Genomic DNA, 260,595 nt, shown 5'->3' with positions numbered 1-260,595 from the left:
AAGAAAGAAGAGAGGAGAGAGAGAGAGAGAGAGAAGAGAGAGAGAGAGAGAGAAGCGAGATAGAGAGAGAGTCTGGTCTTGTTTAATGCTCCAATCCAACATTAATTGCCAGTTGGATTAGCTGTTATCAGAAGCAGATTGGGAAAGCATGGGGACATACGCTTTCTTTTATATACCTAAAATTTGGCCCCTATGTGACTCAGAAACGAAAATGAGTACAGGCGTTGTTATGATTGTGTGACTACCAGCACAGTCACACGTGTTCCAAGGCTATAATAGTTTTTTGGGTTTTTTCATGTGTCCTGTGCCTTTTAATTGATTTTGAGGGCTTGGATGTTATGATTCCGTAATGACTTAAGGTATACTGGGTTTGGAAAAATAATTATTTAGATGTTGTGGTTGGTATCTGTATTACCAAGCTAAATTATCTGTATTGATAGACAGTATTGTTAAAGCCCCCGTATGTAAGATTCTCAAACTGGCAAAATGAATTACAAACAACCTCGCTGTTAAGCACGTAATAGCTTCTACCGAAGCTGCTGAGCATCATAAATGTGACATATGTGAACATGTCCTCCATGTATTAGCTAATGCTAATAGCTAATAGTTACGTGATCGTGTGAAATGGTTTTTGGCACTGTTGCCAAGTCCGCTTGTTTTTTGTGAAAGTCGCTTGTAAATTCCGTGACTTTCATTTTTCTGGGCTCGTTTCTGAACTTGCAGTCACTAATTTGTAGCCTAAAATAAGCAGTTAAGAGTTAAGAGGCCCATTCTTGCTACTGCACTACAGAAAGTGAACTGCTGATATCCCTCCGCCGCTCCCTGTACACACATAGAGGGAGAGGGAGACCAACAACCGAGACATCTCTGCCTGCCAGGAGGACAGAATAGCTGCAGGACTGCGACTGCCCTGTTTTTAACATAATGGCAAAAATAAACTTTATTGTTGTATTGAATTAACTGACCTGCTGTCTAGCAGAAAGCCTGCAACCTCTGCTTCCGTTTGAAAACCCCGCTCTCTCATGAATATCTCCACCCAGTAATAATAGCTGCGCCGATATAGACTCGCTTCTCTCAGTTATGACTACTTTTTCTTTTCTTGGTTACGTTCTCTTCCTTCTCGTTGGGCAAAGAGTATGGATAGTCCTCCATGTCAACAGAAAACAGCAAGTAGAATGATCTACAGTCGTCTTTGCTTGTTTTCTACTCCTCCTCCACTGACAGCACATCTTCATATAGAACACAAATGAGAAAATGCGTATGGTTGACAAGTTCAGCCCCTTTTGGCTTCTGAAATCAGAAATAGCAACCCAACATGGCGTCTCATAGTGGGTGCACCGACACCAATGTATTTATAAACTACTAATTCCAAGTTATGAGAACACTTACATTTTTTATGTGATGTTTTTAGACTTTGCCAGAATATGTATTTATAAAAGCAATACTTTATTTTTGCTAATTAAAACCTAAATTAGTTACACACTGTCCCTTTAAATCAAAGCAACTTTATTTTTAATTATATTTTTATTTAAGGCCTTTTAAAAACTATGGGGGCAATATAACCCACCATCATGATTACAATGTTAAAATCAATGCAATGACATAATCAAACCAAAAGTTAAAAAGAATTATGCTGAATTTGCAGTTAAAATTAACACGGTTATTTATTTTGTACACCTAAAACTAGTCAGTGCTTCCACTGTAGATTTAAAGAATCCATCACTCAGAATGTTTTAGTCTCTGTAAAATGTAATAAAGTCATCTTTGTATCATTTATTTCTGTAAAAGCTCAAAATCAGTCTGATCAGAATCAGTCTGAGCTGAAAATTAAAGCAGAATTGGCTCATCCAGTAATAATCTAGGTTTTGAACATATCACTGAGCAATGTACAGTTTATTTCAGACCTGAAACCAATACATATAAAAATTAACAGGAAGACCTAAAAACATTATCACCATCCAATCTGAGAATGCTTAATTCATTTAGCAGAGAAGACTGTTCTCACTGGGGATAAATAAAAATGCATATGCACTTCTTTCATTGATTTTAAAATGTATTATTTTCCTTCAATTTTACAATGATGCACTACTTTGAGTAGGTCTATCAATTAAAATACACTGAAGTGCTTGGTTCTAACAGTACACATTTGAAAAGGTTCAAGGGGAGTATGTTACATTTGGAAGACACTGTAGAATACAGATATATCTAGCGCTATAAATAATTTATTTTTATACGCACCAGGTTTGAATGTTTACCTGGGAGCAGTCGTGAAACTTACACAGCCAAAACCTACCCCCTATTATCACATTATATTTGATGAATTAGAAGGCAAACTGAGCATGATGGCACAGTAATTAGGGGCCATGAATTTTCCCAAGCAATGTGTCACCACAACCATTACCCCCATTCATTGTGATGAATGTTTAACGCAACTTGCTGGTTATAAATATATTTGTTCACATTTGTATGTACATATTAACGTTGTGGAAACTTTTGCTGAACTTGTGAACATCTCACTTTAAACTGTTCAGATACTGATAGCAACTTTAACTCTGATGCTACCCCAGTTTTAGTAGTATCTTTTAGATTATCAGGTGAATAATTAATTCATTTAGTAATTTGTTTTGGTGCAGAAACAATTGGAACAAATTTGTATCTTGACCGAATTTATTAAATTTGTAAATCAGTGAACTGCTTTTAATAATCTAAGCAGTTTACATTAAACTCCAAACCCAAATCTCTTTTTTTGCCGTCACTCTTCTTTTCATCACACTCCCTCCCTCTGTCCACTGTCTTTGAGCTATACTGGAGTCAATCTTTCATGCTAAGGACTAAAACATCAACACCTGAAGTAGGTTAATAGGAACAAAATGACAAGTCATCTAAAAGAGCTTAACTTTCCATTGTCCAGCAAAGGCGCCATAATGAGAAGTAATTTGTTGAGGTCTAGCCCAGAAGTGGGAAGCAGCTGCGGCTATGCTGCTCCCAGGATTTTATTTCTTTAATGTTACATTGTCATAAAGTTCAACTGTTGAAACCTAGCGTAGACTCTAGATATGATTACCACAGAGCCAGATGATTATAGCATTAACATACAATTACATACAAGAACTGTACAATGAAAAACAACGGTTTTGGCAGTTTTAGTGTGTTCAACATACAGTGATATAGCGACAAACCTCTCTGATTTTGTTGACATATTTAAGGCCTGTAAAGAAATGTTCACTCTTTAATTCCTGCCAAATCTCCATAGGTCACCACTTATTTTATTAACTAATAAATATAAATGTAAATTTTATCTTTGTTGTCATTATGTGTTACCATAATGACGCTGGCTAAGAACACGCATAAATTACGCATAACACGTAGACAAGAAAATGTTTTCACGCCTTTTTTTTCCCAAGAAATTAGTTGATTGCACCAACAACACTTCTTATGATTTGCAGCCCTATATGTAATATTTTTAGCTCAAGCTTGGAAAGCTAAAACAGAATTCTGAATTATTACATTCCCAGAACTGCCATGTCTTTTCTTTTGTCCATTGTTTTCAGCATCACTGTGTCTGCTCGGTTTTTACTGGGATTCAGCTGCAGTGCCAAGCAGTGTTGAGTAACCCAGAATAAGAGTTCCACAGCTTGTCTTGGTGTAAACAGATGGTCTGGACTGTGATGACTAGTTTCTGATTTCAGCCAGATAGCGAGAGAGGCTGTCAGCTGAGCTTTCCAAGCTCCGTAGAGGTAAAATGAGTGAAACCGTTTAAAACATGCAAAGTTCAAATAAAATCCCAGGTCCAATTTCCTAAGAGAAGGATGTTTAGATAGTTTCAATACTGCTGTGAAGAGTGACAGGCTCAAATGTAAGAACTCAAGGTTTTATGTTTGTGTAATGTGACTTTCCACATTTTTCTACCATCTATGCTCAGGGTAGGTGTTTACTGTTTATATAGAATTTGTAATAATTTTATGTAGGGAAGGTACAATCTGAAGATTATTTTCTATACCAAATTCATAGCTTTCATTGTAAATATATGCTAAAATGATTAAAGTAATTATTGATCACAGAAAAGGATGAATGACCTCTGATATGCCTCTACAGTGGCTTGCAAAACTATTAAGACTTTCTTACATCTTCCTATCAACTCTTTCCTGTCCTTGCTGAAGATAAACATCCCCAGAGCACGATACAGGCACCACCATGTTTGATTGTGAGGATGCTGTGTTCAGGTTAATGTGCTGTGTTCTTTGTCCGAACATTGTGTTTTCCTAATGCTCACTAGCAAAACTCTAAGGCCAAATGCATTTCCACTGACATCAACCTTCTCACGGGTAGGCACAATTTACAAAATAAATCAGTTAAAACAGCAATTGGCTGCATTGAGATTTTGTGAAAACTTTTTCCTTGTCTGCCACATCACACTTATGTCTTACTTTCCGTCATAACAATCCCAATACATGCCCTTGAATTTTGTGGATACTATGTGAGAAACTGAAAAAGTTCATGCAGTATAAATAATTTTCCAAGGCCCTGTAATAAAAAAAAGTTTAGCAATCCTCCTCCATCTGGTTATAAGGTTTGAATCACCTTACAGAAATGTGAATTTAAATTAACAATGCAAGTCTAAAAAAGTTTATTGTATTATTGTCTTGTAAAATCTCATGTTATAAAACTTCATGACGGACCCTCACACCCAAGATGAGAATGCCTTTACCCCAATATCTGACCTTTGTTCATACCATCCTCCATCCTTGACACTCCTCAAACAAGTTATTCCAAGTGGGATGATGTAATCAAATATCAAGAACTCCAGAGCTCTGCAAACTCACTCAGACCCAGAACCATGATAAAAAGCTACTTAGCATGAATTAAATTTTCCTTCTGGTGCTCCCACCTTCTATTTCAGATGGCAGGTGGAAGCATGGAGTTTATATGGGTTACATTTGAACAGATTGGAACTTTATGAGAATGTCTTGTCATATTTTCCATCTAAGAATGCTGTAGAGTTAGCAGACCATCACATTTTTACAAGAGCTTTGACAACTACACCTCTGTTACGAGGGAAAGTCGGCAAGATGCCCTCAGTCAGTGTGCCTTCAATTTTTTTCTGTCCCTCGTTTCCCTGAGTATTCCATGTTAATGGAATAGATGATAAAATTATCTTCAGGACGTATGTTCAGGACGTTTTCTGACCCACATACAGGGAAACCAACAGGAGACAAGAACAAGATTAACAGTTTATTTACAAATGATAAATAACCCAGTTTATTTACAAATGGTATATAGCCCATCCAAAACGTTCTAATTATAGCTCCTATTTCAAAACCTTTCATGAGGTCAATATTAAGAACCATCGTGGGGAGGAAAGGAGCTTTGGACTTCTATGCCGATTTCGGACAGCCTTTAGCTCACACGTCATTACAGGATGGAAACACATATAAATATTTGCTAGTCAAATCTGGGCCTAAAGCCTTCCAAAAAAATAAATACAAAAAAAAGTAGAGGTACTTTCACATCGAACATATATAATGCCTGAATGACAGCTTTACATAATATCCCTATGTACAGGTGCAACACAGGAGCTATGTGACGCAAAGCAAGGCAACAGGCACGTTTCTAGCAATGGAAAAGGTGTGCTTTTGGCAATTAAAGTGAAGCTTGAGCAACACATGACCTGCGATGCATGCGAAACGACAGAGGCTGGAGTTGATATCGTGAGTTTCCTATGCTAAAGAAACTATGACGGGAAGTATACAGGCTCCATTCCCTACCTCCTTCCTTACTGACTGCACTATTTAGACAGCACTTGTGGCGATTGCTGCTGCACTTCTGCTTTGGCTAAAGAATGCTTACCAATTAGACCTTTTTGGACGCAGCCAAAATGAGAGAAAGGGGAAATAGATCAGCTTGAGGAACCTTTCCACTAAAATGATCCAGGAAGAAGGTCAGAGCCAGAGGGGACTTCAAAAGCCAGTGGGGTTACTCCGTGCGTGCATTCAATTCTTGAAGGCAGGCGATGTGTGAGGGCGAACATGTAAAAGAACTGTGGAACCTTGTAGGGATCCAGCAATGAAATCTGATCAGTGTGAACTGAAGCTTGAGCAAAAACTTCAAAAAAGGCAAATATTCAAGATTAGTCTAAGTGAAGGGAAACAATGGAACAAGCAAACAAACATGAGGCTAGAGGTACAACAGCTGGTGACACTGAGGCATCGACTGGTTTGTTGCCAGCTAGTCTTATGCTCCAGCTGATGAGCCAAATGGAAAGCAGGTGTGCAGCCCTGGCTGGTGCAGCCCCACCCACCTGCAGTTCCATGGGAAGAGAGAAAAAACACGCACCGACCCAAAAATCCAGATCTCTCACAAAACGCTCTTCTCACATCAATGCTTTCTCATGCTTTTGTTTCATACTTAACTCCAAATAATTTATTCTAACAAAACGAAATATGAAATGAAGTATACGTATAATGGATGTGAACGGTAACCGACAAAACTGGTTTATCACCGGTCCCTTCAGAGCCCTTGTAGGGCCATAGACTTACTTAAAGCAAACTTTCATCCTTAAGGATTTTCTGCCGAAGACTCAGGAGAGAGTTTTATTTGATGGTAAATGGACTGAATTTATGTACCCAATCACATTCGCTCACATCAACACATTCATACACCAATACACAGATTGGTAGGCAACTTGTAGTTAAGTGGTAAGTCCAGGGGCCCATCAGTTTATGACATTGAGAAGCTGGAATCAAATTTTGAATGCAGGACTTTAACCACTGCTCCACAGTTGGCCCAGTAAAGGTAAATATCATACCTTTAATTTGGAAATCCTGAAAACCTTTAAATAATCTGTAGTCAACCCTAACATACAGTTAAATGTGAATTTAATTAAGAAACAAAGCTTCTATTGTCCCTCAATTTTATATTTGCTCATCCAGCGGTCTACCATGATGATGTAATAACAATGTAATGCCTCCATTAAGGAAAAGTGTCATCTTACCAAATCAATACAAAATGTCTGACAGTCCCCACGAGACTGTCTCTCCGTCTATCTGTGACTCGCTCACTGTTCATGTCATTAGTACATTACGACATTCCCTTCCCTGAACTGCCCGGCCAGCTGTAAGTGGAGAGGAAGTCAAAATCACAGAGCATGAAAACCCAGCCCGTACACAGCTTGGCTTGTTAATGTCTTTTTTCCCCTCGTATGACAATCATCGGAAGGGGAAAGGTTTTATCATTTCTAAAGCAACAAGCTTCCACCAGTCTAATGCCTGTACTTCTCAGCGGGCCAGCAAAATGTCTTTCAAAATACATGCAGGTCAGCGTGTTGACTGTGACAGAAAAATCCCACAAAAATCTACTTCACAAGCAGTCTGGGCCTTGCTTGCCTTTGTTAAAACCTGCAAAATGGAAGCACGAGTTTGAGCAGTATTCCTGCACTCATACTTTCCTTATTCCGCACACCCACTCCACCATACACACAAAATCCATAAGGTCCCTATGAAAGGGGGGCTGAGATCTAAGGAGACCTAAACCAAGCTTGACAGTCAACAGCACTATTAAAGGAAGACTCGGCTGCGACCAAACACTGTGGTAATTGTAAATGTCAGGCAGGATTAACACAGAAATAAATACATCGCTTTCCTTCATGTTTATGTGAATCAAAAGAGAGAGAGATTACAGCAAACATCAGACAAAAAAGTCAACCATCAGCTAAAGTCAGAGCATCTTGTTAGTAAAATTTGAATGTTAGCCAGAATATTAATATGCCACAAAAAATATAAATAAAATGTGTACCCTGTCAATTGCTTGACTTTTTATCTTAATACATTTATCATTAGAAAATATTTGCATGCGCTTTACATTTTCACAAGTTGAACCTTGGTGAAATAATGTTGATAACGAGGCAAGAGTCAAGGCAAGAAACAAATGCAGTGTTGTATTCTTTTACATTTATGCTGGACTTTTTGTCATGTAACTGATTGATTAGGTCGCTGGCTGACAGTCTGCAATAAAATTACTCACTTTGGGTTTGGTGCACATCTCCAGCGGTCTTTGTGTGAGAAGCAAGGTACAGCCTGGACAGGTCGCAGGTCAATCAAATGGCATCACACAAACAAATTGGACAAACAGCCATGCACACACACACAAACAAACGTATATGTAAATAGACCAATTGACCCGACGGTCGTGTTTTTGGACTGTGGACGGAAGCCAGGGAACACTGAGAAAACCCATGCATGCATGGGGAGAACATACTAGCTCCATGCAAAAAAGACCAGGAAAATATGTAAAATATAAACATTTTGACAAGTCCACCACATTAAAGCATCAGTGACTGCAGGCCTTATCATGTCAAGGCTACATAAGACGGACATCTTATGTTTATACTTTATCGTAGTAAGTTGTACGTTGTCGTAAATGTGATGACTTTTTCTAAAATAAATCATGATATGCCAGACGCAAACATTTATAACTTTTAACATTAAAACATTTATAACTTTTAACATTAAAACATTAAATGGTTCCAGGCTAACTACAGGCCCTTTTTCAGACAATTTAAGACAATAGCTTCAACAAAAAGAATACTGCCACATGTGTGTTTATTTAAGGCTGCTTTTAACTAGAGAGATACAAATAAAATGTCATGGGGATCATAATGTCTCTGGGTTGCCTTGTAAGTTTTAAGTTATAGCAGCAAGACAAATGCTTGCTTAGATTGTCAAAAGGTTAGATAAACTATATTCTCAAAAGTATTTTTTCACTTGCCTTGACTCCCATGTGAACTTAAGCGGCATCCTATTCTTAATCCAGATGGTTCAATATGATGTTGGTCCACCTTTTGCAGCTATAACAGCGCCAGCTCCTCTATGAAGGCTGTTCACAAGGTTCTGGAATATGTTCTAATTCATTCTATTGGGTTGAGGTGAGGACTCTGTGCTGGCCAGGCTGGACTTGTTGCACAGGTGGCATCCTATCATAGAACCATGCTGGAGTTCTCTGGGCTCCTGAGAGTAACCTATTGTTTTACAGATGTTCGTAGAAACAGTCTGCATGCCCGCTGCTAGATTTTCTACACCTGTGGCCAAGAAAGTGATTGGAAAACCTGATTTCAATTATTTGGATGGGTGAGCAAATGCGTTTGGCAATACAGTGTATGTTGCCACTGATCCAACTAAAAACAGGACTTCTTTGTGCTTTGTGTTTTCTTCTGTTTCCTTTTTCCCTTGTATGTATTTTTTCCTGCTTCCTGGCAGCTTACTTGACACATTTTCCATATCACTTGTTACTAAGTTAAATAATGCCCCAGGGGTTTCTTTACACTTTGCCAGATCATTGTATTCCTTAGGTCACAGCATTCTCACCGCCCAGACTCTGTTAATCAACCCACATTCAGCCGAGGGATGAATGTTTGGCCTGACACATACATCTAATTGGTTCTTGTTTGCTTCATGAAAGTACTTGTCCAAAAAGTAGAACAATGCTATTTACTTTTCCTTCAGATACATGCGAGGTATCTTATACTGTGATGTTTTTCAGTTTGGGACCAGTAACTATGGTTATGTTGGCTATGGTAATATAAGCATATTTGAATTAGCATCTCCTGCAAATTTTGTTTTTGCACACAAGGCTGTTCACTTTATCCCGCTTCTCAAATTATCTTAAAGATTGTGAATATTCTCAAGCCACGTGTTTCATCCTACAGGAGAACCAACTTGAATACACTTGCCAGCTGAGGTCATTGTTCCATTTTTAGAAATGAGGAAAAGGAAAATTCTCACTATCCCTGACAATGGTCAGTGAGAAAATGTAAATTTGGAGCCGATTTACACAGTTTGTGACTGTCACTAGGTCTTAAACCTGTATTGACCTTGGAAAAATTTGACCCAACCGTAATTGATATGTTTTTTTTTATCTTATTTTATGTAATGGATCTGCACAAAATTGTTAAAATAAAATGAGCAAAAGAACTTTAAAAAAAATAATGGGGAAATACTTTAAAGTGGTGTGTATATATATATATATATATATATATATATATATATATATATATATATATATATATATATATATATATATATATATATATATATCTGATGAAATCAAGTCTACCTTTGTTCAGTCTAAGGCTACTTTCATACTGCAGGTCTTGATGCTGAATTCTGATTTTTTTGCTGAAACCCTAACCCTACCCCTAAGACCACTTCATAGCAAGATGAAGTAAGGTAAGAAGAAAGCAGCACAACTATTAACAATGGTCTTCTATGGAGCATTAACTGCTACTGCTGTGTGTGGATATGTAGTGAGAGACAGGAGAGTGATGTGAAAGACGGATAAAATGCGACATGACCGTTCAGACAGTGGACGCTTTGAAAATTATCCGATACGTATTCAAATTACTACCATATATGGAAGTGGCAAAAATCAGATTTTTTGGGAGGTGTGAAATGATCGGAATTGGGCTGTTCACACTGCCATGAAAAAGACGGGTATGGGTTGTATATGGGGAAAAAGATCAGATTTGGGTGGCATTTCCCTGCTGTGTGAACATTGCTTGCATTTCACATAACCTGTGACACTTAGATCACATGATTGGTGTGGTATTGTAGCAGGAGGAGACATCCCCCCACGAAGACCAAGGAGCTCTTCTAATAAGTGAGGTACAAAGTTGTTGAAAACTACAAGTCAGGGTGGGGCTATAAGAAAATATCCAAAGCTTGAAGTTCTCTTGGAACACCTTCAGATCCGTCATCTTCAAATGGAAAGCACATGGTACCGCTATAAACCTGCCAAGAGAGGATTGCCCTTCAAAAATCACAGACCGGACACTTAAGCAACCAGTAGCTGGAGTGCTGGTGTTTTTAGGCCCACGGGACTCCATTCTGTGGGCCTAAAAACACCTAGGCACATGCCATGTCACATGCAAAATGACCCAACTGTCACTCTTCTGAGTCATTAAAGGCTATTGCTTTGTGTGAGTTGAGCACTTGGTCCCCTGAGTCACGACGGGTCTGCTGATATAATTTCTCTGGATGAGTTTCAAGATTGGGTTGTATATAGTTGGTGTTGAAAAGTTTTCAGAAAAATACTGGGTTAAAGTCCACTTGCCTCCAATTCAGTCCTACTGAATTGGCCTAGTCAAAGTCCAGACCTCAAAGATTGCTCTTCACAAACGAAAACCATCCAACATTAAGGAGCTGGGGTAGTTTTGTCTTGAGGAATGGGTACAAATCTCAGTGGTAAGGTGTTGCAAAATTATAGCAAGTTATCCTAGGTGACTTTTAGCTTTAATTGCTGCATATTTAGGGGTGTGAATGGGTATTTATGCAGAAGTTTATTTTTATATTTGTATCATGTTCGAATAAATAAATAAAAAAAAAAAAAAAAAAAAAAAGTTTTCTATTTTGTCTTAATTGTTGTTTGCTTTACAAGAAAAAACTAAAATACATATTAAGAGTTCTCAGCACGTTTTGTGAATGAAATGGTGCAAATTCTCAAACAATTTATTTTAATTCCCAGTCATCAGGCAACAAAACATGAAAAATCCCAATGTGAGTGAATACCTTTGCAAGGCAACAGTACTATGCTGTGTTGCAAGGTTTTAAATAATATTAGTTTGGCATGTATTTCATGGCTCTTCCTTCCTGTGCTCCTACAGTGATAGTTTCCAGATGCCTCCTGGTGTAAGTCACTTGTTCCACATCAGCGGTGAAGATAAGAACGCTTGCTTACCTTCACCTCACTGATCGAAATGTTGGAGACATTTATTCTTCAGGTGTGATCCCTGGAATTGACTGTCTCTATGAGTGATTAAATCTCAAAGGTTTAGATTTGCCATCTATATATTTTCTTCAGGTAATGCCCAACTATCTAGAGAGGACATAATTTAGCTGACACATGTAGTGGAGACAGTCATTAACCTTCTGACAACAGTGACAGACTATATCTCCTGAGGTGTTTCAGGTCATTTAACATCATCCTTACTTAGGTCACCCAACTGAGGTTGATGAAGCCTCACATTGAGCCCTGGCACGCTCCTACAGCATTGTATTTGTCGATCAGGGGAGTTGATTGACAGGTACAATGACGTTCCTTCAATAGCCTTGGAGTTGTTTAAAATGAGCTCTCTTATTCCCCTTCTTGCCTAATGCCAAGTGGACTGTGCCCTGTAGAGAGGCTGCCCTGAAAAAAGTATTTCACCCCAACTTTATCACGTGAAGACACTCTTCCTATTCCTGGCATCTTCAATGCAATCTTGCTTTGAAGATGACGCCATAATCTTTGCCATGATGATGATGTTCTTAGTTTATGAAGTACCAATAAAAATACAGGTCTTGGGTGAAATAACGGTGAAGTGAAAACTCTTATTCACAGTTAGATTATGTTAATGTACAAGCAAAAATGTAAAGCTCATAATCGTCTTTGTCTTAAAACAAATCATACCAAGACAGCTAAAAGTAGCCACAAACAAGCTTGGCAGAAACATATTTCTAAAGCAAGATGTATATTGAAAGAAGTTATCAACTGTAGTAGGTATAGAAATAGTAGTTGGAACATCTGTCTCTTTACACCATAACAGACACTTTTAAGATCTGCTTAACACCAAAAAAAAAACTTCAAATTCTTGATGTTGTAAATTGAGAAGTCCAACTGGCAGCTTTAATTGGAAGAAACTCGTGGTTGAACGGATGCAAAAAACTTTTAAGAAATGTCAAAAGGCTTCCTGACTATACCTACACAGTACTTAAATGAGATGTATGCTAACAAAAATGGACAAAATATTTTTTCATTACTCTTCAAAGAGATTATTTGTCTTTCAAATTTTCTGAAACAATCCATAGAATAGCCTAAATACACTTAAAGAAACATTGAAATTGTATTGTGAGAACTATAGCAATTCATTGCATCTCCCTTTTCACCTGGAGTGACTTAAAATAAAGCTGCAACAATATGGCAACCTACTTTCCAAAAATATGGGCATTCTTTAACCACTGTAGCAGCTGGTCAGGATTGACTGCAACATCCTATGCGACTCAGCTTTTTAAGTAAATGATGACACTAGCATGTGGCCTTTCTATTCACTAAGGTCAAGCTGAGCGAGAAGGCAAGAAAAATGTGGGCAATAACAGTAGTCAAAGCAAAGACTTGTCAAAAATGTATCTATGGTCCCCGAAACCGGTCATAAAACTCCAAGACACAGAGGAAGTCCCCAAATAAATCAGCCTATGTACTGTCCTTTACAGACAGGGTCTGACCCAGGTGATGTATGGTTTTAATATATTGACAGAATGATGGACCAGTGGAGAATATGAAAGGCAGAATAAAAAAAAAACACAACTTAAGATCTGTGTTTCAGGAACAATCTTACCTGTATCAGTAAAAACAAGCAAACTGTCATGATCCTTGGGTGTTTGTGTTAATTTTATGTTCCAGCATCTTGCCATCTTTAATTATACTCCCTTGGCTGGGGCCAGCATTAATTAGTAAATCCCACCCACCTGTGTTGTTGCCAATTTATATTTTTTTGCCCTGTTGTATTTAAGTTCCGGGTTTTGGTTCAGTACTTGTCTCGTCTGTTTTCCATCCGGGTCCTAAATTTGGTGTGATTCAGTGAGTCGGTTCCATTAGAATAACATTGTTTCCAGTATGCGCCTGCCAATGTCTTGCTGCTTTGGTCCTTCACCTCAAACCATGAAGCAAACACACAAGAACAAACACAATAAACAAGCTTGTCATTTAAATGTTCAATACATCTGAATGTTTCATGCAAAAGAGTAAAATCCTTAAAATTATTTTTTTAAATGAACAGATGTCCAATGAAAAAGAAAACGCTTAATGAGTATTTAGGAACCTAGGAAACAAAAACAATTAGACATTTTCTTATCAACTTGTTTTTGTGGCATTTGATATTGCATCCAAAGCGAAAGTAGAAGCTGTTGAAATCAAGATGTCTATTAATGTCAAAGTGTTCTTTAATATTTGTCAGAGTTGATCAAATGTGCCAACCCAGCCTGACATTCAGTTGCTCATTGTTTAAACTAAATGTATATAGGCATAGAGAACATAACTTCAGCTGCTATAAAAAATGGGCCACTTTTTTGTTTTTGTTTTACAACTTCAACCATTTTTTGTTAACTGCAATGTGTTGATTTCTGTGAGGGCATTTAAGTACACAAATCCAATTAGCAGCCTCACCTCTGCTCTGTACATTATATCATTCAATAAGTCACACATGTGATTATGTACTTTGTGCTGATTAAAAGCTGGATGGTTCTTCAACAGTTTTTGTAAAAAGAAAGTTGTGGCACCTATGATTTCCAAGAACTTACTGGCTACTGTTCACCTGAGGGTAATAAAAACAGCACTGAGCTCAGACATGATGGCTTGTGTTCTTTTTTTGTGCAGGCAATATTGATCTGTGTTCAGTGAGTGCTTCTGGAGCTGCTTTTCAGCTCATGTGGCCTTGAGGAGAATGAAGAGAACTGCAATTCAGTGGAGGGCTTGTATTCTGGCCTAATGTTGAGTGAACAAAGCAGAGCTAGTATGCATCTTGAACCTTTACAGTTCTTTACACACTGGCTTTTACTTTTAAGTCGGCTGAAGCTTGGTCCGAAACTTTTGGGGCCTCCACGGCATAGAAGTACATTTTCAACAATTAAATAAACAAATTTGTAAATGGACTGAATTAATATTGTGCTTTTCTAGCCATACTGACAACTCAAAGCATTTTACACTAGAGCCACATTCACCCAATCGCAATAACAAATGCACATCCATTCATACAGCAGCATTTAGATCGGTTGGCAATTTGGGGTTAATTGCCTTCCCTAGGGAGACATCAGCATGTGGCAGGAGGAAGCTGAATCGAACCATAACTTTCAGATTGCTAGATAACTGCTCTTCCCATTGAGTCATAGTTACCTGATAACGTCCCAATTAGCACTTAAAATGTATTTACTGTCATGACAAATAGCTTTTTTACATTTTGTGCTTCCCTTGACTTATTTTTTTTTTTATCTCAGTGATACCCAAAAAAAAGCTAACTAAAAGAATCCCTTCTTCAGTCAGTAATTGCATCCTCTGAAGAGTGTTGCTGTCTGCTCAACCTGGGAGCACTTGCCAAGTCTGTTCAGTGACTGGGAATGAATAAGATTTTGAAGTTTTCAGCTGACCAAGCACTGGTCAGGACCGATCAAGCTGAAAATTGTCAGACTCAGTTACCAGTCATTTCATCGGATTTTAACAGGGAATGATTTGTATCAATTGTCTTAAAGGTCATTATTATAACCTTAAATGAAAAAAAAATATTGATGTGCATGCTGTATATATTAAAATTAAAGAATGTCCTATTGTAACAGTGAAATACAAGAAAATAAAAAAAAATCCCAGTGGTTGACTTTTTATGGGCCAGGGATGTGTCCTGGCTTTATCTTACATAAAATAAACATATCCCTTTTTTATGTTAACCGTGTCTATACGTTTTCTTTGAGCAGATTTATGCACTAATTGGCTTCAAATCCATCAAATCATGTTTAGATTGTTGTTAAAAAAATCTAAACATGATTACATAATTTAACAAAGACCTGACATTCTAAAAGTTCTATATGTAGACAGTTCCAGTCAGCTGTGGGAAATTAGTTGAATAATGCAAACGGGTATCAGTGGTGTTTATTTTTTTGTGTCTTATTTAGATTTTTTCTTTCTCTGTAATGATTTTTTTTCTTGCTATACAAGACACAAAAACAGAAGAATTTGTTTGATTGCCACTAATATGTTGAAACTAAACAGATTTTATAGGGCACATTTCCACCTATGTCAATTAGGTAAAATGAACATGAATTGAGAAACAGTTACATGAGAGACAGGGAGCAAAAGGTAAGGAGAGAATGAGCAAACAAAAACGTAAAACTACCAGGAGCTGTGGTATAAGGAAAAGAAAAAGCGACTGTTAAATGAAAAGAAAGCTCGGGAAGAAAGAAATGGATATGATGTAGAGCAGAGGGTTCAGATTAGTGATGCCAAAGTGCTGGTATTACATTGGCAGCAGTCCCACCACATTACTTTGCTTTACTGTTATGGAAAATCAATTGTACCTAAAAATATATAAGTTTCAACAACAGCCAAGACCATTCTCTCTATAGCCTTTTTATTAAGTAAAAGGCAGATTGATGTTAACACCTCTAACTACGCTTTATTATTATTGTCTTACTCTAATCTTTGTGGCAGTATTTGTAGCAGCTTTGAAAAGTGTTTTCCTGTAGCAATAATACAAACAGTGCATGCAGGATGTCAGCGTAAATGCTATTTGTCATGTTTTGTTCCCCCTCCCCATTTTGAATTGAAATAAATTAGTGATTTTTAGTGCATCCAGAACCTTAGTCAATCAAAGTAAAAAACATTCAAATCCAGCAGCCAACATCTGCAGCGCACAACTGAGGAGAGGTTAAAGAAGAATGTAGAATGGTAACAAATGAGTTTTTTTAAAATATAATTGTTCTACCTATGGTAAGCTACTTGTCTTTACTACTTTAGTATGTGAAGCACACTCCACACAAAGACTTTACTTGGGACTTTCTCTCATATATTATTCATATTACTCTACTGACCAACATAAAATTAAAACTTGGCTCATTAGGCATTATTTTCGTCTCTAACATTAGCTTTCTAACATACTTTTCTACTAATCAGAGCATAATTTTAAGAAACTGCTCATCAAAAAAATATCCGAATCATTCCAAAAGCTCATACATATATATATATATATATATATATTTTTGGGTCCTTTTTTGGGTTAGGGGCCCTTGGAATTATCCTAAACCTCACCCTGTGTGGAGTATTTACATTTCATATCTTATAACCGCATCTTGTGTCATTTACTTTTACCTCCGGCAACTCTGCACCCTGCTCTCCCACAGCTGTCCCTCATCTGTTAATTTACTCACCTGTACACCATCCAGCTAATCAGCCTACCCAATATAAATTGTTGTCAGTTTAAAATCAGTTAGTGTCAGAACCCCTAACACTAAAAAAAAAAAAAAAAAAAAAAAAAAAAAAAGAAAGGAACCCCTGCTCTTGCTATTAGCTTGGTCTCTTGTTTGTTCCTGAGTTTTGACAAATAAAAATCTATTTTGATCATAGTCGTCCAATCGTCCTCTCTGCGTTTGGGTCCATTACAACCATGAATCATTAAAACTATCAAGATAAGGCCTGTCGAGCTTAAATATATTGATAGGCTTAACTATCAAGCTTAATGTTGTGAACATTGAGAGATGGGATTGACAGTTCTTTGAAAATAGTCAGGTATTATGGAGCCATTCCTTTCAACAAACCATAAAAGAATGTCCTTTTTCTACAAGTATTGCTCACTTTCCCCTCTGCCTCTTGAGGATTAGTTACATGTGTAAATGCAGTGTGAACAACTTAGAAGACACCATTAATTTTTTTTTCAATTCAAGTCAACACATTTTATCTCTCATAAATATCATATTTCAAGTAAACTTATTTGTTTCTATTTTCTTTCTTGTAAGAACCTTAGTCACGGGTAAAACAAATTTTTTTTACATCCCTTGTAGATTTAAACATAAAACTATTTTTGATCTACCAAGTCTGCTTCTAATAGAAAAAAAACAAGACAAGCCACGTTCAAAAGATAAAGCAATATAACAAATTTTTTCTTAAAGTTTGAATTTTTTTGGCATATTGGAAATCAGTTTTTTTTCTGTAACAGAACTTTTTGTGTCGGTATGAATGAGTTTGTGTTATCTACATTGTGTTTTGGCTCATGGGTCTGTTCTAGTACCCCTTTGTTTCTCTTTGTTATGCTGCTATCCTTTGGTTCCAGTTTGAGAAAATTTTGAATTTCATTTTATTGTTATGTTGATAACTGTCGAGTCTACTTTTCTTTGAAAAAATATGATTCTCACTCCTGCCATCCTATATCAGAATGCCTAAATGAAATCACAGCTATGATGGCGTTGACATTTTTTGAGCTACACCGATAAAATGACTGAGGTCATGGTATTCCACCAAGTTGCCTTTGTGACACCCACTGTGTGAATCTTGACACCATAGTTGTAATCCACTATCACCGATCTGAGCGTCAAATCTTGAAGAAAAAAAAATATTCCTGCCTTTTTTACAGCATCTCTTGATCATTGTAAGGTTCTGTATTTCGGGGTCAGACAGGCTGTGCTCGCTCTCTTTGAGCTTGTCTAAAATCCAGCTGTTTGTCTTCTAACTCAATCACACAGGAGAGAACATGTCACTCCTGTGTTGGCTGCTCTTCACTAGCTCCCTGTGTGCTGCAGAATTTATTTTTATGGCCTTGCTCCACCCAATCTCTCATACTTGTTTCACCCGTACTCTCCTTCATGGTCGCTTAGGTCAGCTGACCAGCTGCTCTTGGCCATTCCAAAGACAAGGTCGAAGCTTAGAGGTGATTGGGTTTTTGCAGTTGGTGTCCCTGTGGAATGGATTGCCTCTGAATCAGGCAGGCTCCTTTACTGTCTTATTTTAAATTATCCTTTTTTACCTGGCATTCAACACAACATTAATTCTGTTTTTTTTTTTTGTTTGTTTTTTGCAAGGCTTTTGTGTTGTATACTGTTTTATGTCTAATATTTTCACTTGGTCTCATAATGTGCTGATCTTTGGTCCATGATTTTTCGTTTTTAATGTACTTTAAAATTATATATAGATTGTAATTGTTAATCTTTTTATTTTATTTTTTTGAATTTGATTCTTCTTTGCCGATGAGCTCCAACTCTTTAGGGACTTTTACATGATTGCAGTCTGAACACCCTGAACTCTCTATCTGCTCTGCTGCAGCTTATAAATTAGTTTACTTTTCATCAGTGATCTAAAGAGCAATAAATGTCATGTTATATGGGTGTTTGGGCTTTGGTTTCCTTTTGTGTCCATGTTTTTGGTATTCCTTTTTTGTTTGTGTTCTAATAGCACTTGCCATATTCTATTGTTCATTTTTGCTATTAGGGTTTTGCCATCTTACTTAATTTCTTTGTGTTTAGGCTCTTTTTTTATTTCTCTTTGATCTCTGGTTATCTTACCCTTGGCTGATTGATTGAATCTTGTCTAATTGCAAATGCAGACTTGGATGATTAACAACATGGAAACATAATAAGGAAATATGAAAAATAGCTTAGGATCCAGACAGGATGCCCCCTGCAAGCAGATAAACTCCAACAGCTGATTCCCCAAAAAGAGCTTACTAAGTCTACTCAAAATTATTGAGTTCTTAGAGTTGTGCAAAATTAATATGTACACTTACACACAATTCTTTTAGGCAACGAGTTTGCATACTCTTTTTTAATAATGTCAACCTAATGTCAACCTAATGCATCTTACTGTGTATATATACCTACCTCACTCACACGGTATATTGACCTGGAAAATAATTTAATATATCTAAAATTAAGCTAATACTTTGGCCAAAACTTCCACAGTGCTCCTTAAAGTTGTTGTATCATTGTATAAGTAAGGTAATCATGATCATGAGCTATCTATCTGTCTGTCTTGCATTTTTTATCCTTTTTGACATCCAAGGTTTAATAGCATTTTTTGTTGTTGTGATATCGCCTCGGATTTCTGTTAGCTTACAGTTCTTATCATATAAACTGGTGAATAAATTAATACATGCATCATATACAGACTTCTTAGACTTTACTGTCATTCAACTACACATTCACAATGCACATTTGAACAAAATTTTGTTGCAAGGCTCCGAGTAACAGAAGACAGAAGAGATAGATTATCAATGTATGTGCAATATATAATAATTTAAATTATAAAAGAAAATATAAAATAAACAGAAACTGATCAAAAATGTAATATTTGTCAGGAATGTAAAGAAAGTTTATATGTGCAGAAAAGGGTAAAGCAGGTATACAAGTATACATAGCAGCTGTCATGACCCCATATTGTTTAATTATATTAGTTTGTAGGTTCCTTGGATCATGCATATTTCTGTTAGTTTTTATGTTTATTAGTTAAGGTTGATGAAGCTTGAAATCTTGGTCTCGTTTTTGTCTTTGTTACTCCCCGAAATAATTTTTCCATTTGTTTATCTTTAGCATATTACCTTTTTTGTCATGTTTCTTTTATTGTACTGCCATAATTTGCCAAACTGGCAGATGTCTGAGTCCCACAGTCTTGGAACATGGATCTGATTTTTTTTTTATTGCACAGGACATTACACCCAAGAATAAATCAACTACATGTATGTCTATAAAGAATTCATAGTGCACAAAGTCAAAAGCAGACTGTCTTATTTGTTTTCACATGTTTACAGTACTGTACAGGTTGCAGCACTATGACAGGTTAGTGCTTTCCACAATGTGCACAAGGAGATTACTTGTGTTTGCTCTTGTACTCTGCACCACACTTGCGGGACAGAATCCTTCTTCCACAATTTGCTGCTGCAGCAAGACAAACATGGTTGTTTCACAGATAATTAACGCATGACATCTTGGACCTTTTTCAGTGAACTCTATACCCAGGAAGTGATTTTACAAGACTGACATCCTCACAGCAGGCGAGAGCACTAGCTGAATGAAGCATCAGAAGTTTGTCATCAAGCCATGAGCGGCAGCTGCACACAGCTTGGGGCCAGTTTTTACTGGAAACCTAAAGGAAAGAGCAGGGAGATAGATGGAAGAGACCACAGAGTATGCTTCAAAGGGAGGAGATGGATCTTCACAGGGAGGAGTTAATGTAAGCAGCTGCTTGTCTGCATAGCTTGTTTTTTAAAGATTCATTTCTGTCATTGTATTTAAAATATGTACACATTTTCAATAATATACTCAAGGAGGATACAATTTGTTTTGCTTTACTAATAAAAATACTGGGCTCCAATCAACAGAAAACATTATCAAGTTTGCCATGAGGAACCTGAGATTTTTTCACTTATGCAAAGCAAACTGATATCAAGAACTGCAATGGGATGTGTAATATCTGAGCTCTAGTGCTTTTCAAAAAGACAAAAAAATCCCACTCCTGCAACTTTTCCACAGTGTTTTACTTAATTATCACAAACATCAGTGTGTTTTATTGAAACTTTATTTAACTAACCAACCCAAATTATTGCATAATTGTGAAGTTGAACGGGAATGGGATTATTTTTTACAAATACAAATCTAAAAAAGCTTTGTACTATTTGTTATGTTCCATACTGATTTGAAATGAGTAATGTGTTGGGAACATAAGGTCTCCTTATTATTTAATGAAAAAGAAAATTATTAACCCACACAGGGCTTAATTCAAAGTCACAGAGAAGGTGAAACTGGAAAAGTGATGCTGCAGGTATGCTTTCAATTTACTGAAATGTCATTGCAGCTACCTGCTTGTAAGTATGCCTGAAAACTTTGAGGCATCTTTAGATGATGGATGCTGTCAAGGGGTATCTCCTCCCACATCTTGACCAGGACAACACTGAGTTTCTGGACAGTCTGAGGTGGACCCTGGTGGCATCGGATGTACCTAAACAGAGGTGTTCCATTGGATTTAGTTCAGGTGAGCATGGAGGCCAGTCAATGGTATCAGTTCCTTCATCCACCAAGAACTGCCCGAATATCTTAGCACGAGGGGGGGGGGTCGTCATTGGGGTCGTCTGATTGTTGCGCCTTTAGTGATCCTGTTGTTAGCTTTATTGATACCAAAACAGCTGACAATGATTTATAACCCCCATTACTACTAAATTGATCGAATGAATATTACGAGCAGTTTAACTGACTTGAGATTGTACTCTAATTAAACAGTTCTTTAATTTTTTTAAGCAACGTATATGCTCAAGTCCATATTGCAAAACACTTTTGTTGTCTTGCCCATGTACCCATGTTCCTCTAATTATGCCAAATGAAATGATGTTCTCTGTTTCTGCAGGCACATTAAGAGTGTGAGGCAAAAACATAGCACTAGCTCAATCTAAATTACTCAGAGAAAACATTTGTTTAAAAGTTCTTAACATCTACAACATGCATCACATCTCTAGCGTCATTTTTCACTTTCCCTGGACTCACCCCCTTCAGCTAGCCCTCTGTGTTTCCTATCTCGCTGGTGGTTTCAGTGCCGTGAGGTCTTATACATGAAAACAAACCAAAATTGGTGGAGGTAAACATACTGTCTTCATTGTTTTCTGACTTGAGAGGGCTAGTACTACTTTTTTCCCTTCTTTTTTATTTTCTCTGGGCACATCTGCCTCAGAACATCTGGTAAGTGTCAGCATTTGGACATCAGGCTGAGTCATCAGCACCCTTTCCCTCACTAACATCTTGCCTCCCCCACGTAAGAGAAAAAAAACAGAGAAAGCAAAGATAATCTACTTTAAAGTCAGACAACAAATCAACTTTAACCGTGGATGATCGGAAACAAAATGCTTTATTAGATTCAGACAGGGAAACAAGAAGAAGAGTGGGAAGGATTGGCAACAGAGGCTTAAGTTGGAGCAGATGTAAAATAATTCTGAAAAAAAGAAAAACCTCTTCTAGAGGTAGAAGAGTAGTGGCATAATATGTACTAAAGAAACCCAATGGGAAGATAGTAAACTGTTTCACAATGTTTGATTGTGAAATTATATTTTACAATCAAACATTATGTTTTATCATTTCCACACATGCTTAATTGTATCATTAAATATAAACAAACAATATCTAAATTATGAATTAAAACATACCTACGCTCAAATTAGTTAAAGCATGTATAGCAATGGCTAAACAGCTAATGAGAAACATTTAATTCAATTCAATTCAATTTTATTTATATAGCGCCAAATCATGAAACATGTCATCTCAAGGCACTTTACAAAGTCAAGTTCAATCATATTATACAGATTGGGTCAGATTATACAGATTGGTCAAAAATGTCCTATATAAGGAAACCAGTTGATTGCATCAAAGTCCCGACAAGCAGCATTCACTCCTGGGGAAGCGTAGAGCCACAGGAAGAGTCATCTGCATTGTACATGGCTTTGCTGCAATCCCTCATACTGAGCAAGCATGAAGCGACAGTGGGAAGAAAAACCACCGATTAACGGGAAGGAAAAACCTCCGGCAGAACCGGGCTCAGTATGAACGGTCATCTGCCTCGACTGACTGGGGTTACAGAAGACAGAACAGAGACACAACAAGAGAAACAAAAAAGCACAGAAGCACACATTGATCTAGTAATCTGTTCTACATTAGATGGTAGTAGCGGGTGAGCCGTCTTCTCTGGATGATGTCACAGTTAACAGAACGCCAGACCAGGTGTACCTACTATGAAGAAAAAGAGAGAGAGCAAAAAGTTAAAAGCTGAAATGACAACAGTCATTTCAATGTAATACAATGCAAAACTGGAGAACAGTAGAAAGCAGTAGAGTGAGAAAATTAGACCCTGATGTCCTCCAGCAGCCTAGGCCTATCACAGCACAACTATAGAGATAGCTCAGGGTATGAGCCACTCTAACTATAAGCTTTGTCAAAAAGGAAAGTTTTAACATTAGTCTTAAAAATAGATAGGGTGTCTGCCTCACGGACCAAAACTGGGAGTTGGTTCCACAGGAGAGGAGCCTGATAGCTAAAGGATCTGCCTCCCATTCTACTTTTAGAGACTCTAGGAACCACCAGCAGACCTGCAGTCTGAGAGCGAAGTGCTCTGTTAGGAACATACGGGGTAATCAGAGCTCTGATATATGATGGAGCTTGATTATTAAGGGCTTTATACGTTAGAAGGAGAATTTTAAATTCTATTCTTGATTTAACAGGAAGCCAATGAAGGGAAGCTAAAATTGGAGACATATGATCCCTCTTGTTGATTTTCATCAGAACTCTTGCCGCAGCATTTTGAATCAGCTGAAGACTTCGAACTGCATTTTGTGGACTTCCTGATAGTAAAGAATTACAATAGTCCAGCCTTGAAGTAACAAATGCATGGACTAGTTTTTCAGCATCACTCCTGGACAGAATGTTTCTAATTTTGGCGATATTCCGGAGGTGAAAAAAGGAAACTCTGGAAACCTACCTTGCTGCTCTTTTCCTATCTTGATAACACACCATAAAATTCAATTTCAAGTGTAACTCACCCAAAATCAACTTTTTTTTTCTTGCAGAGAAACTTTAAACTGGGCCTAAGGGTGCAATTTATTTTTGTCTTTTCATGTGAATTTTCGTGTCTTAAAACTGCCCACTTAGGGTTGAAGGGTGGCCATTGCAGTTGAAGTTTTCCATTAGTGTAAACAGTACATGCTTTTGTTCCCGGTACATGCTTTCATCATCATAGCCCTGCGTTCAGGTATAAAAGCAACTCAGTCAGACACACAACCACATAGTGAGCCAGGAGTTGGAATTTTGAGCGTCGCCAGAATTGATCACAGTGTTCAAAGACAATCGTTTAATTCTTTATACTTTCGATCGAACTGGAGCCATCATGTCTTTCACTGCCTCGGCAGCACCGGCTTCAGGCATCGCTGAGTCAGTGCCTTGAGCGAGTGGCTCAAACTGATAAGACTCCAGCCCATAAAATCTAGATGTGGTGTTTTTTTTTACTCTGCCAAGTCAAACACAGTTCTGCATAGAGGTAAAGTGCAAGCATTTTAAAACATTATCCTAAAAAACATTGAAATAGCATAGGGCTGCACAGTGACATGGTGGCTGTGACCCCTATCTCCAGGCTCACATTGAATGAGGTGCAGATCCGGTTGCGGCGCTGCAAGGAAGATAATTAAAAATCAGATAATTAAAAATCAGTGTGTCAAGTCATCTCAGTTGCATTCGGTTGCGGGTCCGGTTTTCAAAGCCGTGTAGCGCTGTGACAAGTTCCGCTAGAAGGAAGTTTGACCGGACGCCGCAGCGGTTACTGGATCAAGCTCCTGAATTTTATGAGCTAAACAAAACATTTCAGGCGCTAGACAGGATAAAGTTCCGGTGAATTTCAGAATAAAATCACCGCACCAACTTACTAGCTTGACTAGTGCAAACAAAACGGCGATGCAGAAACATGAGGAAACAGAGGGGCTTTTTGGGGGATGAAATAGGATATTTAAGTGCATGGATAACATGCCCTAACAAAATGAAAACCCTGGCTGTTTTTTAATCATTTATGAGGGCTAGGAACAGAAAGGACCACACGAACTTCCGTTCTCACCAGTGCCTTTTCTGAAACTGGAGCTGCAGCTGGCCTAGGAGCAGTGTGAGTCGGGGTTTGCGGAAAACCGGAGTTGGATCAGGACCGCCACCTGCACCCCATTCAATGTAAGCCTGGGGTCAGTCTTACATCAGTAGTTCTGTGCGGAGTCTCTCACTATGGAAGCATTTCTCTGGTTTCTCCAGCTTCCTCCAAGGTCATGCATGTTAGGTTAAGTAATGACTCTAAAACACCCTCAGGTTTAAATATGTTTGTATGGCTCTCACTGTTGCTTTTCTATGCGTAGTGCATAGAAATGATGTGATGGACTGGTAGTCTGACTGGAGGGTAGACTACTGCTGTAGCCATTGGAGTACTGAAGAAAGGCTACAACTCTCCTAACCTTCCACAAGAAACCAGAAACAGACACTACTGCCTCTATAGGGGGCAATCTAAATGCAAGAAAACAGGCCATAAACCAGGCAAAAGCTTTGTTTAAGATTTAAATAGGTCCAAGGCAAAATCTGTAAAAGACTTTCACATCAACGTTGGTGTAAAGCACAAGAGTTGGCAAAAGTCTCTACAAATTAGTATGGGAAAGTGTTGAATCACGAGACCTGTTTTAATGGATACCTCACCCAGATCTTCAAGAGGAAGCATATGTAAGCCCACCATCATTGTTTGTAAGGAATAAAAACATAAATACATGTCAAGCAGCCGGTGCTGTCGGCGTTTACATTCTTGTATATCAAATTCAAGAACAAAGACAAAAGAGAAAGATCAAAGCCTTTCTTCCTCATGTTGTGCATGCAGTACCAATGAAACAAATAAGAGTTGATTTATAAAATCTATTTGAATGTGGAAAATTAATATTGACCTTAATATTGACCAGTACTTTTATTCTTGGCACATTGATGGCTTGTTGTCCTTTATAATGGAAAATTAATGTATATGAAACTGAAAAAAATGTTAACTATAAGAGACTTAGATCTGGGGGAAAAATGCTGGATTTTAGTATACCCCAGGGATCGCCATATATCGAAAAAACATCATATAAAAGACGGATACCTTCCTCGTTTTACTTTGGACTAAACTGAAAACAAATTTTGCTCTGTATTATGCCAGGTTATGTTTTCTCGTGATCAGTGGGATTTACCCATGTATGAAGGTTTCTGTAAATTTCAGCCTTTCTGTGACAGAGCAAAGGTCATCACCGTTTCCATAATCTTATCAGTTGCAAAAAAATATACAATAGAAATATCTTTTACTGTCCCACAGGGGGGGGGAATTCTGGTGCACCAGCAGCAAAAGCTAGTGGAAGCATGCAGATACACAAAGATAAAATGAAAAGAAAATATGAACAAAAGACTGTACATGAAGGGCAACCTCACGACATAAGAATACTTCTGTAAAAGTATTAAAAACTGAATACTCAGGTTTAAAGAAATGTGCAACTGTTTAGGGTGATTTTAAAAAAACATGCATGTATATTTGTACATCAAAAACCGACTAGTTACAATAATTGAAAAAAAAAAAAAAACTGTTCACCAAAAAGCAGGGATGTAAACACTTATTGAGTTTGTTGGGAGTTGTGATTGTCATAAAGTATACCAGCTGCTGGGAGGAAGCATTGCTGAAAACGCTCCTTTGTGCATTAGGATACACACTGCAAAAATAGACCTAAAAATAAGAATTTTTTTCTTGAAATTAAAGTATTTTTCCTTGATTTGAGCAGATGAATAGGACTATTTGCCAATGGAATAAGATTTCTGCACTTAAAATAGGAACAATTCATCTCCATCACCTTATTTCAAGTGCAGGATTTCTAATTATCTTATTTTAGGGGTAAAAATACTCATTCCATTGGCAAATAATCTTTTTTACCTGCTCAAATCAAGGGCAAATACATTAATTTCAAGAAAATTGTTCTTATTTTTAGCTCTCTTTTTGCAGTGCAGCAGTCCTCACTTTCTTTAAGATGTAGATAATCTGCTTCTCCAACAGACCACACCATAGAAAGTGGCTGATGGCACCTCAGAGGTCTTCGGGAGCGCCCCCTCCGTCTCTTTAGCAAGTAGTCTGCTTTTTGACCCTTCCTGTAAAGAGCACTAGTCTTGTGCGAGAAGGGCTTGTCTGTGCAAAGCACTGCACACTAGGGTGTTCCATTGTGCTTCAAACATGGGGCAGTGCACATCAATTGTACATTACAAAAAATATTGAGTCACTTTCATTTACACATATGACTTTAATAGCATCCCATTTTTATTGTTAAGGGCTTGTATAAGGTCTTGGTCCGCTATTTACTGCTACAACATCTTACATTTTTGTGGGAAGGCTGTCTAGAAGGTTTAGGATTGTTTTCATAGCATCAACTGACCGTTCTTCATGGAGGGTATCTGTGCGGCAACACACCAATCAACAGTAATTAGGAATTCCTTACACTCAAACTAAGCAGCCTAGCCAACTCCTTAATAAAAAGCACCACACAACTTCTATTGCACAAAAGTTGACACAATCTAGTTAAACATTTGCTGTTCTCTTAGGCCCTGAAAAACCTGGACTCGCCAACTGGATTGCAGAACTGTAGACATGAGTTGTCAATCCAGATCACATGTCTCCACTGCACTAAAGTACAGTGGCGGCGTGCTTTACACTACTGCATCCAATGGTTTGCATTGCACTTCATGAAGCAATGCTTGCAGGCAGCTGCTCATGGAAACACATTCCATAAGGGCTATATGCAATGTATGCAATGCTGCTGTGCTACTCTGATGGTCCCATTAAGTTTGGAGGTCTGTAGCTCTTGATTCCACAGTAAAGTCACCACCTTTGGTCTCTATTCACTGCAGCATCTGCTGATCCCACCGTGTGATTTGACATAATTTGTAGCAGAGTTGCCAATACCAAACTATACCAACACTTTGTCAGAATATACCATCAATTGACAATGATGTAACAAGTTACACCGATGACCTGGAAATTATGCCACATCACAAGAGAGAACTGGTTAACTGAACTGTAATTAGGGAACATATTCAGGACACCGATCGCTACACATATTTCTAGTGAGAGAAGAAGCAGGTTGGTGACTTGAACTTTCCAAATGGGGATAAATGTGAGAAGAACTGCATCACTAACTGGCAGCACAGAGAACCTAATGGAAAAACAGTGGCTACAGTGACAGGCGGGTGGTAGGGAACCCAGGGGGGCAGCCTGACATTGTGGAGAGAGACAGATTAGATGTAGACTTCCTTCAATACTCCTCTCTAGTCTGAGCAATGTTTAGCTGGGGGCTTCACAGACGCTGGAAAACACTCCACAAATAAAGGCACAGTCCAAAGACATGGTCAATATTCTGGCACTAGCCAGTCACAGAAGGGCAAATGTCACAATACTTGGACAGTTTAGGTGAAAATCAGTTGTCAGAGTCAGAGCAGAGGTTGGTCAACTGAGCTGAAGGAACAGAGAGTGAGGGCAGGAAGTATTTGGAGACAGGAAATCAAAACACATCCCAGACTAGCCATGACAGAAACATGAATCATTACAAGTGGGATATTTAGTAGCAAGGGAACATAATGACTCACAGGACATGTAACATCCTATAATGGTACCAGACTGGAATTATCTTCCTATTGTTTCAGAAATAGAGTAGTAGGTATCCACAAACAGGCTTAGCTGGAGGTAACAAGACGCAGGTCGTCTGAGTTGACAAAGACTCCTGGACAGGTGTCAAAACCATTTTCAGAGACACTAAGCGAAAGTCTGGTTGCCTGAAATCTAAGTCTGTTTGTGTTCATCACAATGGGATGGGGCCTTAATTTCATTATTTGTATGTAAATCATTAGTTATTAATTATTAAATTTTATAAAACACTGCATTTTTTGTTGTTTTTTGAGTGGATGTTGTGAAATAAGGCACAGGAGCATTTGTGTAACCATTCATTTTTTTTGAAAATATTTTGTGAATTATTTATTATAAAAATATAAATGTTTTCACTACAAACCCTTTTACATTAGTAGACAAGGCCATCTACATTTGCAAACTTAAACTCTCACACAGACACACATGTCAGTCTTTAGACATAAAATTAGGGATCTGTATGGGGTCCATGACAGTATTGCTCTCTCAGATGTCTCAGGTTTCGGAAATTTGTTAAAAATCATAACACAGACATCACAGACACATAATTTAATCTAAGCTAAAAGAAATCATCAATGAATTGTATAATGTTAACAAATAAATAATGTAATCATAATTGCCTTTTTAATTGTAGAAAAGCTAACAAGTATGATTCAAAGTAAGATAAAATATACAGATGATTTTTTTCCCTCAATTTTAATTAAAAATGTTGCACAATTTTATTCAATCATTTATACATACAAACTTTGTACAAAAAAATGGATGGCCACGTATATAGTGAGATCTGGAGTGCCGGTTGCTTTCTTTATGATGGTTTTACATTATGTACATGCTAATTTCAAACACATATCAGCAACAGCAGCATCCACAGGTAGAACGAGTAAAAGGAAGACAGAGCTAACAGACTGAACAGGGCTGGGTTTCCCAAAAGCACCAACAGCACCCCTGTGCTTTAATCAAGCTTAGTCTACAGCCAAGGCAAAAACTTTGTCATTCAAAGTGCTACAGTAATGTGTACCAAGTGCTTAAAGAGGCATAAAGATAGCATCTTTATTGTAAATATCACACGTTCAAAAGCACAAAGTACCAAAGTGCCAGTTCAAAAATACTGGGTAAGTGTTGCACTGAGGGACCAGCTGGGTGACATCAAAGCAGGAGACTAGCATCGTTAAATATGTACTTCCGTTTACAAAGATATTTTAAGGTGCCTTTAGGAAATCCCATGATGAAAAACTGGCATATTAGGTTGGTATCTCGGAAAGCAATGTTCTATTGGATGTATTGCATTATTATCAGGGCATTGTTGTATTGAGACAGACTGGGGTAATTGATGATTGACTGTATACTCCAAAGAAAACAGAAGAAACACATTATTACATTAAACAAAAAAACAAAAAGTGTTTCCCTGGTGATTCCACCATCATCAAGCGCAACTACAGGAGGCACTCTATTTTTTTTTTGCTTGGAAAACAACAAGATTCATTAGTTAGAAGTTAGTTTTATATATTTTCAGTATTCAAATTATTTGAAACCAAATTAAACTTTTCCCATGGCTATAATAAGTGAGATTTGACCACCTTCAGATTGACCACCTTGTGAATTTACTTCCCGCGACCAAGAAAATAATCTCTGCTTTTGTGAGGGATTGATGGTGCAAACTTGTCTTTCCTAAAGAGGAAACTTAATCTCAAAGTCACTGCATCAACTCTGCATCACAATAACACTTCATAAACACAACTTGGTTCTGGGTCGGCTCACTCCATCACCAAATCGTATCCCCATTTCTAACCTACGCATTGCTGTTTAGTCCCTCTCTTTACTTTTAAGTGAATTGCGAAAATCACAGATGCATAAATCTCAAGTATAATTACATTTAACCATATCTTATTTTATGAAAACATGTACTGGTACTACACCGTATTTCAATTTATTTTTGAACTGATCCTCATTTTGGCCAATTAATTCTGATGAGATTTGACAGATTTAGGACCCCTGGTCGGACCACAATAGCTCTAAGCAACCTCCTGCTGAGTGCTATAATTAATTAAAGCCACCAACCAAAACTTCAAACGTACGAAATGGATGGAGGGGCAAAATTACCAGCACCCAACAAATCACTTTTCCTTGTTTGGGCTCTCCCTTGCATTTGCGTTGCTCTGTTTCCTCTTTATCGATATAGTACTATAAGTAACATTAGCACATAGAACAAGGATGATCACAATAATGAAGATTCTGGGTATGCAGTGTGTTATGGCCACTCTGCCTTCAAAGCACAGCATTAAATACATTACACATGTGACATACCCATGGCTTGAGCACAATGGATGTATTTGATGGAATACAACTTTATTGCTTTTTAGCGGCATGTCTACTGAATGCAAATGCTTTATGTTAGAGCTACAGCGTAAAAACAGTTAATGTTTAGGTGAGTCCACATGGGCTCGGCCTTGCCTTGGACCGAGCGTTGAATGTAGGTAGCTGCAACTCATGTCTCAGCCTCAGACTTAATCATTCTGGGAGAAGTCCACATACGAGTCAGCTGTGGTTGCCTGCCATGCTCTTCTACACATGGCATTTCAGCTGTTTTCCTGCCTCCGTCAGAGGCTGGCGTTAGTCGAGGACAGCTCCGGCATTTTGTTAGTCCCTGCCCTATTTTCCAATGGCGACCAGGTTTGCGTTCCTGATCATGTCTTTCTGACCTCCTTACCTTTCCGTTTCTCTCCTCCCCTCTATTAGTCAGTAAGGCATCTCAACGTGGGCATGTAGGGAGAGGGGGGGAGCCGGCCTGTTGAGCAGGTAGGAGGTCGGTTCTTAGCTCTTTCCCGTTTGTCTGTTAGAAAGCTTTCAACGACGAGTGAAAGCCATCACATGAGGCATATCTGTTTTCCCATCCGTTTGCATCTCCATATTATTTAGATATGTAGCCACTGCGTTAGAATGTGTCAACACAGACTAACAGAAAAGTCTCTGGCCGTTTTCATTTCTTGTTTTTCTTTTTTTTTTTTTTTTTTTTTAAACAGGTACTGGGCCATTCTTGGTATGAGATTCTAGGGCTTTCAGGCTGCTCACAATCTTCTTCTGCGGTCCTGCAATCGTCACTCCAACCTTTTTCAGATCCCTGGAGTTTGAAGAATGACGAGAGAAAGAGAGAGAAAAAAAACAACAACAATCAAACTCAGAGAACATAAAAGCTAGAAGTGCGTGAGCATACACGGCAGTGCAAACTTCTTCTTACCCCTCAAACGTTTTCCCATTTTGTCACACCCTTTAGCCGTTTTTTTTTTTTCAATGATTGCTTTGTATTTGAATCCAATTAATTCTCCAATCTGCTCTGACCCATTTCCCTGTTGGGTAAAAGCATCCCCACAGCATGATGCTGCCATCAGGTGCAGGATTGTGTGTTGAGGTTGTTGTGGGTTGTTAGTTTTCATTCACACATAGCATATTTCATGTTGGGTAAAGTTGATTTTTGCCTCATTTTATCAGAGCACATTCACATATTTCCTGCGTTCCTTGCATTATCTTCCCCAAGCTTTATCACAACAACAACTTTCTCTTGCCACTTTTCTATAAAGGCTTGGTTTGTTGTGTGCATGACTTAATTAGTTATTCTGACAACAGATTCTCCAGCATGAGTTGCCATATGTCTCTTCTGCTGCTTCTGATTATTGCTTTACTTGCCAGTTTAAGTGAAACAACAACTTCTGGGTAGGTTTGCAGTCGCAGTCTGTTATTTTTTTAATAACTAAGTAGGTTGTTGTAAACTGTGGATCTTGTTTTATAACTGAACCCTACTTAAAGTCTCTGACCCCGTTATTCCTGACTGGTTTGTTGGCCTCTGATGTGTTAACGGGACAACTCATTTAATACTGACACTAACTTGCACACAACATGACTTTTTATTACTAAGGTGAGTTCTGATAACAACATGATTAACCAGATTTTATTCAGGTGGCATCAGAGTAGATAGGACAGAATGAAAAAGCATGCCACGCACTTCAGATTTGTATTGGTAAAATAAAATAAAACCATGTGTCCGTATGTACCACTTTCTGTTGAGCTAGACACAATATCCCACTAAATACATTGTTTGTGGTGTGACAAAATGTGAAATACTCAAAGGGAATGACTTACTTACTGTAGGAGACTGTGAACATGACAATTGTGAAATTTAATAACATGGATGAGGCATCTTGTTAATACTTTCACAAGCCCTTAGACAATCTCTCACTGCACATGCATTCAAGAAAAAAGCATTTGTTTTAAAGAAAGTTTAAGACATTTAGATTCTAATTGTTAGGTGTGTTAAGTGGAATAAATCTGAAAAAAAAAAAACGTTAATTGTTTTCAGCTAACTCTGAAGTGAGTGATAACAGCTTTTAAAATACACAAATTATGATAACAATACAAACAATACCATCACTGTGACTACAATACACACACACAGCATTGACACATGTAAAGTAGTCACTTTCTTCCAGATTATGGCATCGCATTAGTAGAAGCAGCTGAGTTGCATACATAATTATTGCAAAACTACAACAAACAATTTCAGCCATTGTTAGATTACTAGTTGTGAGTGGAAGCCCAGCAGCAGCTCTGGAAGTAAAGTTTTGGTTTCAGGCAGGGCCTGGGCTTTGGTCCTTAACCCACCATCCAGAGCCTGTATAGGGTGGAGAGGAGTTGGGCGTTAGAGGGTGGTGATTCCCATGGATGGCTCCCAATCTGGGCATGTGGCTGGTGTGACGTGGACCTCCGTCAGAACCACTCTACTGAGAAACAGCCAAGCCCATCAACATGTTATAACAAGATTAAATCAAGAGTTGGTACAGTATATGTCCTGGATGGAATTCAACACTTGAGATTACTGGAATGTTTTTTATTTACTTGTAGTGAGTGAATTACTATTATGTTCTCTGTGGTCAATGTGTATTTAATAAATACCCTTTAAGTCGACATTCTTGAATTAATTCAAATGGAATAAACTCATTGTATTTATGCAGATCCCGACGTCATGCAGTGTCTTAAGACATCCCTGGGAAATAGTTTTTAAAAGCCTTAAAATTAATAACTTTTTATTGTGTCGGCATGGTCTTACATTTCAAATATTGTAAAAAAAAAGAAAAAAGCAGGAAGAAATAAAGATAACAAAAACAAATTTTCAACATTACTGGTTGCAAAATGTTGGTGCTCCTAACAATCTCCATAAAACAAGAATGAAATAAATTTAGACTTTAATTTTGTAACTAATCAAGGCTTCCAGAAATATTTCTTAGTAATTCATGACTTTCTGTTTCCCAACATTGACCTCAGAATTAGTTTTAATCGCTACGTTTTTGCACAAAAACAAGGAATTTGACTTCGGTTATGCTTTGTCTCGAAAACATTTTAAGTATACATATGTAGAAAAAGTGAAATAGAAGAATTTTGTTTTGTAAATATGTATACATACTTATTTTTACAAAAAATGGAAAACATGGTGAGATTGGTGGAAAGCTGCATTGTATCCATCTGGGTACTCTGACAGTTCATCACAGTGACATTCAGGGGAAAGAAAATGTCACTGTGGTGGTTGTTTTTTTTAAATAGCAGTCTGTAGCACAAACCTTGAAGTAAAAGTCTGAATAGTTTGTGTGCAGGATGTGTGGGGTCTGCAGACATGTTAACTGCTTTTTTTCCGGACCATAGACATAAATATAACTACTGTATGGAGAAAAGATCAATCCCGGTTATCCTCTCAGCAGACGTCATTGCTCATTTTAGTTTGAACATGTCTCGTTTTGTAGGTCAGTCAAACCCCACAATGATGGATTTGCACATAAATGACTGAACAATGCCAGTGTAGAAAATGTCCAGCAGCTGCTATGGTACGTTGCTAAGTACATTCTCTACTGGGCCTTGTTCTGAACAGTGTCCGTACGTAGTGGCCACCTCATGTCCGGAGAGATGGTAGTTCCTAGGAGCCAGATGTAATCCACAGCAGACACAGTGTTGTTGACCTGACACAGAAGGCCACTTGTTTTAGCCACTGGCAACTAGGCTGGATGAGGACTCATATTTATCTTGCCATCATGCATAGAAAGCAGGATCATGGAGAGGTAAAAGCTGACCAGAGCTCACTGTTACAAAACTGCAGAAAAGAGTAGGAGCTTGGGTCATCAAGTGTCCAGAAAACCCATTAGATGCTACATGTTAACCAAATCTTCACGAGTGATATTATGAAAAAAACAAACAAACAAAAAAAAACGTTTCTGTCCTTCCATTAAATAAATAACGTATTGTATGCAAAAACTTCCTGGGACTTTAAACAGAGCTTTGTGATTTGCTCAGATCAGTCTGACATTTTTGGAAACACACACATCAAGTGAGCTTTTTTCTCCTCCTAATGATCTTGAAACCTTGCTAGAAATCCTGGCCTTATGACTCTTCACAATACCTTTGCCATACAAATCCAGTGACCTCTGAGAGAAAATATTTCATCTGTGGGTCTTTTGGCAGGATGATAATCCAAAATATGTGGTAGAATCAACACAGATATGGTTTGCCAGACAAAAAAAAAAAAAAAAAAGCTGTCTTCTTACATGCCCCTTTCAACTCCCGAACCTAAATTCTATTAAATATAAGAAAAAAACTGAGGGGTATAAAACATGAGCCAGGAATATGGATTATTAAGACAGATTGTAAAAAGATATATAACCAAAATTCACTCTTTCTGTGGAATAGTAAAGCAGAAACATAGACAATAGCTGTTCTATTGGCAAAAGGGTGTTGTACAGTGCTGACAGCGGGAGTACCATTAATTGTGCTATCACTATTTTTTTATAAGAACAATAATTTCATAACAAGCAATTTCCACTGAATAAACCAACTCAAGTCCTGATTTAATGTTTTTTTTTTGCATAATAATACCCTATTGTCGTATACAATTTATTTTACATTTTTGCCAGTGGTACAAACACGTTTTTACACATCTGTATATTATATCTATTGCCTTGTAGTTTAGGTGGAGTTTTTCCCATGTTGTCGATAAAATATTTGCACTGCATGTCACAGATGGAAAATATACTATTCCAAAGGAGACAGTATTTCTCATCAGTCCTTCCCATCGTCGAAAAAGGATTAATCAATTACTGCAGCAGATGAGTCAGCACACTGTGCACAAGTATGACTGTTCATCTAAGGTCAGAGCATCGCCAAGCCTTGTGCTGAATGTCAAGGACTAGATTAAGACTGTACAAATCAATAGAGCAATCTATATTGAGCAATACATAGCCTTAGCCAAGGCTGTTAGGCTTGTAGCTGAGCTTGGGTGTCTTAGACGGAGTCTTCAGTGGATTAATACAGCACTGATCCAATTAGGCATTTACCAACAGGAAAAGCTTTGTGGACCGATGCAATTTTTTTTTTATCCCTGTGTGAGATTATTCTCAGGCAGTTTGTCTGCGGTTTATTGTTTGTCAGTACACCCTCTGGATTTCCACCCACTTCTGAATTTCATGACAGGAAAGAAATTGTCATTGTTTAACCAACTCAATTGATTAAATTTGATTTTTAAAAATTGCTTTAGATGGCAATAAAGTGTATTTTTCCAACTTTTAGGATGAAATAAATAATTAGAGGAGAAAAAAGGGAGTTGAGTATTGGGAATAATATGAGAAAGTCAAGCCTAAAAAGCCAGAAACAAAGGACCTAATCAAAATATACTACTCATCATCATGTGATTTCTTACAAAGTGCTTCTATCTAACATGTTAGTCCAACACTAATGACTTTTTTTTTTTTTTTTTTTTTTTACAAGCTATTAGGTTGTACCCAATAGTACCAGTAATCACCACCACTCCTCGTTTACCCCCATTGTTGCTGTGACCACAGGGAGCGGCTTCTTTTATCTCAATGACTATAGAAGTTTGATTATTTACTGTGTCACATTTTACATTAATTAAACAGCAGAACAGCAACTCAGCAAGAGGCAAAAGAGGCACAGGAAAGAGACAAGTCATTTTCTTGAAGGAAAAAAAAAAAAGAGTAATGGATTAGCCAAAATGCAATACTTGCATGGGTGCTGGTCATTTTGCCCCTTTGCCTTTTCAAATCTATTATTTCAATGGGCACAACAGGGAGGCAACTATTTGTATCAGAGTTGTCATTGAGTAACTGTCGTAGGAGTGTATCTGTTGGCAGATACACAGTTAAAGGATTTCACTAAAGTCTAGCAAATAAAAAATAATCCCATCATTATTGGATAATGACATAATTCATGTGATAATTTGGGAATGATGTCACAACCTATATTTTTTTAATCCCATCTCAAATAAATTATGGTAAATGGATAACAACATCTGTCTGAACTGAATTTAGACTGGCTCTTGTGTCATTTTACCACAAATATCAATGGAACATCTGTAGAAATTCTCTCTGTAGTTGTTTTTTTTTTCAGCACTTAATAAACACAAAACTCGTTTCACAGACTCATACCAAGACAAGACTTTCCACCAAAAAGGCTCTTGAAGTCCCTGGAGCTGGGTTTTGGCATTGTCACTTTGTGAACACTAATGAGGTACAGATCAAATGTTTGTCTCTGTGCTGTAATCTTACTCTGTAGAGGTCTTGGCCAGGGTGTCACAGGAGCTGTAGCTGACCCCAGAGAAGGCCTCTTTGCAAGGCAAGGTCCTCATGGCATCCATCCAGTCACCCATCGTCCCCACCGAGGGAACTTCAGCACTGCTCCTGTCCAACAACAAGTTGGCTGGTCTAGGAAAAAGGGGGTAACACAAACAAATGGTCAAAGGAGAAACAGATGTAGTAAAATGGCACATGATCTGAAACGTTTCACGATATTAAATTACATAAGTATTCATATCAGCGTTTCGGGAAAACAGGTGGATAAGCATCACCTCAGTCATCAGCTGACAATCTGATATACTGCCTGACAGGTGCTGTCTGGCCACCATTGAATCACAACTAGTGCAAAGCAGCTCTTGCGATGTGATTTGAGTGTGTACGGAGGTTTTATTGCCGTCCTGGCTCCAAGCTGGTCCGGTAAATCAAGCGCCATGCAAGCAAATATCAGCGTGGGTTGTGATTAAACCATATTTCCCTTAAGGTTAGTCGAAGTTCAGAGGTGGTCACAATGGATGGAGGGCTCCTGGAAAGAGTTTGTCTCAAAGGTCGTTTCCTAAAATCCTTCTGACACCTAACATATATTACGACAAAACTCACTGTGGTTGACAGGCAGCTGTAGAATACTTGATATAAAATACAATTTGACTTCTTGAATGCTTTGTTTTGAATTATACTTCATTTAATTTTTTATGTTTTAAGCTTATAGCATTTATTTAAGTTTTCCCCCCCTACCACACATTCTTAGAAAAACATTTAATACATAATTAATGGCATTACAAGTGACGTGAGTTTTAAAAAAACACTTCGTTGGTGCCACATTCTTGAAGCAAACTACAATCCGTATGTGCTGCCGATTCAAAAACATAGCAAGTGCCAGTGCATTCATTGAAAATGGCCAAGATGTTTGACACTTTCAATCACCGATAGCCACCTTTACACAGCATTCCCTTGTAGTTAAAAATACCTTATATGATAAATAAACTGGTGTGTTTGTTAGGGAGGATGTCAATTACGTTCATGCTATATATATATATATATATAGAACCAAGATTCCTATCAAACTCAGCATCCGTTTCAGTGTAATTTCGTTACCACTCCCTGCTGAGCATGTACTCTGTAGCATAATGCAAAATTGGATTTTATTACATTGGATGGCTCAAATTAAATCAAATATAATGTACCATGTTAGCTGCTGCTCAGTAAAACAGCCAACTAACAGATATTTGGAAAGAGGACAGGAAGCTGAAGATGAAAAAGAAACAAATTGACAGGACATCACATTTGCAATGTCACTCTTCATGATAACGGTGCGGTTTCATTAGCTGTTGGGGAAACTGGATCACATCAACGCAGTGAATACGAAACCAGGCCAATCCATCAAGAGATCAAAGTTGAACTAACAATAACAGTAGAGCACATTGTGTCCTTTATTCCTTTTAAAGACATGCTCCAACTGTATTGCCAAAAAGGCACCTGTACCAAGACCCACACAAACAAGCAAATACAGGCAAGCAGGAAAGTACAGCACTGGAAGAAAATGTAGAGTTCCCTAGGGGGATGCTATTCATAGGAATGTAAGCAAACTCATTAGAATACCAGGAAGTCCACCTCTTTCTGGCAGACCTAATACCGCTGGGAGGGTTTGAAGCACTTTGACTGATAGTTTGAGTGATCTGGGAAAATGCTACTAGGATATGATAAATGCAAGGACAAATATTTTAATAAAGAATTTTAAAACATCAAAAAGGATTTAACCCAAAATGTTGTTTTTGTACCTTTTTTTCAATATCAAACACAAGAACTGTCAGCAATTTCATATCCTGCAAATATCCTCTGCAATATTCATGATGCTGCAGTAAAGATGGGTTTAAGAGAAGCAAAAACAGTTGAGAGAAATTTACCAGTCAGCCATTAGACAACAGTGTCAGAAACGCACCACACTGAGGCAAGGCAGTATGCTGAGAGAAGAAAAGAGACACGGGATCTCTCGCAGAGACAGTAGGGGAGAAGAAAGCGACGGAGAAAAAAAGATGCTCTTGAGGTGGTGGAGTGGGTGTTTTTGCAATGATTGAGTCTTTTCCTGCCAGATCAGAGGGCTGTCAAAGTGCTGAGGGCCCCCCAGGACTCTCTGGAAACACTGGTTTGTCTGAAAGTGAGGGAATTTATAGCTGGATGGAGGAGGCGGCTTGCTTGAAAAGGGGAAAGACTAAAAAAACGTGAATATATGATTAAAGCCTACACTGGTTATTGTTTTTTATTGTTTTATTTAAATGGCTTAAAATCAAATCAAATAAATCTATGTAGAAAACAACTCAGTTTCATATTGTACATAAAACTATCCCACAATATAGAGTAGTGTATATAGCTTCATCTTTTTGCAAGATTATCGATCTTTTTCTTTACCTTCCCCCTGTACCAAATTTCTCCATGTTCTGTTCTTCTTTCCTTATATTCTGCTTATATGCCCCACTCTGCTGTCTCTGCTGGGAAGTAAACTGCAAATGACCTTGTTACCTCTCTATCATGTTCTTTGTTTCCCATGTTGTTACATTTCTCGCGGCAACTCAAGAGAAAAGATTATTGGTGAAGAAAGAGAATGATGTGACGCAAGGGGAAAACGCTAAAGAAAAAGGAAACAAGAGCATCTGTTTGATGCTAGAGGATGTTTTTAAAGCCTCTTGTGGATTTAACAGCACACATAAATGCAGAAAAATCCCCTGTATGAGCAGAAGGAAGCATAAAAAACACTGTAAAGAGAATTAGTCTCGCCCATTTATTCAGTTTTTGTCTTTTGTGGTCTACCTTTCAATTTGTCAGACTTTCAAATAGCACGGTTATGTAGTTTTTATGGAGCTCACAGAAGAGAGAGTAAAGGTACAGTAGATAAATGAAACTTTGACAAATAGAGCAGATGTTGCAGTACGAAAAAGAGAGAAATGAACTCTAAAAATGAGCAATAAACGAAAATCTGAAACTTTTTATCCGAAGACGATTCAGTTTTACCGTAATTTTGACTCTGTCTGTCTGTCTCCAGACATATTCTGTGAACTGCTGTGAAATAAGAAAATATGTCAGAACTGTGCTGGGAGACTTCTACTCTTTTATATTGAACTGGGACCACACTATGAGATCAGAAAACAGCTAGATTGTTTTTGCAGTGCACTCCTCTCCATGTGTGAAGAACTGTGGCCACATGACTGGCCTACAATCTTATTACAACCACACTAGCATGGCCACAACCCAGTATATACTGTAATACATGTATCAGTGCAGCTGGTATGCATATTGCTGTATTATAAAAAATATCCAAGCAAAATATCCAAGCAATGGAACAGATTATCCATAGTATTTACTATTGATATACACAGCTATGGTTATGCCCCTGCAGAGATTTTGGTATTTGCTGTATTAAACAGTAAAATACTGCTCCCAGCTATGGAGAAGCACCCACACCTCCAAACTGCACATAAGCTTAAGTTGTGAGTCTTTGAGACTGCAGTCAACTACTATATATATATATATATACATATATATATATATATATATATATATATATATATATATATATATATATATATATATGTATATATATGTATATATATATATATATATATATATATTGTGTGTGTGTGTGTGTGTGTGTGTGTGTGTGTGTGTATTTAATGATCCGACCACATACTCAGTAAACACAGATTTTACATGTTACATTTCAACAGGTTTTCCCTATAATAACATTCTTTTCCTATCGTTTCTACTTTTATTTCTTCTTGCTTTTTACAATCATTACTTTTATGTACATGCTTTTACAAATCTCTTGAAGTTACACAGCTGGGTAATTATAATATATTAAAAATGTTACAATGTATTGATGTCAAAATAAGCAAAATCTGCAGTCATATATTAATATTTCACTTACTAATTTCCAGAACCAGCTTAGTCCTGTTGATGACAGGAAGGGTCTGGAGCTTATTGTAGTAGGATTGTAAGGTATGCCATGGATTGGCTGACAGTCCCTCATAGAGATAAGAAATAGGTAGGGAGCTATTTGTTAAAAATAAAATGAAAATACAATGTTTGAATAGAGAGAAAATACACCTGGAAAACACATGCCTGAGGACAACATACCAGACTCTACATAAAAGGGGATTTGAACATATTAATTCCTTTGAGGCAGGACTACCGTTCAACCCATTGTATTACTAGGTTAGGCTTTTTGCCAATGCCACACTTTTTGGATTAAAATGGACAATGTCTTTCTTCAGAAAACACAAAAACCTACAGTTTCGCTTTTTTAAACACCTTGAAAAGCAATTTTGACAGTGACCTCCAACCCTGATTGGACTCCTGTTGGCCTATAATTCGTCTCTGACAGCCAACCTTGGCCCAGTGACCCTCGGTCTTTTTCCATCCGCATGCAGAGACAGTAAACTGACCAACTTCCACCTCCCAAGTCTCCAGATGCTCAACTCTGGTCGCAGGCTTCGGTCCGGGCTTAGAGGGAGGGAGCAGTACATTAGCCTGCCAGGACAGCCCCGAGACAAACGAGGTGTGTTGAGCTGAGAGCAGCTGCTCCTGCTGTGCAACTGCCGCTGCCACCACACACTCTCTCCCTCTCTTCTACCCACACACGCACACACACAAACATATCCGCACTACCCGTTCTAATAAATCACCAGACAGGACTCTGTTGGCCAGGCCGCGCTCACCCAGTGTTAAAAGCCAATCAAGAAAATTACATGCAAACTCCAAGGGACCTATTTTCACTTTCTTAAGAAATCATTAGTCAATGTTATGAGCTCTGACATCTCCATAATACCATTGCCGTCTGGTGCAGACCCAACGCCCGTCTCCCTCCCTACTCAGAACTGACAACTGTACATGGGGCTGCCCCGCTTCCCCAATGCCCCCTGGGAGAATTTTTGCCCCAACAAAAGAGGCAAGCTCCGTGGAGGAGGAAAATAAGAGAACGGAGAAAGTGTTGCTAGTTCTTTTATCAGGAAGGCAGTTCTTGAGTAGATGTTTTGAATTATGTACTGTCAAACTTAAAGTTTGTAAGAATGCTTTTACTTTCACCAGTTGTAATACTTTGTCACAGTGAGTAAAACTTTTACTCACACAAAAATGAATTTGCAGTTTACAGTAAATATTTTTATTTCAATGACTTTGAGTCTCAGTTATAGGAGCTTTTTGATCATTGCAGGTTTTATCACCGGGTGTTTGATATGACAAGAGAAAAGCCCATGATTTACATTTAGGATGTAGCAGGAAATAACAATAACAGGGCTTATTAACAGGTAAGAATGCAAAACCAGAGCTGATAACTGACACGGCAGAGAAAAACCTTCCCAGAATTGACTCCCTTGGAGGAATACTCAAAATATTGTTTGTTCCGCAAGCTTTAGCTCAGCAGATGATGGCATACCCTATTGTGTTTGTTTTTCTGTGCTACTTTCTGTATGCACAACTAAAAGGTTTAGCATCCTCCTGATACCTGGATGTGGTGTTGGCTGTGATTTTGAGGCTGCAGGGGTTGCGGATGAGTTTGTCAAGGATGCTGACAATTTGTTCAAACTTGGGACGGTTATTCCGCTCCTTCTGCCAGCAGTCCAACATCAGCTGATAGAGTGTGGCAGGGCAATCCATGGGTGGCGGCAAGCGGTAACCCTCATCTACAGCTTTTATTACCTGCAAGCAGAAATAAGCACGAATAGAAAGAGTATTAAGTTGCTTAACAATTTATTGTTCTGAACTAGACATAAAGTGGTAATTAAGATCAATGTCAAAACGGCATATTTGTGTAGCTAATCTAAAAGCAAAAGTTGACCAGAAAAAAGATTCCTGTCAGTCAGCCAGCTTAAACATGGCTTCTACACGTCCCTCACTTGCAACAAAGACAAATTTGGGTGTTTTAGAAATATAGCTTGCTGTGATGTATATAAACAGTTGTGGTGTGGAGAAGCACACCACCCATCACTCTTGTTAAGACTACAGTTAGCATTGTAAATGTAGCAAATCGGTTCAACTGTTAAGCAGTCAATGACTGGTTTTACCTGAGCAACTAACTCAACTAAATAACCAGCTAATATCAGATTGTAATACTTGGGTTAGTCTATAAAGAGCAGAGCAGAAAAAGGAATAACTGAACACTTGCAAATAACTACAAAATTAAACAGGTCTTTATGTCTTTGCTGTGTTAAAATTAAAATAGCAAGTAAATATTAAAGTTACAAGTATACAAATCAATACGTTATTAATTTTGCAGTGGGGATAACATTGTTGCTTAATGATTTTGAATTAAAACAGTTGATTCACATTAAAATATTTCTGTTTAAAATATTTGTAACATTTTATCATACTGTGAGGAGCTTGTTCAGCCAATGCCAGTTCTCACATACAGGCACAACTTATTTCACATGACTTACTTGTCTGAAATAGTAGTTACTGAATCCAGAAACAAATACCAGTAGAAACCAATAACTGGGTTTGCTTGTTGTATTAACACAAAGTTGTTGTTTTTTTTCTTCTAATGTTTGGGTTGTGTTATTTTGTTTAATGTGAAACTCTCAAACTCTGGGAATATAATTCATTCAGTTTAATTCATACACCTAATCTTGCCGTATTATCTGGGAACGTTGGGCATGATTCATTTGGTTTTGCACAAACTTCCCAGAAAGAATGTAAGGGGATCTGGATGAAGCTTGCCCAAAGCTGCCAACCCTTTGAGTGTCGTGGGTGCCCCAAACCACACTAAGAGGAGGTTTAGTTGTCTACCCTTCTTAAAAAGAATGGCAAATTGGCAACACTTACATCCTGATTGGACATCTCCCAGTATGGCCGTTCTCCATATGACATCACCTCCCAGAGGACAATGCCATAACTCCAAGCATCACTGGCCGATGTGAACTTCCTGTAGGCAATTGCCTCTGGGGCTGTCCACCGGATAGGGATTTTTCCTCCCTGTGATGAGTAAGAGAAAAAAAGATATCAAATTATATAATCTATTCTAACTGTATAAGTTTTTTTGTGGATGAGTCTGATAATACAGTATTTAAAATGTACACTCCCTCAGGAAATTCACACAAAAAAAATATGTGTTGCAGATGTTTTTTTTTGTGGGAAGCATGGAGCTGGCACTATAAAAAAGTGTTGGTCCGTGGTTGTTTTATGTCTTTTTTTTTACCTTTATTTGCATGGACAAATTACCAGACCGCAAGGTGTTCAGTGTATGAGAAAAAGTTTCTTGTGACTGTTTACTATATTCTTTTGCCACAACTTTGCCACCCTAATATCACCTTCACACTGTCTATCTGTCATGTGTGTCAGTGGTGTAGTTTTCACACAGCATGCATACACAGCATATATAAAAAACATGCAAATCACTCCTTCAGCATTTGCATGGTGACAACTCAAATATGGCAGAAATAGCCCAATAATAGCATTGTGTAATCTCATCAAACAGAAACGCAAAAGCTCTGTCTGCAATGATGAAGGTCTAATCACCTCAGAATGCCAGATCCTTAAAACTAAAAGTGAAACTGACAGTACAACTTTCTGTACAGTTAATGTATCAAAAATATCTAACCAATTAGGGGAACTGATAGGGCAGTGCAATGTAATTCCAAGTATCATATTTATAATATGTGTGTTGATGTCAGATCCTGACACAGTTGAATACTTTGGACTCAACAACCTCAATACCCATATCTACACACTATTCAAACCTGAAGCACATGGAAAGCAATACACATACTTCCAAGACATGATAGTACTTGATGTTCAAAAAAATATGCCTCATGTCCCTCACATACAGACCTGTGTGATACGCCAATATGCAGTCGTAGGTGAAAAAATAGAAAGTCAAGATCTTTAGAATCGCATTTCAAAACTGTGAGTGTATACTCAAGCCAGTTAAATATAGAAGAAGTCTCGAGCTAGGTTTATGATGCATACAAGAGAACCTAAGTGAAAATAAACCCTCTGGTCTGTAAAAGCCTTAAATCAATACTTAAGAATCATGGAAGTAAATTCCAACTAAAATATTTGAACAGATTCAGTCCTAATGAAGATAGATTCATATCAACATTAAAGAAAGGAAGGAAAACATATCAACCAAATTATAATCCACCATTTCCTGTGTGCAACAGCATGTGTTTTTCTCACTGAATAGAAAGAAAATATTGTAAAGGAAAGCTTGCTGACAATGGCCAAAGGTAACAGAGAGGAGAGCACATCAATTAGCTTTTGCTTTTGACTGCACAGTTATAGAGGCCATCCAAAATGCCATCATTATGCTGCCTGGTGTCAACAGGAACACCAGGGGAAGCAATAGATGGTTAAAAAACGATCAGACGAATGAACGGATAAACTGAGAAACATTAAAGAGATGACACCCTCCTACTCATACGCTGCATCAAACTGTTAAGCAGATGACAAAAAGCTATGCCTAAACACGCTGAAAATTAAGATAAACAGGTAAGTAAGAAACAAATCAACAGTTTATCCAAGTAGAGGCAAGAGACAATAGTCCTAACAAGACCTAGAATCTCCTGGATGACAGAGTTATGAATTAATGGAACCAGTAGTGTTCCTTATTCTGTGCCGTTATGTCATTTTATGCGTTTTCTGGAAGACAGGCAAATGCCCCACAGACTGTTTATTTGAAAAGCAATTCTCAGCCAGCAAATCGAACCTTGTTTTAAAGGGTTGCATGCATAGTTTAGACCACAAGACCCAATGCTGACCAGTCATGCAGACACACATATACACAGGGGGAAAAAAGACAGATGAACGTCTGGAACATGACATGTGTCCTGCTATGTTTCAGTTTTTGACATGAGCATCTACTGCAGAAGTAAATCAAGGACAAAAAAAACACAAAAATGCTAATGAGGTAACGTCATTATTTTTGTCTCTTTTCTGCAGCTTTACTGGATTAAACTCCACAATGTTTAACTATTTTCTCTCAATAGGCACCATACATTGTATAATGTTTCTTCAATAAAGTGTCTGAAAACACATACCACTTTGTAGGAAACTAAAAAAAAAATAAGAATTACCCCTTTTCATGTTTTCCATTTTTAAAACAACACACAATAATTGCTTTTTCAAAATCTAGAAAAAAACATTTTGTCAAGCCTTATTGTGCATTTTTGAAGAAAAAAAAAAAAAACTTGAGGGCATGCGTTCCTATTATGAATGTAATGAGAAAAACCTAAACTGTGATCTTTGGTGTGTGATGATCTTTGGACAGCTTTTTATTTTAATGTGCACCTTATAAAAACAAAACAAAAAACAAAACAAAAACAATAACGAGCCACAGAATCTGAAGCCCGCTGTGTTCTTGATTTCTTTGTGCTCCAGCTTACCCTGGTGGTGTAAGCAGCCTCAGGGTCGTCCTCCAGCACTCTGGACAAGCCAAAGTCTGACACTTTGCACACCAGATTGCTGTTGACCAGGATGTTCCTTGCTGCTAGGTCTCGGTGAACGTAACCCATGTCTGACAAATACTTCATGCCCGAGGCAATGCCACGCAGCATGCCGACCAGCTGGATTCCCGTAAACTGGGCATCGTGTTTCTAAAAGGAAGATAAACAGGCAGGGGAGAAGAAGTTAAAGGAAACAACGGGATACTCTACAAGTGCTGCAGTTTTTACGTATAAATAAGAGAGAGGGAGTCTGACTTTATTTTTATATTTGCATAAAATAAAAGATTTCCTCATTTGCATCTGCAGATTTGTTATTAACCTTTAAAAAAACACCTTTGACAGTCCTGTACTCTCTCTCTTAAGCTTAACTGTGAAATCCCATTGCTCTAAAATTTTACTGGATGGAAGCAAAGGTCAAACAAAGAGAGTACCTTGTAGAAGCATTCATACCCCCTGAACTTTCTCACATTCTGGCACATAACAACCACAACCATTACTTTGCTTTTAGCTGACGGACCGAGGCAAAGTAGCATATCATTTTAAAGTGGAAGGTAAATGACAGAGAAATTTGGCGTGGATATACGGTATAAATTCAGACCACATGATACAATAGCGTTTAAAATTACCTCTCATTTTTACTAGTGTTTTGGTGTATTCGTCTTCTAAATTTTCCAAAAACTGCTCAACCTTAACCAGACTAGATGGGCGAACATCAATTTTCAGGTATTCCCACAGACTCTCGGTTAGGTTTAGGACTTTAGATCCGGACTACGACATTCTCACAGACGAATGGGATGAATTTAGCTTTGATCCAAACCATTACATTTTTAGCTCTGGCTCTTTGTCTGCCCAGGCTCGACTGTTTTGAAGCACCTTACACTGCCTTGTATTTAGCTCTGACTGTATCCTCCCAGCAGCTCTATCGAGATTCTCTGGCCCAGATGAAGAAAGACATTCCCACAGCACGATGCCGCCACCCAATGCGTCACTATGAGGAAGGGTGTGTTCAGGGTGAGTTGTTGTGGTAATGTCCAACCGCACATGTTGTTTTGCAAGTAGGCCAAAAAGTTTGACTTGGGTCTCATTTTGTTCTGAACACTTTCTTCCACATTTGCTGTGTCACATGTCGTGCTGCTATCTGTAAAGAACACTTTTAATGGTTTATGTCAACAGTGACTTTCTTCTTGCCACTCTTCCATTCATGGAATGTCCATTTGCAGATTTTTATTAGGAAGATAGAATTGAAAACCATTTACATTTTGCTTCACAATTAAACAAAAATTAGTATTTGGTCGTTTATGTAAAATCCCAATAAATGGCATTGTAGGTTGTGACTGTAAAGAGATAAAATGTAAAGTAGATACGCATATGATGCATTTTAATTGCACTTGTAATTGAAAAGAAAACAAGTAACTTTAAGTTTATATGTTGAATGTTGCTTTTATGTGAATGACTAAACAGAAAAGAAATCTGTCACTTTGTTGACACAAAATGACTCCGAACCCATTTCCACACATTTGTTATCTGTTTGGGTGAGTTTACAATATATCCACTGGAGCGAGTTTAGGCCTGCTTTGTTCCATATAATGTTAGAAAGAGAAATACCAAAGAACCTATGAGGAGAACAAAAGTATCCAACATTTTTTTTTTTATATGTCTCTGTTTTGTATCAGTGGTCATCAGTTGGTTTCCACTTGCTCTGATGTACCCTCTGCTTGTCAAACACCATGTGGAGAACTAAGAGTAAGATGCGTTTGCATGATGAGCGTGTTTTTCTTTGAAAACCAATCAGACCCACTCCTGCTCTGATTTCATCTGGACCATTTATTGGCCAGACCACCTGGTTTAGTCACTTCAAAGCTTCACTGGATTCAGTATGCTGACATAAGCTGTGATGCATAACATAGAGAACATGAATGTGCGTGTATTTGTGTGTGCGCGCCCCCCCCCCTTTTTGGTGATGAAGAACAGGCCTCCGGGAAAACATGAGGAAATAACAGTTATAGCCACCACGGGTATGTCTGGATACAGTACAGAGATGTGGAAAAAATGTCTAAAACAGACATTGGCACTCATGCTTTCAAGCCAATAATGTAACTTGGCTGATATACTTTAACTAATTTCAGTGAGTGGATCAATTCTTCAGTAAGCAATTGAGGCATGGCAACAGTAAAATTCACTCTGAACTGGAAGAGCAGTGGGAATACGACTGAACAAACACAGAGATTTTCACAAGGCTGATAAAAAAAAAATAAACATTTATTTTTCTAGTAGGTATTACAACTGTACATTTTAAAAACTAAGCTGAATGAACCTGTATCAATTTAAAGTACATGTACATATCAAAAGTGGATGTCAACATAGGAAAAGTACAAAAATAGCTATTTCTACCTGATGTAAAAGTTGTTGAGACCTACAGAAAAACTGTTCCCTTATATAATTTCCACAACAAAATCAATCCAAATGTATGTAATATGTGAACCCAACTAGAAAGAGAGTAGAAATAAAAGTTTACAAAATTAACATGAGAAAGGAATTTAACTGAGGTGATCAGAGTTGTGATGTCAGAATTTAGATTGCAGGTTCATAATTCAGTTAAAACATGTATATATTAAATTATTTAGGTATACCTTTTTGTATCATACATACCAACATCTAGCTAAACTTCTGACAATTTCCTTTTCTCAGAGTAAATAAACTTTGAGCCAATGTTCAGATGTTTTGAAAATTAAAAAATCAAGTCCCTAAAAATGACTACTGTATTAACTGGTATGGAAAGAAGTAAATCCGGATCCACCCAATCACAGCATTCTCCTCTATCATTTGACACCATTTTAATTTTTATCAAGATTTGCCCCATATCACATCATTTATTGTGTGACAGGGACAACTGTGACTGGATTGGATGGCTTCCACAATGTCTCAATTTTCCATAAGGGTTTAGTTGTTAAGTTTATCTTTTCTTTAATAATAGATTAACAGATCATCAAGTACCATTAAAGGGGAAATGGATAAATCTGCTTTTACGCAACATAAGTTGTTAAAATTAGACACATGGAATACCGAGGTATACCATCTTCTTTCTGCACAAAAGATAAAAAAAAAGATGAAAGCATTTACCGGCCTGTCTGGTCTTTCTCAACAACTGTTCATTTCCATCAACTTCAATTACATCTGCTGAGTTGCTGTCATTTCAAAGACTGATGGTTTCATTTTTGGAACAACACAAAATGATTTCGAATTTTGCCAGAAATCCATACCACAGCTCAAAAATGTCTTATACATCAAAAGATGTCTTATACATCAAAAATGTCTCATGCATCTTAGATTACTGGCATCACTTTGTCTTTTAATCTAAGTAAATTACAGACCTGGTAAATTCTGTTGTACAAATGCATAATACTTGTCATCTCAATGTAGTGCACTAGACAAAAGGGTGTAACTTATTGAATCTAAATTTGATTATTCCACTCATACACAGAGATTCAAATTATGTTTAAAAACAACACAATACAATCAAATTTAGTTTTTTTTTAAGTTTTATATATGTATATAAGGAAGTCCAGCTGACAGTATCAAGTCATTGACTTTACAGCAACTCCACCTCCTAAGCAAGCATGTGGCAACTGTTGCAAGGAGTAACTTCCTTTAAACAAGAGGGGAACTATAGCAGAACATGCCTTGGTATGAGCTGCCATCTGCCACACTGGACTGGAAGACACACAACAAATGCAAACTAACAGTTCCAGGAGTACCTTCTATGTTAAAAAATATCAACACAAGTTGCTCCTTTAACTGCTTTGTTCAGAGGAGAGAAAATATGAAATGCATGGCCAAGACTATTTTAAAAATCTTTTCATCGAGGCAAACCCGACAAAAAAACAAATATAAAATATGTTCTGAAAGATGCTTCAATATGTTTTGCCTAATCTCACAGAAGTAAAGCTTTTTTTTTTTTTCAATTCCCAATTCACTATTTTATAAATAAGATATCAAGTTAGGTTTTTCACACCAGTTCCCCCTGAACAACATTTTATTTCAAATTGTCAGTATCTTTATGATTTGTACTAATAATATGCATAATAAGTCATCTTCGCCTCCAGTGGTGCATGCGTTTATGTAATTACTTACTCTTAAGAAGCTATCAAGAGATCCGTTCTCCATGTATTCAGTGACGATCATGACAGGCTTACCTGCAAAGAGGAAACTTCTGTCAATGGTGATATTTCTTACAAAGACACACTTTCACACCGCCGTAACATTTGCAGGGAATGATTTACTGCCAAAAATGGGAAAAGTCGAATCTATTCAACAGATAGTGTGGTGAGTTGAGTTAAGGCAAAAATAAGAGATGATGGGGACCAGGTTGCAACAGAGCCCTTTTCTTTTTTCCTACACAAGCGTCCGTTAAGTCTTGTTACAGGGTTCCTATAGGTCAGCTGTCAAAATGAGACATATTTATGTCCTTGGATCATCTGATTGTAAATCCACACTTCCTTTTGCCATCTGTGCTTGATCACTTGATAGCCAGCACCAGGTTTATTGCAGGGAAAGTTTTAAAAAAAAATCTCAAATCAACCTGATGTTGACTGAAGAGAGTCAGAGTGAGGACTTGTTTGTGTCCCAGATGTGTTCTCTGTGCATCACTCTTGACTTAAGTGCAGCTTGTGCTTCTTCTCCAGTTTTCCACTGATTAATCTGCCCTCCTTCCCCCTGCTCCTTTTTATTTCTGACCTACCTTTTCTTTGTTACCTCATCTTTTGCTCTCTTCTTTAACCCTCTTTTGTACGTTAATGAGAATATTTTTTAAAAGAAGGGCAAAAGATGAGAAAAAAAAAACGATAAAGATTGAATTTGTTAAAAATAATGATTCCAAAATGAACATATGGGCCTCATTGAGAAAAGAAGAAGAAGAAATGTATCCAAATAAAGAAAAACTAACTCTATTTTATTACTATCTGATTTAAAAAATAATGTTTGGATGAATTTGAATGCAGTAAAGATGATCTATCTCTACAAATTAATGTGACTTTTATTAATTTACCATATATACACTTTAAATACAGACATCGCGTTTGTGCGTAATTGTTGATGTGACTATTTATCAAAAAATCATGGATTGTTTCAGAATTATTGCAGTTCTAGCAAAAACATTTCATCATTCAAATAAAGCTGATGTTAAACAACCTCCGCCCACACCCACTTCCTAAAAGGCTGTGATGGATTGTTCCCTTTACCAACAAATTACTTTTATAGCGGCCGACAGGAACACACACACAAACTATCCCCCTGCCTGTCCTCCGCCCTCTTCCCTTCCCTTTTTTCTCTCTATTCTAAACTTTGGCAGTAAAGATAAAGGCCCCCAGGCCCCTTTGTTCCGTCAGCTAAAGAGTGAGCGTATGTGTGCAAATCCAGATATGTGTGTAGAGGTTCGGAAGGGAAGAAAGCATATGTATGTGTGTGTGTATGTGAGTGTCTGACCCTGCAAACATGCAACCAGCGGATCAGCCAAAAGCAGCAGCAAGGTAAATGGGGTGTGAAAGTCTCAGGATTATTAAGAATTAACAGGAGCAGCTTAATAAATCACCCTTCAGCTGTGTGTGTTTGGGCGTTTAGGTGCGTGTCTGCGTGGGGAAGCATATCAAATGGACCCTCTAAAAGTAGGCCCTGCACTTGTGCTGCTCTGACTCATGCACATGTGTTCAGGACATCCCTACAAATGTCATATGCACACACACACACACACACACACACACACACACACACACACACACACACACACACACACACACACACACACACACACACACACACACACACACACACACATGCAACCAGTGGGTCTTCTGTATCAGTCTTGGAGACACAAATCAAGCTAATCCTAGCAGGATCCTGTGCTGGCTCATACCAGAAAGGGTGGCGTCATTCTTATCATAGATTCACTATTAAATATCTGATATTTCATTTAAAAGGGTTTTTAAGCACACGGGTGCATCTCAGTACATCTGAGTATCATAAAAATGTTTTGCTTTTTAGTAATTCAGTTAAAAAAAAAATAAAAAAAAATACTCCCACCATATGTTAAATCGATTTAATAGAGAGATGGAGTTCAGATATATATTTATTTATTTTAATTTGGATGGTTACAAAATTTGAAAATTCCACAATATTTTAACGTAGCGTTATAATATAGCCTACGCAATCATAGTGAAGACAGTTAACTTGATAATTGTCCAGCAGTCCATTGATGACCTCCACCAAAATCAGGGCAGTCAACAAAAAGTAATTGCTTAAGAAGGTGGCAGCTCACAAAGCGCCATATCTAAGCATTTTCATTAAAAATTTGAGTGCAAAGAAAAAATATCCAGGCACAGAAGAAGAACCAACAACAGGGACAACCGCAGCCTTGAGAGGACTGTGAAGCCAAATCCATTCTGGAGTTTGGGCGGAGTTCAGTGTCGATCAGCTTCTCTGAATACAGACAAGCTAAACACCACCAGAGCAAGGCCAGAGGCTGGCTGATCATCGTCAGGTCACACCACTCTAAAGAGACTGAACTACTGTACCATAGCCTACATGGACTGCTTTTTTATTGGTTTGATGTAATATTATATATACTTCTTTCTCAAACTTTTTTCTTAATTTGGAGTTTTTAATAAATACAAACAGAAATAAATACTTGAAATAGATCCCCCCTGTGTGTAACCAAATAGTTTACAGTGTTTGAATTGAGGCTGAACATTTGCACAGTTGGTAGCACTGCTGCATAGCAGTAAGAATGCTGGATTCAAAACCTGGTTTAGCCTTTCTGCGTGAAGTGTGCATGTTCTTTCCGTGCACTGGTTCTCTCCGGGTACACCAGCCTTCTCCCACAGTCCAGAAACATGACTGTTAGCTTAACTGGTCTCTTTAAATTGTACCTTAGGTATGAATATATGTACGTGCACGGTTGTTTGTGTGTTGTCCTGTGATAGACAGGCGACCTGTCCAGGGTGAACCCTGCCTCTCGCCTTAACTCATTAATTACTGTAACATGTTAACTTTTCAGAGATATTACATTTATTCAGATGCACTTTAATGTGTACTTTTCTTATAAAACTTAATGATGTAATGACAAAGAAAAAAAGCCAACAAATATGAGTAAGTAACAATAAAGTTACCTGATTTCAATGTGATGAAATACATTATTTTGTAAAAAACAAAAAAAACCAAAAAGAAAACTAATCAAATGATTGAAGTTTAAAGGTTTCGTTATTGCCCTATTTTCTAGTTGTTCTTGCAAAACCAAACTGCAGAGTCAAGTAGGTGAAGACAGTCATCAGTTGAGGCACTAAGTTTTTGTAAGATAATGGAAAACAAGAAAAGTAAAAAAAAAAAAGACAAAAATGTGAGACTAAATATATAAGAAAGAAAAGTCCGGGGAATTTCTACAGGTATTTTATTCAGCTCTTTAGAACAACCGAAGCAGCTGAACTACTTAACTAGGCAAGTGCCGCAGGGATAGTAAGAGGCCAGGCCTATTTCTTAGCGGTAAAGTTCAGACTCATTATTTCCCTCTTTCTTCAGTTGTTCCCTTTTAAAGAGGCCTTGCGTGTGCTAATGATGGTCTTATAAAGAGGCCCAGAGGGGTGCAAGTCAGAGATATGGATTTATGGATTTAATGCTTGCGCCTGACACAGACTTTGATCAGAGTACATTGATCTGCAGAGATTTATACCACGGCAGCTCAATAAAACGTGTCGCTTTTACAAAGACGTGTCGGGCATTTGTGGAACAATTGGAAATCCAGAATTGGTTTAAAAAAAATCACAATCTTCACAGGGAAACCATGTTGGTTTCTACCTAAAGTGTTTTCTGTTTTCTTTTGTGATGATGAATAAAACATTGAACCAACCTCAACACTAGCTAATCCAAAATACAGCACCTTGCAAAAGTAGCCATAAGCTTGAACTTCTGAAAATGTTGTTGCCTTGCAAACACAAACCTTCAATGTATTATGTCGGGATTTTTTTTTGTGACACATGAAAATAGCGCATAATTATGAAGTGTTAAACATGGTTTCTCAAATGTTTTACAAAGAAAAACCTAAAACATGTGATATTCATACATTCAATTCAATTCTGATGAAATATGTATTGTACAAATTGTTTATAATGCGATTAAATACACTACTACAAGTACAACAACAACTACTACTACTATTAATAATAATAATAATAATAATAATAATAATAATAACTTAAGATGTAATAATAGTAGAACAGTGCCTCTATATAAAACAGAATTTTCAACTAATTTACTATCTTCTACGCACATTTGTTTGAATAAATGCTTCTGAAAATTTATAAAAAACACTTCAAAATTTCATTTAGAAAACATATGTATATGTTATTATTACATAAGTATTATTTTCATCTACTTAACAGTTCTATGTGTTTTGTTGGTTTATCACACAAAAGATCGCCCAAAGCATAGCAGTTTTTGAGTTAGATGTGTAAAGAAGAGAAATGTTTCAGGGTTATACATATGAATCAAAGTCATAGACTGGCATCTCGGATATTCATCAAACAAAATGATATTGCAGTGGTGCAATATCAGATTTGTTAGTGCAGTGTCTGACAAAAGGGATGTTCACAAAGTAGTATTCCTTTTGTGTTTCTATAAATATCTAAACGGATTATGAATGCACTTACTGCGTGTAACTACACCCTCCAGCCTGATGATATTGGGGTGATCAAACTGTCCCATGATTGATGCTTCTGCAAGGAAGTCCCGCCTCTGCTTGTCTGTGTAACCGCCTTTAAGAGTCTTGATGGCCACACAGATCTCCTTCTTGCTGGGCAACTTTAGACGACCACTGCACACCTCTCCAAACTCACCTAAAGAAAAGATAACACAGACACAATACCAATCACTTGTTTGATTGCCTAGAATCATTTTTGATTTTTCAAAATCAAACAAGCACTGAGATCATATCATCATATGTTTTAACCTTCAATAAACTTAGAAAAATCAGTTTACATCGGCAAAAAAAATACCAAAAAAAAGCATATTCTTTCCCACTATTTATTTTCTTTGGATAGACAAATCTGCTCAATGAAATAATATCATGTACAGAACATTAACAGAAAAAGACATGTAGGTCTTATATAGTAAAATACAACAGAAAAGTTGGAGTTCTGGCCTGTTTGAATCCTGCTTACCCAGTCTCAGAGCCAGGATCAGCTTTGATTGCTAGTTTGTGAACGCACACAAGTAATTTAACTTTGGTTTATTTAAGATTTTTTTTATATATTTTTTAGCAGAATCGTTGTATCAGTTTAAAGGGGCCATGACAACAAATTTCCTTTCTCTAAGGTTTTGGGGGTATAAAATGATCTGTTGTGTACTGAAGAGGCTGTGTTAATGTCAAAAGAGAATACAAAAGGATTTGCTCTGGGGCAGTCAGCTTTGTTTGGGCTGCGTTTGACAGGTTTTCCAAATATAGCTGTAGCCAATCAGAGTGAGGTCTAGGTAGAGCCGCATATCATTACCATACCCAACCCTACTGAGTAGGGACACTTGGCCTGACAAAACAACATGCTGACGTTATTTTTTATTATTTATTTATTTGGTGAAACTCTTTGGAGAATTTACATATTCAGCAATATCAACCACATGAAATGGCTTATGTGGTCATGTCATGGTAACTTTAAATTTAAATTCCAAATGAGGACTATTGGGAAACTAATAAGATTTTTCAACTTCATATTCATCAGAAATTTTACATTATGATCACCATTTAGAGAGTTAATTGAGCTTTCTCTTACTGTGATAAGATGACTGTGTTTAGTTTATCTCAAACTAAATTGAGCTTCTTTGCTTCTTTGTAAGGGACGGCTGGTTTTGTAGCCAGTCTAGCAACTTCAAAGGCCCATGTGAAAGACATTTGGCTAGCTAGACTATACAACAGACGTTGACTGTGCATACATACTTGTGTTGTGTTTGAGTGTGCTTTGCAACCAAATGCATGCACACCCTGAATATGTACAAGTCAGGTTATGTCAGAACTGAGATCTTTTCTCTCTATCCAGTCATGAAGCAGCTCTGGATCTGAGAGTGCGGGTCAAACGGTGGACATGAAGCAACAGTCTGGAATGAGTTGAACCAAAAACAATCACAACCTGTCTAAATACTTAAAAGCGTTCCTGTTCTTCCCTGCTTTGCTTCATCCCTCTGACCTTCAGTTATGTACAGGAAAGCCAGAGGCACTCTCCTCACGCAGTCACTCTGAGAAAGAGGATGTTGGTCTAACAAGGCTACATTAAGGACACTCACTCATTACCTTCTTCTTTGAGAAGAGGCATGGTGTCCAACTTTGATGCTCAAGTCTGCTTTTCTTGCTTTTTAACAGGGTCACGAGCTGGCAACAAGATCAAAGCCAAGCTAATGATCCCATATGGGACTGACACACAGTTGAAGGAAGAGGAGGTATATTGTGTTTTGTTCCGATTGCTTATGTGTCTTTATTAAAGTTGCATATTTCGATGGTATGTGGCCTACAGCTGGCGGACAGTGATGTTTAAAACTGCTAATTGCTGGGGTAAAGTTCAGATTTTGAGTTGTTAAATTTAAAAAAACAAAATCAAGCTCCGACTGCCATTGTATTTTATTTGGCATCTGTGAACTTGCGCTTTTCCTTCTGGTACTATTTAAAATATCAAAGAGAAGATTTGACAGTTACAACACAGAACATATTTATTAGACACCGTAAAGTTTAAATATGAGAGAATGCAAAACTATTAAAGTAAGTCAAACTTTGTTTGGGTTTTAAATGTTTGAAATCCAAAAAAAATATATTATTGTCTAACAGGAACAGTTTGCATTTTTTAAAGTGAAAATGTGTTTTTACAATATATATTCCCATTAATACAATCTAATATTTATCCTGTAAGAAAGGGGGAAGTTTGTTACAATATGATAATTATGTACATGTAATCACAATTATATTGTTCATATATGAAAAGTATGATGTAGTAACATGATATCATATTGTACTAACATAAAAGGTATCTTGTTACAACAATAAAGATTTATTTTCATAATGATATAAATCTAGTTTTCTTAAGAATGGGTGGTAGCTTTATGTTTCTGTAGCTTCACAATTTTCCCATTTCTGTATGTTAAGGTTTAAGAATATTGCATATTAACTATCAGGACTGTTTCATTGCACAGTTTCATATTTAAATAGGACTGACTTTCGGAGCTTGGTGCAAGTCCTAGCAGGCCCTAAAGACAGTTCTATTTTTTTTTCTCTCTCTCTCTCTCTCTCTCGCATGCTTTAGTTTTTTATATATACATAATAACCTGTCCTGTACCCATTGTTCATTGCTTGTTGTTTATTGTGTGTACCCTAAGCCGCTGTGTGTCCTGGAAAAGATTTTACCACGGAAACACGCAGCAGCAATAAAAGATTCTTGATCTTGTTTTTCTCACGGTTATAGTTATTTCTGTTGCAGATCTTTGACTACCACACTTTTTTTCTTCAACTTAATTTGCCATTAATGTGGTTGGAGAAAGCATAGAAGGATAAGTGGAGACAGCCACTGTCTTTAATGTCTTTGCATGGCTTACCCTCCTGGTGGGTGGCATAAATGACTACAGGACAACTGTCAAGTTATCAGTCATCCCCTTGATTTAGTAGGCCATAAAATAACATTAATGAATTATAAAATCCTTTTTTCTTATTGATTATAGGTAGTTCCCCAATTTTCTGAAGAATTTGGCTTGTTTTTCCATCACCTGCAAGCTACAATCTTCAAAAGGAACATTAATTAATACTTTAAATATATCACAACGTGTTTGATGAATCTGTATAATTAATAATTTTGACTTTTTTACTTGAATTATTGCAACTTCCAATGATATTCTATTTTATTGAGATAGAGTTCTATGTTTTTTGTGGTATTGTGCTATTCCACTGACAGCATTGCTTTTGAATTTATTTTCACCAGAGTTTCCTCGTGCGCATGTGCATACATTTAACAAAGGTTTCTCATATACAAATGTCATAATTTTCAACATTTTGTTTTAATCCTATAAAAATATTAGACTCAGTATCACCCTCCAAAAAAAAAAGCAGCTTATAGTTTAGTGTCTTGTCAGGAACAATTCTCTCAGGTCATCCCACCAGCTTTACAATGTGAAGGGCTGATGGGACTCTGGAGAGCAGTCTGCTGTTATGTGCCAGAGACTGAATCTATCTATTCTGACTGAACTCGACATGAATCATAATGCATCACCCTCCAGCCTTCAGCACTGCTCAACTTATCAGGATTACAGGAGAGGAAGGGAAGAAAAGAAAATAAGAAAGGAATTTTGTTTTATCCCCCGAATAAAGCTCATGATATTTGGTTACCGTGAAAAGGAGATGAGGTAAAGAGGAAAGGGGGATTCAAAGCAGTTGAAGGTTTTCTCATTTTACGTCCAGTTTTCCTCTACCATTGGTAACAAGTCAAACGATGCATGGATGTTAAATGAAGGCATTACATGTTTTTTTTTCATTGTCACTGTGCAGCAGTTAACACATAGATAACTCATCCACAGCATTGATAATGTTGATAGATAAGGAGTTTCTATGTCCACAACATTTATTCCTAACATGATAGCTTTCGCTGTATAGCCACATTGTGGAAAAGTCAGAAAGTAAACTGCATTAATGAAGGTTTTATAATGAGAGGTTATTTTCTGCATTGTTAATCTTCCTTAATTGTTTCAGTAGGTCATTTTGAAATCAGAGTCAAGAGGAAATTTCTAAATGACATACGGTTCCAATTAAAATATTGGTGAATACAAACGGGGGGTATATATTACAAGTCTAATTGGAACCTAAGAGCTGATTGTATTCATCTTTCAACATGTTCTGGCATTACTAAAAACTTGTCCAAAAGAGCCCAAATGGCGAATATGTGAGTGATCAAACAATGAGTTCCCTCGGTCTTACCTGCTCCCACGACTTTATCAATAGCAATGCCGGAGGCTTCGAGCTCTTTGGCAAACTCATGAACAGCCTGGCTCGGGTCCTCATACGTGTGGGGGTCCACGTAAGTCCTGATACCTGGCAGACGCACTGCAGAAAACAGAACAAAGAGGGATTAGTTACAAAAAGGTAACTTTGGGGTCAAATCATTATAACTGTGCCAGGATGAGAGCATCCAACATCCAAGATCTCTTTATGAAACCTATATTCAAATAATTACAATTCCAATAAACATGTCTTATAAAGATCAATGTAAAATAGTCTAGGAATAAAAAAAAAAAGTAATATTTTTTTTAGGTTTGGCTTAAAGAATAATACATATGTATAATCAGTAAAATGATAATAGCATACATAAAATGATACAAAGTAAATGTTGTATTTCAAAATATATTAGATTTCTTATATCAACTCAAAAGCATTTGTATTGCAAAGGGTTGCCCACATCTACAGTCAGAACAATGACTAAAGATGATTTTATGACTTTAAGATTTTGACTTCAGCATCATTTTTTTATTCTGCCATACCATCACACAAATAAATTTGTACAGTTAGTTTAACTGTGCTTGGGATATTACTTCAACTAAAATAAAAAATAAATGGTCAAACAATATTTGGGATATTCAGTAACAAACATGTCAAGTGGGTTAAGTATGAATCAAAGGATAAATATGTGGAAAATGATTTGTTTCTCTTCTGAGAGCACTGGGGATCCTGTAGAGTACATGGGATCATAAAATCTTTTAAATACTATGTTATTCTGAAGAAAGGTTTGTCAGGCTTTGCCAGGAAACTGATAATTTGTACTCATTTGGTGTTTCTGCAAGAGAATCATACCAACATATGAAGTCAAATCAATACAGAAATTGTTCACCAGATATAAAATCAAACTTCTTCCATGACTATCTCAATCACAATACCTAAATCCAATAGACATCTTGTGTGGTGAGCTGATATGACCAGAGGATAAAATAAGAGAAAACTCAGATACTCAATAAGAGAAAACAAAGTTGAACAGTCATTCCCCAAGTATAGGGGGTTTGTGCAAAGTAATGTAAATGTGTAAGCATGATACAAGTGATTTTTATGGTGGCTGGGATGTGCAAATGAGCAATACAATTTTTTTAAACAAATTTACATTTCAGAAAACAATTTAACAACACACAAAAGCTTCGATGATGACAGTACCCCCCCCCCCCCCCCCCCCTTTCCAGTTGATTTTGTCATTTGCATTTTTTGTTTTTTGAAATGAAAATTTGTTTCACATTTTGTATTGTTGGTTTGCACTTCCCGGGCACCGCAGAGTTTTCCAAATCTCAGATTATTTCTTAATGTGCAGTTTTTAGCTTCATATGAATGTATTGATTTCAGGTTAAGGCTGGTATCAACGGCAAGTCTGACAGACCCCGCGCGTAACACTAAAAATCGTAGCCGTAACAGGTTTGCCCGTACATTGCGGTGTCCGGACAGACGGCACGCACAACACACGACACACTAACAGATTTCACTCAGGAACGTTCGGGTGTCAGACGGGAAATCTCACAAAACCTCTTAAGATTAAACGTGAGTTTAGAGTAAATAAACATGAATGAGTAAGAATAATGGGGATCGTTTGTGGACTAATTTTAACAAAGAAAATACATTAAAAAGGCGTTGGTTAAAGAGTAGAGACAGCACTATGATATAGAGGTGAGTTTTGTGGGGGGTTTTCTCTACGTTTCCCTCACCTCGCTTTCTGATTGGCTACACATCACGTTCAACAGGCTGCCTGCTAGTTTGTCATCAGAGAACGCTCCGTCCCGACGTCCTTCCGAGTGAACCAGATTACTCTTAACACACCACATATGGCAGGAATATCTCTCAAGATCGTCTTAGGAGTCACTCAAATAGTCGGGGCATGTCGGAAGGGGAAGATCGGAGCAACAATCGTGGGAATTAACCTGCCGTGTGAACCAACCTTTAAATTGGTCTACATTGTTAGTGATTAATTATCCATTTAGGCTGTACTTATCTTACTGCAATACCTTTTGAGGATTTGGGCTGTTGTAGTCCAGTAGGAGTCATTCAGTGATTCACTGGGCATGGAAGTGTTTTTATATGACTGACTAAGAGTGTTTATGTTGTATTTTAGTAGTCCTGTCATGATGAAATTTATGCTTTGTAACTGACCCTCACAAATTAATCACAAGGCCGTGAGCAGAGTCTGTTTAGTGCCTGGGAAGTTTGGGGCTAATGCTGGGATCAGGGTTAAAGGTAAAATCATGTCAAATAAATACGGCTGCTTTTGAGAAGAAATGGTAATTGGCCTGTAACTCGTACAGTGCTTTATCAAATCCGAAGACTCCAAAGCACTTCCCACTACAATCAGTCATTCGTCCATTCATATGCACATTCACATGCTGATGGTGGATAAACCCATAACCATAAACATATTCTGGTGAAAAATTACCATTAAACTTGTAAATGTGTGGGAACATGGTTTGAACTTTGTCTTATTTCTCAACTACTAATACTTGTTCACATTAACTGGGACAGATCCTTTTCAATATGGTCCAGTTTATATTCCTTTTCTGGGGTTTTTGTGGCAGTAGAGGCTATTTTTTTTACAAAGTAGGCTTACAGGGAAGGGGGACTGAGAAAGGGGGGAAGACATGCAGCAAAGGACCTCAGGCCGGAGTCGAACCCGGGTCAGCCGTTCTAGGACCAAGGCCTCCGTACATGGGTCGTGCTCACTACCCCTGTGCCATTGGAGCCCACCCTATTGTCCAGTTTTTGATCAAATTTAAAATAGTTAAAATTAAATCAGTTTGAACGCAGCAATATCTGACCTTAAGCTAGCACTGCTCAGTTTGTGTGAAATTGCAGCTCCATTTTCAAGTTCAAGAAATTACAGTAAAGCCTGGGGGACTGAAGAAGACAGAACAAAGTATACTTACAATGGCCGTTGCCAAAGTGAAGTCTTTTCTCATCAGGATGTTTGGATTTGCTGCGGCAACAAAACCTGCCAATTCAGACAGAAAAATCCAAAGTAGAGCCACAATTTCCAGTAAGACTTCACCCAATGGCTCAGCCTAAAGGCTGGTGAGAGCTTTGTGTGTGTGTGAAATCAGCTCTTATAAGCCTAGTGAGGATAAGAAAGTCTTGTAATGTGCCATGGATTTACAGTGTGGTCTGTCTGAAAGCTCCTGTCGGCCAACTTTAGGCACACATCTGCTTGTGAGCACAACACACACACACAAATACACACAAATACACGCATGTGGATAGCTTCAGCTTGAGAATGCTTTAACAGAAATCCAAGAAAGCAGATGTTTTTGAATAAAAATGAGTAGTGTGTGATGCAAAAGGTAAATAAGTCATTTCCAAAACACTTATTCAATCAGCAATCAGTTCCATCTGAAGGCAGAAAGTAAACAGATTGATGTGGTTAAAGGAGACAACGCTACGACTTAAAATCCAGACGACTGATTTGGGACAGACCTGCCAATCAGGACGTACAGCAGCACGGTGACCAGTATGATGGCCACTGCACAGGAAATGGCAATTAAAACAACCTGGCTGTTCTCACTGGAGATGGAGAAGGCTGCTGGAAGACAACCAAACACAACTTTGTTTTAGGAACATCAAAACACATGGATGCCCAGTAGCTCCAGAAATATGAAAAAAATGTAATGATACACAACGCATTAGGTTAGAGGTTGTACTTTAAGCTTTTTCACATTTTGTTGCATCACAACCACAATTAGTATGTCATTGGGAATTCTGATGAAAGTCTAACACAAATGAATGCAGAGTTACACAGAGGTAGAATATTATATTTGGTTTTCAGTTGTTTTTTAATAATGTAAATATCAAAAATGTCAGCTTCATTAAACTTCCCTTTTCAGGTCTTAGCACAAATTCCTTGGATTAAGGAATGGACATGGACTGACACATCATTACGCTTTGATCAAAACCATTATTTTCTTCTCTTGGATGCATGGTTAGTATGGATACTATCAGTTTCCTGCTGAAACGTGAACTTCCGGCAAACATTTTTCTCTTGCAGCCTCTGAGAGGCTTTCTTTCAAAGTTGTGTTTATTATTTAGCTCTCTCTGCTGTATATTCTCTTCTCATATATTCAGCTTCCTCAAACTTGCTGAAGTAAAGACTCCTCCCAGCATGATGCTGTACCACAACAATTAACAGTGGGGATGGTGTGTTTGAGGTTATGTGCATTTTTAGTTTTTTCACCCCAGGTAGCACTGCATAGGGGCCAAGATGTTCCAGCTAATCAGAACTCATCCTTCCACACATTGGCTGCTGCCTGCAATGGTCAGACTGCAAGCAGGGCTTCTAATGGGTCTCCTGTAACAATGGTTATCCTCCTGTTACTCTTCTTTAAGGGGCAGATTCGTGGGGCCAGAACTAATAGTTTTCTTGTCAACAGATTATCCTACCTAACCGTGGATTTCTTCAGCTCCACCAGAGTAACCACGGGCTTTTGATTGATTCTTTAAGGAGGATAGGGCAAAAGCCTGTCACTTCTTGGTAGGTTTGCAGATATGCCACAAACTTTCTGTTTTTGGATAATGGACTGAGTGAGTTTCTGTGAGATGTTCAAATATGGAGCATTGTTTTACGGCCTAACCCTGCTTTATTCCCCTTTCACCACTTTATCTCTAACCTGTCTGGTGTGTTCAATGGTCTTCATGATGCTGTTTGCCCACTGAAGTTCTCCAACAAATCTCCAGGATTCACAAAACAGCTGCATTTATACTGAGTTTAAATTTCACACTTGTTCCTAACTATTTTTTAATGGACTTCTGCAGACAGTTGGTTAAACTGGATTTTATTCCAGGGTGTCAGGGTAGTGGATGCCTAATAAATGCCCTAATAAATGTGTCAGCCAAACTTTACAGACTTTCGTTGAAAAAAAAAAAAAAACATCCATTTGCTTTTGCCTCATAATTGTACAGTACTTAGTCTTGGTCTGTAACATAAAATGAGTTGACGTCTGTGGTTGTGATGCAACAAAGAGTGAAGAGGAGATATTAATACTTTTCTAAAGTAGCGTAAAAAAGGCTGCTGCTAGGCTTACAGTCAGGGCTGGTTTCGAACTGGAAGCTGGGACTGGTGGCTCCATATCCAGCAGCGGTGCGAGCTCTGATCTGGAGCAGGTAGGCCGTGTTGGGCTTCAGACCATTCAGGGTCACGTTACAACCCCGAGCTCGTAGGATGGTGTAGCTGGTCTCCTGCTCTTCCTGGAAGACAACAGAAAACAGTTGGGGAATTTAATATTTATAATTAGGTGTATATATTCTTGTTTTCTTTGTTGGTACCATAAGGGAATATAGTACACATAATACACAATGTAAAGCAGTGTACAGAACCATATACAAGGCCGTTTTTGAATAAATGCAGATGTATACAGGAAAAGGGAGGGGAGAGGATTTGACAGCTTCCTTTCAGGCTGATGAATTGTCCGTTTTATATTTTATGACTTCTTTCCTACTGATCTCTAGCGATAGGACAACAGGTAGATTTACACACCAGGTCTGCATTCAATTCATTGTTTCCAGATGTGAAAAAAAGGAAAGGATACCAGAAAAAAAGAGAAGAGAGCAAAGGTTGGATGAGAAAGAGAGGATAGACAACATAACCGTGTGCATAGGTTTACTACGAGTTTTCTTGGGGACAAGATGAGACTCAGTATTTGTTAGAAAAAGAAAACTGCTCTTGACTGAATCTATTTACAGAAAAAAAAGAAAATCTAAAGTCCTCAATAGTCTAAAGATTCTTCAACTTTTTTATGGCTATCTAAAATTATGCTGTCAGTGCACTGCCAACACATGATTGCAAACACACTGTTGTTGACCCAGTTCTAAGCAATGAAACATGGCTTTACAGATGAGAAACAGCACCAGCCGGATTTTAGGCTCCAATAAAAATCTATTTCGGATGACTTCATCATCAATCTTAAAACTGAGTTATGTTTGGAAATGTTGACAAACTCATAAAAGTCATTTGAGACAGGAACATATTCAAGCTTTGTCAAAGGCTTATTTTATAGACCCAATTTAACGCCAGATGCTCATTTGAACGGGCAGGCATCATGGGGTCTCGCAGACGCGCCGGCACAAACCCGCGCCTGTGCAGTCAGTGTCCGGAGGAAACTTCACGCCTCTTCACGGAGAAGAGCTTTAATGGTACGCAAAGCTTTTCAAACATGTACGTGTCTGAGGAGGAAACCGATACACCAGACCTGCGCTGGAACAACTTTTCAGCGCGACTATAAATCTTGCGCAGCCTGTCACAGGGCAGTGATTGAGACAACATGTGATCCCCTGAAAATAAAACACAGGTGTGATGGAACAACAAGAGAGAGAGAGAGAGAGGGAGAGAGAGGGAGAGTATTCGCATCCCACACTATGCGTGGCCCCTGTGCTCAGCTTTGCCTTGATAATCCAAACAAAGCTGCAGCAAATTACAGCCCCTATGTGTCCGCATGCAGTCATGGATGCACAACAGAAGTCTTGTAAATACACCGTTTTAGCAGGCATTCCTTTTTTGTTTAAGGGATCTTAAGACTAAATAAACAGCTCCAACTACATTGGTTTTGAAGCTCCCTCTAAGCTTTCTAGATTAGAAATGATAAAAAGTGCAGAAGCAGTCAGCAAAAGGTACTCCCACAAATTCTATTTTCGCAAAGCGCACTTGTAAATGTCTTGCCGGCTGCAGAGCCCCCTTTTTTGCCGGCGAAAGCGACAGACAGATCATATAGATCATACAGCTTTCCAGAAGATGAAACACCTCTCTTCTGGGAACCTTTCTGAGAGGGAATTCCCAAGAATATCACCAAAGCTATATATGGCTTAGGAAATGAACAACACTAGGGCCCTAACACTTAGGACATTCGAGCTGATGGTTTCATGACTGTGTGACATGGAAGTAAAGTCTGCAGTGGTGGGAGTTATTTTAGAAATTAAAACATGTCACAGAGTGATGCTTGGTCGAGGGCCAGATGTCAGGAGTCTGTGGACAAGGAATGTAAATGGGTTCAATAGGGGGCATCTTTCAGATCTTTGAAAGATACCTTCTTGCACCCCCCCCCCATCTGTGCATGCACAATCCATTAGTTTCCAGATCATTTTGTAAATTCTTCTTGTCAAGTAAGAACACTTTCTAAAGTTTTGAACACTTTTTACATGTTATACCTACAATCTGCAATATCATTTATTGGGATTTTGTTATAGACAAACGCAAAATTAGCTCAACATTATGAAATGGAGAGAGTAGGATTTTCACATTTTATTTTCAAATTAGATATGAAAATTATGGCACCAATTTGTCTTAATAAACTTTCCTGAGTTAATGGTTAGTAGATCCACCTTAAGTTTGTGTAACTGCTGCAAATATTTATGTTACAACCCCCTAAACCCCATAAACAAGGCAGCACAGGGCACTTAGGGATGGCACTCTTTATGTAAAAGGCTAACAGGTTTTCTTCCCAGGATCCCTTGCATTTAGGGCCTATATGCACACTCCAACCATTCTTGTAACAGCATTGTTTTTTGTTTCTGTTAACACATCTATGGGACAATGTTTTGATTGCAATCTAGTAGACATGCTAAAAACTGTGTATTTTCCGCGTCACGGCGCTAGTAGGCGGTATATTTGTTTAAAACTAAACAACACGTGCATGCGTAAAAACACTCCTTGGTTAATTTCTACTGATTGCGGTCTTACTTGCCCGTGTGCCAGGGCTTCCCCATACAAGCAGATTTCATTTGTCCTTTGTACACGAAAAACCAAGATCGTGGAGGTTTCAAATCCTCCTTCAAATTCCCATTTTCGAATTGTACCATTTTTAAGCAAAAACACACTATTGTGGTGCACACGAACAGTAGCAAAAAAGAGAAAGCTTTGCCATTATAGCCAAAAAAACGGCATATGCACGGGGCTAATTGCAGTATATCTTTCCATAAACTTTGGGCTTCAATGTTTCTGCAGAAGAAACACATACTTTACAGACCAGACGTCAACAAGTCTGTTTTAATTTTTTTTTATAAAGCTTATTTTAAACACAGGGCTCTCCCCAGGTTGTGTTTTATTTCCTGTTCTGTTTTTTTTCCCTGCAACAGTGAAGGGATGTCACTTTTTGAATACATAGAGGACATGGCCCTGGTAGCTCACATGACCGGCTCAGATTTTCTGGCCCAGTACCAACAAGCAGGGTACACCTTGGTCAAATGTTACAAAGACCAAATAGTTATTCTGCGGGGGCAGAGATAAAAACGGCAGGCACTCTCTCTTCCTGCCACTCAGCATCCCGGACCAGCAGGTGAAGTCTTCTATATACCCTACATAAACTGACACCCAGCTGTCTTTTAAAGAGCACAACAATGTCTACACCAGCTTAAAAAAACTGCAATCTTTTAACATCAAGAAGGGAATTTTAACACTGGTTTATAAATCTCTCATATAATCTGTCAAACCTTTTTAAACATTTTATCCTGACACAATTTTCGGACTGAGAAACTCAAAACCAAAACATCCTGGATCAGAAACCAGGCCAGAAAAATAATCGGTTCACCTCAAACCTCCCTTTCCAAACTGCACATCCGCTCTGTGATCAGGAAGACCACCCTGATCACAGAAGATCCTTCTCATCCCCTCCATCACTTATTCCAACCGCTCCCATCAGACAATTTACAAAACGTCATTTATACCGTTTGCTTTATCCACATTGAACTCTTAAGATAAAAAGTGTACTATTGCACATGTTAAACTGTTCCTTTTCAGTGTGCCCTATTCTGTGTTCTTTTTATCCTCATCTTAAAGTGCGTGTTAGGTTTTAACTGTAAGAATGCTGCTGTTGGACTCTTGTAAAAAAAAAAAAAAAAAGTAAAAAGCAATAACGTTTCTATTCTATTCTATGATGCTGTCACCTTCTGTGTTCAGGACGTTGTTCAGTGCTAGTTTTTTATTGTCTATGTTTGGATGGTTATATTATGGTAGATTGTGTTAGTTGTGCAAAACACCTTCCATTTTCAGAAGATGGAATGGACAGCCTTCCTTGTTCACTCCAAAATATTTTTGAGTTGAAAGTTTTCAATTCATTTTATAACCTATACCTCTGGCTTAAACTTCTCAGCAACTTTATCTACGACCTGTGTTTTGTGTTACTTGGTTTTCATGATTTTAATTGTTCACTAATGTTCTCCAATCAGAAAGGTCCATCTAAGGACAGTTGTTTTACACCTAACCAATTTACACACAGATGAACTATATTTACTAACCGAGTCAAACGATGGCACACCCGTGGATATATCTTAGGGTAAACCCTCAGACACACTGCTGTCTTGTGTGAAATCATGGGAAAATCAATAGAAACCTGACAAGACTTGATTCATCTTTGGGTGCAATGTCCAGATGCCTGAAGGTGCCACATTGATATGTTCAACAATTCTATGCAAATCGAGACATTCAATGTACTGCTCAGAAAGTTCTGCGTCTTTGTAGAAAATCAACACCAGAAAACTGGCAAAAGACCTTGTGAAGATGCTCAGTGAAGCTGGTGAGAGTCTTAATATCTGCAGCAAAACTTTTCCTGCATCAAACTGAAATGGGAGGCGACTCAATTCAGTGTAAGAGGTCATCACTCCAAGAGCAACATGAAAAGCCGATTCACAGTTTGCAAATCAAAGATCCTAATTTTGGGAGACATATCCTGTGGTCTGAGAGGACCATCCCAACTGTAAAGTATGGTGGTAGCAGCGTCATGTTGTGTGGGTGTTTTGCAACAGGAGGGACTGTGGGACTTCACAAAGTGCATGGTGGCATGGGGAAAGAACATTATGCGGAAATGTTTAAAACGTCTCCAGACACCAACCAGGAAATCAAAGCTTGGTCACAAAGGATTCCTCCAAATGCACATTGAAACTAATCACACTGTGAAGGTTGTTACAAAGTGACGTAACAAAGTCAGTCAGGAGGCCATTGTAAGAATGTAAACAAGCCATTGTAAGAAGCTTGTGGAAGGATGCCCAATATTTTTGACCCTTGTCATGCAGCACAAAAGGCAGTTCTGTCAAATACTAAGAAAAGCTACTTAAACTTCTGAATTTGTAGCTTTTTAAAACAAATAAAGTTATGTTTCTTGTTATTCTTGCATTATTGAAACCTAAGTTGTTTTGGTACTCTTAACTGTGTAAGTGTCTCTAAAAGCATTTACCTATTGAATTTTACTTGGGTTTCCTTAGGGCCCAAGGTACATACGTGCACTGTATGTACCTTGGGCCCTAACCACCACCATGCTGTGGGTCCTCAGTGAGCTTATGCTTGCAGAACAAATAAACCTCTTTCTCTCAATGATCTGGGAGGAGATTCTAATTAGGTGTTTGAGTTTTGTATTCCACAAAGAATAGCTTTTGACAAGGGATTAAAACAAATTGGTGAAACAGTTGTTTGTGCTTTAAAATGTTGGAAACCAGTATGAATGTGCAAAGATTTTCCGTTCGGTCTGTCCTTTGAACTTCACCACTACCCTGCTTTTAAATATCAAGCATTTGCGATGGGAGAGCATATGCTAGCATTTCAACAATAACAACTCACAATTAGACCATGCAGAGAGCTTTGACCCTGTATCACGCGTTTTCCCGACCTCATTTTTACATCTGAGAAAAAGACATCAAAGCAGAGAACATAGTTCTTCTGTCAGCTTACTAATCGAAACATGCGGGGTCACCATTGACATTCATACTGTATGATCTGAAGTACACTGATATTCACACATAGACACGCGTTAATACACACAGAATAGGCCAGACTGATTAAACTTGCATCCGCGGCTAATTACGCCATCAAATGTCAACCTAGCACAGCAACGGTGCTGAAAGCCAGTGTAATTCGTTCTGCACTAATTTCCCTCACAGAGAATGAGGGGCCCCACAGATGCTTTTACTGTCTGCTATAAAACTTGTCTCCATTAAAGAGCAAACTGCAAAGAAGAACAGCATGAGAGACTAAGGAAAACATGGAAATGAAGGATGAAAGATGAAAACGTGTGTGATGGGAGGGAACAATGATAAAAAAAAACACACAATGAAAGGAGGAAAACAAACAAAATCACAATCCCTAATATGGTGACAAATTGGTTGTTTAGAAGACCTAATTAAAACACTGCATCTCTGTCCCTTTTGAGGACCTCAGTTGGCTGTGCAGTGAGATTGCCAAGAGGATGCCAAATATCAAGTGTTGAAACAGGACCTAGAAAAGTGAGTACAGGCTCAACGTTTTTACTTATGGTAATCAAAAATTTAAAATCATTCTTGTTGACATGTATTTTTTGAATTACATCATCCTCTAAGCAATGTTCAACTATGAATAAATCCATGAAGAAATCAATCTTTCTTCTGACATTGAACATTAAAAATCAATGAAAACACTGACACAACAAATTCCTTAAAGATAAAGCTTAAAATATGACAATTAATAAGGGGTACCACTGTTCAGAAAAAAAAAAAAAAAACTTCCAGCTCTAATTGTGCTGTGTCTGCAGTGTTGTCTGCTTCACTTTCATCCACTTCCTCAGAGAGTCACTCTACATTCAAGAAGCTCTCTGTCTGCTTCATACATTATGTCATTACAACCTTTTAAAGTATGTTGTGTCCCAAAAGAGAACCTAATATATAGTTGTTTCTTGATCAACGTGTCTCATCTGCAAATGATGGAATCAAGTGGTGGTTACTACCACCCATTGGCATAAGGTCTCAAAAAACACCTTCTCTACCTGTCAGTTGTGCCTCAAGCTAATTTTCTATCGCTTGCTCTTATGACTAGTTAATGTGAAACAAAGTCAACGTCGACACATACTTTCATTACTATGAGAGCTAATGCCTATGCACCGTATCAGGGCCGTGATGGCATAAGACGGTCTCTCATTAACAGCATCTAACATGGTACAAAATTTAAGGGCAAATTTACAGCTTTTAAAAAGAGTGTACTTGATCTTCTCCAGTATAAAACCTTATTTAAAAAGGCTAAATCTTAAATACTTAAGTTAGTTATGTGAACCAACTAGCAATTTTAGTTTGTACACTTGTTCGATTGTTCAACACAAATATGATTTCAGTCAAACACATGTCAGGAAGTCATTGCCCTCAGTCTCTGTTTGCATAGACGTTCAGCATTTCAGGTATTTCATTAATCCATTTGATTGTCAATGCAAAAGCAATACTCTAACAAGATATTCTATGCAATAATAAATTATTTCAGCTGTGTATTGGCCAATAATAAATGTGTAACAAGATGATAATGGTATTAGAGTGATTCATTCAGACAAAAAAAAGCATAATAAATAAATTGCTGGACTGCTTGAAAATATAAGATTTTGTCCAAACTTTTGTTTAACCACTGGAAACTCATTAGAAGAGATTTAGACAATGTCTAGTACAACTGAATTCACACACATATGCCAAATCATTCTATCTGCTCAACAAATCAGAAATAAGCTCATAAGCTTTACAGACAGTTTTAAATAGTAAAGCAGATGATTTTTTTCTATAAAACAGATATAGTTTTTAAATATATGCTTAGATACTTTTAAATACATATTTGATAGACACATACTTATAAAACACCAGAATTATGTCTAGAACTCCATATTTTACTAATAATATTGGAGAAGATTATAAAACAGGAGAAGAACCAATGGACATCTGAATAAGCAGATGCAGAGGGAGTTTTATGTTCTAATCTTATTTAATTTATGGAAAAATTTTTGCTCTTATTTGAACCTAAATAGAAAACTCTGGAAAGCTAAAGTAGTAAAATAGTGAAAACTATTGAATAGCATCTTTAAAGACCACTTGTTACCATGCTATATACATTTAAATGACATAGTTCCTTATTCAGAAAAAAATACAATCTTAGAGCATTAAGTCTAATAAATCTATTTACAAAAATATTGAACTTTCTCTTAAGAGGGACTGTGCATCATCCTTCCTTATATGAAGACACAGAGTAAAGGTTTATAAAGGGTATTTCCTCCACCAACCTTTTCGTAGTATTTAATCTCATAGTCCAGGATGATGCCGTTGGGTCTGTCTGGTTCCTGCCAAGACAGCGAGACACTGTTTCGGGATGTCTTCTCCTTTCGGATCACAGTTACTGGAGAGGGAGCTGAGCCAGAGACATAGACAGACACAGGGAGAAGGAGGGAGAGAGAAGGTTCTGTTAGAGTAAAGTTCAATGGAAGTTCAGTCCCCGGTACGTAATCCTGAAATTGTCTATAGTTCCTGTTAGCCTAATTCAGTTTGCTGCCTTGTGGGGCTGCGTTAAAGCCTATCGGCTGCAACTGTGACAGGAAAAAGACAGAATCAGAGCTAACTCATAGACACACACACACACACACACGGTCTAAAAACATTCTCAGCTGAGGATTATCATTTCCAACAATGAGTTTAGACAGTAGGACGGACCGATGGATGAATGGATCTACAAGCTTATATGTAAGATATAGAAAACAATGTAAAACAAATAAACTAAACTAAACTAAACCAAGGCTGTCAATATTCAAATCTTATTCCATATATTTTAGAAAAAAATAAGAAAACAAATGATACAAAAGAATGCGAAATATCCTGCAGCTAACTAATGAAATGCATAGCTCATCGTATTACAAAGTACAGTAACAGGACATCTTGCCAAGTAAAGCTCACATTTTTAAAAAACAAACTTAAGTCCAAATGTCATGCTTTGTCTTTCAAGATTTACCACAGTTTTTATTCTTCCAACCCCTTCTTTGGAAGGCCTGCGATATTTTCCTGCGGAGACATTGTGAACCTTTGATTTCCTTGTCTCCCTCCACTGTCCTCGTCTCTTTTGGTTTGCCGCTCTCTTTTCCTTGCCAATTTTCTTTGCCAATCCTTCACCCATGCATCGCCTTGCCTCGAGGAGTTCACATGGTCCCAATCTAGTGATTCAACACATCTCCCCCTCTATCAAGCATTGCTTTCCTCCCTCATTCTGCTACTCTATTTCTATCTCTCTCTCTCTCTCTCTCTCTCTCTCTTGCTTTCTCTCTCTTCTCACTCCCTTTCTCATTTCCCCTTTTTACTGCTCTCTAATTGCCAGGCAGCTCCGGGCCCAGCTCAGCATCGGAGGCATCGACTTTTAATTTTATTAGACCACAGGAAAAAACATGTTTGTCTTTGAAATGTTCAAGCCTCTCTTGATTATGATTATATGGCCGCAGAATGTGTCTGAGTGCGCATATGTATGCTTGTGTGCATTTCGGCGGGAAGTTATTTTTTCTACTGTAATGAATCCAGATGGGGAGAATCTGTTTCTATACCCCCCTGCTCCTCCTTTCCTCCTCCTCTCCCTTTGGCTCCGACGGCGGGGTGAGGCTGTGCTTTTTATTGGCTCTGTGGTTTATGGTGGTAATGATTTACTGAGTCTGGGTCGCTTGGAGGCAGCTTCAAGTTCCTCTCCTCCCTGTTTTCGTCTCCACACCCCACTTCTAGCTCTCTCTTAATGTCTATCGCTAAGCACTTACATTGCTGTCACTCTCTGTCGCTGTCTGAGGCAAAACTGTAAAAGTGACACAGCGCGACATGCCCATAGCAGCTTTCAAAACTGACAATTACTTCCATTCACATGTGAGCAACATGATGCAGAAGATGGGCAGCAAAAAAAAAACATACATACAATGGTATGCAGTGAAAAACGATAGCTGATCATTGCTACCACAAACTTCAACTTGGTAACACAGGGGGTGTAGCACACAACTGTGAAAGTACACCAAATTCTACTGAGCGCATCAATGAAAGAAGCAGCAAAAAAAAAAAAAAAAAAATCCCACAGTAACTCTGGATGTGCTGTTGAAAACCACAGCTCTGGAGGGAAAAACTGACTGAAAATCTGCACTCCCCAAATCTGATCATCGAGGATAAGGGGCAAGAAAAAAAAAACATTGTTAAAAGGAAGCCTTAAGAAGTCCTTTTAGGGGACACGGCAATCATTTGAAAAAAGTGCTCTGGTCTTATGAGACCAAATTTAAAGTGCTGGGCCCTGATGGAAAAGGCTATGTGAAGAGAAAGGATAACACTACACATCACCCTGAACGCCTGTACCATGAAACATAGTAGTGGCAGGATCATGCTGTTGGAAAGCATAAATACAGAAGCTTGTTATTTTTCATGGCAAGGTGACTGGAGTCAAATACAGGGCCGAACTGGAACGCCTGTTAAGAGATAATGCTTGCTAGAGGCTGCGACAGACGTGAGATTGGGGTAAAGGTTCACTTTCCAGAAGGCCAACAACGATAAACATACAACTGCAGCTACAATGGAGTGGTATTGCCCAAAGCCTATTCAGGTGTAAGAACTGCCTATCAAAAGTCCAGACCTTTATCCAGTTCAAAATGCTTTCAGTTCAATTTGACTGAGACCGAAGCATTTTAGTCTCAAAATGTGCAAAGATCAGAGACATACATCAAATAGGTGGTTCTAAACACTATTAACTCATTTGGAATGCATAAAATTATCAGATTTTTATTTGTAAGAGAATTTGGAAAGCTGTATTGTTTTCTTTCACAATTAGTACTATTTTGTGTTGGTCTTTCACATAAATGGTAAACGGCCTGTGCTCGTATCATGCTTTTTCAAGTCCAAACGACCCCAAAGCGCACTACACTACACTGCTGTCAGACACCCATTCACACAATCACACCCTGATGATGGTGGGCTATGTTTGTAGCCACAGCTGCCTTGGGGCAGGCTGACAGAAGTGAGGCTACCATACTCTGACAATGGCCACCAGGCCATTCAGGTAAAGTGTCTTGCCCAAGGATACAATCACTGAGACAGTCTGAGCTGGGGATCGAACCGGCAACCTGCCAGTTACATCATGACCTCCCTAACTCTAGTGCCACCCAACTGGGGTTCAACTGTAGTTTCATCCTACCAACCCCATATAAGTGTGGATCACAGTTACTGTGTTTCTAGCATACCTATGAACGCAAGTGGAGGGCAAAGGAGGAGAAAGGAGGATAAATAACTGACAGCACCCTGACAGCTCAGCCAGGACACACTGCTCCTTCCCAGGGAAACACTTAATCCAGCTTTTAACAGCTCTGGCATCTATAGATGTCTGTATGTATGTGTGTGTATTTGAGAAAAACTTGAAGACCGGGGGGGCCTGGTGCGCTGACATACCTAATCCTTGTAAACTCCGAGGGTTGATGGAAGGTGTGCAGCTGCAGTCTGAGATATTTGTCTGTTTTGAACCGTGGGCACAATGTTAAGGTGAGCGCTTTGTGTTTTCATGTGTGTGCTGCCGTGTAATTCTCTGTGTGTTTGCTGATTAGCGATAAAAGATCCAGTGTGATCGCTCAAACATTAGGAGGCTGTTTAATATTCCTAGCACATGCAGGCCTCTTAGTGTTGATAAGCCTTCTTCAAATCGAATACATATTCACAGTGTGGAGAATACCCTGACTAACAACATGGATTATAAAGCTCGCTAAAGAAGGTTTTAAAGATTTACTAGATGACCTTATCGTTCTCATTTGGATCATTTTGATGCTTGATTTTCGATCCCAGCTGACCTTTATCCTCATAACAATAAATCCTTTGCGATTTCTTTGAACTCATCTGAACTAACACACATACACAAAGAAAATCAGTTTGAGTCCCTTTTTCTGTGACAATAGGAAAAGGAACTAGATATACTTTAGGTCCACTACCGGTATAAAGCATGTAAATACAGCTCTATATTATATTATGTCACCAATGAGATGTCTGGTTGATTTTGAAATTGTCCAGGTAACAGAACTCTGCTTGTGCTGATGTTCTTGGGTTAGACTGTGTACCTATGGTTCACAGGTCATTTGAAAGGACAATAAACCTCAGAACTCCAGGAATGTCCTAAATTACTTTGAGAAGGTAGTGAGTGTGAGAGTCTCCAAGGTATTCAGTGTTAAGTGGGATCAAAATAAGATAAAGAAAAGACATGTGTAGAAAACCTTTCAACCAATTAAATCATAGGATTACCACATTGTCTTTGTGCTGGAGATGTGTAAAACCATCCTGGCTGTTTTTATCATTTGTTGATCTGGCTGTTTTACCGATGGTTTGCAAATTTTGAAAAAGCAACTAGAAATTTAACAATAGCAACACAAGAAATATAATTAGTCTTTAAAGTAACACACAGCACATAGTCAAAATGATTGAATTTCATTTTTCTCCACATTTTTTTAATATTTCCATTATGAACCATCTAGGAGAAATGTCTCAAACATTTCTCAAAAATGGGGAAACAAAGGATTATGGGGGAAAAAAGTCTAGATGTGGTTTGGCTGTGCAAAGGGACAGTTAAGTAGAGAAAAATGACTTGGGTCCTTCAGCTCCTCCATGTGCAGGGCCATGGTTCTCAACCGGAAAAAGGTGGCTTGCCCTCTCCAAGTTGGGTGGGGTTCCTGCCTAAAGTGGAGAGATTAAGTATCTTAGGGTCTTGTTGCCAAGTGAGAGGAGAATGGAGCGGAAGTTCAACAGACAGATCGGTGCAACCGTCGCAGTACATTAGACCACTACATTGGTAGTTTTGCGGTGAAAAGAGAGTTGAGTTGAACGGTGAAGCTCTCTATTTACTGGTCAGTCTACGTTCCTGTCCTCACCTACGGTCATGAGCATGAGATTTGGGTCATGAGCAACAAAACGGGATCCTGGGTACAAATGGCTGAAATGAGCTTCCTCCGCAAGAAGTCCTGGCACACAGTTAGTGATAGGGTGTGGACCTTATCCAACCGGGAAGTGCTCAGAGTAGAGCTGCTGCTCCTCCACATCGAGAGAAGTCAGCTGAGGTGGCTAAGACATTTTTTTTTCAATTGCCCTCTTGGCGCCTCCCTCAGGAGGTATTCAAGGCATGTCTAACCGGAAGGAGGCCCAGGACACGCTGGAGAGGCTACGTCACTTGGCTGGCATGGAAAGGTCTGGGGAGAAGGAAGTCTCCGCTGCCCCTGCGACCTGATCCTGGATAAACAGATTACGAGGACAACAGCCATGGCACAAGGGAACAACTTCACCGAAAAGAACCAGGAATACGAGGATCAAACTATAAAAGTCCTGACAACAAAATTTAAAGACTAAATGTGTAGGAAAAGAGTGAAGAGAAAGTAAGAATGAAATATAAGTTAAGTAGCAAGAGCTTGATTTTTGTACGTTCCTTGCTCAAGTCAAGGATTTCTGAGGTTTGGCACTTTATCTTCCAGCTAGATTCATTTCACCAGAGGAATTTCACAACAACGCTTCTCTTTGCCTCTCTATTCTTCAAAGAATGAGCACAGGGAAAAATATTTGTATCAAAAGATTAATGGAAGACTTAGGAGGTCATCCTTAAGTTATGGAAGTTTTTAAGAGAAAGAGACTTTTCTTTAGTAAAGGAGGAGGCAATTTGATCCTGGTCGTTAAACAAGAGAGTTGCAGCCTGGGATCAGCTTGTAAATGTCCAGGGCTGATGGCTTGAGTACATATGTTTGGAGCATATAAACCATATGTTGTTATTATATGATAAAAATCATGGAGAAATATGGTGAAAAGTCCCCAAGTTCATATGTGATGTGTTCAGCAGTTCTTATATAATTTAAACCTATTTAATTACACCTTTCCTTTAGCTTAGAGTAGACATTACTTCTAAAATTTTGTTTTCTACAATCTTGTTTTGTTCTACTTTGCATAACTAAGATCAAATTCACATTAAATGTATTATATATAACTTCTAGACGTAATTATGAAACATTCAGCATGGCGAGAATATCCAGTCAATAATTGTAGGGAATTGTTTAGCTGTACAAATATATTTTTACAAGCTTTTTATCATAAAAGCAATTACATAAATGGTTAAAATTATTGTTTAGATGCTTACAATCATTATGAGAAATTTACAAATTAAATAAAAAATGGAGGATGGGTTTCCAAATGGGTTAGTACGTTTTCTGAACAAATATTATTTTTCAGGTAAAAACTAACCTGCATTTTTGTCCAATTTGATGATTTCCAAGTTATCAAAGATTCATAATATCCATATTTAAACTAAGCCTAAATGTATTAGTATCTCTAGCAGATTAGATTTAACTAAGGGTTTGTTGTCCAGAAATTAAACTGGCTTCTTGCTTCAGATAATAAAATAAGAAAAACAAAAAAACACATTTTATTTTTAATCAGTGATCAATAATCAGTGGAATAAGCTTTTGTGGCATTACAACAATAAGATGCTTCAAAGAATTCCTGACAAGCTTTTTGAATGTTTCCACCATGTTTTTATTTAATTTAAATTTAATTTTGCTATTGATTTATCCTTAGAGATAAGCCCCAAGTATTTGAAGCTTTTAAGATTCTGCCTTGGTTGGTTAGAACTAAGGTATATGAAATACCATCTCTGAAAGCACAACGCAGTGAACCTTTAATCAGAAGGCCTATAGCAGCAAGAAGGGCTTTAAGACCACGCAAGGCAACTGCTATTTTAATTACAGATTGGAAAAGCTTTGACTTCTCCAGAGTGTTGATTTCAGCTGGAGTATACAACCTTTATGTCTATTGCCGCTGACCCTATCTATCCCTTTATGATGACAGTGTCGCCATCTTCTGATGGCTACTTCCAGCAGTATAATGCGCCATGTCCCAAACTCAGATCCTCTCAATTTAGCTTATTGAACATGACAGTGCGTCCACTGTATTTCAATGGCCTCTGTAGCCACAAAATCTCAGTCCAAAAGATCACATTTGGAATGTAGTGGACCAGAAAATCTCATTATGGATGTGCAGCTGACAAATCTGGAGCAACTGCTTGATGCTGTCATGTAGATATGGACCAAAATATGTGAGGAATGGCACATTCTAATCCACAAAGACCTATAGGAGTTCTGAAGGAAGTCCATCCAGGTACTATTAAAGTGCACCTTAAAAAGTTACCAGTGAGTGCAAAACAGAAGTGAAAAAAAATATTTAAGCTCTTTGTGTGTCTGACTTTATGAAAGCATTCCTACCTGCTTGATTGGTGGTAATGGTGACAGCTGCATATTGTCTCATTTTGAATGCCAGTGGTGATACGCCGTTCTGTGCTTCGATCTCGAAGGTGTAATTAGTATGAGCCAACAGGTCACCCACTGTCACCGTGGTGTTGTGGAGCCCCGTCGCTCTTGGCAGAAAACGGACGTTGCTTCGACAAGGCTCACAATGCAGGGTCCCACTGGTGCTCACATTGGCAGCAGTGCCCCGACAGCGTTTGCAGAGGACATTAAAAGTGATGTCCCTGCGTCCTCCTGTGTCCTCTGGCCAGCTCCAGTCCAGGATAACCGAGGTCTCATTGATGGAGGAGATCACATTCCGGGGAGCTGATGGGGGTCCTGGTGGATGGTTAAAAAGAGAGGTTGAGGAAAGGTGCTTTACGAAAAGGAAGAGAGTTTGGGAATATTAAAAAGGAAGTACAACAGCATGAGCAAAGTTAAACCGATTAAGCATATATTAAGATCTGACATTATACTGCCTGGCCAAAAACATAGTTTCCACTTGATTTAACTAAGCAAATAGGTACAAACCTCCCATTGGATAATTACTGCATGGGCAATTATGTTTCAGCTGGCAACAAGTTATTTTGCTCTAACTGGTGCAACAAGTAGCTTCTCATTTCTTAAATAACCATGTCGAACGACACATCCCTTGGTCGTGGAAAATACAGTATGTCAGTCTGTTTACAGAAGGGTCCAATCATTGAGAAGTGTCAAGCAGAGAAAACATCTAAGGAGAATCTACCAAAATCGGGTTAAGAATTATCCAATGTATTAGTAAAAAGCTGTAAGGATAGTGGTGGCCCATCGTCTTTGAGAAAAAAAAGGTGGCCGAAAAAAAATCCTGAATGATCATGATCTGCAATCACTTAAACGTTTGGTGAAATCAAATCGAAGAAAAACAACAGTAGAACTTCGGGCTATGTTTAATAGTGAAAGTAAGAGCATTTCCACACGCACAATGCGAAGAGAACTCAAGAGATTGGGACAGAACAGCTGCTTAGTCTTAAGAAAACCACAAATCAGTAAGGGTAACGGGAAAAAAGGGCGTCGCTTTTGCTAGGCATTGGACTCTGGGGTTATGAAAGAAGGTCATATGATCTGGATTTAAGGACGGGGTCTTATCCTGGTTTAAAGCAGGCCTAAGACACCTTTCAGAAATGTTTTCTTCATATACTTTATCAATCAATCAGTATCTAAATTCATCATTCAATCATTGAAAAATAAAGTACATTCGGAATAATCAAGCATATGAATAGCTAGTAAAAAAATCATCCTAAAAATATTTGAAAAAAAAAAAAAAAAACTACATGAGTCCTAAAGAAGACTAAAAAGATGACTGTTGCCCATTAATTATATGAACCCTATTTCCATTCAGCAAAACAATAGCCAATGTACTGAAAAGTCACAGAAAACTTTTGATTTACACTTGATGTACTGATTGAAATTATCTGACATATATAATTGACATATATAATTATATAATCTTTGCTATGCAGAAGCCCTGTCTCACACGTGGGCACTACATAAAGAGGAATAAACTTGGCCATGATGTCTAGAGGAGTCTGGATATGTGTAACAAAAATGCTAACCAAAGATGTATTTTGTCTCAAAAATATTCAGGTCTTCCTAAGATAAATTGTTTCACTTTTTTTTTCCTTTGTCATTTCACTTTGTGCAGGTTTCCTTCTCTGAAATTGCAAGAAAAGAAGCATATGCCACAGCGTTTGTCAGAAAAAAATACTTGAATCAAACTTTGACTGACATATATAACTACAATGCACTATTACAAACAGATTTCCATATCCTGAGAACAAAGCTGTGACTAATGCACAGACAAAAAAAGAAAAAGAAAAAAAAAAACTGACAGATAACTCAGCTAAATTGTAACCAGGCAGAGGAAGAAAATAGAAAGAAATGATATTTCTGGATTATGACTTGAGATAAAGTCTTTTGTTTAAATGGTTTAAAGGGGGCATGACAACAAATTCCATTTTTCTGAGTTTTTGGGGGTATATTATGATCTGCTGTGCACTGATGAGACCATGTTAATGTCAGGGGCAGTCAGCTTTGTCTCCTTGCTCAAAAACAGTCAGATCAGAAAACAGTTAAATTTTCTACGTAGGTTATTTTCTATGTAATTAATATTTTCCAATCAGAGCACACCATCAAGCAAACTGCCTTTCCCCCTCCCCTCCTCCCCCAGCTGATACACCCAGCCCTGAGTCAAACTAGCATGTGTGACTGCTCCACTCGAGAAGCAAGGGCGGAGGAGCGAGCAGACGGCAGGCCCACATCAGCCTTCCTGTATCAGCTCGAAAAGGAGGCACTCATTGCAGAAACCTCGGAGCCCGAATATCCAATATTCAACGTAAAACTAACTTTACCACGGTTACTAAAAAGGGGAGCTGTTTTGTCTGAAGGTGCTCAAAAATGGATGGTAGTTTCCACTTACTCCCAAAGTACGAGAGAATCACAGAAGAGTGGCTGACGTTCATTTATGGAGACTTTACTGAAGAGTTTCCTTGAACGTGGGGGAATTCAAGTCGTAGTTTTCGAACAGTTGGATTTTGAAAGAAAAACTTTTGTACCGACACAGAAGGTGGTGACCAAAATGCTGTCATTACCCTTAAGTTTACTCAGTTTCTATATGGTATAAAATGTGAGGAAGGGGGTGTTTGACCGGTTTTCCAAATATGGTTGTAGCCAATCAGAATGAAGTCAACTAGGTAGAGCTGCATATCGTTACCGTACCCATCCCTTTTACCGAGGAGGTACATTTGGCCTGACAAAACAACAAGCTGACATTTTTTTTGTGAAATTCTTTCAAGAATTTACATATGCAGCAATAGTAACTATATGAAATGCTTTATGCAGTGATGTCATGGCACCTTTAACAAAGTTCAGTGTCTAACTTCTGTCTGATCATTTGTCTGTCTGAGGTAGATTGCTTTAAATAAAACCTATGTAAAGATGTAATTAAACTTTTCCAATAGTTGTAGGTCCCGACAAACCAAAATCTGAGGTTTAACTTAAGTGCTGTAGTAAAAGAAGTATCACAAAAAAAAGGAAAAAGACAAATGCACACTCTAAATGTCAAATTATCCAAACTGACGTCCCTTAATATAGAAAACAGATCAAACATACCAAAGCAACAAATGTATAGTTTATTTTGACCCAACCGTGCAGATCTAAAGTAATGCTAAATGATTCTTGTAGTTGAAAAAAAGCTTTGAAAACTGATATTACTAATATGCAGGATGTCAAATTAATAGGTATGATACACTTGAGTATTTCTCCTTAACAGTCTGTGTTTAACAGTGTATTATTTTGCTCTGCCCTTTCAGAATTTTTTTCTTCCCAGATATAAATTAAATTTCCAGAGTCAACTTGAAACAACCTCTAGAAGGCTGCTAACAGTAAATTTCCTCTCCTGAGATAATCATGATCATTATCTCCTAACAACTCATCAATTCATTTTCATCCCGTGCGTTGTTCCAACTGTCCCAGCGAGGTGAAATTTGCGGAGTTGACAAGATGATGTCGAGATAATCACAACAGGGACCTCGCGTGACTGTCTTTCTAATTAAGATTCTGTCTCTGGCTCTAGGCTCTGATTTATACTTTCTACTGTTCTCTGCACAGCCCATTTTGTAACGGATGCATACATAATCTACCATCAGGGAATGGGGTGATTTATAGTTTTGAAGTGAAAGCATTTTGGAATGCTTGCAGGAGGCACCTGCATCTGCAAGCCGTTTGCATTTGATGGAGGCAAGATAGTGTTATATTGGGAGTGTATGAGGTATTAAAAAGGGTAAAAGTGGGTTGTTGGTTATTCTGCAAATGTGGATGTTAAATGGATTATGTTATAATTTTTTCTAATTTAAATGAATAACCTTTTCCACAGCCTAAGCCAACACCGTCAAAGGTTCTTTTCTGATATACACACATTTCCCAAAAATATACTTTAATTTCTGGGGCAAAGATCCTGGATCTTCCCTGAACTGTTGGACATTACTGTGATGCTTATACTTGCAAATTCCTTTTTTTTTTGAAAAGATGACGATGGCAACACTTTGCCATCTGAAAATTGTAGCCAAGGATGGACCTTGTTGAGCTCCACAATTCTGGTACTGCCTTAAAATATATTAAAGGCCTGGCCTCCATCCATTGTCTAACACGTCTATCCCTTGTGGGGTCGCTGGGGTTGCTGGTGTCTATCTCCAGCGTTCACTGGGCTAGAGGCGGGATACACCCTGGACAGGTCCCCAGTCTGTCGCAGGGCAACACAGAGACAAACAGGACAAACAACCATTCACTCACACACTCACACCTAAGGACAATTTAGAGAAGCCAATTAACCTAACAGTCATGTTTTTATGGACTGTGGGAGGAAGTGAGTACCCAGACATGCACAGGGAGAACATGCAAAATCCATGCAGAAAGACCTAGGGCAAGGGTAGGACTTGAACCCAGGACCTTCTTGCTGCATGGCAACAGTGCTACCCACTGTGTCACTGTGCAGTCCGGCTTGGCCTCCAATTAAGTCAATTGATGTGAATTACTTCTGGGAAGCTTAAAAATCCAAGCCATCATCATCTGGCTGGGCATCCCCAAAGTGTTAAGAGGAATCATAATCTTAGTGTTTGTAAACTTCTGATTTTGAAGAAAGTAAAGAAACAATTCTGTTAAAAAATTATATATATTTATATGGATCCTTCCAGACTAACAGCGGGGCTTGTTGTGGAAAGTCCAACCGCATTAATGCATTTTATATAAGACTAAAATGTTTATGCGTATCAGAGTTTGAACACACACTTACGTGTACACGCCATGGAGGCCGGATCTCCCTCTGCCCGAAAGTAGTTTTTCTCACAGCCACAGTGCAATGACCCCTCATGGTGGGAGAAGCTGTGAGGCGGACACTTTGAACACTCCATGTTGCCGTGGGTAGATTTGTAGAAGCCTTCCCTGCACACTGGAAACAAAAGAACACAGACAGATACGTGAGCATCATCCTGAAACAGCACATCGCCAGCCGTATGATAGCCTGATTCTTCTTCGGGGCAACCACAACCCCGAGTGTAAAATAAAATATGGTGCATGTTTAATGCCGTTTCTCTGTCACGCATACACACACAAACAAAGAGTGGGAAAAATACTGAATGCACTGTAAATCTGCTGGGTTTGTACCAAGAACCTGCTGAATCCTTGTAAAACAATATTTCTCTGAAACATCTTTGTCTCTGTTTCACTCTATCTGTAGCTCTCAGAAGGCACAGCATGAATAATGCAAATTGTCCCCTTAGATGAAAGGGATGTTCTCTTTAAATATCTGTGGTATTAAATCTGTACTCAGCAGCTCTTTTAACTCCTACTCAACAAAAAATATGTTGCAATCCGCCCAACTGGGGTGACACTTCACCACCCTATATTGCATTCGAAATTATATATGTGACGGTAGGAGGTAGAAATCAAGGCCAGGGGAGAAAAGAGAACTCAAACGTTGTTGTATTTTTTTCTCCTGTGTACTTCACCAATTTGCTTTCACCTCTCCTTGTTCTCTGCTTCTTTCGTCTTCCCGGAAGGCTGAAATCCCAGGGATTTTTGGTGCAGTTCAAATGCTGACATGAAGTGCATTTGAGCCTACAAAATTATTCATTCTAAAGTAGCTAATCCCTTTTCTAGGTTAATCTCACGAGCAACGTGTCGCTAAAGACCAAAAGCAGAGAAGCAAACCTTTCTAATTAAACCGTGCTAAATGACTCATTCTTCAGTCACAAGTACTTTATGTTGTGTGTTGACAAACAGGCATGTTTTCTTTTCCTCTTCCTCGCTCTCTCTCTCACACACACACACGCACACACACACACACACACACACACACACACACACACACACACACACACACACACACACACACACACTATTAAATAAATGGCTCACAGCAGAAGCAGCAAGCCAGCAGAATGTGTGTGCTCAGCAGAACAGGCCTGACAGATCCCAGTGGTAGACAGCGTAGTTCTGCAAAAGCCAACACTGCTGATATTACTGCCATATCCATCACTGACACTGCCACGCCAAGGTCCCCACGCTACACTAAATACTCAACAACGCATACATGTGCAGGACTGCGTGGCTGCAGGCATGCTTCCCTGTGTGCAGGGTAATAGGAGGAGGAGTGGGTGTAAATAGTTCGGTGCACTCCGGCAATAACAAAGCTCGCTGACAGACGCAGGATGGACCACCACGATTGGAAGATACAGTATAAAATCAGAGCTGACAGCCAGCGCTCCTGGCCAATCAGGTGGCAGAAGCTGCAAAGTGGATGTAGGGCTGTAATGTACCTGGTATATAGAAATGCTTCAAAGAAAGAAGGTAAAAGGGATAACCTTAATGTAGCTAACATCTATATGTAGCATCTGACATGACATGTCCAGGACAAGCATTCCATTTCTGGATATCACCAACTAAAAGGGTTAAGGGTGTTTTATCGAACCGTTAGACCACTGGGTTTAATTTCAACTTAACTTACCCACTATTTTCAAATTCTTTCAAAAAGTTGTAAACCAGTAAAATGCTAAAGTTTTAAATGTTTGCATAGAAAACTCATTTTAATTTGTGTTCTCATTTTCATCTGTGACACATTCACACCTGTATTGCCTCAACCTACAAAAATGTGCATAAGTCTCCCTCAGAAGTTTGGACTTCCACAATCTGCTTTTAGCTCTAAGGCCAAACCTACTGGCTCATATCTAAATGGAAACGTGTCTAAAACCCAAATCTTACCATGCTTAACTCAAAGGGAAAACGCTGCGCACAGGAACACAATGCTTTTGTCTCTTGTTAATTATTACACTTTTGGAGGATCTAAACGTGTTTGGCTATAAATAGTTCAAATTTAATGGCCATTCGCATTCACTGGTTTGTTGTTTGTTCTCATTTCTCAGCCTTGGAAAGATGAGGGGTGTCCCTCGCTTCCGTCCGTAATCTTTTGAAGGCTAATCTCTTCCAGGAACACCTCCTCTTCTAACACCTTAAACATGCCAAACTCACAGCTACTTTGGACTTCTTCAGCTGTTATTTTTGTACTCCTGTTTTGCTTCGTTTTCTTTTGTTTTTTATATAAATTGAAATGAAGATCATTGTTTCTTTCTCAGTGAACAGTACCCAGTAAAAGTATTCCCACCACTAGAACCTTTGTCACATTGCAACCCTGCACATTTTTAGATTTTATTGGGGTTTTCTGAGACAGAACAACACAAAGTAGTGAATAGTGAAGTGGAAGGAAAATTATCTATGATTTTTACATTTTATTTAACAAAACAAGAAAGTCTTGACCAACTTTACTCTGATACCTGTCAATAAATTCCAATGCAAATGGTTTCCTTTAAAATTCATCCATTTATTAAATAAAGTCCACCTCTGTGGCAAGTATGGAGAATCTGAAGAGATTTGCAACTTTGTTTATCTGATAAAATATTAATTGTGTACTCCACAAATCTGGCCTTTATGTAAGAATGGTAAAAAAGGAAAGTGATAAGAAGTAAAGTTTAATGTTTGACGGCCAAGTAGGGAACATAGTAAATAAGTGAATTCCTATTTTGCATCACTGACATGAACATTTTAAACTTAGAATGGTCTACTTTGCTTTTGAGTTTATAATAGGCTTTTTGAGAAGTATCAACCATATCAGCAACAGATATTGCTTAAGCATACCCTACACATTTAAATCTGAAAACCCAAACTAGGTTTTTTTTTTTTATATGACGGCACAGTGATATGTGGGGTTTTCTTTACCACAGATCTAAAACTATTTTTTTCCAACTGTTGGAAATGGATAATATGGTCCTGCTTCCACAAGCCGTGTCTGTCAGCATAAAGAGCTGCACTGACATATACTGATGGTAAAATCAGATCTTGCTTACACAAGGTTAACTCGTCATCTTGTGTAAAATCAAGATGGGTCGCAGTAGCGTCACTGTGTGGAGGAACCTGAGCAGAAACTGTAATACCGTTTACAGACAGTTTTTTGTGTTGCTCTTTTGCCCTATATGTAATTACTTACAAAGTGTTTGTTTTATCTTTATGTTGAAGTATAAACAGTAACAATATGGGAACCAGTCTTTCTTTTCTTGTCAACTCAGTCTCAGTTTTGCAAGTGTTAGAATGTTATACCACATGGAGGCAGTCCTTAACACAGGGATCGGTTCCCAACTCTATAATGTGACAAGTAACACGATCACTACACTTAAATGTGTGATGTACAAACACATATCTGAACACACAATATGCTGGTAGTAACATAACTGGGGTTGAAATTTGCTCAATCAATGGCCTAGGTCATAGGACACTCTTATCAATAATTAACATTACTGTTAAGCTCTTTAGTGGTAACATGAGGCCTGTCTTTTCAAGACATATATGTAATGACCTAATCCAAAGCAATGAGCCCCATAGTACACAGAGGGCAGCGTGCATCTAAGTTGCTAGTTTTCTTACAATTCTGACCAGCAGTTTACATGCATTCATCATCAGCATGAATGAAACATACTTTTTAAGTTTTTATTGCATTTTATCTATTTTCAGGGTCACTGAAATCATGCAACTACAATTAGTTGCATGAATCCAAGAATCAACATCAAAGAATCAACATATTCGTTACAACGACTGTTTTAAAGAGTTTGACATCATCTTTTTAAATCCCTGTGGTTATCTAGACAGTTTTTGTTTAATTTCCTGTAAAACGTATTTTGTTTTCCATACACAAACAGCGAGTCACATCATGTACCATTTTTAAACTACACTACTCTGTGGCACATTGCTTTTAATCTGCATATGCTTTTGTTTTAATAATTGTACAATATTATGTTGTAAATTTGCCCTTCAAGTATTTGCATTCAAGTAAGTATGAAACCATTGCCTTTTCAGAAATTTGCTAAGGGATATTTCACCAAATATTAGTGATATATTTACAGACAAATTCAATACATTAGGAAAAAAAAAGATGTCCCAAATGTGTTTTTTGTCTGATTAAAGGTATCTTTTGAAAATAGCTACCTTTTTTTAAACCCACATGTCTTTATTAAAAACATCTGTGTGTAATTAACCTATATGTGTTTCACAACACTTACTGAAATTAATGAACTTTTCAATAATAATATCTAAATCATTTATTTAAAGATTAGCTGTAAAGATAAAAAGGTGAGCCTTTATGCATGGTTTTAATCCAATGTGGATTAGCGAAAATCCGATATCAATCGAAACTTCTGCTGCAAAGCCTTGCTTTTAAAACAGACACGTTGTAGATGAAGATTTGTTAAAATGTGTTGTTAAATATTCTGCACCGAATTTACTGGAGAAAAAAAATACAGAAATACTATTAGCAGTTGGCATTGCAATGTTGGAAAACTCTGTTTTTTTTTTTTTTCAACTTGCAAACATAGGAGTTATTTCATAATTTAACCCATCTGCTTTTTGGAGATTGTACAGCTACACTAGCAATAAAAGGTTGGGCCTATACCCTGTATATTAGTTCAGTGATCCTGAACACTGGTCCTGAGGGCCAACTGTCATGCATGTTTTAGATGTGTCCCAACTCCAGGACACCTGATTCAAATGATTGCATTCCCTCCTCAGTATGCCATTGACGTCTGCTAATGTCTGTTAAATCAGGGGTGTAGCAGCAGCGGAACATCTAAAACATAACGGAACTGAATCAGCAGCTCTCACAACCTACTGAGCCAATCAGCACATCGTGCCAAGTCACTCAGCTGCAGATCCTGTTGCTGATGTGTTTTCAGCATCTGAGTAGTCTAAGGTCACATGCTGTGTGCGAGCGTATTGATTGGCTCGGGCACTGTCTATGACACTTTGCTAGCTGGGTTAAAGCTGATTCCTGCATTAGACTGAATGCAAGTTAATACAAATTTTAAAGTCTTCAGAGCAGATGGAATAATCTTACAGGGTGGATATGGCCTGGTGGCCACCGGTTGACAATAGAAGAGAACAGAATAAAACACAAATAAACTCTATTGTCCCTCAATTGGGATATTTAGACAATAACTGGATCATGATCTAATTTGAAAACTAGATAAACATTTATTGGGGTAGCCTGTCAAAATCGCCATGACAGGATGATATCTGCCCATTTTCTCCAAAGTGACTCCTGTCCATATGCCACTTGTAAAATGATGAACAGGGTCTGTTGTTGACCTGGTTCATATCTGCTCAGTCACAGAGTCAAGTTTCGTCCTGATCTTTTTTAAATGTGAGGATTGCTCTTACTAAAATAATTGGGCCAAAGTAAGACTGATTTCCTGCTTATGTACCTCCCCCTGCCTGTTCTCCCTTTCATTCCGACAGGATTGCAATGACTTTTTCACTTTCTCTCTCCACCCCTTCCATTTCACTCTGTCCCCACCTCCTCCTTATCCTGCCGTCCCACTTCCACTTCTTTTTTTGTGTTTTTCTCCCCCTTCTCTTTATGTTTCCCTGTCCTTCTTTTCCTAATTGGAATCACTCTCTTTGAAATGGAAAACTTATGTGCTTTGACAGCTCAGGCTTTTGGCTGGCAGCCTTATCCGGAGCCACTTGTAATGGTGCTGGAAACATGGCAGCAGTAAATATCCAACCCCCTGCCTTGAAATCTCTGTTGGGGCCAACCAGTAACAAGTTACAGAAATCTGAAAAAAGACAAGCAGTTGTATTAAAGCATTACTTTTTAGATTTACTAATTTTGTTATCATAAAAAGAAAAGGCATTATTTTTTTATTTTATGAGGATTAGATATTAGTTAAAGTATCTTGTATTTCATTTTCTATACCCACAATATCAAGCACACATTGTAAAGACAATAATCTCACACTGAGAGACTAATTCATGACGACATTACACACAAAGGGACACCAACATCCATTATGCTGCATTACAATCACTTTGTTGAAACAAACATGTCGGCAACCCAATAAAATTATTAAACGTTTTGTCAGAAGTATAAATTAAACCAATAATCAGAGTTGTGGATTGTCTCTTGAGGCAAATGCTTCTCTCTGTTATGTTTGCTTATTATGTAATTTTCCATGACAGTTACGCTGGGGAACCAGTATTGTTCCAGTATTAACTAAAGCAAACCAGTAGGTTTATGCATGCCACTCAGAGGAGAAAAGTTAACCGCAAGTACCCTCCAAGTCTTAAATCCATCTACTGGAGAAAACTTTAAAAAGTCCACATTAAACCCCCACGTTTTGTTTGGTGAACGTTATGACAGCCACTAAAGCAAGTTATAATGTAGTGACACAAAATACTGCAGTTTGAGGAAACAAATCCTGATGGAAGGTAAAAACAATCCTACTTCTTGGAATCTTGTTAGGGCCTTGGGTTATAGCGAATTCCGTTTTTTTTATGCTTACAATATACTTTGCCTCCGAAGAGCCAGTGCCTGTATTCAAAAAGATTTAAGAAAAATCATAGAAATTCCCGAATTCTATGATTTTTCTTAGAATAAAAGTTAGATAAAAGTTATTCACAAAGCACCCTAGGTCTTAAGAAAGCTCCTAAAGTAAAAAAAAACAAAAAACATTTAGGAGTAGTGAGGAGGACTTTTAGTGAGCCTAAGAGAGTCTTAAGCAGGGAAGATGGTGGAAACAGAGAGATCTATTTGGCTGATCCACTACCTAATAAGTGGAGGAAATAAGCACAAAAACGTCTTTAACAATGTGTATAAGATAAACATTGTCATCCCCTTAGGAAAATTAATTAGTTTCAGCACCCTGATGGGTTAAACACATTTTGATAAGGTTTATCATCATGACATTTCTTAAAGGAGAAGTCCGGTCAAAATCAGAATTCAAACTGCTGAAAGTACTTTAAATATAAAACTACTACATACTGTGCAAAAAAATATACGTTTTTTTAATTATGAATAATTTTCATTTAATCATGTTTATGTGGAGGAATCCATCTTGGTCAAGAATAGTACTGTCACCTCCCATTTTTTGATGTCACTCGGCGGACCCGCAGTTGAGCAAGTTTCAACGCTCTGTTTGTCACGGCGCACTATTTTCCAACATGGTGACGACTGGTGCTCTGTACGAAGCAGAGAGTGATGAAGTACTTAGTGACAGTGATGAGAGTTCTGTGGAGCTATCATCATCTGATAGCGATATGGATTTTTTTTAGAAGAGTTTCTTGACAGAAACCGGACTTTTGACGGAATCCAGCGTACTTATTTCCAGTGCAAACTCAGTCGGGTCCTACAATATATATGTATACACGTGTGTGTGTGTGTGTGTGTGTGTGTGTGTGTGTGTGTGTGTGTGTGTGTGTGTGTGTGTGTGTGTGTGTGTGTGTGTGTGCGCGCGCTCCGCCGCAGGACGGCTTTGCCGGCGCTGCAGCGGAGCGCGCGCACACACACAGCGGAGGAGAGATCGCTGAAGTGACTTAAGTTATACATTTGCCCTCTAGTAAATAGGGCAGGTGGTCAGTTTTACTGGTTAATTCCTAGTAGCACATGTGTGTGTGTGTGTGTTTTTTCTTGTACTATAAACCAATCACAGCTCTTGAAAGACAGCGTCACACTTAGCAATGGGGTCACCCACTAAGATAAAGGCTCAATCCGAATACCCTTATAGAGTAAATGGTAAATTAACTAAACTTATATAGTGCTTTTCCAATCATGCTGACCACTCAAAGCGCTGTACACTAGAGCCACATTTACCCAATCACACTCCCTAACGCACATACATTCATGCGCCAATACGCAGATCGGTAGGTAACTTGGGATTAAGTGCCTTGCCCAGGGGCACATAGACATGTGACAGGGAAAAGTTGGAATAGAACTCACAACCTTCCCTGCAAGACGACCACTCAACCCATCAAGCCACAGTCGACTGTACTGTAATTTTCTGTAGTCAGTTCCTTTTCTCTGATACTGCTAAATGAAATCCTGTGCAACTAATTAATAAACAACCAGCATCTCGTAGACCAAGAAACACCAAGCAGCTCAGGGATAAAGTTGTGAAGAAATTTAAAGGAATGTTGTGATATGGATTATGGATTGCACAGAACACTTTGCAATTCCTAATCTAAGACCCTTCTACGCCGGCTCCATTTGGCCGAGCACTACTGGCTCCACCTGCCTTGCAAGCATTTCAATTACAGCTTTTTCAGCTCCTCTCTGGATCTGACCCAAAGAACACTCCACCGAATCAGCTGCACACCAATATCTAACCCATAAAAATTATTACACTACTGTCAAAAGTCTGCAGTTTAATGCTTTAAAGTCCTTATTGATGTTCTCTCCATTGCTGAGAGAAAAACATCCCCATCAAGACCTAAATTTTAACTCAGTGAGGCAAACTTTGGAACAGATCAGCTCAGTCTTGTCTCCCCTCTCCGCTTCTGCCACACCCCATACCTGGGCAGGCAGAGAGAGGGTGTGCAATACATGGGTCTTACCCGATGACCACTCCACCGAATCAGTGCAGTGCAGTGTGGATACCCAATATCCACTGCACTGCACCCAATATACCCAATATCCAGTCTATGAAAATAAAAAGCCCTAAACTCTCACTCCTTAAGGTGGTTGGGAACATGTCAGTCTTTTCTCCCCTCTCCGCTTCTCTCTCTTTTCACACACACACACAGACACACACATAGAACACACACACACACCAATAACAACTTGTCCTGGGCAGGCAGGGAGACACACGAAACTTTGCATTATTAGTTCAGCCTGATATGTCATCCAGACATTTATCCCGGTGGATTTATCATTAAAAATATTCAAAATATTCTTGGATACACAATAATGCAAACATTATTTGTATTTTTTTTTGTCGTATTTGTTTTCGTTCATAATATATATTTTTAATGTTTTTATACAACTGTTTCTGACAGATTTCTTTTGAGTCAATGCTGCACATAATAATCCTGCTGTGGGGTTACATTCCTCAGTAGGGACAGCAACTTTCATCACAAAAAGTGAGATCTCTTTCTTGAGTTCAACTAAATACCTAAAATTTACATTAATGTACAATTAATACAAATGCGGGTCTTATTCTGAACAGAGATTGCAGGCATGCTATTTGTCTAATTGAATCTGTTTACTGGTTTAAAGGGATGCTTCTGTTGCCTAACTGTCCTGTGTGCCTTGGTGTCTACACACAATGCCGACTGACATTTGCTAATAGTCAGCACACCACCGTCAACACTTTCTTTCAGCCCATGTGAAAAATAAACAAAAAACTAAAACTTTACATTATTAGGTGAGTAGTTTGGGCTTTCTGTGCATCTGTGGGTGATCGTATGCACAAACTAGTGGCATAAAGCTTAATTAAGTGGTCAGGTCCAGCCCTAATTTGCATAATAAAGCAGCCCGATGGGACGCGCGCTAAAGTAAGAGGAGCGTAAGACAGGGGAGAGGGAGATGAAAGGAACTGAAGAAAGAGAAGTGGATGTGTTGAAAGAGAAGTGGAAGGAGGAAGAAGGAAGTAGGGTCACACCATAGAGACATAAAAGCAAGAGGCATGAGTGTTATAGCGGTTAGTATGGAATAGCAACAAAGCTAATACTCTGCACGTTTTTGCTGAGAATACTGCCATTGTCTAAGTACACATGACGGTGTTTTCTAAGTCCATCTGAACTGTTGGTAAAAGCTGTACTTTCAGCAAATGAGCATAATGCTAAAAAATGATGTAATATCATAATGCATGGAGCCAAAAAAATCAATAGTGGCAAATATTGAATTTCATATTAACATTTAATTTGCGTATGTAATAGTGCTGGATGAAGGGAGTGATCTTTTCCTTTTTTTCACAAAAGCTCTCTTTAGTTTTAGGAGAAAATTAGAAGAATCAACACAGCTGATCCTCATTATAATACATATGGACTAAAGAGATGTGCTGCAGCCCTAGACTTCTCTTCAAACATGTCAGGCCAGGACTAAACATACTTTAAATCTGACATACATGGGGTATTTCAAACCCAAATTCAGTATGACATTTTTTTATCTAAACATGGCAAATTGTGCTTCTGAAAGCGTCAAACTTCCTTTGTTTACTTTGTTTGCTTGCTTCTTCCTTGGATCTCTGTGTGGCAGAGGCACTTCATGTTTTCCATTTACTGCTTTCTTTTTTTAGTCTGCTAGCAATAGTACATACCAAACTAACAGAAAGTATGAAAAATGGGAAATAAGATGAGAAACAGGTGTTGGTTTCACTCTGGTTATGACCAGATTTTGCCTCCAACAAAGTGTGATACTGGTGAAAACTTAGCAAGTGTGAAACTGAGAAAAAAAAGGGGAAAACTATAGGTCAACTTGCACCACAACAACTTAGTATATTGTATTAGTGTGAAATGTGAAATGTAAAATACATCTAACAGTAGTTTAAAATGTAAACATTTTGTTTTAATTTGTGAGCTTACAGGAACTTGTCTTGTTAGGGTTCACCTTATGCAAACATCATGTGCAGTGCATGGTGATATATATGACAATGTATTCACCAATTTTCAAGTTTTGTCATTAAATCTACATTTATTTATTTATTTTTTGTAGGAATTGTGTGTGATGTACCACCACCAAGTGAAGCATAATTGTGGAGTGGAATGCAAATTACGCATGGTTTTGAAAATGTATTAAGCATAAAAATCTAAAAAGTGTCCTGTGCATATTCATACTACTCCACTGAGTCAATACTTTGTATATTCTACGTAGCATCACCGTGCTGCTGGGAAATGCCCCGTTGACTGGAATGGCTTTTATTTGTGAGAACACAGAGATGAAGGAGAATGTACGAATGAGGGGTACCAGTATTTATCTCCATCTTCTCCATCTTCTCATCAACTCTGATCAGCTTCCCTGCCTTTGCTGAAGAACAGCACAGAGTGACCCCCACCACGTTTCAACATGGGGATGGTGTTTCTAAGGTTGTGTGCAAATTTTTTACCACATGTAAGATTTTGCATGTAGCAAAAAAAAAAAAAAGTATAGAACTTCTACCTGTTTGCTTTTTCCCCAGCAAGGCTTGTGACAAACTGCAAACAGAAAGTTTCTTTCAAAAACCCAATTCTATCTTCAAAAAAGTCTTAAAAGAGCCAGCAGAAAGAACCACCTACCCTGTTTCTCCTTACCTCCTCTACTGTGAGAAGTTTCCATTTCCGTCTATGCTTGTTCTCTCATTTCTACACTCTCACCCTTGTCACCTCTGGCAGAGGTTCACCGGTGGACTTCCTTTAAGTAGCCTAATATTAGCTGCATTGCTATATCCCTATTTGTACATTACCTTGAATAAAAATATCTACCAAATGCATACATGTGCATACCAAATGCTTGGTTCAATTTTTGAATGATGGGTTAAAGTCTTATGTGAAATATTTTATATGTGAACTGTGTGGTAGCTCCACTTGTCTTCATTATGCTGTTGATTCACTAACGTCCGTAAACAAACCTTCGTGGCCTTTTATGTATGCTTACCTGGTTTGTACTGCTTTCATTTTTTACAAAAAAAAAGAAAAAAAAATCAACTCATAATAAATGCTGCACTTAATTCTTAACCAGATTATTGGAGGCTTTTATAGAACAATTACATTTGTTCTATTCTCAGCACCAAATTAACAAAGGATGGAAAGATAAAGGTAGTAAAATGGCATGTGAATGCATGTGGGTCTCTGTGTGCATGTGCAAAGCAGCTGTAAAGGACAATAAATGTGGACAAAACAGGGCAAGAACGGAGCAAACACACAGCTGATCCTCATTATAATACATACATACTATACATACATACTAAAGAGATGTTCTAAGTCCTGTCCTCAGTTCCAAATTAACAAAGTATGCAAAGGTAAATGCAGCAAAACAGCATGTAAATGTATGTGGGTATTGGGTGCATGTGGAAAGCAGCTCTGAAGGACAACAAAATGTGACAAAAAAGGGCAAGAAGAATACAAACACCTCACAGCGAATGTATGCATGTATCAACTCCTTGCCGAATCCATCAAGGATGCGATTACTGTTTTCTAAACACTACAAACTCCAGGGATTAGCGAGGGCAGTGAGAATATCCAGGATGTCCAGAACTCCAGTTGTAATACACTCTCAGCACACACACACACACACACACCACAGACGCACACAGACACATGCATTTAATTTTAAATGTAGGTGATCAAAGTGTGCATAATTCCCTTCTTACAAGACTAAAAACAAAACTAAAACTATGGGCTAGACACCAGGAGGACTTTTAGCGAACCTAAGGGTGTACCATATTGTCCCTTACGGTCTTTAAGTGCAGCTGATCAGCTGCTCCTCGCCTTTCCAAGGTCGAGGCTAAAGCTCTGAGCAGATAGGGCTTTTGCAGTTGCAGCTCCTCTGTTGTGGAACAGGTTACCCCTGCATGTTTGGCATGCAACTTCGCTGTCTTCTGTTAAATTCTTTTTAAAGTCTCACCTTTTTTCCTTGGCCATCAACTAAGCTTGAATTGTTTATTTTTCCCTCATGAGTCAGTTGTATAGTTTGTTTTTATGTTGGTTTTATTTACAAATTTTTTTGTGTTATTGATACGTACAACTATTTGGTCAACAATCTGTTGTTTTTTAAAAGTGCTTTATGAATAAATTGGATTTGGATTTGAATTCACATAGTAAAATAGTAAATAGTAAAATAGCTTCAGTGTGGTTAAAATGAAAATACTAAAATAATCTAAACTTATTGGCCTCCTGTGACCAATCAGAAGAGTACACAGAAACTGCATGCTGTAGACACTCTATCTAAACCACATCCCAGACAATAAGGTGTAAATGGAGTATAGGATGATCAACATGTTCAGGGTGACTTTAACTGCTGATGAGGTCCTAAATTCTCGTTCAATGTATAGTTTCCACAGTAGGTGCTGCTCCTAAAAAAAGAAGCAAAACCACTTTACAGCAGCAAAGCCAGAAAAAGAAAATTCAGCAGCTCATTCATGTACATAATTTAAACAGAATGGAATGTATTTTATTTATGTTTTTTTTTAAGAATGTGTGCATCTAGATTTATTTCAAAAACTGCATCTAGTTTGGTAGAGAGATGAGTTAATCTTCATAATATCCAGACCCATTACCAACTGTTTTGTCTGTGCTAGAAATAAATAAAGAGATTTTTTTCCATTCAGTCATTGTGTTTGAAGAAGACACTGACCCATTAATGGACCCTAACGTTTACAAAACCAAGCACATTCCTCCATTTGAATCCCAGGAAACAGCACACACAACCCAATCCGACTTTAAGCCCCTTTCCCTCTGCTCGTCCTTTGCAACCCTTTATTTTTCTCTTTACACGACAGATAACCAGTCATGTACACCAGATGCCTTTTCACACAAGGACATTAGCTGCCGTCATCTTGGTGATTTAACTGGCCAGACCATTGTCCCATTATCCCATGGGTGACAAAAGTTGCCAAAGGCAACCATGTCACAATTTCTATGCTGATATGAGAAAACTGATTAGAAACCCAGTACACAATTACACATTTTTAATGAAATTGATTAAAGTTAGGCCGTTACAGAGGAGTCATGTGAACCCAATTACAGTTGTCTTCCATTTAAGCACCTAAGAGACCCTGGTTCCTTTGTGAACAGTGTAATGGCTGGACATTCCCATGGTGTTCAAATTTGAGAGGTACAGTTTCCTCTTCCTGATATGTTGGCGACTTTCTTTTGATTTCCTCACGATATCACAGAGGAAACAGTTTGTTTGAATTGTGACCTTAAAATACATACACAGTTATGCCTCCATTTAAGTATTCTGAATTAATAAATCAAATCAGAAGCTGACAAAGCCATGACGTAATCTAGGCTTTTTAAAAATTACCTAAGCACAAATAAATCTTAGGTAAGAAAAGTTCAGTAGTTGAAAAAGTCAGAAGAAAAAAACTCTAAAATAATTTTCTATTTTCTTTTAGTTTAGTCTGAGTTATTTTCCGACATTGAAGTATTAAATAAAATTAGGTAATGTGACATTCAAATCAGATTTGAAGTGGTTATCAATATCTAGATTTATTAATGGACCACATACTGGTACAATATTCAAGGCAAGTCTGTTCACATTGGCGTTTTGCTCCTGAAAGGAAGACGTTTTTTGTCATCAATACAGCAGACACCAGCCTTCTTATTTCCTATTTTCATATAAAACTCTATTTGGTTAACTACAATCCCTGTTTTCGTGGAGTGACAGTTTTCTGCTTCTTGAAAGTCATGCGCTAAGTCACATTGACACTTGCCCCTATTTAAACATTTATGCAGACAAATTACATTTTCTGTCTTGTTTAGGTTTAAGCACAGCTTGAGGGCAGCTCATGGTGGTTGTTAATTTACTTTCAGTCTCTTGCAAAATATTCATATCCCATGAACTTTTCCTCATTTTATGTCATGACAAACGTCAATACATTTTTTGAAGATTTAGCCCACCTAAAAAGTAGCACAAAATTCTGAAGTTGAAAGAGAATTATCTATTGTTTTCATGTGTGAAAAGACTAGCCAGTCCGACTGAATTTGGGCTATTTTGCAAATAATGGACACAAATTATGGTAAAAAAAAAACAAAAACAAAAAAAAAACACGTTGACAATATTCGATCATTTTCTTTTCACTCCTTTTAGTTATATTTTCACATAAAATCATAATAAAATAAATTGAGGCCTGTGGTAGTAACATGACAACGATGGAAAAAGTTGGTATGGGGGCCATGAAAGATATTAATACTCTTGAAGAGCACTATAAAACATATTTTCATTATCAATAAAAGTTTTATTCTTCAATGTTTTTTTCAAGTTAGGGAAAATGTTTTTGGCTGCAAAAAAAGTGCATTTTAAGTCATATTTTACAGAGTTGCAGGTTATCCAACCGAGTAAATTACATAGTTTCCTCAAGTATTCTTCAAAGCCCAGGAAAATAAAGCCATGTTTGAAATGCTTTTAAACTATTGCAGTGTTCATAATCATAACACCCAATCATAACATCTTCTCTGTTCTCATCTTGGAAGAGAACAATTGGGTCTCTGACGGGGGTATGAAGGTCAGAATGTTTTTGAGTGGCACACAACTTAGATGGCTAATTGGATTTTCTTACATGCCACAGGGAAAACAGTAAGAGGTAATTTGATCATGGTCCCATGTAGCTAAATAATATTAATAAAGATCACAGCTTCATGCCAGTTTTGTAGCCCCCTACTAAGCTCAGCCAGATGCAATGTATTGGTGCTATTTCCCATAATGTTCCGGGAGAAGTAAAACAAGAACAAACTAGAACCTTTTAGAAAGTGGTTGGTTTGGATTTTTGTTTATCACTTGGCCACATATGTACAAAAAATCCCTGACTGAAAACAAATTAAGTTCAAATTCTCCAAGTGGTGTAAAATAGAATGTTTTGAAGAATATGAAAAACATCTAAAAACAGCGCACACAAGCAGATTTTATATAAAGTTTTTATAACCATATGTGAACAACTGAGGGTTTTATTCAGGGAAAGCTCCCAATATTTCATATACTTTGCATTTCAGCAACAAGACAATTCAGTGATTTGCATTATGTTTGGTTCTGATTCTGTGGGTATGGAGTAGACTTGAACCAGAAGACCTGAGTGGTTGATACAACAGCAACAAATCTTTAATGTATTTTGGTGCTAAGCTATCCAGTGCGTTATAAACTAAAATAAGTATTTTAAAGTCAATTATATGCAGTACAGAGAGCCAGTTTAGGGACTTCAGATCTGGGGGGACTTGCTTCTCTGAGGACACAGACAAGAGTGTTCTGGATCAGCTGCAAATTTCTAGGCAGACCCGTGAAGACTATAGCCCCTTTTCCATTGCCAGCCCCAAGATTTAAAGCCCCGGTGGTTATCGTCATTTTTTGATATGCTAGGGGTGATTTATGTAAATCAGCCCAATGATGTTTGGGGAAGTTGTGAGGAAAACTGCAGTACACCTTCGGTCCAGCGGCCGTCAGCAAGAACACACCATAGGCCAAAGACCCATTTCCTGACACTCATTTGCAGGACAAGATGGAGAACGCACAACTAATTTTGCGGATTACATAACATGTTATTAGCCCTTTTTACACTGCGCCTAGCTTATTTTGTCTGCTGGGCTCCACCAGGCTCCACTGTATTCTACTCATGGTGGTATGAAGAAATACAATTAAATAAAGCACAGTTTATTTCAGTCTACACAGGTATGGGACTGCAGTGGTATGGCGAGGTGACAGAAGCGGAGAGGGGAGATGAGACTGTCTGATCTGCTCCAAAGTTTGCCTCATGGAGTTAAAAGGTAGGACTTTATAAGGATTTTATAAGGATTATTGTGTCTGTGTATATATATATATATATATATATATATATATATATATATATATATATATATATATATATATAAATATATATATATATATATATATATATATATATATATATATATATATATATATATATATATATATATGTATGTGTGTGTGTGTGTGTGTGTGTGTGTGTGTGTGTGTGTGCGTGTGTATGTTGATCTGGATTATATAAGATTATTTAGAAAAGAATAAATAAAAGTTTGCCTTGATGTACATACTTTTCAAGAGTATTTAATGAGACAAGCTTCTTGCTGACTTAAATTATATTAAAATTTCCTTGGATTATCAAGGAAAGATACATAAAATAAGTGTTGTTACTTGTAACAAGACTGATACAGTAGCAGTAATGAAAATACCATTATACCTGGAAAAAATTTAACAAACTCTAGTATCAGTATTTAAACAAGTAAGTGGTGGAGTATATTTATTTTAAATTCAATTAAGTGGCTCATGAAACTTCTGGAATCCATGTCTAAATGCTATAAACTCTAAGCTGCAATTATTTACAGAAACAGACAAATGGGGTCTCATCTGCAGGGGAGTGATGCATGAGGTGGTTATAGTAGAGCTAAACTACTTTGTGAAAATGTGTCCATCATGTGCATGCATCCTTCATGAGTAGTGTGCATGTGTTTGTGTGTTTATGTGTGTGTGTGTGAGAGAGAGAGCGAGAGAGGGAGCAAGAGCTGCAGGATTCCTGGGGCAGGTGTCTCAGCAGTGGTTAGGGCAAAACAGCACTAAATCACTCCTCAAATGACACACCTCACCACGGGTGTCCCGCCATGTGTTGCTGCTGAGAAAAAAACCCAGAGAGTTACTGTTTCATGCAGCGACTGAGAGATATAAAGCTCTCTGTAAATCAGCACTTTGTGATTCTGGTGACAGGCACAGATAGACTATGCACGAATACATGCTACCTTTGCCCTTATTGAATGCATGTGAGCGCATATTTCTCTCAGTTTATTTGTAAATGCATGTGTGCCTATGAGTGTATATGAATGACAGACTGGCGCAGGTGAACCACAGACAGGGACAGACATCCTGGCACGATCCAAATACACATCAAGACTCTCGCCTTACGCCATACTCCCTACCTTCCTGCTCGCTCCTCCTCTTGGACTTAGATTGCCCTCAGCGACAGCAGCACACACAAAGGTGCCCTGGCTATTATGTTACTAGTTGACAGAGATTACATAGTTTTTTGTTTTTTTTTTTGTTCTGTGTAATGTATCGTTTACTGTGATTAATGTTAAGCATGTGCTGTTTAGTAATCCAGATAAATGCAAAAAAAAAAGGCTCTCAAGAAATTTGAAAAAGAACAAAAAAAGAAGATCACAGATAAAAACAGAGAATCCCTCTTGTATGTGTTTACAACATGTAGTCTGTCAAGCCTCTGTTGTGTAATGAGACATCACTGATGACAGAACCATAGATACTATTCACACGGGTCCATTCAACATAAACTCCCTGAACCAATCTTAGATAACGCTCATGCACAAATCACCAGAGATCCATTAGAGTTTGTTGAAACAACAAGAAAGAAGCAAAACAAGATAAAGTCAAACAGCTAGAACATGTAGAAAGACTATTCAACATGGGAAAGATAGTTAAGTACCACGTACATATAAAAAAGGAAGTAAAGCTATACAAACATGACAATTCTATACAATCAAACATGAAACTTTGCTGCTCAACTGGCAGGTTCAAAGCCCCGCAGTGAAGAGTCGACAGTGCTGCAGTGTGGTGCCACTGAGAGCTATGGTATTGCTACATTTTATTTTTAAATTAGATATTACTTTTCTACTTAAAGTGTGAGGTGGATGACAGAGGAAGTAACAGAATGTAATCGGTTTGAGTTGAAAGAGAGCCATACAAACAACAGCCAATATTTTATCCAGTCTTAAATTGAAGAAATATTTATAAAAACAATAACAACATGATGCTCAACAGTTTATCATCAATAACTTCGTCAGTGCCTTTTATTGTCCATGACCTTGCAGGGAAAGAAGTTCAGTAATGGTTTGTTTGAGACGCATAGAAAAGCACACATTTAGCAAAAGAACATTTCAGGAGTTGAAGCCCACAGAGCCAATTCTATTGTGTGTCTGAGAAGTCCCAGCTTATTGTAGTGGAACGAAGAAGTTAAAATATAGTTTCTACTGGTCTTTATGAAGTAGCACACACATATTTGACTTAAACATGTTCCACATGTCCCACTGATTCACTTGCAAAAGAGCTTAAAAAAGATGGACAAACTGACTCAACATTTAGTGGGGCAAGTTATTCGGTTTAAATCAATGCATTTATAAAGGACCAGCTTACAAGAAATTCAATCTCAATTCACTTTACAAGCTGTTTAAATTAACATCCAGTCATAAATTATCTAATTTGGTCCAAATTTTGTTTGAACCGCACTGGCTAGGGGTGGTGTGTTGGGTGGAGTTAGTGCGAGCACCTTATATGGAGGCTATTAGTCCTTGACGCAGAAGTCCAGGATGCGTTTCCTGACATTAGCACCTTTGCTACATGCCTTTCTCTCCTCTCTCTGCCCGTTTCCTGTCTGAATGCTGCAAATAGAGCCACTTGTGCAACAAAAATATAAAAAAAATAATAAATAAACTTAAACCGATCAAATCCAACGCAATCCAAAAAAGGCGTCCAGAAGGCAAAGTACAGGTACAAGCAGCACATTACAAAAACACTTCAACAACAACCCACCTGACATGTGGAGAGGCATCAGGATCATCACATATTATAAGCACAGGAGCCAGCAGCTTAGCAATGACCCAGCTCTCCCTGACACCTTAAACAGCTTCTTTGCACTTGTTGACATCGACTTTAAGGAAGATCAACATCAACTGGACTGCAGGTCCAGATATGGTGTCAGATCAGGCGCTACAATCATATGCTGACCAACTTGCCGCATTTTTTTTCTGGACATCTTTAACCTCTCACTGCAGTCCTGCCTGGTCCCTACATGACTAAAACCCTCCATCATTGTGCCTGTGCACAAAACAACCAACATCTTCCTCAATGAGTACCATCCTTTTGCTCTGACACCAGTCATCATGAAGTGCTTTGAACGAATCCTCCTGAAGTACATCAAGGACACCATCCCTGCAGACCTGGACAGCCTACAGTTCATCTACAGGGAGAATCGTTCTACAGAGGATGCTGTCGCATTACCACGTCACATGGCTCTGACTCATCTGCAGCGTCCCAACACCTATGTTAGGATGCTATTCGTGGACTTCAGCACAGACTTCAACACCGTGCTTTGAACATCATGTCTTGATTTGTGTTATGTGTGAATTCTGAGCCGATGTTTCACCAAAATTGTAATATGGTTACATAATGACGAGAAAACCTCTTGATTCTTGATCCAGTCATATAGCAACGTTAGTGTTGAATTACATATAGCGCAATCATACAATGGTCGGTAGTAAAACTATACATATATGTTAGGGCTGGGCAACGATTAAAATATTTAATCGCGATTAATCGCCCTGATTAATCGCGATTAATTGCATTGTATTTACAAACTCCAAGAATGAATTCAAAAGTAGTGTAAAGAGCACTTTTATTTTAATGTTCTGCTGCCATATGAACAAAAGTGTTGTAACATTTGTAGCACTTATTTTATACTGGATATTTTCAACCCATCTATTGAATTTACTGCACTAGTTGATCTTTTCTTCATAAGAGAACAGCAAGCACTGCAGCCAAAATATGGCCTTTTTTGACCTGCTGTATATTAGCCAGTCCCTAAGCCTGATGTATCATGAAACTGTTGACCTTTTGGGTTTTGTGGTTTTTATTTTATTATTACAATTAAATAATAATAATAATAATAATAATAATAATAATAATGTTATGTTCAGTGTTTTTTCGCTAATCCACCTCTTATATATTTCAATCCTTATGTAATTTTGTCTGTGTTGTGTGCACCTGCCTGTTGCTTTAATCCTATAAATTTCCCCGTCGTAGATAAAAAAAGGATTAGCTAATGTTATCTTATCTTAAATAACACTTTTTAATATATGTACTGGGTTCTTTCAAGGTCTTAATTACATGTTATGTGTGGGCTCCAGTAACATCCATCCATCCATCCATCCATCCATCAATCGATCCATCCATCCATCCATCCATCCACTGATCTACCTGGATGTTCCCTGGAGGACTGAAACGTCTCAGTCAGAGACGTCTGTGGGTCTGTCGGGGCAATGAGAGAAGTTTCGTCTCCTCTCTCCGTTTCTGGGGCTCGACGTTTTCATGTTTTTTCACGTGCTTAGATAAATTTGTTGTGTTTCCACTGAAATGAACCGGCTTTTTACAAAACATACAGCTTGATTTCATTTACGGTATTAAAATAAAGCCAAACGGTGCTCCTTCCCCTGTTCATGTTTTTTTGCTGCTGCGGTCTCTCTCAGCTGTTTGTTTGTTAAGTTTGTGTGAGAGCTGAGTGGGCGGGCCAGGCTGAGCCTGCGTGCTGATTGGCTGGCGCCCCTGAGCCATGTACGAGAGGAGAGGGGGAGCGGGAGAGTACTCCCGTGACAGCGCGCTGCAGTCAGCGCGCCTGCTGACACTGACTGAAAGCATGATGTGAGCAACATGCGTTAATGCGCGATAAAATAAATATCGCCGTTAATAGTCTAATGAATTAACGTGAAATTAACGCGTTAACTTGCCCAGCCCTAATATATATATATATATATATATATATATATATATATATATAGAATAGAATAAAATAGAATAGATAAAGCCTTCATTGTTGCACGTAGCCTACAAAGTCATTGACTTTAAGGTCCTCTCTCAGCATAAGCAAGCATGCACCTACAATGGACACTTATCACAATTTATGTTTGTGTATCTTAAAAAAATGCCTGAATTTAGATTGCTTATTAGCACATACCAATATATATATATATGTATATATATATATATATATATATATATATATATATATATATATATATATATATATATATATATATATATAACAAAAAACTTTTGAAATGGGTCCAACCTTAAGACAACACAGACAACTTCTATTGACTTGTAACACAGACTAGAAAGACCTTAATGTGTTGTTTAAATAATCAAAGTTACTAAAAGAATTGACTTTTACGTCATGCCATCACTATACCCCAAGGAAATGGGAAATTGGCTGATTACTCTTACAGTTATAATTCCTAGGCTCTTTGATCAACTTAAAAAATTTATCATCTTTTGAAAAGTTATTTTTAATGACTTATTAGGGGTGCTAATAATTCTGACAGATGTTTTGGCTAAAATAAAGAAATGTATTGGTAGATTTTTCCCACTAAATAAACTTCAAAAGATAAAAAAATATATATAAGTCTTTAACAATTAAGAATTTTATTGAGTGTGGTCATTTTTTAGAGTGAAAACAACATGATTTTAAGGCCATTTACACATTTTAACCAAGGGTTGCAATAAATATAAATACTGTACATGGTTCACAAGAGCTTCAGTTTGGCTATTGTGGTGCTTTTCTCATAATCATTAGACTGTGCGCCCTGTATTTTCACACATTTTAAAGTAACTTCCTTTAAATACAATCTGGTCTTGCTCCTTGCTCAACCACATCTAGTGAAACCTAACTTGATACTCTGTAAAAACCGCAATGAAACCGCCACCACTCCATTATAAAGCGTGTTATTGTCCCACAATGGTCTAAAAACACTTTTACGACCATTGTCTGCCCTAGGTGGCGTTACAGAGTAGAGATTTTCTTTACAGGTGTATAAAACATCTTTATTAAATTGTAAGAAATCCTATTGGCTCTGGTAAGCTGGTAAAGGCTTACCGTGGCCAGGCGTTGGAATTTAAGAAACTGCATAACTAGTCAAGCTCCTTTTTCTTCCACAGTTCACACAGTTTGTTGACATTGTCACTGTTATTAACTGTCAAACTGGCCATAAGAACCAGACACCAAAACATCCAATCAATTACGTCTCACTCAAGGAAACTCTGTCCTCTTTGAGAACACTGGGTAGCATTAATTTAGGTTGTTGTTACGAGGAATGGCAAGAGCGAGAAAGGCTCTCAGTGTCGTCATTCATCGTGGGAGAAAGTAGACATTCATCATTAAGCCTGCCAATGCATCTTGTAAAGAATGAGCTGTCATGGCTCATTTAAGTTAAAACCACTATTTGAATTCCTTTGTGTATTGTTTTAGTATTAGGCACCAATTATTAATACCCAAGTGTATCATTTTTTCCTACTTGGGAAATTATTTGCAATCAAAGTAATGATGATATTTGGAAAATTCACATAGCTCCATGGGCAGTCTCCTTTTCTTTGTCCCACACACAGAAACATTCACTTATAGATATGTTGGAGTTTCCCCCACCCTCAACACTGGGGCCAGTGTCAAGCTGAAAGGCGAGAGTGATGGATGGGCAGGGCTTAATCACCTTTAATCAGCTCTATCCCTGAATAATGATGAACAGCCCCTTGTATACATGCATAATGAAGAGAGAAAGGAAAGCTCTGAGAGGAGATGCGTATTGTGTATTTTTTTGTTGGAATCATGACCAGTGGCAGATGTCGTTCTCCTCCACTGCTTTGTGGTTACTATGTTCGTCTCCTTTGCAGCCCCACACAAATATGTTTGTCACACAACATATTTACGAGGGATGTCTCAACAAGGCTTCTTTTTCCACAAAGCTTACATTCACCAAGTCCCTTCCGTTGCTCAGTAGCTTTGAATCACGTGAAAACAAACCAACACATGCCACCATTAACTCACTCATTACATGTTAAGTTTCCATCAACGATTGTTAATCCACATTTTGAAGTATGGTATTAGAAAAGGTTGATGAAAATGGCAAAATTTGAATTAACGTGCTAAATTCCAGATGGAAACACATTTGTGAAATAGGTTGTGACGTTGTGAACATTTACCTCACGTGACTGATCAGCTTTCTCTGTTGCTGGTGTCGTACTGAATGTTCGCATAACACTAAAAAACAGGGCTAGAAGCAACAACGGGTACGTGTGGACCAAAATAAGCCTTACTTAGTCTCATCCATGAAAAAAAATCTATCAACACATTCATTAAAACTTCGCTCCATTACTGAACTGTAGTTAGCAACGGCTACTTCCTTTTTGTTACAGTCTACGTCAATGTATAACGACATTATGCTTTGTGTCGCCTGGTTAATTTGCAACTAAACAGTAGATGGAAACACGTCTGATTTGCATTCTCCTTTTTGCGACATTTTGAAAGTTTGCTCAATATTTGCATGAGAATTGGCAGGAAACATGGATAATCATGTGCAGGATGCTGAAACATCTATTTTTTCTAACATACATAGATTTTGCCCCAACAGGAGATTTGTAAGTCAGCCAAATGTTTCTGAAAATATATCTTAGTTGTAATTTAAAACTGTCAGATATACAACAACAATAATAATAATAATAATGATAATAATAATTGTCAGAAAAAAATATAATTTTGGGAACTTTAAGTCTTGTACTGTTTTTGAAGAACGTGTGCCACCAATTGTAAGCATGCAGGTGTACTGGGAAGAAATTGTGCAGTTCACAAAATTTTACCAGGACCTTGACCAGGACAAGGTACTTTTCCAGTGATGTCACGCTCTGTTTTTTTTTTTTTTTGTTTTTTTTTTATGTAAGAATAAACTGTCCAGGACCAAAAGTATTATGCTTTTGCGCAATGCATATTTTTAGATATGCATTGCGCTTAAGTAAAATGAGTAGCAATGGAGCATATGTGCAGTATTTATGGTGTCTCAGAGTTGTGACGCTGATGTCGTAACATTTTTCAACATGTCCAATTCATCTTTCACAGACAGTCTCAGCTGTGGATAATGTCTTCTACAATGTCAGGTGCATGACGAGACAATACTGGAATTGTCTATTTTTTTGAAGCTGTGTATGTTCTTTTTCTAGCTGAAAAAAAAAACACAGTTATTGCAGAGGATGTCTACTACTTCATGGTATAAGGATAGTAAATATGTTCTCTTCAAGCAGATTCTAGTGCAACTATTAACCTGGATTTACAATTTACAAAAATACCACCGTAGAAATATGTATTTGACAAGAAAGGTTCACGCTAAAATGCTGTGTGTGAACAGCAGTTACAAGTGACCACTTAACGGTGTTTGCTTCATCCTTGGCCCCATTTTGTCCGTTCCTCCAACTCTGCAATCACCCACTGCAGCCTTGGTGTGGTTGACAGGCAGTTGAAGGGCAGCTCTGTCAGGGAGGCCAAAGGCTGAAGCGTGGGGGGCCTGGTGGGGCAGCTGAGCCCCAGCACAATGCTATTACAGTGGGAAGAGAGCTGCATGAATGACCTGAGGAAATCATGGGGCCAGTAGGAATGTTCCCCTGCTGAGCAAACACATGGTATTTTACTCTGCAGCAGGATGATAACCCTCACTCTCCCAACAAAGGATAGTCCATCATCAAAAAGAAACCTGGTGAAGCAGTGTCATTGCGGGCAGATGTAGGACATGTCACAGTTACATGTAAACAAATACACAAAAGTGTCACTGAGTTCACGGTATTTGTGCCCATCAAACTTTTGGATGGATGCTTATCTCCAGAATGCTTTTCTTGGTAATGATGGTGCTTCAGATGTTTCAAAGGTGCATAACCATATATGACTTTGTAACAACTATATAAACGCAACTGCATTGAACGCAGCCTCTGCCCAAAGTTCTACAGCTACAACTTTCCTTGCCATTTTTCTTAAGATTACTTTTGTTGGTGTTTTACCAAAAATCAATACAAATAAATAGAAATACACAAATAAAAAGCGTAAAGATGGGCTTAACAATCATAAAAGCATGCTTGGTCATGTTGCAGCAGCAGGGTCTGCTCTCACGCAGTGAGCGATACAAGGGAGTTTGTGAATGGCCTCCTATTAGAGAGAAGCATACCCAGATCATTGTTTCAAGGCATGAAGCGTAAATGTGTATGCTTCTTAGAATCTCAGCAACATAGGTGAGTTAAATGTTATTATATTGCTAACCACTGGTTACATTAAGGCTAAAATATGAAGCATCTCATTAGAACCTGACCACAAGTAAGCTGCCATAGACAGCTACTTGTGAACAACTGAGCTGCATGTAACTTATGCCCCACTTCCATGGTGACACATCGATTCGATTTGGTACGGGTTGGCTTGATTCAGTTCTGCACGGGTGGTTTTCCTTTAAAGCTGAGCACCACGTCAAGACAGGCGTGGTCGACATAGCAAGGCGGTGCTGAGAGTTTGACACGTAACATTTTTCATCAGCTGCCTAGCACAAACACGTGTTCACCTCTGTGTAAGACCAAGGTATTAAATCGGGGGATTCCATCTTCGTTCAGTATCTAATCATATACTCGGTAACCCGAACATGCAGACGGGATAATGGAGCAGTACCGTGAGATTTAAAAATAATTTACTCAAAGAGAAACTGAGAACTCTACCCTGTCAATAACTACTGGTTCATTCATTTACTGCCTAACTCCAAATCCACTGAAGGTGTGCACCTGAGATGTTGCAGTGCGCTTAAAATTGTATAACAGAACAAACTACTTAACAATAATACTTTTTATTTCTTTTCTTGTACATTATGCATTTGGAACAGGAAACATCCAAGATAGAGTAGCATTAAATATGTGATTTTTTTATGTTATAAAATTTAAAGGTATTGTTGATGGGATGACCAGGCTAAACATTATGAATATTGGTTCAGGTGAAATATAGAAAAGAGGAGGTTTCCTCAATGTAGGGTTTAAGATAAATATGGTTTCACTGTGACTCTGTCTCTGCAGGCCATACAATATTGGTGTATCAGCTTCCCAGAAGAAGGCTACTATACTATACATTTTAGTTGTTTATAAGAAGAATAAATTTGGCTATTTAAAAATAGTTCCAGTTGTTGAAAAAACACGAAAGGTCATGGTGTTGAATCTAAAGGAGCAACACTGATTTAAAACTATGTTTCACAAGAAAGTTGCATGCCTGTTCAGCAGATAGGCCAGCTAATTAACTATCAACTTGTGGGTTACTCCTTAAAGCTGCAGTCGGGAGTTCTGAGAAAATTATGGACCTAACCTGAAAATTTGAACAAGCCCACCTTACAGGTCCCTCCCCCTGCTCTGCTTCAACCCTCCCTCCACAGCTCCTCCCCCACATTGGAGCCTCCTGTGCTGCTCGGATGTTTACAATCATTTTATTTCATGCTTGGTCTAATTCTTCCTTTTTAGCTTGCTTTTGATTATTGATCTTCTTCTGATTACCTGTCTTTAATTCCTGAGCAGGTGCCACTCGAGAAACTGTCAGTTTTCCTGTAAAGCAGGTTGTCTGTCCACCATTTCTCTGCACAACGGCAATCTTTAGCTCTAATGATGGTTTGCACGGTGCAGAGGAATTGAATGTGATTGACCTGCTAAGACAGTCCTCCTGGAACTGATTGGTTGTTTCTGAAGTGGTATATTTCTGCCAATGGCAGTAGGACCACAGGGAGGAGTCAGGGAAGCATGATTTTTTTTCACAGATTATCTGTCTCATATTTTACTGGTCAGGAGATGGGTATTTATTTTATAAATATGTTTTTATTTTTTTAAGTTACCTACTTAAGTTGGAAAAAGCAGAAAGGAGAAAGGGGATCCTTTACTTAAAAAATTAAAGCTAAATATAATAAGTTTTCTTTTTTATTTTATTTATTTTTATGTTAGTTTTAATTAAATAAAAAAAAATGTTATCACTAAGTACTGTTTATTTTTAATGTAATTCTTATGTTTTATATCTTATATATTTTTAGCAGGAGTGGGTTTTATTACCCTCATAGCTTATATAGATTATATTATAGATTTTTGATTATTTTTTGTATAAAGTGAAAACTATGGTCATCTTACTTAAGATTATTATGCCATGATAGTGTCATACCAGGCCATAGCTGGTTAGAAGAAGCAATAGTAGCAAAAGCAAGATACATCAAACATATATTACAACAAAGAATTAATTAATTGGTTTCATTTCCTTTCATGGAAAATAAGAGGTTAAACTGCAGCAAGTGCGGCCCCTGATTAACTGATCATTAGCAAACGCGCCTATATAAGAAAACTGCCGATCAGATTTCCTGAGGAATTCAAGTATGTGTAAAAATAATGGTGAGAAAGACTTACATAAGCAATGATCTCAGAGAACTAATTTAGAATTCATCATTCTACTGCTGACGAAAGACTAATTGCAAGTGTAAAACATTTAACATGTCATCTCCTAGTGGGTGTCCCTACAAATTCTTTTTGAGATCAAACTGCTACACTCAGATAAAAACAAAACAGAAACATCTAGATAGTAGCATGAGCACAAAAGAAAGAAGGAAAAAATAAACAAGATCAATGACAACTTCACACCTGAATGAGGCATAATAACGAATTAAATCTAAAACACACCAGCCTTTACATTCCCTGTACCATACTGATTCTCAACCATTGTGGTGCTGGGCTGATGATTTGGTTTTTATCTCTTACCTCAGGACCCTGACACTGAGTCAGCTATAAGCTTCTTAATCCTGCTCCTCTTGAAAATTAACTTCTTAATTCTTCTCCTCTTGAAAAAGAGTCTGCAGCTTGGCAAACATTTTAAAAAAGCATAAATAAATAAATAAATAAATAAATCTTCTAGTTTCACTAGCCCAGTCAAACAACACAAAGTAGACTAGCTTAGATGTTGATGGACCTTCAGAAACAGCCAGCAAACAGTAATAATAAAACAAACAAACAAACAAATTATTTATGGAAGCACTTAAATATACTTTTTTAACTTAATGATGAGATGTCTTTGCACATACTGCATCTGTATTATGGCATAGTAGTCCAATAGTGGTCCAATTAAAATGTGCCTTAGTTTTACATGTTTTTTGTATATTTAAGGTCAAATGTACCAGATTTTAGAACCTGGAGAGGAACAAGTATTTTTATTTTTATTTTACTATGACAGGATTCCCAAAATGTTAGAGTGGAGAGAGAGCCTGCATAATCTTTTCATGACTGTAGATGAAACCGTTCACCAATAATAAACAGATGTCCAGGATTGAGTGCAATTAACGGAAAGTAATGTGGGGCGCTCTCTACAGTTCAACAAATCCTCAAGTCTCCCATGCATTGGAAGTATATGTTGTGCCAGTAAAACCCTTCTTCTTTTTCCTCTATTGTTTTTATGTAGCCATAAATAGTCCAGGCTAAATTAATGAGGCCACAGAGACAGTGATGGAGGAGTGAGGGGATAAAGGAATGAAGACATGAAAGAAATGATAGATGGCATCATTATAGCACAGCATATCTCACTTAACGGTAACTGTTAACTTTGGCGTGCGCCAGTTTCAGTCTCACAATGCATGCGTGTGCAAATATACACACACAAGAACACAAAAAACAATGTTTTTGGGAGCATCTCATCCCCTTTGGTGTAATATATACATGCATGAGGAGATGAACAAAAAAGCAGTGAAAGAAAAATCACATCACAAGCCTCGCTCAGTTTCACATGCACCATCATAATTAGCCAAACCGCAGTTATGAGAGAAAAAAAGACAAGAGTCCATTTTTCCCCCACCTGGGGACAATTTATTGAGTATCTTGGTTAGGCTAAGAGCACTTGTAATTAACACTAAACCTCACTTTGTTGGCTGACAGGAGATTGCTGCCATGCCACATTGTTTTACATAAAACACCCCACAGCCCGTTTGTTAATACCCCAATGAGTTATTCTTCATAAGAACATCCTCACGCTCAGTTTAATATCCAAATTGTTGTGGAATGAAATACTAATTAATGTAAAACTAAAACACACTTAATAAATTTAGCTTTACATTGCATGCAAAACTGTCCTTGGACAGACAGAAAATACCTACTAAAGCTGTTGAAGTACAATGTTTTGGCTGTTTTTAAATGAATTCTAACATAATTTCCCAAATCTTTTTCTTAATTCACATGCAATTAGCCAGAAATTACTGAGGATAGTTTGAAATGAGCACCCCTCAAACAAAGTTTATCTGTGCAGAGTGCTATGACACAACTTGACAATTAGCGTCTGCAACGAGAAACCAACTGGTGAACAGAATCAGAAATTCAAAAATGCAATTCTTTTCCATACATGAATATATCCTCATATTAAGAACAATCGGGTCATCCGGAGAGAAACTCTCTTTAGTGTAGGAGTTGTGGAAACTCAAAGCTAGCGATTTTCAGTATCAGTGATTGTTTTTTCTATGAAATCAAAGGAAGAATGAAGATAGGAGCAGTGTAAAAGGAAACTATTTTCTATGATATGTGGAGACATGTCAGCAGTTTGACCTACCTAGAAGAGAGGGAGCTATGGCAACTTTTCAGTAGATGACAGGAAGGCTGAGTGGGATACATGAAAAATTGCTGGTTTATCTTTTTTGTTATATCTGTTATGGAACATCTTAGATTTCAAAATGTTCCCATTGTTTAGAAATCTCAGAATCAGGGTAAAGAAGACATTCTCTGTGTAATACATATGGAGATAGCCATTTCAGAAATGTTCATCATGCTAACTGTTACAGCTATAGTTATTATAGTTATCCTGTTCACAACACTTTTTGTTATACTGGGTAAAATTGTCCTTCCATCCTGAAAGTAGTGAATGCATTATGTACTGACAAAAAGGAGGTTTAAAAAAACATTTACTGTGGGAGCTGCAGGCCTGTAAAAACTCTAACCGATCTCCCCCATTCGGTCCGAAGGGCATGGATTTGTCATAATTTTGTTGCTGCTCTCACTCTCCTCTGTCCGTCAAGTTCTGGGGGTATCGCCTTATCTGTTGGTTGTTCCACATGCCAATCATTCTGACGCGCTCACGTAATGCCAGTGTCCGTGCTCTTTCCTTCCGAGTTTCCGCTTGCTGGCTGCGCATGCGCACTTCTAGTGTTTATGTATCCGGTTAGCTTAGCGGCTAGGTTAGCGGTTAGCCGTTCATTGTTGCTTCGCTTCTCTCACCGTAGATTTTGAACATGGCGAGAGTCACAAGAAGCAGAACAATCGCTGACCCTTGCTTTAAACATACTTTCCATTAAACCCACATTTGTTTCATTTTTTTTTCATTTTTTTTTTTTGGTGTGTTGTAGTATTTTATTCCTAAATGACATTATTGATTAGCTTTAAGAGGAAAATCAACATAATTAACAGAAATAAAGGATTAAGAACATCATCTTATGTGTTTAACCTAATATGTTTTCGTAAGTGAATTGAATTACTGAATTTATTGAACTTTAAATCATTTTCAAACCGAATAGGACTGTATAATAGTTCATAAATAGAAATCAGAACGAGCTAAAACCAGTATGAGCAGCTAAAGCCTTCAAAGAAACCAAAAATCGATGACTTGCTACAGAACTCTGATCAGCTCTGCTTTGTTCTCCTTCAGTTTGTAAGTGTTTGTCCCTTTAGGAAAATGATGATGAAATAAAAGTGGATAAAGAAAATGCAGCACTTATAAAACAAAAAAAAAACTAGGTCTTTCAGAAGAGGAATGAAATGCTGATGAAAGACATTTGAATCATAATTATTATGTGTGTTTACCTGCGGTTAGGTTGTGGCACTGTAATTACCATCCTGATAATGCAATGCAATGTAATCTATCAACCAACAATCAAGCGGTCGGGCGCAATCTTTGCCACTCAGTCCATCATACTTCCCCTTAAAATCTTTGTGTGTTGATGTGTCAGTCAGAACAACATTAGCATGGTAAGTACATGCAGATCCAAACCACAACCACTAACCTTTTAGGAGCCATTAACATGTAAATCGATGGATTAATTGGCTAAAGCTCATTAGAGTTGAGGTCTCATCAATACCTTACAGCTCAATTAACCCTGTCTTTGAACCGTAATTCCCACCTGCCAAGATGCACACACACACACACACACACACACACACACACACACACACACACACACACACATATATATATATATAACAAATGCCAAATAAAGTTTATGACTGAGAAAGCACAATGGATATATTTATTGGCAACCACTGCTGTTTTAAATGGACTTGCAGACATTTTTTTCTTTTAACACATCCACGTGTTACACAGATGCTTTTATTTCTTTATTAGTTAGTAGGACAATAACACTACTTTCAGTTCATAAAACAAGACAATGTGATATTGGTTTCATGACGAGAAGACAAGATTTTAGATATGTTTGAGGAACCTAAAAATCTGGAGAGTATTGTAGAATATCACAGTCCAAGACTTACTTGTTCATCATGTGCAGTTTTTATGTTTGCCCTAATTCTGTACCTCAATACATTAAAAATGGTAATTGTTTTCTGGATTTCTGAGTTTAAAAAAATAATAATATATTTTTTTTTAGGAATCTTTATTTTGTTTAGACTTCTCCAATTTTCGATTTTTAAACAGGTGGTCAAATTTCATCCAACAATCATAATAATACTATTAGAATAATTAGGTTTGGTTAATGTAATAACCATATTTACCATAGCCATACATACAAAATGTTAGATTATACTCCTGATAACAGAGTATAATGTATATAAAAGTGGTGCATATAAAAGTTTGTCACTCCTTGAAAAAAAATAAATGTGTATATATATGTGTGTATATATATATATATATATATATATATATAGACATACAATATTTAACTTTAGTGGTATATATAAAATAATTACATGTTCAATAAACTAATAAATTTCAATTCAACTCAAAAACCGATCTAAAGCAACCATGAAATACCAAACAAAAAAAATATCTGTGATAACAGGATTGTATTAATCAGACTCCTCAAACATTTCTCGAGGCTTTGCACTTTGGCATCACCTTCAGGTTCTGAAATTGAACCCTTAAGAGTGAAAGACCAGCAGAGCGGAATGAATGGAAAAATTGGTGTGTTGTATCTCAGGGCACTGGCCGTGCTACCTTCACCTTGAAAAATGTCTGCTGCCACCCATTTGAACAGACAGGGGAGGAGGGAAATGAATAAGTGAAGGTGGGAAATCTGTGGATGATGAGTACAGTAATCATGTCGGACACTGCTGTCTGCCATTTTGCCTGGCTAATCTTCTCCTTGCCTCTAACCTGCCATTTATTTTTGTGGAATGAATATGTGAATGTGTGTGTATGTATCTACACGAAAGGTCAGTGCCCATCTCCCAAGCATCCTTCAACCTTTAAAGGTTGGGTCCTTTGTCCCTGTGGAAATGACACTTCATTCAAGCTGTTGTAAGAGGAGAGGCTGAGACAAAGACTGATTTTGAGGGCTTCAGTTTGAAAGAAGAAGCTTTTGGTAATGAAAAAAAAAACACTTGTACAAAGGCTACAACAGATAAATGCTGACCTTAAGAGCAGATGGGGTAACTAAAACTAAAACTAACTATACACTATCCTGTATCAGGCCATGCGAAGAAAAATAAATTCTTAATCATTTTGCAATTCGTAATGCACTAGACAGGAATTAATTGACAACTTGCATTTATGACAATCATTTAATTGTTTCCAATGGTTGTTTCAAAGTCAGGAAAGTGGATGTGGTCTAAAATGAACACAGAGGAAACATGAGAATAGGAAAATATATATGCACCAGAAAATCTTTGGGACTTTTAGGTGGTCTACTGTGGCCTTATGTTGGAAAGTTCGTATTTGGCACGGCTGAGAATGTGTACGGTTTCAGAATGTACTGTGCAGGGAAAACTAAAGGTCTGACCACTGGAGCCTGACTGCGTTTAATCAGCACTCGCAAACTGATACGCATCCACCCCCAGCAGAACATCTATCACACGCAAATAACCTACTCCTCTTCACAGATTGTACAGATACGAACACACACTCAGACACACCAGGCCGCATTTTGTTCCACCTGACATCATTTCCAAGTTAACCGACACAGATGAAGGTAAAATGTCACGATTTGTCTCCCCGTGGGTGGATAAGGATCGCTTGACTACTCCACATGTGAGTGCAGAGACCTTTTACTTCATCTCTATCAACTGTGGCAGCAGGAAGGATCAAGGATGCATGAAGTCAGAGTCCATGGATCATTTTAGAAAGACAGTGTATAATCTAGGATATCACAGATGTTTGAAGGTCTAAGATTTGTAGTAAAAACTTGTGCTTTATTACAAAAGGGGTGTGGATTGTCTCAACAATCAGTCAGTAGAGCTAACATTTACATTGCAGTTAAACATTTAACTTATAATGGGCATGCATATTGTTGCGTACAGCGATTCTTGATCCTGAGAACCTGAGAACGGTGCCCTAAAAAAAGTATTGAACTTTCCCACATATCCTCACAACCACCAACGGCATTTTAATTGATTGGGATTTTATATGATTCACCAACACAAAGTAGCACATAGTTAGGAAGTGGAAGTAAAATTGGACATGAATAAAAAAATAATTAATAATTAAAAATCTGAAAAACATAATTCGCCTTTGTATTCACTTCCCTTTACACCAACACCCTTTAATGAAATCCAGTGCAACCAGAAACTGTGTTGCTGAAGTAGCTTAAGAAATGGCTAACCTCCTAAACTGACAGGTCAGGGATGCAGATCATTTATCAGGCAAACAGCCACAAGGGTGATTGTATGTCTGGAAGAGCTGCAAATATTTACAGCTCAAGTGGGATAATGAATTAAAAAAGAAAACCATTGTTTATTAATAGGGGACACAGCAAGCATGTGGAGAAAGGTGCTCTGAGGAGGGCTTGAGATGAGACCAAAATCCTTTGTCCTCCATAAAACAGCTTATTTAGGGTAAAACAAACACTTTGCTTATAGTTAGAGTGGCTTGTCTTACCATGAGCTATCTCTGTAGTTAGCTCTGTAGATTCCTGGATTAATCTGTGCCTCTCTGCTTTTGTGTCTCTGCTCTGTCTTCTCCAACCCCCAGTTGGTCGAAGTAGATGGATGAATTTCTACACTGGTTCTGCTGGACCAGTGTAGCCTGGTCCAGCAGAACCAGGCTACACTGAGCCTGGGTCTGCTGGAGGTTCTCCTCTTTCATTGAGGAGTGAATGGTGCTTGTCAAGACTCAATGCAATCTGCTGGGTTTCCTTAGATAGGAAAGTTTTTGACTAATCTGTATGATTTGATTGAATTTGACTTTGTAAAGTGCCTTGAGATGACATGTGTTGTGAATTGCTGATATATAAATTAAATTGAATTGAAAAATTGAATTGAATTGAATTGTATTTTCAATATATATTTTAGTCCTGAAAATGCGTACTTTAAAACTCCACTCTTCAGGTTCTTCACACATCTTGCTTTCCTGGGTCGGGAGGAGGAATGGGTTTGACAAGATCCAGTCACATAGCAATAACTAAACCATATCTATTCTGTAAATGTGAAAATATTTTTTTTTCTCTGCAAAAGATCACAGCAGTAGGAGCTACAGATTCCCACAAAGCTGTGAAAAAGACTGAAGCAGCTCAGTTGAACGTTGTGCTTAGACTCAGCTCTGAATGGATAGTGTAGTGAACAGCCCATTCAGGAAAATCACTTCTTAAAAGACACTGCAACTAATAAACCTTCAAGTTGGCAGAGAATACATTTTCCTATGGACAGACAATGAGGTTCAGCTGTTGCTTAAGGTAAATTTGAATTATATCCATTCTAACATTGTAGGCAGCCATAATGTTGTTCCTGTGCATTCATTTCTACCGATCTGTGTCATACTGCACACGAGCCAAGGATTCCCTGGAAGAAAAGTTCTGTCATTTCCCATTTACGCAACAGCAGACGTTTTTGGACCATATTATGCTCTGGAACCCGTTTTCAAACTGTGGCGTTGTAAGAAAAAGCATTGCTATTGTCGTGTAAATGAACTGTACTAACACAATAAAACTGTTCCCTTTTCACCAGAAAACAATGCCATGTAAACCAGGCCCGGGTAAATAAGTATAATACTTCTAGAGTTTGAAAAAAAAAAAAAAAAAAAACAGTAAGATCACTTTGCTGAGTGTTTTTTTTTTTTTCCCAGATTAAAAGCTTGTTACACACTGACATCTGTGATGCAGCCCCGCAAAAGACAGCTGTCTTAAGAGACATTTAAGTGGTGACACTTGGACTTTTCATAAGTCTGCAAGGCCCTCAGAACCATCTCTGCTGTACAATGAGACGGTGATTCTGACAACTCTTCACAGCATTGTCATACATGCCTAGAGTGCACGTTTAGATTAAGCGAGGCTCTTGATAAAAGGCAGCCCCTGGATGTGTCTCAAGTTGCAGCTCGGGGAACCATGACATCCTCACCACGTTCTTTACAAGACATTGCAGTTTAAATTGGTAGTAATAACATGTCTTTAAATCCTTTGTTGCTTCTGAATATGATACTAATTTACACTGAATATGTGTTACACACACAATCATTTTAGCACATAATTTTGATTAGGACCATATTCAAGGGTCTTTGTGTGCTGTTGATTCCTCTGAAAGAAGAGATCACAGAGATTCACACAATTACTTAAAAAAATACAAACATTGTTATTCAGTGCAACTGCAGTGATTGGAGGTGGACGTTCGGACAATATAATAGTGTGCACAAAAGCAGACAAATAATATCTGAAATCAAAGCAATATTAGGAAAGAAGCATCAAAGCAGCAGAGAGACAAAAATGTCCTTTGAATCTGAACTTAAGAATAAAAAGAGAACAAAACCAAGATTAAGAGTTGGGTCATTTGCTTTGATGTTAAAAAAAGATAAAGATTGCATCTTGGCTAACAGATGCAAATGTCATCACAGTTAAAGGACAGTAAAGAAGTAATTCCCAGAAATAATCCTACGGCCACATCTTACATTTCTAATGTTTTATGAATAAAAGGACATTTACTACAAAGAATCTTTGTAATAGGTTGTTATTTTATGCCCACCATATTTAATATTTAAAAAAAATACCTTTACCTTTCATGGAGTACCTGGTTTTCACCATGAGCTTCTATCCAAAAGAAGTATATTTATTTGGTCTCCAGTGTTATCACATTGTTTTTTCTGTTCATCTTTCCAGCTCATCCATCCATCCATTCATCCATCCATTATCTAACAAGTCTATCCCTTGTGAAGTCATGAGGGGTGCTGGTGCCTATCTCCAGCTGTCAATGAGCAAGAGGCGGGGAACACGCTGGACAGGTCCCCACTTTATCCCAGTTATTCCCCCTCATTTATCTGAAATGTAAAACTCTCACGTTCTACTTCTACATTTCACTTTCCCCGGCTGTTTTGTTACATTTGTATCCAAACATTCACATTGTGAAAAGTGGGATGTTTTGTCGTGACCCTGGTGTATGAGCGCGATTCTGTGCTGCTGCAGACTGCACACCTGTCTGCAACATGACTTTAGTGGATTTAAGGTGCCATTAGAAGACCGGCCTTCGTCTGATGACCAGGCTTACTGGTGGTGTCAAGTCCAAGCTGTACTTTCCTCAGTGTTTTCTAAGAACAGTGTTTACGTGAAGCCTCTTACCTTTCCTCACTCTCATTTCTTGTGTTCTCTTCACTTTCCAGGTTCAATCTTTCATGTTGTCTTTTTTTTTTTTTACGGCAAACCCAGGTCTGTTCTTCAAACATCTTCATAAAAGATCTCATCCAAAATACCATCCACAGTCATCCACTGAAGCGCCACCATCCCCAGCCATCGCCTGCCTGCCCACTCCCCAACACTCTCTGTTCAGGCTCCGTCTAGATTTCACACCTTCATCTGATGTACTAATATCAGAATCGTTCTTGGAACGCCATCTCCCGCTGTGACATCCTCTCCCTTAACTTATCGCCAGGATCCGAGTTCTTCTCAGGTTCACCAACCGACTTCAGCACAGTAAGCAAGTCCATTCAACCATTCAGTTTAAAGATTCATCCCTGTCCTCTCTCCCGTTCCATCTAAAATGCTCCTTTACTCCTCCAGACACCGCTGCACCTCATGACGGAAGCCACCTGAGTTGGTCTGTCTATCAGTTTTATCTTTGTAAATAAATCTGTTATTTGGCACATTCCAAGCCCTGAGTCTGATTTTGCATGTGGCTCAGGGAGCTCTCTAGAAACATGACAGTTTCCTGCTGTTTTCATTCTCCACTCCCTGTCTGTCTCCTGACACCCAGGCCGAAGAGCCCAGTGTTCCCAGAAAATGTGCAACACTGTTCACCTGTCAGATGCTAATGTTATGATGGACATGCTGCAGAGAGAAAGACGCAGTGATGTTTTTGTGTGTTTTACATTGTGGATTAAAGTGGCTATTACATGCTGTACATGAAGACATGCAGCTTGCAGCACAAATGAGATTCGTTGATGACACCAAAGTAATAAATTATAGTGATAACTCAAAAAAATATTCTTTCTTAAGAGGTTTAATAACATAAATCGTAACATGTTTATATGTTTACATAAATTTTTGTTCCCTTTTTTATTTAACAATGTTGATGCTGAACGACAGGCTCCATATGTGAAATTGCCAAGGAGACACTGAGATGGAGACACGTTTCCTGAATTGTAAAACCTAAAAATGAATTGTTTATTGCAGTATATTGGACTGGAAACAATAGTAAATCTATTTAGGCAGGTAAAGGATGGCTAAAATATAGTCTACTCTTATTGGAACTCCTGCTGCTAATGCCTTTTAAAAGCTTTTTTTGTAAACAAAAAAACAAACAAACAAAAAAAAAAGGGCAGCACTTAGTCTTCTGACATAAACATTTCACAAGGTAAGAGCACGGATAGAGATGTATCTTTGACCTTTGCTCCTTCTCCAATCTTTCTGGGTCACCCAGAGTCCTGGCCATCCTCTTATGCTCACCTTACAGGTCTTGATTCCTACAGTATTTTGGTCTGGTGATTGAGATAAGCATGTAAGAAGTGTTCATCTGAACAATAAACTGGACTGGAGCCACAACACTGATGCTCTTTACAGGAAGGGTCAGAGCAAACTTTACCTGCTGAGGAGGCTGAGGTCTTTTGGAGAGCAAGGGCACTCCTGAATATCTTCTTTAAGTCTGTGCTGGCATCAGCCATCTTCTATGGTGTGGTTTATTGGTGCAGCAGCTTATTGATACCTGAGATGAAGCGGCTCATTAGAAAGGTCAGCTATGTCCTGGGATGCCCCCTGGACCCAATGCAGGTTGTGGGAAACAAAAAGGCTGTAAGAAAAATCACATCATTGATGGACAATGTCTCCCACCACATGCATGCAGCTGTTGCAGAGCTTGAGAGCTCTTCTAGTGACAAACTACTGCATCCCAGATGCTCAAAGGAGCGCTTCCGCAGGTCGTTCCTCCCAGCTACTGTTACACTTTGCATTCTCTGCTGCTCACAACAGACTCAGTAACTGTTTACAAAAACCCTAATGGTTTCATGCGTTCTGATTATGAAACAGTTACACTCCGTCTCAGATGTTAGGGTAAACTTGCACATGGCTTAGCTACCCCGAGATTCTGTTGTACTATCATGCATATTAGGCTGGAGATTTTTTCCTTTGTTAAACCTGAATATTTCATCTTATTTGTGCCTGAGCATGCCGTATTATTAAAAGATTCGGCAATATTTACTTTTTAGTCTTTGCATTTGTTTAATTTTAGATCACACTAGCTTGTTCTTTTTTTTTCTTTTTCCTTTGCTATTAATTATGTGTAACACTGTCTGTGTCTTTGCCTCTGTCACACCCAAATTTCCCCATTGTGGGACAATAAAGGAATTTCTTATCTTATCTGTTTGTTGTTGAAAAGCTGTGACACACTTTCACTTAATGCTACAGTTGAGTTTAGCCAACAAGTGTACATTTGCCTTAGTAAGACAAAACTGTTTTTCTTCCAGCCATTACTCCCAAACAACTGTTTTGCATGTAAATAGCATTACATGGTTGTTGTGGAGACTTGGTGACCCCAACAGGGAGCTTTGATGATTTCTTCTTTTTTTTTTTACCTTCTGGACTCGCTGTGTGTGGTAGCAAGATAAATATGGGTCCTTGTCCTTTCTAGCAACCAGCAGCTAAATGAAATATGCCTCCGTCATGATGTATTTTTACCCCAGGGAAACAGAAAGCTATGCATTACTAATTACAAGTTCCTAGTATACATTAAACTAATGCTTCAGTAACATTAATTTTAAAAGGATTAGAGTGGTTAGGGGTCCCAATGATAGTGCCACCAGGGTTTTTGTTAAAAACTGTTATTTCATTATGGGAGATTTTTTTTTTCTTCCCCACGCTGGATAAATAAAGACACATTAAAGGTTGGCATTTCCTAAATCTCTCTGTGTGCTGTTATGCTGCTGCTATGAAAGATGCATTTCATGTAAGGCTTTTTAAACATCTTTAAGATGGTTGCCAAACTCCTGTAGCTGCATAGATGACTCATATGATGCATACATAGCAAGAATCTACTGAACATATATGTGCAACGAAACGCCACACAGTCACACACAAACCCATGTGTAGATAGACTACTGTAAGGATGTTCAGTCAGCTAGCAGGGCCTCTCAAACAAACAAACGCCCCATGCATCCAGACCTCCATCAGTCTATTGGCATCATTCTGTTTCTGTGCATTGCTGTGTGCCTGTGTGTGTGTGTGGTGTGTGTGTGTGTGTTCGTCTGTGTGAGCCTCAGAGTTAAGTTGAATTCCTGAGCCTGTGGTTACCAACAGCTTTGAAGTCCCAGCAGCACCAGGGCCCCGGGGTGACAGGCTTTACCCGTTGCCCCCAGCCTGCATTGGAAGGCCCACAAAAGAGAAAAGCAAACAGGCAATAATACTCCGAATGAACAAACCTTTTCTGCGTCCCTGGCTGCAGCATCCTTTGCTATCCCATGCCAGAAACACATTCACACACACTCACTGGCACTCACAAAATCCATTGATATGAGCCACTTAATGTGTGCACACTCAGTTGAAGAAGAAGATAGTAACTTATAAAAGGTCTGATATGTGTCATAAGCCATGTAATACATTAATCTGATATTTCATGTGGTAGCTTTAGCGCAGCTTGTGAACGGGCTGATTTCAATTTTCTCTCTCTTACTAACTGCATTCGCTTTAAGAAGATGTAAAATTATAGTAAAGCTCCTCTGTTTTGGGTGCACTTTGGAGATTTAGACTGAAGCTGAAAATAGCCTCTAATTAACGCCATAATAACAATCTCCTTCTTCGTAACTCTAACTGCGGTTCTTTCCATCTTGATGCACACATATCCCTTCTCCTGCTTTGTGGAGTGAGCAAATATGATTCCTTCTAGGTTCTCAGCATGGCATCCCTCGCTCCACTTTTATTTTATTTTCACATCAAGTTTATAGAGAAGTGTAAAAACTAAGGCTGCACCGAAAGCGAGAGTTAAGGCTGATATAAATCACTGACAACTAAAATCTTGTTTTTTTTTGGGCAGTTTTTTTTTTTTTTTTTTTATCACTCACAATGCAGAAAAGTGGTCTAAAATGTACCAAAACCAATATACCAGCAATTCATAGCTACATGTAAAGTGCTGCAAACCCATTCTAAAACATGTATTTGCTTCTCCTTAGAAAAATCACTTTTAATTAAAAAGCACCCATATTTCTAATTAAAGGGAAAACACATTTAATATTAAACATTGATCCTGTTGATTTCCGAGCAAAGTTGACCACATACAGGACACACTACAAATGTACAACCATCGAGTTTAGTCTTTCTATTTGCATTCAGGCAAATGGGATTCCACAAGCTTTATATTGACCAACACCAATATTAGGCCAATCAATCTGTTGCTTCCTGACAAACTCAAACCACTAAGACTAGAAAAAACCCATAAATAAAATATATGCTTAGACAACCTTTTTAAAAAGGCATTTGTTCAATCAATGGCATGCTTTTGCGGTATATAGCAGAATCATAACTTTAACCTGCTCTGCATGACTTTAAACATCATTGCAGTTCCATTTTCCCATTTTTTATGTCGCAATACAGACAAATCAATCAAAATGACACACACACAAACACAAAGGCATGTAGGACATTATAGGAATCAAATAAATAAATTAGGTTACAGAGCTTAGGAAGAGAAAACTATGAAACAAAGTGGAAAATAACTCACACACAAAAAGAGGGCTGGGTTATTTCTTTATCCCAAGCTGAATGGCTCAAATATTATGACAAATTTGTTTGTTTAGTGATATGATTAAAAACACTTTCACAGCACCTTTGGAAAAAAATGGTCAGACACTGAAATCTTCCCAAAAGATGACATAAGAAGCAATTATTTATTGTATTATGCTGTATGACAATGTTAATCTCAATGTGTTCTGTCAAGATTCACACAATGAGATAACTGGTCAAAAAGTCTTAGACAGACAACAGTCTTCTTCTGTTTATTTGCATATCACCTCTATATGGTGTGGTCATGTCCTAATGTTATGCACAGTGTAAGCACTGTAAGATATATGATACAGGCTAGATTTTTTAAAATTTTATTTGCAACTTCTGATTCAGTAAAATGTATTTGTTATCGGAAGGACTGTGGACTTAATTTGAATATCTTTTATTGAAACTAAAAACTAGGCATGCACAATACATCGGTATTAACAACAGTATCGGCCAACGTTAGTCTTTGTTTTTTCATATCTTTATCAGTCCGATAGTCGAATCTGGGCCGATAGTAACAACCAATGTTTATTTCCATCTAGTTGCCCTCTGTGCCTGTTTTTTTAAAAGGGGATGGGAGAGAGCTGGTCATGCACTTTTTGTTTGGTCGTGTGAAAGTGATGCATCACAGCCAGGATCGGATTTTTTTTAAATGAAGCAGAGATTCAATGTCAGCAGTGTGGTCTTTTTTTCACGGTGTTGAAATAAGACATATGAAAAGCAGTGTGTAAGTCTAGACTATAACCAACACCCACAAATTCAGTTTTTAGTCGGTACTAAATTTGACCATCAAAGGACCGTAAAAGTGTACATATACACGTACGCACTCAAACATAAATATCGGCCATCGAACATAACCACAATAATGATATCACATATTGGACCAAATTTTCATATCGGTGCATCCCTACTGAAAAGAATTAAATCCAACCTGAACAGGATTATTTTACAGTTAGAGTTTTTTTTTTTTCATAGAAAGTTTGTACTTTCACTCACCTTTCAGTTAGAAACCAAATCCAGTGAACTGGATCAAACCCATAAATGAACTCTGCTGTTAATTTACAGCTTTATTGATTTATATTTGAATGGGGTTGTTATAAAGCCAGGAGGTTTTAAGTCGTTGGGTGTCCAACTTTAGATATGATATTACGATGCCTCAGATATGATAATAGCTGTGACTTCAACAATAAGACAAATCATATCAGTGCTTTAAAAGAATATGAAAATTTCTCCTGAGTTACTTGTCTTTACAGTGATAATACACTAAAAGAGCATTTTTTTTCATATAAATTTTACTGAAACTTTCTTGCAGCAAGATGCCAATAAGTGATATAATTTATGATATTACTGCTTTAGGCAATTTATAGTACTATTCCTGTATTTATAATTGATTAAAGGGTACTTTATTTTCCATATTTCCGCGGGGGTTATGGCTAAACTTTTCCATCCATCTGTTTCCTATACCAATCTAATCCTGTTTAGCAGTCAATGTGAGAGAGCTGGAGCCCACCCTGGAAATGTCACCAGTCCATTATAGGGAGAGGGCCCGGGTGTATTTGAATCTGGCAAATATACTGTTAACATTATGGTTGAAGACCTTTCAAATGAGATCACTCAATCCAGGGCTTGTCCGTCTTTTCCCGCCTCTCTTCTTCTTTTCAGGTCCAAGGGGGCTAAATGCCAGGGAGCACACAGCCAAAGAACTGCAGCAGCTAAAGCCTCCACTCTAAGCTAAACTGACAAGAGAAGAGGAGAGGAGACTTAAGCAACAGAACACCAGTGTTACACCAGAGCTATGTACTGTATCCTCGGTTCACCCAAACAAGCGCGTACAGGAAAGATCAAATTGATCTGGCTGCCTGGATTTGGTTTAGAAATTTGTAGGTGGCAGTGTATGTTACTCGACAATGAAGAGTGGATGTGCCCTTAAACAGCGAACGTCCACAAGGACTGGGATTCTCTAGTCCTGTATTTTGCCCACTATAAGTGGATAAAGATACAGAGGATGCAATGAAGAGGGTAACAGCCCACGCATGTACATGCAGAGTATGCAAACTCATGTTTTTGGCTCCAGATCCAAAGCAGCAGAGTATATTTCTTCAGCCCTGGACAAGAGGAAGACACTGCGCTTGCTGCAATTCATGGGGGACAGACAGCACCGCTGCTGTGTGTGGATTTCAAAGGGGTGTGTGAGTGTGTGTGGAACTGCCGTGTTTTTGTGAAAGCCGAGTGGTTATATAATGGCCAAGAAAAACAAACAGAGTCCTTCCAAGGGGACAAGGGGAGAGCCAGCAGCTCCGTGTATTCACAGCACTCAACCTCAACAGTCTGGCAGACAAATATGCAAAAAAAAAAAAAAAAAAAAAAAAAAGTAGTTCAAAAAGCAACGTGTTTGATGAAAAACATGAAGGAAAGAGTCAGCACAACTGTGGGAGCTCTGCAGTGATGCAACATTTCAATTTACACTTTAATGTAATGTTGATCACATGTTCATTTTATGTTCATCATCACTAAATGGGCTATCTCTATAAAGGAGCAATGAATAAATAAAAGGTGCACAACAAAAGTTTCATTATTTCAGACTGTAAAGCAAACTCTTTAAACACATCCATGACAGTGTGGTGGTATATCTGTGTGGGCTCACCGGGTTCTACACAGGGACAGACTTGCACCCACAGTGCCATTACAGAAAATCATTGAATTCATTGCGTGAGCGCACAATATTGCTGAACAGAGCTTTGCTTGTTATTAAAAGTGAAAATAAATCAACTCAAGCTCAGGCTAAGTATATGATTGGTCAACTTGATGGAGGCTCGCGTGACAGCGTCAGTGGAAGATGTATAATGCGAGTTCAGAATGTCTGCTTGAGAGTGAAGCAATTCTGTGCACTAGGGCAGCCGCTAAATCACTTAAGCCGGGGAGTGAAGAGTGATATAAAACATTTGACGTGATATGAACCAAGCGCTTTGAACCCAGCAGCCAAGACCATCAGGCAGTGGGATGAGAAGAAAGTGAGGGACGACGAGGGAAAAGGAGCAATCAACACACTATCTATTTTTCTATGATTTTGGACAACTAGAAAACATTAAGAAAAATCTGAGTAGCTATCTATTTTTTTATGTTCAGATTTATACCTTATGAATGAACATGCACTGAATATGTGACACAGCACTTTTTTTTATGAATATCTAATAATGATCATCATAATCATAAAAAATAGGGATTGTAAAATTGGATGAGGTGCTTAAAAACAGCCTCCAGGACAATCACTCAATCAGGTGAGCAGAAAGCATTAGAGGAAACAGTAAATATGCAATTATTTTTGTGTGACTTGGTCTAGGACATGGCAAATTGTTCAATCAGAAATTCAGACAACGGCAGAAAGAGTATTTAACCGTTTGTATGTTATAGTTGAAGAAGTAAAGGATATATGGAACATGCTTTTTCTAAATATTGATTTTATTTTTTTTAATGTTTAAAAGAGACCAAAAATAATTCTTAATTTGGGAAATATAGCAAATGTATTGCTTTTATAGACATTATATCATTCCTATTTCCAGGTAAAAGTCTCATTGAGATTAAACTTCTTTTTCAAGACTTACCTGGACCTTGTTACTATAACTATATGTCCAAGTCTAAAAGGAATCAGAAGGATACAATGATTTTGAAAACAGAGGATTAACAAAATAAAGCTGTGTATAAAGCTGCTTTCTTCACTCCACATATAGGAATAAGCAATTCCAGACAAGTGATGCAAACCAGGTTAAAGAAAATGCGATAGTGTGTCTTTGTACCCAGACTGTTTTTGTAGTACAATGAGTATCATGGAGCTGGTAAGTTTCAGGGTTGTGTCTTGATAAACCCAGCAAGAATGTAAACCTGGATCTCCCCTCACCGTACTACAGAACAGCTGCTTGCCCCTGCAACACAGACACACACATGCAAACCGACACACAATCCTCTTACTCTCAACACACACACACACACACACACACACACACACACACACGTGTAGACACACTTTTCACAAACAGGCTGGCGTTTGCTGTTTTAGGATCAAATTAGGGTTGCAGGAATTTCACACTGATGGTAGATACGAGTAGGTTCACCTGCTCCATTCTGTTGTATTGACAGATGAAAGACGGACTTAGCGAGATTAGATCTGGCCTCGCATTTGTGTGGAAAAGCCGAAGGCTGCTTCCAAGACATACAGTAATCCAGACGAGTGACGCTGCTACACACGTTGGACATTTGCGATTACTCCGTATTTACTCAGAATTTCTGCATGATGAATAAATCACTTGACACCGGCTGCTCTGATAGGGATCATATAACTAAAATATGTTCACATGAATACTCATTAAGTCTTTTTAGCGATGCACTCAGTCATGCGCCAAGAAAATACATGGACTCTCATATAACTGCAGCTTGAATATGTACTCTCACGACCTCACCCAGGCAGGATGTGTGTTTTCTTTTGAAGGCGCCACTAAAAAAACACAGCCTCACTTTCACCAGTAACTCCGGCCATACGCAAAGGCAAACAAACACAAACACACGATTACAAGCCAACAACTTACTGCCTGCCTATTATTAGAATGTACTCAAAGGACGCATTTAAACATACTTTGGAGACTCTGGAAGCAAAGACAACCGCTCTCACACACCAACACACACACTAATAAAAGTTTTTTATTATTACATTAAACTACATTGAAGTATTATTTAGCTCAAAATGAAGAATATTCATTTTACTCATTTCACAAGTCTTTCATGAATCTCTCTCCTGTAGCTTGACAGCTTGTGCTCTTTTTTTATTGAAAATATACACTCTAGGTCAAAAGTATTTGTCCCCTTACATATTTTTTTTTCTTCCCCATTGCTGATTGTTTGGTACACTTGAATTTTTCAGATCAATATACAAAATGTTAATGTCAGACAAAGACAGCCTGTATAAATATAGATGCATCTTTCAAATTATAATTTTGTTTAAGGGAAAATGTTATTCAAACCATTATGGCTGTATGTAAAAATATAATAATAATAGCAATAATAATAATAATAATAATAATAATAATAATAATAATAATAATATTTAATAATAATAATAATAATTCATGTCCATCTGCAGTAATGATTTTAATAAATCACAGACTTTTGGCATGAAACCTCATTACAAGTGCCTACTTGAGCGTCTGTAACATGTGTATCCTTGATAAACCATCCCTCATGCATCTGTTTCTATCATTTTTCGCCATGTGTGCAGCCTTGTAAATATGTTTTCCTCCTCTTTATGGTACCAGCATATACAGTGACCTAACCCCATTCGGCCATCTATCTGTTAACACGGAGGGCCTGGTGAGCGTGCGGCATGATGGGGGCCCCTGACGGCTGCTTACGGGGGGCTGCAGGGGCCTCTTGGTGCAGCTGTCCCACTCCATAGTAACACAACACCTTATTAGAGTCCATTAGAGCACTCTGAAACTAATAAGAGATTGTCAAATACATCCAAACATTCACACAATTCACAGAGACGCAGGAAGTGAATGGAGGGTGACAGCGGGGTGGGAGGGGTCAGGGCATATGTGTGTGTGGATGGGTAGCGGGCGGGTGTAGCGAGTGTGACATATTTTTCCATAACATCATACCATTGTTTTAATTTAACCTATTTTTTTTACCTTACAATTTTGAGAAAAGGCCTAAATAACAGAGCTCCAATAAGTTGTCTACTTTTATTAGCTTCTGGAATCTATTTAAGTGATACACAGATATTTGACTGTATATCTTTAATTTCCAGTTCTGATGCAATGTCTTGTTTTTTTTTTTACTTTATCGAGTTGCTCTGACCAAATATATCCTCGCATCTGGGCTATGAGAAAATGCTTGTCTGGAGTACAGCGTTCCAGAAAAAGAGCGTCCCCTGGCCCTGACAGCAGAGGCTTGACCTGGTAGACTGCCTTTGATCTTTAATTAACACCGGGCATGTCTCCAGGGAGGAAATCGCTGATGAACAAGGGACCATTTGGGACAAGCTAAAAAAGAACGAGAATGCAAAATTCAAAGTTCTTCGTTTTGAACTCCAACACTGTTTTTGCTTTAAAAACCACTGTGGGGAAATGTGCAGAAGTGAGGTGATGCTTTAAAATGGATTCTTCTGCGTCTGGCTTCTTTTGCTACAGGGCAAACTCATTGAAACCAACAAAAGGGGAACCCACATGGAGTTGTATATTGACCACAGCTTTCTTCCACAACAAAGAAAACATGAGGTCTTAATGGCACATGTGCTGGAACTCTCCTCTGATCTCTTACTGCTGTTCGAGATCTTTTGCATGGTCAATGAGAGAAAAAACAAACAAGCAAAATATAACGTAAGCAAATATTTATCATGAAAGTCAGACCCTTCTAATAAAATACAGAAACTGATAGGAAGTACCGTCACTGAATTTCTGCACAGGGCACAATGCTAAACTGTCATGGCAAGAAACCTCATCAGATATTGCCCAAATGCTCTAACCACAATCTGGTTCAAGTTGAATTTTCAACATATATTAAATTACAGATTTTCTCATGTGTTAAAGATATTCAAGTATTATTCTGGCTTTGCACATCTAAAGACAGACATTTTGCCCATTGTTTTTTACAGCTAGAGTTCAGTCAGATTAGATTCTCCGCTGCAGTCTCAAGTCTTTTAAAGCTTCTAACAGGTTTTGTTCCACAACTGCTCCATACCAAGCTCCATCCATCTTCCCAGCAACTCTGACTAGCTTCGCTGTCCCCACTGAAAAAGAGTATCCTTTAAACCAGGGGTGTCAAACATACGGCCCGCCGAGCAATTTAGTCCGGCCCTGTGGCTAAATGCATTACCATTATTAAAAAAATAAAAATAAAAAATTCCAGTGTCCTGTCTGGCAATGTGGCAATAAGATGCCACAAAGAGCTAATCAGATTTGACTTTCACAAGTGGACAAGATAAAAGGAAGAGAATGATAAAACAATTATTGAAAAAAACATGTACTTTGTTTAATTGAAAATATGCAGTTCCTATATTGTCCATGAGGGGCGCTGTGTTTTAATTAGCAGATTAAGCTTCAGGTGTGGAAAAATTTAAATAATTTCTTAATTTTTATCTGTTTGATGTATTTTGTCATGCAGGACAGTGTTTTTAAGTTCCAAAAATGTGAATAAATGTTTTTCAACATTGTACAATCACTGTGATCAGTTCTTATGCATAATGCACAAGTAAATGTTTAACTGAGTAAAAGTATTGTTGAAATTGCACATACTTTTCTTAAAAACGCTGAGGTTATTCATAATGTATTGTGTAAAAGTGAAATTAACTTAATATAAAAATCAACAACAAGTCCACATTTATTAGTTCTATTTAATCTTCCAATGAGTTTACTCGTGTGGCCCTCTTGAGATCAGATTAAGCTGTATGCGGCCCCTAAACCAAAATAAGTTTGACACCCCAGCTTTAAACCATAATGCTGCAACTACCATTTTTTTTAAACTGAGGACGGTGTAATTAGGGTTCTGCGCGGTACAGTTTCCACCCAACATGGCGTTTTGCAAAAAGGCCAAAAAGTTAAGTTTGGTCTAGTCTGGACTAGGAGAAACATTTAGGCTATGTGGCTGTAACCTCGACAAGCCTCTTTCATGTCTCTTGTGTATCCAACATGGATTGTGGCAAACTCCAAACAGAACTTACTTTATGGATTAATTTCATACATGTTTTTCTTCTAGGCCCTCTTTTATAAAGGTCTGATTTGTGATGTACACATCTAATGACAGACTCTCCCAACTGAGCTGGGGATCTCCCCTGCTCCTCAAGCCTTTAAAACATCTAGATCAATTAATTATCTTATCCCACTTCACAATTACCTCATATTGAGTGCTGATCTGTAATACAAATTCTTCTAAAACATATGGTACGAATATTTGTGCAATGCACTGCAACAGAGACCAGCTCCCTTTCAAAACATATGTGAAAATTGTGCAAGCAGCAGAACAGTCATGATGACCAGACAATGAAACGCAAAGATATTTGCAGCCATCTCAGTTTAACCTCCTGTCAAGCTTTCACCAGCACCCACTATCCTCACCACAGCTATTTCATTGTAATCCATTCCAGTCTGCTGCCTTTATCAGACCTGTCTTTGCAGCTTTGACTAAAATCTCCCCAAAGCTAATGATGTGCCAAAGAGAAGGTTACCACCAAATCACTACAGACTGCACCGGGATGCTGATGGACCTGGTTAACACGTCGTCCATATATAGGGAGATACGTGTGTAGAGCTGGACAACCTATCGAGAGACACCCTGGGAGCCTTGGGTATGTTTGAAGGTCTCCCATACAGAATGCATCCGCAGTCCAAGATATACACAACGTACACACGCAAGCAAAGCTCCTGGACTGACAGATATGACGTGTGGCAGTCTTTACATCAATCTGTTTACTTTCGAAGCCTTATAAAAACCTTTGACTTGTTTGGGCCAGAGGTTCCACACACAGGAAGAGACGCTAAAGAAACTTAGACAGGCATCGCTTATATATTTAAAAAGAAAGTTTCTTACTTTGGCAGGTGCTGCTTCTCTCCTCGTATCCGGGGTTACACAGACACTTCCCAATAGGCACAAGCCACTCCCCCTCTGTGCTGCAGTACATTCTTGGGGGTTCCTCCTCTTTTGAGTTATTGACACACAAGCCCGGTACCTCAACCAGGGACTGAGAGTCAATGGGCACAGTATCTCGGAAGGAGGCCAAGTTCCTCACAGTTTGTGGACACTTTTTAAAGTAAACCCTGACCGAGACTAAAGCTACACAGGCACCCACGTCCTGGAATGCCAGGTAGAAGCCCTTCTTGCTCAAGGGGCCCACCTCCCGCACCTCGGTGTTGAGCTTGAGGATGCGATCTCCGAGGTCCGTTTGGGTAAAGCTCTCATCAGCAGCTATGGTATCAATCTTCAGGAATTGATGCTCCCTGAAGTGGCTCCCCTGGTCATCGTCTGTCTCCAGATAGAGGAGGTTGAAGGTCTCCTTGCATGTGCCAAGGACCAGTGGAATGGAGTTGCAGTCCCGCAGGGTGAACTTCAACTCCACGTAGATCTTCTGCGCCGACTGGCGAGGGATCCAGTTGGTGCGAAGCCAGTTGTTCTGGCTGTACTCCATCACGTTGCAGACCTGGAAGGTCCTGATGGGAGTGTAGTGCTCGTCCACACCACTGATCTCCTCCCACTGCAACAGACGAAAAAGGGAGAGGTCGAAAGGAGAAGCAGAGGGAAACAGGAAGAAATGAAAGAATGGAAAAATAGAAAATGAAGAAAGTAATAAAGTAGTAAAGTCATGAAAGTAAAGATGGTGAAAAGAGAATAAAACAGGGAAAAAAGGAGATCCATATAATGTTGAAGACAATTAAGGGGTTGGAATTAAAGGAAAGAAAGAGGGGAAGAGGGGAGATAGAGAGAAGAATAAAGTTATCTCCACCCTGTAACCATTCAATGATGAATTATTTAGATCCAGATTCATTCTTTCTGAATACTAAAACATCTAATAAACACTTAAGGGTGAAAAAAAAACACACTACTAGATCTTTTTCTAAATGACTCAAATTAATTAAAAGCAAATTTGCTGCCATAGCCAAATTCTCACGATTAGGCTGCTGTGAAAATATCTCTAAGATAAGCCATTAAGTGTGATGTTTTCCATTTCAGTCGCTCTAAATTTGTTTGGATATGCATAATTACGGTTAATATTAACAAAGATCTTGTGGTGTTTCTTTTCCCACCCTTACACTAACATGATCTCTTCTTTTCTCTAATAGTGAGGACTTACAAGCTGTTGTCTTGGTTATTTGCATCACAGAACTACTTCTACTTAAAAAGAAAACGTGCTGAATCCACTATATGAAACAAAAAGAAGCTACGAGGTATAGACAGGTGTGAGTGTATACCAGGAACGTTCGTGTCTATCTTACATTTTCCCTCCACTGGGAGAAAGCAAAGAGAGGAGAGGAGAAAAAGAGAGCTGGGTCATTCCTTTTGAATTCAACACAGCGGGAAGACTCATTGATCATGCTCTTCGGCTTTGCTGTCCGGGCAAATCAACACTGAATCACAGCAATGAGCAATGGACACCTGTAAACGTGGGCTTATAATGGTTAAAATGACATAATGGGTGTAAATGAGCAAATGGTGTTTTCCTTTTCTTTTTAATAAAGTTTTACTAGAGATTGGCTTAGATAAAATAAGCTTTTTATTTTGTGTCCAGTTATTAAAGCATTCATTTGTTCACAGAGACTTGGAAAAAGTAGTCTGACCGATTAAGCCATTTTTTTTTTTTTTTTTTTACATTTTGTTACATGTCAACCACAAACTTCAGTGCATTTATTATTTTATATAACAGACACACAAAATGCTTTTCAACAGTTTTTATACATACAAATCTCAGGAGTGCACTCTCCATGTGTATTCAGTTCCTTCTGAATCATGATGTGAAACCAACATGCAGCTATACCTACAGCTGCAAGAGTTTTTGCAACAAGTTTACGTCAGTTTTGGACATCGATTGTTTGATATTCTTGTCAATTAATTTTGTCCGTAGAAAAATATCTCAAGTCGATTGGATTTCTGTCTGGACTTTGACTAGGTCACTCTAACCCAGGTTTACGCTTTAAACATTACAAGTGGCAACTCTGGCTGTTTGTTTAGGGTTGTTCTCCTGAAAGATGAAGATAAACATCTCAAGTCTTTTGCAGCCTCAAACAAGTTTACTTCAAGGATTGTCTAATATTTAGATTAATCCGTCTTTTCATGGGCTTTTACATTTATATCAAGAATAAATTACACACAAATGGACTATATTATCTGATTAGGTCACTTCTGAAGGGAATTGGTTGAACTGGATTTTGGGTTACCAGAATGAAGGGGTCAAAAGAACTACAGATTCCACAATGTACATAATGTTCTTTCTAGAAAACTTTGAAAACTTTACAGTTTTGTTCTACTTTGTGTTGATAATTTTTAATAAAATCACAATAAAATGCACTGAAGTTTTTGATTTGTAATAAGGCAATATTAAAAAAAAAAATCAAAGAGTATGAATTATTTTTGCAAGGCACTGTAACCAAAAGTAAAAACCTTAAAAAGTAAAAGTAGAAGCAGCAGAAGGGAGGGACATAATTAAAGGAAATCTCAGAGGGAGAGATTTCGTTTGTGTTTAGTCTCCCTCGTCATGGTTCCTTTGGCATCGCCTCATTCATCTGAGAGCAGTCAAAGCTCCCCAAAGCTCTTACAATAACAGGGAAATGATGGGAGAATTCAAAGGAGTTAAATAGAGGTGAAACTAAAGTTAACATTTAACCTGGCTGTACCTCCAGGTTTAAATTCTCAGCTTTAACTACAGGCATAAAATGATGTGACGACAAGCCAAAAATGTTTGCTGACAGACTTCAACAGAGCAGAAACTAAAAGGAGGACGGGAGCTGTTACAGTGATTAGTGACTTTGCTGACATTGTGTTTGATAAGAAAATCTACTTGTGTGAACACATTGACAAATGTGCATGCTTAAAGGTGTTTCTCTATCATCATTAAAGTTTATTTTTGTTTGTTTGTTGGCACTTTTAGGCCACCTCACCTTGTCATGGAGATATTTTGCAGAGCAGCAGGTTCACAGTTTGTGAATAGCCTCTTTAAGATGTATGTCACCCCTCTTTAAAAAACATCAGTTCTGATTTATAAGCCACTGTGTTTAGAATGTTTGGAAACTTGGTGCTATGCAGCAACCACATTCCCAAACCCACTGATTTTAAAGAGAACCACTGCAATTATTCTAGATGTTACACATTCATACATTAATCACATTTCCTAAACAACCAGTATGGTCGTATCATAAATATAACAAATCTTTCCTGTTTGTAGCAAAAAATGGCTTTCTAATCTGTTAATTTGGTTAATGATAAAATTATTTCTAAGGGAACTACATCAACCAAAACCAAACGTCTTCCATTATGCTTCAAAAGACTTGTGAAATTTAAGACTTCACAATTTGCAAACATGGTAAAGTTTGAGACTGCTTCACACACACACACACGAAAAAAAAAAAAAAAAAAAGATTTACGATGAGTTAAATTTGGCCACTACTTTGAAGTAATTATCTCTTTCTGCTGCCTCCAGAGCATCTGCTGTCCTGTTTGAAATTCTCCCTGGATTTCCTGCTCTGGCTACCCTTGCATGTGTGCATTTGTAAAACATCACAATTGAGTGCTGAGTCTACAGCTTTGACCCAAAGACCAAATAGAGGACTTCATTTCGTCAGCATGCTCTTACATTTACTCTTCCCTTTGCATGTGGTCATGCATGTTGCATCAGTCCCACAAACGCTCCTCTACATTTGAACACATTTATTGCGAAATATACAAGTAATGTCAGACTGATATAAAAGTTTTTTTAACTTTAGAAAGGTGTTGCTGCTAAAATTAATTATGTTACTGTAACGTCTAAGACATATTTTCTAACATATTTGCCACAAAAAAATAGTATTCTTCGTTTTCATTTGAAATAAAATTGCGTTTATATTTGCTTTTCTAAAATTCTTATTAGGAATCTTAAATGTTGCAGACATAGACCAATGGAGACTTCCATGAAAGTTCTCAGGTCCAATGCTCTGCTGTTGTGTGAATTGATATCCACCAAATTATTTTCTATTTTTGTTTTTGGATATTACAATCTGCATGGCAAGATCAGAAACCTGGCTGTATGCAGAGTCAATGTTTCCCTTATAACATTACTCCCTACATCTGTAATAAACAGCATTTTCCCATCCCCTGAGAAACTCCCTTTTTTCCCTTGTTAAACTGTATATCAACCAGAATAAACAAAAGTTAAAAAAGAGAGCAGCTGGGCCTTTTTCTCCAGGGTAGTGTAACTCCCCTCCCTGTTGTACTCTAATTGATATATAACAACATAGGGACCCTACACTAGTCTCTATGACCTCTGACCCTGACCCTTAATGGTCACTGCTGGGTCACAGGTTGGTGTGATGTTGCCCTGGTTTCTCTGATCTGTGCTGTAGGTGAAGCAACTGAAGGGACAATAAAATATAATGTGGTAACTTGAGCTGATCAACACACAGCTATGGCAACAGGCATGTCTCAAAGTCACCTAGTCAGCACACTAATTCACCTATCACCATCTTCAAAGATGTTCAAGCCAATAGTACTTAAAGGGCTTCTATACAGGGTAACAATGCACTTAGATGTAATTGAGAATGACATATTTTTTGAGGACAAAAAAAAAACACATCAGCCTCTTTTGGGACAGTAACAAAGACTCTTTTATGATGTTCTAATTTTATTGTTAAAAAAATTATAAATCCAGGAATGTTCACGGTTTTTATGCTTTCAAATCAGAGCTTCCAATGTGCATGACAGGTGTGCTTTTTATGGGTTAGGGTTAAAAAAGACTGAGTCATGCATGTAGTTGGCAGCTTCATCAAAGATGCACCTTGGCATTAATGCAAGATTTGTGCGATCATGCATGACATCCCTAGTTCAGAAAACCTAGCCTGATGTGCCAGATGGCTTGCTTCACAAAATCATCTGAAAAGTTCTTCTGGACTTTTAACTACACTCAGTAAAACCATATTTGTATTTAATAGCAAAACAAACAATATTACGTGACAACAGTATAATATGTTTATACATGGGCACCAACGTTGAATTTGTTCATATCGTAGCAAGTTCTGTAGTTAGAACTTTGCTGCAGTAGTTTTTATAACATTACCATGTTGTACAGCTCTTTGTTGTTTTTGGTGGGGAGTTAGACAGTTTTGTGTATGGGGAGGGTGCTGCGCTCTGTGGCTGTTCGGTGACAGTGGCCAAAAGCAACTGGGTTAAAGGGCTAACAGCTTCAGCTGGTATCATCATGTGTGTAATTTACAGTGCCTAGTAAGTGAAAGTGTACAGTGGTGTCAGAAGTGAATTTTACTGGACCTGAAATCCTGTTTGAAGGGTGCAGTCTTGCCTGCCATGGGCATGCATCTGTCAGTGTGGCGTTACATGGGCACTACGGTGTGCACTAAGATTGAAGAGAGAGAGGGTTGCAACCAACCGGGAAGTGTGCAATTGTTGGATGGCCATTGTAGTGGCACCAAGGTGAAGACAAAGCCATATTCAATGGGACATTTGAGCCCAGCCACTGCAAATGGTCTGACTGTAACTCAAATACCCCACAGCCCACCACCAGGGACATGCACAACGCCCATTGACTGATTAAACCATGTGGCATAAAAACACCCAAATATGATGGTAAATCTGACTGGGAGGCTCTTTGAGTTTAGCTCTAAGAACTGGCAGCTACGAGCAACTGATTAAAGAGCTCTCCAATTTGTGTTTAACGGGTGATGCCCTGCCCTTCCTGATGCTGCTGGATCCTAATGAACAGGTTGAGTATGAAGAGCTGATGGGGGCACTGCAGCAACAGTTTGGCCAGTGTTTCCAGGTGGAGCTCTTGTAGATAGAATGGAGTTAGACAACAGAGATGAGTGGAAGAATCTCTGGGGGTTTGGTGAACAAGATGGAAAGTCCGACAAGGAGAGCTTGAAGTGCAAAGAGAACTGGCACGTGATAAGTGAGCATTTTCCACACCCCGACCACGCACCGTGCAGAAGGCGCTAGACTACGCACTGGAAAGATAACTGGGGATGGCTTCTGTGAATGGGAATGCAGAGAACGTGCCACTAAGGATCGGGTAAGCAGGAGAATGTGGGATGGTGGCTGAGAGGCCACTGTGGCTGGAAGAAATCACTGAACTGATTAGCGGGAAATCCTTGAGTAAGGAAGACCTGCAGGGAGCTGTTAGCTGTTGCTTGTGTAGTCCGCCATTTTAAATATTATCTGTTCGGGCACCCCTTCACCATAGGCACCGATTATGCTCACTGCAGTGGCTAATTAACTTTAAAGACCTCAAGGGGGAGCTAGCTTAGTGATTGGAGGAGCTGCAGAGCTAGAAACTCACAGGGCAGGGGATCTTCATGAAAACGCAAATACTCTGTTCTGACAACCATGCAGTGTGGAAGGATGTGGTTATTTTGACCAGCAGAAGGGCCACGATAAGGTACTGGCAGGTAGGGCTGATCACCAGGATATAGAGAGGGGTGAGGCCACCAGTCCCGAGAGCAGAGACCTGCAAGTGATTGGAGTTGCAGATTGTCTACAGCAGTGGTCTCAAACCCCAGTCCTCGAGGGCTGGTGTCCTGCAACTTTTAGATGTATTGTTTGCCCTACACATCTGAATGAAATGGGTAAACTACATCACTAGCATGTGGTCAAGCTCTGCAAAGCCCTGCCAATGAACTTATATTGAAGTCAGGTGTGTTGAAGCAGAGATCTAACTAAAAGCTGCACAGCAGCCAGATTTCAGTTTAGGACCACTGGTCTACACAATATTGAGGCATGTCCCCGACCCACAGCCAGTGACATTGTGGGTGGGAGCACCAGCATGCTTGTCGTTGCTGGTTGGTGCCCTTTTTCCAGTGACCAAAGTTTGGGACACTGCGCCTGTTGGACAGCGTCTTTCGGGGAACCTGTATGGAACAGCAATAGGTTGTGGTCCCCAAAGCTATGAAGGAAATGGTTCCCAGTGGGGTGCATGGCCCTGTGGGGTCAGGTCAGTTTGGGGTGTCAAATTCAAATCCTCTGTCAAGCTTTCTACTAGTGTTGGCTTAGGAGAGACATGGAGGACATCTGCAGGCATTGTGGCCTCTGTTTAGCTTGCAAAGGACTACAAGGACAGTCAAACACTTGCAACAGTTTCCAGCAAGTAAAACAATGCAGGGTGTGGGTGTAGATATCATGTGTTCTTGTCCATGACCAGTGTGGGAACACTTTAATTCTCACCACTATGGACTATTTTACAAAATATAAAAACACTTTTGCACTGCCTGACCAGCAGGCTGGAACTGTGGTGGATAACCCTAGTTGAGGGGATGTTTTGGATTCAGAGTTTTCTCCACCATGTGTGAGAGGTTAGGGATAGCTAAGACACGCACCACGGCCCTCCATCCCTTTGGGTTGGGTTAGTTGAGCAATTTAATTGGACTCTTGCAGAATACCTATCCATCTTCACATCACACCACCAGATTGCCCAACATTTACACATACCACTAGTCCTCATTGCATACTGCACAGCTGTCTAAAACTCGTCTTGTACTCATGCAATCCTAATGCTTAGCCAATACCTGAAAACCCCTACGCTGGGGACCTCTGCCGGCCCAGCAGATTCCAGGTGGGTGCAAGACAGGCTAGACACAGAGCATGAATAGGCCCAGAGTTATATTAGGGAGGATGGAAATGTTTTTTTTTTTTGCCTGGGAGTTACAGTTTTGTGTAAGGAGTGGGTGATGCATTCTGTTCTGCTCTGGTTTGTACAACGTGACTGTGGCCAACAAAATCTGGATTAAAGAGCTCAAGGCTTTAACTAGTGTCATCCTGTGTGAGAATTACCTACCCTAGAAACGGAAAACATTACAACATGATTGGATATAATTGACTATGAGTTTCTGTATGTGTGCTTGTGGATGAGTTGTTCTATACAGTGCCTTGACACACTGGTTCTGACTCTACACTAAATAATAAACTAGAGTGATTTGAACTGATTTACATCTGGACATTGATAAGGCCATATTGAGATGCAAGAGTGCAACTGCATCTAAACAATTTAATTGTTGTATTTGGCTGTATGTATGTTGATTGTCCGTATGCAAGGCAAACTTCTGCTCCACTTGCAAGTCTTTCACTCTGTGTTTAGCTCCTTCCATCTTCCAATCAACTCTGACCAATTTCTTTCCACCTTCTAAAGAAAAGTATCTCCACAGAATAATACCGCCACTACAGTGATTCACTGTGCGATTCACTGTATTCTGTATGTATGTAAAAGAAAAAACCTAAATTTTCAACTGAATCGGCCAGAGTATCCTTGTTTACATGTTTGATGGGTTCTCTACATGACTTGTGGTAAACTGCAAATACAATATCTCATTGTTTGCTTTTAGAAATGGTTGTCTTCTTGTCACCCTTTATTGGTATATGACCAACAGTTGTCAGCAGATTATCCCACCTGAGAACGTTGTTCACTGCAGCTCCTCCATAATCACCATGAGCCTCTTTGCTGCTTCTGTGATTAATGCTCTACTTGCCGAGCCTGTCCATTTAAGTGGTCTGCTATCCATTTGTAAGTGTGCAATTATGTCATACTGTTTCTGTTTTCAGATGATGATTTTAAGACTAAGTAAATTACAGATCTTGTTTTATAATCTAATCCTGTTTAAAACTTCTTTACCTTGTTATCCCTGTCCTGTTTCCTTGGTCTTCATCACAGTGTCTGTTTAGTTATGGGCCCTGACAAACTTCCAAAGCATTTCAAAAAGCCTTTGTACTTACAACGACTTTAAATTGCAAACATGTGCACTCTATTTACAAATTAGGTGACTTCTGAAGTAACCCTTTCACCAGATTCCTGGTTCTATGTTTTTCCATAATATTTTAAGTTGTGGACAGGCATTATTCCTGCAACCTGTCTGTGGAAAAAAAGAGTAATAGTTCATCTGGCTAGTTTCATTGTTGAGATGGACGCAGAAGGGATTAAATATGTTTACAATATTTCAATGTATCCACTTACAAACTGCTTTGCTGTGGCAGTATCTTCCTTTTGTTGAGTTAAAAGTAATATTGGTGATTTCCACCCCTGAACTAACCTCTCACACTTTATCCACATGCAAGACAGAAGAAAATAGCCAGTGTTACATGTATGCTCATAACTCTAATACACCAGTGGGAATTTCAGTAACTCACAAAGACGGATGGAAACAATACCTTTTAGTAAATTGAGGAGTTTTGGGTGTTTAATGCTAGATTCTGCCTTTTTAACTTGTAACTCAATGCAGGAAAATGATGATAAAACCATGCTAATCCCAGAGAACTCTCTGGAATAATAGTACTCCCTATGCTTACATATGCATCAAAGTCTACTCCATGTCATGAACATCTGTCCTATTAAATAAAGCTTTTGTGCTGTGCTGCATGAGTGAAAACAGCTACTGACAGCATGTTGACAGTGGAATTATTCATTACCAATCAAACACACATAAACTTGTGCAAAACTAATTAACATTGGTAGACGTGAATGCAGATTTGAAACACTGCAGCAATAAGCCAAGTTCCTGGCAAAGACAGCAGCGTTGTATCCCCCGTTGCCTTGAAGACTGTACTTCACTTTGTATGTACCCATTAATTTCTATTCTGCATGCAGAGCCGGTGTCTGGGGTGTTGGTTTGTTGCTGAAGAATGCTTTCAATGCATGCGAGAATGTAATCTTTAACAGTCTTTAGTGATGGGTTAAGCCCCCCGGACACTGCAAAGCAATCAGCCTGCCTCCCAGACAGATAGCAGTATATCTGGATCAAACACACTCAAACACACAGGCGCGCAGCCATCAGTCCATTCGGTGGTTCCCGGGTGAACATCCTGGGGAGGCTAAGCTCTTAATTTGTTCTGACGAGAGCACGTTGCGTCTCGGTAGGCCAATAGTTGAAGCCTCTCCATCAGTGTGAATGAGTTTGCATCTGAGTGTGTGTGCGTGTGAGGGAGGAAGAAAGGGCTCTCTCCCTTAGCCACACATTATGAGAAATCATTTGTGAGCGGCGGTCTCCGTGGGGCATGCTGCTTATCAGAGCGAAGTCAGTGGATGACGTGAGTAATTACAGATGATTCACCTTGAGGACCTGATCAACAGCAATATTTATCTGTGTATGTGTCTCCGTCTCTCCTCCCTCAGCTTTTCCTGCATTCTTTGCACCCTTCCATTCATCATATTTAGTCATCTTTTTGATCCTTCTCTCATTCACGTCTCTACAATTTCGGGGTCATTCTCAAAAATGAGGGTATTCTGGTCAGATGAAACACCATGCTTTGGGAAGTCTCAGTAAAGAAGAAGGGCAAAATTGAGCTTCGTTTGGCCTACATACAAAGCACTATATGAGATGGACAACCAACACGGCACATCCCCCAGAACACAAATCTCTAGAGTAACATGTCTATACTAAGGGGATGCTGCTCTTCTACATGAACAAGAGCTAAATATATAGGGCAATACCATAAGAAAATCTGTTAAAGGGAATGACTAGAAGTATTTCACCTTAATGATCTTATTACCAACATTTATCTGTGTATGTCTCTCAGTCTTCTTCCTTCTCTCACCTTTTTCAGCATTCTTAACACCCCTCTGTTTTTTCCTCTCCCCTCATCTTTTCAACAGCGTCTTATTCCCTTCAACATTTTTTATGGGAGGAGTTCTCAGCTGGGTATGACACTGGCTGTCTTTCCCGCAGCACTTTTGCAAACTTGAAAACCACAAACGTCTAATCTAAACTAGTTCAAAGACAAATTGAAATAAAACAGACATCTCTGCACAAACTGCGTAACCTCCGTCACACATTCCAATGGCCAGAGCTGGATGAAGTACCCGTATCAGTGCACATTTTCCTAGTCGCTCACACGCAAATAACTTTAGCCAGCACAACATCAATCTCGTCCGTCATTTAGTTGCACAGTTGCAATTGTGTAGTCTGCAATTGTGTTTAGGCTAAATGGGTTTTAAAGTGTTTGCAGTCTTTTCTGTGCGTTATTTGAAGAAGAAAAAAAAATTTTCGTTGCGGCTGATCGTCATTGGAGAAGCTTGCCGTGCTCCGACCGTGCCAGCGCTGTATACGGCCGAAGGAAACTAGGTTTGGCAGTCCAATGGAACAAATGACGGGATTACCTTAAGCTACTGCCAAGGAGTAATTCTAACACTTAATAAAGGAAAAACAGGGAATTGTGCATGTGTGTGTGTGTGTGTGTGTGTGTGTGTGTGTGTGTGTGTGTGTGTGTGTGTGAGAGAGAGAGAGAGAGAGAGAGAGAGAAAGAGAAAGAGAGAGAGAGAGAGAGAAAGAGGGGAGGAGAGTTTGTGTGTGACTCTGTGTGAGAGAGAGTAAAAGAGAAGTGGGGGTGGTGGGTGACAGGAGGCCAGCCCAGAGGCGCAGGAGTCTAACTAGTTAGACAAATAAACACTGAACAAGAGCCCACTGGAGGGGCTTGGTGGAGAAAGGCAGACTCATAGATGATAGAGGCTGAACTTTCTTTTTTCTTTTGCTGCTTTGTTCTATAAATTCTGCAGACATTGTACATCTATAAAACTATGAAATAGAGGTATTTTTGGGAGAAAAGAAAGACAGAGTAATATTTTGAATCAGAATTTTTTTCCAACTGCAAATGATTAATATATAACGTAAAACATGTGTCATTGTTGTTGTTCATTTTTTTGTGTACCATGTATGTAAACCAGAGTTTTACTTTTAAGGGGTGACAATACATATAGCAATATATATTTTCGAACCTCACAGAATTATTAAGGTCTCCAAGTAGATGACAGTGTGGTAACATTTTTTGTGGATGTTAATTTTAAATAAAATTAATTATTAGGAAAATCTTTGGTCTGTTTGTCTGAATATTTCATTTTTTTTAGGAGTAGCTAAAAGACAAGTTCCATTCTGTTCAATTCAAAATACTAGTTATACCTTTTTCTACAGTAAAATAAATTGTGAAAATATTTTTTATTTAAAAATAGGAACATAAAACTTCTGAAAGTGTTTTTTTATTTAAATCAATATTTTTTTTTTTGTATTGCAGGTAAAAGTTTACATTTAAATACTCATGCTATGGAAGAAAATTGATTTCAGATATCAAAATGGAAAATGTTGTGGCTTAATGTTCAACACATGAATTATTAACTGGAATGTCAACAATGAGATTCATAACTTTGCATGCATTGTATAAATACTATCAATGTTGTTCTTGTAGTATTTCTTTATAAAGGTAGTAATTTTTTCCACAAATTTATGAGGCTCATTTGGACCCAACAGCCTAATGCCTTACTCTGTCTTTAAACATACACACATTCAAACACAAACAAGAGCTAATTATTGCAGTACAGTTTCCTTTTAGTATCTCAAACATATGGCAAACTAAATATTTAACCTCTGACCTGCAAGACGAAGAACAGACAAAAAAATGTCTGAAAAAATTAGGTTAATCTGCACTTCACTCTACAGTTCAATATGAGGATCAATCTAAAAATCATTATTTTTGTGGCTTAAATCTTCATGCAGTTCAGACATGATTGAGGTGGTAATGGTAAAATTCTTCAAAATACTCACCCCATGTGATGGGTAGGAAATCCATCCTAACTCCCCTTGGCTTGCTTTTGAGTCTAACAGGTTAACTGTGGTGAGAAAGAAAAAAAAACACAGACAGCACATGAGTGACCAGTTCTTGTTAGCCCCAATTAGCCTTCATTTAATCCCAAAGGAGAAATGTCTTCAACCTCAAGGACTGATTATTTACCCAGCTGCCACACACACTGACTCACGCGATGGCACTCCATGGTTCTATGGCTAACTTTGTGAAGGGAGTGATTCGAATAAAGGGTCTCTTTCTATGTTTTTAACCTTTGTTAATTATTAGGTTTCTAACCTAGCCCATAATTTAACACAATAAGGCCTATTCTAGCTTTACCTAAAAATAGCCTTAACCCGTACAGACCTCACCCTTAATGTCGTTCTTTATGTATTACACAGGAGCTTGCAAAAGTGTTCGTAACCACCGAATTTAAGTGTCAAGGAACTTTTTTGCTTTTTGACATTCTGCAGTCACAACCTTAAATGCATTTTATTGGGATTTCATGTGATTGATCAAAACAAAGTAAAGCATAAACGTGAAGTGAAAAGTTTTCAAAAATGTTTTACAAATGTTTGGAATGCATTTGCATTTAGCCACATTTATTCTCAAACTCCCAAATAAAATATAACAGTGGCAGGAAGAAAGTCATTGTTGAAAGAAACAGTTTGGCACCAGTTTTTCGAGATGCATCGAACCTGAAGAAAGTGCTCTAGTCAGATGAAACAAAAAATGAATGTTTTGATCTAAAAAAACTACAACGTGTTGAAGAAAACTAACAATGCATAACACTCTGAGCACACCATATCCACAGTGAAACATGGTGGTGGTAGTATAATGCTTTGGGAATATTTTTTTAAAGCTGGATTTCTAAATCAGTTGGTTAAAACATCTCCTAGACCGCTGCTCACTGCAGCATCTGGAAATGGAAAGTTTATAGCATGAGGCCAAAATGGACCTTTTGTGGCCTACATGCATAATGCTTGGACATCATTCATCCTCCTGAAGACACCCTCAACACTGGGAAACATGGTGGTGGTAGCATCATGTTGTTGGAACAAAATCTGGGTATCATTATATAATTAAATCCTTAAAAAAAAAACATACACTGAAGTTTGTGGTTGTATTTTGAGAAAATGTAAATTGCTATTTTACTTTTGAAAGACACTTTAACATGGATTTATAAGGAATCCTATAGTTATTAAATGTATATGCCACTGCTAAAAATTGACTGGATACTTTCCTACCGATAAAAGGAGAATATACCCTACATCTGTGAAAAAATGAAACCCAAATTTTTAAGGATGTTTAAGGAACTTGCTCTGTGTTGGTTAAAGAGAGTGAGCTACTGATAAATTAAGATTAGTTAAACTGGACTCTAGCAACTCTTAGGTTAAAGGTTAATGTTTTTGACTGTTCCAGAGCCTCCATATTAGATGGTAAACATTTGAAAAGGTTTTCATGAGGACAGGTTCTTGCTCTTGATTTTATGAAGTGCTGTACTTTCTGAGCATACAACTGACAATTCAGTACGTTTGTGTTTTGATGGAGTTAAAGTCAATAAATAATCTTCTCTGCTGAAGAGTCATCAACCTGTGTTAATCTTCTTTATTCCATCAAAGGCCTATGTTTTTTTCTGTGTTTTTTTTTTTAAATATTAGCTGAATATGTTTTTGTAGTGTGTGAAAGAGGCAACTACAAACACCCTGCATATGGCATAGGCAAACACAGAAAACATGCTATCTCTCTCTGCAGGTATTTTGAAGGCGTTGAACAAAAAATACAGAATTAAAAAAGCCAGAAGACGCATTTAAGTTTCAAAGAGTCCTGCTTTTTACCCATCCAAGCCTTGGTCTACCTTGCTGCACACTCATTCATGGTAACTGAACTGTAACCAGGTAAAGCAAAACTGCTTCAAATCAAAATTTAAATGCAATCATTGCGTTCAGAGGTAGCCCAAAATTCAATTGGCCACACTCTGACCAGAATATAAATCCATTTATAATGAATGGAAATGCAGCTTGTGTGTATGTGTATGTGTGGGTTTGTGTGTGTGCGTGCGTGCGCGTGTGTGTCTGCCTGCCAACGGGAAGCGATTTCTTTTTCAAACAGTCATCCAACAGCAGACAGAGTAAATCCATGTCTAACAGAGGAAATATGACAAGGGACAAATAAGACAAGGAGCTCAGTAGCGCTATGATGCAAGCTGAAGCTTTAGAAAACAGTTTTCTGTAGTGAGCTGAAGTCATGGCCTTGTTGGTGGAGCATAGAAGCCCAGTTTTACTTCTTTTTTTTTTTTTTTTGAAGTCCTGCTGATAGAAATTCGACAGCCAGAATCGCAAGTAAATAGTACTAAAGACACGTGTCATTCCTGCTTATGGATATCTGGACCAAACAATCGCTGACATTCAGAGTATTCCTGGAGGTCTGAAATGAATTGGAGCATTTTCTGCTGTTCTATACTCATGGTTGCAGAGTGAAAGATTGGTATTGAATTGGGCTGTCAGAATGGATCATGCAGGGAGAGGCAAATTGAGACAGCTTATTTGCTTCACGCACACCTGACTTCAGCAGGCAAACTGTCAAAGGCACAAACACAAACTTGAGATCCTATTCAAAGATTCAAGCACTTTCATTTAAAGCATCTAAAACGAAGAGCCTGGGAACAAATAGTGGAATTAACTACCTTAACTCAAAAATGTCTTCATTTGCTCAGAAGCATGATTGAGACCCTAATTTGAACCTGCAAGTGTTACACAGAAGGCATAACTTTAAACTGTAACTCTTCTTTTGGTTGAGAAAATGCTCATTCTTGTAATATTCTCATTAGTAAGCTAACAAAAAGACTTTTTGAAACAGACTTCTTTTTGCCCCAAAGCCTCAAAAGATCACATAGAATAAGAAAATATGTGATCGGGAGAAAAACATAAAACAATCGTAGAAAACTTACACTGTTCCAGCAAAACTGACTCATCCTAATTTTTAATTTCCTGCTGAGAGCAAAGTGACTCACATTCAAGCATGCACAAACAAGCGCACACGTTTACCTAATGTACCCGAGCAGCTTGCACACACCCACACCAGAGTGAAGCAGCAGCGCAGCTATGCCCTGCAGCTGTGACCCCATGCGCTGTGAAAATATGAGGCACGCATACGCCTTGCATTCTCCTGGTCAAACCCTTTCGCTAAGCAACACCACAGATTTTAGCTCGTAGAAAACATCTTTCAAACAACAACGAACAAAAGTCCCATGCAAATCTATTTTAGTCAAGTAAAATATATCCCAAACTAGCATCCATAAATCCAACGTTTGCTCATTCCCAAATGTTACCGACGGAAAGCTGATAATTTAATGTGGAACTAATTGCTGAGAAGGCATTGGAAATCGCTTTTTTTTGTGTTTTTTTTTAAAGAATAAAAGTTTCATAAATTTCAAACTCTGTTTTATAGCTATACGAGGCAAAGTGACCTTTATTGCTCATTCAGCATTATATAAGTGATAGAGTATGCTGCAAAATATGATTAGGTTCCTGTATGATCATGGTGCTTGCTTACAAGTAAACATATAGTAATTGTTCACACTATTAGACGGTGCAACATAAAACAACAGGGGGAAATGTATTAACATCGCACTAACACTATATAAACAGTGGAACATAAAGAGCAGTGTTAACCATTAAACAATACATAAACCGGAATGGGAACCATACATAGTTTAGATATTAAATTCAGTCTTGGCATATTTTTCTAAGCGGATATTTGTCAGTTTTGTCAAAGAGGTTTAGAACTGTTGTGGAAAGCAGCTTGTGCAGAGTCTGGCAACGTAAAATGATACAGTTTAGGTTTGACCGGGATCACATTTGTAAAACGAAATGCCTTTGCTGCTCTCGAAACAAACTTTTGCAGTGGGGAAAAAGTTACGCTAAGATGGAAGTGAACGTTTTCTTCATAAATGTCAGCAGATGTGGTAACAAAAGAAGCCCAAAAAGGAAGAGGCACACAGAGACTTATCTACTTCTGGGTTCGCAAAGCTACTAAATCGAGCCGCAGCCGTGCAACTGCACTCAGGCGGTTGAGTGGCAGAATACACATTACTATTAGAGTCTAATGAAGCTATCTGTTCATGTCAGATAATAGCAGCTCAGCATCCAGGGCCATTGCTTCCAATTTACATTTCTCAACGAGCCGAGCCCACATCTCAAATTGAGCCAAGCGAAAGAATTTGAGTGCAGAAAATTAGACAGCTCTCATATCGCAGGAAGGGAAAAAGGGCCCTTCAGCTGCATTTGGCCTGAGGAACCAGGACCAATGCATATACAAATAAACATAGCAAAAAAATCCCAATCATATAAACAAGGGGAATATACAAACCGACATGCCCGTTCCTATGATTATTTTTTTTTTTTTTAATAATATTTAAAGCTAATTGTGTGTCTGGCAGCTTAGGCAAAGACTTGGTGGGTCTGGCTGCCTTACGGTGTCAGTTAAGCTTTGTTCTAAGAAAATGGAGACAGAGAGATATTCCGTCTGTTGTAGCAACAAAGTTGAAAGGCCAAAAATAATGGATCACATCAAGCTACTAAACCAGTTCGATCAGTCGCAACAATCACAAAGAAGACAAAATAAATGAACACAAAAGAGAAAAATATAATAACAAAAATAAAAAATAATATGTAAAATAAACTTTGATACATTGGAATGGCATTGTCAGCCTACGGAAAAAAAATATCAATGTGCTATATGCACGTTCTAGTTAAGTGGGACTCGTTTTTCATGGATTACCTCATGCTGTCGCATTGAGGCAATTGGCTTGAGAAACTGCTATGATGCTAAGGAAGGCCAGGTTGCTTTGACGGCAGCCTTCAACTCGTCTGCATTGTTGGTTTTGGAGTCTCTTATTTTTCTCTTGACAACACAATACACATTCTCCATGGTTTAGGTCTGTGGAATTTGCTGGCGATTCAAGCAAAAATAATACCAAAGTCATTTCAGCAAGTACTGAAACTTTGACAGTGGCAGCAGGTGTCAAGCACTTCTGAAAAATGAAATCAGACTCTCCATAAAATGCTTCAAAATGTTCTGGTGTACGGCTGGGCTGACTTTGAACTTGACAGAAAACAGTGGACCAACACCAACAGGTAACATGGCTCGATAAATCATCAATAACTGAGGAAATTTCACGCTAGATCTTAAGCAAGTTTCATACTCTTTCTTTCGTGTCTTCCTCCAAACTCAGGGACCTTGATTTTTAAGTGAAATGGAAACGCTGCTTTCATTTGAAAAGAGAACTTTTAACCACTGAGCAACAGTTTAGGTTTTTTTAACCCTGGCCCAGGTAAGATCCTTTTGACACTTTTAGAACTGCCTTAACAACATGGACGGTAACCTCTGACATAATAACCGATATCACAGCTATGTACAGGGAAACGTGCTGGTCTTCCTGCTCTTTGCCTCCTGCGTATGTTCACAAGGGTCAAGCACACCGACAGAAGCAGAAATGTGGTACCCTTTTTTTTTTTTTTACAGTTTTGTTTTTTAATAAAACATCTCTCAAAATGTGACTCTGAATCGTAAGGAAATAAATAGAAATATTTATATATTTTTTTGCAGCCATGGGCCAACAGTTCGGTGGTTCTGAAAATCTGGCTTAACGTAAGGAATGCACCAGTTGTAGCCTCTGTCTTGGATATATCCGTGTGGTAGCTCTTGAAGTACCAAAAAAGATTGCAGATCATACCTTTTGAGTGTCCCACAAGCTCTTGAATGGGTGTGCTACACAATCCTGTTAGGACTATGGTTATCCTTGTCTCCTTCTAATGTCCCACTTCTTTATTCTAACTTTTCATTGATGTGCTTAGGTACAGCACTCTATGATTTTTTTACCAACCTTTCATCACCTATCCCCTTTGTCAAGGGTGGTGATTAGGGGTGGGCCTTTAGTGTATAATTCTATTGCTATCATGACATTTTTTTTTTCATCACGATAAGAATTTGGGTTTATCTTGAAAACAATAAATTAGTTATTTAAATTAGTGTTGTCTGTATAACACCAAAACTGCCAAAATTTTCAGGATCATTATTTTTACAATGTCCTCCACTATTCATTTCTTGATAGCATCAATAAATACCAATACATAACTAAAAATATAATTAAATGCAGTTACGGTGTGCAGTTTAGTGATACAAATCCCACTTCTTTATGTACACGGTGTCCTGCTGAAACATTTTTCAAATTTTGTTTTAATGCTATACGTTACATTATTAAGTGTGATTTGTAAGGACCATATTTGTGTTTATGGAGCTATAACTGCATTGTGACATGCAGTCACAGCCACACAGGTTCCAAAACAGACTGAAAGAAGCTATAAACAGTATTTTATCATCACATTGATCCCAGTAGTAGTACATATGTCATGAAAAAATATCAAGTCCATATTTTCCAGCCCAAATGTCAACGACTATCTGAAGAACTGTCAACAGTCTTCTGCATGGTTGTATAGCCCAGAATTTCTGAATTATTATTATTATTATTTGGCAAACTATTTATCTTGTTTACTATTTCAGTTTTCTGAGAGACAGGATTCTGGGTTTTCGTCATCTATAAGCCATAATCACAAAAAATAAAAATATATCACAATGTGTAAGAAATATGATGCATAAGTGTCACTCTTTGAAACAGTTACTGACATTTTTTAACTTCTTTGAAAAGTTCAAATTGACTAAAGACTCTCTCTCTCTCTCTCTCTCTCTCTCTCTCTCTCTCTCTCTCTCTCTCTCTCTCTCTCTCTCCCTCACTCTCACACACACACACACACACACACACACACACACACACATACACACACGCATAGCGTCAGTTAGCGAGCTAACGTCAGCCAAGAATATGGCCCCTGCCCCATCAGGGAATGCCTCTAAACGGGAGTATTAATAGCAAACTCAGCCAGCCTGTCTGAGAGGGAGCAAAACATCAGAGGTGGAAACAGGTGAATCAATATATATAAAGCAAACCAAGACCACCGTCTAAAAACCCGCAACGTGTAAGCTGAACCTGACAAATGGAAGCAGTCAATGACACTAGATATATGATGATTGTGCATGCTGTATAATCATATATCTAGTATCGGCCAGCGTAGCATATGTTGAGCAGGGGAGCTCAGGCACGTAAAGGGAAAGACGGGGGGGCTCGTTTTGATGTCTGTGTTCTCGTAATTTATGGCTGCTGATTTTTTTCCAGCGTGCGTTTTAATTCCAGCGTCCCCAGAAACTAGTGCGCAGCTGATGAGCATGGAGAGGCAGAGACTGGATTAAAAGTATCGAGATGTTGATCAGGCACATAGAGTAGAGTAGAGTAGAGTAGAATAGAATAGAATGATAAAGAATGTTTCACCGAAGATGCAGCTGTGCATGTAAGGGTTGGCAGGCCGCACTGCAGGCAAAGCAAGGCGACTTGTGTCTGTGTTAAAGGGTGAAGTGTTCACCTCCCATTATGAATTATTCAAGAGCAGAGTCACTCTGTCTGATGTTGCTGCTACTTGCCCAGCCCCTCTGTCCCCATTATTTTTCTTTCTTTCTTTCTTTCTTTCTTTCTTTCTTTCTTTCTTTCTTTCTTTCTTTCTTTCTTTCTTTCTTTCTTTCTTTCTTTCTTCTGCTTTTACACTTTTACACTGGCTTAAAAATATGTCCTAATATAAAAACATAGACACAACCACTGACATAAAGGTATATTCCTCTGCATACTGTGTGCAGTACGGGGAAATATAGTGTACATATATAGTCCTTAAACTTTCACTACAGTCTAAACCAAGTGAGATTGGGCTGTTGAACTGATGTTGCCAGTCTTCTGGCAACATTTGGTGAGTACACACAATACAGGCCTGCAGCACAGAAAAGCTGGAATTTTGTATTTAAGTATATATATATATATATATATATATATATATATATATATATATATATATATATATATATATATATATATATATATATATATATATTGTTCTTTTGTGTGCACAAACATTTCTTGCAGTTCTGAAAGGTGCCATGGCTCACGAACACCCATGTGCCCGAGTAGGAGCGCAGTTTGGGGCTCTTCAGGGGCGAGCATCTAAAAATACCTGCGGCCTCCAGGCATCCCGCTGCGGGCCTGTATCTCACACCACCTGAGTGGGCAAGCTGCCCCAATTCATAACTTTTTTTCTTAAATCAGTGATCAAAGAAAGAATTGTGACAGCCTTAAGCTTGATTTTAAATTGCTTAACAAATCAAATCACTACTACTGCATTACAAAGTTTCAACAGGATCATCATGACCACCGGGAGGGCGTAAGTAGAAATATTTGTATTAAATTGGGAATTTTATTTTATTCTTCATAAAAATCTGTAGAAAAGTTTTTTTTTTGTTAAAAAAACAATAAATATACCTCCATTGTAGATTTGTATTTTATTTTATCCCTACAAGCTATATTTATGGATCTAAAATCCGACATGGTCTTTGTTTATAGGAACTGCAAACGGGGATCAAAATAGCTGCAACCAGGATATACGTAAATCATCAGCACGTTGAAGATTGCAAAAATATCAAAATAAATGAAAGAAAAAATAAACCAATCAAAATTGAGTTACTTAATTAATTAATTAATTAATTAATGTGCCCACTGAGTGGCGCACAGTACAATAAAATAAACTTTTTTTATATATTAAATTACATTTTATACTGATTTTTATCATATATATCAAAGTATCCCTAAATCAGAAAATAATTTCAAACATGACTGTTTTTTGAAATAAAATGTATAAAAAGCTCCGCTCAGAGCAGCTTCAGCTCATCGACAGGCAAAGGGAAAAACAAGTCGTATTGGGGTGTTCTTCACTTCAGGACACGCATTTAGTTATTCATAATGTTAACTCAATACTTTCTGAAGGTTTTATAAATCAATGGCCTGCGCGCATCAGTTCTGTTCAATGTTTTTGATCGTTGGACAGAAGCCAGAGCCGCAGGTAATGATAGACTTTGTACTGCAATTAATTTCCGCTTTTTCTGCGTAGGAAGCTGCTTATTGTGTTGAAAATATGTTTTCAACTCGCACATAAGCTCCTGCTATTTATGTATATTTCTATAAGGACGGAGCAGGTCCTCGCTGACGCTTCCTGGAAGATTTTAGAGTTTAAAAAAAAAATGTTAATTGACTTAATTGCTCTTCTCTGAGACATTACACTTTAAACTTTATACTCCCAATATGAACTTAGGTTCTCACAGGGTCTGAGCTCTGTTCGCTGTAGGTCTGCGTAACGCGTTTGGTTTTTATTCCGTTTTGTCACGCAGCGTATTCTCCTGCCTCACGCCGTCAAGGAGCGACAATAAATTACATCTAATGCCCTCTCCTGCGCTGCTTTAGACAAACTAGCCGGAGCCCGGATCGGACCCCTGACTGCAGGGGCTATGCATAAAAAAGACACCTCTCTACTGTAGCCTGTTACTTTTTTTCTCCCCCTCGCAAAACATGTCAAATGCGTATCCGTGCCACAAGCCTTTGAACCCCTTCAAAGCAGAAATCAGTTTCAGCTTACAACTCCTCTGTGTTACAAACGAACCTGTGAGTTCATGAAGAGACTTTGTGCAACTCTAGAAAAGAGAATTGCCAAGTTCATTCACTTTGGGAACTCACAAACAGAAACCGCTGTGTGGCCTGTAGCGTCCTGAACTTTCCACTCGCCATCCAAAGAAAATACGTTGCGTTAGTGTCTCTAATTCTGATTTATGACATTCAATCTAATACGTTGTCGTTTTGCCGTTGATTTATCACTTTATTCTGAAAGTTTAAACTATTTATTTTGAGGCGTGCGTGTGTGTTTCCACTAACTGAACAAAAGCTACTTTATCTCATCTTTACTCTATTCATAAACGTGGAACCACCTTCACGTTCTAAGACTTTTCTGTGTTCTTGTGTTGTGACTTGAGCATCTTCAACACGCGTCTGGATTTTCCTCTCTGCTCCTGAACTCTTTAACTTCCAGACATCGAAGAGAAATTTGAGAGTCAAGAACTTAACAAAACTTGTCATTATAACAGCAATTTAGTTATTTGCATTTTGTATGTCTTTATTTGTGGTTATGATCGCCGTTTCACAGATTTGGAGAATGCCCCCCGACTGATAGGATTTGTGTTATCAACGGGCGTAAAAGTCGCCTTAAGTTTCACGGGGACCGACAGCTGAGCTTTAACTCGTTTGATTCGAGGTAAATTTCATGCGCAATTTTTAATTGTTGCCAAACCTCTTATAACGGCGATAGTTTAGATTCCCACGGTAGCCTATACGTATATTTTTGGGTCAAAACCATATACCTTAAAAGAAAAAAAGAAAAAAAATCATGTGCGTTTTTACGCACACGATCACTGTGCTCGTCCTCTATTTATTGCCCTAAAATCGAGTTCGGCTCACAGTTTCCCAGTAACTGGGGCGTCTACCCCAAATGGATTCTCGGTTAGGCAGTTAGACGTGAAGAGTACCCCCCCCCCCCCCTCCTCCCGATATCTCCGCAACAACTCCCAATGCGCGCTTTGTGAGCTCTTTTAAAACTGACCTTAATTTCATGTTGATTTAAATAACTAATAACAACCCAACAGCTGCTTCCCTTGTTTAGATCTGTCTTCACTTTGAACGTCCTCCTCTGTTTGTCAGTTAAATGATCTCTTGTGTCTGTGATGCCACACTGTCACCTCCGTGCGCTTTGGACCATCTTCCTATTGTTGTCGCAGTTATTTGAACAGTGATCCGCGGCGGGCGCATGGCATGCTGAGATCAGTGCCGAGTGAAGCGCACCATCCAAACACACACACACTCTTCTTCTCTCACACTCCCTCTCTCTCTCTCATACACACACACACACACACACACACACTGACTGAGAGACACAGTAGCGAGCGCTCACATTGATACAAATGTCCGCAGAGTTGCCTTACCTTCATTGGGGGGATAGATGGTGAGGAAAGCAGGGACAACGCAGGACATTAGAAGGTGTAAAATGAAAAGGAGTAATCGCGGATTGCAATCCATGGCGGCGGATCAGAGGTACAGAACTCCATGAAGCCACTGACTGGTCTGGGAACGTCTTCTCTCCACTCAGCTTTCCCCCTTCTCTCCTGCTCCGTTCCCTTCAGCTAGAGCAGTTTTCCGCTGGGTCCTACAGAGTCATTCCCGCTGCAAAACACAGCGCTGAAGTTCATCACAGGTCAACCAGAAACCGAAGCCTATACCAAGAACGTCTTTAGTTCTTGGTTTTATTTTAGTATTTACCTTTTGGCTGTACTGTTTATTTGATTTTATTTTATTTATCAATCAGCAGTTTGACTCGACCTGATAAGCAATGATCTGGTTCAGGGACAAGCAAACGTTCAGCCAGAGCAACATGGATGTAGACTTCATATTCTGCTGTCCTATAGTAGCACCAATTCAATCATATTATTCCTTGAGACCCAATTTAGAATGCAAAATTATAAGGTGGTCATGTTTTAAAAATAAGACAAATAATTTGATACACATAAAAATAATTTGCTAAGGTATATTAGTCTGCAAATGTAATGAACAAAGGAAAACTTTGTAGGGGTAGCCAGACAATCTTCTATACATCATTTCTTTCAAATGCATGAATCCAAGAGAGGGGAGAACAACTTTTAATGATGTGTAATATTATTCTTATTTCTTTAGTTTTTTTTTTACTATGCTTTCAATGCCCTTTAAATGTCTATAACTCACATCTGGCCCTTCGCCATGGTGATCATGTTGAAAAAATGTTTTTTTCATTGGCTTAACTGGTTCTGACTGCTGTTATTATCATACATATTATTTGGTTTCCAGGCGATGACAGCAAAGGTAATATGTTTATATGATATGGTCTTATTAATGAAGATATCAGCTTAGTAAGAGTTAAGACCTGTCATAAGATCTGTGGTTTATAAACGTTCTGCCTTTGAGATAGAAATTAAGCTTGTAACCAGCTTTAAATAGCTTGGCGACAACACTAACGCTGGAGTCGTACCATGATGCAGTTCCTACCAATGACAACACATCTTAGCTGTGGTTATTGGGGAAGCTTGTTAATATTTCAGTAATGTTTTATGCCTTAACCTATTTTGCTGCTATGCTAGTATTGCTAGCAGGCTAAGCTACTTAGCCTCATTGTTGACAATGAACGGGGCCACATCTTAGCCGCAGAAGAACTTTATATATATATATATATATATATATATATATATATATATATATATATATATATATATATATATATTTATGTATATTTATGTATATATAATTCAACTATTTCATTGAAGTGTATTTGATCAGATACATTTATATGGAGACTAAGACTCATTTAAATTGTTACAGTAACAAAAATAGAATTTATTTGATCAAATCCTACAGTTATTTTATTTTTTTGCAGTGTAATCTAAGCGTCTGTGCTTTTCAACCTAGTGCTTTATCTTCTTTCCAATTAAGGGGTTAAAAAAATAAAATGCAGTGAATGATTTAGGTCTTATTTTGGAGGAACCACTGAGAAAGTGACATTTGTTGAAGCGACACCCTGAGAATAAAAGTAATCTCTAGAAGAATAATTTAATGCATGTATTTATTATTGTTTATTAGTACATGAGGCATTTTGCTATAGAAATGTACAAACTAAAATAAGCAACGGGAAGTTGAAATCCTAACACTTTATTGGACATCTTAGATTTTTTTTAAATATTGTTTTCTTTCTTATACTAACATCTTACTGAAGGGGAAGTTGTACTTGTCACTACACTGAAGGACATGTGATATGCACGTGCTCAGGTCTACTGTGGACAATTCTTTGAGAAGACCATTAGGGGCCCCCGTCACCACAACGTTTGTTGTATACTGAAAGGCTTGGGTGGCACTATAACGTCAGGGCCCTTGCTGAGACACCAGCTGTTGTGGTTGGGGGTTGGAGGCTGGAGGTTAAGGCAAGGCATGTGATATATGGGAAAAGTTAAAGGACACTGCACACTGGAAGCACTATAATACGGCACCATTTGGACTTGGGAAAACTCACTCCTGAATTCAAATTACTTCATTAGCTTACACATGAGACTGGAAAAAGGCCACACAAATATCCATACATTTATCAGTGTCTAATGAAACAACATAAATAATGTTTTAAGCAATGTTTTTATTTTCTGCATTGAACAGAACAGAGGATTGTTTGTTTTTATTTCTACATGGCTGTGTGCATTTAAGTTGGGATTCTCATATCACAAGAAGGAGATCTAGCTATGCTACTGATTCTTGATCTGACCTTGATCTTGATTATGATAATGGAGCTTTTTTCGTTCCAGGTTTAATGTATACATACACATTACAAAATCATGCAATGTGTGTATAAACACAATCTTCAACATAAAAATGCATATTTAAGATGGTAATAAATATTCAGATTGTATGTTTTTGAATGTCATACTCTGCCTTTCTTTGAGGGTGGCATGTTCAAGCACACTTTAGATGCAGCTGCAGAGTTTTACAGTGCATTTCATGGAAATCTATTAGGAAAAATAACGTAATAGCCCATAAATCACCCCTGAATGATATCTAGCTCATTAGCTCAGATATATAATTGCACTAAGGATCATGTGTGCATCCATATCAGTTGTCAGCATTGACTAAAAAATAGTCAATCTGCATTTACATTTTTGTTAAATGGATTCTAGTTGGTATAACTCCAGTGCGATATGTCTGGCATAAATATGTGCTAGATGTAGACACCTGCATACTCTAGGTATGTTACTGCTAATGTTTAATCAATGGTTATGAGATCATAATCTTTTTATGTCTTCATGCAAATGCAAAAATCAATCATGCAAAATGTCTTTGGCGATGATTGGTAAAACAACGATGCATTGCAACAACAATAATTAATGTTTTAGCATTTCAGATGTTTTATTTGTCATGACTAGTTTATCCTGCAGAGAGTGGTTACGTTCAAACCTCCTTTACTTTTAACTGCAGAATTTGTACAGTTCATTCACCGTAAATCTTTTAGAACAACTACTTTGATAGCCAAAAATGAGCAGCAACTCCGAGATTCACAGCTCTTAAGCTGTCACTGAATACAGAAAAGAATGATGCCAGTCTCTCTCCTCGCTACATTATTAAATGGCTATGGCATGTGGATTTACAGCAGGTTTTAGACACGCCAGCCTTTGTCATACATCATCCTCTACATCCTACTAATTCACTTATTATACAGAGGAAAAGATTAATATGAGAGGCCACACAGCCAACAATCAATTCAGAAGATGGACATTCTGGGCATCAAGTTTGCGTGATTTATTTCTACAAATGCATTTTGTATGTAAGCAGAGAGAAGATCTTGAAGCAGTTGGAAAGAAAGCGGCAGTGCTTTGTAAAGATTTTCACACCCCTTGAAATATTTCACAGAATAGCTGTAATTCAAACTAGATTAAATTACACTCAAGGGAATCTGCTTTTTTTTTTCTTTTTTGCTTATGAGGTTACTTCTTAAGGCAGTTGGTCAAGCTCAATTTAATTGAAGGGATATCAGTATGAAGGGAACTAAATATAAATACATATCACATTATTTTTAATTTCTGTTGTTAAAACCTTTTGAAAACCATATATCATGTTTATTTCAATTCACAATTATGCACTACTTTATGTTTATATCTCATAGACCTCTACTAAATGATATTAAAGCTTGTGGTTGTATTGTGACACAACGTGATAGAGATTTAAAGAGTTGAATACTTATTCAAGGGACCGTATGGTCTTCAATTTGAATATAGTAATGTTTTATGATAGTTTTACTCAATAAAAATACACAAAACAGTTCCAAGAAAACAACTGTAAATGATCATAAAAAGAATGAGGATAAACTTAGTGGGCCACAGTAGGGAAGAATATTACCAATCATTTCTGATAATACAATATGACTGACTTGAGACGGGGTTGCGTTTGAAAGAGCTTTGAACTGACTGCCAAACATAATAAATTGTAATTGTTTTGCTTTGGTTGTCTGAGAACCTATGTCACCGTTTTTAGTCAATAAACCCCGTCAGTCCCAACTAATCGTTGGAAATCTGTTTCTGATTGCGGCGAATCGGAAGAATGTGATGGGTCCCTCCCATGTACATCCACTCCAACATTTTCTTTTCCTTACTTTTCCTCAAAGAGCGCTTGTCCATCCTGATCTCCTGCCAGTGGAACAATCCAGTTCGAGAAGGAGGAAAATATTGATTTACAGCCACAATTTGAAGTCATGGTGTGTCCCGACAAGGCTGAATAGCGCTCCAAACTCATGGAACAGATGTTGTTTAGGAGCAGCTTTGAAGCTGCCAGGTCCTGGCCCTCTTACACAGTAACGCGCAAACAAACAAACACATACGCTGCCTGTGTTTACTGCTCGCTGTCAATGCTCTCTTCCTCCCTGCGGTTCTAAGGGCAGTGCATTCCTCCATACTTGCAGCGCTGAGAAGGAGGAGAAGCCAGCAGGCTGCTGGCATGTAACAAAATCCCCCCACAGCAAACATCATACTAGGAACGCTTTCATACGTTTGCCAGCACCACAGCTCTACGGCCATTCTTTATTCTTTCTTTTCCATAAAGCACTATTGGTGATTTTAAATCTAAACAAAACTGCATTGGGCACTACACTACTTTGAACTAGAACAATAAAGCTGTTATGAAGTTTTATTGGATAATCTCAATGGAACGTGTCCTGGTTAGACGGGAATACAAGTCGACTTCCCCATAACATAATGCTTTACTTATCTCATACAACATGAGCCCAACTGAGTGTGGCCGTTTACATGGAGAAAAAAAATATCAAGTGCCCCTCAGTTTCCTGTATTTGCACCAGTGATTAATTAGGTTATGGTTCATGAGGCAAATCCCCCCCAACTCATTCACAGAGAGATGGTCCTGACAAGGACTGACCAGCCAGCCATAACAGGGCCGGACAGAGCCGCCTCTTCCTCTGCTACATCTCAGCTTCCAAAACCACATCATATTTTTATATCTCGACCCGATCTGAAGGTTGTGGGATTATTAGTGTGGTAGCAAAACGGTGACTAAATGGAATGGCCCATCCAAAAAAAAACCAACCTGGATAAGCAGTGAGTGTTTACACCCTTTCTTTTGTCTACATCTTAGTTGGCTTTCTATAGCTTGTATTCCAAAACACTTGTTTACATTGCATCATGAACAATTGTAAAAAAAATAAGAAAACTATTTTATTTCTTACATGAACAAGTGAAATGACTGTAGCTCCAAACCATACAAAATACTTCATTAAGTTAGATTTTTTTCCTACACTGTTTTGTTCAATACAAATTGATATTCATTTGTATGTCAATTTAAGGTATCATGTTGAAAAAAATGTCAACTCAGAGTGGTAAAAATATTTTGAGGACAAAAACAAAGCATTTATGGTTTATATGCATGTTTAACCAGGTGATTACCAGACTTTATTTTTACATAATGTCCATTTATTTTTTTTATCAAAGACCAGAAATACTGTTCCTTATTCTAAAATATGTCCTACAAAAAAATTATAAAAACGATAATGCATGCTTTTATTGCTGTATTGTTTTTCTCTGCTGCACAAAGCAACAACCAGAAGTTAATGACAGCATACAAAGTTTTTTTTTTTTTCCTTCCAATTGAAAACTTGAAATAACTTTAAGTGCAAGCCAGGGTGTGCTTTTGTGGAAATGTAACATTGTTGTGCCACTTTCATTTGGTTGAGATATAATAGTCAGTGACGCTTCTTTTGAATGAACGCATGGCCACATTTATCGTTTTGACGCTCTGGTCTTAGCAGGAGGTGCCTGGTATGAGGTGCGTGGCAGGCGCACAAAGCAAACGACTCCCACCCTGGAAAGCATGGTTTTGATCTAGATTCCTGTGTGTGGTGAGGTCTAGGCAATAAAAGTTTTTTTTTTTCAATTAAAAAGGGATACATGAATATAAAAATATTAACATAAAAATCCAAATAAAAAATGGTCCCTTGACTGAGGGAATTTAAAGAAAACCACAACTTAACCTCAACAAAGTTCTGCCAATGGCAAAGTGAAGGCATTAAAACCAGGCTCCTTAATGGTTTATACGTGGAGGTGGACAACTGTGAAAGCAAATAATTTCAAGCTATGAGAGGAAAAAATAAAAGACAATCACAAAATTGTAATTGTTGTTTTTCAATTACGTAGGCTGAAAATGCAGTTGTTTGTTTTTACTGTAGATCTCCAGTGCTGTCACCCTGGTGACAAGTAAAAATCGGTTGAGTTTTTATTATATGTAAAAACCCTTTCAATTTTATTTCATTTTATTGCAATAGAGTTTTTTCCCATTGATTAAAAAAAATCCTCTTATGTTTTCTAACAGTGGACTTCAGATAATTTTTTTCCTTTTACCTGTCTCACAATAATCCTCAGTGTATGCAACTGAAAGTAACCAGGGGCCCCCATTAATTTACTTGTTTTCAGTTCCTTTTGTTTTAAAGCTTTACGCTGACTGTTGAAGCTATTGGCAGATTTTGCTGTTTTCTTGTCAATTTCCTGATCTCTAAACACATAAGCTATACTTTAATGACCTCTCTTCTGATCTTCTTTCTTATTTTTATGAGGGGGGTTTAAGAGATGTAGGCCTATACATGATGTCAAATTTATACCTAATAATTCCCAGATTAATTTGATCAAAAGTAGAATAAAAAAATTATTCTTGAGTTTAGGTATTTTGGTTGGAGCTGTTAGGTCCATTGACTATTGTATGAGGGATTTTGCAAAAGAGCTTACATTTAAAAAAGAAGAAAAAAAAAACAATAATGAAAGTGAGTGTTATTCTCCACTGGTTAACTGCCTTCAAATTAAAGTTGGGATTTTTTTTCTAAAATTTTCTGCATGAGTTTAAATGAAAGCAACAAGCTATAGATTTATGCTAAAGCTTTTTGGAAATCTTTACTATGGGTGCCACTATATGTTTATGGTACTGCTCTAATATGGGCAGTGTTATTAAAATAACAACAACCCATTAATGTTCTTCTGGACATAAGGATGTACAAATAGATGCCACTTTGGCCTTGCCTCCCATCTGAGCAACATTTCAAATTCAAAAAACCACTGACATAAAATAGCACCTACACAAAAGTACCTTTCTCTATAGAAACAATAAAATATATGCCACCAAAGTACAAAGGAGACATACAATAATAAGCTTAAGATATTTTTGTCCTGCATGTTCCCAAAAAAACTCTGAAAGTCAAACCACAGGACATTCAGAAGTCTCAGTAAGTCAGGGATATTTTGGCTGAATTAAATGGAGTTATGCTTAAGAATAACAGACCAATGCATTTAATGTTGTGGGCGAATGAGAGGGAGATACACATATTTGTCTTCTGCAAGCAATTCAAACTGATTAAATAGCAAGATGACAAACAGTTTCCCATTTTTCTCGAGACACACATTCTCATTAAAAGAATAACACGTCATGAATTCCACCCACTTTTATGTACGGGTGCCGAACAGGAGAATGCGGGTACATTCTGCCCATAAAATAACTTACAGAAAATGCTTACCATCTTATCTGGGAACACATAGGCCGCAAAGGCTAGACTGTGAACTACTTGAAGCAAAATAGTCAGATTTAAGAGTTCTTTTAGTGTGGTAAGCAAACCAAACTCAACTGAACCATAAGAACTGGTAATTAGAGAAGCAGTGGACAACATTTGGTCTCCTTGATGGTATTGTGGCCTATATTAAAAAAGGTCTTTATTTTCTCTTTCACACAGATTCCAGCACATGTAAACACAAACAACTCAGTAAGTCGGTCAAGCTAAAATTCTGATACAAATCACAAATTCCCTGTTAATTAATAAAACTGTATTAGTACTTTAATTTATCACAGTACCTTGCACATTTCACATTGTATTTGTCTCATGAACTGGAATTAAAATGGATCATTTGAGAGTTTGCACACAACTTCATTCACAGAACAAGCCTTCAACTTTGAAGACGTTTCTTTGTTATTGTGAAGCAAACCACGGATAGGACAAAGTAGAACAAAATCTTCAGCGTGCATAACTATTAACACCCCCTTATAGTCAATAATTTATAGAGCCACTAATTATGGCAATTACAGCTACAAGTCACTTTGGATCAGTCTCCATGAGCTTGTCACATCTTGCCAATGGCATTTATACCAATTCCACAAGGCAAAACTGCTCCAACTCCTTCATGTTGGATGATTTTCACTTATGAACTGTGATCTTCAAGTCTATCCCCAAATTATCAATTGGATTAAGGTCTGGACTTTGACTAGGCAATTCCCACACATTTAAATATGCCCAGTTCCACCAGCTCGTATTAGCAGCACGCTGCATGGCTTCGCCCAGGTTCTTCCGAACTGACTTGAGATGACGTTTAAGTGAACACACAGCTTTTCAGTGATTGGCTGAGGGGCATGGAGAAATGAGAAGGTTTTTCTCTGAGAAAGTCCTGGAAAAACTAAAGAGGGACAACATTAATATTAAGGAACACTACAAACAAAGTATTATTTTATTATTTGCAAACCATGAACCAAACCTGAAGGACAAAAAGACAAAGGACACTACAGCTTTCTTTACCCAGATGCGCTGTGTATTCAATCTGTGGATCAGATCCATGGATTTATAGAGGCTTTCTCTTATTTTACACACACTGAAAGCTGTTATTTTTTGTCTCTGAAGTCTCCATCCATCCACTTCATGCAATAGAAGGCAGGGACTGTCTGTCTGCCTTTCAGACTCAGGGCACTCGGGGGGCGGGAGCAGCGGGGGCCTTTTGCAGAGGTTCCCAATGAAAGGAGCTCAAGCACAATAAAACAGATAAAAATTGTCACTATGGTTAAAAATATTTAAGCTATTGACCTGTTCTCCTCGCTCCTGATATGGCTGAGGCAACAGATGTAATATAAAGCTGAAACTTTTTATGTCCGTGACTGAAAAAAACGGGGCGAAGCAGCTGTCTCCTTGGGCAGCGGTGGCCGTTTTAAGGAAGCTCGTACTTGGTAATGGTCTGAAGCTCTCATTGCTGTGCAGCCGGGGAGTCAGCACAAAATTAAACCGATAAAAATAACCTCACTGTGGTAAAAATATTTCAAACTCTTAACGTGTTCTGCGTGCTGCCACCTTGGCTGTGTCAAAAGCTCTCGTATAATGGTGTAAATTTTAACTCTGTGATTGAAAACAGCCCGGGAGCAGCCAAAACACGTGAGGTCGGTAGAACTGCGCCTAATGTTTCTACTTAAACAAGTCAAGTGTTTGCTTTAGCAGTATGCTTCAGAGTCATTGTCCTACTGGAGAGTGAACTTCTCAATAACTGTGTCCCTGACTTGTTTGGAGAGCTCCTTGGTCTTATGTGGTGGTGCCTCTTGCTGAGCGGTGTTGCAGCCTCTGGGGCCTTTCAGAAAAGGTGTATTCATCCAGGCTGTTGCCGATCTCCAGCTTTCAATGGGCGAGAGACTGGGTACACCCAAGGCAGGTCACCAGTCCCTCACAGGGTAACCCAGAGACATAGGGGGGAAAAAAAACATGCACATACCCTCTCACCTGAGGGTAGTTTAGAGGGACCAATTAACCAAACACACATGTCTTTGGACTATGGGAGGAAGCTGGAGTACCTGGAGTAAACACACACATACACAGAGAGAACATGCAAACTCCTTGCAAAAAGAGCCCAGGTCAGGGTTTGAAACCAGGCTTCTTCCTGCAAAGCAACAGTGCTACCAACTATGAACCAAAGGAGAAAAACTGCACTTTTATTTCTATAATTACAATTACAGACTGATTTACAATTTATTTATTTTTAATAAAAAATGTTTAAATATGTATAAGGGCCTTGCAAAACACTCATATCCCTTAAATAGTTATAACATTTTCCCACATCAAAACAACAGATCACAATGTATTTTATTAGGATTTTATGCAAGACTAATAAAAGTCACAAAACAGTGTGCAATTGTGAAGTATAAGGAAAGTTATGTCTGGTTTCCAAAACTTTTTAATACATGATTATGCCCAATGTAAACAATTCCATTGTGGCTCTGACTATTTGTTTAAGGATTCTTTTTCCTGCTGGACAGGAAACCTTTGCCACAGTCTCTAGTGTTTTAAAGTAGCAGGTTTTGTTCTAGGATTGCCGCGTATTTAGCCCCATCCATCTTTCCACCACCTCAAACCTGCTTCCCTGCACTGGCTGAGAAAAGTATCCCCTAAGTATCCCCACTTCAAACTGCTTGTAGTGTTACAAACATTGTAACAGAATGGAAATTTGACATTGGATAGCTTTCTTTCAACAGTGCCTTGTCCATGCTTCCATGTTATTGGCTCACAGCTGCTCTCTCTGACAGACATTTGGACCTGCAGACTCCAAAAGAAAGCCAGCACGATTGCATCAAACTTCACTCACCCTGGGCAGATTCTTTTTTTTTTCTCCACTCCCATTTAGTAAAAGTTTCAGGACTTTAAAAACCAAATCTAACAGACCCAAAAACAGTTTTTTACCCCAGAGTCGTCAAATCAATCACCCCTATCACCTGAAGACACCTTATGGGCAGAATGCAATAAATATCCTGATTGTTGCTTGTGTATTGCTTAGTATATTATTTATTGTGCATGTATGTTTGTGTGTGTGTGTGTGTGTGTGTGAGAGAGAGAGAGAGAGAGATATTCACACTGCCAAATGAGAGCTGCTAAAGTGTTTTTCTTTGCTTGAAGCATATGAATTATACGCTATTCTATTCCATAAAGGCCAGGTGCACTTCTAATAGTTGTACTGTTGACAGATTCTCCTAGCATTGCTGTTGATCTCTACAGCTCATCCAGAGTTACCTTGGACTTCTTGGTCGCTTCTATAAAAAAAAATCTGTTTTTCCCTGTCTATCAACTCAGGTAGACATCAATGTCTTGGTAGTTTTGCACTTATTTCAAACTTTTGTCATTTTCAGAAGATGGATTAAGCAGTGTTTTGTGCCCAAAGCTTGGGATATAATTTCATAACTTAAACCTGCAGTACCCTTCTACACAACGTTACCCCTCGATTATTTGGTGTGTTCCCTGGTTCTTATGATGCTATTAATTCCCTGATCTTTTCCTTAAAAAAACGTTACTGTATTACTTTACCTTTAGCTGTATTTATACCAGAATAAATCTGTACTAATTTGTTAACTTAGGGATTTGTTACGCTGAATTTTACTTAGGGGTCTCATAATAAAGGGGTTGAATATAAATGTATGCCAGATTTTTTAGATATATGTATAAATATTAATAAATAATATATATTTCGGATTTTCTTGTACAAGCTTCTGTGGTCTATCAAACAAATTCATTAAAATACACTTGTGCTTGTGGTTACACTGCGAGAAAAAGTAAACCAGTTCAAAGGGTGTTCATTTGTTTAGAAAGCAGTGTATTTCATAAAACTGGATTAAAAACATTGTTTGGCACAAATCCATATGAAAACTATAAAGGTGCTCTAGTTGTAAAAAATGCCTTAAACATGTTATTGTTCTTTCCTGTGGTTTTGATCCATGAGGATCCATCCTGGGTCAGTTGCTGCACCAGCACAGATACATTTAACCCAAATTCCATATATACACATCATATTTATGCAAAGTGTAAGTATACAATCAGTCGCCATTCACATCCCGATAAGTGAACTTTTGCCTTCTGTTCCAGCAGGAGAGGAAGACGACACACAATAGAAGTTCAGGAAGCACACAAACATACAAGCTCACACACACACACACACACACACACACACACACACACACACACACACACACATATCATGCACTTTGCCAAATGTCCAAAATGAGGTGTTCAGTCATGGCTGTTTTGGAATTTACCTGGACAGCTGTCAAGCATTTGAAAAATAAAAGACAGCTGCTACAAGGAGTAGCACAGCACAGTCTTGCACTTGGATAAATTATATTATATTAATGTGATCGCTTCAACACCTACTCATTAAGTTTAAGCCTTTTAGACATAACAGATTCATTAAGATTTTTGGGCGCTTTATTGCTGAAGGAAAATCACACATGGGTGTGACAGGGCTCAGAGTACAGTAAGGATTAACAATGGCTGATTTAAAACCAGGCTGGACTTGAAGCTTAGAGGAATAGTTTGCTGCCTTTTAAGTTAAGGTACTGTTGAAAGGCTTAAAGCAGTGAATAACTTACCTTAAGTTAATTACTCTATTGGACTCCATAGTAGTTTATGCAAATTTTATTTTTGTGAACTTTTAACCATTATCAGACTTTGGGCAAATCAGAAACCCTGGATGACCCATGAGGTCCACATAATGCAGAGAACACGCAATGTAGCGTTCAGATGTTGGGACAGAGAGGTACTCAGATCAGCCATAGCCAACTTGAACCATGCCATAAGAGCAGCAAAGTGTGCCCGCTATGGTCAGAAAATCCAGGGATTCTTCCATGACCCAACAAACACCAGAGGCAAGTGGCCAATCATCCAGACCATCACAAAGTACAAGGTTGCTCCTTTACCCTGTGAGGACAACACAGACCTTCTCAACGCTCTCATTAATCACTTAGGTGCTCTCAGCAACTAGCCTCGTGAGACCATCCTGATCTCGCGAGCTTTCAAGGTTTCACTCGCAGATCAGTCTGGATACTCTCCGTTAAAGAAAATTTGGAGCCGTTCACCAAACGAACGTCCAATCAGTGTTGGCTTTGAGGCGGGTTGAGGTGTGACGCAACGAGATGCGCGACAGTTCAGTCTAAAGAACATGGCGGCTTCAGCCGATGAAACTAGCGTTAGCGTGGCTATCGAGCAAGTTTTATCGGAATTACAGAGTATTTCTTTGCTGAGCTAACGAGCCTTTACCTGCAGCAGCAAGAGTAGCTTGGCTTGTGGTTGTGTTTTCGCGACGACGAAGCATGTTGACGAGTACGTCATATGCTTCGTTGATCTGATTGGTTTATTTGGCCTGTCTATCACCAACATAGGCCAATCAGCTAACCAGTATTTTCGCCCCTTCCCAAAATGACTTCAATGGAAGGTTTCCAGATGGATATGCGAAGCAAATCTATCTGGCGGCGTCAGGTTACTCAGCAACACTCATGTGAGGAAATCCACACCTCAGAGGACTCAACGCACGTAAAGCAATGAGCCCTGACAACTTACCGGGACCGGTGCACAGAGGTTATACTGACCAGCTGGCTCACATGTCAGCCATGTCAAGGTGGTAGACATGGCTGACATGTCTACCACCTTGCTGGCCGATGCTGTCATCCCATCTGGTTTCAAGACTGCAATCATCATACCAGCGCCCAGAAACACCCAATTTCTTCACTGAACAACTACTTCCCCGTTGTACTCGCGATGAAGTGCTTTGAGAGGCTGGTGAAAGACCATATCTTCTGCAACTACCCCCCCCCCCCTTTTGATCCGCTGCAGTTTGTTAACCACTCCAACCGCTCCACAGAGCACGCCATCTCCTCTGTACTCCGTCTGAGTCTGGGACACCTGGAGCAGATCACCACCCACATGCATATGCTGTTTCTGGACCTCGGCTCAGCATTCAACGCAATCATCTCCCTGCCCCTGTTGACCAAACAATTTTACCCTGAATGTCAACAAACCAAAACGATCACTGACTTCAGGAAAAATCAGCCAAGTCACACATACCTCCTCATCAACACAGCCACAGTAGAGCGAATCAGGAGCATCACATTCCTTGGGCTGCAGATCACAGACTCTTTGACCCGGTCCCTCTACACCTCTGCTCCTGTGAAGAGAGGACAGAAGCATCTGCGCTTTCTGCATCAGATGAGACGAGCATACCTGCCATCCTCACCACTTTCTACAGATGGGCAATAGAGAGCGTACTGACCAGCTGCATCACTGTCTGGTATGGGGACCACACTGTGTAGAGTGGTGAGGACAGTGGAGATAATCATCAGGACAGACGCTGCCTGACCAGGGCTCGGACAATCATAAAAGACCCCTCCCACCCCCGTCATGGAAAGTTCATCCTGCTGCCCTCTGGCAAGGGGTTCAGCAGCTTCAAACCAGACTCAACAACAGCTTCTTTCCACACGTCATAAGACGTAAACTCCTGATAACACCCCCCATACATGCTCAACTAGTCACTTTACATGGACACTGTAAACCCTATTACACTGAGTAACTTTACTGTGTGCACAGTCATATTGCAATGCAATTGTTCACCTCCTGCTGCTGCATATACTTCCAATAATTCATATTGTCTTAAACATTATTTTTTCTGTACTTATAAAATATCTGTTTAGGTTTGTCACTTCATTCCTGACAAATTCCAAATACTTAGATTTAGAAATGCTTGTCTTTGATCTTCTGATTTTACTCAGAGCTTTGCAACGAACGTATGCTCAAATGTACATCATGAATGTGCAGTGGAATGATGGGAAAGTCTGTCAGTAAAGTATTTAAAACAGGATGTGTGTGTGTGTGTGTTTCCATGGTACCTTGCTCATGTGGTCGGTCTGGTCCAAATTCCTTGAGCAGCTTTTTTTCCTCCAGCAGAAAATCATTTATCATTAATTAATCTAAATCATTGCTTTGCACATAGATGTTAGACCATATTTTCTTTCGTCTCATGTCTTTTCATTGTTGGCTGCTGACGCTCATTTGCACTATTGGCGAAAGACATTCACACCTGTGCATCTGAGCTGCCAGGGCTGTGACTTTGATAGACACGTATATGAATTAATCCAACTGGATGAAGTTTGACATAAAAAGCGCTAATTGGTCACTGGCACAGACAGCTGGCCCCCAAGGAGCACCTTAAAGTAACATTTAAAGTAACAATTAGAGAACAGCATCAAGTCACATGGAAGCCAAAAGTTTAAAAAGATGCATACACACTTGTCTGGCTAGCATTGCTTCCCATTAAAAGAGATCAATTTAGACTTATGCAAAAGAAAGAAAAAATGGAATGAGTATTCTAAAAAAATCAGAAGTCAGATACATTTTATGAGTTAACAGATTGGTAATTGCTTTTTTTGTAATTTATGTTTACTGTCTACACTTTATTTCCTTGTTGACAAGCCGCCACTGGCTAGCACTCTGATTGTTTGATTGCAGTCACTGCATGGGCTGACAGCAACAACACAGAAAACATTTAAGGTGTAGTGCAAAACACAGACCAGACAAGCATTATGGCAATTCAGATCATGAGCAGAGGCATAAAATCAATGTGGGGAGATTAAAAAGGCCAGCTAAAGGCTGTATTTTCTAAGAAAATATTATCATTTTAATTTTGATCATTTTCCTTTAAAGTTTTTTTTTATAGAAGGTGTTTTTAATTTTGTAACAGTGCGCTGGTTTGGTAACCTCTGCATAGGAAATATAAAGAGGCTGATGAGCATGGCTTAGGTCTGAAGAAAGGCTGCTGGTACTGATTTCAGAGACTTTAATCAGGCCTTCAGAATAAGAGTCACCAGTAGGGCAACCTCAAGCCTTAAAGACCCGTGGCTTTTTCTGCACACTAAGTTTCTGCCGTCAAGAAGAAAGTTTATTTATGCCCAAAGGGCAAGAGCAAATCCGTACCTGAGGTCTTTTTTCTTGTTTGCTGTTGGGTTTTTAAATTCTTCTTGATGAACTGTGCTGCCTGGAGGCCTGATATATTCTTGTAACTATACGTTTTTTGTTGGGGTTTTCTCTCTCTCTTGTGAGTACTGGTCTGTACAGACTTTGAAGACTCTGCTGCAAATGAATTGCTCCTCGAGGATAATAAAGTATTTCATTTCAATCAATTCAGCTTCTTGCCCTGCCTTTTTAAGCTACAAACAACTTAGCAAGCACGGTGAAAAAAGAAAACCATGGGTGTGTTGCATTGCTACCAGTACAATCCCAAGAGCTTTGGTAACATGCTGTGTCGAAACCCCTAGAGTGTTAGGGTTAAGCTCATGGTGGAAGTTTCATTCTCACTGGAATGTTGTTTTGTTTGTGGCAAAACTCTTTAGTGTGCTGCTATGCCAATTATGAAAATAACAAGCACTCTGGAATCACAACTAAGCATTTTCTACAATGCAGTTATTCATTAGTGACATGGGAGTCAAAGCGTTCAGCCGCAAGGCAGTTTACCTTCAAAACGTTTCTAAGAAAGGCTTTTTTTATGTTGTTTTAAAACTGACCGAAATAAGGAAAATAAAGATTTTTGTTTTTAGTAATCAAGCAGCCACAATTTGTATTTTTTATTTAGGTATTTGTATCCTGTATCTGTCTCAACGAATTAAAGTTTTAAAACTATACTTTTTACCTAATGGGAGCTGCGTTCAGTGCAGCAATAAACTCAATTTTACAAGAAGGTTATGGAGCTTTAAAAGTTTCTATAAACTGGAGTTGTTCATGGGTAAGCTGTCAGGGAGCTCACAAGAGAAAATGATCAAGGAAAGTGAAGCCGAACTGCTGATTCGAGCAAGTAAACCGCTGAGTGCCTCTTCAACTGCGAGTGATCATGTTTGCTCAGTTGAAAATAATCACATCAACTCATAATAAGGGGTTGTCATGCTAATGATTAGACACTGTTGCTGATGTTCAGGTTGCTTGCTCATCAAATTAACTTGCACACTTAGACAAAAAGCTGGCTAAAAAGGAACGTTTTAGCCAGTGTGACGTGTTTGCTTTCTTCTGGACAAATTAATGGGTACAACAGCTCATGGCCGAGCAACAATGGTCTGTTGGCTGTGCTTGTGTTAACGGTTATGAGGTTAGATAACTCAAAAGAAAATCCTGCAAACTTGGTCGCTTCTATAAAAAAACAGTTTTTCCCTGTCTATCAACTTAGGTAGACATCAATGTCTTGGTAGTTTGGCACTTATTTCAAACTTTTGTCATTTTCAGAAGATGGACACCAACCACCCTACAGTTGTGACCAAACATGTTAACACTGAAAAACATGTTTTAAGGGATGAGATGAGGAGGAGATATTGCTTGTAAAAGTGCATCCAAATTGACACTTTAAGGAGTCGTTAAAAAGACAGAAGTGGGTTTGAGTTGCTGAGAAAAAAAAAAAAAACTTGCCAGGACTCTCTCCTATAAAAGGACAACTTAGGGTTAGGATTTCTACCAGTATAGAGCTTGTGTGAAGGGCAGCAAGTAGTGGAATGTTTCTTTGTATACAGCGAGAAAGAGACCTGCTGAAAAGAAACAACTTTTCTCCAAGAAAAACATCAGGACAGACATGCCATTCTGCAGGAAACACCAGAAGTGGGCTGTAGAGGACTGGGGTAAAGTTTTTTTTTTCTGATGAAGCCCCCTTTTAGACGATTCGGGACATTGAAACAAAGAATTGTTCTGAGAATAAAAGGTAAAGGCAGTCCTGTGTCATGTTGCCCTTAAACTATCTTTAAAACATAAATATGTAGACTTGCTTTTTGTCCAATCACTCACAAACAAATTTTCCCTACCTGAATAATAAATAATGGATACAAAATATCAGCAATGAGGATCTTTGCCCAATAATTCAAAACTCATTTGGTCAAGAACAATGCTCGAGCATTGTACTCGAGCACAACACATTGTACTCGAGCACAACAAAACAGCTTTTCTGGGTACAAAAAATGATAACCAAGTGGCTCACGTATCAAAACATTGACATTTTGTCATGGTATGGTGACTAGCAGGACGTAAGAACCAGAAGGAACGGGAAAGGATGACTCTTAGAGAGTTTTGTTGAAGAATAATAAGATAACACTTGGAGCAGCTGGAGTAAAAATGCAGGGGAAATTAAATGAGAAACAAAAACCTACAAAGCCATGAGAATGTCATCACAGAGACCTTAGGAACGATGACACTGGAAAACAGGAGAATCCAAAGAAAAATGGTTGAAAACAGAGAGCTTAATTACATCTTAGGTCTATGGCCAGGAAACTGCCCAGATCATAATCCCATTAAGAATCTATCAACATGGATGGATTTCTCCTGAAATTCGTTTGAACTTTGAAATAGTTGAAATGTTTATTATTGAGCTGGATAATACCATAGAAACACCCAACAAAAAGATGTAACAATATTCAAGCAGTACAGTTTGCAAAAAAAAAAAAAAAACTAACAAATTTTACTTAACCTCAAAATCTTTGGATACAGTTACAGTATAACAACAGTTTGTTTGCCCAGACAAGTTAAAATATTAATAAACTCTCAGAAATTACAACAGTGGTCTAGATAAGGTTACATCACTTGATCATTGCTCACGATTTCCAAACCCTGTTCCCGTAAAACCCACATGGAGCTCCATCATAGAAAAGGTATGTTGGCATTCATTAGCTCATTATTTGTCAGCCTCGTCCGAGGACGGCCATCCTCCGAAACACATGGATACAATCAGCACAGCTCAGGCCACAAAACCACACTGTTAGTCTAATCTCTAAATACCATGTATAATGGGCCCTGTGTCATTATGCTGCTTCCTTTTATGACACACACAATGTCCACAAAACAGCAGGGTGATGAATCGTGTGTTTATACTGAATCCAACCCAAATAGTGAACAGCACAAACCTCATCAGGTGTCACAGTGACTATCTTTCATGCAAAGAGGATTTGATGCTTTTTCCTAACATGTTTCAGACGTCCTAAAGCACACTTGAGAGGAATTCAAGAGTTTTTCTAAGAAATGAAAGGCTGTCTGATTTTTTTTTCTTAGATTTGTTCATGTGGGTTGTAAGGTTAAAAACCCTAGACATTTAGAAAACTTTGATTATCCTGTCTTTAGCTGTCTCAATCTCTCCTTCTACGTGTCTCCCACTCACTTTTTTCTGCTACACAGACATCCTGAGAGCAGAGGGATTACCTCCATTTGTCTTCATTAGCATACTGGCTAACAGGGTTTCATGCAAGAGCCCGTGGGAAACTGCTGTAATTGCTAAGTTAGCTGTGGACTAAACCACTGAGCTTGCTTCAGTAATAGAGAGATTTTAGAGGAAAGCTTTACCTTGATGCTAACGTCTTATGCTCTCCCTTTGTGTTTTATTTCCGTGCGTGCTTAGGAGGGGGGGGAGGGAAACTACTGAGAAGAAGATGGCAATGAAATTACTCTTAGCAGTCAGCTGTTTCTGAATCCCATCACAAGACTTCATCAAAAGCCATAATTCTGGCACCACCCTCTGAGGGTGCTACCAACATTTTCATGAAAAGAATCATCACACAACTTTCATCTACGCTTTCAAGACCTAGCATCCTTATGAGGAGTATTTTTAACCATTCACTTCATTCAGATGAATGCAGCAATAAATTATCAGTGGAAGTCTGAACCTCGTTTGGAGAAGAGCCTGTTTGATCCATTCTTACATATGGATGGTTTCAATAAACTTTGATTCAAATTGCTCCCACTTCAAAAACCTCCTATACAGCCAGATAGGCTGCTGAAATGTTTCTAATTGCAAGGCACAAACAAACAAGAAAATTACAGCAACTGAGCCCAATTAGGGGATGATTTTCCATTGCTTTCTATACTTGTATTTGTTATTATATGCCTGTTTTATGAATCACTTCGCAATATATGTCGTAGAGTTCAAAAAGTTCAGTCAGAATTAAGGCTCTAAGATTCACCGTGAACTGAATAAAATGTTGAATCTGCCACAATTAGTGAGCTGGTTTAAAAAAATAACCAGCCACAATTAGTGAGCTGGTTTAAAAAAATAACAGAAGTTTAATATTGTTATGATCTAACATCCAAATTTAAATAGTAAAGATCAGTTTTACTGTATTCATTACTGAACTGTGCTTTTATTTAATTATAGCATGATTTAGTAATGATGAGTATGGAACTACATTGGCGAAATAGTATGGTTCTATTTAGAACATCTTTAGTATTCATATATATAGCCAGGCCTTTGCATCTTAGAGAGGACCCAAAGGGTGGTAGTTTGAAATGCACTCTATCACTCTGGGTCCCTGAGCAAGACCCTTGACCACAGATTGGTGCCACTCAGTGTGGCAGCACACTGCTCTCTAAGGTATAGGTTAAACGCAGAAACAAATTTTCCCTCTGTCAATATATATATATATATATATATATATATATATATATATATATATATATATATATATATATATATATAACATATTGTTATCTCAAAGTTGAAAATTTTTTTCACATTACTGTTGATGCAATGGACAACAACAGAGGTTGTGAAGTACAAAAAGAAATGATAATATCCTCTTAAATAATGTATATAAATACAATATCAAAGTTTCTGCCAGCAAATAAAAAGCGTACATTTGTGATCAACCTAATATGCCCATGAAATATTGTTTGATCAGCTAAGGCGTTGTGAGATAGGCCTACTCCCGGTTGCATTGTTACATTGACACACATGCCAAGCATCATTGTATTCTTTAACTTGGATGCATACAGATGGTGCTTTTATTTAAAAAATTCTTCAAAACTATTTTCCAGCTTTACATACCATGCTCTAGGACACACTAATTCTGATTAATGTAGAATGCAAAAATTAACACTGGACTTCAGCCAGATAAGCCATTTTTTTTCATCAGTTTAACCATGCACATCATTTTTTGTGCCTTTTTAATTACAACAGGTCAGTGGAGAGTTTAATCAGCATCTGTGAGAGATGCTTTGCCAAAGCTCATCTAGAGTGGGCATGTTTATGTTGCAAATGTCTTCATAAAAAAAAGAAAAGAAAGAGAAATTGTTACGGTGGCAGCTCAGCAGGGGTGAGTGTTCTGCATTCCTTCAGTTCGTTCTAATATTTTCTGTTGTTTGTTTTGGTCTTGTGTTCCCCCTCGTGTCTCTTCCCTCCCTACGGCTCTCTCTCTGCGTTCTGGAACCATCGCTCCTCCTACCACCACCCTCTGCCACCTGCACACCTGGTCTTCATCTTCATCAAGCTCAAGATAAAAACCCGACCTTTCTCAACACTCCTCACCGGATCGTCTGCTGCATTAGTCCTGGTGCCGCTGAATCTCCTAAGTCTCCTCGCGATCAAACAAAATACTTCCCTGGTGTTTCCCCCTTGTGCTAACCCATTCTCTGTGTTTGCCTTTCTTTCCAGAGTTGCTCACCTCGCTGATCTTCAGCCAGCTGAGTCCGCGACCGATCCTCCCCTCCCGGACGCTGCCACTGCGACTCATCCTCAACTCCGCGGCTGGGTGTTCGCCGGTCGGTGCCTTCCCCCTCTGGGTCTCTTTTGTCAGTCGCTCCCTGGTCACCTGGGTTAATCCTCCCGCTCCGCGTCCCCGTCCCAGCGCTCCCTATTCCGGGTTACCGCATTCCCCGTTGTGTTTAATCCTTTTCCTGCCCTAATTAAAACAAACCTTTTTTCAGAGTGGTTGCGTGTGGGTCCGTTCTGTCTAACCCCTAACAGAACGATCCGGTCACTATGGATCCAGCACACTCTGACCCCCCACCCACAACTCCCCCCTCCGCGCATGAGATCGCCTGCGCTGTCGCGTCTCAGGGCGTGCGCCTCCAACAGCAGGCAGATCTCATCCAGTCCATGACTGATTCCCTGCGCGATCTGGCCGTCGAGGTGTCCCGCCTCCGCGCGCCCGCTCCAAGTCCCCAACTCCCCGCAACTCCACCCGTGGTTCCTCCCACAGCCTTCACCGAAACGCCCGTAGCAATGCCAGATAAATTCGCTGGGGATATGGGGACGGTCGAAGGTTTTCTAGTCCAGTGCGAGCTGGTGTTTAAGAGGCAGCCTGTCACGTTTCAAACCGACGAGGCCAAGGTGTGTTACGTCGCCGGATTGCTCCGCGGCGACGCGCTGGCCTGGTATGCGGCTATCAGCGCGGTCGCCTCGCCGGCCCTCTCCTCTTACTCGGCGTTCGCCACCGAGCTTCGGCAGGTGTTCGATTGCCCTGTAAGAGAGAGTGAAACGCCGACGCGCCTCGTTGCGCTGCGCCAGGCCGGCCGCAGCGTAGCGGAATATTCGGTGGACTTCCGCATTCTCGCCGCTCGTTCCGGGTGGAACACTAAGTCCCTCCGGGACCTATTTCTCTGTGGTTTAAGTAACGATGTTAAGGATCACCTAGCCGCTCAGGGTGTGCCTACCGAGTTTAATGAGCTGGTTAAGAAAGCTACATTAATAGACAATCGTTTGCGCGAGCGAGGCAGAGAACGCGCAACGCGCACTTTTCCCTCTGCTCGCCCAGCAGCTCATTCCCCTGGTCTCCCTTCTCCTCGATCTGCAGCGTTAACCCCTCCCCGCGGCCACTCACCTCCTCGAAGTTCAGGGTTAAGATCTGTGCCGAGCTCCGGCCTCCCCCCTGAGGAGCCCATGCAGTTGGGTCGGGCTAAACTATCAGCACGCGAACGTGAGCGTCGCTTCCTGGAGGGTGTCTGTATATACTGCGGCCTTCCCGGTCATTATTTACGCTCCTGTCCGCAGCGGCCAAAAGAGTAGGCTCGCCCGCAGCAGTGGGGATTCGAGCGAGCCGTGTTTCTCCCCTGATCCCCCGAAAATTATTAAACGCTACTATCACTTGGGAAGGGGTTGACCAACCGCTGGGCGCACTAATAGATTCAGGCGCAGATGAGAGCTTCCTCGATAAAGAGGTCGCCCGTCAGCTCGCTATTCCATTTGTTCGCCTCGACGTCCCTCTCCGCGCTTCCGGCCTTAGTGGAAATCCCTCCTACGAGATCACTCACCGCACCCCCGCCATAACATTAGTCACCTCAGGAAACCACCGTGAAACTACCTCGTTCCACCTAATCACCTCTCCAAACGCTTCCTTGGTCCTGGGACTCCCGTGGTTGATTAAACACAATCCTAATATCGACTGGAGTAGCGGCGTGGTCCGTAACTGGAGCACCGCTTGTCACGCGTCTTGTTTACTCTCCGCTTGCTCCCCGGGTATCTCAGTTCCCCCTGCACCGCCCCCTGTGGACCTTACCGGTGTACCGCAGGAGTATCATGACTTATCACAGGTCTTTAGCAAGGACCTGGCACTTTCTTTGCCGCCCCACCGTCCATATGACTGCGCGATCGATATCCTCCCGGGTGCGTCTTACCCCCCGGGAAGGTTGTATAATCTGTCTCGCCCCGAACGAGAATCGATGGAACAGTACATTCATGATTCCCTAGCCGCCGGTATAATCCGTCCCTCCTCTTCCCCTCTCGCTGCTGGGTTTTTCTTTGTGCCTAAAAAGGATAAATCCCTCCGCCCGTGCATAGATTATCGTGGTTTAAACGCCATTACGATAAAAAACAAATATCCACTCCCTCTCCTTGATTCTGTTTTTGACGCCCTTGCGAAATCCACTACTTTCACCAAATTAGACCTGCGGAACGCTTACCATCTTGTGCGTATCCGTCACGGTGATGAGTGGAAAACAGCATTCAATACACCGCTGGGCCATTATGAATACTTGGTCATGCCCTTTGGACTGACCAACGCGCCAGCGGTGTTCCAGTGTTTAGTTAATGATGTCCTTCGCGATTTTCTACACCGCTTTGTTTTTGTTTACCTGGATGACATCCTTATTTTTTCCGAGAATGCTGCCCAGCACCGTGAACATGTTCGTCTCGTCCTCCAACGTCTTCTTGAAAATCGTCTGTATGTCAAAGCAGAGAAATGCAACTTTCACGCCACGACTCTGCCATTCCTCGGGTTTGTTATCGAGAAGGGCCATCTCCGAGCAGACCCGGAGAAGATCCGCGCAGTCGCGGAATGGCCCGCTCCCACCTCGGTTAAACAACTTCAGAGATTCCTTGGGTTCTCCAATTTCTATAGGCGGTTCATACGCAACTATAGCACGGTGGCGGCCCCTCTCACCCGTTTAACCTCCGCGTCAGTTCTGTTTGTTTGGTCTCCCGAAGCAGCCACCGCATTCGAGACCCTGAAGAAAATGTTTACCTCCGCACCCGTGCTCGTTACACCCGACCCCTCTCTCCAATTTATAGTCGAGGTTGACGCCTCGGACTGCGGGGTCGGAGCTACTCTATCCCAACGCTCCCCAGTAGATAACAAGACGCATCCCTGCGCGTATTTCTCTCGCCGCCTCTCCCCTGCTGAAAGAAATTATAGCATAGGAGACCGGGAGCTGCTGGCGGTTAAGCTGGCTTTGGAGGAGTGGAGGCACTGGCTGGAGGGTGCTGAGCAACCCTTTGTTATTTGGACCGACCATAAAAATCTATCCTACATCCAAACAGCCAAAAGACTTAATCCCCGCCAAGCTCGCTGGGCCCTGTTCTTTTCTAGATTTAATTTTTCCCTCACCTATCGTCCAGGTTCGAAGAATATAAAACCTGATGCCCTGTCCCGCATCCACTCCCCAGACCTCCCCTTGGACTCCACGGATCCCATCCTACCCCCCACTTGTCTCATCGCCTCGGTCGTCTGGGAGGTGGAATCCCTGGTGCGCCGTGCTCAGTCCACTGAACCGGATCCCGGCAACGGCCCCCCAAACCGCCTGTATGTCCCCTCCGGTGCCCGTTCCCGAGTCTTGCAGTGGGCTCATGCCAGCAAATTTGCCTGTCATCCTGGTATGGCACGAACGCTGTTCCTGCTGCGACAACGTTTTTGGTGGCCGTCAATGGAGAAGGAGTGTCGCAGCTTCGTGGCGGCCTGCCAGACCTGTGCAAGAGCAAAATCCTCCCACCAACCACCTGCTGGCCTACTTAACCCACTACCTGTCCCTGGTCGTCCTTGGTCCCACATCGCCCTAGATTTTGTCACCGGACTCCCCTCCTCCAACGGTCATACAGTCATCCTCACCATCGTGGACCGTTTTTCCAAATGTGCCCACTTTGTTCCCCTGCCCAAGTTGCCCTCCTCACTGGAAACAGCACAGCTGCTGGTGAACCATGTTTTTCGTTTACACGGAATTCCCTTGGACATAGTTTCCGATCGTGGACCCCAGTTTACTTCTCAGGTCTGGAGGGAGTTTTGTCGAGCCCTTGGTGTTTCTGTCAGCCTGTCGTCCGGCCACCATCCACAAAGCAATGGGCAGGCAGAGAGACTCAATCAAGACCTCGGGGCCGCGTTGAGGTGTGTGACCGCTAAAAACCCCACCTCTTGGTCTACTTTCCTCCCGTGGATCGAATACGCCCACAACTCCCAGGTCTCCTCAGCTACTGGGCTATCTCCGTTCGTCTGCGCCATGGGGTTTCAGCCACCTCTGTTCCCTTCGCTGGAGAAGGAAGTTGCAGTCCCCTCTGTGCAAGCACATCTGCGTCGCTGCCGCCGGGTATGGAGGGAAGCCCGGGCCGCGTTGCAACGCACGTCCGAACGCAATCGCCGTCTGGCCGACCGTCATCGTACTCCGGCCCCTGACTACCGCCCCGGCCAGATGGTCTGGCTATCAGCTAGGGACCTGCCTCTTCAGACCACCTCCAAGAAGCTCTCCCCCCGTTTCATCGGGCCTTACCCTATAGAGGCAATCGTTAATCCCACTGCTGTCAAACTGAAGCTACCACCCCACTTCCGCATCCACCCAGTGTTCCATGTTTCCCAGGTGAAGCCCGTGCTGTCCAGCCCCCACTCTATCCCTGAACCAACTCCGCCCCCACCACGCCTGATTGACGGACACCCAGCCTACACCGTCCGTCGTCTCCTAGATGTCCGTCCCCGGGGCCGGGGTTACCGTTATTTGGTGGACTGGGCCGGCTACGGGCCAGAAGAACGCTCTTGGATTCCCGCCTCCCAGATCCTGGACAAAACCCTCATCCGGGACTTCTACAAAAACCACCCCAACAAGCCCGGTGGGCCGCCTGGTGGCGTCCGTTGAGGGGGGGGTCCTGTTACGGTGGCAGCTCAGCAGGGGTGAGTGTTCTGCATTCCTTCAGTTCGTTCTAATATTTTCTGTTGTTTGTTTTGGTCTTGTGTTCCCCCTCGTGTCTCTTCCCTCCCTACGGCTCTCTCTCTGCGTTCTGGAACCATCGCTCCTCCTACCACCACCCTCTGCCACCTGCACACCTGGTCTTCATCTTCATCAAGCTCAAGATAAAAACCCGACCTTTCTCAACACTCCTCACCGGATCGTCTGCTGCATTAGTCCTGGTGCCGCTGAATCTCCTAAGTCTCCTCGCGATCAAACAAAATACTTCCCTGGTGTTTCCCCCTTGTGCTAACCCATTCTCTGTGTTTGCCTTTCTTTCCAGAGTTGCTCACCTCGCTGATCTTCAGCCAGCTGAGTCCGCGACCGATCCTCCCCTCCCGGACGCTGCCACTGCGACTCATCCTCAACTCCGCGGCTGGGTGTTCGCCGGTCGGTGCCTTCCTCCTCTGGGTCTCTTTTGTCAGTCGCTCCCTGGTCACCTGGGTTAATCCTCCCGCTCCGCGTCCCCGTCCCAGCGCTCCCTATTCCGGGTTACCGCATTCCCCGTTGTGTTTAATCCTTTTCCTGCCCTGATTAAAACAAACCTTTTTTCAGAGTGGTTGCGTGTGGGTCCGTTCTGTCTAACCCCTAACAAGAAATAAGTATTAGACAACCCAATAAATATTTTAGTAGAAAAAAAATAAAACACTTCAGCAACAAATAGCAATATCTAAATAGTCAGATTAAAACACTAAATAAACAAACTCACAAACGTGTAGTTACACATGTTATAAAACAATGTTATAACCAGTAAGTTTCAGGAAAGTAGCTAGTAAGTTCTAAGAACACCCCTGGGAAGTATCAGCTGAGTTCCAAAAATGTTTCAGAACAACAACAAAAAAGTATACTTTTTATCCCAGTTACTCTTACTATACCTAGTTTAGTCCATCTTAGTACATTAAAGAGCAGTTAGGTTTTATCAGGTAAGTGGGCTTGGGCTTTCCACGGAGGATTGATTGAATGTAAATGAAGGTGCCATTCTGTCTACAACACTACTTTGGCACCATTTAGATTCTCTTCTGTTTGCCAACAGATCCAAACTTAAACTTAGACTGTCTATCGCCTACGTTAGGGGGCATAACTACATGGGCAATTACAGAGAGAACATCATTGTAATTGCACTGTCTGAGAAGAGACCTTAATTAACCTGTCTGTTTAAAAAGAAAACTGGTTAGAGTACTACTTTTTTTTTTCCAACCTGTCTCTAATTTCCCCTTTCTAATCCTCCCCAAGTCTATTTGTCAAAGCCTCGGTCATTAGAAGAAGTGCCAGAGAATTCAGCCGTAAGTCAGACATACTACTCTAACAAGCCCTTTCTCCAGTTCTTTCTCTGCCAGCCACTCACTCACCTCACCATCCCAGAGGCTTTCATGGAAGCTAGTGCTCTTTTGTTGTGCCAGAAGTTGCATCTTTACACTCCTCAACTGCTGTTCCTCTGGAGATACCAAAAGCTTGAGGAGGTATACCAGACAGATTATTTCACGTCTTACTGGAGTAATAAATCATATTATGGATCTTGCAGGAGAGAGCTGTAAATGTATCCTCCCTTCAAAATAACTGTAAATACAGTGAGCTGTTATGTATAGCTCAGCCAACTTTGAGCTATACATAACATACATGAATGGCCTCTTGTAAACAGTTTAAGGCAAAAGTAATTTTTATCATGCTTTACAGAAATAAAGTGTGTTGCTAAAGTAAAATCTGAGAAAGCCAAGCTAATAAAATGGAGATGAAGTTATTTTACAGAATCATCTCTCAATTCAATCTTTCAACATGAACATGCATGGTACGAGGGAGAAAAAAAACTTCAGAAAATTTCCAGCGGAATCAGGTTTAGTGTGGCCAGCCATCTGTCTCTACCAGCTGGATGCACTTTCAACAGTAATAATACAGTAGTTGAAGTCTTATTTAATATTGACATTGACCAATACAATTTCATTGTGGGACTTGATTAACCATTGATGATGTCAGGTTAGACTCGACATTTCAAAATAAATTAATGAATAAGATGAGTACAGGAAAATGCTGTTTTATTACATAGAATAGAATTGTCCCATGAATGTCGTGAAAAGCAGCTAAAATTTTAACAACCTGCCCAAAGCCATTTTGTCCAGCAAAATGGCTTTGTCAAAAGAAGCCCAATTGGGCAGGTTTCTGCCCAATCAGGCAAATCTTATCTCCTTTAATTAGAATATCACTGAAAAATGCCTGTGTTTTGGCAATTCAGTTCAGAAAGTTAAACTCATATCATGGTGTTTTATTGTAGATAGTGATGTACTCAAATTCATGTAAGATTTCAACTTCTTGGAAAGTTACAATTTGACATAAGACCTACCTACATTGTTCATGTTGTACACTGGCTTTGACCACTAAGAAATACAAAGCGATTAGAAAATGGTTAGAAGTCAGTTAGTGTTGATAACTTTCACTAATATGGATATAATAGCAACAATAGCATTGCACTGGTGTTCCTATTAATTTGTTTGTGTAGAAATGTCACAATGTTATAAAGTCTGGTTGGATTTAGAACAGTGAGAAACTCCTTTAACAATTGCTAAGTCAATGCTTGTGTTTTTGAATTTTTTTAGCAACATATTAATAAGCGCTAATACTTTTTCTAACTCAAATCTAACACTGAGATCCATGCATTCACAGTGCCAAAACAGTGGACCTACATTCAGACAACAAACACCCTGACTCTCACCTTCACACTTCACAGCCATTTAAATTGTGTTTGCTAACTCGTATAGATTTACAATGAACAACTTGTGAAATGAACCAAGCAGACACACACAAAAGCAGTGCCCTAACACACAAATACAACCAGCTGGGATGGAGCAATGTTGCTGTAAAGGAAGTTCGATGATTGATGTCAAAACACAGGAACAAATTAAACCAATCAAAACTAATCAGGAATGGCAGCTCAATTCAACAGAGTTCCAACAAACATACGGAACATGGCCGTAGGTTGACAAGGATGCAGCTACATCCTGATTACAGTAGCGGTATGTTGTACTGTATACAATCTGCTCCGTTGTTAGTCTCAGTTTAGTGCGAAATGTCCAAATGTTTACTCAGAGGAACAGTTAATGAACAATGACTTCATGAGAAAATCGTTGAACAATGATTTACTAATGTTGTTATTTCCTAAACAAAAACAAAAAAAAAACACTTTCAAAGACTCTGCAAAGTGCTTTGGTTAGAAGACTATGAATGAAGCTTGGATAATCGCTTTAAAAATGTTCTGGAAATAAATAGTGATTAATACATACACAACAGGATTAGACATGTAGATCTATTAGTGCAGGTTTCCAGCTATTTTCATAAACAGGAGCTATAAAGTCTAAATTAAACATGAAAATCTTGAATTTGTGTGAGTGTTTGGAGATGCCCCAAAGGTTGGCAGTTCGAAACTCGCTCTGTTACTCTGGGTCCTTGAGCACGATCCCTGACCACAGATTGCTCCCTGTGTGAAACTGGTGTGCTGTGCTGGCAGCATACCGCTCCCTAAGGGATTGGTTAAATGCAGCAACAAATATTCCCACTGTGGGACTATAAAAGGAAATATTTATTTACCCGGTGAGGTACTCAAGATGTGCTCTTTATGTTCAACAATGATGTAAGCACAGAGCTGGTTGGATATTTCTTTAGATATATAATGTATATAACTGAAATTGGTTGGTTTCCTGGCTTGGCTTTTGAGCATAGAAATATAATCAGACTCTAAAACATAATCATTCTAATTATATGCTCAAAAGCCAAGCCTTGGCCAGGTCTATATGTTTTCAATAAGCTTGAATCTGGAAACATTCCCCATGCCTACGTTTTTCATTCCATACTTGATGTGTGTTGGAGATCATTGTCCCAATGCAGAGGTGACCAGCCGGTTCAGCATCAAGAGACAGAATACAGTCCAGCTGTTATGTTGTGCAAGACATCGCACAACAAAGTCAACACACTTTTATAACTCAAATGCCTTATAACATATACATAACCCATTTTTAACCTTTTCATTTCCGATTGTTTGTTTCTAAAAAGGGACATATCACACTTTTAAATACTTTCCTTTCACATTTAAATCATTCAGTTGAGCTCTATGTATTAAATGGAACTACAATGCTTTGGTCTGAATTCCTCACAGCCCCGTTTTTTACCTTTAATCTGAGGTTTGTCTGAGAGCAACTCGTTTTGGTGTTGTCTCTTTAAATTTAAAGTTTGGCACTTCTCACCCCGCCTCACTCCAGGTCACAGAACATTCTACCCCACTCCATTCAGCCATGTTTTTATTGTGCTGGGGGACAGTGCAATGAATTTTCACTTATCCACTTGTAGCTTCGGCATCTTTCAAATTTAACTACAAAATCCCAGCAAAAATATAAAACATATAAAAACTAAATATATAAAAATGGCAGATTGACAAACCTGGTGAGCCAGAAGTGAACACCCTTTTTTTAGCAGTTCTGTAGCAAATGCTGTAAAGTAATTGTTCACAAAACAGTGATAGAGAACACAGAACACTGACCTAAATAGAATATAAAGGTATGTGTGTAGCACCTGAACAGACTACATACATATTTTCTGGACTCCCTGAGACTCAAAATACATAACAAAATGTATTTAATGATATTTCCCCTCTAACCAAAATATAAACAACCAAAGCTACAAAATGTGCTCAGGATTGAGTAGAGCAGTGCCCCCTTTCTCGACTTCAAGCCTAGTCAAAACCCCTGTGCTCCTAGCAGCGAATGAGACCCTGGCTGAATAATTCCCACACAGGTATTAAAAGAATAATGTGATTAATTACAAACCAGCCAAACCGTGACCTTAATCGTGACTCAGTCTGGCAAAATTTGTTTTAAAATGGATGATTAGGTCCCATTAAATGAGTAGTAAACCAAAGTGACTTGTGTTACAAAATAAAAGCACTTCCTGGTTTAACTGGGCTCCCCTTAGGGAATCGGCTGAAGTAACTGCAATAAAGATAGCTGAATGACAGACATATGAAATGGGTCCTCGCTGGATAAAGAAGGTGAACAGACATGGAAAATAATATTCTTCAAAATAAATATATATTTTTAATACTCCACAAGGCAGTTAAAATGAGAACGTTGACAAATCAGTCAAGTTGCTGCGAGCCTAAGGCAAAAGAAACTCTGGGGAATGGGGAGCAGTAAGTTTACCACTCCTGTCCTAGTGGATCCACCATCGGAATCAAGCTGACACTCGGATTAAATGAGATAGTTTGGATCTTCAGTAACTGACTATAAATCCCTAGGTGTCAAACCTCAATCATAACGTCGAAGATCTTGCAAAACCAGGGTTCTTTTAACATTAACACAACTGGTAAAAAAAAAAATGGTAAAAACAAAGAAAGAAAGACCTGTTGTGAAATATAAACTTTCCAGCTCAACTAAATTTGCATCTACCCACATGGACAACCCTGAGGACATCTGAAGTAAAGATTTACTTTTAGATGAGACAACGGCTGATCTACATGCCCTCAATGACAACAAGTATGATTGTGGAAGTTATGCTAAGGCTTTCAAACCTAAGAACTCTAAACAACTGTCAGGCATGGTGATGTTAGACTCATGCTTTGGGTCTGTTTTGCTGCTAGTGGATAGAATAATGAAGAAGGAAAACAATTTGCAAAACTAGAACACAGCTGGTTGCAGGACAATGATCCCCTACACACACGACCAGAACTGACTTTGAAATGAATGTAATGGAAGTAGGCTTACATTAACCTTCTGGATTCATATTATATTCCTATTAAAAATTTATGAACAACAGTCAAACCAAGTAAGTGCCAGGAAATAAGTCCATTTTAATGAACTCTACCAATTCTGATAAGAAGAATGGTCCAATATTCAGCCAGGTCAATGTCAGAAGCTTGCTGATGGACAGAAAAAAAGTGTGTGGTTTCTTTGCAACTTGCTAAGGGACATATATCAAAGTAGCAGTGGCGGTGTATGCATTTATTTGGGCATGTAGGTATAATTCAGAGTCGGTTTTGTAAATCCACAAGTACTCACACCTACAATAAATACAACATTAATGCAAATAGTGATTGCAGCATTGTATCCTCATAACTTTATAGTTTGTAGCTGGACATCATGAAACTTTTGCAGAATAGTTTTAGCTTGTTGGTGTGAAAATATTGAATTATATTTTAAGACTCATATGGTAATTTTTGTTCTCTTAAAAGTATGACAAATCTATACACAAGGCCAGGCCTAAAACTTAACCAGACCAAAACAGGAATCATGTGATTCAATCAAGAAACAGTGTTTTTTTGTTTTTTTGTTGTTTTTTTTTAGTCTGAATTACTCTTCAGACTAAAAGTATATTGGACTAAGACCAATATACATGTTGTTTAACTTTTTCCACCCGTACAGGGCTGTACACATGTTGACAACAGACGTATTTTGTCTCCCCCAGTTACTGGCATAACTGCATTCACAGTAACTGTACCATCAAAATAATTTATGTGGTGAAGCTACACATACACACACGCACATTAACACATCTCATTGGAGCAGTTACGCAATCTTAATATGGCCACAATGTTTACCTAAGCAGCCACAAAAAGGAAATTTTTTTCATGCTTGTCCCTCTGATATGCACAAACACACCACACACTTCAAATACTAAAACAAATTAAATACAAATAAAAACCATTCGGTTAAATCTAGAACTACCTCACAATCTCCATTATTAGACTAATCTATGTGAAGGGTGTTTACTTTTAGATGTTCTAAATGGAGTTATTTAGTCTTAATTTATCTGATTACAATTACAGAGACATACAAAGTATTCATACCCTTCCAACCTTTTTCCATTTTGTCATGTAACAACCACAAACTTCAGTGTATTCACTCAGGATTTTATGAGATGGATGAACACAAAATTGAACATTATTGGAAAAATAGTTCTGTTGTATACTCAGGGTTTTGTGCAGGAATGGTGTGTCTACTGAGTTAGAGTTTGTTTGGAGCAATTAGGAGGTGTTTAAAAATGACTTGATTCTCTAAGATAAGAGATAGTTCTCATTCTTACAGTGGAAGGTGCACCAGCCTAGTTTGCTGTATACTGTTGGTCTCTGATTTACTGCTACCTCGTATCCTGGAACTCCCTGGTGGTCTCAATTCTGGAAATCCTCTGTGAAGTCTTCAAAAGGTGTGTCTGGTTCCTTCCTCCTGGAATCCCCACTTTAAGCCTCCCTACTGCTCCTTTGGTTTCTCCTTTCTCTTATGAACTGATGAGCAGAGAACCTGATAGTCAAGCCAGACACTGTGTTTCACTTTAAAAAGTTTATTAATAAAATAATAAAATAAAGTCTCTGTGACAGACTGGCGACCTTCCCAGGGTGTACCCCGCCTCTCGCCCATTGAAATGCTGGAGATAGGCACCAGCACCCCTCGCGACCCTATGAAGTCAGAAAATGGATGGATGGATGGATGGAAAATAAAGTCTTGTTGCATGCAGGCAAACTTCAGCAGGGTTTTGGTGAGGCTAAAAGTGGACAGGAAGAAAGGCCTGAGACTATAAGCAGGTCCATAGCTTTGTTGGTGTGGTACAGTCCAGGTCATGTCCAGAATACAGAAAGCGATGAGGTATCTGAGCAAGGGCAAGGCGAGACAGGAAATCCAGAAACAAGAACTTGGTTGAGAACTTGGAAAAGAAGGGAAGGAGCACTAAACAAATGCTCCCCGATGGCTTTCAATAATCTGGCAACAGTAGGCATTGGGATATACCAGTATATAAAGGCAGCAAAACAGGTGCAGGCAGTAAAAGTGATTGCGGAGCAAAGCTCATATGTGCATGAAATAAATTATAATTATCATGATGCTAAAGAAGAGAGCAGACAGACAGCCAAGCCAGAATCATAACACTTCCTGGATCAGTCTTCTGGGTCACACCATTGTCATTCCATTCACTTGTCTAACTGTCCACCCTCCAACAATCCACCATTACACTGCCACTTTCTTGTTTTCTCTAGGAAGTAAGAGAAGCACAGCATCATGATCCATACTGCACACATCCAAGCTTCCAGCCTCAACTGTTATGATCGTGAATCAGGCAAACCCAGTATTCAAACCCAACAAGTGAGGTTAAGGCAAAAAACAGGATTTTAATAATGAAAACAGGGACAGGCGGGCTCAATAGTCAAAAGGGCAGTCCAAAATCCGGTACACAAAAAGCAGTCCAAAATAGGCAGAGGTACAGACAGGGCAAAGCAAGCTCGGATAACCATGGGACAGAAACTAGTCGGTAAACCGGTAAATCAGTCAGACAGGGCAGGAAAAACAGATCAGGGAACAGGCTGGCTCAGAATCAAAAAGGCTCTCGGGTTATCATCAACAGGTCACACAAGAAAGGAACGCTGGAACAAAACTCACCGTGGCTCGTTAATGATCTGGCGGAGAACTAAAGACCGAGGCAGAACTATATAGTGAAGTGCACAGGTGAAATGGAGTGAAAACTAATTACCGGGAAACAGCTGGAACTAATCAGAGGCAGGGAAGTGACTGACAGTGAACTGAACTGATAGGTTGGTGACTGCTGACAGGGGAGTGAGCTGGCAGGTGAACAGAACTGAGCTAAAAGCTTACAGAACCCTAACAGATAGTATAACACAAAGAACAAAATCAAACCACAACAAAACTCAAACTATTCCATGAATCAAAACTAAGACAGAACCTAAAATCATGACAGAACTCCCTCCTTAAGGCCGGATTCCAGACGGCCTAAAGCAAAAAAAAAAAAAAAAAGACAGACTAGATCGGGTGGGTGGAGGGAGGTGCAGGACGGAGGGCTAGAATCAAACAAATGTCCAAATACAAACTAAAACAAAGCAAGACGAATCAAGTTCTCAGGCGGGCGTCCAGGAGGACGGCCCCGACGAGTCAGGTTCTCAGGCGGGCGTCCAGGAGGACGACCCCGGCGTGTCAGGTTCTCAGGCGGGCGTCCAGGAGGACGACCCCGGCGTGTCAGGTTCTCAGGCGGGCGTCCAGGAGGACGACCCAGCCGTGTCAGGTTCTCAGGCGGGCGTCCAGGAGGACGACCCAGGCGTGTCAGGTTCTCCGGCGGGCGTCCAGGAGGACGACCCAGGCGTGTCAGGTTCTCCGGCGGGCGTCCAGGAGGACGACCCAGGCGTGTCAGGTTCTCCGGCGGGCGTCCAGAAGGACGACCCAGGCGTGTCAGGTTGTCCGGCGGACGTCCCGAAGGACGGCCTCGGCGTGTCAGGTTGTCCGGCGGACGTCCCGAAGGACGGCCTCGGCGTGTCAGGTTGTCCGGCGGACGTCCCGAAGGACGGCCTCGGCGTGTCAGGTTGTCCGGCGGACGTCCTCGGCGTGTCAGGCTCTCCGGCGGACGTCCTCGGCGTGTCAGGCTCTCCGGCGGACGTCCTCGGCGTGTCAGGCTCTCCGGCGGACGTCCTCGGCGTGTCAGGCTCTCCGGCGGACGTCCTCGGCGTGTCAGGCTCTCCGGCGGACGTCCTAGGCGTGTCAGGTTCTCCGGCGGACGTCCCCTGTGAGACAGGTAATCCGGCGGGTGTCCTGTAGGACGGCCCCGGTTAGCAAAGATGTCCGGCGGCCGGTGGCGGAACAGGTCTCTCATAGACCGGCGGCGGAGCATGTCTCTCGGAGACCGGCGGCGGAGCATGTCTCTCGGAGACCGGCGGCGGAGCAGCAACCTCTGAGGCCGGCGGCAGAACAGGACCCTCAGGAACCGACGCCTGGAGAGAGAGAGAACAGAACCTGGCGCCGGACTAAGAGCTAGAAGAGACGCCTGGCTAAAGAGTTCAGGAGGCACCTGGCTCAAGAGTTCAGGAGGCGCCTGGCTACAGAGTTCAGGAGGCGCCTGGCTACAGAGTTCAGGAGGCGCCTGGCTACAGAGTTCAGGAGGCGCCTGGCTACAGAGTTCAGGAGGCGCCTGGCTACAGAGTTCAGGAGGCGCCTGGCTACAGAGTTCAGGAGGCGCCTGGCTACAGAGTTCAGGAGGAGCCTGGCTACAGAGTTCAGGAAGAGCCTGGCTACAGAGTTCAGGAAGAGCCTGGCTACAGAGTTCAGGAGGAGTCTGGCTACAGGCTTCAGGTTCAGTCGGCCCCTGGCTACTGGCTTCAGGTTCAGACGGCCCCTGGCTACAGGCTTCAGGTTCAGATGGCCCCTGGCTACAGGCTACAGGTTCAGACGGCCCCTGGCTACAGGCTACAGGTTCAGACGGCCCCTGGCTACAGGCTACAGGTTCAGACGGCCCCTGGCTACAGGCTACAGGTTCAGACGGGGCCTGGCTACAGGCTACAGGTTCAGACGGGGCCTGGCTACAGGCTACAGGTTCAGACGGGACCTGGCTACAGGCTACAGGTTCAGACGCTCCCAGACCCTTTAACACCCAGAACCTCATCAATAACCCTTCCAGAACCTCCGACAAAGACAGTTTGGTCAGCCACTTGGGAAATTGGCTGTCAAGCCAAAGATGAGGGGGTAAGAGCTTCAGAAGAGGTCCAGGGGCCTCTAAGTCTCCATGGGGCTCTGGGTGCTTGTCTTCTCGGCGAGGCCCCCGACGGAGCTTGTCGTCTGGGCGAGGACCACGGCGCCGCTTGTCGTCTGGGCGAGGACCACGACGCCGCTTGTCGTTTGGGCGAGGGCCACGGCGCCGCTTGTCATCTGGGCGAGGGCCACGGCGCCGCTTGTCGTCTGGGCGAGGGCCACGGCGCCGCTTGTCGTCTGGGCGAGGGCCACGGCGCCGCTTGTCGTCTGGGCGAGGGCCACGGCGCCGCTTGTCGTCTGGGCGAGGGCCACGGCGCCCAGTGTCCCGATGAGCCCCCGAGTTGCGGCCTGAAAGAGGGCTCGTCTGAACCCCCTCATCGTGGGCCAGTGGTAGACCCTCCTGGGTTCCCACGTCGCAGACTGGCGGCGGACCCTCCTGGGTTCCCACGTCGCAGACTGGCGGCGGACCCTCCTGGGTTCCCACGTCGCAGACTGGCGGCGGACCCTCCTGGGTTCCCACGTCGCAGACTGGCGGCGGACCCTCCTGGGTTCCCACGTCGCGGGCCGGCGGCGGACCCTCCTGGGTTGCAGCGTCTCGGGCCGGCTGCGGACCCTCCTGGGTTGCAGCGTCTCGGGGCCGGCTGCGGACCCTCCTGGGTTGCAGCGTCTCGGGCCGGCTGCGGACCCTCCTGGGTTGCAGCGTCTCGGGCCGGCTGCGGACCCTCCTGGGTTGCAGCGTCTCGGGCCGGCTGCGGACCCTCCGGGGTTGCAGCGTCTCGGGCCGGCTGCGGACCCTCCGGGGTTGCAGCGTCTTGGGCCGGCTGCGGAGCCTCCGGGGTTGCAACGTCTTGGGCCGGCTGCGGAGCCTCCGGGGTTGCAGCGTCTTGGGCCGGCTGCGGACCCTCCGGGGTTGCAGCGTCTTGGGCCGGCTGCGCAGACAGTGCTGCCTTATAGCTGCCGGAGGCCGGCACTGGAGCTGAGGTAGGAGGCGGGTCCTCTGGGACAGGTGCAGGTGCCGGGGCGTCGGCTGGACCCTTGGGGACAGGATTGAGTCCACTATAGAAACCCTGGAGAGCCGCTCTATAGTGCCCCTCGACCTCCTTTAATTTTGCCTCCAGCTCCTCTGAATACTGGCAGAAAAGAGCCTCCCTAAGGTCTTTAATAATAGGGGCAAAAGCTCTTAACTGGTCCTCCAGAGCCAGATCCTCAGCATCACGGGCGCCACCAGGAGGCGCTGTGGGCTGCTCAGCTCTGGGGAGCACCGGACTCCGATCCACTGGGCAGGAAGTGGCAACGGACGGGCGCGGTACTGACTCGCCTGTCGGCCGAACAGAACGGGTGAAGGAGCGACCCACAGGTTTCCGTCCCCTCCTCCGACGGCGGGACGGCAGGACTTGCTGGAGGTTTGATCCTGTCGGTAGAGCCGGGATCGGCGGAGCCCACAGCGTTCCCTGCATCTCCTCCTCTGGAGGGAGAGAGAGAAAAAGATCCGGGCGAAGATCCCGCACCACCTCCGCTTCGACCTCCATAAACAAAGTTGGGTCTGGATAAAACCCATGGGCAGAGCCGACAGCGGTGTCGCTGGGTGAGTGATCCCCTCTATTCTGAGCAGAACCTGAATTAGTGACAAAAAGCCCTCCCAATCGTAAGCTCGGAGCAGGCAGCGAGTTACTGCTGCTGCGGCTGCTGGAGAGATGGCGTCTGGGACCGATACCAGGGGGACAGAACGCCAATCTGGAACCCTCCCAAGCCATAGCGTGTGGAGGGGAAAAAAAAAAAAACTCTAAAAACTTGTTGGGCGATAGGTTTTAGTTTGGCCAGATCATTCTGTTATGATCGTGAATCAGGCAAACCCAGTATTCAAACCCAACAAGTGAGGTTAAGGCAAAAAACAGGATTTTAATAATGAAAACAGGGACAGGCGGGCTCAATAGTCAAAAGGGCAGTCCAAAATCCGGTACACAAAAAGCAGTCCAAAATAGGCAGAGGTACAGACAGGGCAAAGCAAGCTCGGATAACCATGGGACAGAAACTAGTCGGTAAACCGGTAAATCAGTCAGACAGGGCAGGAAAAACAGATCAGGGAACAGGCTGGCTCAGAATCAAAAAGGCTCTCGGGTTATCATCAACAGGTCACACAAGAAAGGAACGCTGGAACAAAACTCACCGTGGCTCGTTAATGATCTGGCGGAGAACTAAAGACCGAGGCAGAACTATATAGTGAAGTGCACAGGTGAAATGGAGTGAAAACTAATTACCGGGAAACAGCTGGAACTAATCAGAGGCAGGGAAGTGACTGACAGTGAACTGAACTGATAGGTTGGTGACTGCTGACAGGGGAGTGAGCTGGCAGGTGAACAGAACTGAGCTAAAAGCTTACAGAACCCTAACAGATAGTATAACACAAAGAACAAAATCAAACCACAACAAAACTCAAACTATTCCATGAATCAAAACTAAGACAGAACCTAAAATCATGACATCAACATCTGGGCATTAACTCACCTTTTTGTTTGGATCCTTGCCATCTCCATCAACAGGTAAGCCACCGTCTGGACACTGAATCTCACCACTACATCCTATTGTCAATTCCTGCTCTCCTCCCCAGTACCACCCTGGAACCAGTCCCTGAGCCTGGAAGAAACATTCTCATATCTTGTAACTTCAACTCATTGAAACCTCTTTCTGTTGTCCATAATTGCTGCCTACAAAAGGGTCTCATTGACAAACAGATAAACGGGTTTTACAAGCTTTTTATAAACAAAAATCTGAAAACTATGCTAATTGAATTCCACCATGTACATTCTTTTGAAGAATATATTTGAATACCAATATTCAAGTATTGCCACAGATTCTCTAAAGGTTTGATCGTTGGGCTATATTAACATCCCACTGAGGCCTTTGCTGTATGTCTCAGGTTGTTTATTTACTGGTCTCAAGTTTTTCTTCTTTTTTGCAGCTTCTAACACGCTTTCTAACAGGTTTGCAGTTTATTTAGCTCAATCTATGAAATTAGCTCTGACTGCCTCCCTGCTAAAGAAAGCATCGCCACAGCATGATGCTGCCACCACAAAGTTTCATCATGCAGGGATGGTTCTGCTTGGGGTCCTGTGTTAGTTGTGCAAATTGGGCAAGAAGTTCCGTTTTGGTCACATGGAAAGAGCACCTTCTTTCAAACAAACTGCTGGACATCTCGTGGCTTTCCTTTAACAATACCACTCTTCTTTGCGCTGGAGCGCGCAGTTAATAGTTGTCCTGTTGACAGATTATGTCACCTGAGATGTGGATTTCTGCAGCTGGATAATAGATTAATAGATTAAATGCTCCAATAGTTTTTCAAAGGTTGGGAAATCTATCTATCTATCTATCTATCTATCTATCTATCTATCTATCTATCTATCTATCTATCTATCTATATATATATATATATATATATATATATATATATATATATATATATATATGCATGCCACACATTTTAGATTACTTTCTATTAAACATTTTGAAATCCCATTGTTTTCTTTTTAATTGACATTTATGTGATAATGTGTGGAGATCTGTCTGATAGAATCTGAGTAAAACTTATTGTTGTAATGAGACAAGTTATGAAAAATCCAAGGGGTATGAATCCTTTCACATGGCACTGTATCCCTCTTGGTGTGCATGGGATAAGCATATAAGGGTTTTAAAGTAAGGGTTCGTTGTCTTTCCCAAGGACACTAACATGTGGCTTAGCTGGGAATTGGACCCCTCATCTCCCACTTGGAGGACAACCAGTCTTCCACTAATCCAAATCCACCCCCAAAATGATCCAAGTTGAGATTCCTTTCCGTATTAGTGGAATTTTAAGGTCCCACAGGAGCAAACCAATGGGTGAAAGAAAACACAGGAGCATCATGTCGTCCTAAAAACAGCCAAATGCACGAGTGTGACACAAGTGTCGACATTAAATCACTCAGCAGATCTATGCCATTCTGTGCCACTAAACAAACCTCTGCTGTTAACAAAGGGCTTTTCATACCAGATTTGGAGCAAATAGACTCCTCTACATACTGATGTCAGAGCGGGTGAGGCTATAAACAAGTGGAGAAGACACAGCCTCACAGAAGTCATTCAATCCAATAGAATAAACATACGCCGAGTCTTGACGGCAATCATCGTATTGAGTTTTTCTCTCAACAGGCCCTTCGCCTGCTGAAGCCATGTTAAGTGATTACACAGTGTGAGGACGATGATGTCTCCCCGGGAGGTAGTAAAGAAGTAAATTGGAAGTGAAGTGAGGGGTTCTATGTCCACTGAGCAGAGCAGAGTAGGTACAAACCATGGGGTCTTCAGAGCCGCCGTTAGCAGACTGGCCTGCGTGTTTTCATTTGCCGGCAAACTGCAGGAGGTCAATTGCTGCTAAATTACTAGCTTGGCTGGGAAAACAGCATGCAGATAATTAGTTCACTCTGCCCGTCCACACGATTGAGTTTTCTAAAAAAAAAAAAAAAAAGAAAAGAAAAGGAAAAGAAAAAAAGAAACGTCTAAATGATGATTCAGAGCTCTGGTGCAGCAATTAGACCAGCATTAGTCCAACATTTGTGCTCGTCTGTGTATGTGTGGCTAAAGGGTGAATGGGAAGGTTGAGAGAAAAACAGAGAAGAACTGGTGTTAAATTTCAGCTACTTTCCAAATATTTCTCATGTTCTGCATTCATTCTGATGAAATTAGATACTTCAATTTTCAATGACACATTTAGCAGTGACATTTTCAAAAAAAACAAAAAAACTGGGGCGACAACATTCAGTAGAAGTTAAAAACTAAACAAGGTTTATCATTAAACACCTAAAAATTCACATGCAGTCAGTAACCTGTTCTAGGTACCCTCAACCATATTTTCTTCAGATACAATAATAATTGAAGAATTGAAGTTACAGTAAGAAATGTTAAATTGGAAAGGCACAGAACTCATGTTTCTACTGATCCTTTCAATAAAAGAATTCTATTATTAAAAAATTTATTTCAATATTTCAATTCACTAAGTAAAACATATATAGATTAATTACACATATACTAATGTTTTCAAGCCTTTATCTCTGTTAGTTACGATGATTTAACACTTACTGTCAAGTTAGGTTTATAATAAGACTCAAAGGAAAAACAAGAGGCAGAGAATTTAAGTGAGGAGTAATTAAATAATAAAAAAGGGCAAAGACATAGAGCATGTACAAAGAAACTGGTAATATGACAGAGAAGGAGACATGGATAGGAGAAGCAGGTAATGGATCCCGGGTGAACAATGAGAACCAGTGAGCATATGTACTTAAGCATGTAACGCAGGAGAGTCAATCAGGAGAAAATGTGAAGTAGCAGGAGCAGAAGGAGCGCAGGGAGACTAATTAACATGAATAGAGTTGATCTGATACACAGAAACCAAGAAAAAAAGTCTAACAGATCTAACAAAAAACATTTATTTTTTCTTTAGTGTCCTGCCTGGCAATGTGGCAATAAGACATTCCCAGACTAAGTGTCTTAATGCCAAAAAAAGACCCAACAGATTTTACTTTCACAAGCAGAGCCTTGCTGCTTTCGCCATAGTGCTCCATTTGATTTATATATGCAAAAAGCTTTATTAGAATTTATGCAGGGAATATTTCATATTAAATGGACACTGAAACAACAAGGTAGAAGAGAAAAAAAGAGGAAAAAAGGTGAAAGGGAAAGAGGAGAGGAAGTGGAGCGAGCGATACAACATCATCTGAGTCTGCTTCTATACTTGCAAACAGAGATATAAAAAAACAGCAAAAGCAGCCAATAAAAGTATTACAGGTACAAACAAGCAATGCCTTGATACCATCACAGAAGAATATACAGTATTATAGGACTGTTAAACTACTGTCTGCTCCATCTACTTGTGAAAACTGAATACCTTTACTCCTGTGGTAAGTGTTAGGAAGTGAACTGATGAGTTTAAGAACATGTTACAGGCCAGCATTGACTGCACAGATAGGAGTGTTTTTGAAGCACTGCTACTAATCTGAATTAGCTTGCTGAAACTGTGACTTCCTTCGGGAGGACATATATATGTAGACCAAGGCCTTTCGTACATACAACAATTATGCAATTATGGTTTTTGATTATGAATATGAAACACTCTTATTAAAAAAAAACATAACAATTTGTGATGCCAGACCAAAATCCTTAACAACAAATATATATTTCAAAAGGTGTTTGTGATGACTGAGCTACTAGCACCTAATAATTAAATAATAATTAGACTTAACAATTACTTATCATTAACCAAAATTACCAGAAGTATGTTCAAACTTGTGGTGGAGTTTCAGATTTGTCTGATAATTATAATGATAATAAATGTATTTAAAACCGCATTTGAGAACACTCAAGGACACTGTTTAGAACAAATGGTAAATAGCCTGTAATTGTATGGCACTTTATCAGATCTCGAGGACGCCAAAGCGTTTCTCACTACATTCAACACACACATTCACACCCTGACAGTGATTTTTAGCCACAGCTGCCTAGGGGCAGACTGATAGAAGCGAGGGTGCCATACATCGCCACCAGGCCCTCTGACCACCGCCGACAGGTAAATCGGGAGAAGTGTCTTGCCTAGGGACACAACGACTGAGACGGTTGGGGTTGGGGATCAAACCACAACCTACTGGGTCCTGTGCAACTGTCGCCCCAAGCAACCAGCAGAACAATAAAGGTAAAACAAACAAAAAAAAAAAAACAATAAAAGTTACAATGAACTGGCAATTGCTGAGGGTATGCATTTTTGAACAGATGGGGTTTGAGTTTAGACTTGAACTGGTTGAGGGTGTCGGTATTATGAGAGTTTATTTAACCTAATGGTCCTGAAATAATCAAACAATTTGAGCCACAATTTTTTTTAACAAACTAGAAACACACATCTACTGTCATAATGTTGTAGGAATTGGACTAAAGTGCAGACAAGAGTTTGGGAGCCAAATGATGAATTGAATGAGTAAGGTAAACTAACGGACAAGGCAAACTTACAGACAGGATAGGCAAGCACGAGGACCAGGTGTAAACAAGGAGCTGACAAGGACAGGAGTTACATAATGGTGGACCTAACTACTGGTCATGGCTGAGCTAACTGAGGAAACAGGGGAGGAGGCGGAAGGAGCAGCAGGTGGAGGGAGGTGAGATGAGTAAAAAGCAATTACGCGGACAGGGAAGGAGGGCAGTGAGCTGGAAGGGTCAGAGGGAGATCTGAATATGGAACTCAGAAAGAGTAGGCAGAAAATTGAGAGAAAAACATCATCAGAGTTGGGTTAGGGTTATATTTAAAATTCAGCTGTTCTGCTTTCAATCTGTTGAAATTAGATACTTCAATTTTCAATTAAATATTTGGCAGTGACATTTTCAAAATAAAAACTGGGGAGACAACATTCAGTAGAAGTTAAAAACGAAACGAGGTTTATCATGAATCACCTAGAAATTCACATGAAAGCGCATGCTATGCTAGTTTATGCATGCTGCCTGCACACATGCATTTCTAGTGTTTATGTATCCAGTTAGCTCTGGTGTTAGACATTCATTGTAGATTCACTGCTCACACCATATACTTTGAAAATGGCTGAGAAGAAGAAGGCCTCAGAAGAAAGAAATAAGATCAGATTGTATTTGGGAGATTTTTTTCACATGATCCCCCTGAGGAGTGGAAGAGCAGGTAAGATGGTCTTGCGCATGCCAGCAGTTATTCAAAAAGGGTATTGGGAGTTAATTATCCACATTTCCAGAAAACATGTCTATTTAAGAAAGGCAAAACTCTGCTCCCAAGTCAAATCACATGCTTTCAAGAAGCATGTGTTTGTAGGTTATGATACTTTATTTCATGATACACAACCTGCAAATCCACAGGCTATAAACCATGGTTATTGTGATGATGTGCACATGTTACAGGATTTTTCCTAGCAACATCATGTCTTTAGGCTCCAGTGCTCACTAACAACAGTACAGTAGAGACAATTAAGTTTTGGGTCATGAGGCCCACAGTGAACCCTGGTGACCTGGGATTATTTGGTATTGTCCTGGGTCTTCCCTCTGTGTTTCCTAAGCAACTTGAGACATTCCAAGGCGATGAGATTCTTGGACTAGGCTTGGCCTAGTTAGAGAGTATTGAAATAGTTCAAGCAGTTTCATACACAAATCCTCTTTCTATTTAGTTGGCCACTTCAGTCCGTTAATTCTGATATGCACACCATATAATTTACATCGTCTGTTCCAACTTTCCATGTGGGCACATTGGATTGATTAAATTTGTCCATGTTCTTTGAAAGATTTAGTTCAATTCCTGTTTATCCCTGGTTGTCTAAAAGCTGAGATAATAATGATTAGTACAAACATCTATTATTATTACATCACGTCCTTTTTAGTTGTTTTTTTCTTTCTCTAAGACAGGTTTTGTGGGAAAGAAAAACAGTCAGTTTAAAATATCTTACCCAGAGCCTGAGTCATGTAATCTAAATCAAGGTGGTGTTGTAGTTATTGATGGTAGTTTTAGGTTCAACCGGTCTACTTGATGTCACTCGTCATTGTATCATAGTTTTACTTGTAAACCATCCCATTTTTTTCTCAAAGTATTAAAAGTGCTTTTTTGTCAGTTTTTTGGCAAATTTTTCCTGCAATCCAACTGCATAACAGATTCACAAAAGAATCATGCTGGATTATTCTCTCTCTCTCTCTCTCTCTCTCTCTATATATATATATATATATATATATATATATATGTATATATATATATATATATATATATATATATATATATATATATATATATATATATATATATATATATATATATATATATATATATATATATATATATATCGCTCTCTCGCTCTCTCTCATGTGTAGCTTTTTAGCATAACGCTCTAGTAAGTCTTATTTGGCACAATGAATATCCTGTGCAATGCTATGTGTGATATTTTGTTAGATATTTTTCTGATTCGTTCAGTAAATTTAAAAGGATTGGGTATATACCACAAAGTGGCACTGTACTTATCACGGTCATTAGTTTCAATCCAGGCTGGGTCTTTCTGCATAGGATTTGCATATTCTCCTGCATTCTCCTGGAATTTGGTTTCCTTCCAGATTCCTGGTATGTAAGGCCTGTTGCTCATTCTAAATTGCCCTTGGAGCAATTGTGCGTGTGGAGATTTACTGTGCGTCTCTGTGTTGCCCTATGGTGGACCAGTGCCTTGTCCAGGTTGCGTTTTGCAATTAATAAATACAACTTGACGTTAGAAACAGGCCTAGTGGTTCACATAATGTCCACATTTATTATATTTAAATCATCAATCAAAACCCCTGTCTTGTTCAGATTCAAGATGTCATAATTGTTCCCACTACATTCTGTAACTCCCTTTATAATTTGAGGCTACAAAAGTAAAGACAAACAGAATAATGATGTTGTTAAAGTTGTGTGTTTCTTATGAGATAAATTCTAGAAGCTCAGTATCAATTTCCCCATGGCTTTTTAGTCCATTCACATTGCAGGAAGAAGTGGTTGGTTAGCTCCCCATGTAGTCACACCACCTTTGTTTTGAGTGCGTATATGTTTATTCCCCTTGACAAACTGATGCTTATGTTGATGGTGTCACTTCCTCGTTGCGTTTTGCACTAGACAACATAGCCTTCTTAAAAAAGAAGATTATTCATAGGAAGTTGGCTCCCTTGTTTAATCCAGAGATGCGTTTTCTGAAGCACAATGTCAGGAAATTGGAGAGAAAATGGCGCTCTACACATCTAGAGAAATCCTACCTAATCTGGATTGTATAAAAAACCTTTGCAGAGTTAGAGCAGCATATTTTTCATCATTAATAGAGGAGAATAAAATAATCCTAGGTTTCTCTTTAATAAAGTTGCCAAATTTACACAGTCAGAGGTTTGTTGATCCATCCATTCCCTTAGCTCTCAGCAGTAATGACTTTATGGGATTCTTCATAAATAAAATTAATTCTACTAAACATAAAATCATTGGCACTCAGTTATATTTAGCCATAAATCCTGACAAATGTAATCAATTGCTTCAACTACAGGCATGTCTTGCTGACATCCAAAACTGGGTGACTTTAAAATTTCTGCTTTTAAATTCTGACAGAAGTTATGTTTGGAGCAGATTCCTTAAAAAATAAACTTCTTAATCAGTCACCTAATATGGACAGCATTAAATTGGCCTCTGGAAATCAAATAAAAAACATTGGTGTTATTTTTGACCAAGACATCAATCCATCACGCTTGTCCCTTGTGGGGTCACAAGGGGTGCCGGTGCGTATATCCAGCTGTCAATGGGCGAGAGGCGGGATACAGCCTGGACAGGTCCCCAGTCTGTCGCAGAGCAACACAGAAACAGACAGGACAAACAACCATTTATGCACACACACCTTAGGAGAATTTAGAGAGACCAATTAACCTAACAGTCATGTTTTTGGACTGTGGGAGGAAGCTGGAGTACCCAGAGAGAATGCACACATGCACAGGGAGAACATGCAAACACCATACAGCAAGACCCAGGGTCAGACTCAACCCAGGACCTTTTTCCTGCAAGGCAACAGCTCTACCAGGGCTGCATCACTGTGCAGCCCTGACCAAGACATGTTATCTTAATCCCATATTAAACAGGTTTCTAAGGTTTCCTTTTTTCTCATATATTTCCAAAATTATAAATATTCTGTCCAGAAGTGATGCTGAAAAACTAGTCGATGGACTTTTTATTTCATCGTAGACTTTTGCAATTCTTTAATATCGGGAAGACCTCAACATGCAGTTAAAATCATTCAGTTGATCCAAAATGCTGCAGCAAGAGTTCTGATGAAAATCAACAAGAGAGATCATTTTCTTCAATTTTAGCTTCTCTTCATTGGCTTCCTACTAAATCAAGAATAGAATATAAAATGATCCTTCTCACATATAAAGCTCTTAATAATCAAGCTCCATCATATATCAAAAATCTGATTCCCTCATATGTTCCTAACAGAGCACTTCGCGCTCAGACTGCAGGTCTACCAGTGGTTCCTAGAGTCTCTAAAAGTAGAATGGGAGGCAGATCCTTTAGCTATCAGGCTCCTCTCCAGTGGAACCAACTCCCACTCTTGGTCAGTGAGGCAGACACTGTGTCTACTTTTAAGACTAGGCTTTAAACTTTCCTTTTTGACAAATCTTGTAGTTAGAGTGGCTTAAGTTATCCTGAGCTATTTCTATAGTTATGCTGCTACAGGCTTAGGCTGCTGGAGGACATCAGGGTCTATTTTTCTCTCATGTTGAGTTCTCCTACTGTTCTCCAATTTGACTTGTTTGTTATTTCAACTTTTAATATTATGTTCTCTCTGTCTTTTTTCTCATCATAATATTATCTGTAACACCATCATGGGGGGCAGATAATCTGTCATATCCATATAATATAGAAAGGATTTCCTGGTTCAATGTGTGCTTCTGTGGTTTTTGTGCCTCTGCTCTGTCTTCTCTAACCTCCAGTCGGTCGAGGCAGATGACCGTTCACACTGAGCCTGGTTCTGCTGGAGGTTTTCCTCTCTGTTAAAGGGGAGTTTTCCTCTCCACTGTCGCTTCATGCATGCTCAGTATGAGGGATTGCTGCAAACCCATGAACAATGCAGACAACAGTCCACTGTGGCTCCACGTTCTTTCAAGAGGAGTAAATGCTGTCTGTCTGAAACCCTACCTGATCCTGTTAGTTTTTGCCTTAATTATTTGACCTGTTCTGCTCACTTTGTTTTATTAGACCAGCCTGACTTCTGACCAGTTTATTTTAGATTGTTGGCTGTGGACTGTTTGAGTTTTTTGGTCACTGCCTCCTAGCTTTTTGGCTTGGTGCCCTTTTTGGTTTTCTGCCTGTTTCTGCTCTGTTAATAAATCACCTTTTTATTACAACCTTTGCTTGTCTGGCTAAATTCAGGGTCCTCTGTTTCTGATTCATGACAGATTTGATTGAATTTGACTTTGTAAAGTATGTTGAGACTGAGAGTGTTGTGAATTGGTGCTACATAAATAAAATAAAATTTAATTGAATTTCATTTACGTTTTGTTCCCAGCTTGAGTCTCCCAGATATATTTTTATATGTGTTTTCCTTCCTTCTTGGACCTACTTTGCCTGCAATAATTCCATTACTTGAAAGTGTAAGCCAAGGCTGAAATGTGGCTGATATATTCTTAGTAGCTGAATGTTGTTTGTGATCTGCACTGAACCACAAATGTTTGCGGTTTACTGTACATTGTTGTACTTGACTGAAATAACTTGAATCTAAGGTTATCCAAACTAAGACTGTAAGGGTGGTCCAAAAAAATTAGTCATATTTTGAAAAAAAAATATATACTTTTGAAGTTTTTGCAGTATCAGCCATTCAAATTGTTTTCTCAGTCGTGTATATTTTTTTAATTGCATATCTGTTGTATGTATATTATATTTAAACATTCAAATACTAAAGCTGGCAGTTCTTGTACACTTAAATCCTTGTGTCTGAATCTCATTTCACTGTTCCACAGTGCTCCAGCAGCGAACATTAGCGGAAACATTCATCCCGGTAAGATTTCACTTGTCGCCAACCTCCCCTTAAGAGTGTTACAATTCAACAAAGTGATTTGTCATTTGAATCCAGTCATCTGAATATTTTTGGTGGTAAAAAGAGTTTTATTTTTATTGAAAACTGAAGTATTGGGCACGCTCGTGGCGCAGCAGGTAGCGCGACCCATATACGGAGGCCTTAGTCCTCGACGTGGTCAACCTGGGTTTGAATCTGACCCGTGGTCCAAAAAAAAATCTGAAGTATCGACAGTGAAAAGGAATGGTGAGATTATAGTATTCTGGGGTGCTAAATTTGACTTTGAATAGTTATGTCCTATCCTCGATAATTACCTTTTCCCCTTTGAAGGATCTTTGTTACTTTTCAAAATGTGTTTTAGGCGGAGGTGGGTCGAGTAGCCAAAAACTGTACTCAAGTAAAAGTAGCATTGCTTGAACATAGTTTTACTCAAGTACAAGTAAAAAAAGTAGTCAGTCAAGAAATTACTCAAGTAAGAGTAAAAAAGTATTTGGTAAGAATACTCAAACAATGAGTAACCAATCCAAACACCTGCTTTAATATTTAAAAATGATGTAATTGGACAGACAAAAATACAAAGCTATGTGCAAATTCTTATAGACTTAAATGAAAACAAAGATACAAATAATAATATAATTACAAAATAACAATTTTCAGGGAGAAGAAACACTTTTCTAAATAATTTTCTTTTCAATTTTAAACTTGAAACCAATACTTACAACAGTTTATACAGTATGTTACAACAGTGCAAAGTACTTCCCATGACAATATCTACTGTTTACTGTACATTTACTCAACCTCCAAATGGCTCAATGAGCTCAGCAGACAGAAAATTATATTAAAATAACAAAGCTTCTGTACAAACAAGAAGTGTTTAACATAAACAATCAGTGTGTGTGTCTCTCGTGCGCTTTTAGTTAAAACAAGTCTGTTCTTTATTCAGTGAAGTTACTCATAGTGGGTAGAGTAGCCAGAAATTTGACTCAAGTAAGAGTAACAATACTTCTTTATAATATCACTCAAGTACAAGTAAAAAGTACAGTGCAGTAAAACTGCTAATAAACGTACATTTTATTCAAAAAGTTACTTAAGTAAATGTAATTGCGTAAATGTAACAAGTTACTACCCGCCTTTGTAGGTGGGTTGTTGTTTGAGAAGCATCACTCTGTTCTAGGGATGGTGTTGACCACGGCAAGACTTAAATAGTCACTCACACAATTAACCATGGCACTGATGTATTCATGTGGCTCCATCTGTAGCCTCAAAATGTCCCTCCAGAGTTAGTTCAGCTTCCTCTGCCTACCGCCTTACTGTTCATTTGGTTTTATTCCTAACAAGTGACTTTTATACAGAGAAGAGAAAGACAAGATTATGATCCTCCTTGCCAAGTGTGGCTCATGAAGAAGAGCTTTATGCACCCCTGATGTTTATATAAAAGAAATCCAATGTTTCATTTTCTGTAGTGGAACAGTTTGAAATACTGCAAGTCTAGAAGACAGAAAAAAAAAACATGGTTAAAATCTCCAAGTTCAATGGGGTGTCTTTTCTGTGGCTTGGCAATAACTGAGCCAATGAAGTCATGCAGACTCAGCATCAGCTCATGATGGGATGTGTACTGCTATTAAGATAACAGTGGTGAATTAATATGAACTCATGGCTAACACTTCAGTGTCTAGGCTTTTATATTGTACCTCAAAATTAGTTAAAAAAAGCAACATATTAAAATCAGAATTCCCCTCAAGCAGCCTGCTATCAAAATAAAAAACAAACGACATTCAAAATACGTAACTTTTCAGGAGAAAAAGGAGACAGGAAAGATGTAAGTCACTTGTAATATAAAAGAGGCACTGTAACAAGTGCTCACCTTATACAGGGCAATTTCAGAACAATATAGCTATAGAAGCTGAAGTCAAGCATACCAGAGAGACACCAAAGAATGTGCAAATATGTCCCTAAGACATAAAAGCATATCCGAGCAAGCTGAGCTTACACTGAAAAGTAAAACAAACCTACAGGAACACCCTTCTCATTGTGAGTAGGAACTCCCACTCGTGTGGAAAAGTGACCTGGTGGTGACTCCCAAATCTAAACCAATTTACTGGTGGCATCCATATATAAGTAGAATCTTTGTTTAACATGGAAGGAAGTCATGTTGTGATCCAAATTAACAATAATATCAAAAAGAAGGAACTGCCGAAGCTTTAAAGGGTGAAGAAGGTGTTAAACGGCATTGCCAGAAGCAATTGCTAAAGGGAAATCACTAGTTGCCTTGCACTTAAACTATTTTAAAAATATATTTTTTTCTTGTATTTCTTCTAAATTTTTACATACAACCACAAACAAATGTTAGTACCTGAATCAGAATAAATAGGAGGATAGCGAAAACATGACTACATGCTTCATAAGCAAATCTGTTATCTACAATTATCTGCATTATACAAACCACTGGGTAAACCAAAAGTAATATGTGGAATGTGTACACAAGGATTTCCTCCCACATGCGTGGAGATAGAGATGCAAACAAAGTTATCTGCTATACACCCGGCGCACTACTGGCAAACCGCACAGCATTCAATGGCAAACTGATCAGTACCCATGCTGCACACATAAGCTATCAGACTAAGCAAACAGAGCAGCATACAAAAATGGCTTGCTTTCTTACTTAAAGTGTGCAAACACATTGACTGTGGGGAGTAATGCATGTTTGCTTTTAGCATAGGTGCACAAGGAAAGATTAAAAAACAGACACATACTCAACACCTGCTTTTGTAACTACTATCTTACCTTCTTCTGCTATCTCCATCGTGCAGGCCGTCTATGCCCCTGGAGGGGGTCATTATTGGGATTTTGTCCTCACATGCAATGACCTTTCTTAAGGTTTGTAGAGGACACCCTCAAAGTTGAGTTTTATTTGTTACATTGCAATTACAAAGTTCAATTTAGTTCATGGGATTTCATGTGATAGACTAATATTTCATAATTGTGAAGTGAACCGAATAACGTTAGATGCTATTCAAGCATTTTTTTCAATATAAAAATAAAGTATGGTGCGCATATTTATCCATCCCCCTTTTCCGATAACTCAAAATAAAATACAGTGCAACCAATTGCCTTCAGTTACACACAGTTATTAAATTATGCAAATACAATTACAGTTGTTCTGTGAAGGTGCCACAGGTGTGTTAGAGCTTATTAGTGGACAAACAGCATCCTGAAGACCAAGGACTGCACCGTAAAAGTTGTATAGAGGTTTACAGAAGGGTTAGGTTGTAAATAAATTTCCAGGCTTGGAACATGTCAGTGTTGTTTAGTCTGCCATCTGCCTTGACTCTGTACCAGTGCTTTTAAAGTAAACAGCTATTAATGTTGTATTATCATTTGTTTATAATGCATTTATGTTACTACCCTCTTTGCCAGGTCTCTTGAATAAAAGAGGTGTTTGGTCTCAATTTGATTTATCTGATTAAACAAATAGAAAGAGTATCACACAATTGTAAAACTCATTAAACAGGTCATGTAATGAGAACAAGAAGAGTTAAGGATCCATAGCTCAGGCAAAATAATTTTTTTGACGAAGACACTAACACTTTTACAGTTCCTAGAATCTGACGGTTGTTGAGGAATGGCAAGAAAAAAGCATTTTTTGAAAGAAGCCGTTTGAAGTTCATATGGGGTGAGTGTGGCTCAATGGGTAGAGTAGTTGTCTTGCAATCGGAAGGTTGTGGGCTCCAGCATCCCCCTGTCACATGTCGATGTGCCCATGGGCAAGGTACAGTAAACATGCAGCAGAAGGAGCTCTGGTAAAAGTGCAAAACATGGTGTATGAACAAAAGCCCTTCACATTAGCCTGTACGCTCCATCCAAATGATGAAACAAGGTGATTTCCAGATCATGTCGTGGGGATGCTTAGAATCTTAAGCAGGGACACGGAACCTGGTCAAAGCTGATGAAAAGATGGATAGCGCTAAATACAGGATAATCCTGAAAGAAAACCTGTTTTTTTATTTTTTATTTATTAATTTATTATAACATGTCTTGTAAGGTGATGTAGTACTTAGAATTGCTTTCTTAGTGTCATGCTTTCACAAGTGAACCATTACTGCTTTCGCTATAATGTTCCACTATGAGAAAGCCTGTTTAAAAGCTGCAAAAGACTTGAAATTTGCACGATTTCAGAAGACCAAGAGATTCCCTTGGTCGTATTAAAAAGAACATCTTTTCGGTCCTAGCCAACCGTAAACATGTTCTTATATTTTCTATAACAGCATAAAAGGCACAATGTTGTATCATCATGGTAAATCATAGTTATGGGAGCATTATCTCTAGACAATTTATTCATTATATTGTTAATTCTAAAAACTCTGTGAATTAGTAGATTAAGGAAGCCTTCTGAACATTTAGTGACAAAATTGTCCCAAAAAAGATTTTCTTTCAGTCTGAAGGAAATGACTACTCTCTTTCTCACCATGCAAATCTGTAGGACATCATTGGAAAATCTCTTTTCTATAAGGGATTGGCTTTCAGTTAATCCAGCCATTGTTATTCATTAGGTCTGTCTAGAATTGCAGCTTCATCTGTGACCTTTGACTCCTCTGTCGAAATAGATTAGCTCATCGACCCTGATTAGGACATCATCTGCCCCACCTTGGGGTCAAGTTCATTATGCATCATTCTAATTACAGATTTACCTTGTGATGGGGATTAACAATGAGGATTAAACCAGAGCTCACACAATTAGTAGAAGTTTTAAAATTGTGTTGTCCTGCACAGATCCTCTCGTTTTAGAAATGCGATGCTGAAGAGGTGCAGATTATTTTACAGCACACAGTTAATAAATCCCCAGAGAGGACTGATGAGACTGTCCGTGTCATTAGGAAACGTTTCCTGAGACCGATCATCAAAATACTTGAACCGTTCTTGTTAAGGCTTCTCACTGACTCTCTCATCTATTTCATATTCTGGTTGCAAAGGTCCTTTTATCTTGCCGGTAGATGCTAGAGGTGACTATAACTCAAGAAGATGTAGTATGGTTAAGAAAAAGGGGGGGAAAAATCCACATATGTGAACAGTAAAGGATAATACACATGTGATGGTCAGAGAGGGGCATTTCTTTTTTTTTCCTGAATCCAGTAGATAGAAATTGAATTTATAATAAGGCTATATTTAGAGCTTGATAACATGACTGCAATGAGTAATGAAATAGCGAAGGTGGGGGTTCATTACCTGCCACATTATGATTTATTCAAACTGCTCAGAATTATATTCATTTTTCTCTGACCAAGGGCTCCTTCGTGTAGCCTTTCCATTCTCTTCAGTGCACAAAGTGGGAGGGAAATCATGGGTTAATGGCTGAAGGGCTACAGCAAGAACAGAGATCTTTAAGTTGCTGTTACAGCGTTTTCTGATCTTGCCACATAATGTATGTTGGTATAAACAAATCCAACACAGTTCCAGCAGAAAAGAATTGACATCTTTCCACATCTTTATAATGTGTTTCTTCCCTATGAATGGCTGTTGAAATTGGCTGTATGTGGGTAGCAATAGGATGAATCTGATTATATGATTTGAATACACAGGTAATTGATGGATTAGACTGAATTTAGTTTAGATTCTGTACAACTGGATTTGAATCGGACCTGCCTGTCTTGTACAGTTCCTTGATAAAACGTTGAAATTATGTTGATGTGAAATTCAGGACCATATAAATGATCTAAATTTAATTTAATTTTTTAAGTATTTAACTTGAGCGTTTGTGAACATGTCCTACCTGCATTGAAGTACTCTTGGGGCCACCAGGGCCAGTTTAGTGATGAAAGTAAGTTGTCCACTAAGTGCTAAGAGATCTGATCATTAAGTAGGGTGATCAGATCTCAAAAAGCCAAATGTGAAACAACAATAATGTTTGTGAGGGACAGTGCGGGACACATAACCAACACTAAAATTGACATCATACATTTTGATTTAACACAGATCACACATTACATTGGTCAATTTCTGCTTAGCTTGTAAGTTCACAACAATGAATTATCCCAAGTTTTTAGCTTTTTAATATTAACACTTTTTCAAAATTTATTAGAAAAACATAAATTTTCTGTGTAAAGTTAAATATTGTTAATGTTAATCTTAGCTGTCATTCCCTTGTCTGACAGGTTCCTTTGGGTTTGAGTAAAAAGTAGTCAATATAACAGCCGGATGCAGTGTCACTTTATATCATGCTCCATATCTTTGTTAAACTTTACTAAAAGCTCTCTGAGAATCACCTTTGTCTAGCCTCACCTGGTTAGAAACCGCTCAGCAGTCTTTGTTGTAGCAGCATTTACTTTTATTTGGCATAGTTTCCTTAGTCTGCATGTATCAAAATCTTTTTCATTTTATTTTTTGAGCATTTTAGCACACAATTTGGTCATGAGGTGGGACGCTGCTGCAGATTTTAATCGATTGCCGGCGCGGCTCTGGTTTGTGATGATAACTGCAGCTCTGCGTTCTTTAAATTTCAAAAATCGGCTGTCGCAGAATTTTTTTGGACTTCTCAGAATTTGCCCCAGTCAATGCGGAACATTGTTTCCATTTGTGGGACACCAGGACAAGAGAGAAGAAATGCGGTAGAGTCCCACATGAATCAGAACACCTGGTCAGTCTACCTGTATGTAGTCAAATCATTATTAGTTGAATTAATTAGAAAGTGGGTGGGTGCTGTCCTGCTGCATATATATATATATATATATATATATATATATATATATATATATATATATACACACACACACAGAGAATATAGGGCTATATAGGGCTTTTCTAGTCACACTGACCACTCAAAGCGATTTGCACCACAGACATATCCATTCAGTCACACTCGGAAATGGGAACACAAATTACACTGCAAAAGTAAAAAAGTGGAAGTACAGAAGCAAAACAATATGCTTTTACTGATAAAAGTTATTTTCCATGGGCCACAACGTCCTTTGTGAGTCCATCCTAAAAGATAACTGAAGAAAGTTATATGTGTTATAGGTATATAACACATAGACACTATAATCTTGCTTTTAAAGCGAGAATCAAATATCCATACCGACAGCTTAGGCATAGTATGATTTTGTGGTCTATTGCGATGCAAAAAAAAGCAATATATTTTCATAGCTGAATGCATTACTGCATCCAAAATCCTGTTCTGGTCAAAGTTCTGCAGTTACATGACCGGCCTTGAACGTGGAAACGTCTCCTTTGTTTTAAATCATCTGCACAGACGTACATTAGATATGTATAGACATGAACATGTACCTAGCCAGTAGCTCCTTCTATGGCTCGGTGGGGTGTAAAGGGGGAAACGGCTCTCATCTGTGATTATAGTTTACATTTGGCTAAAATATTTAAGGATAAATATGAAAATGGCACAAGATAATTCAATACACTTATATGACGTTTAGCTTTTCTTGTACTAACTTCTTGTTTTTTTTCTAATGTTTTAGTTAAACACCCAAAACATCAGTTGTTAATAATCTAAGTTATTAACAACATCCTTCAGGAATTACTGAAATTCAATAGATGATATACCAAGTGTCATGTTTTATAAGGTATAACAGGACCAGAGTGCAGACTTGAACAGGGGGGCAGCATGGGCAGATGAAGGATTTAACAAGATCAAAGACAAAAACTTACAGAACAGAAGAGATCTTGGACATGGAGCCTGGACAGAGCAACAGAGAGAACAAGGTGGAAGAAACAGGCATTATAACGGAAGACTCTAACGGTGAACAATTGAGAAAATAGGAGTTCAAATAATGAGTTGGGGTGAAAATTGACAAATGGATCAGAAGAAAGGTGGAGCTGCTTTGGCTGAAGGAAAGCAAGGAGGCTGATGGAGAGGGGTCGTTTGCACAAAAGAAGCTGAACTGGTAAACGAAGAACAACAAAAAAAGTTAAAAGATAAACAGATCTAAGAAAATTAAACCCAATAACAAAAGAACAGAACACAAGAACGAACTAAGAAACCAAAGCTAAAAGCATAAACTCATATTTCATGATTTAAATGAACATTAACAACCAGGAAATATCCAAAACACTAACTCAGAAGAAAACTAGAACCTAATCACCTGGGGAGCATTACTCCAACTTTCAATCCTTGCATGCAGAACAACCCAACGTTTTGTAACCAGTCAACCTAATGATGTAGTAACATATATTCTCTGTTTTCATATCAAGAAACACAAGCACCTCACCACTTTTTCACTCAACGGAAAACACTTTTTCATTTTCCACCGGTTGTTCCAACAAAAGCAAGGTCAGCATTTGTTTTTTATTTTGCATGCTATTGTCAATTTAGAAAAATCTAAAAAGTATTTTGCCAAAGATGAACTAATTTGGCTGATAAAGATCATCGAAAGATGCAAGTTTGTAAACTCTGGCACAACGGCCTTTGTTTTACCAACTGCTGTTTTTAAGGTTGCATATGCACTAAACTTCAAAAACTACATTTATGGTTCTTTTTATTCTTTCTTTCAAGTATATTTTGCCAAATCATGATTACATTGATTCACGCTGTGTTAAAAAAAAAAAAACACCTTATGTGAGTCCTGTATTTTAACAGCGTTACATCATAGGTTATCCGATTGTATCAAATGACTTTATTCTTTTCCATGTGCCGTATAAATCCTGTGCTTGAGACGATTATTCAATAATTCCAGAGTCTGTTATACTCTCTGTCACTGCTATAACTCATTGGGATGCACACTTTGCAAGGTAAACACTGTTCTAAAGGATCCTAAATGAGGTAATCCAGCTGCGGCTTCTCCTCCTCCTGCCCAAGGCAAGATTTTGAATGCGAGAACTGTTACACTCCCTCTTTTATGTTAATCGGCAAATGAGAACCACATGTCTGGCAGAAAGTGCCACAGAGAGCAATGACAGAATGCTCTTTCACAGAGTGGATGTTATAGGACCTGACAGGGCAGCTAGCAGAGAGGCTTAAAGGCAAGAGGCACATAATCTTGGCACGATCTTGTCAGATCTGGGGTGGTTAGATACAGTAATTTCATAAGGTTGACAGTTGGCAATTTAACTAACTGGGGCATAAGATATTTAAGCCTGCTTGATAACAATTTACAGGCACGCTCCAACACAGTCGTTCACTCCCATTTCTGCCACCTAAAGTTCTCATATTGCATTACAATACTAACATAAATGTTAATTTCAGGTGCTTTGGGTTGGGTCACTTCAAATGATTTTTTTTCTGCTGACATTTTAAGTGTGACTGTCATCCATGAAGTTGTACTTTAATTTGGTGTATTGCTAGGAAACCAAGAAAGTGTGGTGTTGGGTAAATGGGCGACTATTTTTCCAGTCCAGGAGTTTAAGTTTTAAACTCAACTTTCAAAATTCGCTGCTAGTGTACTGTCTGGGATTTTACGCCAGCTGTACCTATAGTGTAAAACACCAAGCTGAAAATACACATTTTTTTACAGAAAGAATGTTGTGTGCCACTACAGGCATATCGATCTAATAGCTGTCTCCAAATCTTAGTTTTTTCACACTTTGCAAAGGCATTCATAGTGAAAGAGAGACTGGATTGGCTGCTGAGGCTTGCCATATATCTGGCTGTGCTTAGATAGCTGTCTCTGCGCAGAGATTAATCAAAACACTAGTTTTGATACAAAAAAATAATGTTGGAATAGCACTTCCTGAGAAGTTAAAAGCGTGCAAATAGTCCATCTGATGATTCACATGTTTGAGTCAAGAAAGACAGATAGCATTCACTTTACAGAACAAAGTAAATGACTGTACATTATATGAATGTATCAGACAAAACACTCCTTGAGAAGTTAAAAAGGGTGCCAAAAGTCATTAGCAAAAATGTAAATGATTAACTTAAGTTAATCATTTAATCATAACTCTTTGACTTGATGCTCAAGTCAAAGAGAAAAGTAGCAGCTAGTTTACAGGATGATGTAAAAAAAAAATACAGTGTGATTGCTTGAATGTAATAGACAGATATTCCCAGAGAAAGTGCAACTGCATTAAAATATGTGCTGAATCATCGGTGAGTCGTAACAAAATAGAGAGTAAACAGGCAGAAATGTGCCAAGCAACCTTAGCAAACTGCACCATTAGCGGCATTGAAGGCTGCTGTAAAATGTCTCGTCATATCTTTATAGACAAATGATAAATTATGCAGATTTAAGGTAACACATTCTCACAACATTACAGTTTTTTTTTTTGTTTCTTACCCAAGCAATCCCACGATTAAGTCTTATATTTAGATTGCTCTGCAGAAACTCCAGATAGGAAAAATGATCTATCATGTCAAGAAAAGGCCCTTAACATCATAAGTGAGTGAGTTACGTGGAGCAAAATCAAAATTACTTTCTCTTCTGTGGCTCAAAGACTCTGGAACTCCCTTCCTTGGTGCCTGACTTTGAATGACTGCATGGTCTGCATTTGGTAGAAAGAAATCCAGATCATAGCTGATCCAGTTTTTTGGAAGTCCTGCTCCAGTGGCCTGGGATAGTCAGTCTTGTTCCAAAGCAAACTTATAATGAGAATTGACAGTTTGTGACTGCACAAACGGTTGTTTGTTTTCAAGCAATCAAAACCCTTTTTAAACCCATTATGCTGAACCACAAGTTTGAGTGATTACCAAAGGGTTTTGTCGAACACATTTGTAAATCTTGCTGTGATTTAAGGATCCAGGATACCAGCTTTCACTTAAAACGACAACCCTGACTTGGACTTTCTCTTCGTCTCCCCACCTTGCCTTGTTTGTCAAAGTTTTTCTACACAGCTCCTCTGGTCAAAGAATTGATTTGCTGTCTGACTGTCTGTTACGGCACAGCCTTCTTAAAGCAACAATAAGCTCCCAGATGTGTTAGTCTAATTAAATCTATAGTATGGTTTATTTCTTTGACAGCCCATTCTTTGACTTGTCAATCTCACGCTTAAAGCACGCTTGCATTCACTCTGTGTAATTGAAAGATTTCTCTGGAGGTTCTCCAGACTTTAATGTGTCTCGTATTTGCAGCTCAGGGTTATTTGCCTATTTCTTTTGCACTTCTATAACATTAGCGTTGCTGTTGTGATTCATAGCAGCTATAGATCTTTTAAAAGGCCAAACAACCAGCTATAACAGTGATTGTTTCCCTGAATGTTGCGCCATTTCAGATTAGGCTCACAGACCAAAAAGTGGAATTTATCCTTAATTATATACTTTGAAATGCTTGTAAAATTACTCTTAAATAATTTTTTTTAGACATTAATACATTTAAACACCATTCCATCCACATTTGACAAGATACAACAGACTTTAAAGCGAGCTTCTAAATAAACTTGGTATTTTCTGAGTAAATATTGAGATTAAATTCTCAATGGAAAAATAATCTGCTCTCTACAGCAGTATCAATTTCTGACCAATGATCGCTGTGAACACTGTGGGGAACCTGCCAGATAGATTGGAGTTGCATTGAATTTTCCCCATGTACTCATGTGCAAAAGATTTTTCCCAACTAATTACAGGAAACTTTCTGAATGCCCTGCTTTTACATAGAAATGATCTATGATAACGATTTAATAAAAAAAAAAGATACCAGTGCACTTGAATCCAATCCCAAGGTCATTTTATTTAACCACACTTTACTCTTGGTGCAATTAAACAATGCAATGAGAAAGTACCCCCCCCCCCCCTCCCCTTTGCGGGAAAGCTATCCAGAGCAGCCTGGCTCTTTGTGAACACACCCAACCCCTGCTCCATCCTTCTTAAATCATGTATTAATTGTGATTAAATACATTTATTTGGATTAATTTCAGTGCTAAACCCAGGTTTTATTACTGCTAAACCCCTTGGGTAAAGACATTACTTGAATAAAACTTTTCTGACAACATGAACACCAAAGAAAACCTAATAAGTAACACATTAGGGCTCAATAAAAAAAAGAAGATTAAAAAACACATATTGTGTGATGAATTTAGGAGGACCCAAGAAATACCCGAAAACAAGTGAGTACAAAAATAATCTCAGTCTTTATTTATGACGCTGCGGCTCGGCCCCTGGTTCGGCTCGCACTCTGCGACAGGCCGCTCCTGAAGGCAGAGTCTCAGGTTAGTGACCAGCAGATATTAACAGGTTTGTTAGAGAGAAGTGAGGTCACTAACCTGGACGTGCTGAGGGCAGAACTCTGACTCCTTGTTACGAAGGCGTCCGAGAGGGGGTTATCCAGAGCTCTTTTGTCCAGGTCCGGTCCGGGTCTTTGTCAGGGGGAAATCCGTTTAGTTCAGGCAGCGGTCTCCAAGGGGGAATCCAATAGAGCGTCCAGGTCCAGATCCAGGTCAAATCCAGAAGGCACAGACAGAACAGGGGGGGAGCAGGCGAACTCGATTACTCACAGACAGGCTGGGGTCGGAATCACGGTGAGGCAGTCCAAACTCTGAGGCTGACAGGCAGAACCCAGGCAGGCAGACAAATCCAAAGGGGCAGGCAGGTATCCAAAAAACAGAGGCAGAAACAGGTCGAGAGGCAGACAGGCAGACAGGAAATTTCAAAAATGCTGGAAGCGCTCACCGTATGGCTAGAGACGTTCTGGCACTGGAGGCTACGATGAGCAGAGCTTTTAAGCAGCCAGGGTGGAGACAGACACAGGTGTGCTGATTGCAATCAGCAGCTCCAGTGCCAGAAACGTTACAGAGCCCCCCCCTCAAGGGCGGATTCCAGACGCCCCAGGTTGGTCTGGATGGGCTCTGTGGAAGTCCCTAATGAGGGATTTGTCCAAGACGTGGCGAGCCGGAACCCACTGCCGTTCCTCAGGACCATAACCCTCCCAGTCGATGAGGTACTGGGTGCCTCGACCCCATTTACGGGACTTGAGGATCCTCTTCACGGTGTAAACCGGAGAGCCATCCACCAGGCGGGGGGGAGGTGGGGGCGTGGTGGTGGGAGACAGACTGGAGGTGTTGACAGGCTTGATACGGGATACGTGGAAGGTGGGGTGAACCTTCATGGTTGAAGGCAGACGGAGACGGACCGCCACCGGATTGATGACCCTGATGATGGGAAACGGTCCAATGAAGCGTGGCGCCAGCTTCTTGCTGTCCACCCTCAGAGGAAGGTCCTTGGTGGACAGCCAAACCCTATCTCCCACTTGATAGGTTGGAGCAGGAACCCGCCGACGATTGGCTGCACGGGACTGACTCTGAGATGCGGCGAGTATGGCCTTCCTGGCCCTTCTCCAGGCTCGCCGACATCTCAGAGCAGAAAGACGGGCGGACGGGACTCTGGACTCGACCTCTTCCGTGGTAAAAAACTGGCGGTTGGAAACCGTACACCACATAGAAGGGAGAGAGGCCAGTAGAGGAGGAGGGTGTAGCGTTTATCGCATGTTCCACCCAAGGTAAGTTCTGCGCCCACTTAGAGGGGTCCGCCTGGCAGAAAAGGCGGATCTTCGTCTCGACCTCCTGGTTCATCCGTTCAGTTTGTCCATCTGACTGGGGGTGGAAACCGGAGGAGAGATTTACAGAAATCCCCAGCATCGCACAGAACTCTTTCCAATAACGAGCCACAAACTGGGGACCCCGATCTGACACAATGTCAGAGGGCAGACCGTGCAGCCTGAAAACCTCCCTGGCAAGGATGAACCCCATCTCCTTGGCAGAGGGAAGCTTGTTAAGGGGGACCAGATGGACCATTTTGGAAAAACGGTCAACGACCGTGAGGATGACCGTGTGACCGTCAGATGAGGGGAGACCCGTGATAAAGTCCATAGAAAGGCTGGACCACGGTCGAGGAGGGACTGGGAGAGGATGAAGCAAGCCAGAGGGGGGACGACGAGACACCTTAGCCTGGCTACAGGAGGAACAGGCTGCGACAAACTCCCCGACGTCTCTGACCAGAGACGGCCACCAGAACTGAGACCTGATGAGGCGAATGGTCTTGCTCACGCCTGGATGGCCGTATAACCGGGAGCTGTGACAGAACTCTAGCACCTTTGATCTGAGTTCAGGAGGGACAAAGAGCCTGTCCCTGGGGCAGGCTTCGGGCATCTGGACAGAGACGAGGGATTCCCTTACCTCCCTCTCTAGTTCCAGGCGGGAGACAGCACACCTCACAGAATCCGGCAAGATGAACCCCTGTTCCTCCTCCGGATCCCCCTCGTTAGCCTCGAAGACCCTTGACAAGGCATCCGGCTTGGTGTTTTTCGACCCCGGTCTGTAAGAGAGGGTGAAACTGAACCGACTGAAAAATAGTGCCCACCTGGCCTGCCTGGGGTTGAGTCTTTTTGCTGTCTTGAGGTACTCCAGGTTGCGATGATCAGTCCAGACTAGGAATGGTATCTTGGAGCCCTCGAGCCAATGCCGCCACTCTTCAAGGGCCAGTTTAACCGCCAGAAGTTCACGGTTGCCCACGTCGTAGTTCTGCTCAGAACTGGATAACCTCCTGGAAAAGAAAGCACAGGGGTGCACACGACCATCCTCCCCCTGCTGGCTGAGGATGGCTCCGACTCCAGAGCTAGAAGCATCCACCTCAACTATGAATTGCTTCTCAGGGTCAGGAGAAACGAGGACCGGGGCTGAAGTGAACAGCTCTTTAAGGCGCCTGAAAGCCTTGTCTGCCTGTTCATTCCACATAAACTTAGTTTTACAGGAGGTGAGGGCGTGGAGAGGAGAGGCTACCTGGCTGTAGTTCTTGATAAACCTCCTATAAAAATTAGCAAATCCCAGAAATCTCTGGAGTTGCTTGCGGTCCACCGGAGCAGGCCACTCCGTTACGGCCCGAACCTTGGCTGGGTCCATGGCAATCTGCCCAGGCGACAGAATAAAACCAAGGAAGGATGTAGAAGTAGTATGAAACTCGCATTTTTCTGCTTTAACATAAAGTTGATTTTGAAGGAGGCGGAGGAGGACAGAGCGGACGTGTTGCTTATGAGAATCCAGGTCCTTAGAATAAACGAGAATATCATCAAGATAAACGAATACGAACCGGCCGATCATGTCCCCAAGAACCTCATTCACCAGGTTCTGAAAGACTGCTGGGGCATTAGTTAGGCCGAAAGGCATCACCAGGTATTCGTAATGGCCGGTGGGGGTGTTAAAAGCGGTCTTCCACTCGTCTCCCTCTCTAATCCGGACTAAGTGGTAGGCGTTGCGGAGGTCCAACTTGGTAAAAACTTTAGCCCCTTGGACCTGGTCAAAAGCAGAGTTCATCAAGGGAATAGGATATCGGTTCTTAACCGATATGTCATTTAGGCCCCTATAATCAATGCAAGGGCGGAGGGAGCCGTCCTTCTTTTCAACAAAGAAAAATCCCGCTCCAGCTGGAGAGGACGAAGGACGGATGATGCCTGCTCTTAGGGATCCATTAATGTAGTCCTGCATGGCCTGGGATTCTGGAGGGGATAATGAGTAAAGGCGGCCTCTGGGTGGAGCGGCGCCTGGTAACAGGTCAATCGCACAATCATATGGGCGATGAGGAGGTAAACTCGTGGCCTTGGCCTTATTAAAGACCTCCTTTAAATCATGGTAAACGGAAGGAACTCTGGACAGGTCCGGGTAAAACTCGTCTGCTTTACCTTCGGGAGAGCGGGGAGGGTGAGCAGAGGACAGACAGGACTCGGAGCACGAAGAGGCCCAACCCGTAATCTCGTTACGCCTCCAATCAATCTGGGGGTTGTGTTTGCGGAGCCAGGTAGCGCCCAGGATCACTGGAACCTGCGGGGAGTCAATAACCATAAAGGTGAGTCTCTCCTTATGATTACCTCCCAAGGTCATCTCCACCGGCTCAGAGAGGAGGCGTGATTGATTGAGCTCATGCCCATCCAGGGCGAGAACACTGCGGGCTGAAGAGGCGTTCTGTAGTGGGAGGTTAAGCTTCCTGGCCAGGCCCTCGTCCAGAAACTCAGTGTCGGCTCCAGAATCAATAAAAACCGAGAGCCTGTGGGACTGTGAGGAGAAAGACAAGGTAGCAGGAATTAAACGGTTAGGTGGGACAGCAAGCTTGGTGTAGCTCAGTAGGGATGCCCCACCCCCTACTGAGCTTGGTCTTTTAACGGGCAGTTCCGGACTTGGTGGCCCACCCCTCCACAGTACAGGCAAAGTCTCTGCTGTTGCCTGCGCTGGTACTCATCCTTGGTCAGGCCCACCTTACCCAATTGCATGGGCTCTGGATCTGGAAGCTTGGGCGAAACCGATGACGTAACAGGGGAAGGAGCCGAAACTCGAGGGGGAACAGAAGACGTCGAACGACGTTCCCTTCGCCGTTCCATGAGGCGGAGATCCACTCTGTTAGCCAGCTCCTCGAGCTGCTTCAGGGATTTAGGGTACTCTCGAGTGGCAAGCTCATCCTTAATCTTATCGTTGAGCCCAAAAATAAAAACGTCCATAAGGGCATACTCGTTCCAGAGGCTGTCGGCAGACAACAAATGAAAATCAATAACATAATCTGCCACAGACCTATCTCCCTGTCTCAGGGTCAGAAGCCCCCTAGAGGATTCCCGGCAGGGCAGCAAGGGACTGAAAACTCTAACAAGCTCCGTGGAGAAGTCATGATATGAGTGGCAGATGCGCGAGTCATTTTGCCACTCGGAAGTTCCCCACAACCTGGCTTTGCCGGCTAGCAGTGAAATCACGTACGCTACTTTGGACCGGTCTGAAGGGTATGAGGAAGGTTGCAATTCAAAGTGTATCTCACACTGTGTGAGAAAAGCCCTGCAATGTTCTGGATCACCGGAGAACATTGCCGGCGGGGAGAGACGGGGCTCCGACGCGGATGACGTCACCGGAAGTGACGGAGGGCCAGAGGAAGCGGCTTGCGGAAGTGAAGGCTGCGTGCTCCCCTGAGTACGAAGATGGCCTAAAATCTCCGAGACGCCGGCTTCTAATTCAGAAATGGATTTCTCTACCCCCGCACGCCACTGGGTTTCGGGTACAGGGTCCATGTTTGGCCAGAACGTACTGTGATGAATTTAGGAGGACCCAAGAAATACCCGAAAACAAGTGAGTACAAAAATAATCTCAGTCTTTATTTATGACGCTGCGGCTCGGCCCCTGGTTCGGCTCGCACTCTGCGACAGGCCGCTCCTGAAGGCAGAGTCTCAGGTTAGTGACCAGCAGATATTAACAGGTTTGTTAGAGAGAAGTGAGGTCACTAACCTGGACGTGCTGAGGGCAGAACTCTGACTCCTTGTTACGAAGGCGTCCGAGAGGGGGTTATCCAGAGCTCTTTTGTCCAGGTCCGGTCCGGGTCTTTGTCAGGGGGAAATCCGTTTAGTTCAGGCAGCGGTCTCCAAGGGGGAATCCAATAGAGCGTCCAGGTCCAGATCCAGGTCAAATCCAGAAGGCACAGACAGAACAGGGGGGGAGCAGGCGAACTCGATTACTCACAGACAGGCTGGGGTCGGAATCACGGTGAGGCAGTCCAAACTCTGAGGCTGACAGGCAGAACCCAGGCAGGCAGACAAATCCAAAGGGGCAGGCAGGTATCCAAAAAACAGAGGCAGAAACAGGTCGAGAGGCAGACAGGCAGACAGGAAATTTCAAAAATGCTGGAAGCGCTCACCGTATGGCTAGAGACGTTCTGGCACTGGAGGCTACGATGAGCAGAGCTTTTAAGCAGCCAGGGTGGAGACAGACACAGGTGTGCTGATTGCAATCAGCAGCTCCAGTGCCAGAAACGTTACATATTGCTGACATCTATGAGTCTGAAAAATGAATTTGTATGGCTTTGGGTGTCCAGAGAACCACAGAGAGAGTATTTATGCACAAATTGGGCAATCACATTTAAAAAATCGGTTAGATGATCTGAAACATTTAAGGGTGACAAAAATGGCATACAGAAGAGATCTGGAAGGATGCAAATACTTTTACACAGCATTGTACCTTTTTTTTCTAGGATAATACCAGTTTGCTCTCGCTTTTCTAGCACTGCTGTCTGATTTTAAGCAAGAAGACCAACGTTTGTTTAACTTTTTACCAGCCACGACCAACTGCAAGTGCAGAAAATGGACAGCCAGATGAGAGATGAGTGAAAACTAATTGAGGGAAGGACTGCTAACGTGAGAGGGCAGCCAGTGGCTAGGAGTATACATGTGCAACCCATTTCACAGGGCCACGCCATGGGAAACATTTACCGTCCGCTTGGCTCAAATTTCCATAAGATGAATTCAGTATGAAATAATAACACAACTGCAGCACTTGTTAAGAGGGTCATGTTTCGCCACATACACATGCCTGTCTATTAATAATAGTAAAATGCTTGTGACCGAAATGTTTTCTTACGGCCAAGCTTGTCCACAGAAATGGTTGATGTTTAAGAAGTTGTCTTGGTTTCAAAATAAAACTGCGTCAGTTAATTGGCCTAAATCCGCTTCAAAGAGCCACGTGAGAGCATTGTTATCCTTTTGGGAAGGTAAAGTATATAAGAGCCCCTGGATTTTTTTCCCATTACCTGTACAGCATGTAAGCCCGCCAATGTATTTGTCTGAATGTGGGTGGTCACCATTAATAGCAAGAAAAGCAAAAGATATATATTTGCTCAGTGGTAATTTCTCCCCAAGCGACATCAGTCACTGTGTCACCCATGAAAGTCCATTTCTTGGCCAGATATATATTTTTTTCTAAATTAAATGTAAAGAAAACTTATTTAGACCAAAGGTAAAAATGTGGTGAAGTATTTGATTAATCACTGAATAGATTTTTTTATGATATGATTTTTTTTAATTAAAAGATGATTATATTTTGGGTAATTTGCACTCTTGCCTTAACTTCCTAACTGTACTCACTAACTGATGAGTGGGAACATTTTATTTAAAGTGTCACTCATAGGGAAAATATTACAAACCAAAAATTTGATTATGGGTTTAGTTATGAACCAGTAAGCTACTATAACTTTAGACATATAATTTTTTCTTATATATACATTTCACATCAGCCGACTGTATAAAAGCCTGCAGTACTATTTAATGACAGGGTAGATGTTTCAGGTAGTGTCATGATCCTAAGAACTTCAGTTTTCCACTTTAGTTAGTTTTCTGTTTAGCTTGCTTTTATTTTGTTTTTCTTTTTCTTTTTTTACTTAATGTTGTTGTTTTTCAGCATAATCTTATTTTGGTGGCAAGAAATGTAACACTGAGTCTGCCTTTTCAAAGCAAACCTTTATACATTTAAGGAGTTTTAATGTTATCCAGCATAATCAGCTAAGTGGTACACATCTTTTCTAGTCAGTTTTAGAAAAAAACATCTCTAGTCATCTATTGGGGGCAAAAGTAATTTTGCAGTTGTTTAACTAACTGATGAAGAATCTTGACTGAGGATCTTTTCCTACACGCACACAGGGCATGCAGCACCCTCCATGGCAACTAAAAAAACAAACCCTAACTAAACTTAAATGTTATTGTAGTAGCGTAATTTCATCCTGCCAACTGTTGATACACTTCTCCAACACAGATATTTTTTACCTTCATTTGCTATGCTTCTTGCTGTGTGTGGTAGGGCTGCATGATATTTGGAAAATGCTGAATAGCGATGGCGTTGTTGATTGTTACAATGACACTATGAATTGCTGTAATGTGAAAATATTTAACTAAACAGTATCTTTCTCCTTCGAGTTTACTGCAAACATAAAGCCAAGAGAAATAGTAGTATGTCCAGCTACTGTCAATAATTGTTTTCATCTCAAAAAAACATGGCTTTACTGAAAAAAGTTGCATCTGCGATTTTAGAGAAACGGCTTAGCTGTACTTTCCCAATTACTTTTTCAGAAAAGATTGTGAGTCAATATAAAATGTAAGAAATATTTACTGCTGTTTGAATATTTTTTTATATATATTTACATTGATTATTTTATAAAAACATAAAAAAGTAAACCTTGGAGTGAAATGATTCAGCTACCTCAGAATTTTGTAATCACAATATAAAAATATTTTTCTTTTAATGAATTAAGTTATATTATGACTCACGATAACCTTTTAAAGATATGCGAAAGCAGTTAGAGTGTAGGTATGTCATTTGATCATATATCATTGGATGCCTTTCCACTGTGGACTTACATAAATGGCAAGCACATTGAACAGGAACATATAACTTTACTGTTGGGGAATGTTGGCCTAGTGGTTAGAGCAATGCCCTTGCACTCAAAGAAGGATGCAAGTACCTAGTTCGATCCCCCCCAGCGCCTGCACTCTGGGTCCCTGAGCAAGACCCTTAACCCAAGAATGCTCCCTGGGTGCCACACATGGCAGCCCACTGCTCCCCAAGGATGATGGGTCAAAAGCAGAGAACAAATTTCGTTGTAATGTATGTTTCAATGACAATAAAGATAATGTTAGTACTAAATTCAATATTAAAGAAATAAAATGTTTAAAATTAAAGTATGTACATCTGTGTGACCTCCGACTAAAATGCTCCAACTTAAAATTAAGAGCTTAGGCTAGGCTTCTAAAATTCAAGGGTCAAATCCATTTGAAACTTAAAAAAACAGCTTAGACTACTATTTAGTCATGCAAATATAGTTTACACATGTTGATAGTGTAATGGAATTAATGCAGCTGGATGTTTGCTCAGCCTTTACCCTTTCTCAGCCCTTCCATATTTACATTTTGTATGGCAAAGGCCCGCACTGCAGGTGTCTTTCTGCATGCCTCCCTTCACTGTAGCCTCCTTTAACCAAAGATATTGTTGAGGCTCCTTAAGTATTTTTTTTTCCCCCTCCCTGTCACTGTCCCACAATGTCCTCATACCAACAACTGTGTTATGGTTATTCGACTGTACAGGCACCTCTTTGCCCGCGCAGATGAAGCCCATGCAAGACAAATTAGACGCGCACAAACACACAGCAAGACGCGCAAGCACACAAACGCACACAAGTTGCACACATACACACAAAGAAAAGTATGCTCTTAGTCCCGAGTGAATCGTCGGATTTGCATCTCATTTGACCAGTGTGTGTGTGTATTAGTTTTAGTGTGTGCGATTTTTTTTTAATAGCTCCCCTGAATACCTTGGTGCCACACAAAAGCCTTCCCTCATTTACTCCAGAAAGGCCCGAACCATTGCAACAGGGAACAGATTTAGATGTGCAGTGACAGCTTAATAAACGGAACGTTTTCAGATGCCTCGGCCTGCAGGGGTGGCGGGGGTGTCTGGAAGGTTCAGGGATCTGCTCTTGATGCATCAATAGAAGGTGGATCTCGCTTTGGTGGTGGTAAGGCCTGCACAAAGCCCACAGTGGCTGACCTACAAAATGGTGGTCAAGATGGGGCTTTATGTTTGGGGGCTGGCAGGGAGGAGAGGTCTGATTAGCAGGTTAGAGAGAGTTCAGTGGTTCTGTAAGGCTCTGGAAGACCTGCCGACTGGGGTTTGAATAAGCCTGGTGGCATGTAAACACTGTGAATAGGGATCCGAGGCAAAGGGAATGGAGCAAAAGCACAAGGTGGGAGGGGTAGCACTTGTCTGAGTTCAGGGAACCCTCACAGGAGTTGCGTAGAGGGCACTGGCCCTGGCTATGGGGCTTATTCAGGCAGATGCTCTGCAAAAATGGGGCACCATGGCGAGGTGTTAAACCAATCCCACTTCAGAGCTAACCTTCTATTATTCATCATCAAAGAAGGCCTATGATCACCAGTGCCTTAGCACAAACTGGTCCAAGGAATGAACATGCTATATATAAAAAAATGAAGACCTTTCTTTAATTTCTTTTGCTTCATGAAGTTTCTCTTATGTCTACACATCCCCTTAATACAACTTTATTTTTTTGCAAGTTAAAAAGAGCATAGTAAATAGTTCCAAGCCTTTTTCCACAAATATTGTGATATTCATTCAGCAAAATTAAACAATTACGTAAGAAGATAAACATGAGAGCAATAAAAATTTATTATACATGGTAGCATAAGTGTGCACATCCATGAACTAATTCACTGCAAAAATGGAACTAAAAGTAAGCTAAATTTTCGGGGAATTAGTGTCTTTTTCCTTGATTTGAGCAGCTAAATAAGACTATTTGCCAATGGAATAAGGGTTTTGCACTTAAAATAAGAACATTTCATCTCCATCATCTTATTTCAAGTGCCGGATATCTAATTATCTTATCTTAGGGGTACAATTACTGATTCCATTGGCAAATAGTGTTATTTAGCTGTTCAAATCAAGGGAAAACATACTAATTTTAAGAAAACTTTACTTACGTTTAGTTCCCTTTTTGCAGTGTACTTTCTTGAAGCCCCTTTTGACTTTGTTCTAGCACCTTTTGCTCTTTGGTAGGAGTCTAGAAGAATTCAACATTTTGATGTGGCAACGCTTGTTGACTTTACCGTGCAAAAAATACATCAGGTTGTGAGGACTCTTCATTCAGTTAGTTCTGGACAAGGCTAGGTTATTGCAAAACATAGATTTTCCTCTCATTGAGCTGTTTTGTTGTTTTGGATGTACGTTTGGATTCACTGTAATGATAAATTATTAACATCCTCTGCATCTTCTGCGTCCTAGCATACTCCTGAATGTTTTGGCAAAAATAGTATATATACTGTATATAAACTTCAGTTCCATCTAATGAGTTACCTCTGAACATGATGCAACACCCACCATATTTCACTGTGGGTATGATGTTCATTGGTGATGTGCAGTGTTGTTTTTGGGCAAAAAAAAAATAAAAAATTGAATTGAAATCATGTGAAATTTCAGCCAGGTGAGGTTGTTTTCTTTTTGGGAAAAGACAAACAAAAACCTTGCGTTTTATTATTTTATTTATTCCGGACATATGGGATATAGAGGTGAATGATGTCACATAGACAAGATTCCTGCAAATTCCTGTTACTGGGACACTAACAAAATGTAACGTGGTGTTTTTCAGATCATTTTAGTGTTCAGTTATTTTTAAACTGGCTCAATAGTTCAGATTTAACAGCAGAGCACAGTTTTTTTTTTTTTCACTATCTTAATCGTACATTTTCAGTTAACAGCTATAAGCAGACTGAGGAGTCCTTCTGTTTCCGTCTCTGCCTGCCTGGCAACTTACCAATACCTGTGGCTAAGATGATTTTTTTCTCAGCTGTCTGTCCCATAAGGCTCATTTTCCGCCTGGTGCCAAACTTGCTTCTTAACTTTCAACAGCAGTTAAAAACGGTTTGAAGAGTGGTAGAGTTTGTTGCTTTAATTTATAATCTCCACATTTTCTCTCAGCAGTCATGTTTTTGGGCTAATTTTCTGAGTCTTGCTCTTATTGCTGTGCTTCTGATGCCTGCACACATAAACACACACACACAGCTCTTGCTCAGGCTCTTTGTTAAGCTCACATACCTGGTAAGCTCTTAAGGGACCGCATCGCCTGCTGCTGTTTGCTGGTGGAGTAGGTTAATGAACCAGGTTGGCCAATTGCCCTAAACCATACTGCTGTACTAGACTTCTCCCAAATAAACAGACTGCCAGTCCACCCTCAGTGCATATAATGGTTTTGATTTGGTCCCACTTTCTTCTGACTGATACCTTTGAACAATAAGATTATTCTTACTGCAAACTATGGCTTTAACTAAATAACTTGAATAAGCAAATATAAAGAATGTACCACCTGTGCAGACAAATTCTTTTTTTTTCAGATTCTCTATAGTTACTTGGAAGGATGAACTCATGAAGAGTTGAATGCTGGAATGAAATCAAAAGGTAGTTGAACATGTTGTCACATTGTATGTAGAAAAGTTTTGAAATGTTTTGTCAAAACTATGTTCTATGGCACCAAAAACATGGATCTTAAAAAGTGCTGTATATACTTTAAAGGCATACTATGCAACATTTTTCAGTTAATGAATGTGCTCCATTCCGTTTTGGATGATTAAATGAGTCATTTCAGGTCGAACAAAGGTTTTCTCGGCCGCCCTGGTGGTCTGTGGGGGAAATACTGTACTTGCAATTGCAGGAGCCCTCGGCCCGCACCCACAGGCTCAGAAGTCTCGTGCAAGACCGCGAGAGTCGGTCTTGCTTTACGGCGAGAACTCCATGTGTTTTTGCCCTGCCATTCACTATATGCACGCGCGAAATCAACAACAAAGAACCGCGAGTTAACGTCAAATAAACATGCAAGCATATCGAGTTTTTTTAATAATAATAATAATTATTATTATTATTATTATTATTATTTATTTTATTTTATTTTTATTTTTTTTGAATGTTGGCGAGGCGGTAGCGTGACTTTGGCGAGGCGGCCGCCAAGATAGCACTGCGGGAAACCTTGATGTTCATACTTTCACTGTGTTAGTCATTGTTTGTACTGCCGTTTTTTCGACTTTTTGTTGCGTTCGCCTGTCTGCTAAGCTCAAAACAACTGCGCCTGGCTTGACGGAGTAACCAGAACAGCTGAGCATATTTACGACAGTGCACTTTTACTTTCGCCCTCTGGGGGGAGCCTCACTGGAAAATCAACCCCGGTTGCATAGTATACCTTTAAAGATGTAAAGCACATAATACATCCCTAACCAGCCTGCAGAGTTGACGACATGAAACAACAACAACAACTATGAAGCAGAATGTTATTGTTGAAAAGCTTTTCCTGCATAAAACATTTTTCCTGACATGGCACACACACTCACCACCCCCATTGTAAGGTACACTCTGCTGATACTGGTTTGCCTTCATCCTCCAGATTCAACAAGATGTCAGAAACATTACCCAGAGATTTTGATCAATATTTTCATCATTGTATAGATTTTTGTCACCCTCACTTAAATGAGGTTCTCTATTGGACTGAAATCTGGTGACTGAGTAGCCAAGAGGTTGATAGTGAAGTTATTGTCATGTTCAAGGAATCAGTTTGACATAATTTGAGCTTTGTTCTGCTGGTAGCAGGCATTGAGTATACTGTGTTGTCAAAGGGATGGACACGATCAGGAACAGTTAAACCAGTTAAGATGTGGTGTTTAAATTTTCCCCGTTTGTAATAAAGGTCCCAAGTCATGCCAAGAAAATATTCCACAAGCTAAAATACCACCCGCAGCAGCCTAGACCATGGATATGAGGCCAGATGAATGCATACTTTCAGGTTGCTCACGACAAATTATTACCCTGCCTAAAATCAAGACTCATGAGACCAATATTTTTCCAATGTGTTATTTCATGTCCCAGTTGTAGCATCAGTTTCCTGTTCTAACTTCAAGGAGTGTCACCAAATTTCTTCTGCTGCTGTTTCAAGGTTTGACATGTGTATTCTGAAATGGTATAGTGCATACTTTGTTTATAGTCATTACTGTTGCCCTTTTTATCATCTCGGGCGGGTCTACACATTCTCACCTGACATCCACAAGGCATGTTTAGCCACACAGGTCCCTCACCTGATACCTTTTCTCTCTGTAAACCTGAGAGAGAGTTGGGTGTGAAAAACGCTGGCAAATCAGCTATTTCTAAAATACTCAGATCTGCGCAATTCACACAGTCAGCCATATCCAATTCAAAGTCACCTAAATCCGCTGTCTTTCCAATTTTGATGCTCAGTTTGAACTTAACCAAGTTGTCTTTAGAACAGGAGCTTTACTTGAATACATTGTCTCAAACCTGAAATGTTGGGAAGAGGGTTTTTAAAAAAATTTTTACAAGACATCTGTGTTTTCGGAATTGAAAAAAGCAAGTAAAATAGCTTTATGCAGGAAGCTGTATCACTTCTTCTATGCTAGGTGGAAGAATCATACAGACTATCATTTACTTAAATAAAGAAACCATTAATACCCTATATAATTAATAAAAATTTTGTATGCTCAGGATTAAGACACCCAAGCATCATATTTTCTATCTAATAAGATGAAAACAACATATGCACTTGTTCTCTATGTACTGACTTTAAAAATGTCCTTTGATTACTTGTTTTTTTTTTCAACTTAACTGATTAACATTATTATTCATTGTAGAAAGCCGCAATCTAAAAAGCAAGCTTGCAACCTTTCTAATTATTTCATTGGATTTTGTGGGCATCCATCTTCTTTCCTTGATCCCTGAGCTATTCGAGGAGTTCAGGCCTCGTTCGTCCAACTGAGTCAAACTGAATTAGGAGAGCTAGAATGAGGAAAGGCTCAGTACCTTCTGCTCTGGTGACCAGTCATTATGCTAATGTGGCTGCATATGCAAAGCCTATGGCCATTGAGTGGACAATTCCCCATTTAGGCGCTTAACCCCAGTATATTACTACATTTTGTACTGCTCAAAAAAATAAAGGGAACAATAAAATAACACATCTTAGAGCTGAATGAATGAATTATTATTATTAAATACTTTGTTCTTTACATAGTTGAATATGCTGGCAACAAAATCACACAAAAATTATCAATGGAAATTAAATGTATTAACCCATGGAGGTCTGGATTTGGAGCAGCACTCAAAATTAAAGTGGAAAACACAGTAAAGGTAGATGCAGCTTTGATGTAATGTCCTTAAAACATTTCAAAATTAGACTCAGTAGCGTGTGTGGCCTCCACCTGCCTGTACGACCTCCCTACAACACCTGGGCATGCTCCTGAGGAGGTGGCGGATGGTCTCCTGAGGGATCTCCTCCCAGACCTGGACCAACACATCTGCCAACTCCTCGACAGTCTGTGGTGCAACGTGCCGTTGGTGGACAGAGCGAGACATGACGTCCCAGATGTGCTTAATCGGATTTAGGTCTGGGGAACGGACAGGCCAGTCCATAGCATCAATTCCTTCGTCTTGCAGAAACTGCTGACACACTCCAGCCATATGAGGTCTAGCATTTTCTTACATTAGGAGGAACCCAGGGCCAACCGCACCAGCATATGGTCTCACAATGGGTCTGAGGATCTTATCTCTGTACCTAATGGCAGTCAGACTACCACTGGCGAGCACATGGAGGGCTGTGCGGCCCCCCAAAGAAATTAAATCCCACAGCATTACTGAAGCACTGACAAACCGGTCATGCTGGAGGATGTTGCAGGCAGCAGAACGTTCGCTACGGCGTCTCCAGACTCTGTTACGTCTATCACATTAAAACAAGGTTCACACTGATTACATCTGTGAGGAGCACAGGGCGCCAGTGGTGAATCTCCCAAAATTAGTGTTCTCTGGGAAATGCCAAACGTCCTGCACGATGTTGGGGTGTAAGCATAACCACCACCTGTGCACGCCTCATACCACCATCATGGAGTCTGTTTCTGATCGTTTAACCAGACACATGCACATTTGTGGCCTGCTGGAGGTCATTTTACAGGGCTCTTGTAGTGCTCCTCCTGTTCCTCCTTGCACAAAGGCAGAGGTAGCGGTCCTGCTGCAGAGTTGTTGCCCTCCTACGGCCTCCTCCACGTCTCCTGATGTACTGGCCTGTCTCCTGGTAGTGTCTCCCTGCTCTGGACACTACGCTGACAGACACAGCAAACCTTCTTGCCACAGCTGGCATTAATGCGCCATCCTGGATGACTTGCACTACCTGAGCCCCTGGTGTGGGTTGTAGACTCCGTCTCATGCTACCCCTAGAGTCAATGTGCTGTCAGCATTCAAAAGTGACCAAAACATCAGCCAGAAAGCAGAGGAACTGAGAAATGCTCTTTGGTCACCACCTGCACAACCACTCCTCTATCGGGGGTGTCTGGCTAATTGCCTCTAGTTTCCACCTGTTGTTTATTCCATTTGCACAACAGCAGGAGAAACTGATTATCAATCAGTATTGCTTCCTAAGTGGACACTTTGATTTCACAGAAGTATGATTAACTTGGAGTTACATTGTGTTTTTTAAGAGTTCCCTTTATTTATTTGAGCAGTGTACAATACCATACCTGTATGCAAACTGTCTCTTTTGTGTTAAGAAAAAAACAAGTGTTGTAACCTTTAATTTTCAATATGCATTTGAGGAAGTAGTTAAACTGTATGTATAACATGTACTGAAATACCAAGTGAAATCCACAGTTTAAAGCAAATAAATAGTTTAGAAAAAACTCCTAAAATAAGCTAATGCTTTGATAGGAAAGCTGCAGCATTTTTTTTTTTAAGCTGCAGCATTTTATTCAGTCCCATTTTAATGAAGCTAATGATTTATATTCAACGTTTTGTGGTAATTGGATCCGGTTCTGAATAGCATATACCTTAACAGGAAACACTTAATTCTGGTGAAGTTTTACATTGGTAACAAGCCTATCTAATAACAGATGTCAAGCCGTTGCTAAATATTGGTTAAAGTCCATAAACACATCCTGGAATCTAGCTTAGGCTATACTTTATTGTTATTGAATTTAGTTAAGTGGTAAATGTTAATCTTACATTTGATGACCAAATCAATTAATTGTTTCTTTTCTCCATTAGGCCTAAGACATTTCTGGCCCTTCCGCTCATTGATAATTTGGCCACACATAAGGTTTTGTGGTCAAATAGTGAAACTGATATATACAGTTGTGTGTCATCAACATAAGTAGAGCTTTTGTAATACCCAGTAATGGCAGCAAGGGTATGCATATACATACAAAATTAAAGTGTCATGAGACTGAAGCCTTGATGAATCTTATACAATATATTTTTTCCCTCAGATTGATATTGCCAAATAAAAAAGTTCTGATCTGCCAAGTCAGCTTTAAAAAAAAGAAAACATTATCTGTACCAGTCTATTACGCTGTATTAGGTATGTGCATCTAAAGTCTGTGGCCTATATAATACCCAATACACTGCTAATGATGCAATTCATTTTAGATACAGTGATGGAAAAAAGTGATATGATGCAATGTGTTTGGTTATCAAACAGGTTTCAAATAACATTGTTCATGTTTAAAAACCTAAACTACAACTGATAAACGCAATGTTGCTCAGTGAAACTAGCTGCAGATGTGCTGAACACTCATTTAGTAACGCATTACTGTGCGAAAAATGCATTTTCTCTATTAAGAACAAAAAAAAACTAAAGTTTATTTTCAAAGTTTCCTTTTATAACTACCTGCTTTAAAACTTCCTATTTAATACTGTTTTAAACTAACATTAGTCACCTGGGCAACTGAGATGTAATGAGAGTGAGGTAGTTCACCTCCAGACACAGATAAGATATTTAAAGCATCATTCTCAGTAACAGGTTTGATATCTTTAAGGAAGGCTACATGATGAGTTATTGTTTTTAATTAGGAGACATGGCCAAAACTTGCTCATGACTTTTGGTGCTTCTTGTCTGGGATGAGTCCAAACCTGAGACTTTCACCCTCAAGGCATGCTTAAATCTGAAGTGGGTAATAACATTAGTTTTGCTGACTTACAGTTAGAGTGTATTTGTGATGCCTCCTGCATTTATAACTGAATATTTTATGAGACAGGCCTTATATGTGCTATGCCTTCTTAGTGGTGTAAACTGTTGTCTGCTTTTTTAGTAAAGACTATATGCCTACAAGAAGAATTACCCCCATAATGAAAAAAAACTACTACTGAAAATACTACTGAAAATAGATGCTTCTAGATAAAATCCCCAAAGCCTCATCTTTTTAAAGAAGACTTTATTTCAAATAAATTATCTATTTTACATGTAAGAGTCATGAAGTTCTATGAAGAAAAGTACTATGAGTTGCTCCCTATAGAACAGAACATTCATTGTTTCTGTGAAATTTTAACCGAACTGCCTGTGTTTGTAGCATTGTCATGAATATGATATCCTACCCTGTATGGACACCTCTACGTGAGTCTGTCTGGAGTTGTTTTCCCATAATAATCTTGAATGCTACCCAACACTATGACAACACCACTCTGAAGATATTTCTGATGACGTGAAGCGGGTGGAAGCCATTATTAAATTCCAACAGAGATTCTCAAATTGCACCAGACTTGCCTCATTAAACTGAAATGTGCAGGCTCTTTGTTTGCTGCAACAACAGGAGAGCCTGCTAATTGCCTTTTTCAAAATGTGGAGCTTTAGACTTAAAAATAATTCTGTCCGAATTTTTAAATAATCTAAGGGTGCCACAAGACACTGATTTTTCGGAGAATTAGGTGAAATTCTTACTGCACTGAGCAAATTAATTGTTTATTTTCAGCAGGAAAAAATAAGTGTTAGTCTTTTGTGTATGCTCTGTTTAATTTTTTTATGAAAGGGCTCTTCTTATTAATTAATCTTGTTTCCTGAATAAAAAAAAACAGAACAGAAAAAAAAAACTCTTCCCTCCACATTCAAAGAGGGCAAGAGATAATCCTTGCTGTTACACCAATGGAATATTAAAGTCTGATCATGCTGGTTAAAGCCTCATCCCCACATGGCTTTTGTTTGTTTCAGACAAACCAGAGTTCACCATGGTTAAGATGAACCCTCTAGCCCACATTACTTGGCTCAGAGACGGCTTTTGTGGAAGTGTGAGTGTGGAAGTCCGTGTGTGTGGAAACAGGATTTATCTATCATGTTGTACAAAAGGCTGTGGTAACTGGCAATCTGGATGACCACAGTGGGAAACTAAACCTCACAATATTGAGTCTCCAGCTTTCTCTCTTGCACTACACACTCGCAGACACACACACAAACACACGGAAAAAATCTGCGAAAGATGCCAGAAAATCCTATTTGCTTCGTGCTTGGACATACTATCCTAGACCAGCACAAATGCAATCCTAAAAACACTAAGCCAAAGCTCTATTGTTTTGTCATGGACATACAATCCTGAACACATGCATGGATATACAGTCAAGGTAAAATGTTAGTACATGCTATTAAATCTCATATTTATTCAGTATGAAGCTGTAATAAAAATATCAACACAGGAAGAAATCTTTCACTGGGGTAAATACAGCCGTAGAATAGCATGTTACACCCTCTCAATATTAAACCTACAACTTTGCTACTTCTGTGTTCAAGTCTTTGTTTCTATTAATGACGATTTTCCACATACATCTTTTGAAAACACATTTATTTATTTTATAGAGGATTAGAATATTGCATCAGAGCATCCCAAAGATAATAATACAAACAATACAGAACATGGGCTTTATGAAAATATGCTAAATACCTGGTTAAAAGTTATTTTTAGTTATTTTTAGTACTTTTGACAAACGAGCCTCATTGGAACGCATGCTCTATTCAATGAATTTGACCGTAGAATATGTACAAAAGTATAGCCTATTTTAATATCCATTTAATCACTCAGAGTTGTCTATTTTATTGGAAAATCCTAATATATTTTTTGCTTTTATACTGACTAATAGTTTGAACAAGGTTGAATCTAACCAGCGACCACACATAAGGCCATTCTAAAGGTGAAAGAGAGTCTAGCCTGGTACTTGCAAGGTGTACCTAATAAAGTGGCCAGTGTGTGTGATTGCTGCCAGCTGTCCTGGTTGCACATAGATGAATTGCGTGGAAAGCTTTAATGTTAGGACAATTAAGGAAATGACTTGGTGCAAAACAGTACAAAAATTTCTCAATATACACAAAACACTATGAACACTATGAAATTAAGTCTGTTTGTATAAAGAATCACATATCATTGTGTGGTAACGTGTTTACAATGATAAATCCCTCTGCACTTCAGGTGGATATCGTTTACTTTCAAAGATAGCTTCCCACACACCACAAACAAGCGTTTTTGCCAAAATGTAATGTAAAGCACTCTGACATCGTCGGACTAGTTCAAGTGCTATACAAGTACAAGCCATTTACAATTTAATTCACTTTTTTTCCCCCTTCTTTTAACATTTTAAAAGTTTGGTCAAATTGCACATGACAATTGGATGGCAACATTTTGAGTGTCTTTGGCAGACTAGTAGAGTTATCACTTTTACTTCAGGATTGAAAACAAACCTTAGAGAAAACATACATAAAACACAAGGTCACACAGTAAGAATTAGTGTTATTGACAATTTGCATTCATTGTTAATGCTAGAATATAAATCACGGTCGTCCCACCCTGCCCTTACTCCCAAGACCATAAACATGCTTTGAGACAAACAGAACCACAGAAAAACACCTCTTTTTCTCAATTTCTCACCCTCCATTTATCCCTTCCTTCCTTAATTCTCTAAGGGAGAGACCATTACAAATGTCACACAGACAGTTGAGAACAATTAATCAGGCTGTTAGTCTTGTGAGTCTCGCAGCCACATAGTTCACAGCTTGGCTGAAGAGAGGGTGGGCTGAACAAGCTGCACAATTAGCCACAATAACAGATGGGAAGAAACACAAAGAAATGCAAATAAACATGGAAATAGACTATTAGAGTGCCAATTCTCTATCACGATTAAATTCTACGGCAATTCGTGTTTCAAACTGCTTTCGATATGTATTTGTGTAACTGTGTAATGTAAGGAATTTATCTGGTTTTTGAAAAGTACAAAAAACAAACGTCCCTTGCCCTGCTCAAAATCAAAATGTTCTTTATAAGAAGGGTTTTCAAGATAGTATATCAAATATTGGGCCAAATGACATCCAGATAAAGGCACCTATTGAGGCACCTATTGATCCGTTGCTTTTCTGCTGGAGCTTTTTTTTTTCTTTCTTCATTATCAAAAGTTAACAATTAAACTTACCCTTTCTGCAATTAATTCCCTTTCAAACTGTTATTTGGCAGCCATTTAGTTGAGTTCTTGTGGGAATTCTGCACCGGTCCTATCCCCGGTGCACACAAGCTCCCGCCTTGCCCATTCCTCCTCCTCCATTTATTGTAGTGCGGCGTGCCAGGCCAAACCACCGGCACATTTCTCCTCTGGCTCTCAACAGACAGACAGGTTACGTCAGTGTTTGTGGAATCCCCGATGTTGTTCAGTTCAAAATTAAGCACAATACTTAACATTATACCGCTACTGCAAAATATCACTGGCTTCTGGTCCAACATTTCCTGGTGGAAAAAAAGAAAGGGTGAGGGTCTGAAAACGTTTGCATTTTCCCATAAGGAACATCCATGCAATATGCTTAGACTACATGTTTTGTACTCATGAAATCCATGATTTGAAAGCCATGTCCAGCTGTTTACTGATGTTTGTCAGGTTTAATGAAAGAGAGAGTGGGAGAGAGAGAGAGACAGTTGCAGCAGACTGACATACGGACAGGGAAACAGACAAACACAATTTAATGAATGCTTTACTGTTTTACAAATAAGACACGCTCACTAGTTGTTCTGCATTTAAAATCATAAATATTTAGATGTAAATAGCTCAGAGGAAAAAAGGAGGCATGACCACAAGCATTTTGCAGGAGAAGGCCAAGTAGCTCTTACAATACTGTCATGAATTGGGGTTTTGTTTGTTTTGCCTTTATACAACTAATTGGTGACAACTACCTGTTGTCACCAATTAGTCAATCAACTCCTGCCATTATTTAAGCTCCTCTCATTGTTTCAGTGACCGCTGGTTCATACTGCTGCTCCTGTCATCTTGCCTGATCACGTCCCCGGTTTGCACCCCAGGGCCACGCTTCGTTGATGCTTTGGTTCCTGCGTCCTCCAGTGTTCTGCAAGCTTAGATTGTGCATTAAATTCACCTTTAATGGCTTCCTGCTTTTGTCTCTCTGCTTTTGGGTCCTACAACAAGCTCTACCAAAAAATGACGAATACAGTGTTTAAAAAAAACCATACAATACTAGTACTAGTATACAATACATAAAAATGAAACCTTTGAAGCTGCAAGTCAACCAGCTCCAATTGCTATATCATCAGTTTAGAAGGAAAATAATGATTAAGTTTAATTTATAACCAACCACCTCTTGTACAGGATATGATGTAGGACAGAGCAGTATTAAAGGTCACAATGTTCTGATTAAAATCAAGTGATGAAGAAGAACACAAGAGGGAAACTAAATGGCCCCTTTGATGGAGTAACCAAAATGACATCAGGTGGTCAACTAATTGAACAGTAATGAAACTCTAAAAGGTCATTGTCACAAAGATCAGGAATTACTCAGATCTGCAGCTATTAATAATGTTTAATTTATGATTTAGGAACTACTATGTAGATTCCTAAACATATTTATCTATACATAACTCCCAATAAAGTTTCCCGAGTTGGAGTTACCTAACAAGGAAGTGTAAACACTTTGGTCAGCAGCACTTTTTTGTTCAGTCTTGAGCAACCTTATTGTCAATTTTGTTATGCCAGACATATGGCCAAGTTCAAATGTCAGTTCTCACGGTACCGCAGTGCAACAAACAAACAACATTTAAAAAACAAGAAAACATCCATCCATCCATTTTTCGTCACACTTGTCCCTATTGGGGTAGCGAGGGGTGCTGGTGCCTATCTCCAGCATTCAATGGGTGAGAGGCGGGGTACATCCTGGACAGGTCGCCAGTCTGTCACAGAACAAGAAAACAACTAATAGGCAATAGCAATTGGCAGAGGTGACAATGCACTGATAAATAAAGTGAATGGATTATCAAAGTGACGGGTGCTGGACTTTTATTTTTAAGTCCAAGCGGTCAGTTGTTTATTAGATAGAACACAGAAGACCCATAGAGATGAAGGAATTTTATTAGTTGAGCAAGAGGCAGGGGGGCAAAAGTTCAGATATTGCTTGTGCAGAGGCAGAAAGGGGATGGGGGTGGGCAGTGGGGGGTTGGTTGGAGACGGTTGAGCTTGAAGCTGTTATATAGCCTGCTGGTTCTGGCCTTTCTAAGCCTCCTTCCTGATGGCAGCTGGCTGAAGAGTGAGGATTATTTATTTTATTTTTTAGCCTTATGATTTAGTTTATTAATCTCCATAAATACGCTTAATACTAATAGGTTTGCATGTGCATATTGCGGATTATTTTTCAGTAGCATAACTGCGTAAAGCATAAGACATAAAGTCAAAAAGGTTGGTGTTGCAATTGTGTCAGAAAGAATGAGTTGAGTTGAGACAAAAAGTAGGATGTGGTATAAAAAAGCACAAGGTTGTAGAAAAGAGAGACTTCTCAGCAAAGATAGGTCCTGTTTGTTTAAGAGCAACAGTTCCTATTTTCAAGTTTGACATTCAGAAATATCTGCAGTGAATTCATAAGATAGTTGTTGTCCAGGATAGGCTTGACTGAGGTTTATGCAGAACGATGACATTTAAATAGAATGACTGTTGGTAGGAAACATAATCTTCTGATCACGATCAGAATAGAACCCCTTCAGGCTGGTTTGTACAAGGGTGTAACCTATTCTTAAGGTTGTGCCACACATCCCTACTGGTTGAACTAGGTAATTGCATATTCTACTTGTACTATAAAGTTGTATACTGCCCACCCTTCTCTGCACAGAAAGCTGGAAGAGAACACCAGTGTGTATCTCCTATAGCGGTGCCATAGAAGGTCCATGGCACTTCTACAAGATTGTAGTAATGTACCTTTTTCAATATGTGGCTAGAACCCAATTCTCTGACTCTGTGTTTTTTTTAACTTCTGATTCTGATTATTCCAGCTAATCAAACATGCGGTTACGATCTAAATGTTCCAATCACATTTTATACAGCACACTAGTCAGGTGAAGTACATGCCTATTGGTCGATTAAAAAGAACAGACATTTTCATTAATCTATGCATCACAACCTATGCATGAAAACATATATTAAAATTATCTTTTGAGATATATATATATATATATATATATATATATATATATATATATATATATATATATATATATATATATATATATGACCTAGTGTTCATTATTTACACCCAATCATGGGGAAATAGTCAAATTTCCATATCTGACCAACTGATTGATTTTCTTTCTATTGATTTTAATTGCGTGCAAGCCTATTTTTGCTGAAAACATATTAATTCTTTTGTCACCTAAAAAAAAGTCAAAAACTATCTTTCTTTCCCTCTTATTACCAATGCAGCATCTGCTTTCCTCGGCCTATTATTGTCCCAGCTGGCAAACCTAGGGGTCACTTCAGGGTCTTATTTCAAGGGATGTAATTCCTCACTGCAGATGAAATTCACTAAGCTTTCCTCTGGAGGCTGAGGACAACACAAAGGAAAGGGCATCGGTAGATTAGAATGTAATGACTCTATTAATTAAAAGCTTTTTCAAAACTGGCTACGGTCTCAGCCACAGAGAGTGACATGCAACCAGGCGTAAAACCAAGATTTAAAAGACGCAACGCAGGTGTCCAGTGTAATTCCGGTCCCCTATGAGTTATGCATCTTACCGGGGAGCTTCAATTTAGGCTCATCAAATGTACTCTCCTCAGTGTGCAAATAACTGAAATGCACATGGACAATAGAGGCAGATATCCAAATCACCAATGCGTTATAGAAAGAAAAGTAATGCATAATACTACTAACCTGTTCATGAATCATAATTGATGCTGAAAACCAGAATGTCCATTCACCCTTTCTTATAATCCAGTCCCTGGAGTTTGCAGATTACTCTGGGATCTCCATGGTTATCACCTGGTCACTGACCTTTAACTTATCAATCTTCTGAATGTGTGACTGTGTGTTTGTATCTTTGTGAAAAATAAGGGTATAATGTTGGGTTATACAGTCGTTCAACGTGGCAAAGCAGGTCTGATTCTTTTACATGCGCCAACCTACAATCTGCATGGTTGCTCCACCGATGTTACACACCCATGCAGAAACACACACTCCATCGATCACTCTGACATACAGTCAGGATGACAGATACACGAACTGTAATCAGCACAGAATGTGAAGAAGAACTTTCTAAAGAGCACACCAATTTATTACCAACTGTGGCCAAGTGATGGACAGATTGACACACTGATACATGAAGACAGGAAAAAAGATGAAAGCAAAGTTGGTGGAAGACGAAGATCAGAGGGGGCAAAATGGAGACATGTAAGCTTGACCGACAGAAGTTGCAGACAGAGAAGGTGGAAAATGATGCCTGCTGGAGGTCAGACAGACGCATTTCCCCCAATTGGTTGTGTCCCTCACCGGTGTACAGTTTCACACTCTAGCACTCTCTCTGTCTCTTACACACAGAAACACACAAGCACTTGCATTTGCCCCCCCCCCCCACAAGTGGACTGAGATTGGGTTATTGATTACATAGAGACAGAAACATCTCAAAGGATAGGAGAGGTCTCCTATAAAAGGACCTCTTCTACAATAGTCACAGCTGAAAGGAAAACAATTGGTGACCATATTTTGGGAATGATCTGACTTTACCATTGTACATCCAAACACTAGAAAGGTTAAAAAAAATAATAATAGCACACTTATATCTAAGATTTTCAGGAGTCTTTTAACACCAGATTTCAAACATAAATCTAATAATTTTGAGAGGATTCATTCACTCGCATGGCCAAAGTAGGAGGTTGAACCAAAATAGAAATAAAAGACAGAAACCCTGTATTGTAAATCTAAACTTTTTCCCAACATACTTGCCTGCTTTAGAACAGTATTAAGCTTAAACATGATGGTTTTCTTGTTATAAGGCATGTTGAATATAGCTGCATGTGGTTATTGGTGGTTGGATGAACCACAACATGAAAACAAATCTACAACATTCCAGTGTACACTGCAACAAAGCAGAAATTGCTATATGTCATCATGTTGTGGCGTATGAATTGATTCAGTCATCAGCCAGAATCAATTGGAATTTAAAAAAACTTAGCTTAATGTCTCAAATGATGATATTTGATTAAAATGTGTGAGGTCAATCTTAACCCCCAGGTTAGTAACAGAGAGAGAAAGGGGAATGGTGTGGCCGAAGAATGAAACGGAGGTGATAGAAGAGTACAATTGGTTAGAGGTTGCGGTTTGAATGGCTTTTGTTTTTGAGCCATTTGGCTTCAGGAAGTTTTGACTCATCCATGCCTTACTCTCCTCCAGGCAGGAACTGAAACAAGTCAGATTGACAAAAGGTGAACTGGAGGGAGTGATCTGGAGGTAGAGTTGAGTGTTGTCAGCACAACATTTGAAATTAACCCCATGCCTGCTGACAACACGGCCGAGGGGAAGCACGTAGAATTGTGAAAAGGGTAGGACCGAGTACGGAGCCCTGAGGGACCCCACAGACAAATCTGTTTAATTGCCCTCCATGTTTGGTTGAAATTTCAGGTCCACAATCTGGTGCATTTCAAATGTATGACCTTTTTAACATGTGGTTCTGATGCTTTGTTGCCACTTACAAACTAAATGATTGGTAAAACCTAACCTTACATTTTCAGTTTTAATGACTACTTTTATGAGGTAGGTTTGTACTAAAAATGCCTGACACCCAAAGAAAGTAGCAGAAGTGCTGTATACATTTTCTACGTATAACCTATGGGCTAAACTGTTTTCTATCTTTATTATTTTACAATGGAAAAATAATGGAATACAACAAAGTTGCTGGAATTGCTCAATAACTGCAAATCATAGAATAATTTAGCAATACACATTTGAAACATCTCCTCTGTCTCTCTCTTTCTGTCTCTCTGTCTCTCTCTCTCTTGTGTAGCTCTAGTCATTCTTATTTGGCACAATGACTATCCTGTGCAATGCTATATATATATATATATATATATATATATATATATATATATATATATATATATATATATATATATATATATATATATATTACCCATGATAAGAGCAAAGTAGAAATTCTATGTGGATAAGTTTGGGGAGTGAGGGAGCCTGATAATTTGGCAACAGGCGGTGCTCATTTGGCTATTTCAAGGTGAGTTAGACCTCCGACCTTGGCTGCTTCCCATGAAGAGGGTTAACCATGATTTTCTTTCACTGCATTGACCTTAACTTCTGCTCTAGGTCAGCAAAACGTAGCTCAACTTAAGTAATTTACATACTGTATTAAAGTCAACATACTGTTGAGAAAAAACAAATTAATTCATTCCAAACCTAGCATTAGTTGCCAAAGTTGTAAAAAGCTGGTAGCAAATTGGAACTAGTTTTCTAATTATGAATGGTTTGGACATTTCCCAGCGAGACAGTCCTGACTGCAAACCAGCATTACTTTTAAATGTGAAGTTTTTATGCGCCCAGCTTTTGTAGTTTGAGAACATAATATCCAAAATCCACAAAACCTTTGAAATATATTGATTACATGCAAACAAAAACAATACTATCAATTGCATTGGCATTGGGTGGCATTGACTGTGTGTGTCTCTAATGAAAGGAAAATTGTTTAGAAATATGTTTTACATTTTTTTCATGATGTGTCAGAAACACAGTAAAAGGAAAAAAACAAGGACATTCAGGAGTTTTTCTAACGGGCAGCACGGTGGACCAGGGGTCGGTACTCTTGCCCAACAGCAAGAGTGCAGTTTGAGTCCTGGGCTCAGCAGTAAAGACATGCCAGTCAGTTCGGCCATTAGTGGCGGTGCGCTCAGTCGCAGCAGCTCAGGCTAACCCTCAATCTGATCTGTGAAATTTCGTTGTATGTACCTTGTATGTATAATGACAAATAAAATGCATCTTAATGGCAGGGAATTAATCACTTACAAAAACCACTAATTATTTTCACTTCTTTCGATGCACAAAGTCTTTTGGTGTTTTTTTTTTCTGTGTGGATTGAACTCTTGTCATTTGATTTTAAACTCTTTCCATCACTGACAACATAAGCAAGATGCCATAAAAGACAATCTTGACATTGCAATTGACTAAAGTGGTCAATTGCTACTGCCAACTGCATGTGCAATGGCATGTATCATGGATCTGCTAACAGGTTAAACATTTTACAACAAAATATGGCACCACAAACAGTAGAGCATTCACAGAGTGGAATTTATCCATACCATTAAGCCAACAACAAACAAACTTAAAGGAAGAGACAGATCATATTGCTTGTATACTTTCCTTTCAAACATACGACTCCCATAGCTATGTTCAGTAAGGTTATTTTTAAGTTTAAGTTTACTTGTCTGTATTAAGGCAAAAACAGAGTAAAAAGACTTTTGCAGTAGATATTTGTTCTGTGGACGTCGTTTTACCTTTTAGTTTCAGACCACATTTCCCATAGCTTAGACAGGAAATCTTACTTCAAACCTTTACTTTGGCAATAGGGCCTTTCTAAACCCAACATTAATAGTTAAATTGGCTCCCCTTACCACTCAGTATTTCCCAGTCATTTGTTTTAGCCTGAGGATGTCTTCTTAACCCCTTGAATAAAAATCTTGACCTTCTACCACAGTTCAGCAGCCCCCTGCGAAAACATCATCTGATGTTAATGCGGCATTCATCATCATTCGCTGCTTGTGATGGAGTGCTATTTATCAGTATGCCATGCTGGGCTTATTCATCTAGTAGCAAACAGATGCCATCTACAAAACCTCCTCTCTGGATTTCTTTTTCCCATCACATTGGTGAGAAGATGAGGCATAGAATGTGAAGACGCAGCAGAATCAGACATGCATTCCTGGGCTGAAGCCAAGGCAGGTCTGTACAAACATGCTCCATGTGGTAAGAATGATTAGCCTGCGAGAGGTCACTGTTTGCCTGTTATCCTGCTGTTTGGACAAGAGTTCAACAACCACACTGATCTCAGCTCACCGAGGCAGTTAAACAATTGCCCCGCATGACAATCCTGCAACGCACATTTGTTAGGTATTAGCTCGCCATGGAGAAGTCCCCAACCTTGTGCTGCATAAATATTTTTCAGAGCTTTGGGACAACTGGTGATCTCAAACAACATCTTGGACGAGTTTTCGATTGTGTATTTTGTTCTGAAACTGTTGACCCAAGATTATGGAAAGACCATCAATGACAAAATTTTCAGTGCTCTGACAGACAGTCAATTATAATGTTCTGTTCACTACATCATTATTAAGTGTATGTGTATAAGTGTAAGTGTATGTAAAAATGTCGCCACCTAAAACCTTGGTTGATATGATTATCTCTCCTTTGCTTTGAATACTTCTAATCAACTAGCTTTTGATCCTCGCTATGATACTACGATATGTGTGCTTTAATTCAATTACCAGAATCTGTGTCGCTTTATTTCCCCTAAAGCAATTTCCTTGTGTATGAATGGTGCTACACAAATACACTTGACTTGCCTTGTCATACCTGTCACGGAGTTAGCATTTCAAATGTTTTTAAGAATTATGAGAAACTTTTTTTGAGAGATTTGAGACAGTAAATGCAGTTCATGGTAAATATTTCACTGGCCTGATTTGCCTGAAACTGTGTGACTATCTCTTTAGCAATTTATTGAGCTTTAGGCCTGGAAAGTTTTCAAAACAAGGACAGTCTTTGCCATTGACCTTAGTTTAAAAAAAACACGCTTTTTTTAAAGTCTAATATACCTTGCTTAAAGGGTTTGGGGTTTTTACAAGTAAGCTTCTGTTAAAAGACAAGCAGTCACATGGTTTCCACTGCTGTGGCTACCTTTCTTTTCATCTTCATTTAGTAGAATTCCACATTAGTTCCACACAGGGGCTGATGTTTACTGTTAATCTGAGCGGAAGCAAGTCTAAATCAGACTTTTACCATGTTAAATCAACTCCAAACTTTATTTTATGAGAAACTCTAGACCCTTTTAAGCTGCTGGTAAAAGCAGTTCTTGTAACTGAATATTGAAATGTTTCATATTCACTAAACACTGAAAATTTATATGATCTTACTGTAATTAATTTTAAGACGTGCAAGCACCTGTATTTCAATGTTCCGTCTGAACATGTTTTTTTTCAAGCTATAATCCAAGTATAAGAGTCTGTTCTCTACTAACACACCCACCTTATATTTGACTTGAGTAAGTAAAAACATGTTGATATCGTCTCTTAATGTGTCTGTGGTTTTTAGCATCTTGTCATGTTCATCTATTTTCAGCACATCCACTGCAGCATTGCATTGTGACGCAAAATGTGCATTCATGAAAACTGGAACTAAAAACAACAATGAATTTCAAATGTCCTTTGTGATTCTGCAGTTGCACACAGCGATTCAATTCAAATGTGACGATGGTTTAAATGTTGACAAAAGAGTGTTTACATAAAACCTTATGATGTTTTAGAGATTAGAGAGATTTTTTTTTTTGAAGGCTCCAAGTCGGCTTTGGTCTACGCCCGTTGACTAGCTGTAAGTCCCAGCCTCTGCTACCAACTAATCTGGATTTATACTATATAATGATACAAAGAAAGGTATGTATTGCAGGTATGCTATTAACAGCTTATACCCATTTAACTGGACCTCGCTTAAAAAACAGCAACTTTGAAATATCCCTTCAACTTTGACAGAAATAAAGTACTGTAGAGATCATTATTAACTGTGTCTAAAAGTAAGGTTTATTTTTGAAATGTACAACCATAAACTTGCCCTAATGAAAACTATCTCTACTGTTTACTATAACACTTGTCTTCACTGATGGTTTACACCCTCTCTTTTCACATTGCTCCACACTGTGTCTGGCTGCTCTTAGCCAAACGCAACTCGCACTGTGTGCCAGGCACTGGCTCAATCTCAGCCAAGCTACTGGGAGAGGAAGCTCATGAATCTACTTTACTGTTTCCATCCGCTGACAAAAAGGTGGGGATGGGTAATGGGGACTGGGAACCATCAGTGTCCTTATTCAACCATTCATTTGTGCCTGCAGCATCCACTCTGCTCAGTCAAAAGAAACACCCGGTGCTGCTCAGTGAATATCGCCCCACAGAAAATCCACACCTAACAGAACAGATGGGGGGGGGGAGAAAAAGGGGTATCTTTGTTTGCAGCAGACCCTGTGATGTCTGTGTTTATGTGGTAGGATGGATAGCCACCAAAACAGACAGTTGACTGGAGAGAAAATTGCAAATAAGATTCTGGATTGCAGTCTTTTTTTGGCCAAAGTGCAGGGAGGAATCTTTAATTAGAATGCGTTGAGAGATCATAGTTTCCCTTTGAGCTATCGGGGGCTTTTCATGTTTGTGTGATACATATGCATGGTCTGGAGCAATCATCTGAAACCAGATCCCAAATTCCACATAGTGTGACTGAAAAATGTTTTACTTAGCAATACATTTGTGGACCTGAGACATCTGCACTGGAAGGTGATGGCTAAGGTTTCAAAAAGACATGTGCATAACATCTGACAATCGACAGTATGCAGTATGTAAAAAAAAAAAAAAAATGTTTTAACATTTTACCAGAAAACATTGAAATCCATATTTTTTGGAAACTGAATAATGGTTGAATGCGGGACGAGATGAGAGCAATCCACACAACAATGCCTCGTCTTTTAAGAGTCAAGTAAATGCAGCGCCGCTGGTGTGAAAAAGCACGTCATCTAACAGCCACGAGCCTAAGAGCTTTGACGTCTGCTTGCATCGTCAGAATCAGAGCAAGTCCCGGCAGACAATCTGACAGAGATCACAGCGAATTACTCCCACAACCTCCTTCCTCATTTGAACCAGCAATAATATGCTGCTAGATTAATTTTTGCCCCTTTTAGTAAGCCATGAAGATGATGGAGAAAAAAACGAAGAAAAAAAAAAAACGCTTAGTGTCCAAAATAATGAAACATTCCATGACACGTCCTTATCAGGCAAATGGAAAAAAAAAAAAAATCACATCATCTTCAAAAGGAGTTTTAAATGCCTGCCCATTTGCTCGCAACCTCAAGCTTCATGGGGAATATCAACTAAGAGACAGTAATTTGCTCAAGTGCTTAATATTCAGTTCTCAGCTATGTAATATGCAAATTCATAGGGGTCATCCAGAAGTCACACAGAAAAAAAAAATCCCTTTAACTTAATTTGAGAGGCAGTTCAAGATTTTTCTGAGAAAATCAGTCAGTTATGGATAAGGTTCAGTAGAAGTCAAACTGTCAGACTCCTCCGGAGCGCTGGAAGGTCCCTGCAGCCCTGACATAAGCTGATCTCCTAAGATTTACTGTGCATGCACTCTTTTAAACCCCATAGCCATCACATTAACACTGAGCATCTACATCAGCGTCTGCATGAGAATCCCGATCAGCAGTGAGTAGCGTGTTGCCCAAATGAGGCCATGGAGCTTTCAACCTTTTGGGAAAAACACTCAAGCACTTTGCACCAAGGACAAATTGCTTTTTACATTTGCTAAGTCATCTGGAGGCAGTTTGGCTATGCGCATGTTTATGCCTCCAGAAACATACACAGCATATACACAACACCTTACATGTTAACACAAGTATAGGCACATACACTATATTGTGTACACAGTAGCTTGCAAACCCATTCTTACTCCTTTTACGTTATCATATTTTGCTATGTTACTACAACAAACATCAATGTATTTTAAGATTCGTTCTAAAATAATTCCGCGGGGAAACGTTTCGGTCCGGGGAAACGTTTGAAGCAGGCTCCGCTAACTTGGTGCAGCCGGGGATTAAGCCCAAAAATCAAACCAATATAAATATATAAAAATCCTTTTATTAACATTTTCTCGTTGCCTTGCAATGGCAGAAGTAAAAAAAAAAAATCTCAAATTTGAACTCGGTGCATGAAAACAGCCAGTGAGAACAGCGGTGTGGTTTGCCGGGGACTGGGGGACAAAGGCTAAAGCGACACACAGGAGGAGTGTCCCTCTTCCAGTCCTTTCTAGACCTGTAAAATCACTAAAGAGTAGGGTGGGAAAAAAACAGGCGAGCCAGTGGGACTGCAGCTCAATAGAAGACTTGCAGCATTTTGCTGCAAACGCTGAGGAACCTAAGCTTCCTCAGGAAGTACAGTCTGCTCTAGGGGTGGGCAAAATAATCGTCATGACGATGCATTGCGATTCTAATTTTTGCAATCTACTGCATCGATTCTTGATGGCAAGTATCGATTATTAATTTAAAAAAATGAATAAATAAAATTGCATGAATGGTTGGCGAACATCAGCCAAAAACAAGTGGAATACAACTTAATTGGTTTAAAGGACCAGTGAGGCCATGTAAACGGCACTAATTATCCTTATTTAATTCCAAAAAAAAGTAAAAAACAAAGCAACTGGACTTGTTTTCCGTAGTTGAAGACGTCCTTATTTTGTTATTTTAAGTTTTATAAATCCTAAGCACTTTTTGTCAGTGTGTCCAGTCCAATAATACTAATTTTTGTGTCCAGTAACAGTAATATGTGTTTTCATGGCAATACCTCCAAAAGTAATTTCAATAAATACAGCTATAGATAAATTCAGTTGCTTTCAGTTATGTATCAATTGAAGACACTATCCATACACAGCCAGTCAGCCACTGGTAATGGCTGTAATTTTTTCCAGCAGTGTTCAGTGAAAATATCGCAATGCATCGCGATACATCGCAATAATTCAAGTATCGTGATGCATCGTGATTCGAATCGAATCGTGACTTCGTTGGCAATACCCACCCCTAGTCTGCTCAGTCACTTCTTGTAGAATAGACAGCTTCACAGTTGCGTCTCCAGTCCAGTTTGTTGTCCAGACGAACACCGAGGTATTTATACTCCTTCACCACCTCCACTTCTTCTCCCAGCATGGTAATAGTGTTGGTTCTATTCGTATTTCTCCTGAGATGTACAACCATCTCCTTTGTTTTATCCACATTCCGAATTGATGATTGTTTCCACACCATGCAAAAAAAGCAGTTCACCAGCTCCCTGTACTCAGCTTCCTGTCCAACTCTGATGCATCCAACGACTATTCCATGCCTCATGTTGCTCTCAGCCACTTACCAGTGACCACAATCAGCTTCACCTGCCACTGACTAATTATTATCAAGTCATTTCACCTGGAACTCTGCCTATGTAAATCGGCCACTCATAGGCAGTCAGAGCCAGAACATCTCCTCTCTTTACCTGCATGTTGATTCACCAGTGTTTTTGTCACTTAGCTTGCTTTTCCTGTGGACTTGTGCTTACTCTGCTGTTCTAGTGATTGTGTGTGCCACTTGCTTTAAGAGAGTCCTTGTAGGATTTGATAATCGCTCTGACCGCTCTGGAGACTCATTGGCTGTACGCTCTGGTCACAACCTGGACTGTTATTGGTTTTTGGATATTGCTTTTTCCTTGTTGGCCTATTCCGGCCATCATCCTTCATCACCTGGTCAAGCCTGTCTCTGTCATTTTTATAATAATAATAATAGTAATTGAACTTTATTGATCTCACAATGGAGAAATTCACTTCTGCATTATAACCCATCGCCTTGGGGAGCAGCGGGCGGCCATTGTGCGGCGCCTGGGGAGCAATCGGGGGTTAAGGGTCTTGCTCAGGGACCCAGAGTGCAGGCTGTGGGGCTTGAACCGGGTACTTGCAACCTTCTCAGAGCGCAAGTGCACTGCTCTAACCACTAGGCCACCCCCCTTTTTTTTAATAATAATTGAACTTTATTGATTTCACAATGGAGAAATATGAAATTTGCCATTCGTCTTCACCTGTCTGCCTGTTACTGCGTACTTATCATCAATAAAACTCTTTTAAATGCTACACCGAGTTCAGCTTGAGCACTGGGTTCTTCGGCTCTAGCATTATAGCCTTAAATTACATACCTGATACAAATCTAGTACATGCCCCACAGCTATAAAGTGTAAATACAAAGTTTTGGTATTTGTATGAAGGTAAGGCATTAAAGAGAATTTTCCCATTGGAACCATTATTGCAAAACACACCATGTCTGAAAAAAAAATATTCTTTTCAATACAATTTCACATTTTGTTAGTATTTATTACTTGAAGGACCAATAAGAAATACAGACACCTAGTGTTTCAAATAAGAGCAACTTATACACGATGCCTTCAGAACAGCCATTTCTCAATGATGTGAACTCCCACTAGAATTGTACACAGGATAGGTATATGATGTTGTATTCTGTTCTATTTCTGGTCCGCTTATTTTTGTGGCTTCCATGTTAGCAGGCTAATGCTCTCTTGCCAAGATAAAATACCAAATTTTACGTTCTTTTTTGGGAACCCTGGGAACCTGCTCAGGAACCAGGAAGTAAGCACAGGCCACACACTGCTCTGAAGTAGTTCCGGACCGTACCTGTAGGTTTGAAAGGAGAAAAACATGACTAAGACATTGTTGATAGAGAGGACTGATTGTTTATAGGGAACGTTAGTTCTATCCTAGGTGACAAGTGAGAACAACTTTGGTTAATTTTGCAGTAAATTTCTGAATATTTATTTTAATATTTTGTTTTTTAGTTGTGACAAAATATGAAAGCAATAAATGGGTAAAATACTTTCTCAACTGAGATCTTATCAGAACCATGAAGTAAAATGTTCATAAAAACCTAAAACAAGTATCTATATTTGACCCTACATGTGTTGAGCTGCCTTCTGAGTTGCAGGACACTATTTAGCAGCTCTAAAAGTGGGATCTATTAGTTGGTAAGAGTGAAAGGGTATGTTACAAACCTTGATACCTCTGAGAATTGGATATTGATCTATCTCCAATGGCTCCAGATGTGTCATTTTGTTGTGGCTGCACATTTTGCAAGGTCTATTCTTGTGCAATATCGCATGTCCGGCAACAAGCAGGGATTGCTGTCTTGATGAAAGCCCTGATCATTCACAAAATGGGCAGAGGAGGCTGTGCCACAGGCCTTGCTTGTTGATGCCAGAGAGGAAAAATTAGCCATTTGAAGATGGGCAGGACTGATAGGGGGATCATGAAGCTATTAACCTCTAAACAAGCTGCTGAGAGCCCGGCAGATGGCAGGGCTGATGGCAAGTGTGCTGCCAGATTGGGCAGTAGGCAGAGTGAGGGCCCAGGTTTCACATGGAGGCTAATACCGTGGCTCTCCCAGGCTGTGCTTGCATGTGTTTCCACAATATGTGCATACATGTTTGTGTGAAGAATTGCAAGTATGTTAAGAGTTTGGGTTATATCTGCATTAATACATCAAAGTTAGTGCATCTGAACATATTCATATCATGTTTAATTCTTGTTGGTGTGCTGATGTCGTTCATTAATAGTACTTTGGAGGATGATATCAGCTGTGTGATATCTCAGGTATCGCAGTTTCAAACATGCCTGGGCGCATTTGTTGATGCAAAAGAGTGCATAAAACTGTCAGATTCCCATTGTAATGTTTTTAAACCACAAAAGTCTGGAAACTGTGAACAAAACAACTGGGACCACCCAACCTATAGTGTCAGCATGACTGTGTTTGACATTTTCCTGCGAGTTGTATATTCATCAGAACAGGAAAAAAGTGCTCAACTTGACAGTAAACCAAGCAGGAAAACGAATGAAGCCCAATATTTGACTGTGAAAATGACATGAAAGCTTAGTCAAGAGCCATGTGGAAGACAATTTTTCCCAAATGAAGGCTTTAAGCTGGAAGGTGTACATCCGTTGTTTTCCCTTTGTACCACAGAGCAAACATGAGCAAAGAGCAACTCTGAGCTATTAAGTGTTTGTTGCAGTGTATTGACATTCTAATGACATTCCTTTCTAATTTGGGAATTCTGTTTATGTGCATGCAGAGCCTTCATGTTATTCACCAATACAGCAACTGCATAAGAAGAAATGTCATCACACCCATGTGGTCGCAAAGGATGCAAAAATTCTAATTTCAATACAGCAGTGTGTGTGTGTGTGTGTGTGTGTGTGTGTGTGTGTGCAGTTTCAGAGATTTGTATTTTGGGTCTGCGTATATATCAGCAGGTTTGCATATTATAGCATTTAAAATAAATCTCCATTGTGGTGTTGTGGTTTAAATTATTTCCTCCCAGTAAGACAGGTTCTGGTTTACTTGTTAACTGCATGGAGTTTGTATAATATACAAACGCCATACAATCATACTGTGGTATTTTACATGCTACATCAAACACAAGACTAAGTTTAAGTTGTCATACCGACTCAAATTCTATTTAATTAAAACCTTTGGATAGCATTGACTCGGGTTGTATTTCCCATAAATATGTCAAGTCTCTTGTTAGATCCTGCTTTTATCATTTGGGAACTATTGCAAATTTAGCTCCATTATCTGTCATCCTGGAATTGAAAGGATAATACTTTCACTTTACACATGTCTATACAAAACTAACCAGAACATTTGCAAGTTGTTCAGATTACTGCTGCAGGCTTTGTAATGTTTGTTAGGAAGTGAAAATCTCTTGCAAGTGCAAGCAATAACCACAAAGACCAAGGGTTAAAGGGTAATAGGTAAATTAGTACAATGAGATGATTCTTCCAGATCAAGACTGCAGTCCAGGATGGCACAGGGAGAGCTAGGTGGTTGCCTGAAATGTGAAATGATTTACAGTGATTTTGGAAAGTGAAAAAGGTTTCTCACTGGTGGAGGAGAAGATAGTGTTCCAGGAGAAGGTGAGTATATCCACAGAGCAGTGGTGGGGTGAGGATTGGTGAGTGAGAGATGGGAAATCCAGATAGTTGGTTCCAGGAGGGTAGCTAGATGAGCAGTGAGGAGATTCAAGGAGGGAGTCTTGAGGAGAGTTCTCCAAACAGACGCAGGGAATCAGGACGCAGACCATTGGACTCCAGGAACATATTAGCAAGGAAAACAACTTTCAGGGGACGAGAGATCGCAAAGTTGAGTGTCAGAAACTCAGGGAGCATAAAGACAAGAAATAGAGAGCCTGATTACCGGTACCTGTCATACGAGCAAAACAATTTTGCGTCAGCCTAAGGGAACCCGCTCCTTTTAAGAGTGTACTGACACCAGGAAAGTCCTTTGGTCCACTCGTTTGGTCTAGATCAAATGTAGAAGTTTTTTTTTTTTTTCATTTGGTGTGATTTAATTTTACATTGTTCTTTTTGCAAGTGAAGTATAACTTGTAAACAAAGCCACGCATGTGACAATCATTCCTATTTTACAGAAATGACTAGAACGGGTCGTAGCACAGGTCCAGAAATGGAGGAAAACTACCATGGAAATACTGTGTGCAGTAACTCCGTTTTGTGGGCGGCAAGAGCATCTCATTCAACATGGGTTTCAAAACATTTTATTTCGAATTTTGGAATGGAATAAATGCGTCCTGCAAGCTGAATGAGTAAAACAGCACACTGGCAGCAGCAACAGACGCCGGATCAGGTATGATTTAAGTGCTGCGTTACTTCTACAGTGGCTTGTTGGGTCCAAAGAGGCATATATTTTCTGTAGTATTTCAGATTTTGTTTTCACGCCAGAAGGGAACCGCACCAGAGTCTGTTTGGAAGCAGACCGAGACCACCTCAAAAAGTTGGTCTCGCTCCACTTGTTTAGTCCGGGCTTAAACTCAAGTAAACTAGGGTTTGCTGGAATGTATTCACACCTGCACAAAAGTTCTGGACCAAGGGGGAAAACAAACGCTTGTCCGTTTATTGCAGACTAAATATGGCAAAAGGGAGGCCTGCAGCCTTCCAAAAGTGAACTATAGTGCATGCTCTCTTCCCTTTGGACATTTTCATTGATCTCCGTGAGGAGGCTATGTGTACGTCATGTCACACCATGGATTGTGGGATACCTTAAGGCACCGGTAAGGGGCGATGTGGGGTTCCTAAGCAAAACTAGCCACTGGAGGGAACATACAGGCTTATTTTCCTACCTCCTTCCTGACTGACTGCATTATTCGGCCATCACTTATCATGGAGATCGCTGACACACTTCCGCTTTGGCTAAAGAATCCTTACTCAATAAGGGTATTCGGATGGAGCCAGGGCATGCTGATAGCTCCCCAAACTAAACTGAAATTTATAAGGAGAGTGGCTCCAGGACTCTGGAACTGTCTTCCTTGGGCACTTATATAAGCAGACCTTCTGGTTTTTTTTTAAGTCCAGTTAAAACCAAATCTAATCTGCTTTTGTTTAACATCTTTTGTTGGTCTTGAAAGGGGCTGTATGAATAATGTTTTACTTACTTACTAACTTACTAAATTGGATGTGACTTTATGTAAAGATAAAAAGTTTAGTGAACTGGACTTATTTCAAGTGAAATGAAAACTCATTATTGTAGATTAATATTCACCATAGCAATGATTGCATGACAACTAGGTGAAATCCTCAAACATGTGTACAAAGACAGTGTGTAGTCTGTTCTTGAAAAAGTCTCCAATTAAATATTCTGACAATACATTAGTAAGAATAAACTCTCGCTTCAAAATAACTATATGAAGAATACGCTTTTACGAGAGAATGTGGTTCTAGTTGAAATCATGAAAACAAAGATGGGTTAGAAGAACAAATTTTTCATTTCATTTCATGAACCTCAAGACTTCTGTTGCACCTCAGCAGGCTGCTGCCATCAGCAATGCCTTTGGGTATATATCACAATAGAGAAATTAATACAGATAAGTACTTTTAAAATTAAATGCTTCTACTGGTACTTCTCAGCAGTATTTGTTAAAGGTCATGGAACAAATAGATGGGTTGGAAGGGCTGTGAGTTAATTAGCTCGTACTTCCTTAATGCCATGTGGAGCTCTAATTTATATACATCCCTACAGAGCTCTGGGCAGTACTTGTAATTTTCACGACTGAAATGTGAATCACAAGTCAACACATATGCATGCATACTACACTGTTCTAATGATCGTTCCCATTTTTCTTTAAACCAAAACATTCGACACATTGTTATCCCTCTTGGCTTATTGTATGTAATTCTCACATATTATCTTTGTGCAAATCCTGTTGAAGTTAAAGTCATTAAATTCTGCATTTTTTTTTCTTTTATAATCAATTCAGATTTAACCATCGCTATTCTGATCTCAACAGTGATATATATGGCTGTTTGATTCTTGGCAGACTTTCTTTTACAAATTAATTTTTTCATCGTATGCTGGAGCTCCCACAAGTCCTTCTCTGCAGTATTTTTCTCTGGCTTTGTTGTTTTATTTTGAGTCACAACTTTTGTTGATATTTTAAAGCACTTTTAAATCTCTGGTATATCATATCACCATATATATTTTAGGAATTTGAGTTAAATGTGTGGTGGAAAAAAGCCTGCGCCACCTCGGGCATAAGAAAACAACAAGCATTCTCATGTACATTGGTACCGGTACATTGGCAATTTTAATTTCTGGATGAACAATTAATATAAATACTTGCTCTTCAGGGAGAATCAAATTATTTCACTTTCTTAACTCTAAATCAACATTGGTATAACTTTCTGTCTTTATACTGTATTATAGCCAAATTTAGCTTTGTTATGATATGCAGATTGTTTTGGGATTATTTTTATGCAGTTTTTAGTAAACATTTCACTGAACCTTTATTTATCTTGCTTTTGCTAATACTGTTTTCATGTGGAGCCTTTTTCTGAAGCTCTTACATGTTTAATTAAATTTTAAATTAAATTTTATTTATATAGCGCCAATTCACAACACACGTCATCCCAAGGCACTTTACAAAGTCAAATTCAATCATATCATCCAGACAAATTGTTCGAAAACTTTCCTATCTAAGGAAACCCAGCAGATCAAGTCTTGACAAGCAGCATTCACTCCTCCTGAAAGAGCATAGATCCACAGAGAGTCGTCTGCATTGTGGATGCTTTGCAGCAATCCCTCATACTGAGCATGTATGAAGTGACAGTGGAGAAGAAAACTCCCTTTTAACAGGGAGGAAAACCTTCAGAAGAGCCAGGCTCTGTGTGAATGGCTATCTGCCTCAACCGACTGGGGGTTAGAGAAGACAGAGCAGAGACACAAAAAGCACAGAGGCACACATTGATCCAGGAATACTTTCTAAGTTATAGGTTAATGGCAGATGATCTGTCCCATTGGATGGTGACACAGCTAACAGAACGCTAGACCAGGTATACCTGCTATGAAGAGAAAAAAGACATTGAGAACATAAAGTTAAAAGTTTAAATAACAACTAACAATGCAAAATGGACAACAATAGCAGTATAATATATCTTGATGTCCTCCAGCAGCCTGAGCCTATAGTAGCACAACTACAGAGATAGCTCAGGGTAACCTAAGCCACTCTATCACTTATTACCTTTATCAAAAAGGAAAGTTTTAAGCCTAGTTTCTGTGTCACGGACCAAAACTGGGAGTTGGTTCCACAGGAGAGGAGCCTGATAGCTAAAGGATCTGCCTCCCATTCTACTTTTAGAGACTCTAGCAACCACCAGGAGAAAAACAGGATATGTACTAGGTATTGAGATTATCAAGGGTATGATAAGAATAGTCAACAACAAACAAACATTATCCTGAATTTCCTGTATTGACTAATATTCGTGCATTACAAAAAATGTGTTATCATCATTCCTTAAATAGATTTTTCCAACAACTTCTCAATCAAGTTCACTATTGTGGGTAGCTGGATGTAATCCCAGATTACAAGTGAGAAGTGTTCAGTCCAGATGTGAACTCTTTTTTTTTTCAAAATATTTAAATATTTTTATTGAAAAC

At 39.3% G+C, this 260,595-nt stretch overlaps 1 protein-coding gene across 9 annotated transcripts; it reads right to left on the bottom strand.

The window, feature by feature from the left end:
• Positions 1-30,196: 30,196 nt before the first annotated feature.
• On the bottom strand, positions 30,197-158,766 carry epha3 (eph receptor A3). 9 transcript variants are annotated; one of them, XM_021323736.2, is made up of 19 exons: positions 158,579-158,764; positions 147,601-147,665; positions 136,327-136,338; positions 134,927-135,587; positions 84,684-84,839; positions 79,838-80,197; positions 72,848-72,972; positions 64,889-65,051; positions 63,288-63,393; positions 62,744-62,808; positions 59,775-59,900; positions 55,486-55,671; positions 50,924-50,985; positions 46,733-46,942; positions 44,175-44,324; positions 42,859-43,052; positions 37,341-37,496; positions 33,400-33,518; positions 31,776-31,864 (listed from the first exon to the last, which is right to left on the bottom strand). In XM_021323736.2, exons 1-18 carry the CDS (start codon positions 158,670-158,672, stop codon positions 33,437-33,439), a joined length of 2,973 nt encoding a protein of 990 aa, XP_021179411.1. In that variant the 5' UTR covers positions 158,673-158,764; the 3' UTR covers positions 31,776-31,864; positions 33,400-33,436. The 9 variants fall into 9 exon arrangements, with proteins under 9 accessions (XP_012732290.1, XP_012732291.1, XP_021179412.1 ...); XM_036139513.1 differs by having other exon boundaries at positions 33,400-33,515; XM_012876836.3 differs by lacking the exon at positions 33,400-33,518 and having other exon boundaries at positions 30,197-31,864.
• Positions 158,767-260,595: the final 101,829 nt, after the last annotated feature.

The sequence above is a fragment of the Fundulus heteroclitus genome, chromosome 7 (assembly GCF_011125445.2).
Source record: "Fundulus heteroclitus isolate FHET01 chromosome 7, MU-UCD_Fhet_4.1, whole genome shotgun sequence".
Taxonomy (NCBI): domain Eukaryota; kingdom Metazoa; phylum Chordata; class Actinopteri; order Cyprinodontiformes; family Fundulidae; genus Fundulus; species Fundulus heteroclitus.
Note: the sequence above shows the minus strand (reverse complement) of the source record. Positions and strands in the feature narration are given on the sequence as shown.

Coding starts and splice junctions, on each gene's coding strand:
- epha3 (XM_012876836.3), bottom strand. CDS start 158,672: ATGGATTGCAATCCGCGATTACTCCTTTTCATTTTACACCTTCTAATG. Junction 62,809..63,287: donor CTGTACGTCCTGATTGGCAG/GTCTGTCCCAAA, acceptor CTGAATTGGCAG/GTTTTGTTGCCGCAGCAAAT. Junction 55,672..59,774: donor TGATAAAGTCGTGGGAGCAG/GTAAGACCGAGG, acceptor TCTTTTCTTTAG/GTGAGTTTGGAGAGGTGTGC.